The sequence below is a fragment of the Microcaecilia unicolor genome, chromosome 7, assembly GCF_901765095.1.
Source record: "Microcaecilia unicolor chromosome 7, aMicUni1.1, whole genome shotgun sequence".
NCBI lineage: Eukaryota > Metazoa > Chordata > Amphibia > Gymnophiona > Siphonopidae > Microcaecilia > Microcaecilia unicolor.
Genome location: NC_044037.1, coordinates 198,512,307 through 198,800,664, shown reverse-complemented (window position 1 = coordinate 198,800,664; position 288,358 = coordinate 198,512,307). Strand labels below are relative to the sequence as shown.

The window sequence follows — 288,358 nt, the reverse complement described above, 5'->3', positions numbered from 1 at the left end:
GAAGAAAACAAAATTACAGGAAATTCAAGAAAGCATGGGACATGCGGAGAAGATCCCTAACAGCAAGGAGATGAAGGGGAAGATAGGGTTCTGAGGTTCCTCTCCAAGGTGGGATGGACTGGTTGGGCCATAACTCTCCTTTTCCAATGGTCATAACCCTATGATTTTGGGCAGGCCACAATTATTACAAACATCCCTTATACTCCCTCTAAGGAAGTGCTTCCTAAGTCGGTCCTCGAGTACCCCTTGAAAGTCAGGTTTTCAAGATATCAACAATGCATGCACATGAGATTGATTTGCATACACTGCCTCCATTATATGCAAATCTTTCATGCATATTCACTGTGGATATCCTGAAAATCTGACTGGCAAGGGGGTACTCCAAGACCAACTTGGGAAACACTGCTCTGTGGCAGGGGAGATGGGCACAAAACCTGGAGGGGGGGGGGGGGTAATGGAAGCACCACCTAGTGATGTTGCAGACCAGGGAATAGCCACTTGATACCACAATCTAGAACTCCCCAGAAACCAACCAGGTACTTTCCAGCAAGGCCTAGGGAACCAACCAGTTGAATGTTTATATCACAGGTTTATTCATTTTCACAGCTGTTTAAATTATTTCCAAGTTAGAGGTCCAGGATGAGCAATTGGGATCTCGTAAGTTCATCTACCCAGGATGCTGGAGAATCAAGGAAGATAAAACAGAAACTGGCTTGGACAAAGGAATAGTATCCAAAGCAGCCAAGTCTCTGTGCAGGTGGCTGGGATACAGCCATGCACTGCAGTAGAACTGAAGAGATTGAATGGGGCACATGGTTGTTTTCTGACTTCATCTACTGTGTTACTATGTTAAGAATCGGGGCCTGCTTCACACACACAGATGACATCTGCTCTGCATTAGCAGCACATCCATAACTGGCAGGAAAAGCAGGGATCTGCAGGAACAAAGTTCAGCAAAACTGGTCGAGTGAAATAAGAAAAGCAGTTTACCTCATACGGTATGATGTCTATGAACTGTGAGTCAGATGCCAGCAGTCAAATAGTAGATGTGCACTGCCAAACTAAGAAAGGAGAAACATTTTAAAGCAGAGCAGAAGGGGTTAAAATGATAGGTGCCAGATTAACACTAGGCAACATTCTTGGGGGATTTGGAATGACTAAACACACAAGACAGTAATATTATAAAAACATTTACAAGGAAATGTAAAAATGTTATGAAAAAATTATCCTGCAGTTGTGGGAAAAAATATATGACAATTATTTTCACATTTTTTTTGTGGGCTTAGCTTTTCCTCATGCTCATTTTGGGGCTTCTACATTTTTAACCCTCTTCCCCCTACCTGCCTAGCTCAGTCATCACAGAGACCAGCCATGGCCAGAGGCTATAGGGAGCAACTCACTTTTGGTAACTCATGTACTCTGCATTTGGCCACTAGGTGTCACTGTTGAACATGGCCATGCATGCCATTCTCCTCACTGTTCCCAAGTGCCCATGAACAGTAAACCTTTCCCTTATGCACAGTGCAAGTGAACAAATGTACCCTTTACAGCTGTCAAAAAAAGTCTTCTATCAAGATTCTTCCTTAGAAGTGCTTCTTAGAGGTGGATGTATATATGAAGGTTAAACTGATTTTTTTTATATTTCTTTTATATGTACAAAAATGAATGATTTAATGCAGGATCTCCTTCCATACACCTCCAGGGTTGCTAAGATCCTCCCAACCTATGCAAAGGCAATCACACAATGGGATACCTGCCAATGTGCCTTCTCAGGAGTAGCCCCCAGACTGGAACACATTCCCAGAAAGGCTTCACTTAACACAAGATATCTTCTACTTCAGGAAGCAGGCGAAAGCTTAGTTCTTCTCCCAAACCATTAATGGAAGAAGCAACTAACTAGCTAGTCACACACACAAGAACTAACACCAGTTGCATACAGTATAGCAGGACTTGCTTATCCACTCCTACCTTGAGATCATTCTCATGCACCTGTCCGACTTCACTTGCAATTTTATCTGGTCACCCTTATTTCTATCTAACTCCTGTTACTCTATCTTATCTGTTAATGTGTTCCCTCCACCTACATCCTATGCGGTCTATGAATACCTACTCATACCCATTCAACAAATCAAGATGACTTTTATTCTCTGTAATAATTGTGGAGCTTTAGTTTCAAGGCCAATCATCTGGAAACTTAAGGCTTGTCCTATCTGTAATCAGCTCGCTAGTTTAAAACAAGAGCTCAGTAAATTAAAGCAGGAATTAGATGCACTTAAAGCAACTTCTAAGACTGCACAAAATCAAACGAAATTCACACACTGCCTCAAAGGATAAAACCACCTAAGAATAGATGGTTCACAGTAGGCTCAGGCAGACTTCGTCGTGTGACACAGAGGCATACACCCTCACAAGTGTTACCCCTACAGAATTCTTTTGCTCCATTAGAGCTCTGTGAGGTTCCTAAAATAGAACTGAGCCAGAAGAAACAGCAAAAACAAAAGAAATTAAGGTGGAACAAAAAGATATGGAGGGACCCAAAGACAAAAAAACACACCAAAATATCAAATGTTGAAACACGTACCAGGAAATGTAAATGTAAATGAAAAGTGATGACCACAAATGCTCGCAGTCTTGGCAACAAAGTTCATGACCTTCAAGCCCTGATGTTGTAGGCAGACTTAGACGTTGTTGCAATCACAGAGACATGGCTCAATGGTACCCATGAATGGGATGCAAACATACCAGGCTATAATCTATTTAGGAAGGATAGAGAGGGTCGTAAAGGTGGAGGAGTAGCTCTATATGTGAGAAATGATATCACAGCAACCGAAATGACAGGGACCTGGGGTAAGGAAGAAGCGATATGAATCACCTTAAAAAGAGAGGATAGAACCTCTGTCCACGTGGGTGTTGTCTACAGACCTCCAACACAATTGGAAGAATTCGATAGAGACCTGATCGCAGATATTCAAAAGTTGGGAAAGAAGAGAGAGGTGCTGTTGCTGGGAGATTTCAATCTGCCGGATGTAGATTGGAAGGTTCCATCTGCGGAATCGGAAAGAAGTAGAGAGATTGTGGATGCTTTCCAAAGTGCTCTGCTCAGACAAATGGTCATGGAACCCACGAGGGAGGAAGCGACGCTGGATCTGGTGCTCACAAATGCAGATAGCATGTCAAATGTCCGAGTGGGTGCCCACCTGGGCGGCAGTGACCATCAAACGGTTTGGTTTGATATGACGGCTGAAGAGGAGGGTGGCCACTCAAAACTCAAAGTCCTGGATTTCAAGCATGCTGACTTTAGTTAAATGGGGGAATACCTAAGGAAGGAGCTGATGGGCTGGGAGGACGTACAAGAAGTGGAAGAACAGTGGTTCAGGCTGAAAGAAGCTATAAATAGGGCCACAAACCTTTATGTAAGGAAAGTAAATAAAAGCAAGAGAAAAAGGAAACCGCTATGGTTCTCCAAGCAAGTGGCTGAGAAAATAAAGGCTAAAGAGTTCACGTTCCAGAAATACAAAAAAACTCAAGACGAGGAACACGGGGAGGAATACCGGATGAAACTGAAAGAAGCCAAGAGAGAGGTATGTCTGGCGAAAGCGCAAGCGGAAGAACAAATGGCTGGAAAGGGTAAGGAGGGGTGACAAAAATTTCTTCAGGTATATTAGTGAAAGGAGAATGACTTAAAAGCGAATTGTGAGACTAAAAGATACTGCAAACCACTATGTAGATAATGATGAAGAAAAGGCAAATTTGCTAAATAGATACTTTTGTTCTGTTTTTACTGAAGAAAATCCGGAAGAAGGACCGCGATGGACTGGCAAAAGTTCATTTGAGAATGGAGTGGATATAGCACCGTTCACGGAAGAGTGTGTGTATCAACAGCTAGAAAAACTAAAGGTGGACAAAGCCATGGAACCGGATGGGATCCACCCCAGGATATTGAGGGAGCTCAGAGAGGTTCTGGCGGGTCCTCTTAAAGATTTGTTTAATAAATCCTTAGAAATGGGAGAGGTTCCGAGGGATTGGAGAACGGCGGAGGTGGTCCTCTTCACAAAAATGGTGATAGGGAAGAAGCTGGAAACTACAGGCCAGTAAGCCTCACTTCGATTATTGGAAAAGTAATGGAAGCGATGCTGAAGGAAAGGATAGTGAATTTCCTGGAAGAAAATGAGTTGCAAGATCCGAGACAACATGGTTTTACCAAAGGGAAATCGTGCCAAACGAATCTCATTGAATTCTTTGATTGGATGACCGGAGAATTGAACCGGGGACGTGCTACAGACGTAATCTACTTAGATTTCAGCAAGGCTTTTAACACGGTTCCCCACAGGAGGCTCTTAAATAAACTGGATGGGCTGAAAATAGGACCCAAAGTGGTGAACTGGATTAGGAACTAACTGGTTGACGGACAGGCGCCAGAGGGTGGTGGTGAATGGAGTTCGCTCGGAGGAGGGAAAGGTGAGTAGTGGAGTGCCTCAGGGATCGGTGCTGGGGCCGATTCTGTTCAATATATTTGTGAGTGACATTGCCGAAGGGTTAGAAGGTAAAGTTTGCCTATTTGCGGATGATACTAAGATTTGTAACACAGTGGACACCCCAGAGGGAGTGGAAAACATGAAAAAGGATCTGAAAAAGCTAGAAGAATAAGGTTTGGCAATTAAAATTCAATGCAAAGTGATGCACTTAGGGAGTAGAAATCCAAGAGAGGCGTATGTGTTAGGCGGTGAGAGTCTGCTAGGTATAGATGGGTAGAGGGATCTTGGGGTCATAGATTGTGAGGATCTGAAGGCGATGAAACAGTGTGACAAGGCGGTGGCCGTAGCTAGAAGGTTACTAGGCTGTATAGAGAGAGGTGTGACCAGCAGAAGAAAAGAGGTGTGCAGAAGGAACGGATCCTAGAATGGGTGGCAGATCTGGTGGTTGGGAGGCGGGACTAGTGCTGGGCAGACTTATACGGTCTGTGCCGGGGCTGGTGGTTGGGCGGCGGGGATAGTGCTGGGCAGACTTATACGGTCTGTGCCAGAGCTGGTGGTGGGAGGCAGTGATAGTGCTGGGCAGACTTATACGGTCTGTGCACTGAAGAGGACAGTACAAATAAAAAAGTAGCACATATGAATTTATCTTCTTGGGCAGACTGGATGGACCGTGCAGGTCTTTTTCTGCCATCATCTACTATGTTTACTATATTTACTATGTATTGCATTGACATTGTAAGTAGCATACTGTGCTATTATTATATGTAATGTTTTTTTAGTATTTCTATTGCTGTAATTGTCTATAGCCTATGTATAGATTATTCTTGCTATACACCACCTTGGATGAATTTCTTCAAAAAGGTGGTACATAAATCCTAATAATTACAGTAATAATAATAGCAACATTACAGGACATAGGCAGTGCTGTACAGCGGCAATAATTACTCAAGTACAATATGCTCCTACTCCAAAAACCTTATAATCTAAGTTGGTAATGAGAACAACAGGAGATAATATTATTTATTATGTATTCATCCCTTTTCCACTAGCAGCTGGTGAGTTACATTTAGGTACACTCTAAAAACGCAAACTCTAGAACTGCAGTAAAAAGGGCCACTTACAGTAGTTGGAACATAAGGGCAGGGCTGTGCGGACTCCTACGGTCTATGTCCCAGAAACACCATGATCAAGTTGGAGAATCTCACGTTCATTGTTGATTTAATCTTGAATTGATAATGAATATGACTGTTGGGCAGACTGGATGGACCATTCAGGTCTTTATCTGCCGTCACTTACTGTTACATGCGCAGGTACCCTAAGCTCTATTCTCTAAGGGCATGCGGAAGTGTTTAGGAGTCCTTTTACTGAGGCGCGCTACATGATAAAATGCCCATAAGAATATAACGTGCATCTTATCATTTAGTACATGCTAATTTATTTAGTTTTTATTTATTTATGCATTCTTGTATCCCACTATTATCCAAAAAGTAATTTCGGTACAAAGTGGCTTACAATTTACATTTTGGTGGAGTTACAATATTGTCATGCAATGTGGAGAGGGCATCTATAGTTTGAGTGGTTATTCACAGAATTTTTGAAGAGAGAAATTTGAAGTGGAAAATGCAGTGGTAGTTTTTGTGTTCAATTGTAGAGATTTGGTGATTATTATTCATACAATTTTTGAAGAGGTAGATTTGAAATGAAGGTGACAATATCTTTGTGATTAGCTGTAGAATTTTTTGAAGAGGTAGGTTTTCATTTCTTTTCTGAATTGGATGAGATTTGTGATGCTTCTTATGGTATTTGGTATCAAGTTCCACCATTTGGAACCCGGGTAAATCCTGCTGTGTAGATAGTTTTGTAGATGGTGTTTCTGCAGTTGGGTAGATGCAGGAGTAGGTAGTTTCTGTTTTCTGGGCTGGCATTTCTTGAGGATAGTTCGATCATGTTAAGCTCATATTCAGGTGCCATTCACTTTGAAAAATATTCTTGTCTTGATTGGTAGCCAATGTAGTGTTTCAAGCAGTGGGGTTGCTCTTTCATATTTCGATTTCTTGAAAATCAGTCTTGCTGCTATGTTTGACTGTTTGCAGCAATTTTAGTGTGTTTTTCTTGCACCCTACATATGCTGCATTGCAGTAGTCTAGTTGTGATAGTATTGTTGATTGGACCAGTATCCAGGAAAAGAGTCTCTTGTTCTTCTCAGTTTCCATAGTGTTCTGAAGCATTAGCTCACCCTTAGTAAAAGGACTCCTTAGTGCACAACTGCAAAGGGAGTATACTCTTGGGCAAAGCATGGATGGGAGATGAGTGTGTCACAGTATCAGTTGTGTACATTGTTTGTCACAGTCAGGTGTGCCCACTTATACCTGCCATTGACCTGGTGGGCATACCTACATTTAGGCATGTGGGTAAATGCAAGTACAGTACTATCTCGATTATCCGACGTAAACGGGAGTGACCTATTGTCAGATAATACAGAAAACACTGCATAAACCCGTCAGAAAATACAGAAAACATTGCATAAACCCCTCAAACAATGCATAAACAAAAACAGAGTTCCAGATTTCCAAAAGGTTTTCTAAAACAATTTTTAGAATTTTAATAGAAATAAATGTGATGATGTCACCAGGGGGGTATGTCGGATATGCCAAATGGTTGGATAATCGAGGCTGTACTGTATTCTTTAATTGTACAGAATAAGCGTTCCCCATACTACATCAGAGTGCCCAAAGGCACCCAGTTCTAGAATTGTCCCCTAAGTTTGTACCTGAGGCTATGGAGGGTTAAATGACTTGCTCAAGGTCATAAGCGGCAGCAGTGAAATTTGAACTGGCTTCCCTGGGTGTCACCCGGTGCTGTAACCATTAGGCTACTCCTCCACTCCATGTGACCAAGGTCAAAGATTGCCAGTAGCAAAAGCAGAAATGATACTCTGGTTTCCCCTGTTTCTCAGCCTATTGCTCTAACCATCAGGCCATTCCCTCTGTTGGTTATTTTACTCCTGATCAGAACCAGGTAGGCATCACATGGAGATGAGAAACACTTACACACTGATGAAGAGGGATTATGCCTAAGCAAGAAGACACATCAGAAGCAAACTTGGATATAATGTATAGGCCATATCCTATCTTATAATCCAAACACACATACTCATCGCCAGAATTAACATTTCCCTTTCAAAATGTCCAGTTTACACTGGGTCCCTCTGTTATTTCTACTGATAAGTTCTTCTATAGTTCAGCCACTCTTGAGGTTCACAAATCAAATTCTGCCTCAATTATTTACAGGCTAGCTTACAAATCAGATTCAATCTCTGATGTATATCTGCTTTGGAAAACAGATGCATTAGTTTTAGGTCCGTGCATACCCCTTGACATCACATGAAAGATGGCGAGACTTATAAATGAAGTTATACCACTCCATACTCTGCCCAGTAAGGTCATGAATGGGAAATTCCCACACCGCTGTAATGGCGTACAGGGATAGAATTTCTGATCTTTCAAGCTCACTGTTTGTCACCAAGAAGGAGAAAAGTATCCTCCAGCAGCGCCCAGAGAGACAGGCATGAACTATCACCTCAACCACAATTAAAAGTCAGGGCTGAACAGTATTCATGGACTAAAAGTGCTGGTCACTTATTACTCATCCATTAGCAGCCAAGCTGTGGAACTAACTAGAAACGTGGGTCTTCCAAATGCAGCAAAAATTATAGCAACAGGTCTGCTGGAACTTATTTTGTTAACTTTTCACTTGTTAAAAAAAGAACAGGAATGAAAAAAATGCCAGTGTTCCGGCTCTGGTGTCAGTCAATATTAAAAGCAATAATCAAATGCTTTTAATTATTCATAAGTATGGGTTACACTATACTGTGCTGTGAAATATAATGGAGCCTATAATCGAAAAAGGGTGCCTCTCACTACAAGCCAGTGGCAAAAACCATTTCAAAAATGGGAATTAGGGCTTCAGTTTCTGACTGATGACTGAAAACACCCATTCACAGATCTTGGACAGTGTTACTATCATCAGCTAAGTTTTCCACCTCAGCCAAATCAGACCTGACCAGGCCTGGTTTCACCTCATGACATGATGGAAAATATAGTCATTTTTCAAAATTTGATATGGATTCCTTTTTTTTTTCTTAACTTCCTTCTTAAAGGAGAACTAAGTTTGTGGTCATGACGTGCTGTACCAGTAAGTGGGTCTAGATCATATCTGACTGAAGTATAATTTTTTTTTTAATTGACAAGTCAAAAAATTGCAGGAAGACCTTAGGAAATTGGAAGGCTGGGCATCCAAATGGCAGATTAAATTTAATGTGGACAAATGCAAAGTGAAGCATATTGGGAAGAATAATCCGAATCATAGTTACCTGATGCTAGGGTCCACCTTAGAAAAGATCTAGATGTCATTGTAGAGAATATGCTGAAATCTTCTGCCTAGTGTGCGATGGTGGCCAAAAATGCAAACAGGATGCTAGGAATTATGAGGAAAGGGATGCAAAATAAGACCAAGAATATTATAATGCCTCTGTATCACTCCATGGTGCGACCGCACCTTCAGTATTGTGTTCAATTCTGGTTGCCGTATCTCATAAAAGATACAGCAGAATTAGAAAAGGTTCAAAGAAGAGCGACCAAAATGATAAAGGGGATGTAACTCCTCCCACATGAATAAAGACTAAAAGGTTAGGGCTCTTCTGCTTGGAAAAGAGATGGCTGAGGGGTGATATGATTTAGGTCTATAAAATCCTGAGTGGTGTAGAACGGGTAAAAGTGAATCGATTTTCACTTTTTCAAAAAGTACAAAGACCAGGAGAAACTCAATGAAATTGCATGGAAATACTTTTAAAATAAAACAGGAAGAAATATTATTTCACTCAAAGAATAGTTAAGCTCTGGAACTCAATGCCGGAGGACGCAGTAACAGCAGTCAGCGTATCTAGGTTTTAAAAAGTTTTGACAAGTTCCTGGAGGAAAAATCCATAGTCTGATATCGAGATGAACATGGGAAGCCACTGCTTGCCCTGGGATTGATAGCATGGAATGTTGCTACTATTTGGGTTTCTGCCAGGTACTTGTGATCTGGATTGGCAACTGTTGGAAGCAGGTTACTGGGCTAGATGGACCATTGGTCTGATCCAGTATGGCTATTATGTTCTTAACTACAATGCCATGCAGGCAGAGTAAAACCAGGCCTTCGCCTCTTCGGTTGACCTGGATGAGGCAGTAGCATCCCTGGACTGTTCGCCACCCAGGGTGGGACAACATTGCACCCCCCACGCATCATTCCCCCCCAAGGCGTATCACCCAACCACCTTTCCTCCAACCTCCTTGCCTCCTACCAAGGGGGTGCACGGAGCAGGCATGCAGTTGTCGGCTCTTACAGTCCCCTGCTCCGGAACAGGAAGTAACATCAGAGGGGGCAGGGGACTGGCAGAGCCGACGGCCATGTGCCTGCTCCACACACCCCTTTGCTGCCTTCACCCGGGGCAAACTGCCCCTACCGCCCCACCCTTGGTATGCTACTGAGATAGGTGGCAAGCCTACTATCCAAATATTAAACCTAGAGCTTCGCAGTATACTCATTCCTCACAGCTTAAGGTCATTCAGTTGCTTCACCACTCTGAAAGAACTTCTCAGTATGAGCCTACCATAAACAACTCTGTTCTGCTTCAAATGGGGGGGGGGCCCTCTGTTTCTACAAATCAAGCACTTGGAATTTAAGTGAACTCAGTGCTACATTATCAACATAGCCTGGAATTACCTGGCATGGATCCAGTACAGAAACTGTGGAGAAATGTTTCAGCTGAGCATTACAGCAGAGCCTTCAATGATACATAGAGAATATATCAGCCACATTTAAAAAATAAAAATGGGGGGGCAAGAGGCACCTTCACCAGAGCATACCAGAGTTTACATGAATCCTCCAGCCTGAGGACTTAAATAGGATCCCACTTTAAAATGAGACAGGACTCTCTCACTCAATCTATAAATATTTAAGAGAGACATTCTGCAATGTACCCTGTCCAAAAGAAATTAAACAAATCATGTGCAGCAGTAGCTGGGCAGGAATTTGACCAACCATTTGTTTTTAAAGAAATTCAAATATTTCTTGGTTTAATGCAGGTTTTATTTATTACGGAGTAAATAGTCAGCCAGCGGCAGTAATCGTTTTTTAGCTGCCACCATTATCCCCAGTTATTCAATGCCAGGTCATGTGAAACCGGAAAGATGAATGAGTTTTACGCAGTCCAATTTGGCAGCTTAACTTAGGCAGTTGAGTACTGTATATCAGCACTTAACTGCATAAATACCGACTCCGCCCCCTAGACCACCCACAAAACAGACGGTTTTCAGTTTAACAATCAGTGCTGATATTCAGCGGCACTAACCAGTTAAGTGTTGCTGAATACCAGCAGATAGCCCTGCACAAGCGATTTAAACGACCAGAAATCTGACTGGTAAAAATCTGTAACCCAAACAATCTACAATTCAAAGCAACTTACTAAAAATAGACACAATATATAAAGTATACAAATAGTAAAATACTCTACTAATAAAAATACTTTATCCCTAGCACATACTGTACATACCTACGCAGAAAATCAAACACCAGAATATGCTAGAACGCTGTATAATGACAGAACAGGTGTCCATCAACTTGTTGACCATCCCTGCCTAGTCCATTCTGGCATCATCTTCTTACAAATGTTTTGTGTTGCTTGATCTTAACAGATGGAAGGACTAGCCGGGTATGAAATTGCTTGTATTTGTATTTGCAAGTATCAATAAAAAATTTGAATGTAATTAGTAGACAAGAGCCTGGATGGCGTATACTGTGGAGGAACAGAGTACAAGCAGGAATCCATTAGGATACAAAAGAAAATGTATGTGGAGAACCTGAAATGTCCCATCTGGAGAATCTGATGAATCAGGAAGAGGAATATCAGAAAACAAACCAATAACCTTGTCTGCTACAAGAAATTACACTGCTGTAACCACCAAGTTTCCTACACTGTGTTCAGCTCTGGCTAGCAGAAACTGAAATTGTACCCTTCTGCTGTAGCTATTTCCACAGTGAATGGACACATATGTCTAAGGTGTCATACCAATGCCTGTCCAGACTCCATATAAATATCCAAAGCATGGGCATCTAGAATGGCTTTAAGTCTGGTCTTGCAAAAAGAGAAATGCTTGGAGTTTTTGGTGCACTTATTGCAGAGCAGATTTATGTACATGGTCCTGAGGCTGTTCTTCTGCATCAACATGAAGAAAATCCAGATTTCAATCCAGACCCAGCTCCTGCTCCTCAGGCTAAGGGAGGCAGGAATGCTGCCAACATTTACAACCACTGGCAGGGAGTCTTAGGCTGCCCTACTCCACTAGAGTGACATCAGCTGCTGGACAGTAAAGCACAAATATTCCACACACCAAACAAAACCATAGCCTGCATTTCTTACATAAGGACCACAGTAGCCATATTCGGGATAGCTAGGAATGGTTTTAAAAAGAGGTTGCCGGATGCTGAAAACGCCCATAAAAGGCAGAAAAATGAAACTGCTGGGCTAAAGAAAAAAGAAATTTGCGGGTGGGGTCAAAGAATCAATTAAGTCCCACAATTTCTCCAAATATCAATATCAATTTATTGTTTATCACTGTATCCCCTGAAAGGGTTCACTATGGCTTAAATTAAATCGGTAAGCAATTTCCTTCGAGTTACAACAGCATATCAGTATACATTATTCATGGAATTATTAATATTTTATAAACGCCATCTATCATTAGCCATCAGGAAGGTTTTAACAGTTTTACATAGGACATGTCATCACATAAGAAACTTTTCAGTTTCTTTCTAAAAGTGAGATAGGAGGAGGATTTGAGGCGTATTGTAGTAGGTAAGGAATTCCAAAATGGAGTAGCTATAAAAGAAAATAAAGGATTAAAATTTTTGAAAAAGCGAACATCCTTTGCGCCTGGGGAGCAAAATATGAGAGAGTGGTGTAGCCTGCAGAGCACCCAAACAAGAAGTCTTTAAAGGTGTAATCATCATCTCCGGGGTTAGCTCGTATACAACTTGAAATAATAAACAGTAAGCTTTAAATAGAACTCTTTGGAATGGGAAGCCAGTGTTACAATTTCAAACAGGGTGATACTCTGTTATATTTCTTCAGACGAGCAGATGTGTTTTGGATGACTTGTAGCATGGACATTAATTTAGCTGAGACACCTAAATATAGCACATTGCAGTAGTCAGTGTGAAACAGAACAAGCATTTGGTTAAAAGCAAAAGATGACTGGTTAAAGTAGGATATAATCAGCCTTAGCTGTTTAAGTTTGTAGAATGTTTTCTGCCACAGTTGATTGACTTGTGGTTCAAAGGTCGGGGAGGAGTCTAGAGTTACTCCCAGTACTTTAAATTTTTTTTTCCACTCGTAGAGATAGGCTGGGGGATAAGGCTATCACATTAGAAGCAGAATCATTTGGAGTATAACATAAGGAGTTTGGTTTTGTTCGTATTCAGCTTTAGCATGTTCTCGGTGGCCCAATTTTGAATACGATCCATGCAGCTAGATAGCCTAGAGATGGTTTCTGTCAGGTCAGCAACAACTGGTATTAGCATGAAAATATTATCTGCATACAATGCTTTTTTGGAGGAAAAAAGGTACCGGTACTCATTATAGGTAACCTTAAGGGCAGGGTCGCTATCTATGGCTCCGCTGCTACTGTACCCACCCCTCTGATAGCCACACCCCCTTTTACCAGCCATGGTGCATATAAATAGGCATCATTGAAAATATTACACCAGTATAGGAGAAGAAAAATAACATTTTCTTTTCATTATAAATAATTTCTGTAAGCTGTTACAGCTCCAGTATACCCAAAATGACACAAACCAAATTAGCATACAGACCAGGAACTAGAACAGTCTTGCTAAATTTGAAACACAATATCAAAATCTCAGAACCTAACAAACAGATCCCTATTCAGACACTTGGCCTTGCAGTCACACTTGTAGAACAGAGATAGACCCTCTTCAAATTCTTCAAAAATTTGCCTGAAATCCTAAGAAGCTAGACTCTGCATGCAGCACAATACCAGAAAAACAGAAAGAAATGTTTCCTCCTATACAGTGAAAAATAAGACAGCAGATGTAAATTTTCAAACTGGACATATTCCAAACACTAAAATGAAAATAAAATGATTTTTTCTACCTTTGTTGTCTTGTGACTTTATTTTTCTGATCATGCTCTCTATCTGCTCCCTTAACACCACTTCCAGGGCTTCCTTTCCATTTATTTCTTTACTTTCCTCCTTCTTCATTTCTTGCCCTACATCCATAAGTAAAAGCTGGGTCCTCCATGGACTTGACTGGAGGAGGTATGGATTCAGCTTTTTGCCCATTTTCTCCAACCATGTGCAGTTTTCCTCCTCTCTAAACTTTCCTTCATCTCTATCCATGTGCAAATTCTTCTTTTTTTCTTCCCTCCAGTTAGACAATGGTCCCGACAACTTTCCTAATCAAATATCATGATCTAATGCGTCAAAGGCAGCAGAAATGTCAAATTGCAGTAATATAATTTGCTTGTCTAGTAATAATTGTGATCCCACATAGGAGGTCAAAACCAGTGGTAGGGTTTCTGTGCTATGGGCTTGTCTTGAAACCAAACTGAATAGGGAGTAAGCAAGAATGGTTGTCAAGATATTTTGAAATTTTTTTCCGACATGTGTCTTGAAGTGAACATCGGTATAATCGCCACGGGGCGGTAGCCGGCAGGTATTGCTAGATCTAGTCCCGCTGCCTTTGGGATACGGATCAAAGCTATTTGGCCCATCTCTGTGGGTAGCATACTTTTTTTTTTAATTTATTTATAATTTTCACAAAAATACAAACATATCCAGTTTGCAAAGTAAAACAGAGAAATATTTCAAAGAAAAGGTAAATGCTAAATCTAGCATATATTAAACAAAGCAATCTTTTCACTCTTCCTTAGACCACCTAAGGGTGGGGGAGGGGTCTAAACAAATTTAAGGAGAAATATAGTCCAAAAGAAAAGAAATTGCTTCAAATTGGCATAGTCCTGTTTGTTAATTCATCTTTAATTGCTGAATCAATTTTCTTATTCAGGTAGATGGAATTTTAGCGTCCAGAAAAGACTTTAGTTGAGGTGGCTCAAAAAAGACGTATTTAATGCCAGACATTCGAATTATACATTTACAAGGATATACCAAAGTAAAGGTTGCTCCGAGTGTTCTCACTTCATCTCTTAATGCAAGGAATTGTTTTCGCCTTTGCTGTGTTGTTTTTGTAACATCGGGATAAACCCAAATTTTTTGTCCATAGAACAGTGTTGCAGAATATTTAAAGTAAAGTTTCATAATTAAATTCAGGTCCTTTTCAAAAACCATAGATACTATAAGAGTCCGTCTAGATGTTATTTCTATCTTCGATTCCTCTAGTAATGCAGTTAAGTTTTGCATATCTACAACAGGAGATTCAAGTGTCTCTCCCAATTTTTGAACACTAGGCAAATAATACACCTTATTACAAGGAGGACTTTCTGCGGGAGTTAACTTCAAAATCTCTTGAAAATATTTCTTGAGAAAATCTCGAGGCGTCAAAGCAGGAGACATTGGAAAATTTAACATTCTAAGAGTGAGGCGTCGGTTGTAATTTTCTATCTGCTCTATTTTACGTGCATTAAAAAGTTTGTCTTTAACAAGAGCATCTACCGTTGTTTTAACTTTGGTGGTCTCTTCTTTAATAGCTGAAATTTGAATTGAAGATTCTCTTTTTATTTCGTCATAAGATTCTGACATTAAATTCAACTTACTTGTTAACAAAGAAACTTCTTTAGTGGATTTAGCCACCTCAATAGTCAGTCTCTGATAGTCACCTCCTGGGGCATTTCTTGCTCCAGAGTGTTCTCCACCGGTGCATCAGGGGAAAAACCGCCAGAAAGAGACAAGTCAGAAACTACATCGGTATCTGCTTGTACTCTTGACTCCACTCTGGCTCCAGCGGGACAAGGAGGCGGTTTCAGCAACGGAGGCGAAACCGTGGTCTCTAGATCCCTGACTGACGCAGCTCCTTCTGCGCCGATCTCAGCGGGTGTCGCCAGTCCGGATTCAAATGGTAAGCTTCTCACAAAATGATCAAGTGTTTGCTGTATAGGGGATGACGTTAGTGCCACTGGCGGTTTCACTTTTGTAATCCCCTTTCTTTTAGTATGAGGCATATCAAAATCCGGGGAAAATCTTCGTATTCAGCAGCAAACAGTTTGAGAGCGTCTGTGAGCTCAGCTAGGACGCCATCTTGCTCCTCCCCCCGCCGGTAGCATACTTTTGTCCAGCAAATCATTAACTATAACTGTTATCCAGCAGGTTATAGGAAAGGAGACTGAGGAAACAAGGTGAGAAGGGCATGCATTCAGTGTACAATGGGAACGGGCCAAATTCTTTTAATAAAGAAGTAACTTCTCCTCTAGAAATGGGTGAAAAAGTAATCCAATGTTGGTCTGTTATGACATTTTGTTGTGTCGAAGACCTTGTTGTTTTTAAAGATTTAGGGGGTCTTTTACAAAGATGTGCTAGTGTTTTTAGCAAGCACTAACCATATAGATGCCCATATGTTCCTATGACAGGAGTAATTCCTTAAATAATTTAGTTGAGCTGGCGCTAGAATGGCATAAGGAGGAAGTCCTTGACACAGCCTAGCAGGCTAACATGCATGTCGGACAGCCTTGAGCCCCCAGTCCAAAAATACTTAAGATAAGTGCACTAAATATATTAATATGTTAGTGTAGAAGCCGATGAAGAACTTGGTGCTGGTTGAATTGCCAAAAAATAATTATTGGACAATTAAGCCCTACTGAGGCAAGACTAAAAAAGCCTGTGAAAATTGCAATATGACATAATAAGGTATACAATGTGGTGGGAGAAAAATATGATCGGGGACTGTTAAATTTGATGTGAGTTCATATGTTCCTATGGGCATCTAAACAGTTAGCACATGCTAAAATGCTAAAAATGCTAGCACACCTTTGTAAAAGTGGCTCTTAGTTTTGAAAATTTTGGCATGTGCACCAAGCTCTGATTAAATTTCAATAATTATATTCACGAAAAAAGTCCGCTAGTGCTTGTTGGTGTAGGGTTTAACATTGGGTTTGCAGATTTAGGTTTGGGAGCCAATCCAGGTCACAAGTACCTGGCAGAAACCCAAATTGTGGCAACATTCCATGCTACCAATCCCAGGGCAAGCAGTGGCTTCCCCATGTCTGTCTCAATAGCAGACTATAGACTTTTCCTCCAGGAACATGTCCAAAACATAACTGCTATTACTAAATCCTCCAGCAAAGAGTTCCAGAGCTTAACTATTCATTGAGTGAAAAAAATGTTTCCTCCTATTTGTTTTCAAATATTTCCATGTAACTTCATTGAGTGTCCCCTAGTCTTTGTACTTTTTGAATTCTGTAGACCTCTCTTACATCTTCTTCAGTAAAGACCGAAACAAAGAATTCATTCAGTCTCTCCGCTATGGCCTTGTCCTCCCAATGCCCCTTTTGCTCTTTCATGTTTTAACGGTTCCACAGATTCCCTCGCAGGCTTTGTGTTTCTGATGTAACTGAAAGAGTTGCTACTGTGAGTTTTTGCAACCGCAGCAAGTTTGTCTTCATATTCTCCTTTAACCTTCATCAATGCTTTGCATCTAACTTGCCAGTGTTTATGTTGCTTCTTATTTTCTTCATTTGGGTCCTTTTTCCATTCTTTGAAGGACGTTCTTTTGGCTCTAATAGCCTCTTTCACTTCATTTTTTAACCATGCTCGTTGTCGTTCTCTTCTTTTCACCTTTATAAATAAGTGGAATGCATCAGTTCTGGGCTTCCAAGATGGTATTTTTAAACAATGTTCATTCCTGATTTGAGGTTCTAACTTTTGCAACTGATTTGTTTATAATTCCAGTATTATATACCTTACCGAAGATTCACAAAACGCTGATAGATTGATTGCTTTTTACAACCATTGGTATCTGAAGGCACTTCATATCTGAAAGACACGACTCATTTTTTACAGAAGTTAGAAATGAACTGCAACTTAGCCCAATCTTCGATCATGGCAACCCTGGATGTCACCTCATTATATACTATGATCCCACAGGAAGAAGCATTAGAAGTGTTGCAAGTTTTTTTAGAAACTAGAGCCCCAGGAAGAGTCCCCACTTCATTCATTTTGTCTCTGGCTACATTAGCCATGAAAAATTTTTTTTTTCAATTTGAGAAGACTTTAATCCAACAAATATCTGGAGTTGCAATGGGGGCCATGATGGCCCCCTCAGTTGCAAATCTTTACATGAGGGCTTTTGAACAGAAGCACATCTATACAGCCCCCGCATTCAGTAAGGTAGGGATGTGGGTTAGGTTTATATCTTCTGTGGAAAGGAGATGATTTGACATTAAAACAGTTTGTGCAAAATCTTAATCAATGTCATCCCCACATACAGTTTGTGCTACATGCTGACCCTAAGGTTATTTCCTTTTCTTGATGTTCTGGTTCATAATAATGGTGAGAATTTTGTAACCACGATTTTCCATAAAAGCACAAATCGCAACACGTTTTTATCTTATCAAAGTTGTCACCCCAGCACTTTAAAGAACAGTTTGCCCTTCTCACAGTTTTTAAGATATCACCAGGTTTGCTCCAATAACACTGAGTTTAGACATCAGTCTAAAGACTTAACCACAACTATTGACACGTGGTTACCCTAAACAAGTTGTACATGCAGCATACCAACGTGCCAGATGGAATCATAGAGAAACTTTACTGACATCAAAAACAATTCTACCAACTGATGAGGATAACATATTAACATATGTCATGCAATATAATTCCAGCACGCCTCAAATAGTTAAATCCATAAAACAGCATTGGTCATTAATTCAGACTATCCCGATTTTTAAAGACTCTCGTGTTTGGTTTGCTTACAGCCGGGATAAAAACTTTAAAGAGCACTTAAGCCCAGCAATGTTGAGAGATGATGCAATAAGACAGTCACAAAGAGCTGATGGTCATTTTAAATGTGGCAACTGTAGTTTCTGTCATATGATGGAAGAGGCGACAGAATTTATTAATCCAGTTGATAGAAGAATATATAAACTTAGGACTAGTACTACATGTAACTAGGACTTTGTTATATACTGTTTGAGATGCCCATGTGACAAAATATATGTTAGGCAGACCTCTAGAAAATTAACTATTCGACTCACAGAGCATAAAAGTGCAATCCACATAGAGAAGATTGGATCACCACTTGTAGCGCACTGCAAGTTAAAGAATCATAGTTTTGAAGATTTGAGGTGCACTGTTTTGCAAGCAATACGGTGTTCAACTAGAGAAGGAGATATGCGACAGATCCTGTTACAACAGGAACAGAAGTGGATTTTTCGACTGCATGCAGTTGAACCAAATGGCCTTAACTCTCGTATTGAGTGGTGCCACTTTTTCTGAGAATATTTTTGAGAACTTTCTGAGATCTGTTTCAGTAAGCTGTTCTTCCCCTTTAATCTATTGATGACAGCTATTTGCAGCGTCTGACATCACTTAATCTATAAAATGTCAGCCATTTTGTGCTGAATTCAACGCTAGGCACAATTCATGTAGTGTGAACACCCAGTTCCAGTAAGGCTGGTTTTGAGACGTCTTTGGAGCACATAGGACATTGAGGCTGTAAGTTTTTATATGTTCTTCTCTTCATACCCACAGAAGCAGTCCCGCCACCAAGACCCTGATGCAGCGAGACGAAACGCTGGCCATCATTGGCTTGGGGCGAGGGGAGAGAAGGAACGAGTTGGAATCGTTGAATTTACTAGTGCAAGCAGTTTCAAAAGATAAGTGTTCTTTTGAACCATACATATTCACTGTACCACCGTGTTGAGTAGCTCTTTTGAGTAACACAGTGAGATAGAAATCTTTAATAGTCCATACATTGAGACAAATTGTGTGAAGGAGATTAGATCACCACACATTTTTGAAGGTTTTTGGCCAATGATGAACAGAGGGCATTATAGATCCGTTTTAGCTCCGATAGATAATTATAATCTAGGAGCTCTGTGAGGCCTTTTTTCCTTCTCAATTGTAGAACGGTGCTATGGTTGAATACCTTTAATTCTTTAAGTACTGGAAATCAATATTAGTGACAGTATCTAAAGATTATACATTTCCACATCCTATATTTATATACATCTTAGTAGACCTGAGAGAGTGCCATTACAGGATTATTCATAGGGCTTACTGCTCACAAACATGAGCACATAAAGCAAAACTTGTTACATCACCGTTCTGTGTAAAATGTAAAAGAACAGAAGGAACTTTGGTACATGCATTTTGGGCTTGTCCTTTTATACAAATATTTTGAAATAAAATGTTAAACTATATAGGTCAGTTAGTAGGTATTGGTGTCCGGGCTTCTGTGGCTTTAATACTAAGTGACGATTTGACTAATACAGAGTTCTGAAAGAAAGAACATAACTTTTTACTTTGGAAAGCTATTTTAGTGGTGGGGCGGGGGTGTGCTCCAGAGATTGGTGCAGCCTGATGCTCATTTATATTGGCAGTGGAGAAACCATACACTCATGTTATGGGAAGCTAAAGAAGCACATCTTACTTTTAAATGCCAACGGCGTATTCTACTGATTTGGTCTCCTTATAGTCAAATGTTGCCCACCAGAATTCACAGTTTGATTTTAAATAAGTTACATTTATGAAGTTACTTGACTTGGAGAGATTTTTCTCTTGGTATTCACTTAACCTTGGTTAAGTTAAGTTATCATCTCCCTGAACTATAGGGATTAGTGGGTTATGGTTAAAAGGGGGAGGGTTAGGAAGGGAGGGAGGGGAACGGGTTTCATGAGCTAAGTGGTAGGCAGCATGGAACAGCTCTTTGTTGATTTCTCTCTTTAATGTATTGTTAAGATACTTTTAAATTGTTTTGCCATTATAAAAATTGTATTTCCTGATCTCAGATTGACTGTTCTTGTTGTTGCTTACTGATAATAAAGATTTTCCACAAAACACTGAAGTTTTATAACTTCATGATTTATACAGGTGCATTTTAATTCTTACTAAAATTTTGTATCCAATAATTAAAAAATATGGAAACAAAAATATAACTAAATCCTAAATATTCAATGCACAATTATTATAGGCTGGCAATAAACTCAGTATAATTCCTAAATTTGTATATCATCAATATAAACAATATATAATATGGGAATTACAGACCCAACTGACTGGCACAAACAGGTTAAAATTACTGCAGCATCCAGATCAAAAACAGCCATTTACATTTCCCCGATTCCACTTCACCATTGAGCTCTTTCAATCATGTCCAGTTAAAAACACTGTGGACAATCAAATTACAAAAATACACTCTTATCCACTCTTCTGCCATATATTTCTCAAAGACAAAAATTTGATTTAGCAGTATTCTTCATTTATTGAAGTACTTCATTCATACTGAAATACACTCAAGCATAGCAGTGTATGCTCTCCAGCAGTATCATAGCTTCCATAGCTCCCTAAATTTTGTAGGCCACACATTTTCGATTATTCACCCTTTCACATGGCAGTTTAGCATTGATTGCTCTTCCCAACCCCCAACGTTTTGCTCTCTCCTCGGCAATCTTAGGAAGAAAGGATATTTCTTTCACATTAATTCCAGATGTCTGACCTTCATACATGTCAAGTTTCTGTCTGAAGAAATAGCTTACAAATGCTGCTAGGAGTACTCATTTATTGGACAGTAGAATAGGGCCATTCTTTCATGGCACTAAACCCACAGCCAACATAATCACCCACTCTCCAGTTTCATACCCAGGGAGCTATGGAAATAAGAGTAAACAACCAACTTACAGGTGATAACTTTTTATTATACTAACTTAACATATCTTTGACAAGCTCTTCAGAGAGTTATTCTCTGTATTCTAGGTTTTAGGTTGTTTGCATATGTTAGTACAGCTCAGTGAAAGAGATTGGGGGGGGGGGGCACTGACAATTCATAAATCAAAGGCTCTATATCTGATAAATAGGTGAGAAAGCCAATACCGCTTCTGAATCATTTTGTGTCCGTCTCAAAGTGTTTGATCATTCTAATTTCAAACGTTTTACATTCCTATGTGCTACTCTTTAAGCACCTTTATTCTCGTGGCAGCCATTTTGATGGAGGAACCACGATAGGCAGTAGCGAGTGGAGATTGTTCCTGCCCCAACTACCCCTAGACCACCAGAGATTTGAAAAGTAGGCCCAAAGGAGCCCACAGCACTTCAGGTCATTACCTAGAAGTTATCCGAAGGCCAATATTCAGTACACGTGCCTGGATAGGTAACTGGGCAAAGATAGTTCCACATAAAAAACAATCCTATTTGCTCAGTTAGTTATTTGGGCACCAGAATGGAGTATCTGCATAACTCTCGACTCTCTCCAGAGCTCCCTTTTCATGCCCAGATTCAACATGACAAGTTGGTGTTAATATTCAGCAGTACTGCCCAGTGAAGTGCCACTGAATATCAGCGTTTGGCCCACTGAGTGCAATAGCACAGCTCAATGTAGAATTATTTTTTACTAAAATGCAAGTTGAGTAGCAATAAGCAGTGAGCTGTAAAGTATTCAAAGGTGAAATTTCTTCATACCTGTTTATTCCCTTTCCTTGAGTCATGCAGACCAGTCCAAATGAATGGGTTCAGTCCATCTACCAGAAGATGAAGCTACAGATATTGAACTATTCCAGTGACATCACCAATGCAAGGGCTGATGCAGCCTGGAATTCTCCCATATGCCATCACCAAAGCAAGAACAGGTCCAATATAAACTATTTCTTAGGAAAGCCAAATCAGACTACATAAGCAGGCAGATCCACTTATGTGGAACTTATTCAAGAAATGTATTCTTTACTGTCAATCAACTATGCTCGGAAAAAGATCCCTCAACTATTACTCGGCAGTTCTTACCAGACTCTAATTGGCTGACCTTCGAGGTACGCCCATAACACAGTCAAGTCAGTTTCCCCCTGTCATCTCTTTCCTCTCTACTTTGTCATAGTGGTGCTCAGCCGCTATTCCCAAATTAGAGTATTCTTGCTTCATTTCCTCCTTTGTCTTCTTTGGGTCTTCAGAAGCTTACAGCTTCTATTTGATCCTCTGGTTGTATGCATGTTGGCACTCCTGTATGGCTGCTAAAAGAACGTGGACCCCAACTTTTGCCAATTTTTTTGACCTTATAAATGCTAGTCTTTCTCAAGAGGTAGTTCCCCATCAATGGAAACATTCAGTGATCAAACTACTATTGAAAAAAAAAAAAAAACAGGATTACACTGTTTAAACTCTAGCAGTTTTAGACCTGTAGCAAATTTACCATTTATTGCTAAGATGGCTCAGAAGGCAGTTTTGTTAAGTGGATGTTAGATTTTGGACAGCAAATAATACTTTTCATCCAAAGCAGTCAGGCTTTTGCACAGCACATAATACAAAAACAATGCTCATTGCCTTACTTAGGGCCTCTTTTACTAAACCATGCTAGTGATTCCTGTGTAGAATTGCTACAGCAGTTTAGTAAAAGAGGCCCTTAATGAACTGATCTGTCACCTAGATTGTGGCAGAGATGTTACTTATTTTCTTGGACCTCAGTTCTTGGACCTCAGTTCTTTTTTCAATGTTACAGATCATTCTATTCTCTTTGACCACCTTTTTCATTCAGATCGGAGAGAAACAGTGATTAATTGCTTCAGATCTTATTTTTCACAATGAACATTTCTGGTTAAGATCAATGAGAAGTTATCTGATGACTTTCCATTACCCTGTTGAGCTCCTCAGAGTAGGATACTAGCTCCTGTTCTTCTAAACTATTTTCTAGCACCTCTTGTTACGTTAATCCAAGATCTACCCATTCATCTACACAGATGACATTCAATTATTGATATCATAGTTTTCAATCACTTCTCTCAACTAACTTGAACAACATAGCCTCTTGGATCACAAACAAACTTATCTTGAACTCTTCCAAATTAGAAGCCTAATGGCTGTCATTTTACAAGTCTTCCATTTTATTCCGCCTGTCTATTCAGTTTACACTAAATTCCGGTTTAAAAAAAACCTCTCTTTAGGAGTTCTCTTAGACTACTCATTATCATTTAGCTTTCAGGCTTCTTGTATTGATCAGAAATCATTCTATGCCCTTAGAAAAATGAGATCACTAAGACTCTTATCTCAATGACAAGGCTCTGAAACTGTTATTGCAAGCATTAATTTTGAATCACCTGGACTACTGCAACTCCCTACTTGATGATTTACCACTTTATTAACTTAAAAGCCTTCAACTTACACAGAATAAAACGGTTAGTTTATAGCACAAATCAATCAGATCATGTCAGGAAGCAGCACCGGTTGCCAATTAAATGTAGTGTTCAATTTAAACTTCTTATGCACGTATATGGGGGCTTATTACTCAAGTCTGCCATGTTACCTCTCTTCCCTTACTATGCCATACTCTCCCACCCATCGAGATCAGTGAACACCAACATTCTTGTAGTACCTTCTTTGATTTTACCAAGATCTGGCTGGATAATTCCTGTGCCACAGTTTTTTTCGTTTATTGCTCATACTTTGTGGAATTCTCTGTCAAATACCCTTTGCTCAGAACCTTCTGAACTTCAATTTAAGGCTACTCTAAAAATTTAGCTATTCTCCCAGGCTTTTCGTTAACTAATAGTGTTATTCAGTTGGTCACTCTTTCCCCTAAACCTTCCATCGTGTGTGACCGTCACATGTTTGCAAGTCCAAGGCAAATACTGTCGTGCTGTTCATATTCCCTCCTTTTTCGATTTATGACATTCATTTAGCTATTAGCTGTTGTCTTTTTAGATCTATGCCTACTCAGAATTGTGAACCACTTCAAAACATTTTGTAGCGGTACATCAAATTTTGAATAAATACCAGAAATAAATTTTGTCACCTACCACTTCGCATCCCATCTTAACCAATGCAATACATATTTCAAACATTCATTGAACTAAGCACAGTTAACGGGAGAAAGAGAGCAGTCTAACCCCAAAGAAAAGATCCCAACAGCTGCAGTAATCCAATGCAGGCCCTGGTCTGGTTTAGAAGGACTCAAGGAAAGGAAATTAACAGGCATGAATAAATTTCACCTTCCTTATCTCTGCTAGACTAGTCCAAATTAACGGGCCATACAAAAGCAATACCTTACTGGGAGGGGGAACACAAGATCCCCTAAATCACCGCCCTGCCAAAAGCCATGTCAACCTTTGGCTGGAAATTCAATCTTGTAATGCTTCATAAAGTAGAGCGCAATGAACACATTGCCGCCTTGCAGATATTCTCAAGCATGAATGCCCACATCTTGGTCCAGGACACTGCCTAGCCTGATTGGAGAGGGCCTTGAGGCTGGATAGGACCACTTTCCCATGAATGATATGTCACTTTTGATGGCAGCCTTAATCCAATGTGCAATTGAAAACTTAAGAGGCTACTTGGCCCCTATGAGGGCTCGGAAATAGAATGAAAAGTCTCTTGGCATTAGAGGAATACTGGAATTTCATTTGCTGGCAGGGGGACTCAACCCATTCTTTTAGTTTGATCTGGCATGGATGATAAGGAATACATACTACATACCACATATACTTGAATATAAACCCATCCCATATAAACCAATATTACATTTTTTTCTCTAAAATGGGGGGGGGGGGGGGGGGGGAATGGTACTCAAATATAAACTGATGGTTATATTAAAGTACCAGTAATCCTCTCTCTTCTACAATAAACCCACAGTGTACACTGAGCCCAGTACAATCAATTTTTAATTTATCTGTACTCTGCTTAGCCAAAAAAAGTTCAAAACAGATTACAAGTCAAAATAATAATAAAAAATACATAAAAGGGTTTTCATTTCCTTCCCTCCCCCCCCCCCCCCCCCCCCCCCCATGGAATCCGACATTCCTGCCATGGCTGGCTTTGACCCCAGACCCCTCAACTGGAAACGCTCAGTCGCTCCTTGCAACGAGAGCACCCCCCCTCCCTGGACCTCCCTTACAATTGTGGTGGTCCAGTGGTGAGCCGGGGAAGGAGCAATCCTCCTATACGCCTGCCTGTGCAGTCTCTAATTAAAATGGCTGCTGCGAGTTTATCACAAGCCTCTTGCTGTAGCTGAATTCTGAGTACCTTTGCTGCAGTATACTGATGGTATAACTTGGCAATCTTGTTTTGAATTGTTGAACATTTCACCATTGTTATTCACTGGACTAATCTGTCTTGACTCCTGAGGCAGGCGCATGTAAGCGCCAAAACGCAGGACTGCGTCTAGTCTGCTGTGTACATTTCAATAAACAATTGGCTTTGTGTTGGAACTAGATTGGTGTTCTCTCCCCATTCTTCTTGTTTTGTTTCTTTGTGAGTTTAGGGATACTACTTCTTTCCTGGCATATATGTGCACACAAACATGCTTATACACTATTACTCTAAATAGATAAGTGCATAATTTGCATGTAATTATTTAAACATACTTTATAGAATTGCCCTCTAACCCACGGATTCTATAAACGGAGACTTAAGATGCACGCGCAACTTAACTGCTTAACAAGACAATCAGCATCAATACCTGGCTGCTAATTATTGGCATTAATTAGCCATTAGGATTTACATGCAGATCGTATTCTATAACTATCCATGCATAAATCCTATCACGCATAAATTGGGGGGGGGGGGGTGGCTAGGGGGCATACTAAAATTTTACGCACATAAATACAGAATTCAATCGAACCGTGACTACCTTAGGTGCTGGTATTTACATCTGCTTTTAGCAGGTATAATTGCTGGCACCTGAAGTTAAGTGTGGTTTATGCCCTAAGCGCTATTCTATAAAGGACATGTTTTTTAGGTGCCACTTGTAGAACTTATCTCTAAAAGTGTCTAGATCCTAATACCATCCTAGAAGTCTATTGCAGTACTGTACCAATGTTAATATCTCTGGCTCATTTCTCACCACCACCAGTATGTACCCAAGGCTTCCTTTTTCCTCTAGTCGGGAAATAGTATCATTTTGTTCATCATCAAAAACAATCACCATCCTGCAGAGGATGAACAGATGAGTTGTAAAAAAAAAAAAAAAAAAACAGATTCCAACTGTGCTTTGATTTCTTGTTTTGCAGGGCTCAGCTCCCATAGGCATATAGGTAACTGGTAGTGAATTTCATTATATAGGGAACAGGCGTGTACTGCAACGTTTAAGAAAGGCAGACCATGATGGAAAAAAGCATTACCTGCAGCCAGACGACACCCAATTATCCCATAAAAGGATCACAAGCTGTCGACTCTGTTTTTGTTTTAAAACATTACTTCCTCTGAATGTTCATCCACCCATACATGTATACTAGGAACTGTGCTTTCAGATAAAATGCCAAGATAAAACTTCACTGCCTACTAACAATGTGTGGGAGGAAAGATTTTCTTCTCGGCCTATTTTGAATTAAAAAATATTATTAAAAAAGAGTAAAACAAGATGGCGCAGAAGATGGAGCTCCAAATATTGACATCTGGTTTTTCTTTGTTCTCTCTACTAATTATATATTTCTGTAGGTTCTACCGTCTGCCTCAGGGGTCAAAGTACTGATCCAGGTTATGGTAGCTACAGCTGCCCAGGGAAGAGAGAAGCAGGCCCGCAGCGTATATCTTCACTACCTATGTGTAGCTACCATAACCTGGATCAGTATTTTGACCCCTGAGGCAGACGGTAGAACCGTCGAAACACGGTCCTGTGACGGGTCACATACATGTATTTGGTGCAATAAAGTTTCTTCAATCAACCCTTGCCTGATGAGACTTCTTGGTCCACCCCTACTTATTGGCTTTGACTGTGGTTATATATGTGGGGGTTTCTGTACCCTGACCTGTTGGTTTCTGTTTTGGACATACTTTTGTAGGACAACGTGCTTTTATATGTCCTTTTTTATCTTGTTCACAATGAACTGAAAAAGTCCCTAGTGTACAATAGCAAACTTGATGATCAGAATGCTGGTAGACCCAACAGTTACTATTATCGGGACAGTGTAACATGGTGGCTAGAATAGACGAAGTCTCATCCTTTACAGCACTTTCAGTTTCACTAGAGCAGCGATTCCCAAACCTTTTACCTATTTTTTTTTTCATGCACCGATGAACCCTCAACTTATGTAATATATATGTTCATACAAACAGAATCTACAATCTAATTTCTTGAGGAATCCCTGAAGAGAGTTTGAGGAACCCAGTTTGAGAATCACTGCAATACAGTGATTTAAGAGAGACTACCTGCAAGATTGCCATATACAGAGGCAGGAAGGTGACACTGAAGGTGTGTCATTCATCCCCTGCTGGGAATAAGCAACTGGTGGTATTCCAGCAGAGGCTCCAATCTATGGCTGTGATTATAATAATATCTTTGGAAGGTATACTGTAGAACACTACTTATCAATCTATTTGTGGCACGCAATCACAGCCTGGACGTGCAGAATAATGATGCACCTACGAACAGCGCACCCCAGTCATGACCCCAAACAATGGTTTTGTGACCCTATTCAGGGTCCTGACACACAGTTTGGAAAGCTCTGCTGCAGAACACACTACCCTCCTTGGTGATGGAAGCTATCAGTATACCCCTCCTTTTCTTTTTTTAATTTTGTAGTTCTCCTATTTTGTGAATCTATATTGAAAGCCTAAACCCTTAGGTTTTTTTTATACGATTGTTTTAGTTCAGTTGGATTGTATTTATGGAGATTTATATGTGATGTTTAACATAATTATCAATATATAAAATTTTAGAAAAACTTTCTATATAAAATTTGTCATTTTTGTGTTGATCACTATCACGCTCCAAAACCTATACCCATGCTGACTTTAATACATTTAGGAACTGACTTTTTTTTTCCTTTGATTACTTTAATACAGCCCAAAATGTAATTAAAATGTGTTGCTTATGGGACATGTCGCTGAGGGTGAGGTTCATGTTTGCACATGTAAACTGAATTCAGAAAACTGCCAGCTGTCCGAGTGGGTAAAACCAAGAGTGCATCCAGAGCCAGAAACACACCCTATCTCCCAGATTCTATATAGTGCGCTTAGATTTAGGTGCCAAAATCAGCGTTGATTCTGTAACACCGTGCATAACTTAATTGGATTAACAAGCTAATGAGCACCGATATCAGCACTTCAGAAGCAATAATGAGCACTAATTGGCACTGATTATGCACTGTGCACTGAACTTCTAAAGCTTGCAGGCAAAATGTGCATGGTTATGGGAGGGGAAATGGGTGTTTCATGGGCGTTCCAAAATTTAGGCGCCTAGTTACAGAATATGCCCCAGTAAGCCTAAATCTACATGCCGGGATTTATGCCTTGTTTTAGATGGTGTAAATGGATGCGTGCAGACTTAGGCACTGAAATATCAACTAAGCATATTCTATAATCGGTGCCTAAATCTAAGTGCCAATTATAGAATACGCTTAGTTGTCACCCATTTCAGCACCATATATAGAATCTCCTCCTATTCGGCTTGCCCCCAAGCACTCCCACCCTGCCCATCGCATCATGATCAGGGAAACCAGTGGACAGCGTGCAATTTTGGAACTTCCACCTCCCTTGTGTCCTCTGCAGCCACAACTCACTACAGCCCTGCCCAAAGTCTGGCTAATTAGAGGAGACCTGGAAGCAACGCCAATGCACGCACTACTCTTCATTAGGCTTTAATCGCGTCCCGTATAGATTACTGTACAATTGCTTATTTGGATGTCTCTCAGTACCTTATAAAATGTTTACAAACAATTCAGAACCTGGTGGTTATAATTTTATGTTCTGCTCAGCGTAGGGACCCTATTATCCCATTTCTCAAATTTCATCACTGGCTTCTTCAGTTTCGTATCCAGTTTAAAACCTTAAGAGTCATTTTACTAAGGTGCGCTAATGGATTTAGCACACACTAATGATTAGCATGTGCTAAATGATGATGCCCATTATATTCCTATGGGCATCTTATCATTTAGCTCATTCTAATCATTAGCACACCTTAGTAAAAGGACCCCTTAACTTTAACACATAACGTTCTGTATTCTGACCAACCCTCTTATTTTTCGTCAGTAATAATCCTACTCACGCCTCACAGGGCTCTTCATTCTCTAAATGATTGTTTACATATTCCTCCTCCCTGTCAGGCACATCTTGAATTCACCCCTCAAGGTGCTTTTTATTTTGTATAGCTCCACTTCTTTGGAATACCCTTCCATTAATTTTATGTATGGAAAAATCCTACGTGAAATTTTGCTCGGTGTTAAAAACCTATGGCATCTAGGAGATTAATGGTCAACACGGGATGAGGTACCTGTTCTGCAACCTGCCTCCTCCCTGTACTATATTTTTAATGTAGTTCCTTTCTTTAATAATAAATTATAACATTGATTTTTGTTGTACACTGCTCTGCTAGTCCAGAAAGTGCAGTATATGAAGTTTAAATAAACCATAAACCAAACTGTTCACGTATGTTAACCTTGCCCCCCCCCCCCCCCCAAAATAAAATAAAATCAGTACTGGTTCAAACTATGGTAGCAGCATAAGAGCACACACATTTTGTATTTGCTGAAAAAGTGCGCACACTCTCCCCCCCCCCCCCCCCCCCACCACCACACACACACTGAAAAAAAGTGATCTCTGAGGCAGAATACATCAGAGGACTCACTGTATAGGGGTAAACACCTCTCTGCCAGTCACCAGACATGTTCACATGTCTCCTTTGTGGATGTACCTGATTTGCAAAATTACAGCCTAAAAATTAAAGAGACTGCTGACCTAGGTACAAGTAATACAGAGAATCAGTGCTAACACATACTTACCAAAGTCCACTGTGTGAGCTGAGTGTGGATGTAAATACTTCCAATCAGCATTAAATATCTTTCATAATTCATGTGTCATATCCCATAGGTGTTCTCCAAAAATAACAAGCAAGAAACAGACCTACCCTCCACAGATAGTACACAAGAGGTGACCTCACGTAAAGAATGCTGCTTGAATTACTGTGTGAGAGCTCCAAATAGTGAGGTTTTTTTTAATAACTATTCTGAAGTTGCTAGTTGACAACAGCTTATAACAGTATATGGATATATGACACAATGGGATATTATAGACCACTGTGAAGGTCTTCAGACTCCTGACAAAGGCCCATTTGTAGTCAAAACATGATTTTTGTCAAGTCTATTGAAGATCAATAAAGTGTTTGCAGCACCTTTGGTATGGACTTTTTTCTTTTGGTCACCTCTATTATTTTCTCTTATATCCCATAGGTGGCCATTAATTCAATTCAAATTCAATCAATTCTTGTATACCGCTAATATCCCCTTTCCAGGGTTCAGTGCGGTTTACATTCTAGGTGAGACAAAAGCAAACAGTGTTAGTGTGAGGTTTGGGAAACATTAGAGACCACTGGATTAATGCATGAAGAACTATATACATTTGGTCAATCCATTTAAAACATACATCTTGTCCATTTCAGTCTTCTTCGTATGGATAGTTGCTTTTGCCTCATGAACTGAGCACACAGAAATTTAGCTGCAGTAGCCAAATGGGGTCTATGGCACTATGGGCAGACTACACAGGCCTCACAACACTCATCATCTGTCATGTTTTAAATATTACACTTTATTCTAGACATAAAAAAATTCAGTTCTAAGAAAAATAAAAAATGTATTTGTTACATTTGCACATTTTCCCACCTCTTTGCAGGTTCAATGTGGCTTACATAGTGCCAGAGAGCAGTTGCAGGCTCCTGTGTATACAAATACAAAGGTGAAGTTGTCTATGAAATTGTCTATGAAATTGCCTTTAATGTCTTGTCTCATGGCAAGGGGCTTTGTAGACCCTAGTCAATCAGAAAATGTTTTAGTGGATCACTCTGGTTTGGGTCCACCCACAACTTACGAGATATTGGGAGTTTATATAGATTGCACTGTTTATTGGTGAGAAGTTGATTCTCTTGGGGGGGGGGAGTTGTTCTCTTATAAATTATCTCCTCTTTCCTTTTGATGTGGGCTTGAGGGAAATAATATGGTTACATTTGATTGTAATGCTTCTTATGTTAATTCCTAGAGTTCCATGTTATATTCTTTGTGTGTGTGTAACAATTTAAAAAAGTTTCAATAAAAAAAATGTCTATAAAAGTTAAGTGGAGAAGTAGCCCAGTGGTTAGAGCACTGGGCTGACCAGGGAACCCTGTTTCAAATCCCGCTACTGCTCCTTGTGATCTTAGGCAAGTCACTATGCTTCAGTTCCAAACTTATTACAAGCCCTCGGGGGACAGGGAAATACCTAGTGTACCTGAATATAACTCACCTTGAGTTACTAAAAAAAGTAAGCTAAATCCAAATAAGTATTTAAAAAAAGAAACATGGAAGCACCAGAGAACATCTGATTAGATGCAGAGACCAAAGCAATGCCTTGTGCTGTTTCAAATTATTGTTTGGTGATGGCGAGTTGATACAATCACCAAATGCACCAGACAGCAATGGAACCATGAGTTTCCATAGCATGCACCCCAAAATATTTACAAACAGCCTCAGTGACGTGGAGGCGTATTTTCAAAGCACTTAAGACTTACAAAGTTACATAGAGGCATATTTTCAAAGCACTTTGGGAGGCTAAGTGCTTTGAAAATGAGCCCGATTGTAACCTATGGAACTTTGTAAGTCCAAGTGCTTTGAAAATGAGCCCCGAAGTAAACCATACCTATAATCAAACGCATACACAAGCCCGAGTTGGGGTACAGTGTTACGAAACCAGTTACAACAATCATAAGAGCAAGCCTATTACACAATGACCAAAAAAGAATATGAACAAAGGAGTGGAAATTTATCTACAGATGTCTTATTGCTCCGATACCTATGCACCTAAAACTGCCCTGCCCCACCCCGAGCACATCTGTTTTAGAGAACCAGGGCTGGGACAAGGGTACTGGGCACCTTAAGCAAACCTTCAGTCTTATGTCCCCCTCTCTTTAAACTAACTTTCAAGACCCTAGCTGCCCACCCCCAAGACTTTGATAATTGTTGAGTTCAGTTATCATCCCAACACCACTCGCCCTATAAAAACGCATAACTGGACAGCACTCTCAAATATTAAGCTTGGCTTTGTATGTATTATGTATTATGTGCATAATGAGGGCATTTAAAAAAAAACAAAAACATTTACCCAGGTGCATGGGGTATTTGAAACTGCCCACCCTTCCTGCACACAGAAGTAAAAACCGACGATTCTTTGAGTTTGCCCCTACAACCTGCCATCCTAGGCAACCACCTGGTTCTTGCCTAATGGTTAAGTCAGCTCTGTAGAGAACCCTCTCTCCCAGCCATGTTTTCTCCCCAGTTCCATCTGCTGCATTCATGCTTCCATTTTCTATACCCTCCTATTCAAGCAAGTTCCTCTGTCAGAATCTGAGACCAGGTAGAGCTTGAATGTCTCAGTTCAAACTAATGAAACCCAGTGTCTGTGCCACCTCCCTGTTAACCATGCTGCCTTGGATTCTTCAGGCTGCTGCACTGGAAATACGTAATTCTCTTGTACTATTCTAAAAGCAGCTGCCACTTCAAACCAAAAATATGAAGCACAAATAGAAAAAGGAGCAAAGCCAAAAATCCTGAAAACTAAAATCCCCAAGCAAAACAAAAATCCTGGCACTGCTGCTTTCACATTTCCCCAAAAGAATTCTTGGCTATTTATGCCGACTCTGTCTTGGCTTTTCCATGTGAATGTAGTGTAAGAGATGGTGTAGTTGAAATTTCAAGAAGATATTTTCGGTTTCCTCATTCTGTGTAAACACTTTTTTTGTAAGCTTTGCAGTTTTCATGACTTCCTGTTGAAAGGCAACATTGCTTGGTGCCTTTTCTCCATCCTGTTTTGTTTTTCAGAGCTTGTATCGGGTGGGGGGGGGGTGAGGGAGAGAGATTTTTCAGCTTAATTTTTTTTTTTTTGTTGCTGATCTCAAAATTCAAATATTGTAGGAATGATTAAGCATTAAATTGCACCAAAATGAAGGGCAAGTTTTGATCTTTCGCGTAATCATCTTACAAGATGATTGATATACATTTTTGGTTTTAGGGAATCTTTTTCCAATTTCCTCATTCTAAACCACTGTAGAAATCTGGACATCAACATGAACATATACAGAGCCACCCCACAAGACTGACCACACCCACCAACACAGGAAAATTTGGGCCAGATTTAGGGTAGGGGTGTCACCCAGAACACCACTCTATAAGAAGCGCCAGCAGGATCCCCGTCTGGCAATGGGGCAGGAATGAAATTCCCCTTTGCCTTGCATCAGTTTCCAGCCACCCTTCAATGGTCCACACAAAATAGTCCACAATCTTTCCTGTCTTGCCAATGTCAACTTGTGAGCCTTCCAGACCACTACTACTCTTCTTCACACAAAGTAAAAGTGGTAGTCTGCGAGAGGGCCCTTAATTCCACAGATGGGGACCAATAAGAAGGGGAGGCAGTCTCTGCCATTCCCATGAGGACCAAGGTGCACTGTAAACATCAGATCTGGCCCCAAGAAAAATTACAGAAAAGGCATAGGAGGATAGCAGAATTATCACAAGAGGCTTAGCTTGGCACTGAAGAAACAAAACTGCAAATACCAGAATGCAATGAGAAATTCTACTCCCAGAAGCAGAGCCACTAGGTAGCTCTGGTACTAGAATGTAGTTTGCTGGTCTCTGAAAATAATTCACTCACTGTTAACACACTTCCTCTTTCTAAAATACATAATCCACTTGTGACCTTCAGCATTTACTTTCTGTGATTTTTGTACTGTGTTAATCTCTGTATATATCTTTACACTATTTTTATTTGTATTTCTTTTTAGTTTATTACACTTGATATATGGCCTCAGTAACCCATCAAAGCAGCTTACCTTTGGATCAAATGGACAGTAAAAACAATCATCACAAAGCAGAGCTCTACCAAATAGCATAGTTTACTATTTGGCTGAAAACGAATAATGAAAATTATTATTCAGCCTAATATGAATACCAAATATGAATAATAGGCATTGAGCATTAACAAATAATAAAAGGAGCAACCTGAAATCAGAGATTTAGCACAGTAGTGCCCCGGATTATACATATTCAAATTTAAATCACTATTCGGCCAAATATGAATAATGTATTCGGGCCCGAATCAAATCAAATACGAATATTCAGTATAGCTCTATCACAAAGTAACAAATTACAGCTTAAAACAATCAAACACATAACCAAGTCAGAAAAGGAATAGTTAATAATTCAAAAGAAGAACTATGGAACACAAAAGGGCCCACTAGAAGCTAATGTTTTTATTTTTAAATTATCAATATGTTTTGATTAGGAATATGAAGTGTATCCTGCCTAGAACGGTAGATAGCGTAGGCAATAGATCTTTTAAATAAACAAATAGATCTCAATCACATCCAAATATGCTAACTTCAGAATACAATCACTTACAAGTGTGGTTTTAATTGTGTGTGTTTGTTGTAAACCACCTAGATTTAAGAGGATATGTGGATTTAAAAAAACTAATACAATGAAAAGAAGTTCCCTCCTCCCCCGAAAAAAAAAAGAAGAAAAAGTCAGACCAACAACTGAGTGCAGGTAAGAAAAATAAATGTGCATAAAAATAGTGTCTGACAACAAACAAAAAAAGGCATAGAATCAGTAAAACTCCTTTTAATAGACTTTGATGAACCATTTCAGACTCAACTGATGTCACACTGGTCAGACGACCTGCTAAACCTAAATACTGCAAACAAAGACTGGTCAAAGTGCCAGAGCCTGCAGAAACATCAAAATGGATCGCAGACTAATCGGCCAGGCCAATCATATTTCCTGGAAAGACAGCCTCATGTGCATCAGCTGAAAGGAAATGCAGATCTTGGCTGGATGCTCATTTTAAGATCTGGTATTAAAAAAAAAAAAAAAAAAAACTTATGTGAAACTTATCACCACAGGAATCTCTCCACCTCTACATATACTGATTTGTAGGATGTCCTTTCAACCTCCACTACACAAGCCTGATCTCACCTTTTTTGCCCTCCACACAATGTTCAGTTATTTTTCTTCCAAATGACATTCCTGGAAGATATGTACACAGAAAAATTAAAAATCTGTGCAAAACATTAGATGTCCTGCAATTTTCTACAAACTATATATTGATCAAAATGGCCTATTATAAAATTAAGGTATTTGTGTAATTAGTTTAAAACAGTTATTTTTGTACAGAATGCCCCTAGGACAGTATAAGAGTGGCTCACAAGGTTGTCTCTTCTACTCTCAACCTCCACTTCCCACCACATTGACCCCTTTCACACTCTGCTTCTCTCAGACTAGAGACCTGCATGGGAACGGGGTTCGCGGGAATCCGTGGGATTTCTGCAGGGACGGAAGCAGTTCCTTCGGGGTTCCCGTGGGGACGGAAGCAGTTCCTGCGGGGTTCCCGTGGAAGTGTATGCTGCACTTGTGCCAGCTTCTCACCTATCAAGTACCAAGTTCTTTGAGTGCTGTCTCTTCCTCCTTGCTTTAAACAGCACAGATGCGGAAAGTCTCCATTAAGGAGGTGATAAGAGATACAAATGGTGATTAAATTCAAAAAGGCATGGGATGAACACAGAGAATCTCTAATTAGAAAGTGGAAGTTATAAAAACACCTACACTTAAATGGCTGCTTGTGTGTGGATGTGTCGTGACCCTTAGATGGCAACTCTGGCTGTGATGAATTAGGGCTGATACTGGGAGACCTGTACGGTCTGTGTCTCATATATGGCAATCTGGTTTAGGATGGGCTAGAAAAGGCTTAGACAGCAACTTTAGTGGCTGAAACATGAGGACAGTGCTAGACAGACTTTTACGGACTGTGTCCCACAAATGAGAAGATGAATAGGCTAGAGTGGGCTTCGAAGGCAACTCCAGCAGTTAGAACATAAGGATAGGGCCAGGTGGATTTCTATGGTCTATGTCCCAGAAACGCCAAAGAAAGACCACAATCAAGTAGTATATAACATCACATTCATTGTTGATTTAATCATGAATTGATAATGATTGTGACTAATGGGCAGACTGGATGGACCGATCCGGTTTTTATCTGCTGTCATTTATTATGTTACTATTAATCCTCTCTGCTCCCGGGCTGATGCACAAACCTCAGCTCTGACGTAGACATTAGCATCAGATGTCACCTGACCCTCTGGCACGTGCATGTGGTGATCTTTTAGCACACACTGCCAGTGAATTAGAGAAGTCTTATATGTGGTCTATGTCGTGAGTGGCTTGAACCTTAGGATAAAAAAAACACATGGACATAAGAACTGGTGACCACACAACAGAATTTTGATCATATGACAGCGTTGTGGGGATAATCCCACTGATAAAAACGTTTGAAGAATTGTTGATTATTTCGGATTGTTCACTGGTTATAGAAGGTAGATAGTGATTGGTTGATTAGCTAGAGACTTGAGGTGTGAGGATATGTGTATGAGTGTGAATGAGCATGTGTGCTTGATCTCAGGCGAGTAAAGTGGTGTAGACATTTTTGATATTTGAATTAACATGTAAAATAAATTACAACATTTATTATAACTGTTTTGTCCAGTATATTAAATTCTTGCGGGGACGGGATGGGACGGGTTAGATTCCCCACGGGGACGGGTTGGATTTCTGTCCCCATGCAACTCTCTCTCTCAGACCTAACCTTATCTCCCCTCCTACTCCATCCCCCCGGCTTGCCCCCTTCAAATGTCACCCCTCTACCAGAGCCTGGTCCTCTTCATTGACTCTCCCACAAGCCCAACCTCCTCTGGCCCCGAGAAAAATGTAGGCATGCTTAGAAGGATAGTGGAATTATCACCAGAGCAGATTCTGGAAGGAGATGTTAGGCCAGGCTTGACTTAGCATGTTGTGTAAAGCATAATGCTAACTGAGCAAAAAACACAGGAGAAGCTGATGAGACCCACAAGCAAATGCAAGACAAAAATGTGTACATTACATGGAAGTCCTTTTATAAACAAAATGCAGCAAGATCCGGACATGGCCACATTTCATCCAATCCTGGGCTACATCAGCAAGTAAACAATCAGAGGTCATGTACAAGTACCCTCTTCTAATGGTGATAAACATGCGTACAGCTATGCCAGTGGTACACCAGTGTGTTTATCATTAGAGGGGGGTACTCTACACTTGACCTTCGATTGTTACCCCGATGCAGCCCAGGACTGGACGAAACGTCCGACTCTTGTCATTTTTTTTTTTAATAAAAGGAACTCATAATTTTTATTTGTGCAATCTACATATTTTTGTCTAATGCTAATTAAGAACATAAGTCCATCAAGCCCAGCATCCTGTTTCCAACAGTGGCCAATCCAGGTCACAAATACCTGGCAAGATCCCAGAAAAGTACAAAACATTTTATACTGCTTATCCCAGAAATAGTGGATTTTCCACAAGTCCATTTAATGGTCTATCATTTATAGCTCTGGTCCCAGTACAGATCCCCGAGATACTCCACTATTCACTATTCAACTTCCTCCATTGAGAGAAATGGCAATTTAACCCTACCCTTTGAACTGAAGAACTACAAATAACAATCTTCCCAGTGGTCTCACCATATCTGGTCCAAATTCCTCCATGCGCCCTCTCACTGCACCCCCTTAACCTCTAACTCCCTCCTATTAGCACCCACCATCTCCTTCATACTCTCTCCCCCACAAGGCAAAATCCACATCTATTCTCTCTCCTTTCTCCACCCCAGGACCTGACCCCCCCCCCCCCCCCCCATCTCTATCCCTCATGCTATCCAGGCCTGATCCCTTCTGCTTGTACCACACCTTTTTGGCCCACTGGGCTTTCCATTCAGGGGTACCACACTATCTGGCTTTTCCACTATTTCTCTGTGTGCCCTCCTTGTCACTGTGGGAGCTGGATAAAGTGTGTTCCCACCTCTGGCTGATGACTGCTCTTGGCAAGCAGAATGAGCCATTGAGAGACAGGATGAAGAACTAGCAGCAGCAAGTGGAGAACTTCCTGGGTTCCTGCCTTGGCCTCCATCCTAGTGCCTATCCTGTTCTCTGCCTGTGTTTCAGGAAGGCTTAGCATCCCTACGCCTTTTACACAAGATGCTTATGTCCCCCGACACTCTCATTACCAAAATTATTACCACTTGCCTCCTTCTAGGTGCTAAGGCTAAACGTGATGTGTCCTTCTATGTGCATAGCCTAAAAGTGACGGAGCCTGACACTGCCTACTTCTTCCGAGCCATGCAGCCAAAAATGTTGTGGCCTGCCTATGGAACTCACAAAGGAAAGTGAAGGTATTTAGTAAGAAATATAGGAACTTTCATTATTAAGATTGGCACTTTACAATAGCCTGTCTCTGGAAGTTTCTTCTAGTTAAACTCCCTCTTTTATTTCTACACTAGTAAAACATGCCCGTTTCTGGAGCAAATGAAACGGGCGCTAGCAAGGTTTTCCTCCCGAACCCTCCCCCCTCTCCCTACCCACCCCTTCGGCGTTGTGAAGCCACTGACCGCCATTGCTCCGCACCTCGTCAACGCACGCCACCTTCATCTCCTGAGTCGTGAAGCCACTGACGCCATTGCTCCGCCCTCGATGTCATCACGTTTGACGTGAGGGCGGGGCCCAGAGACAGTGATTTTGGTGGCTTCACCACCATGAAGGAAGTGCCCGAAGGAAGTGACACTGACGTCAGTGTCCTCAGAGGGTGAGTTTTATTATATAGGATGTGTACTCCACAGCATTGCCTAAAGGTAGCCCTCTGTACAGCACTGCATCCAATTGCAAGTTAGCTTTATCAAGATAAGAAATTCCTTCTCTGATGTTGAAGTTCATTCACCACCATAAAATTTTATTGGCCCTATAAAACAGGCATCACCTTACAAAGACTAGAACTCTCCTATAAGGAGAGAGGGTAAAAGAAAATTAGGTAACCAATAGAATTATATTATGACGCATGGAAGGCTTCTTACAAAGATACAAGACAAATTTTTTTATTTTTTTTTTAATATGGTCCCATCAAAATTTGCCTCTCCCAAAAAAACAGATGCCAAATTAAGAAGAGTAATACACCAGGAGCATAGGACATCATTTGCCGGATTCTATATAGCGTGCCTAGAGATCCACGCCGAAATCCAGGCATACTCTATAACTATGCATGTAACTGAATTGGCTTAATGAACTAATCAGTGTTGATAATAGCACTTCAACAAGCAATAATGAGCACTAATTGGCAATCATTAGAATTTACGCACACAACTTGCTAAGCGTATTCTGTAATGAACAGCACCTAAATTCTAATGCATATAGTTCAAAAGGGGCGGGACTATGGGCAGAGAAATGGGCATTTTGTGGACGTTTCAAACTTTATGTGCCTAGTTATAACCTACAAATGCACTCGATCTACAGCCCCTCCTTACCTCTCTACCCTCATCTCCCCTTACGTCCCTGCCCGTAACCTCCGCTCTCAAGACAAATTCCTCCTTTCAGTACCCTTCTCCACCACCGCCAACTCTAGGCTCCGCCCTTTCTGCCTCGCCTCACCCCATGCTTGGAACAAACTCCCTAAGCCCATAGACCAGGCCCCCTCCCTACCCATCTTCAAATCATTGCTCAAAGCCCACCTCTTCAATGTCGCTTTCGGCACCTAATCACAACACCTCTACTCAGGAAATCTAGACTACCCCAACTTGACATTTCGTCCTTAAGATTGTAAGCTCTTCTGAGCAGGGACCGTCCTTAGTTATTAATTTGTACAGCGCTGCGTAACCCTAGTAGTGCTCTAGAAATGTTAAGTAGTAGTAGTAGTTATAGAATATGGCCAAGTGCGTGTAAATCTACATGCAGAGATTTATGCCACGTTTTTGTTGGTGTAAATGGAGGCACACAATTTCAGACGCTGGGATATCAACTAAGTGAATTCTATATATTATTATTATTATTATTTATTGCATTTGTACCCCACATTATCCCACCTTTTTGCAGGCTCAATGTGGCTTACAGAGTGTTGTTATGATGCAGCCTAAATCTTGGCGCCACTTATAGAATACGCTTAGGTGAAAATGTTTACCACACGGATTTTTTAGGCGCCTTCTATAGAATCTGGTCCATATTGACAGACATTTAAAATAAAATAATTTTAAAGATCCTTCTATGTTTCAAAGGCAATTCAGTCCATGTGGGAGCTAAATGTCTGCAAGTGAATGCCGCAAAACCAAAATCTGGATGGTCTCTACCTGTCCTAAGCAGTCAGTTGCTTTCCCTCCTCACACCTGAGCATGCGTTCTCCATAATACCCAGTGTACCTGAATGTAACTCTCCTTCAGCTACTACTGAAAAAGGTGTGAGCAAAGTCAAAATCAAATAAATAATGTGAAACTAAATGATTTTAAACATGGACAAAAGAATGGAAAAGAAATACGATATTGCACATTCTCCCTTCAAAATGTTAAAATTACAATTCAGGCCTGTAATCTGTTAACTGGAATATTACCCAATGATCCAGAGGTTACCATAGCACATTATACTGCATGCCAGCACAAGTGGGCACACAAAACCTACACTAATGAACAGCAGGTTCTATCACCCTCCCAGGACTGGTTCTCACGTTTCCATGCATGTGGTACATGCTGCAGAACCATACCTTATTTTCAACTAGGGATCTCAGAAGTTGAAGTTGAACCTGAAACCTTCTAGCCTCCATGATGACAAAATTCTATTCCAAGGATCCCAAACACACAGATGCTCATACAGGAGACCTAGAAATGTTGGCCACCTCATCTCTCACCAGGTGTTGCATCTATATAAGGTTGCCAACTGGCTCCAGATCTGCCCGACTGGGTTGATCCTGTCCAGGTTTTACCTCACTCATGCAGGGACTTGTAGTCTTGCTTTTCTTACGGAATCCAGTTTGGAAATCAGAACTACAAGTTCCTGCATGCAATGGGGTAAAACCTAGACTTGATCAACTCTGTTGAGTGAATCTGGAGCCAGTTACCAACACTATATGTGTAAGATGTGAAGGTGAGATGGAAGTTACATATATGCATATTAGTTTATGTATAAGAGGAATGAGTACTTGCACTACTGAACAGAACTACTGCTTAGAAACAATGTGAATGGGATCTGCTTGAAAGTGCAGAGTACTGGCATATTACATGCTATATGCTTTTCTAATATCCCTGCAGAGGGGATCGCATGCAAATGAACTGCACAGATCCCCCTTTGTGCATCCCTCGCTGTTTGGGGTCACGGGAGGAGGGTCGTGGTCCACTGGACCACCAGGGAAAGTTTAAAAAAAAGATTGGGGGGGTCAGGGTCCACTTGACCACCAGGGAAATAAAAACAAGAAGCAGGGGGCAGGGAATTTTTTTTAATTCGGGGGGGGGGGGGGGGGGGAGGGCAGGAATTAAGAGGTAAGAAGCACAAGCAGACAGCCTTTATAGCTTCCTGCTTGTGCTTCTCTCCTCTCCGACAGCTCCAGAGCAGCCTAAAATTTGCTCATTAAATTAGGGCTGCTCTGGAGCTGTGCATCCCCTGGAATACACAGACTACGAATGAGCTCATTACAAATACATTTGCATGGGGTTCTCGGTGGTTGCTAACGGCACACGTTAGAGCCACGGAAAACCCCTTTGTGCATTACTAGCTAGGTAAACGTTTGCTTTAGACTGGCTAGAACCATATCTTGTTACTTCCTCCATAAAAGTGTTGGGAATTATAATTTGATGCCATCATGTAATTATAGGAGCACTCCAGATGTATTTTGTGGATGTATTTTTGCTACTGCCAGATGGTTGTATAATGTTACTGTATTGTTTTGTCATCAATAAAAATCGTTGAAATATAGACTGGCTAGAACCAGTCTAAAGCAAACGTTAATAGTGTGCATCTGGCCCTTAGATAAGTACTGATATGGTAAAGGAAAGTGTAGAAAATGCAAGTGTGCGAAATATGACGGAATGATTGTAATAAGAGGCATAAAGCCAACAACGCATCTACAGAACGTGAGATGTACTATGCATATCATATAGGAGCAACCAAAATGTTTAAATGGCGAGTGCCATTAACCCCGACAGGAAAAACATACCCTGGCCTTTTAATCTTTCAAGAATGCTGTACAACAGAGTAAAAGGAAAGAATTAATATGAGCTAAACTTGCTATTCTTAAACGTATCAGAATTCAAATTTGTCAAGATTGCTCCCATGGAAAGCAATGGTAGTTATGTGGCTACAACAGTGCTCCAAGTTCAGATTTATGACATTTGGAGCAGGCAGAAATATACTCGTGTCTAATGGTAGATGAAGTAAATATAAGGCACTATGTTTTGGGGCAAATACAGAATAATGCAGTGTCGGTTCCTCCTACTCCTCCAAATATATATATTTTTTAATGAACATCTCACAAATTTATCTTTGTAAAACAGCTGCTATTCTATCATACACAAAATGTTTAGAGGCCTGGTTGCTCCTCTTTAGTACATTTATGCTGACATCTGACTGTAGTTTTGCCATGTTTGTCCATCCTGTCCAAAATGACTTCTCTACAGGTATACATCTGAACCTGTGAACAATGGCATTGGTATGGCCTGAATGGACCCCAGGCAAAAAATTTAAGATGGGCCACCTTATAACGTCATCTCACCCAAGTAGTGGAGACTGTTGGGGGAGGGGCAGAGAAGGAAGTGGAAGAATCCCTTAAGAGCTCTAGTAAACAAATCCCAGATCTATATACAGAAAACATGTCACAGTCAGCTTCTCCCTTCTGTCTTCCCTTCCTCCTGCACCCCAACCCTTGGTCCAGCCTCTCTCCAAGTCTCTCTATTCCCTTCACCAACCCCCCAAACCAGCATTTCTTTCTCTCTCTCCTCCTCCCCTTTGCTCAGGTCTCTCTCCCCCCCTCCCCTTTGCTAAGGTATCTCTCTCTCTCTCCCCCCCCCTCCCCTTTGCTCAGGTCTCTCTCTCTCCCCCTCCCCTTTGCTCAGGTCTCTCTCTCTCCCCCTCCCCTTTGCTCAGGTCTCTCTCTCTCTCCCCCTCCCCTTTGCTCAGGTCTCTCTCTCTCTCCCCCTCCCTCCTTATTCCCTTCCCTTTGCTCCCCCCATCCACATCCCCTCCCTCTTCTTTGCTACAGGTCTCTCTCTATCTTTCATTCCCCCTCACTTATAGCATCTCTCCCCTCCAAGGGTCTGGCATATCTCTAATCCCCCTACCTTTTCCTCCCCCTCTCCCTGCACAAGGCCGGCAATTGTCTACCCTCCCCTTATGGACATGGTATCTCTCTAACCTCCTCCCTCCAACCCACGGAGGCCCGATATCTCTCTGACACCCCCACCTCCCGCATGGTCCTCAAAAACATGAGCGAATCACTGGCAGAGACAGCAATTGAAGCAGGCTGCCTCTGCCTGACACACCTAGGCCTTTCCTGGACCATGTCCTGCCTCTATGATGTAACTTCCTGTGGGCGGAAAACAGCCCAGGAAAGGCCCAGCAGGGCCAAGCAGAAGCAGCCTGCCTCAATCGCTATACCTGCTGGCAATCCACTCGTGTTTTTCAATTTCCATCACAGCTCCATAGCTTGAGGTTCTGTGCAGTCCATCTCTTCAATTTTCAACACACTTGGTTCTTCAGGTCTCCTATTTCTATAGGAGTGGCTCCTTTAGCCTCACAGTACTAGGCAGGAACTCCACCTCTCTGGCCCTACTGGGAGCCATTACATACTCGGTTTCCACATGGCCCCTCCCACCATATTTCCTCCTATGGGTCAAGTCCCTAAGCAACTGATTCCTACGCTACCCTGCAGTCCTATTCTAGCACAGGATTTCATTTTCTCCTTGTGTTCCTTGTTCTATAGCAGTGGTTCTCAATCAGTGTGTCACCACGAGCTGAAAGGTGTGTCTCCAAAAATGTGGCAGACAGAAAGCCTTGCTTTCCTTAACAACCATAAATGCCTGTGGACTGGGAAGAGCAGAGAAGGGAATCACATAACTAGTCCTTTCTGCTTCACCATTACCCACAATGCTCACTGCTGCCACCAGCCTCATCTGGAAATGTTGCAAGACTGCTCTTCCCCACCCAACAGTCACCACCTTTCTTTGCATCACTTTCAGCAATAATGAATGACATGGATTTTTTTTTTTTTTGGGTGGGGGGGGTTTGTTCAGCCATTAACTGTAATGTTCAGTGTGTCACGGATGTGAGCATAGTCTGTCAGGTGTGACACAATGGACAAAAAAAAGGTTGCGACCCACTATTCTATAGGAAAGGTTACTTCCCCCCTCAAAGAACTCTGTAAACCAGATGCAAGATTATGGTTTGGGCATTCTCCTGGTTATGACACACTATCTCAGTGTCCCTAAAACCTCCTGGCCTGGGACTCCAATGCCATAACATTTCTGTATTGACAACCAGTCAATGCAATTCAGATCATGTTATCTACTACTACTTATCATTTCTACAGCGCTACTGGACGTATGCAGCGCTTTACACTTGAACATGGAGATACAGTCCCTGCTCAACAGAGCTTACAATCTAATATTAGGACAGACAGGACAGGTAAGGGATAAGAGAGAGTTGAAGTGAGGATGATAAGGTGAGGGTTCTGAACGGGCGAGTGGGGGTTAGGAGTTAAAAGCAGCACCAAAAAGGTGGGTTTTTAGCTTAGATTTGAAGATGGCCAGAGATGAGGCTATCTAAATGGAAAATGCAGATACACTTATTAAAAACTGAGCTGAAGCATACCACCTTGGATTAAAGTCTTCACACTAATGGAAGGAAACTAAACCACTGTGCTGCGGTCAATCTTCTAACAGTTCCTGTATTTCAGAGCTCACTCAAAAAAAAAAAAAAAACATCATCTGCTCAGCTTGAATGAACAGGAACTGTTTGGGTTTTCTTTTCAAACTTGCTCCCCCAACAAGATCTAGCCCCCAATTCCTTCCCCACCCGCAAAAGCACCCTAACATCAGCATCCCCAGTCAAGTCAAGTGTCCTAATGCCCATCCTGTTCTCTTTCTGTTACAGGAAGACTGAGCTTTCCCAAGCTTTTTACACCAGGTGCCTATGCCTGCTTTCCAAGGCCCGACATCCTAGCAGAGCTCCCACCTCATACCATCATCCATGAGCATCTCAACCTATCCTTCCCACCAGCATCCTATCTCACCCCACATTATCAGTGCCCCAGCCACCAACGTACCTGCCTTACCTCACCTACCAGTGTCCCCAATTCATTCTTCACTTCTTGGCAGCTAGGGCTCTTCTGTGCTTATCCTATACCTGAATTCCGCTAGTTTTTCTTTTTCTTTCATTATATTTTATGTTAAAGTTACAAGAAACAACAACCATTGCCATCTAAACTGGAATCCACCAACCTGTTCATGAAGAGCTAATGTTGCTTTTTAGTCTACTCTTATGGAGAACAGTACAAGGAGTGAAAGGCGCCCGGTACAAGAGGCTTGGAGAGGCTAAGCCTCCCCCTGCTGCAGCAGAATGGATCAGCTGTGGAGTCCAGCTGCTCTGAGGGGATTAAATTGTTGATTTACCTCCATCCTCACAGCAGGAGCTGCAGTGAAAGCCCTCTAGCAGTTGTAGAAATTGGTTTATGGTTTGTTTACCTTACTCCTGGGAAAGCAGAGGGGGGTTGGCTGGAGGTGTCCTGGGTTGCCAGGAAGATATTTAACGAGGATGACTTCCTGACCTGCACTGAGGACAGATAGCAGCAGAACAGACACTGGGCCAGCATGATCAGAAAAAGTCACCAGACAACAAAGGTAGAAAAAGATCATTTTATTTTCATTATAGTGTTTGGAATATGTCCACTTTGAGAATCAGGTGCTCAACATTAAAAGTTTATATTTATTTACTTATTTATGGCATTTTATCCCACATTAAACATGAATTAGGGTGTTTTGTGACTCTACATGCGAATTGTGATGATATGATCCCTTGTTTCATATTGTTGACAGTCTGCATTTTCCGTATGGGTGGTATATTGGTGTATTAGGTTCTGCCCAGTGTAATATTTATGGTACAGTAAGGGTCTGAGTGTGTTTTTGCACAAAGTTGTGCATAGTGTTTTGCAGTTGAGCAATTGTGGTTAGTACATGCTTTGAGCAACCACTTTATTCTTTGACATATGATACATATCTAATATCTAAATTTAATAAAAGGTATTAATTGTGACTTTTATTTTTATTTATTTTTTTCTGCGTGTTATCAGACAATTATGGATTTAAGCTCTACCCCTGGCCCCACCCCCTAACCCCGCCCCCTTTAGCCTCCCCAAACAGTTGGGCCACCGACTGCCTATGAAAGTGTAGGAACCATGAGGTCTAGTAAGGAAAGAGGGAGAGAGCAAGGAAAATCTGGGAATGAAGGCGGGCAGTAGAAGAAACACAGGTTCTAGAGAGCAGGGGAAACAGTGCTGTCAGGACTATGATGCCAGCCCCCTCCCAGGAATCTTGGTCTCTTCCCTCCCATTTTGCACTGATTCATAGGAAAGAGTGTCTACACCATGTCCTGCAGGTCTCACAAGTCCTGGCAAGGCCCAAGCCTCTTTAGGCTCTGGATCTCTTAGGAAAAGCACAAAAAGTAGCACTATTTAGAGGCAGGCCCAGGGAAGCAGCTAAGAACAGGGCCCACACAGTATCTGACACCTTAAAGCTCTGCCTCATCTTGCAATGGTGAGGCCCTGAGCAGCTGCCCTGCCTACAGAGCACCAGCAGAGTGTTCACAGTGCACAGTGGTGTACGAGTACCACCAGTTTAAAAAGAGCATCTCAACATTTTTGTTCTGCAGCTACATGGCAGCAAGAATTTATTTTAGTACACCATCAACTTAAACAGTAACCGTAGGTCCCACCTATCAACGTGTTAAATTTTCACAATGAAAAAATTAGCATCTTTTAGCTAACTAAAGAATGGATTTATTTTAGTCCCAAAATCTCATGTCCAGCACCATCTTTGTATAATTTTTATGCTGGTCCCCAAAAAGTATCACAACCTGCAAAGAATTCCAATAAATAGTTATGATACTGTATTATACTCTGCTGTATTACAATTTGCTAATTTAGACTCCAAAACAGTATGGATACTATATAGTATATAAACACTAAAAATAAAAATTATTACAAATTTCTTTATTACAAAAATAATATATTGTGATAAATTAAAATCACCTCATGTGTCACACTCCAGCTATATCATACACAATACCACCAAGACAAAAAGCTCCCTACCTACATACAAATGTAACAAATAAATAAAAATATACACTGATGAACACCACCAAAATAAATGTTCATCAATAGATAAACGTAGGAAGACTACATGCCAATCTTGATTAAAGCACCATCGGGAGAATAAATCCAGAGTCTCCTGTATTGTATGAGTCCAATGTCCAACCCTTGGAAAATACCGTACATATTTAAAGAATCCGTTAAATAAATTAATGCCAAGCAGTTGAAACCACATAATCTTGATGTGACCCGTCATCATCAAACTGAGGATCCAAATGCAACTTGAAAGTTGTTCTGTTGACAGCTCTACACAAGACTGTATTTTGCCAATATGCGTCCTCAGGAGCCTATTATTATTTTTGTAGTAAAGAAATTTGTAATAATCTATTCTTTTTAGCGTTTATAGTACATGTTTAAAGAATAGTTATAATGGAAGTTCCAAAAAAAGATTTTTGTTTACTATGTAATATAATCACATCCAATACCACATTCTACCAAACTTTAATCACTACAACAATATGGAACAAAGAACAAAGATTTGACCCAAGTTATGAGATTATAAAAACAGGGAAACAGGGTCAAATGTCTTCCTTACACATTTTCATATGGTGCAAATAACATCACTTAAAAGAAAATAAATTGCAATGCTAAATATTTAACTTTGTAAACTGCAAAAATTTGACAAGCACAGAAGGAAAGGTTTAAGGGCCTCATATACCAAAGCACGATATCACTTTGCAGTAACAAAACTTTTGCTTGAAAGTTTATTTACATTTGGCATGAATGAGCAGCTGTGATGCAAATTAATGCAAAGCAGCAGCTTATTAATAGTAAAAAAAAAAAAAAAAAAGTTAAAATGAACATGCTAAAAAGGCTCTCACAAAAAAAAAAAACAACAAAAATAACTACACCTCTGAAAGTGTTTTGTTTATTCTTCATTCACAAAAAGCTAGCCCCCCTATCAACTCACACCCCCTCTCCCAACAGCCCCAATACAGGGCTTAATTTTTTCTTTTTCCACCCCTCCACAAGGGCAGATCTCAAGCTCTGATAATCTAGGGCAGTGCTTGTCAACCTTCTCCAGAAGGCACACCTAACCAATTAGGTTTTCAGCATTACCACAATGAATCTGCATATACTGGAGAGCCAATGGTATGCAAATCTATCATGCATATTCATTGCAGAATTCCTGAAAACTCCACTAGCTAAGTGTTCCTCTAGGAGAAGGTTGACAAGCACTAGCCTAGTGGGCCCCAATCTCCCAAAGCCCCTGCCTGGTGCTTTAATGGTCATACCTACCCCTGAAAAGTCCAACCCTCTCACTGAGTAAATTTTGGACCTGTGCTGCACTCCCCCATCTGCCCCTACAATGAACTCACTCGTGGGGGCTGGGCAACCTTGTGGGGAAAGTGCCATCCCCATTTGCTCCTACTCTGCTGGCTACTGTTGTTCTAAGAGCAGCAGTATGAGAATATTGAGGTGAGACAATACCATTCACATTGGCAGCCACCAGGAGAGTTGCAATAGGGATCACTCCTGCCCCCACCCCCACCCAACATTCCTGGACCCCTCTGATGAGTCAGGATCCAAAGGGAGGAAGGTATGCTGCTGGCCCTCTGTGTACTTTTTGGTAGGGGAGAAAAAGCTTAGAGGGGGCTGGGTTTTGTGGGTAGTTGTGACCACTAACACTTCGAGTTGGGATGGGGAGGGGCCCACCAGGGGCTTAAGGTCTCTCACCCTGAGAGACATTTTTTAACCATTTGTGCACTGTGCTGGGGAAGGGTGGGGGGTGGAGCTGCTAAACCATCAGGGATCAAGGTACTCAATCCTCCAGTAAAAGTCCTGGGGCCTCCGAATCTGACCATGAGGGCCCTATAAATCCTGCCACCACCAACAAAAAGAAAATTAGACCTATTTTTTTCCACACATTGACACTGCCAGGAATGTGTCAAGTTCCCCGCAGTGGCAATAAGCAATTTCTTGCAGAAATTATCTAAGGATGCCGAAGAGCTCATTTGCGGCCCATGTTTAAATTTCGCAGAAAAAAAAAAACCATAATAATAACGGATCGTAACCCCTGCAAACATTTTCACGGGTTATCACAGGATGCCCGAAGAGAGAAAAATCACGTAAGGGTTGAACAACATCAGGGGACTGAAGGAATATAAGTAACCAAGTTAATTAAACGATCTGTCTGTAATCATTCACTCTCCCCTTTCCCCAAGCACTTGTATCTATACTACTACTGCAGGGGGAAGGAAACAAACAGAGACGGATTATCAACATGAGCCAAATCGGCACGTCGAAGCCTCAAATGCCGCCCCCCCCCAGCCAGCACTGGCCACCGTGATCGCCCTGCTTTTCAGCCTGCAGGGGAACACGGCCGTCTTCAATCGCCTGCCTCATATCCAAGGAGCAAAGCCAAGATATAACAACAACAAAAAAAAAGGGTTCTCCGAGGACCAGCAGGCGCTCGGACACAATCCCCAGCCTCCCTCCCGCTGTCTATTGCCCATCACAAAGCCACAGCGAACAGCGCATTGTTGTGCAGGCGAGGGACGGGGGGGGGGGTGTCTGTGCCAGGCAGGAGCCCCCCCCCTCCCCCCCCCCTGAGCCCGCCTCCAGTGCTGTCTGCTTGTCCTCTCTCCGCCTGCAAAGATCAGGAGCAGCAAAACAACATCAGCGGTAAGCGATCGGGGTTGCCGCTGCCGCTTTTCCCCGGCCCTGCTATGGGTTTCCCTTGCACGCATCGTCTTACCTGTTCCGTCAGCTTCAGCACTGCCATCGTTCAGTGGGGGGGAGGGGATGGCTGACAGCCAAGCTCAAAGGACATCAATAAAATCTGCCCAGAAGACAGACAAGTCCGGCAGCTTGGGAGGCGAGCTGAGCACAGCCGGAGCCTCCCCACCTCCCCCGGGCCGCAGCACCAGTTGCTGCTCTTCAGACAGGAAGTACTGAGGCAGCCTGCTTACCACTGACATCACTGCACGCGCACACACACACACAGGGAGGTAGGTTGCTTTCCTTTACATACCCGGCCAGCGGGTGGGGGAGGGGAGAGGAAAGACACTCCCCCCCCCCCCCAACACACACACACCGACACAGGGGGAGAAGGGAGCTCCCCCAAAACACACAACTGGGCAGACAGCACCCCTTAACAAACACAAAGGGTTTGAGAGAGGAAAGTAGCGCACCCTTATACACACACACAGGAAGGCTAGCAACTTGCTTCCCTTTACAGTCATCATTCACACATGGGGGAGGCAGGTGGGAGCATCTCTTTGAGCAAACAGCTTTCCTTTCCACACACTCTTGGAGAGGGAAGCAAGCAGGTTCCTTTTCCACAGACACACTCTCAGGGAGGGAAGCAAACAACTCCTCTTTCCACACACATATACACATGGGGAAGCAGGCAGGCAAATAGCTTCTCTTTCCACTAGGGCAGTAGTAGTACCGAATATTCATATTCAATTAGATTAGATTCGGCCCTGACTAGTGCCCCAAATTATTCAGCTGAATAGTGACTGGAATTTGAATATGAATAATCCAGGGCTCTACTGTGCTAAAACCTACTGAAATAAACACTTGATCTGATTTTACATTGCTTCTTTTATTATTTATGTTAAAACCCAATGCCTATTATTAATTATTTGGCCAAATACTAAAATATGTTATTCTGTACAGCTCTACTGTCCACACAGACTCTCTAGGAGGAAGGCAAACAGCTTCTCTTTCCACATATATGCACACACACACACTTGGAGGGAGGCAAACAACTTCTCTTTCTAGAGACACACTCAAGGAGGGAAGCAAGCAGCTCCCCTTTCCACATATTTGGGAAGGAAGGCAAACAGCTTCTCTTTCCACATACATACACACAGAAGAAGGGAGATAAACAGCTTCCCTGTCTACACACAGGCAGGGAGGCAGTTTCCCTTTGCACACATACACACTGGGAGCAGTGGGGTAGCCACAGGTGGGCCGGGGCCCACCCAACAGTAGCACACGTTTAGTGGTAGCTGGTGGGATCCCAAGCTCAGCCAGCTGAAGACTTCTTCCTGATGGAAATTAAAATGCTACTCTCCATGATACCGGCACCTGCGTATGTTCAGTTTTCAGCGCATGCCTGCTACAGACTGCCAAAGTGGAAAGAAGCACTTTCCCACCAACTGAGATTTGGGGGGGGGGGGGGGGGGAGAGAGCAATTGGTGTACACCCAGTTCTTCCCTAGGCCCACCCAAAATCTGTTGTCTGGCTACGCCTCTGACTGGGAGGGAAGCAAATAGCTTCTCCCCCCCCCCCCCCCCCCACACACACACACACACACACGGAGGTAGGCAAACAGCTTCCTCTTCCACAGACACATGAGGAGGGAGGCAAATAGTTTCCCATTACACACACAGGGAGGGAAGCAAATTGCTTCCCTTTACAAATATGGGGAGGCAAACAGGTTCCCTTTACATGCACACAAAGGGAAGGAGGCAATTAGCTTCCCTTTATACACATTCACCTGGGGGTGAGGAGGCAAACAGCTTCCCTTTTACACACACACACACTTGCACATACGGGGGGGGGGGGGGGCAAATGGCTTCCCTTTAAACACATGCACACACAACACACGCACACATGGGAAGGAAAACAGGCAGGCAAACAGCTTCCCTTCACACACACACAACACATGGAGAAACAGCCTTAATACCACCCTACCAGAGGCATAGCTAGGTGGGTCACCAGGAGAGCAGCCACTCCTCCAAACGGACTTCTGATGGCAACAGCGCCTATTTTTCACATGATCTGTCACGTTTAAAATATGCGCTGGCTCTGTCAGCAGTCTGCTCTCCGCTTCCCCATGCCCTCAACCTCACTATGCTTCTGCTCTCTACCCAACACACATGTATGCTCATGGATGGAGACAAACAGGCATCTCACTTGACACACAGAGATACAGAGGGAGGAAGGCATAGTGCTCTTCCTGTACACACACTCAAATTGTATGTGCAAAACTAACCTTTTGGAGACCTTGCCTCTGTGAAACAAACAAAATCAGGCAGCCAGCTATACAACATACACACATACACTGAAGGACCAACAGAGATAACTAGCTACCTCGCACATATACACTCATTCTGACCTATACACATATACAGGAAGAAAGGGAGAGAATCAGCAAGCACCCTATTAAAATATATATAGTGAGGCAGCAACAAAGACAACCAATCAGCTTCTAACACCCTCACCACACAGGGAAATACCAAACTCTCTTTTACACACACATTCAAATACATGCACACAGTAATGCAAGAGGTAACAAATTAGGTTGCCCGACTCTCTTACACAGTCACACGGACAGCAAATTCCGTGTTATATGCACTCACACACAGAGCAGTCTCCTCATTAAAAACATATATATACTCATCCAGAGAAACAAGCTATTCCCTACACGTGCACTCATGCAAATAAATAGAATGCTCTTGACTGCGGATTCACTGAGGGACAGACCGATTCCCACAAACTTAGCTACCTCTTTTGTAAAGAAAACCAAAAATTAACTCTTTGTTCAAAAAATGTATTTTTTATAGTACAGATACTCTAAATAATCTTGTTGCAATCTAAGGCTGGGGAAGAGCAACAGCAGGAACTCCTGAGGGAGAACTTCCAGCCTTTGCACTACTGTAGCTTGAGTCCCCCTAGTGAGTAATTTGTGTGACACAATTACTCCTAGCTGCATGCTCACTCAGACACCTAACTTGTGCCATTTCTGCCTCCTGCTGGAAGTCCTGGCAAGCTTAAAAAACATGAAGAAGGAAATGCAGCTTGCATTTGCTGTACCATGAAATACAATTTAACAAAATTAATTGGATTATTTGAAGTTAATACATTTGTTATATGTAACTCACTAACTATGAGTATTTATTTCTTTATTTATTGTATTTGTATCCCACATCTTCCCACCTCTTTGCAGGCTCAATGTGGTTTATAATACATCATGAATAGTGAAAGTACATTAGAAAGTGTACATTTAGTACTGACAGAGGATCTTGGGTACATGATAATGATAAAACATGATGGTATTTTAGCAAACAATCATAGTAAGAAATATTTAAGAATTATATAAGAATTATATAGGATTATGCATTTGGTGATAGCGAAAAAATATGATAGTGGTTTTGCAAGCCAATATTGTAGGGGCAGTTCTGGATATGTGTACAGGAGTTCATATTTGTTGATCTTTGTTATATGCTTTGTTGAAGAGATGGGTTTTCAGTAGACTTCGGAAGTTGGCTTGTATCAGTCACTATATGGCAGGGATTCTCAACCCTATCCAGTTTTCCGGATATCCCCAATTAATATGCATGGAATAGATTTGCATATACTGAAGGTAGTGCATACAAACCTAGCTCATGTATATTTATTGGGGAAAATTGGACTGGCTAGGTGTGTCCCGAGGACTGGGTTGAGAACCTCTATTATATGATGTTAAACTGAGTGCCTAAGACTTGTAGCTAAATATAAACTACAAAAATTCAACCACATCAAGAAAGATAAAATTATCAGTGAACCTCTGTCATATATACAGAACATTAAAAAAACCGAGAGCCATCCACCCAAACACGCTTTCTCAACATCTAACATATACAAATTAGTTATTGATGGAGCCGTTGTGGCTTCAATAGACATTCCAGATGTATGTAAATAAAACTGCCCTTTAAAAAAAGAATTATTTTGTAGTGCAAAAGTGGCTAAACCAATTAAAAAAAAATCAGTCACCCATATAGGAATATTTTTTTTGTGATAATAAAAATCAGTAGGCAAAGTTGGGACACTAGGATTAGTTGGGAACATGAGTGGAGGGGGATGGGTGACAGCAGCTGATAGTACTGGGACAGAACAGCTCTTCCAGTGCTTAGAAGTAATAAAGTTCCAATAGGGCCAGTGAACAGTATTAGGCACCCTAGGCAAACCCTTAGCCTTGTGCTTCTGCCTCCCATTAACTATTAGGCCTTTTACCCCTCTCCCCCAATCATGATCACCTCAATACCACTCTTCCCAGAATAATCTTGGTAAATAGGCTTTTGTTGTTGTTGTTGCTTTGACTGCAGCTGCTCTTTGCTACCTCCTGCACCCCAAAGCTGCTGCCCTGAGTTCTGAGCATGTGCCTAGCAGTCCTCTTAGTCGCCTACATTAGTATGAAGTTTAGAATCAACTCATGGGGAGGCAGGAGAGATTGTCCTACAAATTCTATATAGTGCGACTAGAGTTGCATGCACAACTCTAGGCGTATTCTGATTTGCATGTGCAACTCAATTGGTTAACAAACCAATCAGCACAGGTAATTGGATGTTAAGCAATTATCAGCACTAATTTGCATTAATTAGAATTTACATGCACTACTCGCTAAGCATATTCTATAAAGTAATCTGGTAAATTCTACCATGTGGATCTCAAAAGTGGGCATGGGAAGAGCTTGGGCAGGTCATAGACATTCCTACAATTTATGCGCAGTGTTATAGAATAACCCATTCCGTGCCTAAAGTTAGGCATGGGCATTTACACCAGCTTTTCATTGGTGTAAATGGCTGCACCTACATTTTAGTCACGTGGATGGTGCTATGTGTATTCTATAAACCACATCTAACATTAGGCACGGTGTATAGAAGTATTTTCCATCCATGCCAATTTTTTTTCAGCGACCAATATACAATTGGGGAGTGGCAGCAGTGGCAGCTCATTCCTCACCTCGAGGGGGACGGTGGCAAGGCGGCGGCGGCTCATTCCTTGCCTCAGGGGGGCAGCGGCCGTGGCTCAGTCCTCACTTCAGGTGCCAGATTGTCTTGGGCCGCCCCTACATAGGATACGTCTTTAAGACTTCTGAAGACGTACATAAGAGAGATCCTCAGTCCTCCATAAAACCAGCCCACTAACAAGTGAATATTTGGACTGTGTCATGGACAGGGTTCTTGTGACACAGCTAAAAACGCCAGATTCAAAGTAAACAGAAAGGCCTAGAACAGGAAGAAGCCCTCCAGACTGCTCCTCCACTGATTATGTGTAAGGAATGTTTGTTGCTGAGCTATAGACTGCCTGCAAGGTAGGACAGGCTCTCTGTTTCTGTTTTGCATTACTGTCCTGAATAAAAAGGAGTATATTTTATTGTTCCTAAGCTGCCTCATTTGTCTACAGATTTCCCAGTAGCCCAGGGCTCAAACACTCACCCATAATATCACAACTACCTTATTGTGATAAAATTGTTTATATGCAGTGGTGTAGCTAGGGTAGTTGACACCCGGGGCCGGTCATTTTTTAACACCCCCCCCCCCCCCCCCCCAAATCCAGTACTAGGCATACCAAGAATACAAAACACTCAGGACCTATAGAGCAATTCTACCATACCATAAGCAGTCATTTCTACGAGTCACACAAGGAAAAGGAAAGCATCTTAAACACTACAGTGAGCACTAGAACATCAATTCACCTATTGTAAAAACGAAACCAGACAGAATAGTACAGATCGTCGATCCTGCACAGTCAATGCCAATTGAAAGCCATGTCTTTTTCACAAACATAGATACACCCTAATCCACTATAGAATAAGTAATCATAAACTTTCTATTTAGACAAAAATTAAACTGAACCCCCGATGCCAGACTCTGCATATAATGCAACACCACAGAAACAGAAAATGTCCCCTAGTACTGTGCAAAATATAAAGACAGCAGATGTAAATTTGAAAAAAATATCAAATACCAATCACCACTTTACAAATTAACAAATAGAAATAAAACAAATACAGAAAATAAAATAATACCATTTTATTGGACTAATACATTTAGCTTCCAGAGGCCAAAATCTCCTTCTTCAGGTCAATACAGTATAGTGCTGTTACAGTATCCTATCTTGACCTGAGGAAGGGGGTTTTGTTCTCTGAAAGTTAAGTCAAAATGTATTAAAATTAGTCCAATAAAAAGATTACCTTATTTACATGTTCTATTTATAAACATTAACACAGCTACAATACTATATCCTAAAGCAAAATAATAAAAATATATATTTACAGTTTGTTGTCTCTGGTTTCTGCTTTCCTCATCTTCTTTTCACTGTCTTCCTTCCATCCAGCATCTGTCTTCGCTCTCTCTGCCATCCAGTGTCTGACCTCTCTAATGTCCCTTCCACCCACTGTCTGCCCTCTCTCTCTCTGCCCCTTCCATCCACTGTCTGCCTTCTCTCTCCCTTCCATCCACATCTGCCCTCTATTTCTGCCCCTTCCAGCCACCATCTGCCCCAGTCTGCCATCTCTCTCCCCATTCCATCAACATCTGCCTTCTCTCTCTCTCCCTCCCTTCCATCCACATCTGCCCTCTATCTCTGACCCTTCCATCCACCATTTGTCGCAGTCTGCTTTGGTGTTCACTTTCAGAAGTTTCTGGATTAGGACACCTTGGGAAAGATCTCAATTTCATAAGGAACTTGTTAAATGCTCCCCAGCCTTAGGTTTGGGTGAGGTGGCCGGACAGTAGGAGTAAAATCCGGGTAGACCTGTTAGGGTTGAGATTTTATTGGCAGCCATTCACGGGATTCCTCAGCTGGTCCATAGTGCAGAGTTGCAGGAAAGTCATTTTCAGACTGTGTGTACAGCCTATTTTTCTCAGGCTTTCTTTGTGGGCAGTGTGGCTACCCCAACTTTCTAAAATGTAATCAGGCAGATAATTCCTTTTTTTTTTTTTTTGTGGTCTGTGCCAATGTTGCCCAATTAAGGCCTTTTGGGCTGCTATTTTTTATTTTCTTCAATCTGTTTTGGGCAGCCCTGTCTGAGTCACCCTGGGGGGTGCTCTGTTTAGTTCAGTCAAGACTCTGGGTGGGAGATCACTTGGGGAAAAGCGTTTTGTGGGTAAGTCCTGTATCTTAGGGAAGAAGTGCATTCTCAGACACTGGTTGCAGTCCTTTCCACCATCTATCTGGTATTGCAGAAACAGGCTACATGAACTTATCATTATGGGAAACTCAAGGGGCCCATTTCCCCCCCCCCCCCCCCCCCCCCCAAGTGACAAAAGAGGTTTCTTGAAGTGTGGGGAACATATCTCCAACAACTATCTCCTAGAGCTCGTAGCCAAGTCTTAAATAAGTTTTCCATAATTTCATAGGTGGTTCCTGTGCTTTGTGGTCCTCGGATGGGGATGGGGGGGGGGCTCAGCTGGGGGCGGTTGGGTGAGTTTGGTGTCGGTTTGGAGTTCTAAGGACTAAGGCTTCAGTGAGGACTGAGTTCCAGCACTGTATTGTCCAAACTATGGTTTGTTTGTTTGTTTGTAAGACTGGGGAGGGGGATTGTTAGGAATCAGGATTAACTATTGTATGCTTACTGTTGTATTGTTATTAACCTCAATAAAAAGATTTAAACAATAAAAACAGACAATGAATGGTACTCACAAATATTATTATTATAGTTCGCTTCAAATAAACAAGTGGACTATTTATTTTATTTCATGGTGCACATTTTGTTATGGTCTCCTGGTATTTGGAATTGTTCTTTTCAGTAGTAGCTCAAGGTGAGTTATATTCAGGTACACCAGGTATTTTCCTGTCCCCAGAATACTTGCACTCTAAGAGCTAAAATTACTACCATGCTGTAGTGCTGTTAATGTGCATTATTTTGCTACAGGTCTCATTTAATGCTGTGGAATCAAGTTACTAATAACATACATTAATAGTATTAGCACATTCTAACACGGTCATCTATCTAGTGTAAATTTGTTCCTGAGGCAATGGAAGGGTTAAGTGACTTGTCCAAAGTAACAAGGATTACGAGTGAGATTTTAACCCTGGATTCTCTGGTTCTCAGCCTGCTGCTCTAATCATTAGGCTATTGTTCCACTCTCTGTAATATATACCAGTGGCATAGCTACATAGGGCCACAGGGGCCTGGGCCCCCATAGATTTGGCCCTGGACCCCCCCTGCCGACGACCCTCCCCTGCCACCGCCTACCTTTGCAGTCGGGGGACCCCAACCCCCGCCAGCTGAGGTCCTCTTCTTCGGGTGTAAGGCTTCATTCTGTTTCTGTGAGTCTGACGTCCTGAAGCCTTGCACCGGAAGAAGAAGACCTCGGCTGGCAGGAGTTGGGGTCCCCCGCCATCAAAGGTAGGCGACGGCGGCGGTGGCAGGGGAAGGTTAGCGGCAGGAGGGGGGTCGAGAGGGTCGTCGGCTAGGGGGGGTCAAAGTTGGTGGTGGTGGCGGCAGGGGGGGTCATCGGCGCCGGGGGGGGCTAAAATGTGCCCCCTCACCTTGGGCTCTGGACCCCCCTCCCATCGAAGTCTGGCTACACCCCTGATATATACACACCACAAGAGAACTGATAGACACAGGCAAGTACATACAGCAGGAGGAACATGAAGGCTGTGCAACCTCTCTCTTGATCTCAACACAAGCAAGAAATGAAAGTGCGAGTTCAAATAATGCAAATCAGTCATCATGTCTTGTGTAAGTTCGGGAAACAAGTTAGTTTGTGAAATTTGTAATTTCCTTTCAGCACATTGGTTTCAAAACTGTCAGTGGAATTTCAAGGGCAGCTTCTTAGCTGGCTTCTGTTTCTTTTCTCTGTCCTTTCTGAGCTGGCTCTGTCTCTCTGTGCTGGCAGCTTCCAGCAGCATGGCTCTAATTGTTTAACTACACTGCACCTGTGTGTGTGTTGCCTGAGTTGCTCTACCTCTCTTTGGGTGTACTGGCTTCAAGTGCTTCACAGTGTTGCATTGGTGTGGGTTGGGCCTCTCTGGGTCAGTGTGCTTTTGCCTAGGTCTAGGGAGTGTGACATCATCAGGGAGGGCCTGGATAAGGAAGTGGTGTTGTTTCCTTCAGGGCCTTTGCAACAGTGGTGTTTGCTTTAGGTAGGGTGGTGCAGTGTGCACTTCTGACTTTGTGTCTAGTTTCCCTGCTTGCTTTTGCTAAGGGCCAGGTTAGTGTTAGTGCAGTGTGCACTGGTAACTGTGTGTTTAGCTTTCCTGCTTTTCCCTTTTGGTTCCCCTGCTTTTCCCTCTTGGTTTTGGAAGCATTGCTATGTGTAGGGCTTTGGAAGCTCTGTTGCTGATAGAAGTACTTCAGGGTTTGGTGTTGTTAGGAACACTGCAGAGTTTGCTGTTAGAAGTACTTCTGGTGTTTGTGCTATTGGGAGCATTGCAGTCTTTGCTGTTGGTGTTTGGTGATTTAGAATCACTTTTGGCTTATGTGTTAGCTTCCCTTCTTTTTCTTTGTGGCTCCCCTGTCTTCCCTTTTAGTGCTAGGAGCTCTTCTGGTTGCTTGCCAGAGTAGTGCTTAGGAAGCACCTTGTTAGTTGTATCTAGCTTGCTAGAGCAGTGCTTAGGTAGCTTGTTAGTTTTGTGTTTAGCTTATTAGTGTAGAGCTCTGCTTGTAGCTTGGTGCTTAGTAGCACCTGTGTTAGCTTTGTGTTTAGTTCCCTGCTCTGTTAGTTTAGGGCTTAGGAGCTCCTGTTTAGTATAGGGCTTAGGAAGTCCTTTTGTCAGTTTACTGTTAGGAACACTCCTGCTAGTTTAGGGTTAGGAGCACTTCTGTTTCCAGTCCTGGTCCCTATGTCATCCGGTATCCAGTAAGTCCTGTCGGCTACTCGAACCCAGGAGCTCAACTCCTGGGGGGCTTAGTAGCTAAGCGCAGGTGAAGCTGTGCGGACCAGTCCAGTGTGTTCCAGTCTGGTGTGCTCCAGTCCAGTGTGTTCCGGTCCGGTGTGTGTTCCAGTCCTGTGTCCTCCAGTCCGGGGGATTCCAGTCCATGTGTTCCGGTTCGCTGGGCAGTGCCTGCAGTCCCTGCCGGTGTGCTTACCCAGTGTTGGTTGGTGGGTTTTGCCTGCTGCTGTCGCTCCTCGGCAGCAGCCCAAGGGCTCACGTTTGCTCCAGAGCCCGGCCCCGCGGGCTCTGAACCTGAGAACCTGACACATATTTTGTCTGGGGTTATTTTACCATGATTTTGAGACCATAATATGTTTGTCACATGCGCCCGGTGCACACCACCAATCACATTATGGTTTTTACATAGTAATTAGCTATTCTACATGCATTTGCATGTTTTGAATGTAATTACTACGTATCCCATTGAGCCCTAAATATCATCACAGTAACACATACCAAGCTGCATTAGGGCCCTTTAAGTCATGTTAAGGAGCAAATTACGTGACTCAAAGCCCTAACAGTTTGATAACTTCCCCCCTAAATACTTCTATAGAAATAGATAAAAAATGGGTACCATCTGGAAAGCTGTGTATATTAACTGTAGTATGTAACATAAGGTTCTGGATCTAGAGGCTGGGATGGAAGAGACTGATTTGGATTTACAGGCAGACTTAAGTACATAAGTATTGCCATACTGGGAAAGACCAAAGGTCCATCAAGCCCAGCATCCTGTTTCCAACAGTGGCCAATCCAGGTTACAAATACCTGGCAAGATCCCAACATTTTATACTGCTTATCCCACAAATAGTGGATTTTCCCCAAGACCATTTAATAACAGTCTATGGACTTTTCCTTTAGGAAGCCGTCCAAACCTTTTTAAAACTCCGCTAAGCTAACCACCTTTACCACATTCTCTGGCAACGAATTCCAGAGTTTAATTACACGTTGAGTGAAGAAACATTTTCTCAGATTCGTTTTAAATTTACTATATTGTAGCTTCATCGCATGCCCCCTAGTCCTAGCATTTTTGGAAAGCGTAAACAGACGCTTCACATCTACCCATTCAACTCCACTCATTATTTTATAGACCTCTATCATATCTCCCCTCAGCCGCCTTTTCTCCAAGCTGAAGAGCCCTAGCTGTTTTTAGCCTTTCCTCATAGGGAAGTCGTCCCATCCCCTTTATCATTTTCATTGCCCTTATCTGCACCTTTTCTAATTCCACTATATCTTTTTTGAGATGCGGCGACCAGAATTGAACACAATATTCGAGGTGCAGTCGCACCATGGAGCAATACAAAGGCATTATAACATCCTCATTTTTGTTTTCCATTCCTTTCCTAATAATACCTAACATTCTATTTGCTTTCTTAGCTGCAGCAGCACACTGAGCAGAAGGTACATAAGTACATAAGTACATAAGTACATAAGTAGTGCCATACTGGGAAAGACCAAAGGTCCATCTAGCCCAGCATCCTGTCACCGACAGTGGCCAATCCAGGTCAAGGGCACCTGGCACGCTCCCCAAACGTAAAAACATTCCAGACAAGTTATACCTAAAAATGCGGAATTTTTCCAAGTCCATTTAATAGCGGTCTATGGACTTGTCCTTTAGGAATCTATCTAACCCCTTTTTAAACTCCGTCAAGCTAACCGCCCGTACCACGTTCTCCGGCAATGAATTCCAGAGTCTAATTACACGTTGGGTGAAGAAAAATTTTCTCCGATTCGTTTTAAATTTACCACACTGTAGCTTCAACTCATGCCCTCTAGTCCTAGTATTTTTGGATAGCGTGAACAGTCGCTTCACATCCACCCGATCCATTCACTCATTATTTTATACACTTCTATCATATCTCCCCTCAGCCGTCTCTTCTCCAAGCTGAAAAGCCCTAGCCTTCTCAGCCTCTCTTCATAGGAAAGTCGTCCCATCCCCACTATCATTTTCGTCGCCCTTCGCTGTACCTTTTCCAATTCTACTATATCTTTTTTGAGATACGGAGACCAGTACTGAACACAATACTCCAGGTGCGGTCGCACCATGGAGCGATACAACGGCATTATAACATCCGCACACCTGGACTCCATACCCTTCCTAATAACACCCAACATTCTATTCGCTTTCCTAGCCGCAGCAGCACACTGAGCAGAAGGTTTCAGCGTATCATCGACGACGACACCCAGATCCCTTTCTTGATCCGTAACTCCTAACGCGGAACCTTGCAAGACGTAGCTATAATTCGGGTTCCTCTTACCCACATGCATCACTTTGCACTTGTCAACATTGAACTTCATCTGCCACTTGCACGCCCATTCTCCCAGTCTCGCAAGGTCCTCCTGTAATCGTTCACATTCCTCCTGCGACTTGACGACCCTGAATAATTTTGTGTCATCGGCGAATTTAATTACCTCACTAGTTATTCCCATCTCTAGGTCATTTATAAATACATTAAAAAGCAACGGACCCAGCACAGACCCCTGCGGGACCCCACTAACTACCCTCCTCCACTGAGAATACTGGCCACGCAATCCTACTCTCTGCTTCCTATCTTTCAACCAGTTCTTAATCCATAATAATACCCTACCTCCGATTCCATGACTCTGCAATTTCTTCAGGAGTCTTTCGTGCGGCACTTTGTCAAACGCCTTCTGAAAATCCAGATATACAATATCAACCGGCTCCCCATTGTCCACATGTTTGCTTACCCCCTCAAAAAAATGCATTAGATTGGTGAGGCAAGACTTCCCTTCACTAAATCCGTGCTGACTTTGTCTCATCAGTCCATGTTTTTGTATATGCTCTGCAATTTTATTCTTAATAATAGCCTCCACCATCTTGCCCGGCACCGACGTCAGACTCACCGGTCTATAATTTCCCGGATCTCCTCTGGAACCTTTCTTAAAAATCGGAGTAACATTGGCTACCCTCCAGTCTTCCGGTATTACACTCGATTTTAGGGACAGATTGCATATTTCTAACAGTAGCTCCGCAAGTTCATTTTTTAGTTCTATTAATACTCTGGGATGAATACCATCAGGTCCCGGTGATTTACTACTCTTCAGCTTGCTTCAACGTATCATCAACGACGACACCTAGATCCCTTTCTTGGACTGTGACTCCTAACGTGGAACCATGCATGACGTAGCTATACTTCGGGTTCCTCTTTCCCACATGCATCACTTTGCACTTGCTCACATTAAACGTCATCTGCCATTTAGACGCCCAGTCTTCCAGTCTCGTAAGATCCTCTTGTCATTTTTCACAATCCTCCTGCGATTTAATGACTTTGAATAACTTTGTGTCATCAGCAAATGTAATTACCACACTAGTTACTCCCATCTCTAGGTCATTTATAAATATGTTAAAAAGCAGCAGTCCCAGCACAGACCCCTGGGGAACCCCACTAACTACCCTTCTCCATTGAGAATACTTTATCTCTCCACACCAGACATCACGGTGGAAACCCAGGCCAAAGTTTCGGCCTGCCTATCCAACATCGCTGCCTGGATGTCCAACCGTCACCTGAAACTGAACATGGCAAAGACTGAGCTCATCATCTTTCCACCCAAACCCTCTTCTCCTCTCCCTCCACTCTCTATCTCAGTTGATAACACCCTCATCCTCCCCATCTCATCTTCCCGCAACCTCAGAGTCATCTTCGACTACTCCCTCTCTTTCTCTGCGCACATCCAGCAGACAGCCAAGACCTGTCGCTTCTTTCTCTATAACATCAGCAAAATTCGCCTATTTCTTTCCGAGCACACCACCCAAATTCTCATCCACTCTCTCATTACCTCTCGCCTTGACTACTGCAACCTACTTCTCACTGGCCTCCCACTTAACCATCTATCCCCCTTCAATCCATCCAGAACTCTGCCGCGCGTCTTATCTTCTGCATGGACCAATATACTCACATCACCCCTCTCCTCAAGTCACTTCACTGGCTCCCGATCAGATTCCGCATACAGTTCAAGCTTCTCCTACTAACCTACAAATGCACTCGATCGGCAGCCCCTCATTACCTCTCTACCCTCATCTCCCTGTACGTTCCTACCCGTAACCTCCGCTCACAGGACAAATCCCTCCTATGCTTGTGATGAATGTTATATATCTTTATCACGTTTTATTGAGCATGGGCATTGTAGCCCCTCTACCTGTTTGAGCATTGAAGATAATCCTTTGTTTTGAAAAAATGTCTCATTTTCAGGCCCTTCTGGTCATGTACTTCAATCGTCAAGGTGGGTTTACAACATTCTGCCTTCAGGGTCGTTCCATAGTCCGAGTGGCTGAAGTGCCTAATGTGAATGACATGAAGTGGTGGTGGCAGAATTTGGAACAGTAAAGGTCATTAAAAAAAACTGTTGATTAGCTGAGTTACATAAATGGGTCTTAGGAGCATTTTCTCCTTTGCTCGTCACATGCTGATTCCTGCTGTGCACTTCTGAGGTCCCTGCTGATTGTGAGCCTTCAGGTATATACTCTGAACAGGAGTCCTATGGAGCCCTCTGCTGAAAATTACGTTTTTAATTTTTTTATCAGTACCCTTCTCCACCACTGCCAACTTCAGGCTCCGCCCTTTCTACCTCACCTCACCCTATACTTGGAATAAACTTCCCGAGCCCATACGCCAAGCCCCCTCCCTCCCCATCTTCAAATCCCTACTCAAAGCCCACCTCTTCACTGTAGCTTTCGGCACATAACCATTTACCTCTACTCAGGAAACCTAGACTGCCCCATTTGATTGATTGACTGCATACTTGTCCATTAGATTGTAAGCTCCTTTGAGCAGGGAATGTCCTTCTTTGTTAAAATTGTACAGCGCTGCGTGACCCTAGTAGAGCTTTAGAAATTTTAAGTAATAGTAATACTGACCATTTAACCCTACTCTCTGTTTTCTATCTTTTAACCAGTTTTTAATCCACAATAGAACACTACCTCCTATCCCATGACTCTCTAATTTCCTCTGGAGTCTTTCATGAGGTACTTTGTCAAACGCCTTCTGAAAATCCAGATACACAATATCAACCGACTCACCTTTATCCACATGTTTGTTCACCCCTTCAAAGAAATGTAGATTGGTGAGGCAAGATTTCCCTTCACTAAATCCATGTTGACTTTCCAGCTCATTTTCGAAAGTGATTGCCGGCCATTTTCCGACATAAATCGGGAGATGGCTGGTGATCTCAGAAAAGCGGCCAAATCGGTATAATCGAAAGTCGTTTTTTTGCCAACATCGCCGCTTTCCCGTCGCGTCGCCGGCCAAAGTTCAAAGGGGCGTGTCGGCGGCGAAGGCGGGACATGGGCGTGGCTACCAGATGGCCGGCTTTCGGCGATAATGGAAAAAAAACGGCAATAAGCAGTATATCGCCGGGTTTAGTTGGTCCTTTTATGTTCACGACCAAGCCTCAAAAAGGTGCCCCAAATGACCACTGGAGGGAATGGGGGATGACCTCCCCATACTACCCAGTGGTCACCAACCCCCTCCCATACTAAAAAAAATAAACTAAAAACCTTTTTTGCCAGCCTGTATGCCAGCCTCAAATGCCGTACCCACCTCCATGACAGCAGAATATGTTGTATCCTCCGACAGCCCTTCCCTGGTTGCGATGTGGCTCTCGGGTGAGTGTGACACATTTTCTGTTACATGCCCTGCAGAGTCACATCAGCAATGCATTGTGGTGGGTGTAGGGTACTGGGCTCTACTTCCATGGTGCTTTTCCCCCCTGCTAACTGGGTTCAGAGTGTGCCCTGTTTTGTTTCCGGTAGTCCATGAGGTAGTGGCAATTTTTGTAAGCCAGTTTTAGATCCCTTTCATGTGTCACCCACGTTAGAAACGTTATTACCTTGAATGTGGCTGAAAGAGGGCATTGTACACCATTCTGCCAGCTCTGACCCACTGCTAATCTCAGTACCAGGGAGACTCTTTGCCAGTGGGGCACAAGTTCCTCTGATCTGCAGTTAACTGTGAGTAAACGTGCTTATTCAAATAAAGGACTTTTTCAAAGAGGTTAGTCTTCAGGTGTCAACTGGTGTGCCAAGGTTATACAGCAGCAACAAGTCCTAGAGGCCTGCGTGTATGCAGGTCCCTGGAGCACTTTTAGTGGGTACCGCAGTGCACTTAAGGCAGGCGGACCCAGGCCCTCCAAAACCCTTAAGAGCTTTGATAGTGTTGTACATTTGTGGGTAGTGGGGTTGGGGGGGCTCATGCACCCAAAGTAAGGGAGCTATGAGTGAATTGCACCTCCCCAGCCTGGAAGAGAGTTGCTGGCTGTTCAAACAGAGACAGATGCCGAAGTGGCTCAGCTGGTCCTGTCTGAGGGTGTGACTGCAGCAACGGAGATAGATTCTCAACTTCAGGAAACATTACTACAACAGGCTTCAAAGGTATTGCCTCAAGCTATTGTTTCCAAGTTAGCTCGGGCTGATAGTCTATCTCAATCTCCTCCTGTGGCTAGTGGAGTGATTAGACCAGCAATTGTGACGCTGGAGTCACTATGGGACATGGTTTACAATATCCAAACCTCTATGCAAATTACTTTAAAGCAGAATTCTTCTGATATTGAAGTTCTTTCTGAGGCTGCCCTGCTTCAAGCACAAGTGACTGCACAGCAAACCCAGAAATTGGAACGTGTGGATATCAAAATTCAAGAAATGGGATCTATAGAAACAGCTTTGGTTAAAGACAATAATTTCCTACATAAACGACTTGAATACCTTGAGAATCAGACTAAAAGACTTAACCTTAGGTTTCATAATTTTCCCAAATCGCTGTTAATTTCTCCTTTGGAGATGGTTAAAAAATATTTGGTGGACATCCTGGGAATGGACAAGGACTCCCTCCCTCCCATTACATGGGAAATTACATCGGGAGTACTGGAGTGGTGGTGGTGGTGGTGGTGGTAACCCCCCCCGTAATAGCGGAGGGAATGAATCTTACCTCATTCCTAGAAAGCTCATTAGAAATAGTTACTCAGAGGTTAACTCTGCTTGCCACTTTCGCGTTGGAGCCTGATAGGAATGCAGTACTACGGCTTTCGTTGAGACACTTAGAAAATCTGTTTTTGGGCTCAAGGTCCGTATCTTTCCAGATCTCTCACGGCCTACACAGATGAGACGAAGGGCCTTTTTGGAACTTCGCCTCAGGGTGGTGGCATTGGGAGCAAATTTTGTTTTGCAATTTCCTTGTTTTTGTAATGTGATGCTTGAGGGTAAACATTTTCAGTTTGTGGATCCAAAACAGTTGAAAGAGTTTATTGATGCAAGAGTTGATGTGAATATAGTAAACCTTCCCTAATTTAGCAGGCTGGGGTCTGAACCAGAGGAAGCATCTATTGATAATTAATTTTTGTATATATATTTTTTTTATTTCCTTAATCTTGGAATCAAATTTCTTTAACTTGTGGACAAATGGGCTGTAACGATATATACTTATCATTGTTGTTTCCTAATGTTAAATAATGCCGATTGCATATTCACTTTATGTGGTGATATATTGGAAAATTTAAATTAAAAAAAAAAAAAAGGTAAGGGAGCTATGCATGTGGGAGGGTTTTCTGAAATCCACTGCACTGACCCCTAGGGTGCCCAGCTGGTGTCCTAGCATGTCAGGAGGGACAAGTGCGCTACAAATGCTGGCTCCTCCCACGACCAAATGCCTTGAATTTCGCCGGGTTGGAGATGGCCGACATTTATTTCCATTATCGCTGAAAAACAAACCCGGCCATCTCCAACCCGGCGAACTCCAAGGCATTTGGCAGGGCTAAACCGTATTATCGAAAAAAAAATAGGCCAGCCATCTTTCTCGATAATACGGTTCCGGCCAGCTGTAGCGCCACTGCCAACATAGATCGCCGGCGATCTATTTGGCTGGCGACATTCGATTATGCCCCTATTTGTCTCATTAATCCATAATTTCCCGGATCTCCTCTGGAACCTTTTTTAAAATCAGTGTTACATTGGCCACCCTCCAATCTTCTGGTACCACGCTCAATTTTAAGGATAAATTACATATTTCTAACAATAGCTCTGCAAGCTCATTTTTCAGTTCTATCAGTACTCTGGGATGAATACCATCCGGTCCAGGATATTTGCTACTCTTCAGTTTGTAGAACTACCCCATTACATCCTTCAGGTTTAAAGATAATTCATTAAGTTTCTCAGACTCTTCAGCTTCGAATACCATTTCTGGCACTGGTATCTCAACCAAAATGTTGGTGAAGACTGAAGCAAAGAATTATTTTAATCTCTCAGCTACGGCTTTGTCTTCCCTGATCGTCCCTTTTACTCCTTGGTCATCTAGCGGTCCAACCGATTCTTTTGCCGGTTTCCTGCTTTTAATATACCTAAAACAAATGTTGACTATGTGTTTTTGCCTCCAATGCAATCTTTTTTTTTCAAAGTCCCTCTTAGCCTTCCTTATCAGCACTTTGCATTTGAGTTGACATTCCTTATGCTGTTTCTTATTATTTTCAGTTGGTTCCTTCCATTTTCTGAAGGATTTTCTTTTAGCTCTAATAGCTTCCTTCACCTCACTTTTTAACCACGCCACGGAGATATGTTTCACACGGAGAACCATGACTAGGAAGGACAGTTATATTGGGGCTATAATCTAGTCAGGAAGGACAGCATAGGAAGAAAATGAGTAGAAGAGGCACTATATGTTAAAGATAATACTAAAGCAACAGAATTACAGGATTTATAAGGTAAAGAGGCACTGAATTAATCCGGAAAGAGGGAACAGAACATCTTTTTTACATTGGTATGATATACCGCACTTTTCCTTTTTACATACGAGGTCCAGCAATTTTTTTTTTATTGCATTTTGTCCATTGCCATGTAACTCTTCTATGCATATCAAATCCTACACCAAACTGAGCAGAGTTAATGACCTCTGAGGCAGGCATTCCTACCAAAACCGGGCAGAATGGATGGACTGTACAGGTCTTTATCTATCATCATTTACTATGTTACTATGTAAAACACAGATATGTGTTGGATCCCTCCGACTTACTGCACTATCCTCTGGTGGACTTTCTTCGCAATTGAATTTACGTTGTTTGATTTTATTGTGGGACTTTTTGACCTAGTTTACTATCTCCTGGTGGACTTTGTCTAACAGCCAGATTGATCACTTTGCATTAGTGGATGAACATTGCTCACCATAAAGAACTCTTGATCTCACAACCACTGCATTTATTTGCAATTTAAGAGCAAGAGCACCTGTAGTGGACCTGATGGAATTGCTTGTTCTGTGTGATTTCAGGGACCTGGAACCTCTACTATGTCTAGGACGGTGTCTGGAGTTGCCTGAATATTGAGATTGATTTTCCCCTGCAGGGGCTGCATGTGCCTCTGTGCATTTCATTGCTTCTGCCACCTTGGCATGGCATGTGTGATCTGTAGCCTGCTGTCTCTCTCTTTGGGACAGACTATCTCATGTTTTTTGCCTGCTCAGAAATTCACAAAAGGACGAAAAATCCACAATGTATCATAGTCTCATAGATCGGGCTATGGTGGTGGGAGGCAGGGCTGGTGGTTGGGAGGTGGGAGGTGGGGATAGTGCTGGGCAGACTTATACGGTCTGTGCCCTGAAAAAGACAGGTAGAAATTAAGGTAAGGTATACACAAAATCAAGGTGAGTTTATCTTGTTGGGCAGACTGGGTGGGCCATACAGGTCTTTTTCTGCCGTCATCTACTATGTTACTATGTTTTTCACTCCATGGCACCAGCCGTTCCACAAACCTATCTTTAAAAGCATTCTTTTACTCATGCAGAGTTTTGCTATTGTGCTTCTTCAGAAGGAATCGCTGTTTATAAAACCCTCAACTTCTCTTCACCACATTGAACTCTCTCCTCAAGGTGCCCCGTCCCCCAACTTCCCCTTCATTATCTCCTCAGACCCTTGCTGAATTCTTTCACGACAAGGTTCAAAAGATAAACCTTGAATTCTCTACCTCGCCACCTCTCTCTCCACTAGTCCGTTCCCCTCTCTCCTTTTCCTCCTTTCCTGAAGTTACTATAGAAGAAACTACACTTCTCCTTTCTTCCTCAAAATGTACCACCTGTTCCTCTGATCCCATTCCCACCCACCTTCTTAATGCCATCTCACCTGCTCTTATTCCTTGTATCTGTCACATTCTCAACCTCTCATTTTCCACTGCAACTGTCCCTACTGCCTTTAAACATGCTGTGGTCACACCTCTCCTTAAGAAGCCTTCACTCGACCCTACTTGTCACTCTAATTACCAACCCATCTCCCTCCTCCCTTTTCTCTCCAAATTACTTGAGCGTGCTGTTCACCACCACTGTCTTGATTTTCTCTCCTCACGTGCTATTCTTGACCCACTACAATCTGGTTTTCGCCCTCTCCACTCAACTGAAACTGCGCTTACTAAAGTCTCCAATGACCTATTACTGGCTAAATTCAGAGGTCTCTATTCCATCCTCATTCTTCTTGATCTTTCCGCTGCTTTTGACACTGTCGATCACAGCATACTCCTTGATACCCTGTCCTCACTTGGATTCCAGGGCTCTGTCCTTTCCTGGTTCTCTTCCTACCTCTGCCTCTGCACCTTCAGTGTTCACTCTGGTGGATCCTCTTCTACTTCTATCCCTCTGCCTGTCGGCGTACCTCAGGGTTCTGTTCTTGGTCCCCTCCTCTTTTCTATCTACACTTCTTCCCTTGGTTCATTAATCTCATCCCATGGCTTTTCCTACCATCTCTATGCTGATGACTCCCAAATCTACCTTTCTACCCCTGATATCGCACCTTGCATCCAAACCAAAGTTTCAGCGTGCTTGTCTGACATTGCTGCCTGGATGTCTCAACGCCACCTGAAATTAAACATGACCAAAACCGAGCTTCTCATTTCCCCCCCCCCCCTCCCAAACCCACCTCCCCACTCCCCCCGTTTTCTATTTCTGTTGATGGCTCTCTCATTCTCCCTGTCTCCTCAGCTCGAAACCTTGGAGTCATCTTTGACTCTTCTCTCTCCTTCTCTGCTCATATCCAGCAGATCACCAAGACCTGTCGTTTCTTTCTTTACAACATCCGTAAAATCCGCCCCTTTCTTTCCGAGCACTCTACCAAAACCCTCATCCACACCCTTGTCACCTCTCGTTTAGACTACTGCAATCTGCTTCTTGCTGGCCTCCCACTTAGTCACCTCTCCCCTCTCCAATCAGTTCAAAACTCTGCTGCCCGTCTTGTCTTCCGCCAGGGTCACTTTACTCATACTACCCCTCTCCTCAAGTCGCTTCACTGGCTCCCTATCCGTTTTCGCATCCTGTTCAAACTTCTTCTACTAACCTATAAATGTACTCACTCTGCTGCTCCCCAGTATCTCTCCACACTCGTCCTTCCCTACACCCCTTCCCGTGCACTCCGCTCCATGGATAAATCCTTCTTATCTGTTTCCTTCTCCACTACTGCCAACTCCAGACTTCGTGCCTTCTGTCTCGCTGCACGCTACGCCTGGAATAAACTTCCTGAGCCCCTACGTCTTGCCCCATCCTTGGCTACCTTTAAATCTAGACTGAAAGCCCACCTCTTTAACATTGCTTTTGACTCGTAACCACTTGTAACCACTCGCCTCCACCTACCCTCCTCTCCTCCTTCCTGTACACATTAATTGATTTGATTTCTTTATTTTTTTGTCTATTAGATTGTAAGCTCTTTGAGCAGGGACTGTCTTTCTTCTATGTTTGTGCAGCGCTGCGTACGCCTTGTAGCACTATAGAAATGCTAAGTAGTAGTAGTAGCAGTAGCATTCAATCAAAACAAAAATTGCCTAACAACCAATTTTGATCATATTCAAACAGCATTTATAAACCAATATTTACCTCACTATGACAGCCATTATTCTCAGTTGGACACCAAGTCCAGGATATATCTGGTAAAAAATCTTGATGGAATTACAGCAGGGGCGTATCTGGAATCCGGCGGTAGGGGGGGCCACAGCCAGAGAGGGGGGGCACATTTTTGCCTCCCTCCCCCCCCCCCCCGCCGCCGCCGCCGCCTCTCTCCACCCCCTCCCCGCCGTCAACCCTCCCCCGCTGCTTACTTTTGCTGGCGCCGAGGTCCGACCTGCAATCTCCGTTTTTCGTCTTCCTCCGTGGCCATGCTTCCAGGAAGTAACGCTGCAGTGCTGATTCGTTGAATCCAGTTCGACGTCTGACGTCAGACAGGCAGAGGGATAGAAGTAGAAGAGGATCCACCAGAGTGAACACTAAAGGTGCGGAAGGAGAGGTAGGAAGAGAACCAGGAAAGGACAGAGCCCTGGAATCCAAGTGAGGACAGGGTATCGAGAAGTATGCTGTGATCGACAGTGTCAAAAGCAGCGGAAAGATCAAGAAGAATGAGGATGGAATATTGACCTCTGGATTTAGCCAGTAATAGGTCATTGGAGACTTTAGTAAGCGCAGTTTCGGTTTAGTGGAGAGGGCGAAAACCAGATTGTAGTGGGTCAAGAATAGCATGTGAGGAGAGAAACTCAAGGCAGCGGCCGTGAACAGCACGCTCAAGTAATTTGGAGAGAAAAGGAAGGAGGGAGATGGGTCGGTAATTAGAGTGACAAGTAGGGTCGAGTGAAGGCTTCTTAAGGAGAGGTGTGACCACAGCATGTTTAAAGGCAGCAGGGACAGTCGCAGTGGAAAGTGAGAGGTTGAGGATGTGACAGATAAAAGGAATAAGAGCAGGAGAGATGGCATTAAGAAGGTGGGTGGGAATGGGATCAGAGGAACAGGTGGTACATTTTGAGGAAGAAAGGAGAAGTGTAGTTTCCTCAATAGTAACTTCAGGAAAGGAGGAAAGGGAATGAGGGGAAGGAGAGAGAGGGGAACGGACTAGTGGAGGGAGAGGTGGTGAGGTAGAGAAAGCAAGGTTTATCTTTTGAATCTTGCTGTGAAATAATCCAGCAAGGGTCTGAGGAGATAATGAAGGGGGAGTTGGGGGAGGGGGCACCTTGAGGAGAGAGTTCAATGTGGTGAAGAGAAGTCGAGGATTAGAGCCAAGAGAGTTGGTCAGTTGGATATAATAATCCTGTTTGGCACGTAAAAGAGCAGATTGGAAGGAGGTCAGCATGAACTTAAAGTGTAAGAAATCAGCAAGGGCCCGAGATTTCCGCCAGAGGCGTTCGGCGGAGCGGGTACAGGAACGTAGGTAGCGGATATTAGAAGTCAGCCAAGGTTGGGGTTTTGTACGCCTTACAGGGCGGGTCATCAAAGGTGCAAGAGTGTCTAAGGCAGAGGATAGAGTATTGTTGTAAGAAGAAACAGCCTCGTTGACAGACGTGGATGGTGCCACAGTAGAGAGGAGGTTTGAAACATGGGAGGATAGAGATGAAGGGTCAATATCGTGAAGATTCCTAGATAAATTAGATAAGATAGGACGGGACTGGGAGGGAGGAGATTTAAGTGTGAAAGTTATAAGATGGTGATCAGAGGAGGGAAGATCAGAGGCAAGGAAACTAGAGGGTGAACAGTTGGAGGAGAAGATGAGACCTTGCGAAGGATGTAAAAAGAATTGAAGCGGTGCAAAGAAAAGCTACGAGAATGGTAAGATATTTGCGTTACAAGACGTATGAGGAGAGACTTGATGATCTGAACATGTATACTCTGGAAGAAAGGAGAAACAGGGGTGATACGATACAGACGTTCAAATATTTGAAAAGTATTAATCAGCAAACGAACCTTTTCCGGAGGTGCGAAGGCGGTAGAACGAGAGGACATGAAATGAGATTGAAGGGGGGCAGACTCAAGAAAAATGTCAGGAAGAATTTTTTCAGAGAGAGAGTAGTGGATGCTTGGAATGCCCTCCCGCGGGAGGTGGTGGAAATGAAAACGGTAACAGAATTCAAACACACCTGGGATAAACAAAAAGCAATCCTGTTCAAAAGGAATGGATCCTAAGGAGCTTAGCCGAGATTGCGTGGCAGAGCCGGTGGCGGGAGGCGGGGATAGTGCTGGGCAGACTTATACGGTCTGTGCCAGAGCCGGTGGTGGGAGGCGGGGCTGGTGGTTGGAAGGCGGGGATAGTGCTGGGCAGACTTATATGGTCTGTGCCCTGAAGAGGACAGGTACAAATCAAAGTAGGGTATACACAAAAAGTAGCACATATGAGTTTATCTTGTTGGGCAGACTGGATGGACCATGCAGGTCTTTTTCTGCCATCATTTACTATGTTACAAGGAGTCAATCACAGGAACTGCAAACTAAAGGGAAAACAGTCCTAATATATAGTGCTATTACACAAACAATTTTATTTATTTTATTTGTTTCATTTGTATCCCACATTTTCCTACCTATTTGCAGGCTCAATGTGGCTTACATAATACTGTAAAGGCATTCGCATAGTCCGGTAGAAAAATCAAATACAAGGTGATAGAGTGGATTATAGATACATGTGGGTGGGTACAATGGGGATAGAGGAGAGGAAGGCTGAACAGTGTCCATTATTATTGGGATCGAAGAGAGGAGATTGTGTAGTGTCCAATACGATCTTTGATTTTGCTGTGTTGTAGTGTTTAGATGGCTATGCTTGGTCGGTGGGGAATGCCTTTTTTAACAGGTTGGTTTTTAATGCTTTCCTGAAGTTTCCTGAGATCCGAAGACACTATTGGAGGTTTGGCAGTATCTCTCAACATCAAACTTCTCATAAAGCAAACAACTAGAGGATGTACAGAGATGGGCTTGTCCTCCACATGGGAAAATTAGGTTCTTACCTTGGTAATTTTCTTTCCTTTAGTCACAGCTGATGAATCCATTAACTGATGGGTTGTATCCGCCTACCAGCAGGTGGAGATAGAGAACACTGAAGAACCACAGTGACCCTTGGACGGCTAGACCCAACTGCCTTCAGTATTTGAATTTTCCAAAGCAGAGTAAATAAGAAAGGTAACATCACATAAACAATGCAATTAAATACAAATAATACTCATATAAAATATACATCACAATATACCCTGTCTCCATTAATACCGGGGCAGAACAGCTACCGCTTCAGGAGCTCTGGTGGCAAAGTCCACCACTATCAATATATATCTTTTCCCACTCCGTCTAGGGACAGATAAAGGCCCCACTATATCCACAGCTATCCTCTCAAATGGTTCACTGATAATTTGTAAAGGTTTTAGGGGGGCTTGGGGATGATCTTGGGTCTTACCCACTCTTTGGCATGCATCATAGGTTTGACAATAATCAACTACGGCTCGAGATACTCCCGGCCAATAGACGTTCTGTGTCAATCTAGTGCATGTGCATATCACCCACTGATTTCATGCTAAGGGAATGTCATGTGCAATCTGTAGGATTTGTTCCCTATATGCTTTGGGCACTATAAGTTGTTTGCCTACTGTCCAGGGCCTGTTAGGACCAATGGGATCAGTCTTTCTGTACAGTAAGCCCCCTTTCCATAGCATATGATCTTTACAAGTCTCACTGGTTGGCTGACCAGCCCTCTACCTCAGGGCTTCCAGGTCATGGTTAGAGTGTTGTGCTTCCTGAAAAGCATGTCTCTGTCCTGTATTAGTATCCATATCTAGAAGGGTCTCTGCTGGTGACTGACAAATCAGGGTCAACAGTCTGATCAATAGGTGTGTCAGTTAAGACTGTTCTATACTCAAGGCCCTGGTCACCTCTGCAACTGGTGCTGCTGGAAGCACTGGAGTGCCTCCTCCTGCCGCTTGGTCATCTGGTTCCAGCTGGACTGTCTCAGGATCTGGAACTGGAGAGGTGATCTCTGCTGCTTCTGCTTGTTGGGCCATCCGGGCCAGACTACAGGTCACCATAGTGGGAATGCTGACTCCGCGATCAAGGGTAATGTTAATTGGAGCCATGTTGGTCCCACACAGAAATGGTATTGGCATGTTTTTCATTATTCCTACTTCTCTGTACCCAGGCTTGGTACCCTTTTCCAGGAACATTCGAACAATGGGTACAGTCTCTCTGGATCCATTGGATAACACTATCTCTGCAATGTGCCCTGGAAGAATAACATCTTCTGGCACTAGCTCTGGTCATAATAAAGTCATACTAGATCCAATGTCCATAAGCCCAGTCACCTGGATCTAATTCGCAGTTACTTGGGTGCTGTAATGTTGTGGAAACCCATCTGCTTTCTTGCTTGATAAATGACCAGTAACTTTTTGTGTTGCAGCAACTGCATGGTCCTCTTTTGTGGAACTGGATCCACCCACAAAGCTGCCAGCTTTGGTGCAGGTATTGAAATGCTTTTTAGTGCAGGCTTGGGATTATGCCTACACTGGTAACAAGGACGTTCATGCTTAAAGTCTTTAGGTTTCTGGGAAACACTGAAGGGTTTGCTGACAGTCTCTGAAGTTACAGAGATATTTGGCTTAGGACCCTGGCTGCCCTTTGATCCCGGCTACTGTGGATAAGGACGGCTTCTATTTGCCAGCCAAGGACGGTTAGCCACAAAAATGTCAGCTAACTCAGCCGATTTCTCTGGAGTACAGGGCTGTTGATTTTCAACATGTTCTCTCACCTCTAGATGACAATGCTGAAGAAACTGCTCCAGGACCATTGGGTTTTGGCAGTCCTCCAGGGTTTTAACCTCAGCTCCACTGAGCCACTGCTGGTGCTGGTATCTTAGCTGAATCACAAACTTGCTGTATCATTTGCCCCTTTTTGCAAAGTCCAGAACTGTAGTCTGAAGGTCTCAGGGGTAATGGCATAACAGTTCCAAATAGCTTTGCGCACGTCCTCAAACTGGGAACACGTCTCCATAGACAGTCCTTGGAATGCCTCAAATGCTCTACCAGTGAGCTTTCCTTCCAGATAATGCACCCAATCTTTCTGAGGAATCTCATTGAGGCGGTAAATGTTTTTCAAAGGCAGTTAGATATCCATCAATGCCACCTCGGGTATCATCAAACTGCACAAACAAGTTGGACCCAATCCGGGCTGTGAATCCTACCTCTGTCCTTGGTGCAGGGGGTGGGCTGGAGCTTTGGATACGAGCCATTTCCACCCCCAACTTCAGTTTCTGCAGCTGGAACTCCCACTCTTCATGCAGCTGTTCCCATTCTTCTCACCGCAGCTGCTGTTGGTCTTGCCGCTGTCACTCTGCCATGTAGATGTGAACCCATGAGAACCTACACGGGACCTATAATCTGGAAGTCTAGGCACCTTAGTCTCTCCCAGATTCTTAATTTTATCCAAATCCTCATTAAACAGTAATTTACCCTGAAAAGGTAACCAAGACTCACCTTAAGAGGCCACATCAGCAGACCAGATTTTGAGCCACAGAAAGCACCTCTCAACCACCGCGAGGAATAAATTCTTTGCTGCAGCTCAAACCAAGTAGTATAAGATGTCAGCCAGAAAAGTTGTGCCCATTTCCAGGTTTAAGACATCATCTGAAGATTCTCACTGAGCATGTGGCAGCCCCCAGCCAGATAACCAACACAGATGGCTACCTGTAAAGCTAGGGCTGAGACCTCAAATGATCTCTTTAGGAGAGCCTCCATTCAGCAATCCTGAAGATCCTTAAATGCTGCATTGCCAAGGATGTTTACAGATACCCTTTAAACGGGGATCCCATTTCCTGGTCATAGGGGGCTGGTCTTCAGTCAAGCTGAGGACCTCCAGCACCTGAGAAGTTAAAAAAGGCAGATCCAGTCTACGAAAAATCCAGACCACTGAGGGATCCTCTTCTGAGGGGTACATCCAAGCATTCTTCTTGTAAAAATCCTCATCTAATGGAGCTAGGGAGGACAGCAAGTGCATATCATTCTGCTTCTGCCTAGTCATACACTGCTGTGTGGCCCCGAGGGCCCTGACTCATGTATCCCCGAGGGTTCTAGTGCAGCAGGCTGGTTAAACCTATCTTCATATAAAAGCTTAATGTAAGAGGAGGACAAACTCAGGGGAGAAAGGAGATGCTGTTCCCCCACAGCCATGCCTTTTGAGATTCAGGGGCTCCTCTTCAAGAGACTGTGCTGAAGGAAGCATTTCTAAAATGGCAGAGCTTCCTGAAAAACCTGCTCCTCAGAGGCTTTCTGACTTCAAGCTATCCCCGAGTGACTCTCCAATGCTGGCTGCACTGACCACAAGGCACCAGCAGTTGCTGCCTGAGATGCATTCACAGTATGATAGTGGAAAGCATTAATCACTGTCATTAGTAACATAGTAGATGACGGCAGAAAAAGACCTGCACGGTCCATCCAGTCTGTCCAACAAGATAATTTCACGTGTGCTACTTTTTACCTTACCTTGATTTGTATCTGCCATTGTCAGGGCACAGACCGTATCAGTCTGCCAAGCACTAGCCCTGCCTCCCACCACAGGCTCTGCCTCCCAATCTCGGCTAAGCTTCTGGGGATCCCTTCCTTCCGAGCAGGATTCCTTTATGTTTATCCCACGCATGTTTGAATTCCGTTACCATTTTCATCTCCACCACCTCCCGCAGGAGGGCATTCCAAGCATCCACTACTCACTTCGTGAAAAAATGCTTCCTGACATTTTTCTTGAGTCTGCCCCCCTTCAATTTCATTTCATGCCCTCTCGTTCTACCGCCTTCCCATCTCCGGAAAAGGTTTGTTTGCGGATTAATACCTTTCAAATATTTGAACATCTGTATCATATCACCCCTGTTTCTCCTTTCCTCCAGGGTATACATGTTCAGGTCAACAAGTCTCTCCTCATACGTCTTGTAACGCAAATCCCATACCATTCTCGTAGCTTTTCTTTGCACCGCTTCCATTTTTTTAACATCCTTCGCAAGATACGGCCTCCAAAACTGAACACAATACTCCAGGTGGGGCCTCACCAACGTCTTATACAGGGGTATTAAAACCTCTTTTCTTCTGCTGGTCACACCTCTCTCTATACAGCCTAGCAACCTTCTAGCTACGGCCAATTTTCTTAAGTCAATTGTAAGTTTTTATGGTTTTATTATGTATGTTAATTTTGTAACCCGCTTTGGTTAAAGCAGGATATAAATGTAAAAAATAAAATGTAGCGTGCGCTGCATTTGAGTCTGTGCAGATGTGGCACAGGCCACTGACTGGAGAAACAACATGCCATGCTGCACAAAACCCACAGCTCCACGGTTTTTCTGATAGGGCAGCCATCCCTGAAGCAAAAAACCATCACAGAGCCCAGCTTAAAAGCCTCCCTCTGCTGGGGCACCAGGCAATACTGAACCCAACAGAGCAGCAACAGGACTCTCAAAGGCTCATTTTTTTTCTGCTATGACAGCTCAGTTGTTTCATTCCCCATAGGGAAGGCACTCAAAGAACCCCTCCCTGTAGCAGGGGAGAAGGGGGTGAGGCACAAGCCTAATACCAGAGGGTTGGGGGAGGGGTGCACTCCTGGGGCTCACAACCAACACTGGCATTGCTCTTACTGCATGGAACTGCTTCTTACATTTGTGTTCTGTCCCCAATAAGAATGTCTCCTTTTTTCCATATTCTTTCATTTCCAGCCAAAAAAAGCACACCAAACAAGGACCAACAGGCTGCAGAGGCACTCTCCTACCATCTGCTGAGGAGACAAATACAGGGTGTCTCAGAGCTACACAGGACCTAATAAGGTGATGTCTGTCTGTAGCTCTCAGTCTCCCATCTGCTGGTAGGAGGGCATATACCCCACTCATCAGGAGAAATGATACAAGAAATACCTCCTTGACATAAATCACAGAAAGCAGGCCTCTTTCAAGAGAGCATGGAACCTTCAAGAAAGTCATTTGGTCTTTAGCTACCATCACTTTATATATTAAATACGTTGTGTGGGCACTTGGAACACTCCTCCCCTACGACAACCCAAACTTAACAGTAAAACACAATACAAGCAGCAAAACCACACAATGGCTGATCATAGAAGATGCTCAACAATATGCCTCCCTGTACAACAAAGGATGGTCTTTCCATCCCCCTCCCAGCATGGAAAGAGTATTTAAAGCCAAATTAACTCTTTGTTATCAGCAACTTTTTTTTTTTGGGGGGGGGGGGGGGGGGGGAGGCAAACAGAGGAAACACATAAAAAAAAAACCCCACACATGTAGAGGCCTAAAAGGGTACTGTAACAGACAAAGCCATTACAATAAATATATCAGAGCATAACCTGAGCACAGCAAGCAATCCCCATAGGCCTATTAGAGCACATTCCACTATGGGAGGCCCCAAACTGTCATCCCTTGCACCATCAACTAAGTCCAGTCATAAAGCAGATGAACAGCATCCTAGTGGTTAGTGCAGTGGACTTTTATCCTGGGGAACTGAGTTCAAGTCCCACTGCAGCTCCTTGTGACTCTGGGCAAGTCACTTAACCCTCCATTGCCCCTGGTACAAAATAAGTATCTGAACATATGTAAACCGCTTTGAATGTAGTTGCAAAAACCTCAGAAAGGCGGTATATCAAGTCCCATTTCCCTAAATACGCATGGGTTTGTTTCTGGATTGGTCAGCTAGAGCGATACCTGGACATGCATATTTTGCATGATTCACAATCAGGTTTTCGTTCCATATTTAGTACTGAAACAGTATTAGGTTCCCTATTAGATCATGCTATGGTGTTGTTGAGTAAAGGAGAGTGCATTACTGCTCCAATTTGACCTTTCCTCAGCATTTGATTTGGTTGACCATGCTATCCTTTTGCAAATCCTAGAGGAAATTGGTATCATGAGAAATATTTTAAAGTGGTTTTGATGTTTTTTTTTTTTTTTTTTACTAGCAGATGTATCGGACAAGGGTAAACGATGCTTTTTCTCCAGCATGGTCCAATCCCTGTGGAGTTCCCCAGGGCTCTCCCCTCTCCTGTTTAACATCTTTCTGCAGTCACTAGGATTTATGATGGAGAGTAATTTTTTTTTGTCATATAGCTTATGCAGATGATATCTTTGTTCTTATTCCGTCTACTTCTGAGATTGACCCTTCTAGGGTTCAAATAGGGTTCAATATTTTATGGGTCTGGTAGGAAAATGGATGTAAACTAACCTCACACTTTTTTACAATCGTTTTTTTTTAAATAATTTTAAGAGGCAAAACACTAGGAGGAAAAAGCCTCAGTGAACTCGGACATTATTGGAACTCTCATAGGTTTTAAATGGGTTTAGATCATTGGCATAAAAACCTGCTGTGCAATCTTTATTTTTAAATTTACTAAAAATCTTATTCAAGATATTTTTATCAAGCTTTTAAAGCCCTTATACCACCTCTGCTATGTCCGACAGTGGCCAGCGTTTCGCTCACTGCTTCAAGGACATGAGGTACAAAACATCCATGGGGCAATCTATAAAGAACAACATACAATTAGTTCAAAAGATAAAAATATCCACAGGCAGCACAGTTTTCTTCCTCTTACTTTTATGATTCTAAGAGCATTCTTGATCCTCCTGCTCTCATTGATCTTACAAATAACCCGGCTGGTGTTTAAACTTTCATACTCTGCGTAATGTCAACCAGATAACCAATCATGAACAAGGCGTAAGGCAGTCTCTTAGTTTATCTCTTGATTGGAGGGTGAATTGAAAAATGTAAACAACAATCTCGCCACTTACCTGTGATTATCGCAGAACAAATGAATTTAGACAAAATTATGCCATTCTATTTTATTGTTTAGACCATGTCGTTCTAACGTCTTTAAACGGAAGATCCATTTGTGTTCTGCTTACATTGACAAGCGCCATCTATCACTGCCTCTTTTCTTCAGTGGAACCCATTCCAAAAGATTTTAATGAACTAAGATCATGTTTAAAGTTTGCACAGTGAGCGGCTAAAGGAGCAGACTCGTTACATGTATTAATTGTACTTCTGTATTCCACTAAATGTGTCTTCAAAGACCTCATGGTTTGACCCACATAGAATTTTGTCACATAGACACCAAATACAATAAGGAGTGGCCTAGTGGTTAGGGTGGTGGACTCTGGTCCTGAGGAACCAAGTTCGATTCCCACTTCAGGCACAGGCAGCTCCTTGTGACTCTCGGCAAGTTACTTAACCCTCCATTGCCCCATGTAAGCCGCATTGAGCCTGCCATGAGTGGGAAAGCGCGGGGTACAAATGTAACAAAAAAGAAAAAAACATATGAGGTTAAACAGTCTGTTTGCTCTCAACTGAATTGTTCGTCAATCTAAAGGGTTTTGACCCATGAGGCAGGTGCTGTTGTGTGTCGAAACACGACTCACGTCAGCTCCAATTCATTAAAGATTGTACCATTGTGCCAGTACTGGATGCCCTGTTGTGCTTTTTTTTGTGTGTTGCCCGATTGAAGATATTTTCTTTATTTGGGAAGATTTTATTAGCAAACTTGACAAATTTGTGAAATGGTTACATGAATGTCAATCTGCTTTAATTTTGACAGTACATTGGCACACAACTTAAATTAATTTTTTTTTAGATATTAAGATCAAAGGAGATGTCTTCTTGACTACTGTTTTTCGCAAAGAGATCAAAATTCTCTATTGCAATACAATAGCTGTCATGCTCAGTCTCTAGGAGATAGTCTACCCATTTCACAGTTTTTTTTTTCGATATAGATGATTATGTTTTACAGACCAAGAATTTAAATGGCAAAGTAAAATTATTACAAAGAAATTGTTGGACAGAGGATATCCTCGCTCAGTGGTGAATAAAGCATACAAGAGAGCAAATATAACAACAGACAGGAAACTTTTCAAAATTATTGGGGGTGCTAAGCCCAGTGGAAATAACCCTTCCTTGGACACATACAAGGAATTTTCTCAATATTGGGGGTGCTCAAGCACCCCCAGAGTCAGCTCCTATAACAGAGATTGGTTATTGATTGCAAATACACAGACAGAAGATGATGATGACAAATTAACGTGTGTGCTGCGATACACTACAAAAGCAAATTTGATAAGGATTGTAAATCATTATTGGGATATAATTATTACCCTACCAGCCTTTTGAACTTCTAAGATGAGAATAGCATTTAGTAGGGGAAAAAATTTGAAAGAGATCTTATGTCCCAAGGATGCTGCTGCATGAAGATGCTGTAGTGGACCATCGACCTTGTATGAAATATTTGATGTGTGATGTAATGTCTACAATATCAAGCTTTACTAACCCTTTGGATGGCCAAACAATTGAGAGCCAACACAGACTGTTTAACCTCATATGTTGATTATTGTATTTGGTGTCCATGTGACAAACCATGAGGTCTTTGAAGACACATTTAGTGGAACACAAAAGTACAATGAATACATGTAACGAGTCTGCTCATTTAGCTGTTTGTGTAAACTTTAAACATGATTTAGTTCATTACAATCTTTTGTTTTGGAATGGGTTCCACCGAAGAAAAGAGGCAGTGTTGATGGCGCTTTTCATTACAAGCAGAACAAAAATGGATCTTTTGTTTAAAGATGTTAGAACCATATGATCTGAACAATAAAATAGAATGGCATAATTTCTTCTAAATTTGTTTGCTCTGCAAGAATTGATCAGATAAGTGGTGAGATTGTTTACGTTTTTGAATTTCCCGCCAATCAAGTGAAACTAAGAGACTGCCTTATGCCTTTGTTCATGATTGGTTCCTGGGTTGACATTTTGCAGAGTATGGAAGTTTAAACACCAACTGGGTTGTTTGTAAGATCAACTGAAGAACCACAACCCTCACGTTTGTATGGTAAAAATTGTTGTAGAAACAATATTGCCGCTGCACGCTAATAGCTTACAGAGATAATATGCTAGGGAATGTTTTAATGCTTAACAACTTTAAAGTTTACAATGCTTCTACAGGTCTTTTTAAGCACTGAAATGCCTAATGACTTTAAGCACTGACATGCCTAATAACTTTGAAGTTCACAATGCTTTTCTAGGTCCTTCTAAGCTCCTCATAACATTATAATGTATTTAGGACTATAAATTGCTAATATACTGAATTGTAACATACTAAATTGTAATATATTGAACTGAACTTCGGATTACTGACACATACACTGAACTGAACCACATGACTGACTGTATACTCCAATCCATTACCACTATGCCGAACGGCTGAACCCTAAAGTACACCCACTCTTATAGCATTACATATACTAATCACTAACATGAACACTAGCAAAATACTCCTAATCATCTACTGTCTTTCCCTAATCCACCACGCACTGACAACCCCTCTCACAGACAATAACTTACCCACAACACATACACCACGCACACAACCCAAAAACAATACACCCACCCAAAAGATAACAAAAATGGAACGGAAAATCTACCAACCACGAACACAATCAACAGAAAGGAAAGAAGGGACAAAACAAACAAATACCAAGAGGATAGACAATTAATAAAAATGATCACATCCTCCACTCCAACTGAACCCTACCAAGTAATACAAATCGGATACATAAATGCCAGATCGGTAGTTAATAAAACTACGACAATATCCGACTGGATCACTACAGACAACCTCGATTTCTTACTTATCAGTGAAACCTGGATCCATGACATCAAAGATCCCATAATCTTAGAACTATGCCCTCCAGGGTACAAAATTACCCACTGGACAAGGAATGGAAAAAGAGGAGGAGGCATAGCTATAATATATAGATCCCAATTCACCATCACAACAACAGCCAAATCCATACTCCCTCAACTTGAAATAGCTTCAGTCAGAATCAACCACCCAACACTACAGGACCACCTTAACCTTATCCTGTTTTACAGACCACCAGGCAATTGGCAAGATTGCCAAACACAGTTCATGGATTTTATTTCAAATACATGTGTTTCCACCCAAAACCTTCTTATAGCAGGAGACATCAATCTTCACCTTGAGGACACAAACCTAACAAATGTATCTGAATGCAAGGACTTCTTCCAACTTTGGGAACTTCATTGGCCAACTATGCAACCCACCCATACTAAAGGACACACACTAGACATAATTACACACAAATTCTCATCAGAACAAAATCTCGCACTAATATACACAAAATGGACAGCTACCCCATGGTCTGATCACTACAAAGCAAACATCTCCCTTCACTGGCGAGCAAAAGACTCACAACATAAACAAGAACAACTTACCTACACCACGAGAGGCAAAATATACCCGCCAACATTCTGGCAACAATTCTATAATAACGAATGGTCAACACCTATAGACTCACCCCAATTTCTTTGAGAATGGGACAACAGATGCAAAATCATATTAGACAACATAGCACCACTTCAAACCAGAACCTCACACAGAAAAAATTAAATACCTTGGTTTAACGAAGAACTGAAAGTACTAAAAACACAAGTCAGAAGACTAGAGTGAGCATGGAATAAGAAAAAAAGATGACTCCGCACTCAACAAATGGAAACAACTACAGAGAAAATATAAATACACCATCAGACAAACTAAAAGATCATACTACAAAACTAAAATCGGACCACATTACAAGGACACACATAAACTATTCCAACTTGTAAACAAACTATTAAATACCACACCGGTTACTTCCAACAACAGAGATACCCCATCAGCAAACAATCTTGCCAACTACTTCAAAGAAAAAATTATAAAGCTACGACTCATGCTACCCACCAACACAACTGACTATGCAAACCTCCTCGAATGTTTAGACCCAATACCGGGAGAATATCCAGCAGACCGATCATGGACCAACTTTGACATACTCTCATAGTAACATAGTAGATGACGGCAGAAAAAAACCTGCACAGTCCATCCAGTCTGCCCAAGAAGATAAATTCATATGTGCTACTTTTTTATTTGTACTGTCCTCTTCAGGGCACAGACCGTATAAGTCTGTCCAGCCCTATCCCCGCCTCCCACCACCAGCTCTGGCACAGACCATATAAGTCTGCCCAGCACTATCCCCGCCGCCCAACCACCAGCCCCAGCACAGACCGTATAAGTCTGCCCAGCACTAGTCCCGCCTCCCAACCACCAGCCCCTCTCAATCGACAATATCTTCCAATCGCTCGGAAGATACGTCAAATCACAATGCAAATTAGACATCTGCCCCACTAACCTTATAAGATCTGCCCCTCAACTACACAAAGCAGACCTCACAAACCACCTGAATTACATGCTACAAAATGGGCTCTTTCCAAAGGATAAAGTTAACATTTTACTTACCCCTCTACCGAAAGATGCAAAGAAAAGTACAAGTGACTTAACCAACTACTGCCCAGTGGCATCTATTCCGCTAATAACCAAACTTATGGAAGGTGTCGTGACGAAACAACTCACTAATTACCTAAACAAACACTCAATTCTTCACGAATCTCAATCAGGATTTCGGTCGAACCACAGCACTGAAACAGTACTAGTGACTTTAATGAATAAATTTAAACAAACAATTGCAACTGGCAACAACATACTTCTCTTGCAATTCGACATGTTCAGTGCCTTCGATATGGTCAACCATGAACTATTACTACATATCCTACAATACTTTGGAGTTGGGGGAAAGTTCTTAATTGGTTCAGAGGATTCCTGACCACAAGGACATACCAAGTAACAGCTAACTAGACAATATCAGCCCCATGGACACCTGAATGTGGAGTTCCCCAAGGATCCCCTCTCGCCTGCCCTCTTCAACCTAATGATACCCCTAGCCAAGTTACTAGCTAATCAAAACCTTAATCCATACATATATGCAGACGATGTCACGATCTACATCCCGTTTAAAAATGATCTAAAAGAAATCACAAAAGAGATCACCCAAAGCTTCCAAATCATGCACTCATGGGCGGATGCATTTCAGCTAAAAACTCAACGCAGAAAAAACACAATGTCTTATACTCACTTCACAACATAACACTAAAGTTCACTACCATAACCATACCAAATGTTTCCCTCCCCATCTCAAACACCTTGAAAATTCTGGGAGTCACCATTGATTGAAATCTTACACTCGATTGCCACGTGAAGAATACAACCAAGAAGATGTTCAACTCCATGTGGAAGCTCAAAAGAGTAAAACCTTTCTTCCCAAGACCCATCTTTCGCAACTTGGTACAATCAATGGTATTAAGTCACCTAGACTATTGTAACGCACTCTATGCTGGCTGCAAAGAACAGACTGTCAAGAAACTCCAAACAGCCCAGAATACCACAGCCAGACTCATTTTTGGAAAAACAAAATATGAAAGCGCAAAACCCCTAAGGAAAAAACTACACTGGCTCCCACTTAAAGAACGTACCATGTTCAAGATCTGCACGATTGTTCATAAAATTATCTACGGAGATGCCCCGTCCTACATGCTAGACCTTGTAGACCTCCCTCCCAGAAATGGTAAAAGATCTGCCCGCACACTCCTTAATCGTCACTTCTCCAGCTGCAAAGGAGTAAAATACAAACTAACACATGCGACCAGCTTTTCTTACACGAGCACGCAGCTGTGGAATGCACTACCAACTAGCTTGAGTACAATCAACAAAATAACTAACTTTCACAAAACTCTGAAAACATACCTCTTCAACAAAGCCTACCCCAAAAATCCATAACGTAATTATAACACCCCATTACTCCAACCTTCCCTGAAAGTCTTCTTTATATAATTGTTTGATTAACTCTTTGTGTTATCCTTGATCTTTTGTAATATCAATTGTATCTTTGTTATCCTTGATCTCTGTAACACCAAATGTATCTATTACCCTGGAATGGCAATGCCATAACAGGTTTATGTAAGCCACATTGAGCCTGCAAATAGGTGGGAAAATGTGGGATACAAATGCAATAAATAAATAAATACATAAATCAATGAGAGCAGGAGGATCACTCTCAAAATCAGAAAAGTAAGAGGAAGAATATGGTGCTGCCTGTGGATATTTTTATTGTTTGAACTAAATGTATGCTGTTCTTTAGACTGGCCCATGGATATTTTGTACCGCATGTCCCTGAAGTAGTGAGCGAAATGCTGGTTACCGTTAGACATAGCAGCGATGTTCTAAGGGTTTTAAAAGCAAAGTACTGAGTAAATTTAAAGATTGCACAAGAGTTTTGTTATGCCAATGATTGAATCTATACCCATTTAAGACCTATAAAAGTTCCAATAAGGTCTGGGTTAACTAAAGCTTTTTTTCTCCTTTTGTTTTTCCTCAAATTATTAAAAAAAAAAGATTGTAAAAAAAGTGTGGGATTAGTTTAAATGAATAGTGCATTGTACTCCACTACCTTCCAATTGTGTGATTAGGAAAATGGATGTATCATCATAAATTAAAACTAAGACTAAGTTTTTATGCATTGATAATAGATTCTATTCCTAATTCCATTCATACTGAACAGAATATAAACTGTCCACAGTGATAAAGATTTTGGGTATTCTAATAGATAGTTTAGTTTCTATGGAAAAGCAAATTGCCTATTTGGTGAAGAAATCTTTTTTCTTGATGAGAAAATTGTGACGTATTCATAGTTACTTTGAGACAGTTCAATTTAATTACTGATACTGGCACTTCTACTCTCACAGACTACTGTAAACTGCTTACTTGGGATGTACTAAAGTTCAATTAAAACAATAACAAACTGTGCAGAACACTGCAGTACATCTAATCTTCGGTTTAACAAAATATGATAGCATTTCCTCTTTTCAAACTGGCTTGTTTCCTGTCTAAGATATTGTATGGTTTAGCTCCCAATTATTTTTACTCTCATTTTCAATTTGCTGCTTGCTTCTTCAATGGCAAGACGATTCAATTGCAAGTATCTGTTTTATTTTCCTTTGCCTAAAGGAGAATAAGAATGTTTGAATTGACATTAGCTTTTTAAACTGATAAGCACCGGAAAGAACTTGCTGAGATACTTCTGTCCTCTCATTCTTATTTGATGCTCAGCAAGCAGGTTAAGACCTTGTTGTTCCAAAAAGTAGTTTTTACAACATAATTTTTAATTTAAATTGACGCTCTCTTCCCAATTGTTCTGGTTTGAACTGCAAGGTGTTAGCGTGATACAAGATGGGAAAATTAGGTTATTACCATGATAATTTTCTTTCCTTTAGTCATAGCAGATGAAACCATTACGTATGGGTTATGTCCATCAACCAGCAAGGGAGATAGAGAGCACTCAAACTCACTCAGTGCCCTCTTGGCCAGCCAGCTCCACTGCCTCTTCAGTATTTTAAGCTTCCAAAGCAGTATGGCAAACCGCAATGGGAATCACAAGAGCTTTCCTCACAGCGAACGATGGCCCATCACAAGGGCATGAACTCATAAAGGAGGGAATGCACATCCTCCTGGAGGGAATAAACTCATCCTCCTTATTGTAAAAGTGGAGGGGAACACACGCACCTCCTGGGGGGAATCACACATCCTCCCAACACACTGGAGGGAATGAACTCATCCTCCTATTTATAGCACTGGAGGGGAACACACGCGCCTCCTGGAGGGAATCAACACATCCTCCAAAAAAAACATACTGGAGGGAATGAACTCATCCTCCTAAAGTTAAACTGAACATGAATCCTGAAGATTGTTTTCCAACTTTCTCCCAAGGAAGGAACTTCAGGAAATTAGAACAGAACCTGAAAAACAGATTTACCGCATACTGACAATCAAACAGGGAGGGCTCATGGCTTCATCTGCTATGACTAAAGGAAAGAAAATTATCATGCTAAGAACCTAATTTTCCCTTCCTTGTCATCCAGCAGATGAAACCATTACGTATGGGATGTAACAAAGCAATCCCTAGATAGGGTGGGAACAAGCCACACCACACGCTAGCACTTGTGCTCCAAAACGCGCATCCCTCCTGGCAGCCACATCCAGCCTGTAATGTCTGGCAAAGGAGAGCTTTGCGCCTTAAAGGCTACAGGCGGAACCCGGCCGGCCAGCAGATAAGCTGAAAAGATAGTTTCTTTGAGCCAGCGGGCAATAGTGGCCTTAGACGCTGGAGACCCTCTGCGAGAACCTGATAGCAAAACAAACAGATGATCCGAAGTCCTGAAAGAGTTAGTAACTCGCAGATACTGCAGCAGAGTCCTGAGCACATCCAAAAGGTGCAGCTGCCCAAAAGATTCTGGAAACTCTTCCTCTGAAAAAGAGGGCAAGAAAAAAGGCTGGTTTAGGTGAAACCCTGAAACCACCTGGGGCATAAAGGAAGGCATGGTCCGAACCGTGACTCCGGACTCTGAAAATTGCAGAAATGGGTCTCTACAGGACAGCGCCTGGAGCTCTGACACCCGTCTCGCCGAGGTAATGGCCACCAGAAAAACGGCCTTCAGTGTCAAATCTTTCTCCGATACTCGCCGAAGCGGCTCGAAAGGAGATGCCTGCAGGGCTTTCAAAACTAGCCCCAGGTTCCAAGCTGGACAGGGTGCTCACACGGGAGGTCGGAGCCGAAGCACCCCTCTAAGAAACCGTGCCACATCTGGGTGAGCAGCCAAAGACACGCCTCCCACCTTACTACGAAGGGAGGCCAACGCTGCCACTTGCACCCGCAGGGAATTATAGGCCAAACCTTTTTGTACACCTTCCTGCAAAAAGTCCAGAATCGGCGAGACAGGAGCCCGCATTGGTGCAATGGCTCTGGAAGCACACCAAGACTCAAACAGGCACCAAATCCTAGCAGAAGCTACGGAAGTGGACCGCTTGCGGGCTTGCAGGAGAGTGGTAATTACTTTATTGGAATAACCTTTATCCCTCAATTGTGCCCTCTCAATAGCCATGCCGTAAGACCAAAGCGGCAGGCGTCCTCCATGGCTACCGGACCCTGAGTCAACAGGTTCGGTACCAGAGGTAACGGCAGAGGAGCCTGCAGGAGCATCTGTCAGAGGTCTGCATACCAAGGTCTCCTTGGCCAATCCGGGGTGATGAGGACCACTTCTCCTGGGTGCAGCCGAATCCGCAAGAGCAAGCGCCCTATCAAGGGCCACGGGGGAAACACAAAGTAGACCCGAGGCCAGGGTTGAGCCAAGGCATCCAACCCCGCCGAGCGAGGATCTCTCCGTCTGCTGAAGCACGGGACTTTGGCATTGGAACTTGTCGCCATGAGATCCATCACGGGCTTGCCCCATTTGGCACAGATCTGCAGGAATACTTCGTCTGCCAGATTCCATTCTGCTGGATCGATCTGATGCCTGCTCAGATAATCGGCCTGCACATTGCTCTGACCTGCAATATGAACTGCCGACAGACACTGAAGATGCAGCTCGGCCCAGTGGCAAATCAGTTCGGCCTGCGCGGCTAGTGCTCTGCACCTTGTTCCGCCTTGACGATTTATATAGGCCACTGTTGTCGTGTTGTCCGACATCACTCTGACAGCCAATCCTTCCAGGGTCACTTGAAAGGCCAGAAGCGCCTGAAACACCGCTTTCAACTCTAGGCGGTTGATGGACCACTCCGACTCCTCGGGTGTCCATAGACCCTGGGCATGCTTCCTCTTGCAATGTGCGCCCCAGCCCTTCAGGCTGGCATCCGTTACCACTAGGCACCAAATGGGGAGCGTCAGCGGCATTCCTCGCCGCAGCATGCTGTCCGAGAGCCACCACTCCATGCTGAGTCGGGCCGCAGGGAGCCAAGTAAGTCTGCATTGGTAATCCTGAGAAATTGGAGACCACCTCTGGAGTAGGGAATACTGTAGCGGTCTCAGGTGCGCTCTCGCCCAGGGTACCACTTCCATCGTGGCTGTCATTGATCCCAGCAGCTGGACAATGTCCCAAGCTCGCGGGTGGGGCATCCTCAGGAGCAGACGGACCTGATTCTGAAGCTTGCACCGCCTTAGCTCGGGTAGGAACACATAACCCGAGACTGTGTCGAACCTGGCCCCCCAAAATTCTAGAGATTGTGAATGGGTCAGGTGACTTTTGGCCATATTGACGACCCAGCCTAGAGATCGCAGTACTGAGACCACTCTGGCTGTAGCTTGTAAGCTCTCTGTTGCAGAGTCTGCTCTGATGAGCCAGTCGTCTAGGTACGGGTGAACCCTGATACCTTCTCGCCTGAGAAAAGCAGCTACTACCACCATTACCTTCGAAAAGGTTCGGGGAGCTGTGGCGAGGCCAAAAGGCAAGGCCCTGAACTGGAAATGTTTTCCCAACACCGCAAACCTCAGAAACTTCTGGTGCGGGGGCCAAAACGGTATGTGCAAGTAAGCTTCTTTCAGGTCTAGAGACGTGAGAAACTCTCCTGGCTGAACCACCGCAATGACGGAGCGCAGGGATTCCATGTGGAAATGCCGTACTCTCAGGGACTTGTTCACTTCTTTTAAGTCCAGAATAGGGTGAAAGGACCCACCTTTCCGCAGCACCACAAAGTAGATGGAGTATCGGCCGCAGCCTTGCTCGGCGGGAGGCACCGGGGTCACCGCCCCTAACTGAATCAGACCTTGTAAAGTCTCCTCCACCACCACCCGTTTGACGGCAGAACCGCATCGGGACTCCACAAACACGTCTCTTACTGGGGCGTGGAATTCTATTCTGTATCCATCTCTGATCAGGTCCAGAACCCACTGATCTGAGGAAATTTCGGCCCACTCCTCGGCAAAGAGGGAAAGTCGTCCTCCGATGACAGGCATCGAGGAGAGGGCCGGCGCACCATCATTGAGAGGGTCGCCCCTGAACTCCTGGCCTTGAGCCACCAGCTGCGGAACGCTTGTCCGAGCGAAAGGAGTTCCTCTGCTGACCACGGGCACGTGAAGAGAACCCAGCCGAACACCCCGGGCGGTACCTTCTAGCTTCACGGAAGCGAGGTCTGTACGAGGAGAGGACCGCCTGGCCCTTAGAGGAAGGCCTCTGCCTATCTTTGGGCAAGCGCTGGGGTTTTGGATCACCCAGGCCTATCACAATTTTCTCCAACTCCTCACCAAATAGGAGAAGTCCTTGAAAAGGCAACATCACCAACCTTTGCTTAGAGGCCATGTCCGCTGCCCAGTGTCGTAGCCACAGACGACGGCGAGCCACCACTGCTACTGCCATTTGTTTAGCCGAAGCTCTGACAAGGTCATAAAGGGCATCAGCCAGAAAGGACAAGGCCACCTCCATCCGCGGAGCAACATCCAAGAAGGGCTCCGCTCCATCTCCGGGCTGTGCCACTGCCTGTTGCAGCCAAGCTAGGCAGGCTCTAACAGCATAACAGCTGAATGCAGACGCCCGAACAGTGAGACCTGCAATTTCAAAGGACCGTTTCAATGCTGTCTCCAGCCTACGGTCTTGAACATCCTTCAGGGCAACACCTCCTTCAACAGGGAGGGTAGTTCTCTTTGTCACCGCAGTGACTAGGGCATCCACTGTAGGCATTTGAAAACGAGCCATATGTCCCTCACGCAGAGGGTATAACTGCCCCATAGCCCTGGAAACTCTCAAAGGTCCCTCAGGGTCAGCCCACTGAGCCGAAACAAGCTCTAGGATGGAGTCATGCAAAGGGAAGGCCCGAGCAGCTTTCTTGGTACTAGCCATCCTGGGATTACCCGAGGAGGCCATGCCACTGTCAGGATCTTCAATCGAGAGGGCCTGCAGGGTATCTAAAATAAGCGCTGGCAGCTCGTCACGGTGGAAAATCCTCACCGCGGAGGGATCATCCAGATCCTGTGGTAAATCCGCACCTGACTCCAGTTCCTCAGACCAAGAACGTCTGTCAGAGTTCTCCGAATCCTCACACCCCGACCACAGGGGGGGGGGGGGGGGGGGGGGGGGGGGGGGGAAAGGTGCACCACAATTCGAAGGGGAATTAACCCTTCTACGCTTATCTTTGGGCCAATCATCCGGGAAAACCTCACTGGGGAGTCCCAGGCCAGAATCCATCGGGGGGGCAATCAAAGGGGCCTCAGGCGACCCTTGAGGGAGGGCTCTTTTCATCATGTATGCTTTATGCAGCAAAAGCACAAAATCCGGGGAGAAAATCTCACCCTGGGCACCCAAATCCTGTCCGGTGCTAGCCACTCCTGAAATAACCTCATCTCGAGGTGCCCCACCCGGCTCAGGTCTCTCTGTGTCCACGGAGGCCGCGCCATGCGGTGTAAGCAAAATGGCACCCGCTGCCAGCTCAGAGCGGGAAGAAACATCGCTCGCCATGCTCAGGCCGGCTCCTACGCCTGTACAGCACGATTTACAGAGCCCTGCTGCTGATTTGCACTTGCCACAAGAGGAACAGCGCTTTACATTGTCCGCAGCCATCGCCGAAAAACGGCGGTAAAATCCAAAATGGCGGTTTTGCACCAAAATTGCCCTGATCGCGGGCCCACCCCGGAGGAGTTGGAAAACACTCTTACCTCAAAGGATCTAGCGTACAACTACGATCCTGCTGAAAATCAGGTCAAAAAACCTCTGTTCCTTTTTTTTTTTTTTTTAACGCTGTGAGGAAAGCAGAGGTATTGAAGACTCCGGAGGCTCAGAAGAGTGGGAAAGGCAGGGAAAGGGCGACCCTATATGCCTGCATCCACTGTTGGTGGGTAAGGACAGGGAAAGCAATGCAATATGTCCACATCCACGGAGGTATGGGTAAGGCAGGGAAAGGGCTAACCTATGTGCCTTTAAAGTGAAGCTGCTATAGCCTCCAACACCCCGGTTAACAACCGGCAAGCCAGGAACCACCTCCCGGCAGATTTTTCTGGAGCTCGCAGAAGCTGCAGCCACCCTGCTAGGGGAGATAGAGAATACTGAAGAGGCAGTGGAGCTGGCTGGCCAAGAGGGCACTGAGAGAGTTTGAGTGCTCTCTATCTCCCCTGCTGGTTGATTGACATAACCCATACGTAATGGCTTCATCTGCTGGATGACAAGGAACAAATGTTATGTTCAATTTATACATGCATTGGTCTGGCAATGTTTGGGAGCAGAGATATTCAATTCTGATTCTTGCTGAGAACATATAGGCTTGGGACAGGATCTCTCATACTCTTCCTTGTAAGCCAAACATTCCTCCAATTCTGACACAATGCTCAGTATTCCCATACCCAAAACTAAAGATAGGTTACCTACCAACATCAGATTCCTTTAGCTTCCAGCAGTTCAAACCTACAGCTCTTCTCCAAGGTATACTGGAAAATGTCTGGAAATTTGTACATCATGCTCTTGGAATCTGGTTATATGCTTGCCTTTTATATTGTGCACAAAGACTTGTTTAACAAAGAAATAATCGGAAACAGTAAATGTGTGGAGTTATTTTTGCCTGACCAGTTTCTCAGAACTTTGCAAACTCTATCCAAACAGTTTCTGGAATGCAAGAAGTATGTAGACTATAATTAATTTCAATCCATGGGCTCAGCCACTCTTAAGTATGCGTGTTACAATGTATATTCTCCAGCTTATCCTCTCTCTCATGTCTCTTTTCACTGAGTTTCAATCAATGTAATCTTCTTGTAGAAAAGCACTCTGGATTCTTTGTTCCCTGATAAGGCGCTCATTTTGAGTGACCCGAGTGCCCAATTCCTTTAATCTGGATTTGAGTTCTCCCACTACTTTTGAAAGTCTACTCTAAAGCAGTTTTAATTTCCTTAAGTAGCTCAAGGTCCATTTTGGTAACTGGCAAAATATTCCTGCAGACAAATCTGTAGATCTCATATTCATGAGGGGGTGGGGGGAGGAGAGAACAAGCTCATTTTTCAGTCTTTAGTGGATCTGCTGCATAGCTAGTTTTACTTTCCATACAAATTATTTCCCGGAGGAAGAGGCTGTTCACTTTAAGTCTATAATTGCATAAAAGAAGGTTGTGGGTGGCACTGTCTGCTGGGAGATACCACCTATCCAAAAAATGTCACCAATTCATGCAGTATTCCTCAGTAATGGGCAGGGTGGGTCAACCCTGATGCAAACATTAACTGCTTGCAGCTCTGTACACTGGCATGAAGACAGCATATTGTCATTGCTCGGGATAGGGCCTAATTTTGGGACCTTCTTGTTCATCTCAAACTGGTAGAGCACAGCAGATACAATTGGCAAACCATGGTATATATCCTGAGGCTCTCTCAAAGCCCCAGTGCCACAAAGTAAAATTCCAAGTTGAGGACAACTTTGGAGTTATGAGATCATTTTATGGACTCACTAGCTCTGCTCCCCCTTATTTCTGCTTTTTGAAGAGCTACTACAATGATATTTAATACATAACATTTTAAAGTACTGTGTGTATAATTTTTTTGTAATAAATAGAAATAAAACAAAAAAAATTTAACATACCTTTTTACTGGACTAACTTAAAACATTTTTTGACCAGTTTTCGAAGGCAAGGAAGAAGACCTGAAGAAGCTAGTCAAAAAATGTGTTAGACCAATAGAAAGGCATCATCTATTTTGTTTTATTTCTATTTACTACTTTTAAAGTGGACTAACAGAGCAAACATTATTTTTTTGTGTGTGGGTACACAATTCTCCCCACGACAAGTATTCCACAGAAAGGCTATCAAATGCATGACCCATGAACTACTTAAGGAGCAGACTCTGCCAAAGGTTGACAAAGCCACAAACTGCTATGCCAGAATTGCAAAACAAGGGACCAGCTTTCACTTCTGAGGCCTCCAGTCCAAAGCAAAGGCCCCCCTTCCAGCATACCCTAGCCTTTCTGCTGATCTGACCAATCTGATTAACAGCTATGCGCAGCAGCAAATTGTAGAGAAGGGAGGGCGGGACTTTGCGCTCCCAGTAGCGAAACAACAGTTTGGATGTCAAACCTTATGGCTACGATGTATTACAGTCAGTGTCTGACAGCAAGTATGAGGAGTAATAGAGCTTTAAGAACTTTCCAAGCCTCCAGAACCATTCCAGATTCTAAAGCAGTACTGAAAAGGTCGGAAAGCAGGGCCACTAGAACTTTACAAAGTTCCTTCAATACCCTTGGCTGTATTCTATTACTTTGTCCACCTCTAAACTTCTGAAATTGTTTGAGCTCTACTCAACTTCCATTCCTATCTGCATCTGTCATCCTACTCCTAGTCTTGCCTCAGTGAACACCAAATAAATACTTATGTAACTCCACTTTTTTCTCATCAGCCTCTTATTTCTCTTTTACCTTTGAAGTCTCAACACCTGAGAACTTATCTCCATCACCCCTTACCAATGTTGAAAAGCCTATCACGATGACTCATACTAACTTTTTTTGTACTGGAAAGGTAGAAACCTTACCTTGCTTCCTTATTCGCAAACCTTGGTTAAGTGTCCCAATTTTACTCAATGGTTATTTAAATAATAGATAACCCATTAAGGATTTAGCACTGGAGAATGGACATACAAGGACTAGTGAAGGTGTAACCAAACAGAACAAAAAAATATAATACATGCTATTTGATTCCCTGTACTGAAAATAACTATTCAGCCAAAGAATTGCTAAACTTTGCAGGCATTAAATGTCAGTACAAGTGTTCAGTACAAGTGTACAGCGCTGTGTACGTCTAGTAGCGCTTTAGAAATGATTAGTAGTAGTATGTCCACATAATTTGGCACTTATTTTTCAAGAAAATGTTTTACTTTTCTTAATTTCATTTTCTAGTTGTGACAGCTTCTTAGTTTTATTACCAGCCCTTGGTTTTATGCATGGACACTAGTCTAACGTATACTGCATTAAGAATCCTCATGTAACCAAAATGAAATATGATGTAGTTATGATCTTTACTTCCTGTAGTATATCATCTATTTCTGAAGTTGGTGAGAAATTAGTAAGGAATGTCAATGTTATGATAAAGCTAACTTTTTGCTCATAAAAATACCGCCCTATATATGGAGTTCCACTATATGAGGTGCCTCTGCATACAGGGAAAACTAAGCAATGAAACATGAAGAACCTCTCATAAGAGGGAAGCCAGATTGGATCAGCACTCTATTTCTGACCTTACAAATATTTGGTATAATATCCATATATTAGTTAAAACTAAAACATTTTTGAAAACCTTTCTTGTCTCTTTTTATGCTCAGAAATAACCTGCATTCCATCACACATACTCAAGTATTTTATACATAAATGTTTATTTCTCAAGTAGACAGTTCCCCTAACCACAGGGAATGAAACCTAAATCTTCATAGATTGAATTCAAATAAAGGGAGAATCTCTCAAATTTTTGAGTAATCACCGTTCTTTCAGTCACTACTGGCTTTTACTGTTGTACATTAAAAAATAAAATAAAATAAAAAGGACGACATGGTACTTAATCATGCTGCTGCAATTCTAGATCTTTCTATGGGATCAGCTCTACACTATTCTGCAAGATTTCAAATTTTTACAACAAATTTAAAAAGCAAGCTAAGTGTGGAACAGCTGCATACTGATCACAAGAGACTGAACAAAAAGATTATAAGATGTAGTCAAGTTCATATCGAATGTAGGTGTTTTTATCATCATTGTAGATCCTTGGATAGTGAGCAATCAGGGCATCCTGTGAGCCGATGTAAATAGAGTTGTAAATCTTCCAGTACACATCTCGCACTTTCCTGGCAGGGTGGAACAAACCCTGAAAAATAAAAAAAGTGACATGAAAGGTATATAACAGCTTATAATTTGAGGAACAGGCATACCAGAGTGATAATTACTTTGAACTTTAAGATCAAGTTAATAGCCAGCCATTTCTTAGCTTCATTTCATCCTCTTGATCTTATAGCTTTGTTTCCTTTATTTTAACTTATTTAGGGCCCGTTAGCATTCTTAACGCGCCTACAATTAGCGTGCGTGCTAACCTTATAGGCATATTGTAGGCACGTACACGGTTAACACACGTTAAAACTGCTAAAATGCCTATAAAGCGGCTTAGTAAACAGGACCCTTAATTCTTTGGAATGAAAAAGTGTATTACTATGACTGCACCCCATTTTCAATTCTCTCTTCCCCAGAGTCCATACTGCAAGCTGGTTATGCAGTATTTTAAATGTATTGATGTAATACTTGCATTGAGTTTTGATGAGGATCGACTGATGAAGGGCCCTGATGTATTCAGCTAAACAGTAGCAACTGTGACTACAGAACAGTTCTGTTTTTATAACTGTCATTTTAAGAAAAGAAATACAAAATATAAATGAAAAAATGTTGATGATTTTCCTCTATTTTTCATTTGAATACACACACAAAAAAAATATTGTTGCTCAAAACATCCTGATAATCTAACTAGGTCCAATTTCTATGAATCCAAACTAGGCCAAAGTCCACTACTTAACTTCTTGACAAGTCAATGGCTTTTGGGCGCATAAATTCTCTGGGACAATCAAATAAAGCTGAATAATTAGATGTTAGGTCATGCATAAAACTATTTTAAAGTCCAGCTGATTTTCTTTTTTAAATCAACTTGATCTTCCTTAAATCACTAAGAACAAAGTTAATTTGCGGAGGAGTAGTCTAGTGGTTCGTGCAGTGGACTTTGATCCTGGGGAACTTAGTTCGAGTCCCACTGCAGCTCCTTGTGACTCTGGGCAAGTCATTTAACCCTCCATTGCCCCTGGTACAAAATAAGTACCTGAATATATGTAAACCGCTTTGAATGTAGTTGCAAAAACCTCAGAAAGGCGGTATATCAAGTCCCATTTCCCTTAATTTATATCACAGATTTTTTTGTTTTTAAGTAAAATTTTTATATGTAAGCAGATCATCCAGAAATTAAGGCTATACCATTTTTCTCTGAGAAGCACTGTAGTCAGCAATATCCATAATTTGATTTTAGTTTCTGCAAACAAAACATGGTAACATAAGCTATAATAAAATCAAGGCTGAAGAATTCCCATGTGCCATGTTGTTCAGGTGCTCAAAATTCAGCATATGGGAGTGGTGCAGCTTGCACAGAAAGAGAATAAAGAATGAGACTATGCTTCATTCTACTTGATTTTATTTTATAATGCTACGTTATTCACATAAAATTATTTTGTATAGGAAGGCCACTCAGTATTTGGAGGGAAGGACTGAACAATTATGTGAAGAAAAAAGAAAGGAGCAAGCTGGATGTAGGTGAAAGAGGAGCTGACAGAAAAAGAAGTGTTTGGAGAAAGGATAACAGAGAAAAGCAAAAGGAAAAACAAACCCACCACATAAGAGATAATCAAGCAAAATGAGGTAAAAAAAAATGTAAATACTTGAGACATTTTTGGCTGCTGCCTAAGCTTAGAAGTGTTTCCCCATCCTCCACAGAACTTGAAGACCAACCATGTGACCATGTTTAGGTATACCATACCTGACAGCATTTTGAGTGAGGCCACTTCTAATGCCTGCAAGGCCTAGTTGCCAGTCCAATGCACCAACAGCAGAGTTCCACACAATATCAGAATCAAAGAGTGTGACCTATTATAGCTTACTCAGACTGTATTATTCTCAAAAATCAGACAAGATTTTCTTCTACTTGCTTCATAATGGAAGCAATGTTAACACTCAAGTTATGGTACGCATTTTTAGCATATTCTTTTCAAGTTTTAAAATATCATCTGCTCTTTAGCTTTTAAGGGGGTCTTTTACTAAAGATTAGCTCAAATTATCTGCAGCAGGGCCCATTTTATTCCTGTGGGCCCTGCTGCAGATAATTTGAGCTAATCTTTAGTAAAAGACCCCTAAATGAAAAGACAGTTTTTAATTAATTAAAATTTCAAATAATGTTTTCTAGACAAAAATGTATCAATCCTATTTATCAACTAGTCAACCTGGCACAGAAAAAGGATGCTCATGCTAATTTAATTAGACACAGCTACACAAAAAGCAGTCACTATACCCCCACTCCACAAACCATCTTCAGTAATGCTCCTATTTCATAGGTAATACTTTATGGGATGGAACAAACTAATTCACTTGCTTTCTTAAAATTCCAACTGAGAAACATATAAGTATACTGTATATATAAAAGAAATTAGATTTTACCTGATAATTTTCTTTCCTTGAGTCCCTCCAGACCAGTTCAGATGCTTGTTTTTTTTGCCTTATCCTGCCAGCAGATGGAGACTACTAGACTAGTTACATCACTCTAAATATCCTATACAATCACTCACTAGCCAGTTTTTCTAATAACAAAACAGAAACAATGAGATCAAAGGCACTAATTTTCCCAGGAACTAACAACCATAACTAGAAACTGAAACTACTACAAAGTCACAGCAACGCCAATTCTTTTGAGTACTCTTCTAGTACTGGCAGGTTCTGGACTGGTCTGGAAGGACTAGAGAAAAGAAAATGAAAAGGTAAGATCTAATTTCTTCTTCTTTATCGTTTCACCAGACCAGTTCAGATGCTTAGAAAGCATCAAAGCAGAATTTCCTACAGTGGGAACCAGAGATGACTGACCTCAAGATCAGAGCTCCAAAGGCTGCATTCTGCTCCACCTGAACATACAACCTGAAATGCTACACAAACTGATTGATGACCAAGTAGCTGCCGTGCAGATTTGCAGAAGCAGAACAAGAGAATGCTTAGCCCAGAGGAGACTTGCTATTTAGCTGAACGAGCCTTTAGTATCACCAGAATTGGATACTCTCACAAACATATGCTGAAGCTATAGCCTCAATCCAGTGAGCCACCAGTACCTTAGACACTGCCTCATTTCCTGGCTCTTAAAAAAAAAAAAAAAAAAAAACAACTAGCCTATTTGACCACTGAAATTCCTCTGTCCTTTTCAATAACCTTGCAAAGTTCTCCTAACATCTGACAAAAAGGTAGCAGTTCTCATTTCCTCTCTTGACCTCCCTAAAGACTGGAAGAGAAATGGACTGGTTCACATGAAAGGCGGTGGCTGAAACACTACCTTTTCCTTCGGAGTCACCAGAAAAAGGTTCTTGACATGACAAGGCTCGAAACTCTTCTAGCTGAAGGAATACTCATATCGAAAGATCTCAAATTAAAGACATCTTCTTGGCGGCTTTCTGGATAGGTTCAAAAAGTGCCTGAACCAAAACCAACAGATCTTCAGATCCAAGGGAGGCACAACTGGCCACCCTTGAAGGCTTAACCAAACTGACTTGGAAAATAAGAAGATATCCTAGCATAGCATAGTATAGTAGATGACGGCAGAAAAAGACCTGCACGGTCCATCCAGTCTGTCCAACAAGATAATTTCATGTGTGCTACTTTTTGTGTATACCTTACCTTGATTTGTATCTGCCATTGTCAGGGCCCAGACCGTATAAGTCTGCCCAGCACTAGCCCCGCCTCCCAACCACCACCGGCTCTGCCTCCCAATCTCGGCTAAGCTTCTGGGGATCCCTTTCTTCCGAGCAGGTTTCCTTTATGTTTATCCCACGCATGTTTGAATTCCGTTACCGTTTTCATCTCCACCATCTCCCGCGGGAGGGCATTCCAAGCATCCACCACTCTCTCCGTGAAGAAAATACTTCCTGACATTTTTCTTGAGTCTGCCCCCCTTCAATCTCATTTCATGCCCTCTTGTTCTACCGCCTTCCCATCTCCGGAAAAGGTTCGTTTGCGGATTAATACCTTTCAAATATTTGAACGTCTGTATCATATCACCCCTGTTTCTCCTTTCCTCCAGGGTATACATGTTCAGGTCAACAAGTCTCTCCTCATACGTCTTGTAACGCAAATCCCATACCATTCTCGTAGCTTTTCTTTGCACCGCTTCCATTTTTTTAACATCCTTCGCAAGATACGGCCTCCAAAACTGAACACAATACTCCAGGTGGGGCCTCACCAACGTCTTAGACAGGGGTATTAAAACCTCTTTTCTTCTGCTGGTCACATCTCTCTCTATACAGCCTAGCAACCTTCTAGCTACGGCCACCGCCTTGTCACTGTTTCATCGTCTTTAGGTCTTCAGGTACTATCACCCCAAGATCCCTTTCCCCGTCCGTACCTATCAGACTCTCCCCGCCTAACACGTCTCCCTTGGATTTCTACTCCCTAAGTGCATCACTTTGCATTTCTTCGCATTGAATTTTAATTGTCAAAAGTTAGACCATTCTTCTAGTTTCCGCAGATCTTTTTTCATGTTTTACATTCCCTCCGGGGTGTCCACTCTGTTGCAAATCTTGATGTCATCTGCAAAAAGGCAAACTTTACCTTGTAACCCTTCGGCAATGTCACTCACAAATATATTGAACAGAATTGGCCCCAGCACCGATCCCTGAGGCACACCACTACTCACCTTTCCCTCCTCAGAGCGAACTCCATTTACCATCACCCTCTGGTGTCTGCCCGTTAACCAATTCCTAATCCAGTTCACCATTTCAGGTCCTATCTTCAGCCTGTCTAGTTTATTCAAGAGCCTCCTGTGGGGAACCGTGTCAAAAGCTTTGCTGAAATCTAAGTAGATTACGTCCATACCACATCCTTGATTCAATTCTCCGGTCAGTCAAAGAATTCAATGAGATTCGTTTGGCACGATTTCCCTTTGGTGAAACCATGTTGTCTCAGATCTTGCAACTTATTTGCTTCTAGAAAATTCACTATCCTTTCCTTCAGCATCGCTTCCATTACTTTTCCAATAATCGAAGTGAGGCTTACCGGCCTGTAGTTTCCAGCTTCTTCCCTATCACCACTTTTGTGAAGAGGGACCACCTCCGCCGTTCTCCAATCCCACGGAACCTCTCCCGTCTCCAAGGAGTTATTTAACAAATCTTTAAGAGGGGACCTGCCAGAACCTCTCTGAGCTCCCTCAATATCCTGGGGTGGATCCCATCCGGTCCCACTGCTTTGTCCACCTTTAGATTTTTAAGTTGTACATACACACTCCTGATGAGAAGCCAAAAACACTCCTGAACCAAGCTCTTGCAGCAAGAAAAAGCTACTTCCTGTATCTTTAGAGAAACAAAGGCTAAGCCTTTTTCCACACCGTCTTGCAAAAAATCTACAATGTCAAACTGACGTTTTCAAAGGAACCACCTGATGATCATTGTTGAAAACAATTTCAGACTCATGTATACCAATAGAGACAGACCTTTTCCTGGACCGAAAAAAAAAATATCTATGACTGGAAGAATAATCTCACTTCTGTAAGCTTGCCCTCTCAAGAGCCAAGCCATAAGAGAATGGGGACAGGTCTTGCATCCACATTGCACCTGTGTCCTTTGTCCTTTAGATTGTAAGCTCCTTTGAGCAGGGACTGTCCTTCTATGTTAAATTGTACAGCGCTGTGTAACCCTAGTAGCGCTTTAGAAATGTCAAGTAGTAGTAGTGTCAAAGGCCCCTTCCTGTCCAGGAGAACTAGGGGATCATCCACTAGTAACTGTGTGACTTCCCGTATACCATGGTCTCCTCAATTAATCCACAGCCACTAGGAATGTTTCCACTGTGATTTTCAATCCTCTGAATGACTCAGCCCAGAAGCAACCATGGAGAAAACACATACAGAAACCCCCTCCATAGCCACGGTTGATCTAACAAGTCTATGCCCACTGAACAGCAATCTTTTTGGCAACCAAATATCTTGGGAACCTTTGCATTGTTACTGGATACCATTAGATTCAATAACAGTATTCCCCAGTGATCAACAATTTATGTTTCAACATTTTTTATTGATGGAGCAATAACATCAGATATAACCATTGCACGAAATATACAACATTGCAAACTGCAAACAACAAGAAACAAAAAGAGCTCTGAAACAATTCTTCCATCATCAGTCCCCCCCCATTTCCCCCTCCCCCCAAACAGTCATATATCTCCCCACCCTCCCCTCTCCATCTTCTAAACTCCTCCCCCTACCTCATATTCCATAGGACTCATATTTTGATAATCCCCGAATACCGCTCCCCCACCCGGGGGGTATCCCCTGGTGGAGCTATATTTATCTCGAGTGCTCACGGAGGCTCTCACTAAGATTACATCTTATTAAGAAGCATACTATGCCCTCTGATACTCAACACCCGCAAATAAGGGCCCCAAATCTGTGTGAAACGTGCCAAATGCTTCGGGGACCCCTCCCACGAGGCCAGCAAATGTACCTGATTCCTTCAGTGCCAATAAGCTGGTGGCTCCGGCACTTGGACGGCCAGTATTGTAAGATGCTTTTCCGAGCCACCAGGCTCATCTTACGACTCTCGAGCGCCCACAGGTTAAGCATAAAAGGACCCTTGCGTGTCCAGTACAAAGTGGTCCCAGGTTCCCGTCACAGGGGTCCCCAACAATTGAGTCATAAACCTACTAATCTCCCCCCAAAAAGCCGTTACTCCTGGGCAGTCCCAAAAAGCATGAAAAAGTGTGTTAGGGAAATGACCACACTTAACACAGGTAGCCCCCTGCAAGAAATCTACATGAGCTAGTTGCTGCCCCGACATATATGCCCGCATAATTACCCGATATCCACATTCCCGGAGCCTCTCGTCAGAACTAAGGGTTGTAATTCCCTGCAGCGTACGCCCAACATCCCAATCCTGTTAGGGGGGGCCCCCCGATTCTTGTTCCCACCTTCTTTTAATACCTACATAGCTTTTTGGGGGCCTCCGTCAAACTAATGCTTTGTGGAGTGCTGACACTGACATTCCTGTGGCCTCCATTTCCTGAAAAAAAATCTCACAGCCTACTTCCCAAATGTAGCCGCAGCATAGAGGGGTCCAATATTGAGATGTAATGTTTAATTTGGGCATACGCGAACTGATCCCCCCAAGACGTCCCTATCCGAGTTTGCAGCTCCTCATATCCTATTAAATTCCCGTCCGCCCATAGCAAATGTTCGATCCAATTTATTTATTGCATTTGTACCCCACATTTCCCCACCTATTTGCAGGCTCAATGTGGCTTACATATTACCGTCAAAGGCTTTTGCCCAGTCAGTTGATAACAACTACAGGTTGTACAGAGATCGAATGAGGCATATGTGGAGGATCGGAAGGGATGAAGATTGAGTGAATGTGCGTGAATGTTGGTGAACACTTAAGAAGTTAAGACTCCACTGTCCTGGATCTAATGCTTCTTTGCTTAAGTAATCTGCCTCAACATTCTCCATACTGGTCACATGTGCAACCAAATGTAGCTGTCTACGCTCCACCCAGTCAATTAACACGGTCATCTCCTCTGCCACTGCTCGGCTCTTGGTTCCTCCCTGCCAATTCACATACCACCATGGTCTAGTAGTGCTATACAAATGATCAGTAATAGTAATAGTATTGTCCAATAACAAATGTACCACTTTTCATTTCAACACTGCTTCTACCTCTGATCAGCATATATGAGCAAGATGAATTTGACAATGAGCCCCCTCTCCAGCTTCCTAGGCTGGCATCTGTCATCACCAACATCCAAACTGGAGTTGCCAAGTCCATGCCTTTCCACAATTTGACTCCTGAAACCATCAGAAGAGACTGTTTCTCACTTCACCCATCAACAGCCAACACCATCCCCCAATCTTGACTCAGAGAACCAACTGCAAAAAAAAGCATATGGGCCCTGACTCATGGCACCAAGTCTATTGCTACTGCCATTAATTCTAGGACCTGTAGATAACTGCAGGCTGTTGGCCTGATGCTTCTGATCTTGCAATTTCTTTTCCTATTTCTTGGTCAAAGACATCTTTCCTTGACAAGTGTCGTAGAGGGCTCCCACAAATATTGTTGTCTACGATGGCACCAATTTGTTTTTGGCAGCATTGACCACCCAGCCTAATTCCTTCAGAAGATAGATGACTGAACTGTGGCATCCTGGCTCACCTGAAAAGTTTGTCTGACCAACCAGCTGAAGTACAGATGGCCCAACAGATCCTTTTTTTTTTTTCACAAGGCTTCCACTGCAACCACCACGACTTTTGAAAAACTCCTGGGAGCATTGGATAACTCAAAGGGCACCAAGCAAAACTGGAAATGACTACCTAGAATGGAAAGCGAAGATATGTACCTGTAGCAGGTATTCTCTGAGGACAGCAGGCTGATTGTTCTCACATGTGGGTCAGCGTCCACTACAGCCCAGGAAACGGCAAATTTTTCTACAGCAAAATTTTAAAAGTTTTACCAGAGCCTTCTAGCGCGAGCACTGTGCGAACCACACATGCGCAGACGACTTCCCGCCCGTCGCATGAGCATTCCCACTCAGTTTAATCAAAAAGCAAATAATAAACAAACAACTCCAAAGGGGAGGTGGGCGGGTTTCTGAGAACAATCAGCTTGCTGTCCTCGGAGAATACATGTATCTTCGCTTTCTCCAAGGACAAGCAGGCTGTTTGTTCTCACATGTGGGGTATCCCTAGCAACCAGGCTCACTCAAAACAATGAACATTGGTCAACTGGGCCTCACAACGGTGAGGACATAACAGAGATTGACCTGAAACCATAAACAACTAACAGAGTGCAGCCTGGAACAGAACAAAAAATGGGTCTACAGGGGTGGAGTTGGATTCTAAGCCCCGAACAGATTCTGCAGCACCGACTACCCAAACCGACTGTTGCGTCGGGTATCCTGCTGAAGGCAGTAGTGAGATGTGAATGTGTGGACTGATGACCACGTTGCAGCCTTGCAAATCTCTTCCATGGAGGCTGACTTTAAGTCAGTCACTGACACAGCCATGGCTCTAACATTATGAGCCGTGACATGGCCCTCTAAAGACAGCCCAGCTTGGGCATAAGTGAAGGAAATGCAATCTGCTACCCAACTGGAGATTGTGTGTTTTCTGGTGGCGACTCCGTTCCTGTTGGGATCAAAAGAAAAACAACTGGGCGGACTGTCTGAAGGGCTTTGTCCGTTCCACATAAAAGGCCAATGCTCTCTTGCAGTCCAAGGTGTGCAAACTGCTTTCGTCAGGGCGGGTATGAGGACGGGGAAAGAAAGTTGGCAAGACAATTGACTGGTTCAGATGGAACTCTAACACCACCTTTGGCAGGAACTTAGGGTGCGTGCGGAGGACTACTCTGTTGTGATGAAACTGATACAAGTTGCATTCACTACCAAGGCCTGAAACTCACTGACTCTATGAGCTGAAGTAACAGCCACCAAGAAAACGACCTTCCAGGTCAAGTACTTTGGATGGCAAGAATTCAGTGGCTCAAAAGGAGCTTTCATCAGCTGGGAGAGAACGACGTTGAGATCCCATGACACTGGTGGAGGTTTGACAGGGGGCTTTGACAAAAGCAAACCTCTCATGAAGTGAACTAAAGGCTGTCCAGAGATAGGCTTACCCTCTACACGGCAATAAGCACTGATCGCACTAAGGTGAACTCTTACAGAATTGGTCTTGAGACCAGACTGACAAGTGTAGAAGGTATTCAAGCAGGGTCTGTGTAGGACACAAAAGAGGATCTATGGCTTTGCTGTCACACCAGACGGCAAACCTCCTCCATTTGAAAGAATAACACCTCTTCGTGGAGTCTTTCCTGGAAGCAAGCAAGACTCGGGAGACACCCTCTGAAAGACCCAAGGAGGCAAATTCTAAGCTCTCAATATCCACGCCGTGAGAGCCAGACTGGAGGTTGGGATGTAGAAGTGACCCCTCGTTCTGAGTGTTGGAAAACAGTCCAATCTCCACGGGTCTTCAGAGGACAACTCCAGAAGAGTAGGGAACTAAATCTGATACAGCCAGAAAGGTGCAATCAGGATCATGGTTCCGCAGTCTTGCTTGAGGTTCAGCAAAGTCTTCCCTACTAGATGTATGGGAGGATAAGCATACAGAAACAGAAGGCCTGTTCCCCAATGTATGAGAAAGGCATCTGACGCTAGTCTGTTGTGGGCCTGAAGCCTGGAACAGAACTGAGGGACCTTGTGATTGATCCGAGTGGCAAAAAGATCCACCAAGGGGGTGCCCCACACTCAGAAGATCTTGCGGACTACGCCCACGTTCAGTGACCACTTGTGAGTGGCCAGACTGTTTACGCCTGCCAGATAAGTGGCTTGGAGAAACATGCTGTCCAGATGTGGCTTTGGGCTCGCCGACACAGGGGGCGAGATCTGGTGCCCCCCTGCTTGCTGGTGTAAAACATGGCAATCTGATTGTCTGTCTGAATTAAGATTACTCGGTTGGACAGCCGATCTCTGAAAGCCTTTTGAGCGTTCCAGATCGCTCTTAATTCCAGGAGGTTGATCTGCAGACCTCTTTCCTGAAAGGACCAGGTTCCCTGAGTGTGGAGCCCATCTACATGAGCTCCCCACCTCAGGAGAGATGCATCTGTCACCAGCACTTTTTGTGGCTGAGGAACTTGGAATGGTCACCCCATGGTCAAATTGGATCGAATTGTCTACCAGTAAAGAGAATTCCGAAAGCCGGTGGATTACATCCTCTAGATCCCTCGCAGCTTAATACCACTGGGAAGCTAGGGTCCATTGAGCTGATCTCATATGTAGACGTGCCATGGGCGTGACATGAACTGTGGAGGCCATGGGCCCCAGAAGTCTCTACATCTGCCGAGCCGTGATCTGCTGAGACGCTCGAACCATGGACACCATGGACAGAAGGTTGTCCACCCTTGTCTTGAGAAGATAAGCTCGAACTGTCAGTGTTCAACAGGGCTCAAATGAATTCCAGTGTTTAGACTGTGGTGAGATGGGACTTGTGATAATTTATGATGAACCCCAGTAGCTCTAGCACCCGAACAGTCATTCGCATGGACTCCAGAGCACCCTCCTTCGAGGTGCTCTTCACCAGCCAATCGTTGAGATAAGGAAACACATGCACTCCCAGTCTGTGTAGCGACACTGCGACTACAGCTAGGCATTTGGTAAACACTCTGGGCGCAGACGCCAGGCCAAAAGGCAGTACACGGCACTGAAAGTGCTGTGTTCCCAGCCGAAATCAAAGATACCTCCTGTGAGCTGGACGTATCGAGATGTGTGTGTAAGCATCCTTTAAGTCCAGAGAGCATAGCCAATCGTTTTCCTGAATCATGGGAAGAAGGGTGCCTAGGGAAAGCATCCTGAACTTTTCTCGGACAAGAAATTTGTTCAGGGCCCTTAGGTCTAGGATGAGACGCACCCCCCCCCCCCCCCCCCCACCGTTTTCTTTTGCACAAGGAAGTATCTGGTATAGAATCCCAGCCCTTCTTCCCCTGGTGGAATGGGTTCGACCGCCTGGGCCTTCAGAAGGACGAAGAGTTCCTCTGCAAGTACCTGTTTGTGCTGGGAGCTGTAAGAATGAGCTCCCGGTGGACAATTTGGGTGTTTGGATTCCAGATTGAGGGTGTATCCTGACCGGACTATTTGAAGAACCCACCGGTTGGAGGTTATGAGAGGCCACCTTTGGTGAAAAAATATCAACCTCCCTCCAACCGGCCAGTCATCCGGCACAGACACTTTTACTGAGGCTATGCTGAACTGGAGCCAGTCAAAAGCCCGTCTCTTGCTTTTGCTTGGGAGCCGCAGAGGCCTTAGGTGCACGCTGTTAACGAGAACGAGCGCGCTGGAACTGAGCCTGGACAGGCTGCCGAGAACCTGGAGTGTACCTACGCCTAGCACACGAATAGGGAGCACTCTTCTTCCCTCCAAGATGAGGAGGTAGTAGCAGAAGATGCCTGGCAGGAGAATCCATAGCATCATTGTGCTTCTTGAGCTGGTCAACTAGATCCTCTCTCACCAAAAAGGTTATCCCCCCGGAAAGGAACATCCGCCATCCGCTGCAGGACCGAATGATCCAGGTCAGAGAGACGCAGCCATGAGAGTCTGCACATCACTATACCTTGGGCAGCGATCCTGGATGCTACATCAAAAGTGTCAACCGTACCCCTGGCCAGGAATTTTCGACACGCCTTCTGCTGCCTGACCACCTGGCGAGAAGGCTCGGCCCACTCCGGAGGGAATGCATCAACCAAGCTAGACAGTTGCCTCACCAAGTTCCGCAAGTGAATGCTCATGAAGAGCTGGTATGTTTGGATTTTGGCAGCGAGCATAGCAGCCTGATACGCCTTCCTCCCAAAGGAGTCCAAGGTTCTAGATTCTCTGCCTGGGGGCGCCGAGGCATAGTCCCTAGTACTCTTGGCTCTTTTGAGAGCGGAGTCCACCACCATGGAATTGTGAGGAAGCTGAGACTTCATCAATCCAGGCTCCCCGTGGATCCGATATTGAGATTCAGTCTTTTTAGGGATCACGGGATTAGACAGAGGGAACAACCAGTTTCGCATAAGGACTTCCTTCAGTACATTATGCAAAGGAGCCGTTGCAGCCTCTCTAGGCATAGAAGGATAATCCAGGACCTTGAGCATCTCAGCCCTCGGCTCATCCTCAACCTCCATAGTGAAGGGAATAGCCGCAGCCATTTCCCAAAGGAGGTACTCTCCGATGGAGAAAGCCTCCTTTCTAGTGGAGGGGAAGGTTCAGAAGGAATCCCATAGGACTCGTCAGAAGAAAAGTTCCTGGGATCCTCCACTTCCTTCCACGAATGCTCATCTTCAATATCGGACAAGACATCCCTCAGAGCAGTCAGAAACGGAGCCTGCCTTGATGCCGAGGAACGATGTCTTCGATGGCTGTGCCAAGAAGTCAACGCCCGCCTGGACTCCGATGAAGCTTCCTCCACCGACGTCGAAGGGGATTCGACCTGGGTGGCAGCTGATACTGATGCCGCCGCAGGCGGAACCGAGGTCAGGGACCTCACCACAGGCAAAGGGCCAGATGCCGCTGCAGCAGACGGTACGGAAGGCACAAGCGCACCCGACACCGAAGCAGACTGGCGCAGCAACCCTTCCAGAAGCTCTGGAAGCAGGGCTCTGATGCGATCGTCGAGAGCTCTTTCGGACAAGGCTGCGGGGTCGGTAAAGGAGCCGGTGACAGAATCTGTCGAGGTTCGGAAGCAGGTACTGGGCTGCTAGACCGACGCATCGGCACCTCCTGAATAGAGGGAGAGCAATCCTCTCGGCGCCAACGCTTCTCGGGTGCCGAATCCCTCAACGCCCTGGAGCTCCCGGCACCGTGTGTCGAAGGAGAACAATGACTGTATTTCTTCGACCTTGCTCGACGCCCGTCATCGAGACTCCTTGGTACCGATGAGGAAGATGTGGAATCCTCACGTCTCCTCGGGGCCAGGTCCGACGAAGGTCGGTCACGGGGGGCCTGCATAACAGGAGGCCTCGAGATAGGTGGAGACTCACTCGATGCCTCACAGCACGAGTTGGTCATTCCGCAGCATTTACCTTTGTTCCCAACGTCGATGCGTCCCTCTTGACGCCGCTGACCTCGGTACCGATGTCGAAGAACCGGACCGAGCCCCAAAAAGCTTCTCTCGTTGGGCTTCTCGAGATGCTTGGGTCCGTTTCATCATGCAAAGACACAGACTGCAAGCGGCTGGGCTATGATCAGGCCCAAGGCACTGGATATACCAAGCGTGGGTATCGGTACCTGAGATGGTCCGGTTGCACCGAGTACAACGTTTGAAGTCACTGGGTGTCTTTGATAACATGGAAGGAAAAATGGCTTCAGTGAAATTAAACGACGTGATCGTGCCAAAAAAGTAAAGGGCACAAAAGAGGAAAAACCCAACTGCGCAGCCAAAGGCCAGCTGCGTCGAAAAGAAAGAAAACTTAGAAAAAACCAAAAACTAAGAAAAAATACCGTTTTTTTAAACGAACGAATAACGATATAAAGAAAAGAAAATATAAAAAGAATTGTCAAGACTCTTTCCTGGGCCAGCGAAGCGAACAGGGAAAAACCTCTTCACCTCGCCGTGGACAAGAAAAAACTGAGCGGGAACGCTCACGCAACGGCAAAACTTTTGAGATATATAATTTTTATTAATTTTATATACTTACACAGAAATATAATACTGCAAAGTGTAATACAGCCATTGATTAGGAATACAAGAAAATGAAACATTCAAAACCTCATAATGGTAACAAAACTTGGCTTCCTTAGAATATGAGAATGGCGGGGGGGGGGGGGGGGGGGGGGGGGGGGGGGGGGTAGGAATTAGTGAAGTTAACACAATCTTTAAATAACAATTTTGAAGAATAAATATGGTTCCATTAGTCCCATATTTCTTATCTCTACCGTTATTTAGTATCTAGGAAGGACTGAAGCTGATCAGGCATGTTTTACTTGATTTAACCTGATGACACATTTACAAGGGTAAGCCAGGAGGAAACAACCTCCTAATTCCAGAACTTGTGACCTCATAGAGAGAAACTTTTTACGTTTTTCCTGTGTGGACTTGGTCATGTCCAGATAAAGCCAGATTTTCTGGCCGGCAAACATAAGGTTAGTTGATTTAAAGTAAAGACGCATTACTGCATTTAAATCCTGTTGAAATACAAATAAAATTATCAATGTCCCTCTTTCAGATGGTTCTTCGGTTGTTTGTTCCAAAATGACTGTGACATTTTGTAAATCTATTGAGTTCTCTATCCCAGCCTTTTTCATCATACTTGATATATAATAGATCTTATTCAACGGGGGAAATACTTCTTGAGGAAAATTCAAATTTTCTTTTAAATATCTATGGAACATATCATTTGGGGATACACCCAATAATCTAGGAAAATTCAACATAGGGAGATTTAATCTCCTATTAAAGTTCTCTACTTGTTCCAACTTCTTTCTGATTTCCACTTTAATCACAGCCACTTTAAAATCGTCAGTTTGCTTAGTCTCTCTCTGTAAGGCCTCAATCTTTGAAGAAAAATCTTGTTTTGCCATATCTAAAGAGTTCTTCACTTCCTGTACATTTAAATTCAGAGTCTTTACCTCTTCGGAAGATTGTCTCAGGGTTTTTTTTCTATTTCTAATACCTTCAGCCAGATCTTACCCAGGCTCACCTCCGTCTCTCCTGCAGCTGCAGATATCCTTGTAGAGTGGGACTCCCCTCTGTGCTCTTCGGAATCACCCTTTCCGAATTCCGAAAGAAACCCCGTCCCACTCACAGCAGTTGCAGGGCAAGGAGGCGTCGTAGAGGTAGGCGGGGAGAGAGATAGTTCTGCTTCCAGCGGGGGGATCGCTTCACCGGTCCCTCCCGTTAAGGGATCTTGCCGGGTGTTTGTGACCTGGATTGGTCATTGTTGGAGGATGCTGGGCTCGATGGACCTTTGGTCTTTCCCAGTATGGCACTACTTATGTACTTATGACTCAAGAAGTCGGTCATTCAAAGATCTCCCAGCGCTTACTCCCATGGCTGCAGCATTTCCATCCCCTCTCCTCCCATGACCGCTGCAAAAGGATCACCTCTAAAATGGGACCCTAATGTGCTGGGAACCAGTAACTTTGCCAGGCCCATACTGTCTAGCCTCTCTGAAATAGCCCTAGCCGGCTGGATCTGTCTCATTCGCATGCAATCCTCCAGGAGCTTAGGCACCTTAGATTCTGTAAAACCCTTAACTTATCCAAGCCCTCGCAAAACAATTTGCCTTTGAAAGAAAGCTTACTTAGATATGGAATTCAAGGACTGGCTATTGCCCATTTTTCTCAACCACAGAAAAAGGTGGGCTGCTACAAACCACAAGTCCAATTCGGCATTTATACCATGAGGATAAACAGAACTCAACTGAAAAATATACTTGAATTTAATTGTAGAATACTCTCCTAACTATAAAGAACAAAGATGGATTTTTCAATTTAATTCTGTTTATCCTCACGGTTTAAATGCCAAATTGGAATGGTGGTCGCTTACTAAGCATTACTGATTTGACCTATCAGATGTTCTGCTGGAGTTTTGAACCAATTGGATGTGACTTCTATCACATGGTTCACTATAAATGCAGTAGTAAATTCTGCTGCTTTTTTTAAAGACGGGTAAGATATTATGATGTTTAAATGAAGTAGGAACCAGTCTGGTGAACTAATTTGTGGATATATTTTAAGAATTGGTATTTAATAGAACTGATTTATTTTTAAAGTGGACAGTTTCCCTAAAGAGACTAGTGAAACTTGGTATGTTGGTAGTGAGTAGAGAATGACACGAGGATGGGAACACGCAGTATAAAATGTTTTTGCTGCATTTACCGCAGGTGCAGAAGCAAAATGTTTTACTGCCCTGCAAAAAAAAAAAAAAAAACCACACCCTGCAATTATCACGGGTCTGGCGTCGTCTCCTTCCCTTCCCTTCTCACCCCTCACGTCTTCCTTGAAGATTCCCCACAGGCTTGGTCCGTGGCCTTCCCTCAACTGCTGACTCCCGCAGACAGAGCTCGCTGGGAAGGAGAGAAACTCTGTTCCTGCGTCATTCTCTAGTAGTGAATCTGTCTGTATGAAAAGCTAAGTACTGCTATTTCTAATCATTTTTAAATGAAGTTTTTTTTTAATAAAATAAAGACTAAGATAAAGGACCAATGACAATTTGAGGCATTTGATTTGCAGGTACGATCTGCTTCTTGAAAAAATGCCATTTCTGAAGGGGCGTGTGTGTGTGTATATATATATATATATATATATATATATATACACTAGCCGTTGAGCCCGTAAAAACGGGCTGGTATTGGAGTTTTCCTTCCCCGCCACCCCCGCCAACCCCCCCCCCCCCCCCCGCGAGGTCGCCACCACTCCCCCCTCGGAGTCACCGCCGCCGCTGCCACCCCTCCACCCGGCCCTCTCTTCGCTTCTGAACTTACACATCCATTTGCCGAACACAGCAAGGCACATCAGCTGAGCTGCCGTGGGCCCTTCCTTCTCTGCCTGTGGCCCCGCCCTCCTGTGACATAACATCAGCAAGGGCGGGACACAAGCAGAGAAGGAAGGGGCAGCTCAGCTGATGTGCGTTGCTGCGTTCGGCAAATGGATGTGTAAGTTCAGAAGGGAAGAAAGGGCCCGGGCCGGGTGGAGGGGTGGGGGTGGCGGCGGCGACTCCGAGTGGGGGGGGAGGGGTAGCAACCTCGGCGGCGCAGTTTCCCTCTCTGTCCCGCCCCTCCCGTCATCACATATTGACGCGGGGGCGGGACAGACAGGGAAGTCTCTACTGCGCATTTGCGAGTGAGTACGGTCACTCGCCGTTTATATGTTTGATATATACATATATATATATATATACATATATATATATATATATATATATATATATATAAAAAAACTCACCCTCAACGTTCTATTTGCACTGACGTCACTGAAGCCAGGTTCGTAAGTTCGGAGCTCTGAAGCCACAGAAAATTACAGTCTGTGGGCCCCGCCCTCGCGTCAAACGTTATGACATTCAGGGCGGAGCACATTCTCAGCTCCAACGTTGTACTACACTGTAGCTCTGCTCTGCCCTCGCGTCAAAACGCGATGACATCGAAAGCGGAGCACACGGGGGGCGTGCCAAAAGGGCCAGGGTCACACATTCGCACGGAGGCTGGAGGGGGGCCGGCGACACACGGAGACACAAAGGGACGGAGGGGAGCCTGGCTAGCGCCCGTTTCATTGAAACGGGCCTGCCTTACTAGTATATACATATACACACACACACACATATATATACATACATACTAGTAAAAAAGGCCCGTTTCTGACACAAATGAAACGGGCGCTAGCAAGGTTTTCCTCGGAGTGTGTATGTTTATGTGAGAGTGACTGTGTGTGAGAGAGAGTGAATGTGCGAGTGTGTGTGAGAGAGAGTGAGTCTGGGTGCGAGTGTGTGTGAGAATGAGAGTGTGTGCAAGTGCGTATGTGAGAAAGAGTGTGTTTCACACAGATACAGTGTGTGCGAGAGAGAGCGTGTGTGTGAGACACAGACTCTCTGTGAAACTGAGTGTATGAGACCAAGAGTGTGTGAGTGACTGTGTGACACAGAGAGTGAATGTGATACAGTGTGAGACAGAGTGTGTGAGACAGTGTATGAGTGAGAGAGAGAGAGAGAGAGAGAGAGTGTGTGTGTGTGTGACAGAGATACCTCCCCCCCCCCCCCCCCTCTCTGGTGTCTAAGCGTTACTGTGCAGGACACTGAGCTCTGGCTGTGCTTCAAGGAACTAACCAATCCTATTTAATAGAATGCACCTCCAACATTCTGAAGCCGAGAAATCTCGTGTGGTTGGTCACTTCTGCTTGTGACGAACCCGGAAGTATGTGATGTCAATTCAGGAGATAGATACAGAGAGCAGGAATGCCTCAACCACGCAGTCAGCTTCAACATTCTGAAGCTGACTGCGTGGTTGAGGCATTCCTGCTCTCTATATTCCTGAATATATATATATATATTGTAACATGGAAGAGGCTGTCCTACCAGGGTTAGACCCCTAGAGGGCGCTGTTGCCCTAAAATGTCCAGGGAGAAGGGCTGGGTGAGTTGCTGAAGGGAGCCAGTAAAGGGCAGGTATAGCTGGAGGTCGCTAGGACCGGGGAGAGTCCTGGAGGTGGGAACAGGTGCAGCCGGTTAGGGGCTGGGCTCCTGTTTGATCATTAACTACTTAACACCCCTCCTGAGTTGTAGGGAGAAGGAGCAGAGCCAGCAGCTGCAGAGGAAGGCTGGTAGCAGAAGGATCTCCCTGTGAAGTATTGGCTGGGCCCTATGTCTTGGGGGTGAAAAGACTGGTGGTCTAAAACATTGAAGAGGTACTGTGTGTCCCAGAAGCAAAGACTGTGGGTCTAGAGCTGGGTGATTACCAGGTGGGACTGTGTGTTCAAAATTGGAAAGAGAAGCAGGCTGCAAGGCCTGGGGTTGAGAGTCCCCAAAGGATTGGAACGAGAAACAGGCTGCAAGGCCTGGGGTTGAGAATCCCCAAAGTATTGGTAAAAAGAAGAAATGAAATGCTTAAGCTGGAAGATGGAACTGTTTAGGAAGAAATGCTTAAGCTGAAAGATTGAACTGAGCAGGAAGACAGCTTTAAGCTGGAAGAACTGTTGAGCGTGTGGAAGTGTTTTAAGCTAACAGAGGTGTGCCCCAGGGGCTTGAATAAAGATTTGTATGGCAGAAATCCTGTTGATAAGACCTGACTCTGTTTGCTTTTTTTGAGAACCAGGTCACCCCGAGTAAGAAGGGGTAGGATCTGAATTTGCATAAAATCTGCATACTAAGAACCAGCTCACCCTGAGTGAAAGAGGGACCTGGGAGCCTGAGGTGAGAGCTCCATCCTCACAATTCTTCATAATTAACCTCATTCATGTTTACAAATGGTGGCAGTGGTGGGATGTACAGTGAACATCCACGTGGGAACATTCGGATTCCGGATCAGACCAGATGAGGGGTTGGCGTGAGATGGAGATGTTCTTGGAGGTTCCAGAGGTGGTGGTTCCAGAAGCCCAGCGAGGGGGCCAACACTAGCAAAAGCGCTTTGCTCACCTACCCCAGGTAAAGGGTATTTAGGGGGGAGGTGAGAATGGATACGTAAGTGAGAACTGGAGGCTTGGGAGTGGCTGTAGGGGATGGAGGAGGCCACATGCCCCTTCCCAGCAGGGGGAGGAGGACACACAGGGAGGTGCAGCACAAGTGAGGGGGCCGGGAGAGAAAACAGGCCACACTTGGATTTTGTTTTTGTGATTGCAGGCTGCACCCCATCGGAGGGCCAGGAAGGCTGGAGGCCGGAGAGGCCGGAGAAAAGTTCAGGCCGGAGAGGAGAAGGCCAGAGCACTCACCAGAGTCAACTACCGCTGGACAGGAGCTATTAAAGCTGGACATTATGAACCAGGTTTTGGGACTTGCAGGGGGAGGGTCGAAAGGGACCTACTGCAGGGGACCCAGCCTGGGGGAGCATGGTAAAAAGGCGGGCACCCTTTTTGGGAGAGGGAAGGGCCCGGGCCATGGGTGGTGCTAAGAGGAGAGTCGTCAGGTATAGACCCCTTTCTCGGAGGGATCGTGGTAAAGTCTGATGCCCCGGGAGGTAGGAGGTGGCCGCAGAGGAATGGTCAGACAGGACCGGCTGCGGGTAGGCACCTCAGGTCCTCCGGGAACGGGGGGAAGGGCCAGGCCATGTGAGGCTAAGGAGAAAGATAAGGAACCTAGGCGAGCTAGGTGACCCCTCCCTCGGAGGGCTCATGGCTGGGGGACCCCAAGAGGCGGGAGGGGGCTGCAGGAGAAGAGGGTCAGGTGGAGCCCGCTGCAGTGGGAACCCTCAAGGCCTGGTGAATGGGGAGGCCCGGGGCCATGGGATGTGCTAAGAGGGGGATGAGGAGCCTAGGTGAGGGGGTTGGTGAGACCCAGGGACAGGACAGGGATGAGCCTTGAGATGCCCTCTTGGAAGATTTGCTGCTCCTCAGTGGAGAATGCTTAAAAGTGGCTGAGGTTGAGCAGCAAATATCTTAAGGGTGGGGGTATGTAACATGGAAGAGGCTGTCCTACCAGGGTTAGACCCCTAGAGGGCGCTGTTGCCCTAAAATGTCCAGGGAGAAGGGCTGGGTGAGTTGCTGAAGGGAGCCAGTAAAGGGCAGGTATAGCTGGAGGTCGCTAGGACCGGGGAGAGTCCTGGAGGTGGGAACAGGTGCAGCCGGTTAGGGGCTGGGCTCCTGTTTGATCATTAACTACTTAACACCCCTCCTGAGTTGTAGGGAGAAGGAGCAGAGCCAGCAGCTGCAGAGGAAGGCTGGTAGCAGAAGGATCTCCCTGTGAAGTATTGGCTGGGCCCTATGTCTTGGGGGTGAAAAGACTGGTGGTCTAAAACATTGAAGAGGTACTGTGTGTCCCAGAAGCAAAGACTGTGGGTCTAGAGCTGGGTGATTACCAGGTGGGACTGTGTGTTCAAAATTGGAAAGAGAAGCAGGCTGCAAGGCCTGGGGTTGAGAGTCCCAAAGGATTGGAAAGAGAAACAGGCTGCAAGGCCTGGGGTTGAGAATCCCCAAAGTATTGGTAAAAAGAAGAAATGAAATGCTTAAGCTGGAAGATGGAACTGTTTAGGAAGAAATGCTTAAGCTGAAAGATTGAACTGAGCAGGAAGACAGCTTTAAGCTGGAAGAACTGTTGAGCGTGTGGAAGTGTTTTAAGCTAACAGAGGTGTGCCCCAGGGGCTTGAATAAAGATTTGTATGGCAGAAATCCTGTTGATAAGACCTGACTCTGTTTGCTTTTTTTGAGAACCAGGTCACCCCGAGTAAGAAGGGGTAGGATCTGAATTTGCATAAAATCTGCATACTAAGAACCAGCTCACCCTGAGTGAAAGAGGGACCTGGGAGCCTGAGGTGAGAGCTCCATCCTCACAATTCTTCATAATTAACCTCATTCATGTTTACAATATATATACACACATATATACATACATACTAGTAAAAAAGGCCCGTTTCTGACACAAATGAAACGGGCGCTAGCAAGGTTTTCCTCGGAGTGTGTATGTTTGAGAGAGTGTATATATATATATATATATATATATATATATATATATATACCCACCCACCCACATGATTTACAATTTGTTCATTTCACAGATTTTATAATGCTTGACCTGAATTTCCATTCACAGCATTCCTGATAATTCACCACAAGAAAAAAAATGGTATATTGTGAGTGATTTAATAAGCACGTTTTCCTACCTGTAAACAATACTGTAACATTCTGCATGGTCCAATAGCAACTCTTAAGCCCTCCAGTGCTCCCATCACAGCTTGAATAACATGAGGTGAAGTCTCAAATACATTGGGCCAGACATAATTTAACAAGTGATTAAGAGAATCTTCACAACCAAACCCATAAACTCCAAGGGACATGTGCTGTACAACTGCACTGGCTGTCTGTCTGTGGACAAGGTCCCTGCAACAAAAAGACAAAAGAATATGACACTTCCTAATTTGCAAAATAAGTAGACAAATTAAAAACTTTTAACACTAAGAAATAACAAAACATAAATCAACTTACCCTAGCAATATGAGGTTTAAGGTGATTGCCATGTACCTGAGTAGTATTTTAATTCTCTGTGCTGTAGAGGAATACACAGCTCAAACCAAAAAGTCTTCTCTTAACTTAATTATCGGTCTCTAAGGGGAATTTCAGTAGGCCATATTGTAAAACTTCTGTTGGAGTTTAGTCATGACACCAGGGAGTCTCATTTCATATTCTAGACTAATAGTTACACACAAAACAATGCGAAGTCCCTAACAAAATGATGTGGCCCTAGATTTGTACCAATCCTGACAAATGGGCACTGCAGCGAGTGGTGTCAGCTCTCTGTGGGTATGTACATGTTCCAATGGAGATCTCTCATCCACAAATGAGTTATGAGGCTGAAATTCTATATCACTTGCTACATTACTATAAGATTATAAGATTTGAAACTGTAGGTTTGAATTCTGGGCCTCCAAGCAGAAAGTTTTAGTTAATCAACCTCCTCTCCCTTTGCCACAGCACAAGAGAGATGGTATATCCTACATAGATCAAGCTTCACTTCTTAGAGTTCAGAGGTGGACTACAAGCTCACGTACTTTTATGTTTAAATCATCTTTATTAGCACATTAAGAACAAACAACTGCATATTAACCAACAATCTGTACTTTTCTTTTACTTTGCTGCAACTATCCCCTCCCCCCTCTTCTACCCCCCCCCCCACTTCTCCCCCCTTCCCTTAAACTCAGGAAAATTAGAGTATGTCTCTTGTTGTATATTTTCAAATGGCCAATGTTATTACATATTAAGTAGTCTACTACGGGCTGCCGGCGTCATTGTTCTCCAAAAGGGGGTCCACCTTCGCTCAAATAATTTTCCCCCTTTTACCGGGTCTGCATACATCTCTATTCGTTCCAAACGCAATAGTTGTATCATTTGAATTCTCCACTGCTGAAGCGTCGGTGCTTTTTGGGACAGCACCTGTATCAGGATCACTTTCTTCGCTATTATTATAGCTCTCCTTACAAAATCTCGATATTCCGCTGGTCTCGGGTTGCTCAAGGTAGGTTGATCAAATAGTAATTTGGCCTCATAATGTCAACCCGTCTTCCACATCTGTGACACCATAGTTAGCAGTGCATTCCAGAATCAGATAATCTGTGGGCATCGCCAAAACATATGTCCTATCGATGCGCCTTGCTCTCCACATCGCCCACATACTCCATCTGGCGAAATGTCCATATAAAAGGCTCTCCTCGGAGGTATATGCATCTGTAGTGCAAACTTGTATTGCAGTTCCCAATAATGATAAAATACCGTGGATTTCCTCATTGTTAGAATGAGAGTCTGAAGCAGGTCACTGGTCACCAATGTCCCCAGATCCTCCGTCCACATCTTAGCATATTTTCCAAAGTTTAACTCTGCTGCGGTTTCTCTAATGTGTTTGTGGTGGGAGGACAAAGAGACCTTCTGCTGTGCTTCCAATGAATACGCTGAGGACAACTCCTCTTGCACATCCTCAGTCAAGTCCTCTCTTGGAAGGCTAGCTATATAATGGTGGAGTTGGAAATAGTGAAAGCGGTCTGTCTCCTGAAGCCCAAATTCTTTTTTCAGGCATTCAAAAGGCTGTAGTTTTCCTTCCGCTGTCAAGACATGTAGCAAGTATGCTATTCCCTGCTTTTTCCATCTTCGAAAGGCACCATATAAGGTTCCCGGGGGGAATGCCGGGTTGTCGCACATCACCAGGAAAAGCGTAGTCATTGCTGAAAATTTATGAAGCTTGCTTACCCAGCGCCACACAGCTTTGGCTGTGGGGACTATTGAGGTCGCTTTCAACACTGGATGAGTGTCTTCCCCCCTCCACGGTCTAACAGACTACTAAAGTGTGTCCGACCTGTTAAATTCAGTTCCAAGTTGGTAGCTTGTAAAGTAGTCTCTGCCTCTGTACCAGTCTGAGATGTGGTGCATCCCACTTGCCACAGTTAATTGCCGGACACTTAAAAGTCCCAGACCTCCATACTCCACTGGTATCTGTAGCGTTTTGCAGCAGTAATCTTGGTCTTTTCCCTTGCCATAAAAAGTTTTGCAGACACCTGTTCAGTTTTAGTTCATCTTTGCTCTTTAAGTACAAGGGTAACGATTGGAATGTATACATCCATTTTGGTATAAGAATCATATTGCATAATGTTACACGACCCAATAACGACAGGGGAAATTCTCTCCCCACAGTTTTAGTTTATTACACCAGTCTTCTAGTAGCACTGTTACATTCCATGTATAGAGCTTGGCCAAGTCTCTGGGTATAATCACTCCCAGGTAGCGTACTTTCTCACCCACCCATATCAGTGGGAACTGCTGCTTCCATGTCTCATCTTCACCTTTCTGTATTTCCAGCGCCTGTGATTTTTGTAAATTTAAAGTAAACACAGAGTTCTCCAAATTCGCCCATCAATCTTAGTATACTCTTGTGACTCCTCAGGGTTCTGCGTAATTACCACTAAATCATCTGCAAATGCTAGTGCTCTAATATTCTCCCCTCCTACTGTCACTCCGGTGATGTCGCTCGCTAATTCAATAACGCAATTGAGGGGATAGAGGGCAGCCCTGTCGGGTACCCCTCCCTATCTCAAATGGGTCCGCCCGTACTCCATTAATCAAAATCGAGGCTGTTGGTCCACTATATAGACTTTGAATGGCTTCATAATACCAGTCCTGAAACCCCATAAAGCTTAAGGTCTGGAACAAAAAGTCCCAGCTTACCTTATCAAATGCTTTTTCAGCATCTAAATTGTATAGTACCGCCGGGATTTTACTTGTCTGAGATTGAGCTATCGCCACTAATAACTGGCGTCCCTGTATAAATCCTGCTTGTTCTACCCCTATCAGACTCGGTAATATAGGAGCCAGACGGTTTGCTAGGATTTATGCTAATATCTTGAGATTTACGTTTAATAACGATATTGGTCGGTATGAGTTTGCCTGATCCAATGGTTTCCCCAGTTTTGGTATCAAAGTAATTAAAGCTAAATTAGAGTATAGGGGGAACTGTCCCTCCCCTATCACCTGCTCATAAAATTTTATTAAGGGCTCCACTAGGGCCGACGCCAACATTTTGAAAAACTCCCTGGAAAATCCATCTGGTCCTGGCGCAGAATAGGGAGCTAGTTGACGTATAATTTATTGCAATTCTTTCCCTTCTATGGGCTTCATCAGCTCTTGTTGATCTTGACTGGATAATTTGGGCATCCCCACCCTAGTGAGATATGTCTGTAATTCCAAAGGGTCAATTGGCTTCTTAGGTCTATATAAGTTGGCAAAAAATGTTGTGAATACTTGTGCTACCTCTTCACTTCTATGGTAAGTCTTGCCCTTCTCATCTCTTATTGCTGTAATCACTCTTCGCGATCCCCAGGACTTGACCAGGTGCACTATCACTGATCCTGTACGATCTCCAAATCTTTTCAGCTTATATTTATTATAAAAGGAGGAGCGGGTCTGCCTTTCCTGAAGTAACGTATTTAACGTAACTTGTATCTCTAACATAGCTTCTCTATTTTTCTTTGTAGGGGCATGATTAAATCTAGTCTTTGCTTTTCTTAATTGTGCCTCTACCCGTAATATTGCTGCCGAATGTTTTTTATGTCTCTTATTCATGTATGCTATCATCTCCCCCCTCATCACCGCTTTCGCCGCTGACCAATAGAGCAGTGGTTGTGATGCGTGAACACTGTTGTGGTGTTTATATTCCACCCATTTTCCCTTAGATACTTATTGAAATCAGTGTTATGTATTAAATATGCAAGGAATCTCCACCCTCCTTCGGACCGGTAGAACTCCGGGACCTCAAGATCAAGCCACACCATTGAATGGTCCGGTATCTCCTCCGGGCCGATCTGCACCTCTAGCACCCACGGGAAGGCCCTAGTGTCTAAAAGGATATAGTCTAATCGAGACGAGGTTCCATGCACCCTTGACATGAGTGTATAATCTCGTTTACCAGGGCTTACCGCCCGCTACGTGTCTGTCAAGTGCAGGGATTTCATCAGTGCTGGTATCTCCCGAGCCCGGGCCCCTCTTCTATGTGTCATATCCGATCGTGTACAATCCATCTCTGGGTCTGAGACCAAATTTAGATCCCCCAGTAGTATGAGCTTAAGCGATCTATAAGGGATGCACTTTTGCTTTATTTCCCGATAGAATGATGGGTCATAATTATTTGGTCCACAGATGTTCACTAATAAGAATTCCCGATTTTGTATCCATAGGTGGATCGCGACATAGCATCCCTGAGTATCTCCAAATAGCTTTCTGCCTTTGCTGCTAACCCCTGCCTTATCAAAATGGCAAAGCCTCCCCTCCTCTCTGATGACGATGCTGAGATCACCTCTCCCACTCAAATCCTCTGTAGTTTTTTGTGTTCATCGTCTGATAGGCGCGTCTCTTGGAGACAAGCAACATCTGCTTTATGTCTTTTTAGCGCTGTTAAGATTTTGTTCCGCTTCACTGGAGTGACAATACCCCCCACATTCCACGTGATAATCCGCGTGTGTCTTATCCTATTATAATCATTTTTCTTAAATCTACTTTAATGATGCGTCCTATCCCTCTAAGACCAACCAGGCGCCCAGCTCGCCTAGCGGCCCCATCCTTCCACAATCTTAGTGACTTGGATCCCCTGCTCCACACTTCCTGCCTCCTGCCCTCCGTCCCACCTAAAATAGATATTTCTCTAATCTTTCCCTGAGTCCATATACCTCCCCTTCCCCCTCTTAAACCTCTCTCCCCCCTCCTCTTCTCTCGCTTGCCTGGAAAAAGAGACTCGACCCCCTAGGATGTAAGACCCCCCCCCCCCCCCCCCAGGACCTCTCCCGTTAACTTTGGTAGACTTATGCATGCCAGTACCCTCCAGAACCAATCGCTTCTAAGATTAGAGCGCGATCTAACAACCTTAGAGAACCTACGTATATGTCACAAACCAAACAGGAGTGTACTTATCTGGTCTACTCAAGTCAATATCGGCTTGTCTTTAATAAAATTTTGAGCTGCTGATACTGTCCCAAAGGAGTGCCAGCCGCCCTCATGCTGTATTTTTAATATGGCCGGGTATACCAAAGTGAAACGCTTCTGTGCTGCTGCCAGGCTTGCGCAGACTGGGTTAAATGCTTTCCTTCTCTCTTGAAGAGCTTTTGAAAAATCCTGGTATATCCGCACTGGCACTCCATTATATTTTAGTTGATCTCTTTTCAGCCTCGCTCCTCTAAGGATCTCCGTTTTATGGATGAAGTTATGAACTTTGAGTACGACCAGTCTTGCACGGTTTGAGTGTTCTCCTTTGCGGCCCACCATGATGTGGGCTCCTTCCAACACACAGTGGCTGACACCATCCGATAATGCGAATTCCTCTTTTAGCCACTTCTCCAACAAGGTCTGGAGCGTCGTGTCTGGTATCGTCTCTGGCAATCCTACAATTCTTAAGTTGTCTCTTCTGGAGCGGTTCTCTAGCTCATCAATTTGCTGTTCTTGAACTTTTAATTTTCCTTGCAGTTCCGTCAGCTGGCCCTCCATGCTGTTCTCTCCGTCTTCGATCGCCGACACCCGCGCCTCCAACTCCCCCATGCGTTTTGTGGTGTCCTCTAGCAAGCCTTCTAGTGTAGTCAGTTGTTCTGATAATTGTACAAGTTGTGGCTCCATTGCCAATTTGACTGCCATTGTAAGTTGTTCCAACTGCTTCGTGGAGAAGCTAGGCGGGGGCGTTGACAGCACAGGACTCGCCGCCATCTTGGGCTCACCGGCTCCGCGTGTTTTCTCCGGCTCCTTTCTTCCCGATTTCCCTGGCATAACCACTCCAGATCGCGTGACAAATGGTTCCATACACCTTTTAGAGTCCTCCAGTCAAATTTATTCTGGTTTTGGTAGTCTTGTAATTAGTTGTGTGGTCCGGCGGGGGGTTGGGGGCCCGGAAGGAACAGCACCGCACGTCTGCTCTCCTCAACCCAGTCAAATTTATTCTGGTTTTGGTAGTCTTGTAATTAGTTGTGTGGTCCGGCGGGGGGTTGGGGGCCCGGAAGGAACAGCACCGCACGTCTGCTCTCCTCAACACATCACCGGAAGTCGCACACATACTTTTAAGGGTGGAAGTAGTCCATCTGACTCCCTTCCAGGTGCAGAGGCTTGCAAATTAGAACAAAGACAGCATTCAGGGTAGCAGCCCATACAGATAGTGCACAAGTTCATGTGTCAATGATTACCGATACTCCTGCATCTACTTCCTTCCCAACAACTCTGCATCCTCCTCTCTTCCCCACCTCTACTATATCCTCTCTCAAAACTCTTGCCAGGTTTTCTTGCAACTATCCCTCCTATGATACCTTCTGTCCATCGTAGCAGATTCTAAGCCTGGTACCTACAGCAACAGGAGTGAAAAATCTGACAAGGCTTGCAACAGTCCCTTGTGCAAGTTTCCTAGGTAACAGGAAACCCATACAGAAGGAAAGGCTGGGGCCAAAGTAGGGCCTGTGAGAATACATTCATACTGGATTTTACTACTGGGGAGAAGTAGTAGGAAGTCAAAAGCTGGGGCAATTTCAGGGAAACAAAGAGAATTATCCCCATGCGTGCTCTCCAACTTCTGAGTAAAGGAGATGAGAAACCCTTCTTTAGTCAACATCTATGGGTACGGATATTTTAAATCTTGCCCTACACTAAACAGCAGACCTGATTACCTCATCCAGAGGTTGCTTGGGTGGAACTGCATTCCAAGTATAGCTAAAGTTGCAAACATCAGTTAACTGAAGACAACTCACTATTAACCTGTACATACCACAAGAACAAAGCCTTAAATAGACATGTCACAGGTAGATACCTCTGACACAAATGAAACAGGCACTAGCAAGGTTTTCCTCAGAGTGTGTATGTTTGAGAGAGTGTGTGAGAGTGACTTTGTGAGAGAGAGAGAGTGTGTGTGTAAGAGTGACTCTGTGAGAGAGTGAATGTGTGAGTGTGTGTATGACAGAGAGAGTGAGACTGGGTGCGAGTGTGTGTGAGAATGTGTGTGTGTACGTGCGAGGATGAGAGTGTGCCAGGGGCCCCCCTCCCTCCCAGTTCCGAGGTCTCCCCTCCCTCAGAGTTTCAGGGTCCCTCCCTCCCTCAGAGTGTTCTTCCCGCTGCGCTATGGGCGCCTGATGAGCCGGCAGCGGGTGCGGCTCCTGATCGCCGCGGCCTGGCTGCTGCCGCCCGCCCTCTTTCCCATCACCATCCCCGGTGGTGCCGTGATCCGCGTCTACTTCTCGCGGGCCTCGCTGCTCTGTAACCCGGACTATGCCAGCAATGTGCCCTACTCATTGCTGCTGACGGCGCTCATCTTCTTCCCCTGCTCGGCCATCGTCACCGTGATCAACAGGTGCCTTTTTTCACAGGTTCTGATGTTGACATCATAATGTGTATGGTGACGTCAGCTTGTGCTACGGAGCCTAGCAGACCAACTCCGAAGAAGTCACGAACACAGGCAGCAAGACCCATAGAACGTTGGAGGTGAGAATTATTATATAGGATGTGTCATTGTTGATCAGGTATGCTCTAATTACTTCATTTCTGAAACAAATTATCAAGGGACACCAGGCAACAAGTGTCCAGAACATAAAATAACTCACCTGTCCATTAAAGCATCTTCTAACAATGGTGTCACAGCATAGATATAATCCTTTCCCATCTCACCAATATATTCAAACAAGAAGGAGAGTGATTTCAATACACCGTTTTGGACATTCAGTTCAGGAACTCTGTATTCATTCATGAGGGCAGGCAGCACTGTGAAAGGTGAGCATGTTTCTGCTACAATGGCAATTGCTACTGTAGTACACACTCTGTTCTGTCTTTCCTGCACTTTCAAATTGTTCAGCAGTGTGGCCAAGACATCATGAGGTCTATAAAAAAAGATAGATGCATACATTTATACAGAAGCAGTACGAAGTGCATGGATTAATAACATTTCTAGCATACAAGTGTGTGGCAATGTACTACACTGCCAGAAAGAAATTAGTCCACACAAACACATTTTTACATTTTATAGAGGCCTACAATAAAAGATTCTTGTATTTAATGAAACAAAAAAAAACCCAGCAAAAAAACCCTGCCACCCCCCCCAAAAAAAACAAAACAACCCAACATCATATATAAGTAGAGCCACAAGTTAAGAAAACAGTTTTTTGAAGCAACAGGATAACTCCCAAAACATATAGCTATTAAGATTCACTTGTTAGAGATGGCCAATAAATACATTTTTTGTTAAAATCCCAGTGAAAAACGGCTTTTGTTTAAAAAAACAAACAAACCCAAAACCATACTACAATGACTTATCTGCCAACTAAAGGAAAAAAAAAAAAAAAAAAGAATTTGATGGATCACAGGACTGAGAGCCTAATTTAGATGAAGCACGAAAGCAAACAAATAGAATATGCTTACTTACCCAATAGCCTTTGCAATATAGCCAAAAGTGTTCACAGTTGCTCTTCTGATGGCCTTCTTGTGAGCTTTCAACAGTTCCAAGAGCTCAAAGCAAATTCTCATCCATTCTCTGGCAGATACATATTCTGCTCCCCTGATTCAAGCAAAGAAGTTCTACAGTTAATACACATCAACTAGCTTTTGCAAAGCAAAGAAGGAGAAATTAAGTCTTACCTGATAATTTTCTTTCCATTAGTTAATCCCACTATTCTAGAACCTGTAGGATAGTTGTGTTCATCAACCACCAGATGGAGATAGAAAACTAAAATTGAGCTCAGATCTCATTCTCTCTCTCTTGCCAGCCAGTCCAGCTCCTCAGTATTTACGTAGACATGCAGTAAAGAGAAACTCAGAATAAACACAAGCACCTTAAACAACTCGCTAACCTAACACTAACCAGATCAGCAAACATGTGTGGACCTCTCATCTCTGGACAACTTGTGGAGAAGAGCTATGCAGGAAGCACCAAGCAGTCATTATTTGACCCATTACTTTGCACTGACCAAACATCTCAGAATGCTCGGGCAGGCCTCTGGAACAGTGGAAATGATTAATGGAAAAAAACGTAATCTGGTAAGACCTAATTTTTTCCCATCATGTAGATTCCCGCTATTCCAGAATCTGTGGTATATTCAAAAGCAATCCCTAGAGCGCATGGCATCCTGGTGCTGTCAGACCAAAGCCCCAAAGTCCTAAAACTGGCTTCTGAGAACACTGCAACATCCACCTTCTGCTGCTTGGCAAACATATTAAGCATCAACCACACTGCCAGCTTGCAAATATCCGATGGAGACAGTAATGTACTGTCTGCACGCTTCATAGAATGAACCTGCAAGGCCTGAGAAGCCTGTTTCCCTGCAAGCAAATAATCTGACATCTAGCAATTGTGGGCTTGGAAGCCATGAGGCCAAGTCTCTGTTTACCAAAAAGCACAGTAAATCCGATTTGTGAAACTAATTCACAAATCGGTGGAGGAGTGGCCTAGTGGTTAGGGTGGTGGACTTTGGTCCTGGGGAACTGAGTTCAATTCCCACTTCAGGCACAGGCAGCTCCTTGTGACTCTGGGCAAGTCACTTAACCTTCCATTGCCCCAGGTACAAATAAGTACCTGTATACAATATGTAAGCCGCATTGAGCCTGCCATGAATGGGAAAGCGCGGGGTACAAATGTAGCAAAAAAACCCCCCCAAAAAACTTCCATTTATCTAATGAGGACTCTACGCACATCAAGAAGCTTCAACGAAGAAAACTGAGCTTCTTTGTCCTCTCTGTAAAAGGAGAGATGCTCCACTGATTGGTTGAGATGAAACGCTGATACCACTTTTGGAAGAAAAGAAAGAACCATGCGCAGAAAGACCTCTGCCTCTGAAAAGCGAAGAAAAGGATCCCAAGAGAGCCTGAAACTCTGAAACCTTACCTGCTGACACAACAGCCACCAAGAATGCTGTCTTTAGCATACAATCTTTCAAGGCGGCCTTCTAGAGTGGTTCAAAAGGACCTGTCTTGAAGAGCCCAAAGGACTAAATTAAGGTTCCACCCCAGACACGGCATATGAGAGGCCATAAGCAGTCCTCTTCTGTAAGAACTGAAATATATCCGAGTGAGCTGCAAGAGATGTCTTCTGTAGTCGGCCCCTGAAACAGGCCAAAGCTGGAACCTGAACTTCTAGAGAACCCAACGACAATCTTTTCTGAAAACCTGCCTGGAGTAACGCTAGGATATGCATGATCTCAACAGAAAAGGGAGAAAGTCTGCGCTCATCATACCAACCCTCGAACATCCCTTCATACCCTCACATACATCATGAATGTAGAGTGTTTCCCAGCCTGAAGCAAGATAACAACGATTGAATCGGAATAATCTTTTTGTCCCAACCAAGCCCTTTCAATAGCCAAGCCATAAAACCAAAGGGGCATGGATACTCCATGAGCGCAGGACCTTGCTTCAGTAGGCAATTTTTACCTGCGGAAGACGGAGACGACCCCCGTCCAGCAGTCACATCAGGTCTGCGTACCATGGCCAATGCAGACAATCTGGGGCTACAAAAATTATTTGACCCCAATACAATGTGACCCTTTTCAACATGCGCCTATAGTGGGCCATGGGAAGACGTATAGTAAATGTGTCTCCGGCCAGGGCTGCAGTAGGGCATCGATCCCCATCAAGCCCAGTTCAAGAACTTTGGCATTCCTTTCATCCACATCAAGTCCATTATTAGCTGAAAACCCTGGCTGGATAGTTCCCATTCTTTCAGGTGCAAGGAGTGCCTACTGAGAAAGTCTGCCTCCACATTCAAGGACCCAGAGATATGAACTGCTAACAAGCAGAGATTTTTCTCCACCCAACTCATGAGGGAGGCCACCTCCACTGCCATCAGACAGCTGCGGGTCCCGCCTTGCTTGTTCATGTAAGCCACTTGGAGAAATCATTGGAGAAAACTTGGACCAGGGCTCCAGCCAGAAAGGGAGCAAAGTCACATAAGGCATTCTGCACTTCCTTAACTCCAAGCGATTTATCAACCACTGCGACTCCTGTTTCATCCAGGCACCCTGTGCCAGATGGAACTTGTAATGAGCTCCCCAACCCAACCTTGCTAGTGTCCGTCGTCACCACCTTCCATTGTGTTATTGAAAAGGGAGCTCAGATGGTCAAATTCATGGGCAATAATCACTACTGCACACTCAGTCTGGCAATCAGCGTCCAAGGAAAATGAAAGCTGCACTTATGTGACATCGGAGACCAGCAGCGGAAAAGAGATTCCTTTAATGCCTTGACTGAGAAGACGATGAATCTGTTGAACCAGCTTCAACCTCTTACGCTCCATGAGGAAGATCCTCTCCCATGCTGCATCGAATAGAATGCTCAGATACTCCAGCATCTGCAATGAGAGTTATTCTGCTCTTCTCCAAACTAATCACTCAACCCGAATGCAAAGATGAACAACTTTGTCAGTTGCCACCATGCTGTCTGAATAGGATGCACAAATTAGCCAGTCATCGAGAAACGGGTGAACTCTGATTCCCTGGTGCTGAAGGAAGACCAACGCTACCACCATAACCTTGGTAAACATTCTTGGAGGTGTGGCAAGATCAAAGGGGCAAAGCCCTGAACTGGAAGTGATGGCCCAGCACCACATAATGTAGGAACCTCTGATGTAGCAGCCATATGGGTATATGCAAGTACACCTCCTTGAGATAAAGGGAGGGGAGAAATTCTCCCACTCGAACCGAGACTATAACTGCTCTTATTGTCTCTATGTGAAAGTGAGACACTCAAAGGCAGCAGTGTAGACCTTTGAGATCTAAGACAACACAAAAGATGCCTTCCTTCTTTAGGACAATGAGGTAGAGTATCTGGCCTTGTCCCTGTTCGGCCTGGGGAACTGGAATGGCCTGAAGTGCCAGCAAGGAATCTGTGGTGGCCTGAACCTCAACTGCCTTGGTTCCCTTTCCACAAGGAGACTGCAAGAAGACAGGAACGACCAGGCAGGAGAAATGCAACTTGTACTTTTTGTAACAATATCCAGAACCCACTGGTGTGATGTGATTTTGGCCCACTCTTCCTGAAACTCCTGAAGATGTCTTCTCAATGGAGCAAGTGGACCAGCCTCGCATTATTGCGAAGCTCTGGAGGCACTGGCGCTCTAGCTAACAGAGCACTTCCTGTCCACAAGAAAGGAAGATTGGCGTGCCTGAAGGTGGGACTTCTGACCATATTGCTGATGACCAGGCAAGTACAGTCTGCTGTCTCGAAATCAAGATCAAGAGCCCTATGAAGACAGACTACCAGAGGCTTTCGGCTTATCTTTTGGCAACTACTGTGGCTAAGTTTTCCCTCAACTCTTTCACCAAGTTACTGAGATCTTCTCCAAAGAGCCACTTGCCCCCAAAAGGCAGTTTAACTAGACATGGGTTTGACACTACATCCGCTGCCCAATGCTGCAACCAGAGTTGCCAACATGTCGTGACAGCGAAAGACATACTGTGGACTGTCCGCCAAGCAGGCCAACTCCACCCCCCCAGCTAGGCATTATAGTGCCCATCTTGTGTTACCGACTGCTGATGCCACTTCAGGCATGCTTTTGCCACAAACGAGCTGCACACTGTTGCTTGAAGGCCCAAAGAGGCCACTTCAAAGACTTAAGCGAGCCTTCTAGTTTCCTATCCTGTAGGCCTTTTAGGGCAAAGCCTACTTTCACCATTAAAGTGGTCTTTTTATTTACCGCTGTAACCAGACAGCCCACCCGAGGAAGCTGCAATTTCTTTTTTTTTTTTTTTTTTTACCATTTATTTTATTATTTTCAGATATAAACATATCAAAACAGAGAACAACTTTAATACAACCATATTGCTTAACACCTTTTCTGGGCTGTTCCCCATTTCTAATTCCACTCATTCAATTTCTCAGAACCCCTCTCACCCTTTCCCTTCCTCTCCTCCCCCTCCCCCCCCCCCCTCTCGACCTACTCATGCGTGCCTAACATTTACTGGCTCTTAGTGTCCCGGGAGGACAACCACTGTTCATAAAGCTTCCAAGTCTTTTGATGTTGTATTAAATGTCCATTCCGTAGCGCTGTGAGTTTGGACATAAGGCAAATGTAGTCTAATTTCTGCAGGACTCTATGAAGGCCCGGCAGTGATGGTTGTTTCCAAGCCGCTGCTAATACCAGCTTGCCTGCCACAAACAGTTGTCCAGCAAACTGGTGTATTGGATTTGGAACTCCTTCGGGTTTAAAATGTAGCAAACAATAATCCATCTTCATTGGGTAGGTTATCCCAGTGACCTCAGTCAGAAATTTCAGAAGCATTGTCCAGTATGTCTGAGCGTGTGTACAGGCCCACCAGATGTGGAACATGTCCCCTATTCCATCGCACTGTCGCCAGCATGTAGCTGAGCATCCTCTAAACATCTTTGCAATGCGATGCGGGGTATAGTACCAGCAGTATAATATCTTGTGTCCATTCTCAATCATAGAACTAGAAATCGAGACCTTAAGCAAAGATTTAAATGCTAATTTCCATTGTTGAAAAGTATATGTTTCCTTCAAGGCTTCATTCCATATAGCTAAATAATGTTCTACGGGGTTGGAGTATAAAAGCAATGCTTCATAGAGTCTTGATATGCTCCCCTTACCTCCCCCTCTCATCATACACATTTCTATCTTAGTTTCTGATAAGTTAAGCTCATCTCTTGCCCTTCGCTTTATAAAGTCCTGTACTTGGTAGTATTGGAAAGCCTGTAAGGAGGATAAACCATGTTCCCTGCAGAGCTCTTCAAACGCTATTGTCGTATTCTCTTCCCACATTTGGCCCAACGTGCACAGACCCATATCTTCCCAGCCACAGTAGGCCGTGTCATGTCTTCCTGGTGTAAAGTGTGGAGCAAATCTAAGGTACATGTGCCGAAAAAACTTACGTCCTGGAAAAAACTGTTCTCGCACCCCACTCCAGGTGTGCAAGGGCCACTGCATCAGCGGCGGGCATCCCTTGATAAGTTCATCCAACTCCTGTTTAGCTAGCCATGGAATAGCCCTAAGCGGGAAGGGGCCCACCCAGCCCTGTTCCATCCTGACACTCAATTTTTCTGTGTCTGTGAACCAAGCCGCTATTGTTCTAAGATGTGCCGCCTGGTAATATAGGGTGATAGAGGGGACCCCCATCCCTCCCTGCTGCCTTGGTTGGTACATAACTTCTCTTCTAACTCGTGGTGGTCTTTTTTTCCAGATGAAGGAGAAGATGTCCCTCTGGAGGCCTCGTAGGAAGCTATCTGGGATGGAGATTGGTAATGCCATAAAGAGATACAGTATCCTTGGGAGTACTACCATTTTTACTGCACTTATCCTCCCAACCCAGGACAACTGTAGACCCCCCCATCTTTGCAAGTCTTGCAGCAAACGCTTCGCTATCTCGGGGAAATTAACCTGGTATAGCTCCTTGATGTCTCTGGGAATATTAACCCCTAGGTATCGAATGTATCGCGATGCCCATCGAAACGGAGTTGCCTGCTGCAGACGGGATTTTTGTTCAATGGGAATATTTATGTCAAGCACTTCAGATTTGTCCAGATTAATCTTAAACCCCGAGACTTTCCCGTATGCATTTAGCATCTCTAATACTTTCGGAAAGGAGGTCTCAGGATCTTTTAGCATCAGCAAGACGTCATCTGCAAAGAGAAGCGTCCGCGTTTCAATTCTTCCCAATCGTGGCCCCTTTACTTCTGGATGTGCCCTAAGCCTAACCGCCAGCGGCTCCATTACAATGGCAAAAAGCAGGGGGGACATTGCACATCCCTGCCTTGTTCCTCTATATAAATTGAAGGGCTCTGTCAGTCTGCCATTTACTCTAATGGAGGCCTGAGGGGTTTTATATATTAGACGAAGCCAGCGGAGGAAACGCCCAGTGAATCCCATTTTATCTAGCACTCCAAACAAGAAGGACCAGCTCACTCTGTCAAACGCCTTTTCGGCATCTAGTGACAGAATGCATAATGGAGACCGCGTGTCCTGTGCATGGTATACCAAATGTAGTGCTCTACGTATATTATCGAATGTCTGTCTCCCATGCACGAAACCTGCCTGATCCTCATGAACTAGAAAGGGTAAATGTTTTTGCAGTCGTGTTGCCAAAATCTTTGTGAAGATCTTATAGTCTATCCCTAACAGTGAGATAGGCCTATAAGATCCACAGAGCTGTGGGTCCTTCCCTGGCTTGTGGATGACCGTAATATTAGCCAAATTCCAGGTTGGGGGGAGCCCCGGACTATCCTCTAGGGAATTAAACACTTGCAATAGCAGCGGGGCCAACAGCTTCCCAAATGTTTTATAGAATTTGCCAGTGAAGCCATCGGGTCCCGGAGCCTTACCTGCCGGGAGCTCCTTAATAGCGTGAATAACCTCTTCCATTTCAATAGGGTGCGCTAACATCTGAGTGGCACTAGATGTCAGTCTTGGAAGCTCCAACCCCTCTAAGTAATCTGTTATCTCTATGTGATCTGTCTCCTCACCTCTGGTGTATAACTTCTCATAAAAGTCTTTGAATGCTAGTTCTATATAATCAGAGTCTGTGTGGGTGTCCCCTCCCTCATCCCTTAGGCTCGCAATTATGTTGCGGTTCGCTTGCTGTTTTAGCCTATAGGCCAGCAGACGGCTAGCCTTATTACCAAATTCATAGTGAGTCTGTTGAGCCTTCTGAAGACTCTCGGAGATATCCGCCAGCTCCAAATCACAGATTTGATCCCGCAGCCGGCTAGCTCTATCTAAGCTCGCCTGCTTATGTTCCGATCCACCACTATGAAGCCTGGCTTCTTCCTGTTCTAGTTGTTTCCGGAGAGTCGCCTCTTTTAACATCCGCTGTTTCCTAGTGTGTGCTTTCAGCGCTATGAGGTGACCCCGCATAACTGCCTTAAATCCCTCCCAGACTATTATCGGTGAAACTGTCCCATTATCATTGAATTGGATATATTCTTTAATATTGGTTTCAATGCTAACTAGATTAGCCGGATCCTGCAGAAGAGCATCATCCAGACGCCAGCTTTTCTGTCTCCCTCGCGTATTGGGTAATGTCAGCTGCATCAGAACCGGAGAGTGGTCTGACCAGGTTCTAGGTAAAATCTGCTGTGTCCCTGCCAATCCTGCTATCGCTGCTTCTCCTAGCCAGTAGTCAATCCTGGAGGATGACTTATGTACTGCAGAATAGTAAGTATAGCTACGCTTTCTTGGGTGTACCCGCCGCCACAGGTCTATTAGGTGCCAGTGATTCACAAATTCGTACAATTTTGCTCTATCTCTTCGGCCATATTGTATGCTACTCGAGGAGTTGTCTAGATGAGCCTGCATGGTAAGGTTAAAATCCCCCCCCACCAATAGGGAGCCCTCTACATGTTTCTGGAGCAGTTGGTCCAACTCTGAAAAAAAACCCTCCTGCTGTGCATTCGGCCCATACACGTTTACTATAGTAAAGATCTGTCCTAACAGCGACAACACTACCAGGAGGTATCTTCCCCCCTTGTCTCTGGTCACTTTAAGTATGTTCCAAGGTTTATCACCTACAAATGCCATCATTACCCCTTTACTCTTTGTGTTGTCGCTATTGGACGCAAAATATATATGGGGATATTTCTTATGGTAGCACAAATATTCATGTCTGGACAGCAAGTGGGTCTCCTGCACCAGGACCACATCTGCTCGCAAACGGAGCATTTCCCTAAACAGGAGTTGTCGCTTTCTCGGGATATTCAACCCTCTGGCATTAATCAGTAGTAGGTTGATATCTGCCATAAGATGTCATAATAAATTGCTCTATTGCCTGCTAATCTCTGAGTCATTATGCTTCTTTGCCTATTTCCTAGTGGTTTCCTCTGATGAGCCCTCCCCTTAACATCCTGATAGGCCTCTTTCTTGTCCCTATCCCAGGGTTTCCCTCCCTCCCCCCTCCCCCCTCCCCTCTTTAGAAAGCTGCCCCTGTATATCACTAAGGGCATTCTAGAAGGAAGTGTAAGCTGTTCAGTCCGTGTTTCCGCGGAGGCTCCTACATCTTTGAGTAAAGCCTTATCTCTTTGCAATTTTTACCTTTCTATAAATTTAAGTGACAACAGAACAACATAACAGGTGTTTGCATAGTATTAACAAAACAAAATACATCACCCAATCACTTCCTAAGGTCCAATTTTTTCTTTTTTTGCAGCATTGCCACTGAGCGCACGTTCAATCAACTTCTGTCTTTTTGCCAATTCAACAATTGCTCCTTAACCGAGGCTTCCCAGTGAAGTGCTTCTCAATCAGGTCACTTTTGCTGCCGACTGTTGGCGTTTTAGGCGTCGCTGACCATTGCCTACTCGTTGCCATTTAGGCGGTATCACCCGGGTTGGGCCTCTCTTTGCTGCTGTCGTCGGGGTTGATGTCTCCATCTCGACTTCCTCTGGCAGCACTTCTTTCGCCTCTGCAAGTGTTCTTATGTGCTGCATTTTACCCTCTTTATAAAATACTAGCGCAAATGGATGTCTCCATCTATACCGGATCCCCAGTTCTTGAAGTCTTCTAGTGACTGGTTTGAGTTCCGCTCTGCGCTTCAATGTAGTGGCTGCCAGATCTTGATACACTTCAACTGTGTATGTATCCCACTTAAAATTTGGGGTCTGTCGTGCCGCTTTTGCCACCTGCTCCTTCATCTTAAAGTCTCTAAAGCACACTATTATGTCCTTAGGCAGATTGGCTCGTGGGGAGCTGAATGCCCGGTGAGCTCTCTCAATGAGGATCGCGGTTGGTTCTATTGCTGTACCTCCAGCTGTTAGCAGATCACTCGTCAGTCTTTGTATAGTATCCTCACAGTCAATGTAGGCAGGGGACTCCGGCAGGCCACGAAACCGCAAATTACATCTGCGACTACGGTTCTCCAGATCCTCTAACTTGTCGAGGACCTGCTGGTGGGCTAGCTGGCTTTCCGTGGTTCGCTGATCTAAGGTCTCGAGTGCATCTGACTGGGCATCAAGCCGATTTTCTGCCTCCTCCAATCGAGAACCTAGCTCTCTTATTTCACCTTTGAGATCTGCCCCCATAGTCACCAGCTCACCTCGCATTGCCTTCAGGTCTGCCCGAATCTCCTGAAGCCACTTCTGCCACTCCGGACCCATTTCTTCCTCGGGCTCCTCCTGATCTTTATTGGTGTGTGCTTCCCCTGCGGGTGTTAATTCTACCAGTTCCGCTACCGCGATCGCCCGTTCCGGGCGATTCGGTGTTGCGGCCGCCATTTTGTTTTCGCCACGCGCCAACGGTGTAAATGCAAAGCGGGAGAAATTCAGTCTCTCCGTCTCCGTCTGCATCGGAAATTTAATCCCACTGTGTTGCGCTCTCCTCCGCTCGTGTTTTGCAGTTATTTCGCCGCTTGAAACAGGCTATTTAGCTTATAAATCTCCGCGGATTATACGGAGCTCAGCTAGCATGCAGCCATGCCGTTTCGTGACGTCACTTCCTCCTCCGCTGCAATTTCTTTTTCTCCTCTGGAGCTAATGGGTAGAGGTGAGCCATGGCTTTTCCCACTCTCAGCCCCTTGTCCAGTGAGACTTATTCTGCTATGATCAGGTCCTGAATACCTGGATGCATCGTGAAGGCCTTAGAAAGACCTCTTGACACTGATGCAGAAGGCTCCTCAATGGAAAGCACCACCAGTGCCTCAGAAATAAGAGTTCTGAGCTCCTCTTTATGAAAGAACCTTAGTACTTTTGATCAAACCCCTCCTCAGAAGGGAGCTCTCCTTTCTCTAATGGCTCCTTCAACGAGGGCTCCTCTGAATAGACTGAGGCCACATCAGATAAGGTGGGAGAAGCAGAGAGCCTCATTTGCCCACTCCTGGGAAGTATAAATGAGATCTCTTAGGAGCTGGAGGGGCTGCAGGGTGAGAAAATGAAGCACCTTGCAGTAACTTGCTTCAGAAAATAAGCCTAGTGTAAGAGCAATATAAACTCTGGACAAAACAAAGATCCTGATGCAGCTGAATGCTGTCGGGTCGAGGCTTTAAAATGGCGGCTGTGCTCCATGTGTGATCAGCCAGAGGCTGCTTCTCACTGCCAGTTAGCCCAACAAAATGGCACCTGTTCCAGCGCTCTCCTGCATCAAACTGCACACTGGCTCTGCCGGAGAGCATGAAGACCACGGCACATTTGAATGCTAAGCCAAATCCAAAAATGTGCTGCTGCTGTTTCCTCAGTGTCCCATGGGATTCCCAGCTTGCAAGCACTGCTTTGCCTAGACACTGGCCGGTGAGTCCCACAACAGGAACACCATTTAACTGCCTCCATAAGAGTCACCATGTCACCAGCGCAGTACAATGAATCACAAGCAGTCAGTCAGGATCCCTCCCCTGCACCAAGTAGAAATTGCAGCCCTCCAAGCAGTTCTGAGTCAAACATTGGCTGCTCCCCCCAAGCACACAGTCTCCACAACTCTCACCACAGATGAGAAATGCTCAGGACATACTCTGCCCTATGCTCTCCAGCAAACCTCTTTTTATTTTTTAATAAGGTTGTTGTGCTGGAAAAGAAGAGCTCCACAGGAAACAAGGGACAGGTGAAGAGAGGAAAGTGGTAAATTCATGGGGCACAACAGACATGGATCTGAAAACCTCCAGATATGACTTTGCAGACTCAAGTCACCTGCAAAGCTCAACTAGGGACCAGCTGACCAACCAGACCAGAAGCAAAGCACTCAGAAAAAGAGGTTGAAAGGTGTGTCCATCCACTGAGCTGGACTGGATGCCAAGAGAGATATGTCTTAGCTCAGTTTTCTCATCTCCTTTTGCTGGTAGATGAACACAATTATCCCACAAGTTCTGGAATAGTGGAAGCTGCATAATGGAAACAAATTTTCACACATTAATCAACAGAACCAGACTTGTATTTGTAAACAATGATCTGAATTTATAATCTTATTCTACTTGACTAGCTCTAATTTGCAAATATTTTTATTGTGAGCTTGCTAAAAATCAGACTTATGGCAAACTCTAACAAACATGAAACATTACATGAAGTCTAATGTATTCTATGAATGCAAGTCCCTAACTAGGGCTATTTATTGTTTTGACAGTACAGTTATTTGCTTTGAATACAAAACAGCTCCTATCAGCTATTTTTAAGGCATCTTCACAGCCCATGCTAGAACATGAAATGTAAACATATAGACCTCTGTCCACAGAACTCCAGGTCATCAGAAATGAAAGTGGCATTTTTCTTTCTGCAGAAAAATACTATGGCGAACTCAGGGTACTGGCTCTGTCCTGAGTAGACTAGGCACTTGTGCACTTAAAAATGGAGGTGCTTCTCTTCTGCTAAATTCAGATTTCATGAGCTAAAATTAATACCCTGATAAATGGTCTACCTGTCTGCAATACGTCCAACAAGATCGATGCAGTTTTCTTGTACTTTTTCATGCCTGTTCTTCAAGATAGGTGTGAGTCTTGGCAACAGATCTTTGATTGGTGGGGTCATCTTGTGCATTCCTATTAAAACCATCAAATATTTTACTGACTCCTCTTTACATATTACAAAGTTTATTCAAGTCAAAAATCAGTCAATGTTGAGTAATTCTGAATTTTTATTTTTTGACATACCTATAACGTTCACAATCGCTTTAAGTGCTCCTAGAATGCTGCCCAATACCTCAGGGTATTCTTCACCCAGGTACTCATACAAGACAACTCCTAAATGCCCCATGAGTTTTTCCTAGAGATAAACAAGATTTTAAGAAATAAGTATTAAGCCTCATTTGATAAACACAGAACTACTGTAGTGGGCAAAGAATGTGAATACCTCTTGACATGTTTTCATGACCACAGCAGTACGAGAGATCAGGTCTGCAGCCTGTTGTCTCACTTTGGCAGATTTATTGTTCAAACGCCATAATACTGTACCACAGATCTGAGGCAAGTATGGCTTCACTCGTTTCCCCAGAGCATTCACTACTGTACCAAAGCCATTCAACATCACAGAATCCTAAACAAAAGAAGAGAATCAATAGAGGTTGTCAATTGAACTACACCGGTACTTTCAATAACAAAAGGTATAATTTAAAAAATATAAACATAAGAATAGCCATACTGGGTCAGACCAATGGTCCATCCAGCCCAGGATCCTGTTTCAACAGTGCCCAATCCAGGTCACAAGTACCTGGCAGAAACCCAAATAGTAGCGACATTCCATGCTACCAATCCCAGGGCAAGCAGTGGCTTTCCCATGTCTCTCTTAATAGCAGACTAAGTCAGGCTACATTCTAGCTACATTACAAAATAGGGTATGATACATACCTGTAGCAGTTGTTCTCCGAGGACAGCAGGCTGATTGTTCTCACGACTGGGTGACGTCCGCGGCAGCCCCCACCAACCGGAAATAAGCTTCGCGGGACGGTCGACACGCAGGGCACGCCCACCGCGCATGCGCGGCCGTCTTCCCGCCCGTGCGCGACCGCTCCCGCCAGTTGAATGACTAGCAAAAAATATGAAATACACAACTCCAAAGGGGAGGAGGGAGGGAAGGTGAGAACAATCAGCCTGCTGTCCTCGGAGAACAACTGCTACAGGTATGTATCATACCCTTTCTCCGAGGACAAGCAGGCTGCTTGTTCTCACGACTGGGGTATCCCTAGCTCTCAGGCTCACTCAAAACAAGAACCCAGGTCAATTGAACCTCGCAACGGCGAGGAAACAACAGAAATTGACCTACGAAGAACAACTAACTGAGAGTGCAGCCTGACCAGAATAAATTCGGGTCCTGGAGGGTGGAGTTGGATTTACACCCCAAACAGATTCTGCAGCACCGACTGCCCGAACCGACTGTCGCGTCGGGTATCCTGCTGGAGGCAGTAATGTGATGTGAATGTGTGGACAGATGACCACGTCGCAGCCTTGCAAATCTCTTCAATAGTGGCTGACTTCAAGTGGGCCACTGACGCTGCCATGGCTCTAACACTATGAGCCGTGACATGACCCTCAAGAGTCAGCCCAGCCTGGGCGTAAGTGAAGGAAATGCAATCTGCTAGCCAATTGGAGATGGTGCGTTTCCCGACAGCGACCCCTAGCCTGTTAGGGTCGAAAGAAACAAACAATTGGGCGGACTGTCTGTGGGGCTGTGTCCGCTCCAAGTAGAAGGCCAATGCTCTCTTGCAGTCCAATGTGTGCAACTGACGTTCAGCAGGGCGGGTATGCGGCCTGGGGAAGAATGTTGGCAAGACAATTGACTGGTTAAGATGGAACTCCGACACCACCTTCGGCAGGAACTTTGGGTGGGTGCGGAGCACTACTCTGTTGTGATGAAATTTGGTATATGGAGCATGAGCTACTAGGGCTTGAAGCTCACTGACCCTACGAGCTGAAGTAACTGCCACCAAGAAAATGACCTTCCAGGTCAAGTACTTCAGATGGCAGGTATTCAGTGGCTCAAAAGGAGGTTTCATCAGCTGGGTGAGGACGACGTTGAGATCCCATGACACAACAGGAGGCTTGATAGGGGGCTTTGACAAAAGCAAGCCTCTCATGAATCGAACGACTAAAGGCTCTCCAGAGATGGCTTTTCCTTCCACACGATAATGGTAAGCACTAATCGCACTAAGGTGATTCCTTACTGAGTTGGTCTTGAGGCCAGACTCTGATAAGTGCAGAAGGTATTCAAGCAGGTTCTGTGCAGGGCAAGAACGAGGTTCTAGGGCCTTGCTCTCACACCACACGACAAACCTCCTCCACTTGAAAAAGTAACTCTTTTTAGTGGAATCCTTCCTAGAGGCAAGCAAGACCCGGGAGACACCCTCAGACAGACCCAACGCAGTGAAGTCTACGCCCTCAACATCCAGGCCGTGAGAGCCAGAGACTGGAGGTTGGGGTGCAGCAACGCTCCGTCGTTCTGCGAAATGAGAGTCGGAAAACACTCCAATCTCCACGGTTCTTCGGAGGACAACTCCAGAAGAAGAGGGAACCAGATCTGGCGGGGCCAAAAGGGCGCGATCAGAATCATGGTGCCGCGGTCTTGCTTGAGCTTCAGTAAGGTCTTCCCCACCAAAGGTATGGGAGGATAAGCATACAGGAGGCCGGTCCCCCAATGGAGGAGAAAGGCATCCGACGCTAGCTTGCCGTGTGCCTGAAGTCTGGAACAGAACAGAGGCAGCTTGTGGTTGGTCTGAGAGGCGAAAAGGTCCACCGAGGGGGTGCCCCACGCTCGGAAGATCTTGCGTACCACTCTGGCATGGAGCGACCACTCGTGCGGTTGCATGACTCTGCTCAGTCTGTCGGCCAGACTGTTGTTTACGCCTGCCAGGTACGTGGCTTGGAGGAGCATGCCGAACCGACACGCCCAACGCCACATCCCGACGGCCTCCTGGCACAGGGGGCGAGATCCGGTGCCCCCCTGCTTGTTGACGTAATACATTGCAACCTGATTGTCTGTCCGAATTTGGATAATTTGACAGGACAGCCGATCTCTGAAAGCCTTCAGTGCGTTCCAGATCGCTCGGAGCTCCAGGAGGTTGATCTGCAGATCCTTTTCCTGGAGGGACCACAGACCCTGAGTGTGGAGCCCATCGACATGGGCTCCCCACCCCAGGCGAGATGCATCCGTCGTCAGCACTTTCGTGGGCTGCGGAATTTGGAATGGACGTCCCAGGGTCAAATTGGTCCGGATGGTCCACCAGAGCAGTGAAGTGCGGCAACTGGTGGAGAGGCGGATGACATCTTCTAGATTCCCGGTGGCTTGAAACCACTGGGAAGCTAGGGTCCATTGAGCAGATCTCATGTGAAGACGAGCCATGGGAGTCACATGAACTGTGGAGGCCATATGACCCAGAAGTCTCAACATCTGCCGAGCTGTGACCTGCTGAGACGCTCTGGTCTGCGAAGCCAGGGCCAAGAGATTGGTAGCCCTCGCTTCGGGAAGGTAGGCCTGAGCCGTCTGGGTATTCAGCAGCGCTCCTATGAATTCCAGAGACTGAGTAGGCTGGAGATGGGACTTTGGGTAATTTATCACAAACCCCAGCAGCTCCAGAAGTTGAATAGTGCACTGCATGGACCGGAGGGCTCCTGCCTCCGAGGTGTTCTTGACCAGCCAATCGTCGAGATATGGGAACACGTGCACTCCCAGCTTGCGTAGATACGCCGCCACCACCACGAGGCACTTCGTAAACACTCGTGGGGCAGAGGCGAGCCCAAAGGGCAGCACACAATACTGAAAGTGCCGTGCGCCCAGGCGGAATCTGAGATACTGTCTGTGAGCTGGCAGTATCGGGATGTGAGTGTATGCGTCCTTTAAATCCAGGGAACATAGCCAATCGTTTTTCTGAATCATTGGCAGAAGGGTGCCCAAGGAAAGCATCCTGAACTTTTCTTTGACCAGGAATTTGTTCAGGCCTCTCAGGTCTAGGATGGGACGCATCCCCCCTGTTTTCTTTTCCACAAGGAAGTACCTGGAATAGAATCCCTGCCCTTCCTGCCCGGGTGGTACGGGCTCGACCGCATTGGCGCTGAGAAGGGCGGAGAGTTCCTCTGCAAGTACCTGCTTGTGAAGGGAGCTGAAAGACTGAGCTCCCGAAGGACAATTTGGAGGCAGGGAGGCCAAATTCAGGGCGTATCCGCACCGCACTATTTGGAGAACCCACTGGTCGGAGGTTATGAGAGGCCACCTTTGGTGAAAAAATTTTAACCTCCCTCCGACCGGCAGATCGTCCGGTACGGACACTTGTAGGGCGGCTATGTTCCCGTGGATCCAGTCAAAAGCCCGTCCCCGGCTTTTGCTGTGGAGGCGCAGGGGGCTGCTTAGGCGCACGCTGTTGACGAGAACGAGCGCGCTGGGGCTGTCCCTGTGCCTGGCGAGGCCTTCGGGCCGGCTGGTTGTACCTACGCTTTGCAAAAGAATAGGGTGCAGCCTGCCGTGCCCGGGAAAAACGCCCACCCGTGGGGGCGGGTGCTGAAGGCGCCCGGTGGGAGAGCTTGTCGAGAGCGGTTTCCCGCTGATGCAGTTGGTCCACCATCTGCTCGACCTTCTCACCGAAAATGTTATCCCCCCGGCAAGGGACGTCAGCCAGTCTCTGCTGGGTGCGGTTGTCCAGGTCAGAGGCACGCAGCCATGAGAGCCTGCGCATCACTATACCTTGGGCCGCAGCACGAGATGCCACGTCACAGGTGTCAAAAATCCCCCTGGACAGGAACTTTCTGCACGCCTTCAGCTGCCTGACCACCTCCTGATAAGGCCTGGACTGCTCCGGCGGGAGCTTATCGACCAGGTCCGCCAGCTGTTGCACATTGGTCCGCATGTGGATGCTCATATAGAGCAGGTAAGATTGGATGCGGGTCACGAGCATGGAGGATTGGTAGGCCTTCCTCCCAAATGAGTCCAGAGTGCGAGACTCCCGCCCCGGGGGCGCCGAGGCGGTATCCCTCGAACTCCGTGCCCTCTTGAGAGCAGAATCCACGACCGCTGAGTCATGGGGCAACTGGGGCCGCATGAGCTCTGGGTCAGAGTGGATCCTGTACTGGGACTCTGCTTTCTTGGGAATGGTGGGATTAGTTAGTGGTCGCACCCAGTTCCGGAGCAGCGTCTCCTTCAGGACATTGTGCAGCGGTACCGTGGAGGACTCTCTAGGTGGTGATGGATAGTCGAGGACCTCGAGCATCTCGGCCCTCGGCTCTTCCACAGAGACCACGGGAAAGGGAATGCTTATAGACATATCCCGCACAAAGGAGGCAAAGGAGAGACTCTCAGGAGGTGAGAGCTTCCTCTCCGGTGACGGCGTGGGGTCCGAGGGAAGGCCCGTAGACTCCTCTGAGGAGAAATATCTCGGGTCCTCCTCTTCCCCCCACGAGTCCTCATCCTCGGTATCGGACATTAGCTCATGTAGCTGCGTCCGGTACCGGGCCCGGCTCGACGTCGAGGCACCGAGGTCTCGGTGTCGTCGAGCGGTGGACTCCCGCGCCGGCGGGGACGGAGCTCCCTCCATCGATGTCGACGGGGACTCCACCTGCGTGGCTGTCGAGACCGGCACCGCAAGCGGCGGCGGTGTCGACTGCCCCGGCGCCGGGCTAGAGCTCGCCGGCGCCACAGTCATCGGCGCCGAGGGCGCAAGCACCCCCGGCGCCGGCACAGCCTGGCGCATCAGCCCTTCCAGGATCCCCGGAAGGATGGCTCTGAGGCACTCGTCCAGGCCCGCTACCGGGAAAGGCGGTGGGGCCGGTAAGGGTGTCGGTGCCGGAAGCTGCTGGGGGCCAGGAGACGGCACCGAGGTGCCGGAACCCCGACGCGTCGGTACCTCCACCACCGACGGAGATCTCTCCTCTCTGCGATGACGCTTCGGCGTCGACTCCTCTTCAGGGTGCACCGAGGGCTCCCGGTGACGGCGCTTCTTGTCTTTTTTCCGGTGCACGTCACCGGTGCCGGAGGGCATGGAGGAGGAGGAGGTCGATCCCCCTCGGTCTCGGGGGTACCGGGTCCGACAGGGTTCGGTCCCGTGGCTCACGAGTTGAGGGAGTGACCGGGGCCGACTGCCCACGCGGTCTCTCTACCCCACTCTCGCCGGCGGACCGGCGGGCCGACGGGACCTGTTCTCCTGGGGTCGCTGCCATCGGTGCCGATGTCTCGGGCATCGATACCGGTACCGAAGAACCGGTCTTCGATACCGATGCCGTCGAGGTCGACGTCGAGGGGCCGGCGCAAGTTCCAAAAAGACGGTCCCGCAGAACTTGCCTCGCAACCTGAGTCCGTTTCCGGAGACCGAGACACAAAACGCACGACTTGAGATTGTGCTCCGGCCCGAGGCACTGGAGGCACCAAGCGTGGGTGTCGGTCTGCGAGATCGGCCGGCCGCAGCGACCACACTTTTTAAATCCACTCGGGATCTTCGAGGACATCGACGGAAAAATCGCGTCGGCGAAGTCAAAGTCGGCAATGGTGGCTAAAATCACACCACGAAAACTGAAACCGACCGAGCGGCCACTAGGCCGCAACGAGGCGTCCCCGCTAGAAAGCGAGGGAAAAGAAGGAGCGCGTGCTCCACACGCGCAAAATTCTTTTTTTTTTTTTTTTTTTTTTAATAAAAGAGAAAGAAGAAGAAGAAGAGGCCGAACAGGCCAAAAGCGACGATCCGCGTAAACGCGGTCGAAAAAATCCGGCGGCTGAAACGAGAGAGAGGGGAAAACACAACTCTCTCAGTCGCGGAAAAAAAGTAACTGGCGGGAGCGGTCGCGCACGGGCGGGAAGACGGCCGCGCATGCGCGGTGGGCGTGCCCTGCGTGTCGACCGTCCCGCGAAGCTTATTTCCGGTTGGTGGGGGCTGCCGCGGACGTCACCCAGTCGTGAGAACAAGCAGCCTGCTTGTCCTCGGAGAAATTTGAATTACCATCTCCTAAAAAGAGGAATGGATTAACAAAGTAATGCTTTTCCTGTGCTTCCATGGACAAAAAGATCTTACAAGTGTACAGGGAATGTTTTTTTGTGTGTTCAATTACTAATGGCAGCCACAACGTAGTTGCTTACTTGTAGCATATATTCTCAGAGGACAGCGAGATACATAGTCTTATATGTGGGAGACATCCTATGGAGACCTCATGTAGGAACTGCTCTCTAACTTTACACAAGGTTTTTGAGTATGTTGCACCATGCAAGCACACATCTTCCCAGCAGCCACTGTCATGTGGGACCTAGCCAGTCGAGTCTCTAGTTTACAGAAGACAACTCCAAAGGGAAGGAGGGAGGAGTATGTGAGAAAATGTCTCCTGCTGTCCTTGAAGAACACCTGCTACAGCTAACTTCGTATTTTCCAAGGGCAAGCACGACAGCATAGACTCGCATGTAGGATTCCCTAGGTACAAGATGCCTTCAACAAAAAAGGGAACAAAATGGAAAAACTTTGAAACAGGCAAGGCTTAACAAGAAGTCACCTCAATGGGGGGGGGGGGGTTGGAAGGCAGCCTTAAACAGAAAGAAATGGGACTGGTGGGGGGGTGGGGGGAGAGATGGATTTTAAAGTCAAAATAAATTCAGAAGGACTGTCTGGCCAAAACGACAGCTGCCTCAGGAGTACTATTCTAAACAGTAATGTGAAGGGAATGTGTGGACTGAAGACTACACTATAGTTCTGCAAATTTCCTCCATGGAGGCTAATCTTAAGTGGGCTACCAACATAACCATGACTCTTGGCATTATGAACCGTGACATGACCCTCAAGAATCTGCCCAGTCTGAGAATTAAGTAAAGAATTGCAGTTCATTAGCCGATTAGAGTGCATTTGCTGATGGCAGCTCCCATCCTGTTTGCGTAAAAAAGACCCCAGAAAGTTGAGTGGACTTTCAACGGCCTTCAGTCCGTTCCAGATAAAAGGCCAAGGCTCTCTTGCAGTTCAAAGTGTGTAATGCACTTTCACCCTTGTGTGCATGAGGTTTTGGAAAAAAAAAAGTTGGCAGAAAAACTGGCTACCTTAGGCAGACCCTTAGGATGTATGCAAAGGACTACTCTACTGTTGAAAAACTGTGTAAAGTGGATCAGCTACTAAGACCTGGAGTTCAAGGACCATGCAGGCTGAAGTGACTGTCACCAAAATAAGACCTTCCAGGTCAGGTACTTCAGGTGACAGGTTATCCACTGGCTCAAAAGGAGCTTTCATCAGCTGGATTAATACGTTGAGGTCCCATGACACTGCAGGTGGCCTGATGGAAGGCTTCAACAGAAACAAGCACTATGGACAACTAAAGGCTGAGCAGAGATGGGCTTACTTTCTACTTGGTGGTGATAAGTGCAAATTGCACTAAGATGAAAATGGAGTTGGTCTTGACTCAGAGATGTAGATGGTATTCAAGCAGCCTTGTGTATGAACGAAAAAATATCTAAGGTCTCGCCCGCATACTAGATGGCAAACCTCTTCCATTTAAAACCATAAGACCTACTAATGGAAAAATGTCTGGAAACCAATAGAAACAGACACGTTATTAGGCACTCTCTCATCACCTCTCATCCACTCTCTCATCACCTCTCGCCTTGACTACTGCAACCTACTCCTCACTGGCCTCCCACTTAACCATCTATCCCCCCTTCAATCCATCCAGAACTCTGCTGCTCGTCTCATCTTCCGCCTTGACCGATATGCTCATATCACCCCTCTCCTCAACTCACTTCACTGGCTCCTGATCAGGTACCGCATACAGTTCAAGCTTCTCCTACTAACCTACAAATGCACTCGATCTGCAGCCCCTCAATACCTCTCTACCCTCATCTCCCCTTACGCTCCTACCCGTAACCTCCGCTCACAGGACAAATCCCTCCTCTCAGTACCCTTCTCCAGCACCGCCAACTCCAGGCTCCGCCCTTTCTGCCTCGCCTCACCCTATGCTTGGAATAAACTCCCTGAGCCCATATGCCGCCCCCTCCCTGCCCATCTTCAAATCCTTACTCAAAGCCCACCTCTTCAATGTCGCCTTCGGCACCTAACCATTATACCCCCATTCAGGAAAGACTGCCCCAATTTGTTTGACTGCACTTTTTGTCCTTTAGATTGTAAGCTCCTTTGAGCAGGGACTGTCCTTCTTTGTTAAATTGTACAACGCTGCATAACCCTAGTAGCGCTTTAGAAATGTTAAGTAGTACTATCATTTCAACATCCAAGTCATGAGGGATATGATTTGAATGTCAGGATGCACAAGGGATCCCTAATCCCGACCACTCATGAGGTTGCAGAATCTGACCAGACAGTTGTCTTTCCCTGCCAGATACATGGCTCTGAAGGACATCCAGATGGCCTACTTCCACATTCCAACTGCTCCCTGACATAAACCTGTACCTCCCTTCTTGTTGGTATAAAACAATGCAACCTGGTTGTCTGTCTGAATTAGAATAACTTGATTCGATAACCAATTTATAAAAGCTTTTAAAGTGTTTCCGATTGTTCTTAGCTCCAGGAAGGGTTATCTGATGAAGCTTTTCCTGGGCAGACCACAAGCCCCATCTACACAAGCTTCCCATTTCAGGTTGAGCACATCCGTTGTTAATATATTTTGAATTTGAGGAATTTTGAAGAGAATACCTTTCGCTAGATTGGACTGAGTCACCAGGAGTGGAATAGTGAAAGATATGATACCCTGAAGGTTCCCTGTAGATTGTGACCGCTGGGTGTACAAGGTCCAGTGGACCTGGCTTAAACTGAGGCGTGTCATGGTACTTGCATAAAAATCTGACCCACTGACAACTGTCAATTCTCTTGCACTTCTACTACTGATATGAGATTTAAAATCTGCTCAGCAGAACAACCTCAAATGCTACAGTCATGTCTAGCAGGGATCTGATGAATTATATATATATATTTTTTTTTTTTGCAAAAAGCTTAGCTGTCACTTGAAATCATTTAATGACAAACCCTAGTAGAACTAGCACCTGAAAGGTCATAAGAATTGATTCTTTTACACCTTTCTCTGATGTGCTCTTGACCAATCATCCAAGTAGGGAAACGCATGCACCCCAGTCTGTGTAGAGGTGCTGCACTAATTGCTAAGCATTTTGTGAATAATCTTACAGCTAAATAAGACCAAATGGCAGTATGCGATACTGGAAGTGGTGTTTTCCTACTACAAATCTCATAATTCCTGTGACTTGGATGCATCTGTATGCAAGAGTAAGAATCTGTTAAGTCTAGACAGCATAACCAATCCCCTTTTTGCATAATGGGATTGAGGGTGCCTAAGGAAACCATCCTGAACTTTTGTATGGACAGATTCTTGTTCAGGGCCCTTAGATTTAGGATGCAACAAATCCCCTCAGCTTTTTTTGTGATCAGGAAAATACTTGAAACAAAATCCCTTCCCTCTTTCCCATGGTGGAACTGCACTGGGAAGAGTTCTTTTGTAAAGAATTCCTGATGCTGAACGCTTAACTTTGATGCTCTCCGTGGGCAATTTTAGAGAAATGATTTCCAACTGCAGATAGTAATTCCTAGACAATTCTGAGAACTCACTGGTCTGAGGTTACAAGGGCCACACCTTACTGCATAGAATGTCAGCCTCTCTCTTATAGGAAGATAGTCCAGAACTGCTACAGGGATAGAGGTTATGCTCCGATGGAGACAATTAAAACCTTGCCCTGGTTTGACTGTGGAGCTGGTTGTAGCTTCTGGGTCCTTGGCTATCTTGTGTGAAAGCAAGGTTCCTGTGTTGTTTGGGATGAATGAAAGGCAGGACAATCTCCTATGCCTGTCACAGTATTAGGACCTCCATTGCTCTCTGCTATAAAACTTCCTAAAATAAAAAAAAAAAACAGGTCAGAAATGGGCCTGGAAAGGACCTTAAAAGTGACCGAGTGCTGCCTAATGAGGGTGGCAGCCTCCTGCACCTTATCTCCCCAAGAGATTCTCTCCATGGCACAGCAGCAAGCTTCTCCTGAACTTCTGGTTTGAAGTCAAAAGCCCTCAGCCATACAATTCTGCAAGCACTAAACTCCACTGTGAAGGCTCTCTATGCTGTACCAAATATATCATAGCTTATACTGACCATGCAGTTTCCACACTCCCTCTCCCTTGGCTATTAGCTCAGTGTTCATCGGTCTTTTCTCAAGACAGTGTAGCAGCAAAGTCTGCTACACTGCACACAATGTTCCACACGTATGAGGCTTATGAAGAGGTGATTAAGATGCTTTGCAGGAGGTGAGCATTGAACCCTGAAAGAATTTCTTTAAGACGTCAAGATTCTTAACTCTCCACTTGGGAGCACTGAGAAGCAATCCTTCATATGTTTGACTCTTGAGAGTAGATCTGACCACTATGGAACAAGGAGGAAGCTGTAGCTTCCCAAATTCTAGAGTTTTTTTGAACTCCATACGTAGTTGGCCTTCTTATTAACAGGAGATACAGCGATTTGGCGGGGGGGGGGGGGGGGGGGGGGGGGGTGTCTTCCACATTTTCCACATCTTCTTCATTTGCATTTCCTTTAGGATTTTCTGAACATTCTATCCAAAGTTTCTGCCCTGGGCTCCTCCTCTAAAGAAAAAGGGAAAGCCTTAGACATCTCAATTATAAATTCAGAGAATGAGAACTCCTCTGGGAGAGATCGACACCTCATGTGGTAGGGAGGGCTCTGATGGGAGAACAGTGAACTCTTCTGAAAAGACCATGTATTTTATTTATGCTTGCTTTCTTTTTTTCTAACAGATTTGCATACCCCTAATGAGGGTGAAAGCCAAAACGTGGCAGTTTTGTGTCTGTTTGGAACTCCAATAAATTTGACTGTATGCCATACTGCAGTCTTTTGTGTTTGTACCAAATGAGGTTTAAGTCTCTGTTTCCTGCCTTGAGCGACTGACCTCTTGGTTAGGCTGGGGCTAAGGGCATTAAGGCAGAGATCTCTGATGTGCCGGGGAAGCTTCTTCTCCCAATGAACTAAAGATAGATATCACTGCAGCTGGTACCAACTCCAAATCCCTTTGAGGCTTCGGCATTGATCTATCTCCTTCAGGCAGTGAATAAGCTATGAGGATCGGGTGAACCACCTCAAGCTTTGATATCAATGCTGTAGAAGAAGCAGTTTTATCCTGAGAAAAGAAGCCCTCTCTATGTGTTCCTCACACTTCTTCATGAATTGCTCCTCTAAGGCTGCCATTGACAAAGGTGAGGGCACATTTATTGGGAGTAGGTCTGATACATGAACGTGGTCACACCTCATATTGGTGCTTTGAATACACCAGTGATCTCAGTACTACAATTCAAAGGGGCTCAAAGTCTGTGCGCCCCTCCACAGAGGTATGCAGCATATCTGTCTTTCAGTGCCAATAAGGATAAGGACAAATCTTCTCTTGCTTGGGGGAGGATCAGATGATGACCAGTCCTGATGGTCCCTATGTATGCTTGAAGTCAACAGTGATTGAGACACTCTCGGTGTCAATGCAATTCTGGAAGCCATGGAGACTGATGCTAATGGACTTAACTTAGTGCCAAAAACCTGTTTGTACTGCTCCCTGTGACCACAGATACCCTCCTTTCACATCTGTGAACACAGAAGACAATTATAGGGATTATGATTGGGTCCCAGGCATAGTACTTACCATGAATGGGTAACCATTATGGATATGATCCTAATGCATCTGGAACACTTAATTCTTAAATCCACTAAGAACTTTTTCTGGGACATGACCAGAAAAACAGCTACAGCAAAATCAATCAACTCAATGAAAAAATACCTGACTGGGCACCTTGGGTCTACCAAGGTCAATAAAAAGTGACAAAAGAGAAAGCAAGCTTAACAACATCTGAATAACTTAACTGAAGTAGCTATCTGGAGAAAAAAAAGATCCCACACAACAGCAACAGGACTTACACAAGTGAAAAATGAAAATAGTGGCAGGCAATGCCTGAAAACGTTCAGTGTGGCATGAGCTGACAAGGAGCACTAGATCAGTCTGACTGTTACGCTCCATAGAAAAATGGCTACTAGCTAGGCCCCATGTGACAGCAGCAGATGAGAAGATGTGCATATGCATAGTATAACACTCTCAAAAGCTTTGTGTAAACAAGCTGGAAATTGATCACAACCCCTGCCTCCATCATAGACCTCGGGAGCTCCTCCCCTTCTAGTGCTCCATTGCCCACCCTCATTAACATTGGACTAACCAAGCTCTCAAAATACTTATAGAACCGGGCCGTGTAGCCATCTATCCCCGGGCCTTACCATTTGGGAGATTTTTAATAACCCCCTGTATTTCCCCTAGTCCTATTGGCTCCCCCATCCTCTGACTCTCCTCCTCGCTCAATTTGTATAGGGGGATCTGTTCCAGGTACCGTTTTATATTCTCTCTCCATTCCCCTTCTGGTGCTGTATATAGTTCCGTATAATACTTTAGAAATTCTTTTTCTATTTCCTGGTCAGTATACAGCCACCCTCCCTTTTCATCTCTTATTTCCGTATCATTGACTTGCCCCTCCTAACCCTCAAACATCTGGCCAACATTGAGCTTGATTTGTTAGCATACTCAAAATACCTCTGGCGTAGGCGCGTTCTCATATATTCAATCTCCACCATCTGTGCCTGTTCCATCTCCCCCCTGACCTTTTTGAGTTCCGCCCATACCCTCGCCGATGGATTTCTCTGGTGGGTCTTTTCTAATTTGTTCATTCTCAACACCATCATCTCCTGGCCCTTCTCTCATTTCTTCCTTGCTCCCCATTTTATCAATACTCCCCTCACCATGACCTTTCACAGTGTCCCACAAGATCCCATCTCTCACTTCTCCTGTATCATTAATTTCCCAATATTCCTGCATAGTGGCCTGCACCTCTTCCCTCACCTGCTCCTCCCCCAGGAGAGATTCGTTCAGTTTCCAAGTCGTGTGTCTTTCCCCATACCCCCATCCCAGTAATCTAAGCCATACAGGAGCGTGATCTGATATGTGGATAGATTCAATTTCTGCCTCTGCTACCATCGGCACACAATTGCGATGCATCCACAACCCACCTATCCTTGTGTAGGAGTTAGCTGCATGGGAGTAGAAGGTGTATCCCTGCTGCATGCCATGTTTCACTCTCCGAATATCCACCAGCTCCATCCGTCTCAGAAATTTCTGAAGTGCCTTTCTCCCCGAGCTCGATTGATATCCCCCTCCTCTTGAATGGTCTAGCCGCGCATCTGAAGCTATATTAAGATCGCCGCCCACTATCATCTGTCCCCTTATGAATCCTTGTATCTCTTCCCACAAGGTCTGAAAAAACTCTTGTCCCGTATTGGGGGCGTAGATGTTGATCAGTGTTGCCTCCTTCCCCTGTATCCTACCTCGTATAGCCACACATCTCCCTGTTCTATCTTTGAATTCATTTTCTATCATCCCACTTCTCTGGCCAATCAATATGGCCACTCCCCCCACTTTCCTCCCCCCTTTAGCTTGGTGTGTCACTACCCCTTTATACCTTTTTCCTCTTAACAAGTGTCCATCTCTAGGTCTTAAGTGTGTCTCCTGCAGCATCACCACTTCCCATCTCAACCTGTTTAGTTCTTTCATTACCCTTGCTCGTTTCCCCAGGTTATTGAGCCCGTTGACATTCCAGGAACCTATCTTCACACCTTCCCCTTTCCCCTTCCTAGTATTCCCCCCTCCCCTCCATTTCCTTTCCTTGCTCCAGACACTGCGGAGTCCGTCATTTAGAAAGGACGCTCTGCTCTTGCCCCTCGGGCCCCCATGCCCCCCTTCCTCTATCCCCTGCTCCCCTCCCAGCCCCCCTTCTCTATATCTTAATAGATGACTGTCCCATCTCCCTGCCCCCCCCCCCCGCAGCTCCTCCCCCACCAGACATCAACTCCCCACTAAACCTTCAACCGGAAACAGAGTACATATCATACATATCTAGTCCATCAAAATGCTTTCTCCTTACGGGCATCAGGAGACGCTTTTATCGGGTCTCTTCCCTCTGGTGGTCACCGTCTGCCATGCAGAGTCTGTTCTGGGCTCCTCATTCTCCTGTAGCTGTTTCTCCCTTGCTGGAAGTCCTTTGCAGCCCAGCATTCTGCTCCCCAGTATCTCTCCACACTCGTCCTTCCCTACACCCCTTCCCGTGCACTCCGCTCCATGGATAAATCCTTCTTATCTGTTCCCTTCTCCACTACTGCCAACTCCAGACTTCGCGCCTTCTGTCTCGCTGCACCCTACGCCTGGAATAAACTTCCTGAGCCCCTACGTCTTGCCCCATCCTTGGCCACCTTTAAATCTAGACTGAAAGCCCACCTCTTTAACATTGCTTTTGACTTGTAACCACTCGCCTCCACCTACCCTCCTCTCTTCCTTCCCGTTCACATTAATTGATTTGATTTGCTTACTTTATTTATTTTTTGTCTATTAGATTGTAAGCTCTTTGAGCAGGGACTGTCTTTCTTCTATGTTTGTGCAGCGCTGTGTACGCCTTGTAGCGCTATAGAAATGCTAAATAGTAGTAGTAGTACCATTCGCAGCGCCTCCCACGCTTCTGTCGGTGTCTTCACTTTCCGTGACTTTCCCTCAACTGTGAGCCAAATTGCAAAGGGGAACAGCCATCGGTATCTAATCCCATTGGCTCTCATGTAACTAGTCACTTCCCCCATTGCTCTTCGTTTCTGCAATGTAATTCCTGCCAAGTCCTGGTATATTCCAATTTTATAATTTTTCCAGTGGATCACTTTCTGTTGCCTCGCCTTCGCCAATATTTTTTCTTTAAGAGGAAAGTCCAGAAAGCAGGCTATATCATCTCTCGGGGTGGATTCCCTTTGAGGGCCCGCACTGCGGTGTGCTCTTTGCAAACTGATATTTCTTTGCCCAGCTTCACTCTCCGGGTTTAAAATATATTGGCACAATTCCTGGATCACCGCCTCACAATTGCTGAAAATATCCAGCTCTAGAATTCCTTTGAACCGTAGGTTATTACGGCGGGATTTTCCAAGTCCTCCACTTGATCTTTTAACTGCTGGATTTCTGCAGCTGCCTTTTGTGACTCTGCTTTTTTACTCCAAACTTCAGCCTGTACTGTTTCCATCTTCTCCTCCATTTCGTCCACCCGAGACCCCATATCTCTGATCTCTGTCTGGTACCCTTCCAGATCAGACTTCAGCTACTTGAACCATCCCATCACGTCTGCGTTAGTGATTTCTTCATTGTTCTTACCCAGTTCTCTTTGGGTGTCCGAGTCCGAGGGAATCGTGACCATTTTTTCTAGTTCCTGCGTGGTTCCAACCACCTCCTATTCGCCTTTCCCACCTGGTTCTGCTGTGTACCGAAATTTTTCTAGACTTTTTTTCAGTGGCATCCTTTGTATCTCTTTATACCACTCTTAGTTTGTTTAAAAGTCCCTGGAATCCGGTTGTCTGTGCACTTTGCCCATTTTACCGCACCTTGCGGTATGTTGTTCTATATCCACCTCCAATATCTCCTGGAGCTCTGTCTCACCTGGCTATGGCTAATGATTCAATTGTAGGTCGAGTTTCTCTCACTCTCCCTATCCAGTCCACCTCTTCCCTCTTCTGGGACTTTTTACTGTAATCCACTTGCCTTTAGTCCGCAGGGGGAGGGGGGGCAGAGAAGCCCTTCTCCTGCAACGTTATTTTTATTTTCCTCCGCAGGGCTCCCTCTCCCACAGCACCCCAATAGCCAGCCTGCTGCTTTTGCCCCATTCTGTGCTCCTGTCCGGTGCAGCTTTCTATCCACTCCTTCTCCTCCCTTGCGCCAGCTCTCCACCACTTCTCCTCTGGTTACTGCAGGATTCCCCTGCTGTCTCTGCTCTGAGCTGACTCCTCCGTTACGAGGGGGAGGGGGGACCCACTGGTATTCTGACTCCCTCTCCACTCACTGGCCTCCGTTGCTCCCACCTCAGCTCTTCTCCGCGTCCGGGGCACCTCAGGAGCTCTCTGTTGTTCCCACCGCCTGCCCCTACTTCATATCTCCTTATGCGGGGTTTCTCTTCCCGGTAGCGGCCACCATCTTGGATTGCGCCACGATACAAGCGCTCTCTCTTCTCTCCCTGCCCCATCTGGGCGTTTTAGCTGGTGCCACTTGCCTCCCTTTGCTCCCACCAACCCCCTCCGTTGTTGTATTCCACCGGGAGGGGGTCTCGCTGTCGCGGGGCTCGATCGGGGCTTTGTGGATCTCAGCGTGCGGCGGTCATGTTGTTTTTCGGCTCCACCGGAAGTCGACAAGCTGGAAATTGGTTCTTGCACTAGTCACCCACATGTAAGACTATGCTATCCTGTTTGTTCTTGGAGAACTCCCTTTTCTTTTTTTTTTTTTAATTATTTTTATTGGTGTATGAAGTCAGTCATAATACATCTTATAAACATAGCATAACAATAGCTTTATAAAATTGTTCATGATACAACACAGCTTAACCTCTGATCTGACTGAACTCCATAACGGTTTGTAACCCCCCTCTCCCCACCACCCTCCCTTCCCCTCCCCAGTGAGTAGAGAGTTCCTCGGACTATACACATTCTTTACTACTCAGGTTTGGAGCGCTGTTGCGAAAACAGAGTCTGAGCTCTACACCAAAGATCTCGGTATTGACGGAGTCTCAGTGTAACAGCAAATTTATATGTCATGCTAACCCAGCTGCCCATTTCTATCATACAAGTTTTCCATGATTCCACATCCGGGGGTGCCTCAGTGACCCACTCCCGTAATATGCACTTCTTCAAAATCATCAATGCCAGCAGTACACAGCGGATCTGGGCCGCGCCCAGTCCCTGTCCTTTAAGTGACTCCATCAGAGTAACAGAGTATTGCCACTCCACCATGCGTTGCAGAGTTTCTTCCAACAGTTGCAACGCACTTGCCCAGAGAGTATGCAATGATGGGCATTCCATAAAGGAATGTAGGAATGAGCCCACACTCCCCTTACATTTACTGCATGTGTCGTCCTCCCACATCCCCAAAGCTTTCCCTCTTGCTTTTGTAATATGTACCCTGTAGAGAATCCTATACTGGATGTCTTGCAATGCCGCATTCGGGGTTATCTTACTGAAGTTTCTGAATGTTACCCCCAGGCGTTCCACCGTGACTTCTTCAACAACGTCCCTACTCCACATCTCTGCCAATTGTGTCATATATGGTGCTTTTTTGTGATCTCTGATCACTTGATGCCACCTGGACAATCTATTGCTTATTGGATTAGTCTGCATAAACAGGAGATCCAATTTGGTGAAGTGAGCTATAGCCCGGGTCCTGCGCTCTTCACTCAGGACATAGTCTCGGGCCTGTAAGAAGGCGAAGAATTGAGAGCCAGCTATCTGCAGTTCCTGCTTTACCATGTCAAAGGTTGGAAAGACGTCATCCCCGTTTCCTAAATTGACCTATGAACCGACATCCCTTTTCCCGCCAGCTCCCAAATACCGACACGCCCTGCCCGGAAGGCCATGTTCCCCACTAATGGCATAAATGGGCTGACCCCCTTGCCCGCTTCTCCATGCCCTCTCCACCACCTCCAAGCCCGCTGTAACGCAGCCACAAATGGGTTACCCACTATCTTTCTGGCTCCCTGTACTACCCAGGACTCTAACACCGTAAAAGGGTCATTCGGACTGCACCAGCTCTCACAAAATCCCGGGAGGGCATAATGTCCTTCCCCTGACATCAGCTCGTGTATCCACCGCATCAATGCCACCACGTTATATCTCCTCAGATCTGGAAGTCTGAGGCCTCCTTGTGCTTTCCCATGAATCAATTTAGTAAATGCAATCCTGGGGCGCTTGGAATGCCAGATAAAAGTGCCTATAATGCTTCTATACTTTTTCTCCTCCTCCCTTCTCACCCACAGCGGGAGCATTTGCAATGGGTATATGAGCTTAAGTAGCAGTACCATTTTCACTAATGCAATCCTGCCCATAAAGTTTAATGGTAGGTCTTTCCATTGTTTACAGAGTTTTTTTTACCTCCTTTATACGGTCAATTACATTTCTTTTATATACCCAGGCCTGATCTGCACTAAGGTGTACCCCAAGGTATTTAATGCCTCCCAGTGCCCAGCGTAGAGGGAAGGTCGACGATTCTCTACATCGACATGATGCATTGACGGACAGCGCCTCTGATTTCTCAAAGTTTATGCTGAGGCCCGAAAATTCCCCAAACTCTCGAATAGTGTGCATCACCAGGGGCAGAGTTTCAGTCACATCATCTATCAGCAGCAACATATCGTCTGCGAACAAATTAATTTTATGTTCTCCTCCCACTCTTAACCCTTTCAAATTTGGCTCCTGTCTTATTTTGGCTGCTAGTGGCTCCAATGTTAAAATAAACAATAAGGGTGACAGCGGGCACCCCTGCCTGGTCCCCCTTCCCAGGGTGAATGTATCCGTCAGGGAGTCGTTCACAAATATTTGAGCCGTCGGGGAACTATATAATGCCCGAATCCAATTCAAAAATTCCCCCTGGATGCCGAAACGCCTCAATATCCAAAACATATACTTCCAGATCACCTTATCGAAGGCTTTTTCGGCATCCAGGCTAGCCAGAATGGCATCCCCAGTTCTCCCCTTCCCCTCCAGTAGCACTCTGCATACTTTTAAAATGTTGGCCGAGTACCTGCCCTTAACAAATCCTACTGGTCCGCATGTACCAGACAAGGCACCACCCGTCCCAAACGATCCACCAGCACTGCTGCCAATATCTTTAAATCTTGGTTCAGCAGAGAGATTGGCCTGTATGAGCCCACCAACTCCCCGTCTTTCCCAGGCTTAGGGAGCACCACTATATGTGCGTGATTTAACACCGGTCCCATAGTACCCGCTTCTCTGGTGTCCTCACACATAGCGATAAAAGGAGCTATAATCACATCCTGTAAGATTTTATAATATTCCACTCCCAGCCCGTCGGGGCCCGGTGCTTTTGCTAAGGTTAAACGCTTGATGACACTCTGAACCTCCTTCCCTTGTATCGGCGCATTTAGCACCTGCCGCTGTTCTACCGAGATAGTGGCCAAACCCACCCCTTCAAGAAATTCCCTACATTTATCCTCTGGGAAAGAGCCCTCCTTATACAGGGACGAGAAAAAGCGTAGAAACTCCTCTTGAATGTCAGTTAACTGCGCACATACCCTCCCTTGCTCGTTTCTAATTTTGCTGATAAATTTCCTCGTTGACCTCTGATTCACGAGGGATGCTAACATTTTGCCCGTTTTATTGCCCCACTGGTGTAGTTTATATTTATACAATTTAACATTGTAAATTGCTTCCTCATCCAGCACGCTCTGTATTTCTTTCCTACACTCCATGTATGTCTTTCTATTGCCTTCAGAGGGGAGACCCACAAGTGCTCTATGCGCCTCCCGCAATTTCATAGTAAGATCTTTTATTTTTCCCCTGCGCTTTTTGTTTTTGGAAGCAACGTATGTAATAATTTTCCCTCTTAGCACTGCCTTTGCGGCCTCCCAAAAGATTCTTGAGCTCACCTCCCACGCATCATTCTCCGCTATGTAATCCAACCAGCACTTCCTTAGATAGGAACAGAAGTCCCTGGCTCCTATATAACGCCGGATTCATCCGCCATCGGGCCGGTCCTTCCCTCCTACCCCAGGACAACTCTGCCCACACAAGTGCATGGTCTGACACAGCTGGCTCTACAATTCCCGATGGATTCGTTATAACACTGAGTGAGTATGATATAAGCAGACAGTCAAGGCGAGAGTGGGCCCCATGAGGATGTGAGAAAAAAAGTGCAATCCGTGTCTGTTAAATGTTGTTGCCTCCATATGTCCACCAAATCTAAATCTCTCATTAGCAAGTTCACGCCCTTGTCCTCATGGTCTTTCCCTGCTCTCCGTGGTGGCTTGCAATCTATTGAGGGATCACTGGTGATGTTAAAGTCCCCCCCAACTATAAGTTGATAGTCATCTAATGCTACCAGCTTGGCTTTCAATAAAGTGAAGAATGTATGGCTATAAACATTGGGTGCGTAAACATTGCATAATCCCACCCTTTTCCCTTGCAAATCACCTGTCACTATCAAAAAACACCCATCTGGGTCCTGGTACATATTATGTAAGTCAAAGGCCACATTTTTCCGTAACAGTATGGCAACCCCCCACTGCCTTCCATTATATGATGCAAAGAATATATCTCCCACCCAATCCTTCTTTAACTTAAGGTGTTCTAGCTTACTTAGGTGGGTTTCCTGAATCATGGCCACATCAGCTTTCTGGCGCTTAAGAGCCTGCAGAATTTTAGTTCTCTTTACCGGGGAGTGCACTCTGTCCACATTCAGCGACACAATCTTAAGACTAGTCATTAATAACAAAATGTCTCCTGCCAACTTGTGCATTAGGTCCCCACACTATCTGAAGGCTTCCCACCTGAGCCCTCAGAGTTAAAATACACTGCCCCGATCTCTGTTGCTTCTCAAACTCTCCTCTCCTCTTGCCCTCTGGTCTCTCCCTTCGTCTGCACACACTCCAAGTATTTGTAGGGAAACTCTCACTCCCTCCCACCCCTCGTCCTCCCTATACTACCCCGCCCCCTCCTCCTCTCCCTTGTACTACCCCATTAATTCTGTCCCTCTGAGCACACATACCCCTTTTGCATACCAGTGCTCAACACTCACACTCCCCCTTTACACCACCAACTCTCCCGAACTCCGCCTTCTCTTCCCCTACCCTCCCCCCCTCCTGGTGTTACCCCAAAATTTCACTCTGCTCAACTCAACATATATCTAAACATTATAATCTGGCAAGTGAGCACATGTGCTCCTGAAAATAGAAATTTTTTCAACCAGGAGCTCAAATGAGACCAACATTTTAACCTGTTGTAAATGAAACGGGATAGTTCATGGCCCAGGGTCTTCTCTCAGTTCTCTGCAAGCATGCTGACATGATGTACCGGTAAACTGCATGTCTGCTGACTTCCCTGAGTATGATGATACTTGCAATCGTCATTCTTAATTTCATCTCTGTTCTTGCCATGTCTGCTACCAAGAAATTCCATAGAAATAACTCTGTTCCAGCTAGCTCCGCCATTTTTCAGGTTCATCTATCACCTGACTTTTCTGCTGCTGCATTCTCTCAAGGTAGTGTTGACACAAACTTTTCTAGGTCTGCTGCTTCACTGAAAAATAAAGTTTTAATCTCATGCAGTACTCGCACCTTCGCGGGGTATAGTAAAGCAAATCGTACTCCCTTGTCATATCGCCTTTTGCAATGACGGCCCATGGCTTTCCGTTGATCCGAAACTATGGCCGAATAGTCCTGAAAAAGCATTATTTTCTCTCCCTCATAAGCAAGGCCTGGATTACTTCTATAAGCCTGCAGCAGTGATTCCTTATCCATGTAATTTAACAGTTTTGCCAGTACTTGCCTTGGTCTGCTTTCATTCACTCGTACCGCTCCCACTCTGTGTACTCTCTCCACCTGCAAAGGATACTTGCTGCTGTCCAGGCCCAGTTCTTTAGGCAGCCATTGTTCCACAAATTTTGGAGCTCCGTCGCTTTCACTGCTTCTGGGATGCCCACTATCCGAAGGTTATTCCACCTGCTGCGGTTTTCAAGATCATCCGCCTTCTGTGTCAGCTGCTCACACTTCCTTTCCGCGCTGCAATGCGCTCGTTCGTACCTACAGCTGCATCTTCACAACTCGACACTCTTTCCTCCACGAGTTGCAAACGGGCGCTTTGGCGTTCCAGTCTCTCACAGATCTGGTCTACCGAGGTCTGCAATTTTGATAGTTTTTCTTCCAGCATCGCGGAGATCTGCTGCGCCAGGTCCCGAACCACTTCTGCTGGCATCGATCCCGCCATCGCCGTCTCAGGAGCCGCTGCCATCTTAGCCTGCGTCGCGCTGGTGTTCTGCTTTCCCCGCGGAGTCTTGGCGGGCATACCCTCTCCTTCGCGGGCGACGAACATCTCCGCTAGAGTGCTCTTTTTGTAGCCCTCGCCTTCCGCCGTCAGATGGTGCAGAGCAGGGGATCACCTTGGGGGGAGATCGCAGGTAATTTAGCAGATTTTAACGCGCTCGAGTCGGAGCCGGTGTCAGAGGCTTCCACTCAGCTCCACGTCATCTCGTGACCCCTGAAGAACTCTCTTTTCTATCAATGTCATCAAGATGTATGGAGCCAATGTTACCTCTAAGGATTGATAGCTTATATGTGCAAAAGGATTGATAGCCCATGTGCAAAAATGTCCACTGACCAAATCTGCGAGTAATTCTGTGCAATAGAAGCTCTTAATTTGAAGTTAAGAACTGCATAGTTGTAAAGCCACCAATCCCCCTTCCCCCCCAAAACATTCATACCAAGTGTTTTTAAAACAGGATTACGCAGCTTAGGGAGAACATTGTTAAATCTGAATAATGACAGTGTTGCCAGCAATCTATGCTTATTATTCTAGGACCATCCTATGGATGGGCCCAAACCAACTTAGCAGAGCACCAGTTTAAGCCAAGAAATTGCTCAGCTGAACATGCCTCAGTAGTCTCTCGTACTGCTTTCTAGCAAGTAATTAAAATGCCTCAGCATAATATTTTTTTTTTTTTTTTTTTTGGGGGGGGGGGGGGGGGGGGGGCTACCTAAGCATTTATAGGTTGAATACTAGGGATGGACAGTGGACTTCGGTTCTTGAATGTTAAGGGATGGTGAGAAGAGGGGGTTTGTGGAGGAGGAAGAGGAAATAGAAATGTTGGTTTTCTTGGAGGGGGGAAGGGGGCTATAAGACCACAAGCCCTCTCTAGTGTTTCCATGATAATTTTTTTCTTTCGAAAATGGCCTTGTTTGGATGGGTTGTGTGTGGGGGGGGGGGGGGGGGGGGGGAGGGGAGTGTTTTATGATTATACTAGTAAAAAAGGCCCGTTTCTGGAACGAATGAAACGGGCGCTAGCAAGGTTGTCCTGGGAGTGTGTATGTTTGAGAGAGAGAGAGCCAGAGTGAATGTGCGGGTGTGTGACAGAGTGAGACTGTCTGTGTGAGTGTGTGAGAATGAGAGTGTGTGACAGGGCCCCCTCCCCTGTTCCTAATGCCCCTCACCCCGTTCCCTCCCCTCCTTTTCCTCCTCCTTCCCACACTTTGGGTTCCATAAGGCTTTCAAAAGTCTATGTACCCCCGTGGTCCTAACGCCCAGTATCCGGATACCCCACCGCTTTCCTCCTCACCCCTCCCCCAAGATGTAATACTTTCACGTCCTTCATTTTTTAAAAGTGTCCTATCTACCCTGTGTACAAATGCCCGGCATTCAGATTGTGTTCCTCTCGTAAATTTTCATTTCTTTCATTCATTCAGAACTTGCCCCCCGCCCCCCCCCCCCCCCCCCCCCCGGAACACTTTTGGTTCCTTCAGTCTTTTAAAACTGTCCTATGTACCCTGTGTGCTAATGGCCAGCATTGAGATTGTTTTCCTGTCCCAAATTTGCATGTCTTTCAGTCATTCACAACTCCCCCCCCCCCCCCCTTCTCCAGTTTAACACTTTCGTTTCCTTCAGTCTTTTAAAACTCTCCTATCAACCCTGTGTCCTAATGGCCAGCACTCAGATTGTTTTGCTTTGCCAAATTGTCTGTCACTGAGGTCAGTGCGTGCCTGCCTAGCAGACCACTTCCGGCAGGCACGGTCCCAAGCACATCCTGTTGGAGGTGAGAATTATTATATAGGATGTGTCTTGGGATAAGGGTTTTCATGTACTGTGTAGGGTTTATGGGGCACTGTTGTTGGGAAGGGTTAAAACAAAGTGATTTGTATACTGACTATATATTTCTGTACAAAATATCTATATAGAGAGTAGGGGGATAAAATCTGAAAAATAACTGAAGAATTTTCCATTACTGTTTCTGTATAAATGTTTTGACACTTTTACTCATTATACAGCAACTGTGTTGGTGAGTTCTTATATTTTGACATCAATAAAAATGTTGGAAATAAAATGTTATTATTACATTTTTTCTTAAGTATTATGTTTTGCTGTGTGCACAGTGTTCATGACCTGTGTGCATGTACACAAGTGCATTACTTAGAGGGAACACTGCATGGAATATGATTTGTATTCTAACCTGTTCCCACATAGCACTTCTCGCAAAGACCTTTGCTAAATGTAAGCTCCTTTGAGCAGGGACTGTCCTTCTTTGTTAAACTGTACAGCGCTGCGTAACCCTAGTAGCGTTTTACAAATGTTAAGTAGTACTAGTAGTAAATGTCAATATGGATAAATTATGTCTTACCTGATCATCTTCTTTCTTTTAGTCCTACTAGACCAGTTCCAAACCTGGGTTATGCCCACTGACCAACAGATGGAGACTAAAGATTTATGAGCTCTGCCCTATAAGGGCATGCAGCTATAGTTCTGAATGACAAAGCAATGGAGATCAGGCATTTTTCTTTCATGTTTCTACACTACTACTGCTGTGTGATAGTGTGGAGGTCTGCTGTTGTTGCTGCTGGTCTTAGCGTCACAGATCTCTGCCTCACATTTGTCCCACTAAGATTTCCACAAACTGAGATATTAATGATATTGCAACAGGAGTATGAAACCCTGAAGTGTAATGCATACAAGAAGTACAATAAGAGCTTCTAAAGCCAATATGAAATATCTGAGCTTGAAGGGCCTCTGGACTGGTCTGGTAGGACTCAAAGAAAGAAATTCATCAGGTTAAACAGTTTCTCCTTCCTTAGCATCCTTACCAGACCAGTTCAGTCCAGAACATGTGGGATGTAGCAAAGCAATCCTTAAAAAAAAGAGTGGGAGCCTGAAATCCCTACAAAATATGATGGCCTCCAATATAGTCTCCACTGTAGAACCTACTTGTATCACACTAATGGTTCGGAACTATATGACACGATGAACATAAAAGCACTTTGTAAAGGGCAAGAGTAGCTTCTGAACTGTCCAGGAAGCTTTATTTCTATATGTGTTTTCAGGGCTTGAACAGCATTGCTGCTCCTAAGAACATAGGTTGAAAATCATGCCTATAAATGAATGAATATAGTCCTAAAAGGCTGTTACATCATGTGTCATGAGGACAATCAGTCTACCTGGACATCGAGAATTAAAGGAGACGTCCAGGTACCTGAGGGAAAGCGTCCATCTAGCAAGAAGCCACTTAGCAAAATATTGCCATCAAATGGAAGAAAGGAGACAATTGTTTTAATGAACCCCCACACACCCACACATTCAGACAGAATAAGTCCTGGAAAAATAAGTCCTGAAATCAAACTTCATGAATTGAAGAAACTATTAAGAAAACTTCCTGGGAGGACCAAATTCCCTGAGTGTGAAGTCCATCTACACGATCCCCCTTTGCCCCAGTTGGATGCATCTGTGCTCAGAATTTTGTGTGGAGGTGAAATTTGGAAAGGAAGTCAAACTAGACCGAATTAACCACCAGCGGAGAGACCGTTTGTCACGTCTGTGGCCGTGACCACCCTCAGACTTACCTTCTTTCTGGGGGTCAGCAGCTCTGCTGGCTTCTGTGTTTGTCTTGTCTCTAATCTCTGTGCTGATTGCTTCACTAGACCTCACCTGTGTGTGCTATGCCTCTCTGGGGAGCCAGCATCTAAGATGGCTGCCACCAGCTCTATGCCAGCTTCCAAGATGGCTCCTGCTTGTCTTTCCTGTGGGCTCACTTCCTATGTGTGTCAAGCCTCTCTTTGGGGTCAAGGTACTTCCGGCTTCTGTCCTGCTGCTGGTGACCTCATCAGTGAGAGCCTTCATAAGGAAGTGCTGTGCTGGCATTCTGGATCTTTGCATTGCCAATGCAGTGCCTTAGGTCCCGAGGTTAGTGTGCTGTTTGCACAGATAGCTTTCCTTGTCTTTTCTTGTGGGCTTCCAGCCCTTCTGCTTTGCGAGTTACTATCACCTGTGGGCCTTGCCTTCTGGCCCTTCTGTGTTTATTGCTCTGTGGGCCTTCTGGCCCTTCTGTGTTTATTGCTCTGTGGGCTTTCAGCCTTTCTGTGCTTATTATTCTCTGTGGGCTTCTAGCTTTTCTGTTATCCCTGTGCAGTGGTGCTGCCCCCTGTCTGAGGTTGGTCAGCGGTTGATGCTGCAGCCATTTCTCTCCTTTCTATCTGTTAGCTACTGTAGCTCCAGTCTAACCCTTCCTCTGGCAAGCGTAGCTGTCATTCCCATTCCCTTGAGCTTAGCTTGTAGGTAGCTCCTGAGTCCTCTTCCCTGCCTGTCTGCCTTGCTTTAGCCTAGGTACCTGGGAGAACCGCTGGATCCTGACTCCGGTTGTTCCTGTTGCTGGTTCCAGTTCTGGTTTTCCTGTAAGCCCTACTGGCTGCTCGAACCCGAGGGCTCAACCCTCGGGGAAAGGCAGCTAAGCGTAGGTGAAGCCTACTCCAGTGTGTTCCGGTCCGGTGCGTTCCAGTCCCGAGTGTTCCAGTGCAGGACTCCAGTCCGGGGTTCCAGTCCAGCCTTCTCTGCTCCGAAGGCGATCTTGCCTGCCACTGCCGCTCCTCGGCCGTGGTCCAAGGACTCACGTACCCAGGGTTCCCGGGGAAGAAACCTGACAGAATGCCAAGGCCCTCGAGAACACGACACCGTTTAAGCTGTGGTGTGACCTTGATGACATCCGCTAGGTTCCCCGTGGACTGATGACACTGAGAAGCTAGAGTCCACTGGGCTCTCCTGAAATGGAGATGTAACATGTACAGTGGAAGCCATCTGGCCTAGCACTCTTCATATCTAACGAGCTGTAACTTGCTGAAAGACCTGGAAATCCTGGCCCTCTTGAGATTGGATTCATCTACCAGCAAGTGGTGAAGCAACCGGGCCTTTTTGAATCCTTTTTGGGTACCACTTGTATGGACAGAGAGATCTCCCAGTTCTTCATCTGTGCATCCTGGAGAACTCTGTGCAGAGGGACAGTCACAGCATCTCTGGGTGGAGAATTAAATTCTAATACTTGGAATAACTCAGCTCTATTGTCATGTTCTGACTCCCACTTAAAGGGAATGACATCCGCCATTTCCTTGACAAAACAGGTGAAGCAGAGAGGATCAGGTGGTGAATTCCTCCTCTCTTCAGGGGGAGAGTGGGGGAGGTCTGAGGATATGCCATAAGACCCCTCTCCTCTGAAGGGTAGTCTAGCTCTTCCTCAGATTCCCATGACTGGTCCATTTCAGACACAGCAAAATAGTCTTCATGCGACTTCCAAGTCTGTGCTTGCCTCAGTCGGTAGGAATGATGCCCAGGCCTCGGGGTCGGATGACGAGGTACATGCTCACTTCTCAACCATTAGGGAGCTTCCTCCCCCAATGCTGACTGCTGCAATGCATGGGGCAGCACAAGGGAGTCAGGGACAGCTCCATAGGCGAAATGTGGGCCCTCAAGGTCAGAGTGGCAGAGCGCTGTGGCTGGCACAAGCACCCTTGATGCCAAAGTACTTTGAAGTTTGAAGCAAACCTACCAGCTCCTCACTCAGCATGGCCCAAAACCGGTCATCAGGACAGATATCAGTAAGGCTGGAGATGATGTCCATGTGGAGACAGCCAGCTACGTTGCCGGTGTCGAGTCGGAAGCAGGGTCCTAACTGTGTGGGGGCTAAGGCGATCACCGTGCATAAAAGGGAACCAATGTCAATGCTTCTTGGCCTTCACCCAATGCTAGGCTGCGTAGAGAAGAGCATAACCAGCAGAAGAAAGGAGGTGTTGATGCCCCTCTACAAGTAGTTGGTGAGGCCCCACTTGGAGTATTGTGTTCAACTTTGGAGGACATATCTTGCTAAAGATGTAAAAAGACTGGAAGCAGTGCACAGAAAAGCTATAAAATGGTATGAGGTTTGCGTTGCAAACCGTACGAGGAGAGACTTGCTGACCTGAACATGTATACCTTGGAGGAAAAGAGAAACAAGGGTGATATGATAGAGACATTCAAATATTTGAAAGTTAATCCGCAAATGAACCTTTTCCAGAGACGGGAAGGCGGTAGAACTAGAGGACATAAAATGAGGTTGAAGGGGAGCAGACTCGAGAAAAATGTCAGGAAGTATTTATTCAGAGAGAGTGGTGGATACTTGGAATGCCCTCCCGCGGGAGGTGGTGGAGATAAACGGTAACGGAATTCAAAAATGCATGGGATAAACATAAAGGAATCTTGTTCAGAAGGAATGGATCCTCAGAAGCTTAACCGAGATTGGGTGGCAGAGCCAGTGGAGAGAGGCAGGGCTGGTGGTTGGGAGGCGGGGCTAGTGCTGGGCAGACTTCTACAGTCTGTGCCCTGAAAATGGCAGATACAAATCAAGGTAAGGTATACACAAAAAGGAATCTTGTTCAGAAGGAATGGATCCTCAGAAGCTTAACCGAGATTGGGTGGCAGAGCCAGTGGGGGGAGGCAGGGCTGGTGGTTGGGAGGCGGGGCTAGTGCAGGGCAGATTTCTACAGTTTGTGCCCTGAAAATGGCAGATACAAATCAAGGTAAGGTATACACAAAAAGGAATCTTGTTCAGAAGGAATGGATCCTCAGAAGCTTAGCGGAGATTGGGTGGCAGCACCGGTGGTTGGGAGGCGGGGCAAATACTGGGAAGAATTCAACGGTCTATGCCCCGAAAATGGCAAGGATAAATCAAGGTCAGGTAAACTCATATGTACTACTTTATACGTATATCTTGTTGGGCAGATTGGATGGACCATACAGGTCTTTATCTGCCGTCATCTACTATGTTACTATGTAGACTTCAGGGACTCTCAGTGTCAAAGAGGACAGCATTGAATCCACATGTCCTTTGTGTTGGGTCTGATGCAGATTGGTCCCAGGGCCTGCTACCAGTGCCCGATGTCGAGGGAGGTGGAGACCTCCTCAATGCTGATGCACTTCCAGTGTCAGACGCAGCTGATAAACTGAACTTCGAGGAGCCAAAAAGTTCCTTCTGGTGGGCTTGAAGTGCTGTGTTCCCTTCTGCATTTTTAAACAAAGACCACAGTTGAGTCATGGTCCAGCCCAAGGCACCCTACACGCCAGTTGTGTATGTCAGTACTTGAAATCACCTGACTGTACTGAAAAAAAGAATACCGGCCAAATCAAAAGGCTCAATGATGAAGTCAAAAAGGGGCTTACCTATAACTGAGCCTAATGCTTTGGCCTAAGAGGGCTTTAAGAGCCGTGAAAAAAAACTTAAAAGTGCCAAAATAAAGACCTAAAAAGACTATAAGGAATAGGAAAATCAAAACTATAACGGAAAATGGAAGAAAAAATAAAAAAGATACCCCTATGGGAAGGCACAAAAGTAGTAGAAAAATAATGCCGAGATCAGACACGACCTCCATGCTCAATGGAAAAAACGAGACTGAGGGTCCTGCACTCACACGTGGTGGGGCCACTGCCAAAAGCCTCTTAAAGATACAGTGTGTTCAGCAGGGTCCGCACCAGGCTCTGGCTCTGTCGAGATAAAATCACCCTAAATGTAAGGATACTACTGTCCAGTTTGTCCTTGGGGAAAACATAGTACATAACCAAAATTGGAGGATAAATTGACAAAAACCAAAACCAAGATCTCATTATTTCAGTAAGAAATCAAACCAACCCCCCTGCTACGGAGGGAGGGCAACAACCAAGCTGGACAGTTGCCTCACCGAGTTCCACAAGGGGACACTCGTGAAGAGCTGGTATGATTGAATTCGGGCGGCGAGCATAGCGGCCTGATACGTCTTTCTCCTAAAAGAGTCCAAAGTCCTAGTTTCTCTGCCTGGAGGCGCCGAAGCATAGTCCCAAGTACTCTTGGCTCTTTTGAGGGCAGAGTCCACAACCATGGAATTGTGAGGTAACTGGGACCTCATCAACCCAGGTTCACCGTGGATCCGATACTGGAAATCAGCTTTCTTGGGAATCACAGGGCCAGACAGAGGGTACGACCAGTTCCGCATAAGGACCTCCTTCAGTACCTTATGTAGAGGAGCCGTCACAGCCTCCCTAGGTGGAGGAGGATAGTCCAGGACCTCGAGCATCTCAGTCCTGGGCTCATCCTCAATCTCCATAGGAAAAGGAATAGCTGTATACATTTCCCGGACGAAGGATGTAAAGGACAGACTCTCTGGGGAAGATAGTCTCCTTTCTGGTGGAGGGGAAGGTTCAGAGGGAATCCCATAGGACTCATCAGAAGAAAAGTACCAGGGATCTTCCTCTGACTCCCACGAACGCTCCTCTTCAGTATTGGATAAGACCTCTCTCAGGGCACTCAGAGACTGAGCCTGCCTTGACGCCGAGGAACGATGTCCTTCATGGCGATGTTGAGAGGCCAACACCCACCTGGTCTGCGGTGTAGCTTCCTCCACCGACGTCGAAAGGGAGTCAATCTGGGTGGCAGCCGACACCGATGCCGGCAGCGAGGCCGGGGACGTCACTGCAGAAGCTCTGGAAGCAGGGCCTGGATGCACTCGTTGAGAGCCGCCATCGGAGAAGGCTGCGGGGTCGGTGGAACAGCTGGTAGCAGAATCTGCCGAGGTTCAGGAGCAGGTTCTGGGCTGCTAGGAGACCGACACATCGGCACCTCCTGTATAGAGGGGGAGCAGTCCTCTTGGCGCCGACGCTTCTCGGGTGTCGAGTCCCTCGATGCCCTGGAGCTCCTGATACCGTGTGTCGAAGGAGAACGATGATGGTGCTTCTTTGCCTTCGCTCTACACCCATCATCGAGACTCCTCGGTACCGATGAGTACGTGGAATCCTCACGTCTCCTCAGGCCCGGGTCTCACGAAGGTCGGTCCCGGAGGGCCTGCATAAAAGGAGGCTTCGAGGCAGGTGGGGATCCACTCGACATCTCACTGCTCTCAGCACGAGTTGGTCTCTCAGCAGCCATTTCCTCTCTGCCCAACGTTGATGCTTCCCTCAATGCCGCCAACCTCGGTACCGAAGTCGAAGGACCAGACCAAGCCCCAAAAAGTTTTTCTCGCTGGGCTTCGAGACACTTGAGTCTGTTTCTTCATACGAAGACACAGACTACAAGCGGCTGGGCTATGGTCAGGCCCAAGGCACTGGATACAGCACAAGTGAGTATCGGTACCTGAGGTTGTCTGGTTGCGCCGAGTACAACGTTTGAAGCCGCTGGGTGTCTTCGATGATATGGAAGGAAAATCGGCTTTGGCAAAATCAAACTACGCGATTGTGCCAAAAAGAAGAGGGCACAAAAAGTCGAGAAACCCAACCGTGCGGCCTAAAGGCCGGCCGCGTTGAAAAAAAAAATAAAACTTAAAATTTGGAGAAAAGAAACTAAACCAAAAAATAAAGGAAGGAACTCTTTTTTCCCTTTTTAAATAAAATGAATAAAAAATGCAAAAAGTCGTGAAAACGAAGACTCTTTGATTCCCGGGCCTAAACAAGGAGCACAGGAGGAACCTGTCGCACCTCACCGCGGAAAAAAAGAAACTGAGATGCACTCGCGCGAGGGGCAGGAAATCAGTCTGCGCGTGTGCGCTGCATGCATGCCAGAAGACTCTGGTAAAACTTTTTTGTATTTTACTTGGAAAATGCCGGTTCCAGGGCAGACACGGATGTCGACCCACATGTGGGAACAAGCAGCCTGCTTGTCCTCGGAGAACACAAGTACCTGGCTAGATGTCAAAAGAGTAAAACAGATTTTAGGCTGCTTATCCTAGAAATAAGCAGTGGATTTTCCCAAGTCCTTCTTAAGAATGATATGATTTATGAACTTTTCTTTTAGGAAATTACCCAAACCTTTTTTAAAACCTGCTAACTGCTTTTACCATAAGATCAGTCAAACTGGGTCAGACCAATGGTTCATCTAGCCAGTACCCTGCTTCCAGCAGTGGCCAATTCAGGTAATATGTACTTGACAGAATCCCAAATAGCAGCAAGATTCATGCTACTGATCCCAGGGACAAGCAGTGGCTTTCCCCATGTCTATCTCAATAGCAGACTATGGACTTTTCCTCCAGGAACTTATCCAAACCTTTTTTTTTTTTAGTATCAGATACACTAACCACATACTTTGGCAATGAATTCCAATATCAGATACACTAACCACATACTTTGGCAACGAATTCCAAAGCTATATCTGTTGTTCTAAGATGGAACAAGTCCAAGAATGAGCACTTGATTTCTGGAGCTGGTAGAAGCCTCAGAAGACTCATGTGGGAAATGGCAGCTTGCTCAGTGTGTTCAGTAAAAACGCTTTAATGCAGATTGATGAATTCTACATCACAGTAGCAGAAAAAACTGTTTCCCATTTGAATGGCGTCCCCTTCAACTTGCAGCAAGATAAAGCTGCAGTGAGCAAAGGTTCACTTAGAAGCTTGCCAAGCCCCACACATCAGAAGCCACAGAAGAAATGCCTGAAAGATCTTAGTTTATCCATTCATTACCTCAGACATAACGGCCAGCTGGGAAATCTAGCCCAGTGCTGTAGCCTAATCATGATGGATATCTCCCGTGGGTTAAATAAAGAGCTAGCTGCTTGAGCTCCCTTAGAAGCAGCTGAGCATCAAGCAACTCCCCCCTCAAGCATTAAATGGAGGCTTCTGTTAGACCATATGAAACAAGACCCACAACATAATCTTGCCATGAGAAAGTTAAACATTTATCTTCAAATTCTGAATTTTCTCTACAAAGGTATTCGGGAATGGGGAATCTCCGACTCCTCTGGGATGTCCCCTTTGCTCAATAGGGTAAAATGTCCAAATACTACTTCTCTCCACCTCCCATCCCCATAATTAAAGTGAGGCTTAACCAAATTAGCACCCCAGCTCCACTGAGACTCGGTCCTCCAACCAGCTCACAAGCTAAATTTCACCTTATCCAGGAACTGCACTGCTGCCTGCCTTCATTTCCTGGCAACACAAATACTGAAGACCTGTGGCTGCAAAGGGCAGAGCTCTCTGTCTCTATCTGCTGGTTGGCGGGCATAACCCACAGGTTCTGGGCTGGTGCTAAGGAAAAATACAATAAGGCGGCAACCTAATCACAATCTACATGAAATGGAAGTATCTGTCTTCTGTGAAAATGCTATATGCTAAGGGGCTTAAATGAGTGAGGAAAGTAGAGAGAATAAAAGCAGAGACAATATAAGAACAGATTGTTTAGAACTGAATGAGGACAGCCTTCCACTCACTGGGATTTAGCTTTTACCTGATGGGTGGGGAGAAATTAACATAACCTAACAGAATGTTGGATATGCTAAAATTATAATTATATAGTTCCAATACCATTGCTATCAACAGCTTATGTATGTTATGATTCTTTACTATTTCAACATGTGACACAGTTCTTCACATTTTCATTACTAATTAGGGGCTTTGCCCTTAAGTAAAGCAGTAACCTGTTTCCTTAACACAAAGAACTTGGCTATTCAGTCCATACCTCTGTAGTCTGTTCCTGAAAAGCATACAGAATACCATCAATAAGCTGCTCTTCTAGTTTGTGGTCTATGTCAGCTGCTCCCAGGTTGCCCATTATCTTCTCAATTGTTTCCATCACCATTTTCCTGTACTGTTCGGCCTCATCTTTTAAATCATCCACAATCCTGGAAATAATTTCTGCTGCACCCACTTTGTTTGCAAGTTCAACAGTGGTATCAACCAACTGAAGACAAAAAAAAAAAAAAAGCAGAACACAACTATTTAATAGGGTTACATAAAAAAATATAATTAGTTTATTACAAAAATAAATGAAGCCTTCAGATTATAACAAATGATATGGTCTGAAAGCACACTTGGGGAATTTTTGCTGCCTAAATTAGAGAACTTGCAATCCTCAGCTAAGGTGAAATAGCCAGCAAAATGAATTAGCTCTGGGAAAACCACAACTGTACCAGCACCTACCTGTCTGTAGTTCCTTCTATCTAATGCCATCCTGTGCTGCCAAAAGTGTTTGAAGAAAGGTGGAAGAATTTCTGTCTTAATGTAGTTTGCTTCCACACCATCTGTGCCACAACACTGCTTAACCACCTAGATGACACAAACATACAACAACAATTAGCTTCAATAATGCTCAAGTTAATAATAGTCCACTTCTTCTCCAACCCAAGACATCAAACATAAAACCCAGACAAGATAGGCATGGAGATTAGTACTACAGTTGAGAGCTATAGAAAACAAAGAGAAAAAAAAAAACTTGCCTTTAGCACAATCTTTTTCATTTCTTCATCGGGAGACTGGAACTCTCTGATAAGAATCAACATCACTTCTCGAGTATAGTAGTTAGCATATTCAGCATCCATAAGTGGAATAAGATAGCCAATGGCTTTCAAAAAGGCAGCCAGACCCTGTTACAAAAAATAAATTCTAATCTATAATAAACTTACAATATACACTGGTACAGATGAAACCAAGTAGAAACAATTCTTAAACATACCTTGCCTCTGTGTTGACGGATACCCTTCCAAAGGGGCTTTAAAACGGAATCAAAAGATTCAATTCCATAAGGTGTAGCTGCTTCAGCCAACGCAGCAATAGCCAAAGCACTGATAGTGCGGACTTTCTGCTGTTCATCTACCAGACCTGCAAACATTAACAGAATCTGATATAATGAAAGTTTGCTGAAAATTAATCATCTTGAGTACACAGAACTTCTAGTACATTTACTGAGGCCCAGAAGTGAATAAAACCAACACAGCAATATTTTCAGATTCATTTATAAAGTAATAATCACTAGTAAAATCCAATAATTTGGACAGAAAAGTTATCACCACAATGAAGGATTTGAAAAGCTCTACATCTGAGGTTTAAACAGGCATTTTGGTTAACAGTAGGTGTGAGGAAAAGCGAAGTTATGTAGAGCAGGTGTTCTCCAAGGACAGCAGGTCAGGTATTCTCACATGTGCGTGACATCATCCAACGGAGCTTGGTGCAGACGCTGGCTAGCATATAGATGTTTCAAGAAAATTCTAGCAGCGTCCAACCGTATATGTGCAACTTCCTGCCCAACGCATGAACGTAGGTCCCTCAGTCAGGTAATACAGCTAAAGGAATACAACTCCTAGGGGAGGTGGGAATGTATCTGAGAATACCTGGCCTGCTGCCTTGGAGAACACCTGTTACAGGTGAGTAATTTTGCTTTCTCTGAGGACAAGTACGCCCAGTTGTATTCTCGCAAGTGGGAATCCCTAGCTACCAAGCTCATGAAAAATAACGCTAGGACAATAGGGCCTTGAAACATTGAGGCCTCAAAGTCAATTAACCTGAAACTATATACTTATAGCCTGGAACATAACAAAATTGAGCCCGGGAGGGTGGAGCTGGATTGTAGACACCAAACAATTTCAGCAGGACTGTCTGATTGAACTGGCTGTCATATCGGGTATCCTGCTCAAGGCAGTAGTGAGATGTAAAGACCACGTCACAGCCTCACAAAATCTCCTCTTTGGAAGCTGACCTCAACACATCACTACTTACTTACTAAATAATCTGTCTGTTTTCTGATTTATAGAATTATATCCATTATGTTACACTTGTTCTTTATGTAACCAACTGTTTTATCTACTCTTGATTGGCGATTGTCAGGATGTATTATTGTAAGCCACATTGGCGTCTGCAAATAGGTGGGAAAATGTAGGATACAAATGCAACAAATAAATAGTATACTTATATAGTTATGGCTCTGACATTGTGAGCCTTGCAATGACCCTCTAGTGTCAGCCAAACCTGGGCATAAGTAACATAGTAACATAATAGATGATGGCAGAAAAAGACCTGCACAGTCTATCCAGTCTGCCCGACAAGATAATTTCACGTGTGCTACTTTTTGTGTATACCTTACCTTGATTTGTATCTGCCATTGTCAGGGCACAGACCGTATAAGTCTGCCCAGCACTAGCCCTGCCTCCCAACCACCAGCCCCGCTCCCACCACCGGCTCTGCCTGACAATCTTGGCTAAGCTTCTGGGGATCCCTTTCTTCCAAGGGGGATTCCTTTATGTTTATCCCACGCATGTTTGAATTCCGTTACCGTTTTCATCTCCACCACTTCCCGCGGGAGGGCATTCCAAGCATCCACCACTCTCTCCGTGAAAAAATACTTCCTGACATTTTTCTTGAGGCCGCCCCCCCTTCAATCTCATCTCATGTCCTCTAGTTCTACCGCCTTCCCATCTCCGGAAAAGATTCGTTTGCGGATTAATACCTTTCAAATATTTGAACATCTGTATCATATCACCCCTGTTTCTCCTTTCCTCCAGGGTATACATGTTCAGGTCAACAAGTCTCTCCTCATACGTTTTGTAACGTAAATTCCATACCATTTTCGTAGCTTTTCTTTGCACCGCTTCCATTTTTTTTTTTAACATCCTTCGCAAGATACGGCCTCCAAAACTGAACACAATACTCCAGGTAGGGCCTCACCGTCTTAGACAGGGGTATTAAAACCTCTTTTCTTCTGCTGGTCACGCCTCTCTCTATACAGCCTAGCAACCTTCTAGCTACGGTCACCGCCTTGTCACACTGTTTCGTCACTTTTAGGTCTTCAGATACTATCACCCCAAGATCCCTCTCCCCGTCCGTACCTATCAGACTCTTCCCTCATAACACATACGTCTCCCTTGGAGTCCTACTCCCTAAGTGCATCACTTTGCATTTCTTCGCATTGAATTTTAATTGCCAAACGTTAGACCATTCTTCTAGCTTCCGCAGATCTTTTTTCATGTTTTCCACTCCCTCCGGGGTGTCCACTCTGTTGCAAATCTTGGTGTCATCTTCAAAAAGGCAAACTTTACCTTGTAACCCTTCGGCAATGTCACTCACAAATATATTGAATAGAATCGGCCCCAGCACCGATCCCTGATGCACTCCACTTCTCACCTTTCCCTCCTCTGAGCGAACTCCATTTGCCACCACCCTCTGGCGTCTGCCTATTAACCAGTTCACCACTTCAGGTCCTATCTTTAGCCTGTCTAGTTTATTCAAGAGCCTCCTGTGGGAAACCGTGTCAAAAGCTTTGCTGAAATCTAAGTAGATTACGTCCATAGCACGTCCTTGATTTAATTCTCCGGTCACCCAGTCAAAGAATTCAATGAGATTCGTTTGGCACGATTTCCCTTTGGTGAAACCATGTTGTCTCGGATCTTGCAACTTATTTGCTTCTAGGAAATTCACTATCCTTTCCTTCAGCATCGCTTCCATTATTTTTCCAATAATCGAAGTGAGGCTTACTGGCCTGTAGTTTCCGGCTTCTTCCCTATCACCACTTTTGTGAAGAGGGACCACCTCCGCCGTTCTCCAATCCCACGGAACCTCTCCCGTCTCCAAGGATTTATTAAGCAAATCTTTAAGAGGACCCGCCAGAACCTCTCTGAGCTCCCTCAATATCCTGGGGTGGATCCCGTCCGGTCCCACTGCTTTGTCCAACTTTAGATTTGTAAGTTGTTCATACACACTCTCTTCCGTGAACGGTGCTATATCCTACTACTATCCACTCCAATCTCACATGTACTAAGTGAAGTTGTGCAATTGCCAATGGCTATCTCAATCCTGTTTGGGTCAACAGAAACAAAAAGCCGGGTGAACTATGGGCTTTAGTCCACTTCATATAGAAGGCTAAGGTTCACTTGCAGTCTAACACATGCAGTACACTCTTGCCAGGATGGGAATGTGGTTTTGGGAAAAATACTGTCAGAACAACTGACTAGTTAAGACAGAACTCAGACACCACCTTAGGAAGGAACCGAGGGTCCATGCGAAGAACTACTCTATTATGATGAAACTAGTGTAAGGTGGATAGGCTACTAGGGCCTGAAGCTCACTGACTCTGCGAGCTGAAGTGACTGCCAGCAAACACACAATTTTCCAGGTCAGATAAAGGCAAGCGACTCAAAAGCTTTCATTAGCTGGGTGAGAACAATAAGATACCATGACACAGTGGGAGGTCTGGGGGGGGGGGGGGGGGGGGCGTGAAGCGCTCTGCAAACAGCAAACTCTCATAACTGAAGCAAACTAGAGGCTGTACAGAGATAGGCTTACCTCCTATATGGAGATGGTAAGCACTAATTGCACTGAGATGAACCTTTATACAGTTAGTTTTCAAACCAGACTCAAGACGTGCAAGAGGTATTCAAGCAGTTTTTGTGTAGCACAAGTAAGATGATCTAGGGCCTTGCCTTCACACCAGACAGCAAACCTCTTCCACTTGACTAACACCTCTTAGTGGCGTCTTTCCTAGAAGATAGATTCTGGAGACACCCTGGAACAGAACTCAGGGACTTTTGAGATGAGTGGCAAAAAGATACACTGAGGGAGTGCCCCACTCTCAGAAGATCTTGTAAGATACACCCATATTGAGAGACCACTTGTGAGGTTGCATTACCCTGCTCAGTCTGTCTGACAGGCTGTTCTTTTCCACTAGGTACGTGGCTCACAGGACCAACCCGTGAAAGAGGGGCCACTGCCAAATCCCTATCATTTCCTGACAAAAGGGATAAGAGCCCATACCCCCCCCCCCCCTGCATGTTCACATAGTACATTGCAACCTGCTTGTCCATTTGGATAACAATAATTTGGTTCTATAACCGATTTCTGAAAGCTTTAGAGTTCCAAATTGCCATCTGCTCAGAGGTTGATATGGAGATCTGTTCCCTGAGCAGACCATGTCCCTTATGGGTGAAGCTCATCGACATGAGGAAGAGGAATTTGCAATGGTAGTCCCACAGTCAAATTCGACTGAACTGTCCACCAGAGAAGGGAGGGACCCAACTCTGGAGGGACCTGAATGACATCCGCTAGATTCCCAGCTGCTTGAGACCACTGGAAAGCTAGGATCCACTAGGCCTCTCAAACTAAGATAAGCGACGGGAGTGACATGCACTGTGAAGGCCATGTGGTCTAACAATCTCAACATCTACCGAGCTGTGATCTGCTCGCTGCTTTGGACTTGTGAGGCATTTGCTACCAAGGTATCTGCTCTCACTTGGTGCAGAAAAGCCTGAGTGTGCACCATATCAAGCAGAGTTCCTATATACTCTAATTGCTTTACTGGGAGAAGGTGGAACTTGGGGTAGTTTATGACAAACCCTAGTAGCTCCAGCACCCAAATAGTCCTCTGCATTGACTCTTTACCCCCCTCCTGCGATGTGCTCTTGACCAGCCAATCGTCCAAGTAAGGAAACACAAACTCTAGTCTGCATAGGAACAATGCAACTACTGCTAGACATCTGGTGAATACCCTGGGAGCTGACACGAGGACAAAAGGCAGAACACGATACATCGGTATAGGCATCTTTCAAGTCCAGAAAGCATAGCCAATCTTTTTCCTGAATTATGGAAAAGAGGGTGCCCAGGGAAATCATCCTGAACTCTTCTTTGACCAGGAATTTGTTCAGGGGCCTTAGATCTAGGTTGGGACAGAATTCCCCCGTTTTCTTGGGGACGATGTACCTGGAATAGAATCCCTTCCCATCTTCCCCTGGTGGCACGGGTTTGATCGCATTGGCCTGTAGAGGGGCGGAGATTCCTCTACAAGTACCTGTATGTGTGGAGAGCCAAGGTAAGATGCTCTCAGTGGGCAATTTAGTGGATGTTGACGCCAATGAAGTGCATAACCAAGATGGATTATTTGAAGAACCCACAGATCGGAGGTTACAAGGGGCAACATCTGATGGAAGAAACTAAGTCTCCCTCCTACCATAAGGCCATCTGGGATGGTTACTTTGACTACAGCTATGCTCTTCAAGAACCAGTCAAAAGCTCGTCCCTTGCTTTACTGGGGAGCTGGTTGAGGCTTCAGGGGGTGGGACTGACGAGAGCATCAATACTGGGACTGCTCGGCAGAGCAAGGCAGTGATGGAAACATACGCCTTTGAGAGTAGTAGGTCCGATGCCTAGGCCCACTTGAAAACCTCCTAGTAGAGGAGAATCCAGCTAGAGGCTGCTGAGAGAGGGACTGGATGGTGTCACTGTGCTCCTTGATGAGGTCAGCAACCTCCTTCACTTTGTCCCCCAAAATATTATCTCCTTGGCAAGGCACATCTGCTAATATACCGTGAACTGCTGGATCTAGGTCAGAAACACACAACCATGACAGTCTGCACATCCTCACACTCATTGTGGAGAATCTGGACAGAACATCAAAAGTGTCATAAATGCCCCTAGCCCAAAGCTCAGCAATCTGATCCTGAGGGAGCGAATCCACGAGACTACCGCGTAGCAGACTTCAAGTAGATGCTCATGTAGAGCTGGTAGGACTGGATGCAGGCAATAAGCATCGAGGCCTGATAAAACGAGTCTAGTGTCAGAGACTCTCTACGTGGGGGAGCTGAGGAATGAATACTTGAACTCCTGGCTCATTTGAAGGTGGATTTGACTACCAGAGGGTGGTGAGGCATATGAACCCTCTTGAATCCAGGAGCCTTCTGGATACAGTGCTGCATATCCAATTGACTTACCACCCAGAAACGCCAAAAGATCATCACGAACCTTCCTCAACCTACACTTCCCTAACTGCAAGGGCCTGAAATACAAGGCGCTACACGCGTCAACCTTTTCCTACATGAGCACGCAGTACTGGAACACACTTCCGCGCAACCTGAAAACGATTTACGAACAAACCAACTTCCGCAAATTACTGAAAACACATCTTTTTGATAAAATCTACGGAAAGAACCAAAACATATAAAATCCACACTCACTGCTCCGTTATACATCAACACATTCACTTATGAATTCTCAATCCTGAAATCGCACCACACTCATACCTTTAATCACAGAAAATGTATACCATAGATTATTCGTTTTTATATGCTATATATTGTCCTCAGACCATCTAGTTTCTCGTTGTTTTCCTTCCAATGTTTCAATGTTCTTTTCCATTGATATATTCCTTAACGATACTTTGATTTGTCTCGTATAACTCTTCACAATGTAATCCATAACCGAATTGTAACAAAATGTAATTTCCATCATTCATAATGTATTGTAAGCCACTTTGAGCCCGCAAAAAGGTGGGAAAATGTGGGATACAAATGCAATAAATAAATAAATAAATAACTTCTTAGGTGTGACCTGCACTGCGAGGGGAGATTCCCAGCTCTTCGTCAATACATCTTTAAGGATAGGGTGTAACGGAACCAAGGCCCATTCCTTAGGAGGCGACTCATAATCCAAGACAGACAAAATCTCTACCCCGAATTCCTCCATCTCCAACTTAAATGGGACGACTAAAGCCATCTCCTTCACAAAACCTGTGAAAGACAGACCCTCAGGTGAAAGTTTACACCTCTCTTGGGGTAGGGAGGGATCAGAAGGGACCCCATAAGACTCCTCCAACAAGAAGTAATAAGGGGCCTCTTCAGAGTCCCATGAGCAGTGCCAATTAGATTCCTCACAGTACTCAGACTGAGTCTGTGCCTACTTCAGCTTAGTGGGAGCACGCTCATGCCCCAAAGGGCACCGGGATACAGCACTACCCTCATGCTCTAGGGAAGCTCCCTCTCCTGATGTTGAGAGCAGTATTGCATGGGTTGATGTCGACACCCATTGCGGCACCAGTGAAGACCACGCCACACATAAGGAAGGAGCCTTAGGAAGAAGCAGGTTCTGAGCTGCAGTCAGTGTATACGCCCTCGATGCCTGAGCAGTGTGCAGTTGTATCATCTGCGACAGCTCCTCTCTAAGCATGCCTCGGTACCGCTCATTGAAAGTAGTCGGAACCACTCATTGAAGGTAAGTATCAGCAAAGGCTGAGGAGCCAGGACAGAGAGCCTGCCAAGGAGCCAGTACCAAATCGGAAACCAGAACCTAGCTGCCCAGAGACTGGCGCACTGGCACTTCCACCAAAAAGGGGGAGTCCTCCTCTCTGTGCCAGTGCTTTTCAGGTACTGGTGATTCCGATGTACTGGCGCTCCTGGCACCTTGTGTTGAAGAGGACCAATGCTTGTGCTTTTTGGGTTCCCTCCACACTGAGCATAGTGGTCCTTTGGTGCCAGTGAGGATACCGTCAAACCCATACATGTCCTTGGTGTCAGGTCCAATGCTGACCATCAGTGCCCAATGTTGAGGGAGGTGGAGACCTCCTCCATGCTGATGTACTCCCAGTGGTAGCTGATGTTCTGGGCAGCCATCAAGATTGATGCTTCCGGTGCTGATGGATAGACCTTCTAGGAGCCAGAAAGTCTCTCCTGCTGGACATGATGCACCCTGTGTGTCCTCAACTGCATTTTTAAACAGAGAAAACAAGAGTTAGGCCACCTGATACACAAAGTGTGCGGGTTAATCGCCAAAATCACCAGACCGAGCTTGTTGTCTTTCCACCCAAACCCACTTCTCCTCTCCCTCCACTCTCTATCTCAGTTGATAACACCCTCATCCTCCCCATCTCATCTGCCCGTAACCTCGGAATCGTCTTCGACTCCTCCCTCTCCTTCTCTGCGCATATCCAGCAGATAGCCAAGACCTGTCGCTTCTTTCTCTATATCAGCAGCAAAATTCGCCCTTTCCTATCTGAACACACCACCCGAACTCATCCACTCTCTCATTACCTCTCGCCTTGACAACTGCAACCTACTCCTCACCGACCTCCCACTTAGCCATCTATCCCCCCCTTCAATCTGTTCAGAACTCTGCTGCACATCTTATCTTCCGTATGGACCGATATGCTCATATCACCCCTCTCCTTAAGTCACTTCACTGGCTCCCGATCAGGTACCGCATACAGTTCAAGCTTCTCCTACTAACCTACAAATGCACTCGATCTGCAGCTTCTCGTTACCTCTCTACCCTCATCTCCCCTTACGTTCCTACCCGAAACCTCCACTCACAGGACAAATCCCTCCTCTCAGTACCCTTCTCCTCCACCACCAAATACAGGCTCCGCCCTTTCTGCCTCGCCTCACCCTACGCTTGGAATAAACTCCCCGAGTCCATACGTCAAGCCCCCTCCTTGCCCATCTTCAAATCCTTGCTCAAAGCACACCTCTTCAATGTCGCATTTGGCACCTAACCATTATACCTCTATTCAGGAAATCTAGACTGCCCCAACTTGACATTTCGTCCTTTAGATTGTAAGCTCCTTTGAGCAGGGACTGTCCTTCTTTGTTAAACTGTACAGCGCTGCGTAACCCTGGTAGCGCTTTAGAAATGTTAAGTAGTAGTAGTAGACTATACCTCTTGAAGCCACTAGAGATTTTCTTGAACATTGAAAAAACTATTGCAGCTAAATTAAACTCAATTTTGAACTAAAAAAGGGGCAGAGGCCAAATTGAGGTCGGTGCTCAGGCCTAAGCAGGCCTATCGAGCTGAGAAAAAGCAAGAAAACTTGAGGGGCTGAAAACACTAAGAACTAAAAGGAGGGAAACAAACTTGCATGGGAAGGCACTGCAAAGGCAGAGAAAAAAGTGCAGAGGGCAGACTGCAAAGACACATCCTCCCTGCTCAGCGGAAAAACAAAGACTGAGGGACGCACACTTGTGCATCGGGCGGGAAGGTATCCACACATGCATGGTGGGACGCGGCTAGAACTTTCTTGCAACATTTATACGCTAGCCAGTATCCACATTGGTCTCCGTCGGTTGATGTCACCCACATGTGAGAGTACAACTGGGCCTGCTTGTCCTCCAAGAAATGTATATACTTAGTAGTGTTTTATTTAAAAGCCATTTTCATATCAGGGTTTGAATAAGAAACTCTCCAACTGAATTCTTTTATTTAGAGAACTGTAAAAACACTATGATTTTAGCTGTTAAACTGAATTTGTCATTTATAACCTAACACCCTTCATTTAAGGTGGCAATCAAATAAAAATCAAGAACAATTATACAACATAACAGGATACAGCTAATAATGCGAAAAAAAACAAAAACAAAACCAGATCAAGATAAATATACAACATAACACTATGAAGACGTACATAAAAAAAAAATCTTTATAAACAAAAATACTGAATCCCACATTTCCAAATCCTTACAGAGAAAAGAGAAAATTGACAGCAGATAAAAACCACATAAGCCTAGTCTGCTCCGGTTAAATATGGAAAGATTATGGCTTACCTGCTAATTTTCTTTTAGTCCCACCAGATCAGTCCAAAGCATGTAGGATATGCTTGTGAACCAGATGAAGACAGAGAAAACTGTTTGAGCTCAACCCTTCAAGGGTACCATGCAGACTGGGCTTTTCAGTGATTCGAGCGGCAAACAACAGTGCCAATAATCCAATCCCCCAGGAAAACAGGATTTCATTAAACATCATAAAAATATTAAACCCATGCAGAAAAGGGTACATTTTTAGCTCTTCAAGAGGTAACATGAAAAAATATTAAACCCATGCAGAAAAGGGTACATTTTTAGCTCTTCAAGAGGTAACATGAAAAAATATTAAACCCATGCAGAAAAGGGTACATTTTTAGCTCTTCAAGAGGTAACATGAAAAAATATTAAACCCATGCAGAAAAGGGTACATTTTTAGCTCTTCAAGAGGTAACATGAAAGAACAAAAAAACACAGAACAGAGCAGGGCGGGCACAAGTGGACTAGTCTGGTCGAACAAAAGAAAAGAAAATTAGTATAGAAGCCATAATTTTTTCTTCCTTACTTTTCTCATCAGATCAGTCCACAACTTGAGGGATATAGCAAAGAAGTCAAGATGGGAGGGATTTCAAAACCCCACCCTTACTACTGCAACGCCAAAAGCAGGATCTGCTCTTGTGCCTCACCTAACTTGTAGTGCTTTGCAAAGATGTGTAGTGAGGACCACACTGCCACCTTGCAGATATCTTCTGGCAAAAAAGATTGAAGTTCTGCCCAAGAGATTGCTATACTTCTGGTTGAGTGAGTTCTAAATCCTTGAGAAGGCTGCTTACCCTCGACATTACATGCCGAAGAAATCATTTCTTTTGGCTAGTGAGCGATAGAGAAAGAAGAATTAGCTTCTAAAGCTACGAACACCCTCAAATAGGACAAACAACCTGTCTGACTTCCTAAAATCACTAATGACTTCCAATTATTGGATGCGAACTTTGCGAACATCCAGCAAGTGCAAAACTTTAAACTCTTGTCCACAATCCTCGTTTCTAAAGGAAGGAAGAAAGAGGGAGTGATTGAGATGAAAGCGAGAAACTATTTTGGAAAGAAAGGTTGATACCATATGGAGAAAAACTAGCTAGCTTTGAGAATGAGCTCCTCTGCTGTAGAAATAAGCATCCGTTGTCACAATCAACTAATTGGATGACTCGAATTGCATCCCTCTGAACAAGCTGGGGGAATGCAGCCACTCCTTCATGCTGACCTTTGCCTGCCAGGTTCACAGAAGACAAACTTCATAGCTCTGCAGGCAAGCAGACCACCTGCTTATGGCAAATGTGAGCTCAGGTCTATGGAGCCACCTCTAATTGACTACAGAACTTGCATATGGTCCCAAGCCGGAGGGGCCAACTTATCTATAAGACAAAGAACCTGGGATTGGAGATTTACACCCTCTGAAGCAGAAGGAAAACCTTCCCCTCCTTTGTGGAGAAAGTGAATGATACATACCTGTAGCAGGTGTTCTCCGAGGACAGCAGGCTGATTGTTCTCACGACTGGGTGACGTCCGCGGCAGCCCCCACCAACCGGAAGAAGCTTTGCGGGCGGTCTGCACGCGGGGCACGCCCACCGCGCATGCGCGGCCGTCTTCCCGCTCGTGCGTGACCGTTCCCGCCAGTTGAATGACAAGCAAGAAACAACATGAAAACGCAACTCCAAAGGGGAGGAGGGAGGGTAGGTGAGAACAATCCCTGCTGTCCTCGGAGAACACCTGCTACAGGTATGTATCATTCACTTTCTCCGAGGACAAGCAGGCTGCTTGTTCTCACGACTGGGGTATCCCTAGCTCTCAGGCTCACTCAAAACAAGAACCCAGGTCAATTGAACCTCGCAACGGCGAGTGTATAACAGAAATTCACCTACGAAGAACAACTAACTGAGAGTGCAGCCTGACCAGAATAAATTCGGGTCCTGGAGGGTGGAGTTGGATTTACACCCCAAACAGATTCTGCAGCACCGACTGCCCGAACCGACTGTCGCGTCGGGTATCCTGCTGGAGGCAGTAATGTGATGTGAATGTGTGGACAGATGACCACGTCGCAGCTTTGCAAATCTCTTCAATAGTGGCTGACTTCAAGTGGGCCACTGACGCTGCCATGGCTCTAACACTATGAGCCGTGACATGACCCTCAAGAGCCAGCCCAGCCTGGGCGTAAGTGAAGGAAATGCAATCTGCTAGCCAATTGGAGATGGTGCGTTTCCCGACAGCGACCCCTAGCCTGTTAGGGTCGAAAGAAACAAACAATTGGGCGGACTGTCTGTGGGGCTGTGTCCGCTCCAAGTAGAAGGCCAATGCTCTCTTGCAGTCCAATGTGTGCAACTGACGTTCAGCAGGGCGGGTATGCGGCCTGGGAAAGAATGTTGGCAAGACAATTGACTGGTTAAGATGGAACTCCGACACCACCTTCGGCAGGAACTTTGGGTGGGTGCGGAGCACTACTCTGTTGTGATGAAATTTGGTATATGGAGCATGAGCTACTAGGGCTTGAAGCTCACTGACCCTACGAGCTGAAGTAACTGCCACCAAGAAAATGACCTTCCAGGTCAAGTACTTCAGATGGCAGGTATTCAGTGGCTCAAAAGGAGGTCTCATCAGCTGGGTGAGGACGACGATGAGATCCCATGACACTGCAGGAGGCTTGATAGGGGGCTTTGACAAAAGCAAGCCTCTCATGAATCGAACGACTAAAGGCTCTCCAGAGATGGCTTTACCTTCCACACGGTAATGGTAAGCACTAATCGCACTAAGGTGATTCCTTACTGAGTTGGTCTTGAGGCCAGACTCCGATAAGTGCAGAAGGTATTCAAGCAGGTTCTGTGCAGGGCAAGAACGAGGTTCTAGGGCCTTGCTCTCACACCAAACGACAAACCTCCTCCACTTGAAAAAGTAACTCTTTTTAGACACGGGAGACACCCTCAGACAGACCCAATGCAGTGAAGTCTACGCCCTCAACATCCAGGCCGTGAGAGCCAGGGACTGAAGGTTGGGGTGCAGCAACGCTCCGTCGTTCTGCGAGATGAGAGTCGGAAAACACTCCAATCTCCACGGTTCTTCTGAGGACAACTCCAGAAGAAGAGGGAACCAGATCTGACGGGGCCAAAAGGGCGCTATCAGAATCATGGTGCCGTAGTCTTGCTTGAGCTTCAGTAAGGTCTTCCCCACCAAAGGTATGGGAGGATAAGCATACAGGAGGCCGGTCCCCCAATGGAGGAGAAAGGCATCCGACGCCAGTCTGCCGTGGGCCTGTAGTCTGGAACAGAACAGAGGCAGCTTGTGGTTCGTCTGAGAGGCGAAAAGGTCCACCGAGGGGGTGCCCCACTCTCGGAAGATCTTGCGTACCACTCTGGAATGAAGCGACCACTCGTGCGGTTGCATGACTCTGCTCAGTCTGTCGGCCAGACTGTTGTTTACACCTGCCAGGTATGTGGCTTGGAGGAGCATGCCGGACTGGCAAGCCCACCGCCACATGCCGACGGCTTCCTGACACAAGGGGCGAGATCCGGTGCCCCCCTGCTTGTTGGTGTAATACATTGCAACCTGATTGTCTGTCCGAATTTGAATAATTTGGTAGGACAGCCGGTCTCTGAAAGCCTTCAGTGCGTTCCAGATCGCTCGGAGCTCCAGGAGGTTGATCTGCAGATCCTTTTCCTGGAGGGACCACAGACCCTGGGTGTGAAGCCCATCGACATGAGCCCCCCACCCCAGGCGAGATGCATCCATCGTCAGCACTTTCGTGGGCTGCGGAATTTGGAATGGACGTCCCAGGGTCAAATTGGACCGGATGGTCCACCAGAGCAGTGAAGTGCGGCAACTGGTGGAGAGGCGGATGACATCCTCTAGATTCCCGGTGGCTTGAACCCACTGGGAAGCTAGGGTCCATTGAGCAGATCTCATGTGAAGACGAGCCATGGGAGTCACATGGACTGTGGAGGCCATATGACCCAGAAGTCTCAACATCTGCCGAGCTGTGACCTGCTGAGACGCTCTGGTCTGGGAAGCCAGGGACAAGAGGTTGTTGGCCCTCGGTTCGGGAAGGAAGGCCTGAGCCGTCTGGGTATTCAGCAGAGCTCCTATGAATTCCAGAGACTGGGTTGGCTGGAGATGGGACTTTGGGTAATTTATCACAAACCCCAGCAGCTCCAGGAGTTGAGTAGTGCACTGCATGGACCGGAGGGCTCCTGCCTCCGAGGTGTTCTTGACCAGCCAATCCTCGAGATATGGGAACACGTGCACTCCCAGCTTGCATAGATACGCCGCCACCACCACGAGGCACTTTGTAAACACTCGTGGTGCAGAGGCGAGCCCAAAGGGCAGCACACAATACTGAAAGTGCCGTGCGCCCAGGCGGAATCTGAGATACTGTCTGTGAGCTGGCAGTATCGGGATGCGAGTGTATGCATCCTTTAAATCCAGGGAACATAGCCAATCGTTTTTCTGAATCATTGGCAGAAGGGTGCCAAAGGAAAGCATCCTGAACTTTTCTTTGACCAGGAATTTGTTCAGGCCTCTCAGGTCTAGGATGGGGCGCATCCCCCCTGTTTTCTTTTCCACAAGGAAGTACCTGGAATAGAATCCCTGCCCTTCCTGCCCGGGTGGTACGGGCTCGACCGCATTGGCGCTGAGAAGGGCGGAGAGTTCCTCTGCAAGTACCTGCTTGTGATGGGAGCTGAAGGATTGAGCTCCCGGAGGACAATTTGGTGGCAGGGAGGCCAAATTCAGGGCGTATCCGCACCGCACTATTTGGAGAACCCACTGGTCGGAGGTTATGAGAGGCCACCTTTGGTGAAAAAATTTTAACCTCCCTCCGACCGGCAGATCGTCCGTGGATCCAGTCAAAAGCCCGTCCCCGGCTTTTGCTGTGGAGGCGCAGGGGGCTGCTTAGGCGCACGCTGTTGACGAGAACGAGCGCGCTGGGGCTGTCCCTGTGCCTGGCAAGGCCTTCGGGCCGGCTGGGTGTACCTACGCCTTGCAAAGGAATAAGGCGCAGCCTGCCGAGCCCGGGAAAAACGTCCACCTGCTGAGGTGGATGCTGAAGGCGCCCGGTGGGAGAGCTTGTCGAGGACGGTTTCCCGCTGATGCAGTTGGTCCACCAGCTGCTCGACCTTCTCACCAAAAATGTTATCCCCCCGGCAAGGGACGTCGGCCAGTCTCTGCTGGGTGCGGTTGTCCAGGTCAGAGGCACGTAGCCATGAGAGCCTGCGCATCACTATACCTTGAGCCGCAGCACGAGATGCCATAGATACCCCTGGACAGGAACTTTCTGCACGCCTTCAGCTGCCTGACCACCTCCTGATAAGGCCTGGACTGCTCCGGCGGGAGCTTGTCGACCAGGTCCGCCAGTTGCTTCACATTGTTCCGCATGTGGATGCTCGTATAGAGCTGGTATGACTGGATGCGGGTCACGAGCATGGAGGATTGGTAGGCCTTCCTCCCAAACGAGTCCAGAGTGCGAGACTCCCGCCCCGGGGGCGCCGAGGCGGTATCCCTCGAACTCCATGCCCTCTTGAGAGCAGAATCCACGACCGCCGAGTCATGGGGCAATTGTGGCCGCATTAACTCTGGGTCCGAGTGGATCCTGTACTGGGACTCTGCTTTCTTGGGGATGGTGGGATTAGATAATGGTCGCATCCGGTTCCGAAGCAGTGTTTCCTTGAGGACATTGTGCAGCGGTACCGTGGTGGACTCTCTAGGTGGTGATGGATAGTCGAGGACCTCGAGCATCTCAGCCCTCGGCTCATCCACAGAGACCACGGGAAAGGGAATGCAAATAGACATATCCCGCACAAAGGAGGCAAAAGAGAGATTCTCAGGAGGTGAGAGCTTCCTCTCAGAGGAAGGCGTGGGGTCCGAGGGAAGACCCGCAGACTCCTCTGAGGAGAAATATCTGGGGTCCTCCTCTTCCCCCCACGAGGCCTCTTCCTCGGTATCGGACATAAGCTCATGTAGCTGAGTCCTGAACGGGGCCCGGTCGAGCGGTGGACTCCCGCGCCGGCGGGGACGAAGCTCCCTCCATCGACGTCGACTCCACCTGCGTGGCGGTCGAGACCGGCACCGCAAGCGGCGGCGGCGTCGACGGCCTCGGCACCGGGCTAGAGCTCGTCGGCGCCACAGTCATCGGCGCCGAGGGCGCAAGCACCCCCGGTGCCGGCACAGCCTGGCGCATCAGCCCTTCCAGGATCCCCGGAAGGATGGCTCGGAGGCACTCGTCCAGGCCCGCTGTCGGGAAAGACGTGGGGGCTGGTAGAGGCATCGGTGCCGGAAGCTGCTCGGGTCCAGGAGACTGCACCGAAGTGCTGGGACCCTGACGTGGCGGTACCTCCACCACCGAGGGGGACCTCTTCTCTCGACGCGGACGCTTGGGCGTCGACTCCTCTCCGGTACCGAGAGCCGGATGCGTCGAGGGCGACCGGTGACGGTGCTTCTTTGCCTTCTTACGGTGCCCGTCACCGGTGTCGGGTGGTATGGAGGAGGAGGAGGTCGATCCCCCTCGGTCCCGAGTCAGACAGGGTTTGGTCCCGAGGGCCACGGGCTGAAGGAGTGACCGGGGCCGACTGCCCACGCGGTCTCTCACCTCTGCCCTCACCGGAGGACCAGCGGGCCGACGGGACCTGTTCTCCTGGGGTCGATGCCATCGGTGCCGATTTTTCGGGCATCGATACCGTTACCGAAGGACCGGGCGTCGATACCGATGCCGTCGAAGTCGAGGGGCCGGCGCAAGTTCCAAAAAGGCGGTCCCGCAGAACTTGCCTCGCAACCTGAGTCCGTTTCCGGAGACCGAGACATAGAGAACACGACTTGATATTGTGCTCCGGCCCGAGGCACTGGAGGCACCAAGCGTGGGTGTCGGTCTGCGAGATCGGCCGGCCGCACCGACCACACTTCTTAAATCCACTCGGGACCTTCGAGGACATCGACGGAAAAATCGCGTCGGCGAAGTTAAAGTCGTCGATGGTGGCGGAAATCACACCTCAAAAAAATAAATCGATCTCGCGGCCACAAGGCCGCAACGCGACGCCCTCGCTAGAAACGAGGGAAAAAGGAGCGCGTGCTCTTTTTTTTTTTTTAAAGAAAGAAAACTGGGGCACGCGCAACCGAAAAACACAAAACTAAACAAACAAAATCGCGTAAACGCGACGGTCTTTCCGGGGCTGCGAAGGGAGAGCGGCGATGGCACGACTCTCCTCAGGCGCGGAAAAGAAAAGACTGGCGGGAACGGTCACGCACGAGCGGGAAGACGGCCGCGCATGCGCGGTGGGCGTGCCCCGCGTGCGGACCGCCCGCGAAGCTTCTTCCGGTTGGTGGGGGCTGCCGCGGACGTCACCCAGTCGTGAGAACAAGCAGCCTGCTTGTCCTCGGAGAATCTTGTTCCCAGGAACTCCAGGGACACAGACTGCAGTACAGAGAAAAAAAAGGTAAAAACACAGGAGACACCAGCCGTGAAGAGAAATGAGGAAGAAATACAGGAGGAAGGGAAATTGGCCTCTCTGAAAATTTACTATGGACGAGTACACTAACTTCACACTCAAAATTTCATTAAACTTCTAAAATTTAGGAGCATAAATGGGTGGAAATTGGCCTGGATTTAAGGGGGGGGGGGGGGGGTAGAGTTTAGTACTGACTTTCAAGCACTAGGCTCATAAATCTAGGCAAAAATGAATGACAGGCCTAAATAAGCTTGGCACGAAACGCCTAGCCATCCGCCTGGAATTACCCCGCAGACACTTAAGAGGGTTTACCCCCAGCACAGCTCAGGTTAGCCTGCACCTGCCAATTTTGCTCTACACTAGCACTCTCCTCCCAACGACTGGGTCACAACTGCCTCTGGGCGAGTCTCTCGCTCTCAAATTATTCCCAGTGATTTCTAGGTTACTGAGGCCACACTCCCAGTGGTCTCACAGTTCCCAGAAAGCACTCACAGACCCAACATACAAACCACCAGGATTCTTTACCAGTCCAGACAACAGAGGCAACAAACTAACCGTGTTTATTGTCATAAAAATCTGTATTCAGAATGCGAAGGACTGTTTTGCTCCAATTGTGTTGAGCATGAAGAATTGTTTAGTCTGCACAGTTTGGGGACAGATTTCCATTTTTGTGCATCACGTTTTTTTCCACTCATACAGGACTAACTGTACTGACCCCGATGAAGGTGCTGTGTGCCAAAACACAACCCAGGATGGGTCATTAAAGAAAGATTGATGTTCAAGTTGTATGATTAAAGGATCTGTTTCCAATTTTGAAGGCTCCTAGTGCTTTTTCTTTCCTACTTGGACTTTGTTCTGTACTTTGGATCCTCTGTGTTGGCTCATAAAAATATTGAATGAACATAAAAAGTACAATCAGCAAAAAATAACAGATAACTGAAATATTGATCAATTATAAAACTATCTAAACATGTGTTTATTTTCTAAAAATTACATGGGAAGATCAGGACATATAAGATCATACTCTCTTTTCTTCCTGGCTAAGACTGGGGGAAAAAAACAGTAAAATCCAAATGAAAATGAGCTCCTGGGCCAATCAAAGCCCAGAACTATCTTTGAAAGTATACTGCAGACTGCCTTTCCAAAAGGCTTACATAAAGAACAGCCTTGGTTCTGCAGCAGCTTTAAAACAAACATGCATCACCTGCATGGCCAAACTAGAGAAATACACTTCATGAAATAATTAAGGCAGTTTTACAGACTTACACACACTGTTCTATCACAAACTTAACTTTTAAGTTTCTAAATTGAGTAATTTTCAACCAAAAAATTATGCTCATAAATTTGGCTAAAACTAGTGCAAAAATTAGGAACTCGGCTCTTTTTTGAATATTGATCCCTAATCTAATTTTTTTTCTCTAAATAATTGGATTCTAACCACGAAAGAAAAGTCATTCCACAGGGAAGGGGTCACACTAGAAAATACTCTAGTTGTGAGTAAATGTGTTATCTCCTTAACTATCAAGTAAACTAAATGACAGTCCTGGCTTCATCTTTATTCATGGGAATAAAAATACTGCATATAGTGGAGTGGAGGAGTGGCCTAGTGGTTAGAGCACTGGTCTTGAAATCCAGAGGTGTCCGGTTCAAATCCCACTGCTGCTCCTTGTGATCTTGGGCAAGTCACTTAACCCTCCATTGCTTCAGGTACAAACTTAGACTGTGAGCCCTCCTGGGACAGAGAAATATCCAGTGTACCTGAATGTAACTCACCTTGAGCTACTACTGAAAAAGGTGTGAACAAAATCCAAATCCCAAAAAAATCTCTCTCTGGGCTATGTATGACAGAGCCAACCCATTCAAAATTCTGAAAACCCATAACAAGAATGTTAAAATGGAATCTCAGTGCCACTGGCAACCAGTGTAAGGTTGTATGCAAAGAAAGGGGTAGAATAATCCCATCACTCATGCCCACTAATGATCTTAAATCTTACTGGGCAATTAAAGCTTGAGAATCTATCACAATGTTCAACATTTAACTGGATTTCTAACCAATTCTAAGCCACAGACAAATATTCTGTATCCAAACACTGATAAAAACTTACCGTGTTCAATAATTTCCACTAAACTTCTGAGGTGGGGCAAGATAGCGCAGCCCATAAGAATAGCTATTTGCTGTACAATCTTGATGCCAGTATGTCTAGCCTGCCAAGACTTTTTGCTCTTACATACAGCTTTCAAGAAAGGTAAAAGGGAAGGAATGCCCAAAGCAGAAGCAACAACAGCAAAGGCTCGAGCAGTTGTGTTTCGGACATATTCATCCATGTTATCAATATCAGGTCGCATGGTGGAAATCATGGTGGCCAAACCAGCAGCCTAAAGCAAGACGGAAAGACACAAAATTAGATATTAACATAGGGGTAAACAGAGTAATCACAGAGAATTCTTTTATGTAAAGTTTAACAGCTGCTTGCCAAAGCTGATATGTTTCTATGTGTTATGACTGCAACTATATTATATAAACAAATTTATAGGAAGTTTATCAAATAAGGAGAAATTAGAGCTTAGCTGCAATTTGCTTTCCTTTAGTCCCTCTACAACATCATAGATGGGTTATGCAATCCTACCAGCAGATGGAGACTGAGAACACACTGAACTTTAAGAAATGCTGATTTATAGGCTTACTTGAACAGTGTGCCATGGCTGCTCCAAATGTGCTGCGGTCAAGAGCTGCACGGGGTTTATTGTGGAGTCCACAGGGATTCCACAGAAATTCCCTCCAGGCTTGCAGGGATCCCATGGGAGCGTACGAGTCTCTCAGTGACCACCTGCCTACCCAGGGTCCTCCAGATGTCCAAGTACTGCCTCCTCCTCCCTTCAACAATTCACTTGCTCTCTGCCTGGGCTGATGCAAGGCTCACATTGACACATGCGCGGGCCAGCAGAATCAGAGATCACCTGATCTACTGGTGCATATGTGTGGTGACCTCCACATATAGCCGGCCCATGCGTGTGTCAGTGTGAGCCTTGCTGCATCAGCCCAGGCAGAGAGCTGAATTATTGAAGAGAGGACTTGTTGCACAGTGCCAGTTAACTGTGGTTTGCCACCAAAGCATAAGTTCACTGTCATATAGTTCTTAGAAAAAATGTATTACTGTGAACTGCTTCAACTGTTGGGTTCAAGGTGGTCCATAAAATGTCATTAGTTCCTAACATCAACCCCTCCCATCTTCAACCCCTGTAAAACCATCCAAACCCCTCCCCCATCCAAAGAGCCCAAGACCAACAAAAGTCTCTCACTTAGGAAGCCTTACTATTTTTGGACACTATGTGGAATGATTACAACGCTTGGCGATAAGCTACAGGAGGGGAGTTGGAGCCTGGATCCTGTAAGAAACAAAGAGGAACAAGGCCCCTCAAACTACCAGCAGCAGAGGTGGAGACCAGAATTTAAATATGATTGAGACAGATATATAGTGTAACGGTATGAAAGACAAAGTAAAATGCTTAGGGTGAAGGGCCAATATCAAACAAGCACAGCTCCAAGAAACAGCAAATTTACTACTTGCTTTTTTTTTTTGTCTGCCTATGATTTTCTCCCCCACAACCCAATATGATTAGACAAGATAGCCACATGCCACCATAACCAACACACTACAGAACTGACAAGCCAACAGAGACACTGTCCAACTACAGAAAACTGTTGCTGCGCCACACTTGACCCCAAGGAAGTGCCATGCCACAAGGATGAGAAGACAGAATAACCACAGGGAGGGCTCTCTGTGCTGGTCTAGAGGGACTAAAGGAAAGCAAGCTAGCAGGTAAGCTCTAATTTCTCCTTACATTATGTCCCTCTAGACCAGCACAAATGGGAACTACCAAAGCAGTGACCATCAGGAGTAGGACCCCAGAAGCCCCGCATCCAACACTCTCACCTCAAATGAGCCTTTACATACAATCTATGCTGCTTAACAAAGGAGTGAAGACCAGACTTCCGCTTTACAGGTATCAAAGAGAAAACCAGGGAATGTTTTGCCCAGGCTGCTGCCTGGGCTCGCACAGAATGAACTCTCTAAAAGGCTGGAATAGTCCTGCCCTGGAACAAGTAAGCCGATGACAGTCTCTTTAATCCAACTTGCAATAGTCGCTTTGTATGTAGCCTCACTCTTTCTAGGGCCACCAACCAGCACAAAGATGATCCAACCGATGGAATTCCCACATAACCCGCACATACTGGCGCAGAACTCTCCAAACATCCAGACATTGAAGCCAATGCTGTTCCTCCGAACTAACTAGGTCCCCCAGGACCGGAAGAGAAACCAACTGATTAAGGTGAAAAGCCAACACCACCACCACCACCTTAGGGAGAAAGGTAGGAATTAACCTGAGCTCCACCTTGTCCTTAAAGAACAGCTTCCTACAAGAAAGGGCCTGCAGATCTGAAATCCTGTGTGTCAAGGTCAAGGCAACTACAAAAACAAAACAGGTCTTCAGAGTGAGATCCTTCAGCATACAATTCTCTAAGGGTTCGAAAGGTGCCAAAACCATCAACAACAGATTTAAGTCCCAAGGAGGAACAGCTGAATGAACAGGTGGCCGAATAAAACACACTCCATGAAGGGAGTGCACGCCATCCGCCTGGGCTGCAAGCAACTTACCTTTGACAAGACCCCGAAAAAAACGCCAGAGCCACCACCTGCACCTTCAAAACAGACAAGGTCAACCCTTTGTTGAGTCCAGCTTATAAAAACTCCAAAATGTGATGGAGTGACACTTTGAAGGGATCAATCTTGTGGTTCTCATGCCAATCTTCAAAGATTTGCCCTTACATAAGCCAAGTGGACTGTTTTTTATAACAAAAAAGTGTGGCAATGACAATAGTGAAATATCCCTTCTTCCTTAACTGTGCCCTTTCAAGAGCCAAGCCATAAGAAAGAACTGAGCGGGACTGTTAGTGAAGACCGAACCCAGAGACAGGTCTTCTGCTACTGGCAGATGAAGAGGCTCCTCCACTAGAAGCTAAACAAGATCTCTGTACCATGGCCAATCCAGTGCAACCAGCATCACAAGACCCCCATGCCGTTCTATTTTCTGAATTACTCTGCACACCAGAGGCCACAGAGAAAACAAGTAAAGAAGCCCCGCCGCTGGCCAGGCCTGCTCGAGGGCATCAAGACCTTCTGCGAGGCTGTCCTTCCTCTTTCTGAAAAAGCACTGTGCGCGGTTGCCATGAGATCGAAGATGGGAAGACCCCACTGGTCCACAATCAGAGTGAAGGCTGATGGACTCAAGCTCCACTCCCCCAGATCCAGGAGATTCCTGATGAGGTAATCTGCTTGCGCAGCAGATAGGGCCAACAGACGTGCCTCTGCCCAGTACAAAAGAGGGGTCACCTCCCAAGCCACCTGAAGACTCTTTGCTCCTCCCTGATGGTTCACATAGGCCACCGCCGTAGCAATGTCTGACAGGACCCCACAGTGCCTTGCCCCTGACAAGGTCCTGAAAAGAGACCAACGCCAACCTAATAGCTCTGATCTCTAAGACGTTGATCAACTAAAGGCTTCCTTGGCTGATCACTGTCCCTGTGTCAGATGACCACGGCAATGAGCTCCCCAGCCCAGAAGACTGGCATCTGTAGTTAGCACTGTCCACAGAGGGGGTGCCAAACTCATTTACACTGACAGATGGGTCTTTGCCAGCCACCAGCAGAGGCTGCATCTCATCAGCCCCAGAAGGTGCAGCCGGGCCTTCAAATCCTGAGCATCGAGACAGAAGAGATGTCTGAAGTGGATGCACGTGAGCCCTGGCCCACTGCACTACCTCCAACCAAGCCACCATTAAGTCCAGTACCTGCAAATAATCCCTGGCCCGAGGAATGCGAGAGCGGAGAAGAAAACGCACCAGAGTCTGAAGTTTCTAAATCCTTGCCGCCGGTAGGAAGACACTGCCCTGAAGGGTGTAGAACCATATTCCCAAATACTCGAGACTGAGAAGGCTGCAAATTACTCTGCCAGGCTGACCACCCAAATCCAGGTTCCATCAGATGACATCACCCACACTTAAGACTACAGTAGATTTCTCCAAGGATAAGCAGGATAGATACACTACAAACATCAAATCTGTTTTTTTTTACGCCTTCAAAAAACTTAGCAAATTGGTGAAGCATGTTTTCCCTTGGTTTAATTCATGTTGACCCTGTCCCATTAAAGGAAAAGGGAGAGAGGATATGATTTGGTATACTGACTTTTTGTTAAAAATTCAAAGCATTTGGCAAAGGAGGAAGTGACGTCACGAACCTGAATGGCTGCTTAGGTCCATAGCTCCGCCACAACCTTCCTTCATTGAGCTAAAAACAGCGATCTTCTGCCGCAACATCGTGCTCGTTCATATCCAGCTAGAGAGCCTGAACAGAGAGCAAACAGCTGACGGGGTTTTTTTTTACTGCCGGTTGGCGATGATGGCGGCGGCAAGAAAGGAAAGTCTCCCTGACAAGCAGACAGGCCGAGCGCTGCGGCGCCATGTGCTCTCTTCCGCACCTCCCTCGCAATCGGACTCGGATTCTGCATCTTCAGTGATCGGAACGGGCAAAGTGAGTTCAAAGAGAGGGCTTTCTACAGAACTAGCGAAGTTCCTCACGGAGATCCGTTCCGAGATTAAGGCCTCTAAGGAGGAAATTCTGGAAAAAATGGACGGGCTGAGCGTTGATCTTCGAGAGCTCGGCGGCCGCGTGGAAGACCTTGAGGTGAGAGTGGACGAGAATGCGGAAAAACTGATTGAAACCGAGACGCGCCTTTCCAAAGCGCTAGCCTTCAATGCGGAATTGCAACTAAAGGTAGATGACCTTGAAAACCGGGGGCGCCGAAACAATTTACGATTTAGGGGCGTCCCGGAGGTTGAGGACCGCGAGGATGTTGGCGCCATTGTTAAGTTGCTATGTGGTAAACTGGTGGACAACGTGGACATCTCGATTGAGCGTGCACACAGAGCGCTGGGCAAACGGCAAGACAACAGACCGCGAGATATAGTGGTTTGCTTCACCACGTTCACTACCAAGGAGCTGGTACTACAGAAGGCACGACAACTGCCATACATTGATTTCAACAATGCACAAATCCGGGTCTTTCAGGATCTATCTGCTCACACATTGTTTTTGAGGCGAGAGATGAAACCTGCCCTGGAGGTACTGATAAAGAAAAAAATCCCCTACCGCTGGGCATTTCCATTTGCCCTTTGTTTTACTGCTGGGGGTACCTTGCACCGGATCCGCTCCATTGAAGAAGTTTGGAAAATCCTGCGCCGTGAGGGTCTGGTGGCCACAGATGGTCCAGCACCGGAGTTGGCCCCCGTCACACGTGCTAAGCTTCAGAAGTGGCAGAGAGTCCAGGACAAGGCGAAGAAGGCACGGACTGAAACTTAACAGGACTGTGTTAATACGTCTGTAGGTTTTGCATGCTTTTATTGTCCGGATGGCTCACATTGTGGTAACATGGAACTATCCGGCTGTCGGTTAGAATGATTTCTAAAGTAAAGTTAAGGGGGGGGGGGGGTTTTGATATTTGCGTTAAGCTGGGTTGGAAGGGAGAGTGGAAGAAGGGGGTTAGGAGTGTATTTGATTCAGCTTCTTGTTAGGTGGGAGTAGTGATAGGTTAGCAGAAGTTTGGATAGCATGGGAGGGGGGTTGGGGGGGGTTGGTCTTGGGAGCCAGGACGGGAGAGTGAGTGCTTCCTCAGTCTTTCCTAGGTAAGGGTTCATGTTCCTTCCTAGTGGTTATCAGGGGGGGATGGAACGGTTGGGAAGGGGTAAAGGGCAAGCTTTGGGACGGCGTAATAGGGGGTACATGAGGGTGGAGTGGGTGGGTGGGGGGGTTCCCTATTTTGGGGGGGGGGTTGGGATAAAGGGGGGTTGTGAATCTGACTGTCATTCTCCCTTTGCAATACAGGCTGGCTACAAACAAGTGATATAATGTCTGATTTTAAGGTACTTACCTATAATGTGAAAGGGCTTAACTCTCCATATAAGCGTCACGCCCTCCAGCGAGAATTACACTTATTGAGCCCGAAGGTAGTCTTCTTGCAGGAAACGCACTTGTTAAGAAAACATGAGGGGCTGTTGGTTTCTAAATTATATCCAGGTGTATACTGTGCCTCGGATGCCAAGGGGAAAAAGAAGCGAGGGGTTGCTATATTGTTTAACAAAGATGTTCATGTTCAGGTACTCCATGTCAGGAGAGACACTGAAGGTCGTTTTCTGTTTATGCATGTGCAGTTGGAGCGGGAGGAGTATACCTTGGCTAATGTGTACGCCCCTAATGATCACCAGGAAATATTTTTTGGGTACCTACATAAGGAGTTGCAGCGGTTTGCACAAGGTAAGGTGATCATGGCTGGAGACTTTAATGCCACGATGCAACCGGGGCTGGACAGGTCTGCTCCTCCTGCTCCGGCTGATCAAACCGCCTCCCGGGCTCTGAGACACTTAGTAGAAGACATGGGACTGTGTGACTGGTGGAGACTGTGTCACCCTGGAGGCAGAGACTACACCTTTTATTCATCAGCACACCGTTCCTATTCCAGACTGGATTACATCTTTCTTGACAAGACCCTGTCAGAGGGAGGGGGGGATTCTGACATAGGCCAGATTACAATCTCAGACCACGCTCCGGCCTGGTCGGTCGTTCCCTCGTTAGAGGGGGAGCGGCGGGACAGGAGATGGACATTCAATAATTGCTTGTTACAGGACCCTCAGATTGTTGAGGAGTTCCTTCCAGTCCTAAGGGAATACTTTGAGATTAACATGGGATCGGGTCCAGACTTGAGTATAGTATGGGATGCTTTTAAAGCGGTGTCGAGAGGACACTTTATTAAGTGCGCTAGTCGAAGAAATAGAGATCATAAAGAACGATTGATAAAATGCATGGAGAAAATTGGTGTGCTGGAGATAAGGTATAGAGCTTCAGGTCGGGTGTCTGATTATCGTAAGCTGCAAGATGTGCGACTGGAGTTGGCTGCTCTGCATGAGGATAGTTTGCAGTTTGTCCATGCACGATTGAAACAGATTTGCTATGAAAGATCCAATAAGCCTGGGAGGATGTTGGCTATGAAATTGAGAAAGATCAGAGCGGCTAGACATATTGTGCGTGTGAAGGATGCAAGTGGGGCTATGCTATATAAATCTGCCAAGATCAGGGAGCGCTTTGCTCAGTTTTATGAGTCCCTTTACAGGGAGGATGCTGCCGTGCAGGAGGGGGAGATGGGCAGATACTTGGAGGCCCGAGGTTTGGCTGTATTGTCGGAATCGCAAAAAAGAGCCTTGGACGCACCGGTGACATTAGACGAGGTGTTGCATGTTATTAAGGCCTTGCCGACAGGTAAGGCGCCTGGCTTGGATGGCTTCACCAACGAGTTTTTCAAGACTTTTGCCCGAGAACTGGCGCCTTACCTCACATTGGTTATCAATTCGGTGAGAGACGGGAAGGCGCTCCCTAGAACAATGATGGAAGCCTGGGTAGCAGTCATACCGAAACCTGACAAGGATAGTACGGAGTGTGCCTCTTATCGCCCAATATCAATTTTAAATACTGACGTAAAAATCTTGGCTAAGGTGCTTGCGAACCGATTGGGTAAGATGTTGCCTTGCTTGGTCCACCCGGACCAAGTGGGGTTTGTGCCAGAGAGGCAGGCAATGGACAATATACGTCGAACCTTAGATTTGATACACGTGGCTAGGACGCGGGCCTGTCCGTTGGTGTTGCTGGGGTTGGACGCGGAGAAGGCCTTCGACCGAGTCCATTGGGGGTTTTTGGATAAGGTTCTGCAAAGAGCTGGAATAGGGCCCTTATTTAGAGCTTGGATCCAATCGCTGTATACTCACCCGCAGGCGTGTGTTAGGGTGAACGGAGGGAATTCGGGTGCGTTCCTGTTGGGGAGGGGCACTCGGCAGGGCTGCCCGTTGTCTCCATTACTGTTTGCACTGACGATGGAACCGCTGGCGGCTGCTATTCGAGAAAATGTAGACATCTCCGGGGTTCAGGTGAGGGGGCAGGAATACAAGGTGGCGTTATTCGCGGACGACGTGTTACTGTCATTGACCAATCCTTTAATTTCACTCCCTAATTTGATGCAGGAGATAGAGGGATACTCACGTGTTTCGGGCTACAAGCTTAACGCTAACAAGTCAGTGGGTATGGCAGTGGGGGTGTCGCAGAGGACGTGTGAGGCGTTGAAAAACTCGTATGTATTTAAATGGAAAACTAAGTCCATACAATATTTGGGGGTACAGATATCAGCGGAACCGTCTGAGCTCTTTGCGGTTAATTACCCGGCACTTCAGAAAGCGATATATAATGACCTCGACAGATGGACTCACACGGGGTTGTCTTGGTTTGGCCGGATCGCGGCTATTAAAATGAATATCCTGCCTAGGCTACTGTATTTCTTTCAGGTTCTTCCCCTAAGATTGTCAAGGTCCTACCTGTCCGGCCTGCAAGACCGTTTGTTACGCTTTGTATGGAACGATAGGAGACCCCGCTTGCCACGGGCTGTTCTATATAGGAATAAGCAGCTCGGAGGTCTGTCAGTGCCAAACCTTTACTGGTACTACTGTGCCGCCCAGGCCAGATCGGCGATTGAGTGGTTTAGGGGGGAAGATCATAAATTATGGGTACACCTCGAGCAAGCTATGGTGGGGACTCGTAGGTTGGGACACTTGATGTGGCTACCCAACAAATACAGAGGACAGGTTGTTCGGTTCCCCCCGACAGTACAGGCTACCTTTCACTATTGGGACCATATGTTTGCGGAGCATCAGCCTCCTGTTTCGGGACTGGCACCTGTGGTCAACAACCCTCTCTTTGGACCGGGTGTGGAGAGCCCTACCTTTGTACGCTGGGCAGAGTCTGGCTTTGAAATGATGGGACAGTTGCATGTGGGGGAGGATTTGATCCCCTTCGATAACTTGAAGGAAGACTTTAAGTTACGGCAAAGTGACTACTACTCTTATTTGCAGCTTGTGCATTTTTTAAAAGGTCCTAAATACGTTGCTTGTCTTGGGAGGGAGGCACACCCGATGGAAGAAGTCTGTGTGCGGTTTCAGAGTACGCGGGGTATGATCACCTTTTTATATTCATCCCTGGTGTCGCTCCAAAAGCCTTCATTATTACATAGGAGACGGTGGGAGCAGGAGCTAGACTTCTCCTTACCTGACGAAAAATGGCTGCAGCTGGAGAAGGGGATTATGCGCTCCACGAGGTCAGTGGCTATGAAAGAGAACGCAGTTAAAGTGTTTTTCCGGTGGTACCTTACTCCAGCACGTCTGCACCATATGTTTGCGCAGGTGACTGAAGGTTGTTGGAGGAAATGTGGGGCTGTTGGTACTATGGGACACCTATGGTGGAAATGTCCAAAGGCCCAAGCCTATTGGAGGGCTGTACAGGCGCGGCTTCAGAAGTGGCTGGGTAAACCTGTACGGTGGCATCCCTTAGTCTTTCTGTTGGGGCAGCGGCCAGCAGGCCTGGAAGGGTACGAGTGGCTGTTGGTGAAGGGGGCCTTGCAGACAGCGAGAGTGAACCTGGCGCAGAATTGGAAGTCACCTCTGGTGCCTTCGCTGGTACGCTGGTACACTAAATTACGCTATATGTGTGAAATGGAGAGACTGACAGCAGTAAAATGTAAGACAATGCCTAGGTGGGAGAAGACCTGGAAGCCTTTCTTGAATGTGGAGTAGGGGAGAATGTTACTAGTCTGAATGACAGGAGGGAGTTATAGAGTTGGGTACAGGGGGGGGGAGGGAGGCCTCGGGAGGGATGTAGTAAGGACGGAGGGGGAATTAAATTTTTTTTTTTTTTTTTTCTTCTTTCTCTCTCATTGGGGAGGGGGGATTTTACTAATGTAATCAACACAGGGGGGGGAAAAAACAAAAAATCGAAGTTACTTGGGGATTTCTGGTAGATTGATGCAACTTATTGTTATTGTTAATTCTTGTAATCAGACTTCTGTTGTCTCGCTGAGGTGTTATAAGATGTCTACAAGTTGTCTTGTATCAATATAAGTATAATAAAGACTTCTACAAATTAAAAAAAAAAAATTCAAAGCATTTTACACATTATATAAAGGTACTAATTTTGTACCTGGGGCAATGAAGGGTTAAGTGACTTGCCCAAAGTCACAAGGAGCTCTCCAATGGCTCTGGCACTGGGCTGCGAGATGGCGTCGCCAAAACCAAATGCAGGTGGAAGAGACAGCCACAAACCCGGACGTGCTTGCAACCACATGCTGGAGAGCACTCCGAGTGTGGCAGAAGATTATAGCTGCTTAGCTGCTCTAGCTGATCAAGAGACGAGAGGGGCTGCAACAAGTGGGGAGGGAAGGAGGACACGAGAGATGAGAGACAAGAGACTGCATTATTGTGGGAGTGGGAAGCACCAAGAGGCTGCATCACTGGGAGTGAAGAGGACGGAAGAGAGACTTCACTACTGAGAGGATGGGGTGAATGAGAAAAAAACTATTTAAAAAAAAATCTGTTTGTACACGGAGGAGCCAATGCATAAAACTACTGTGAGCTCAGCTGAAAGGTTACCATGAAACCCGACCTGATCCCCCTTCCCGCCCTGATAGTTTTCTGAACTGGCATCCTCCTCCTGCCCTACAGAACCTAACACAAGTACCCTTCCCTCCTTCTCCCTCAGTAAAAAAAAAAAAACAAAAAACCTTTCCCTGGTGTCTAGCACCACCCCGACCCTGACAACCAGATCCCCCTGCCCCCCAGCTTAATAAAACAAATTCCCCAATATCTAGGGCACCCCCACTCCTCTAAGGGGTAATTTTTTATAAATGTCACCCTTTCTGTCAGTGCGCGAGCCAATCACCACTCACACAACACACACTGACAGAAAGGGTGACTGCTATGTGTACATGCTAAATTTATTTCACTTCGTTACATTTGATCTATGCGATCATGAAATTAAAAATTTGAATCAAAATTGCATGATTTAAAATTTCAATGTGCAGCCTTATTAATAATTGTTTCTATATATATATTTTTTTATAAAATTGGCTTTGCATGGCCACCTTCCAATCTTCAGGTAACATAGATGATTATGACGACAGATCAGAAATGAAAAACATCAGATAAGCAATTTCACTTTTGGGTTCTTTCAGTACTCTGGGATACACATACTATACGGTCCAGGTAATTTATTGCTCTTTAACTTGTCTATTTGAGCTTATTGCATCTTCCAGGTTCACCGAGATTAGTTTCAATTCCTCTGCATTGTCATTCTTAAATACCATTTCTGGCATAGTAAAAACCGAAGGATATAGTTAATTTAGAGACATTTTTACTAAAGTTTAGTGCATGTTAAATGATAAGAAGCCCAAATGTATAAAATAGGCTTCTCAGCATTTAGCATGCACTAACAGAATTAGCGTACAATAACCTTTAGTAAAAGGGCCCCTTAGTCTCTCCGCTGTGACCTGTCTCTTCTACTACTTGATGATCCAGCAGTCACAATGACTCCCTCACAGGCTTGCTGCTTCTAATGTACCTGAAAAAGTTTTTACCAATATTTTTGCCTCTATGGAAAGCTTTTTTTCAATTTAAAATAAATTAATCATCACTCTGAAGAACTTACTCTTTTCTAATTCAAAGGAAAAGAAAAAAATGATACTTACTTTAGCCAAGTTGGAAATAATTTCTCTGCCTTCCACTCTGGCATAATAGTCTTCATCAATAAGCAATGGTTCAATAACCACAAGAATCTGGCAGAGAAAAATTAACATACATATTAATTAATCCACATACAAGCATAGCTTACAAAACATTGTGTCCAAAGAAAAGCTAGTTTTACACAGCCCTCCTTCATTCTTCAAAGGATTTCCCTTTCTGTTGAAGCTGAATATAAACTTCCACATTGTTGAACTGAAGCCCAATTCTAGATCTACCACAAAAGCAACTTTGAAAAAAGGGTCTTGGTTTTGTACACAATATGAGTAACGTTTAGTTTTATTTATTTTTTTTTTTGAAGAGAAGGTTTCATACAGTTAAAAAGAAACTCAATATACAACAATGAAAACTGATACATAAGCCCCAACCCTTTTTAAATTACTGTGCATTACTACTAAAACGAGTCCACCAAGTAAATATTGTACAACACAACTGATTCCACCTTATAAATCATAAAAGCATTTCATTTAAATGCTTTTGCAAAGTACCTTATGCACATATGGTCGGACCAAGTCATCCAATTTGTACAAGATTCTGTCAATGACTTTGACAAGCAAATGTCGCTCCTGATCTTCAAGGGTTGGTGACATCAGAAGAGGCAAAATTTGATTGAATAGCGGGCCAGCTCCAAACTCACGTGCTTTATCAGTTATCTGACGAAGAGCAGCCTATATAAGAAATCAAGTATAAGAAAAAGGGGTCAAAAAAATCATGAGATAATTTATTATTCAAGAAGAAATCACGTTATATTATCCTACCTTTCTCATTGGAGGGGTCCCGTTCTTTATTTTCAAGAGTAATTTCATGATTTTTCTCTCTTTCTGCTCTTCAGGGCTAAGTGTTGATTCGTCAACATCAACCTATTTTTAAAAAGTTTAAAACAATTCAATTTATATAATGTCATGTTTTACCCACCATACCTTATGTTAAACTGTACAGAGTTTCATAAGGCTGTAATTCCACATACCAGTAGTTTATCAAAGTACTGAATATCATCTGGTTTGAGGAAAGGCAGATTTCCTGAGGGCTGGTCATTCATACTCTTCATTGTCCTATCCTCAGTTTGCATATGGAATCCAGTCAAACCGCCCAATGGTGTTGGAGTTGCTGTCAGCTTACGAGCTGGAGTACGAATGGGGACATAACCAGCTGGAGGGGGGAGAACCTAAAAGGAGATTAACAAGAGACATGTGAGATTAAGACAGAAGAAAAAAATTTGTAAACGATCAACACTAAGACATACTGCTAACCTACAGAGAGGTAAGCAAAAGCAATTACATTTTTTTTTTATTCTAGGAATACTTTTTCTCTGCTGCATTCTTAACCATTGATAATCTGATTCTCGATTTTTCTTTCCTCGAGTCCAACCACATCAATCAAGAACAGATAGGCAGAGCCCGTCACCCAGCTGACGGAGTCAGAGACTGATAACTTGCAAGTTCTACCATAAAAAGGGCACCCATGCAGCCCAAACTCACTAGTATTTCTAACAAAGCAATGTGCAACAATATCCCTTTACCCCTCCCCAAAAGGAGGAATCTTGGTTATGGCAAAAGATGTAAAGAGAGGTGACAAGACTTTTTTCAGATATAATGGAGAAAGGAGAAGAGATAGGAATGGAATTGCGAGACTGAAAGATAATGAGAATGGCTATGTGGAGAGTGATGAAGATAAAGACTTTAGAAACTGCTGGAGAATCTGAAGGTGAACAAAGCTATGGGGGCCAGATGGGATACATCCCAGGATACTGAAGGAGCTCAGACAGGTCCTGGCGGAACCTCTTAAAGATTTATTTAATAGATCTTTAGAGATGGGAGAGGTTCCGCAAGATTGGAAATGAGTGGATGTGGTCCCTCTTCACAAAAGTGGAGACAGGGAAGAAGTGGGAAACTACAGACCGGTAAGTCTCACATCAGTGGTAGGAAAAATAATGGAGTCACTGCTGAAAGAAAGGATAGTCAACTTTCTAGAAACCGACGGGTTACAGGACCTGAGGCAACATGGCTTTACCAAATGAAAATTTTGCCAAACGAATCTTATTGACTTTTTTGACTGGGTGACCAAAAAACTGAATGAGGGACGTGCGCTACATTTAATCAACTTGGACTTCAGCAAAGCCTTTGATGCGGTCCCCCACAGAAGACTCGTGAATAGGACCGAAAGTAGTGAACTAGGTAAGAAACTGGTTGACCGACAGGTGGCAGAGGGTGGTGGTAAATGGAATCTGCTCAGAAGAAAGGAAGGTGAGCAGTGGAGTTCCTCAGGGGTTGGTGCTGGGGCCTATTCTGTTTAATATATTTGTGGGAGACATTGCTGAAGGGTTGGAGGGAAAGGTGTGCCTTTTTGCGGATGACACAAAAATAGCCAAGAGTGGATACCCTGGAGAGAGTAGAAATGATGAGAAGGGATCTCTGAACGTTAGAAGAATGGTCGAGGGTCTGGCAGTTAAAATTTAATCAATCAATTAGGGATCAAATATCAATAACCTGGTGTTGGTTATTATGTTAATTACACCAGAGATTCACTGTTAAATAATTTTATGATTTTTATCATTTTTAACTTGCAGTGCTCAGTAATGCTGTAGTGCCTTTACCACCGTATGTTTATGGAACAGGTACTTAGTTGCCAAACATCACAGCACTATCCCTTCCTCTCTTCCCTATCTTATCTTTCATATAGTACAAGCACTTGTTTTTCACTATCTTTGCTGAATTGATGTGCGGTTTGAGTCATTGTCCATATCACCCGTACTTAGTGCATCCTGATTAAAAACCAAAGTTCCTTCTTTATACCCATAAAATAATAAAGAATAAGAATAAAGAAGGAACTTTGGTTTTTAATCAGGATGCACTAAGTACGGGTGATATGGACAATGACTCAAACCGCACATCAATTCAGCAAAGATAGTGAAAAACAAGTGCTTGTACTATATGAAAGATAAGATAGGGAAGAGAGGAAGGGATAGTGTTGTGATGTTTGGCAACTAAGTACCTGTTCCATAAACATACGGTGGTAAAGGCACTACAGCATTACTGAGCACTGCAAGTTAAAAATGATAAAAATCATAAAATTATTTAACAGTGAATCTCTGGTGTAATTGTTTAATTAAAATTTAATGCCAAGAAGTGTAGAGTGATGCACTTGGATAGGAGGGGAGAGATTAGTAAGCTCGACTCAGACCTTGGGGTGTTGGTGTCGGAGGATTTGAAGGTGAAGAAACAATGCGACGGCTGTGGCCAGAAGGATGCTAGGCTGCGTAGAGAGGGGCATAACCAGCAGAAGAAAGGAGGTGTTGATGCCCCTCTACAAGTCGTTGGTGAGGCCCCACTTGGAGTATTGTATTCAGTTTTGGAGGCCGTATCTTGCTAAAGATGTAAAAAGACTGGAAGCGGTGCAAAAGAGAAGATACTTACCTGTAGCAGGTATTCTCCGAGAACAGCAGGCTGATTGTTCTCACATGCGGGTCGGCATCCACGGCGGCCCCAGGAACAGAGATTTTCCAGCAAAATCTTCCAAAACCTTTGCGACAGCCAGTAGAGCGCGGAACGGACACACCGCGCATCCGCGGCCATCATCCCGACCCACGCGCGTCCGTTCCCACCTCAGTTAAATGAAAAGCAAATAAAGCAGAACACAACAACTCCAAAGGGGAAAAGAGCAGGTTGGTGAGAACAATCAGCCTGCTTGTCCTCGGAGAATACCTACTACAGGTAAGTATCTTCGCTTTCTCCGGGGACAAGCAGGCTGCTTGTTCTCACATGTGGGGTATCCCTAGCCCCCAGGCTCACTCAAAACAACAAAGAAACGTCAACTGAGCCTTGCAACGGTGAGGACAGAACACAGATTGACCTACAAAGAACAACTAACAGAGTGAAGCCTGGAACAGAACAAAAAATGGGCCTAGGGGGGGTGGAGTTGGATTCTAGACCCCAAACAGATTCTGCAGCACCGACTGCCCGAACCGACTGTCGCGTCGGGTATCCTGCTGAAAGCAGTAATGAGATGTGAATGTGTGGACTGATGACCACGTCGCAGCCTTGCAAATCTCTTCAATAGTGGCTGACCAAGTGAGCCACTGATGCTGCCAAGGCTCTAACACTATGAGCCGTGACATGACAGCCCAGCTTGGGCATAAGTGAAGGATATGCAATCTGCTAGCCAATTTGAAATGGTGTGTTTCCCAACAGCGACTCCCTTCCTGTTGGAATCAAAAAAGACAAACATTTGGGCGGACTGTCTAAAGGGGCTTGTCCGCTCCACATAGAAGGCCAATGCTCTCTTGCAGTCCAATGTATGCAACTGACGTTCAAGCAGGGCGGGTATCAGGATGGGGGAAAATGTTGGCAAGACAATTGACTGGTTCAGATGGAACTCCCGACACCACCTTCGGCAAGAACTTAGGGCCCGTGTGGAGGACTACTCTGTTATGATGAAATTTAGTATAAGGAACATGGGCTACCAAGGCTCGAAGCTCACTGACTCTACGAGCTGAAGTAATCACCACCAAGAAAATGACCTTCCAGGTCAAGTACTTCAGATGGCAAGAATCCAGTGGCTCAAAAGGAGGTTTCATCAGCTGGGTGAGGACGACGTTGAGATCGCATGACACTGGTGGAGGTTTGACAGGGGGCTCTGACAAAATCAAACCTCTCATGAAGCAAACAACTAAAGGCTGTCCAGAGATAGGCTTACCCTCTACACGATAATGGAAAGCACTAACTGCACTAAGATGAACTCTTACGGAGCTGGTCTTGAGAGGGTGGTCCCGCCCTCACTGCGGAAACATGAAATGAGGGCGGGACCAGAGCTAACAGAGACAAGGGCAGAGCCTGCACACCTGGGGGCGGCGACCTAGGGGGGCGTGGTGTTGCGGCGAGGGCGGCAGCTGCTGGGCCTCGTGCTGCTGTTGTTCGACCTGGGGGGCGTGGCATTGCGGCAGCGGTGGGGCCTTGTGCTGCTGTCGTACCCGGAACTACGTGACGTCAGTAATCCAGGTTACAAATACCTGGCAAGATCCCAAAAAAAGTACAAAACATTTTATACTGCTTATCCCAGACATAGTGAATTTTCCCCAAGTCCATTTATATTTAAACGGTTTTTATTGATGATCAAACATTTGTAACAGCTTTGTGAAAGACAAACAGTCTGTAATCATAATGACACAACATATGCATTTATATACAGCTTAAGTGCATCATCCATTTTTACATCATTTTCTCCCCTTCTCCCAATCCCCCCCTTATGATTTACCTTCTTTTATTGATGTCCCACCCTCATCATTTAAGCATCAATTAAAATCCCCAAAATGTGAACTCTAAAGCCATTAGCACTTCCTTGTTAAAGTAACATCAAAGTTTACTTAGCTTTCCATCCCTCCCCTACCCCCCCACCCCCCGAACCCCTCATCCTCCCTCCCGGTAACCCTCCCTATTATCTGTCTAGTGGCAACAATGGAATCTCATAATTTGTTAAGGATGAGGCTTCGTCCGCTTTGTGTGAGTTCATCTATAAAAGGACTCCACGTCTTTAAAAAACGTGATTTTCGCTTAAATGAACCCCTGGCCTCTTGCGCCTCCCAAGTCATCAGTTGGTGTATCTGATTGCGCCAGTGCCAAAATTCAGGTCTATCCGAAACAGTCCAGTTTTGCAAGATACATTTACGTGCTAGTAAACAAAGCTTTCTACATAGCAGGACTTCCTCCGCCCTTAGCCCTCCAAATGAGCCAGGACAATCCAGCAACAACTGTTGAGGCGTGCCCTGCACCCTTCTCAACAACATCAAGGTAAGAAAGGCCACCACCCGTTTCCAAAAACATTTTACAATCTCGCATTCCCATAAACCATGGTATAGTGTATTATCAGTTAGATTACATTTCATACAGGTTGGCGAGCTAATTCCTCCCGCTCTAAATAATTGTACTTGTGAGAAATATGCCCTGTGGATGATTCGATATGCACATTCTCTGTATCCCGCCCCACTGATTATCTGCGGAATACCTTTTAGGTGTGCTATAATATCCCAGGAGGCGAGGTCACATCCCACATCTAATTCCCATCTTCGTCTAAGCTGTGTTAAATCCCTGGTTGGTGCCAAGGACCATATTTTCTTCTGGAGGCCCGAGATTGAGGGAGCTTCCTCCGCAGCCTCCTCAAACAGTGTCTGAATCTTCTCCCCCAATTTGTAATTCAGGGACACCTTGTCTAGAGATTGTACATAGTGCTTCAACTGACAATAGGCAAAAGTGTCTCCCCAGCTTAATGACTCATTAAGGATCAATTGCTCCAGTGGTTTAATCACTCCAGTCTGATCTACCACGGCCCCCAAGTTATAAAGACCCCGACTCTCCCAGTGTTGGAATACTGAATTCTCATTGCCAGGCGTAAATTGCGGATTCCCCTGTATAGTTAGCAGTTCTGTCGTATGCGGGTCTCCACCTAATAGTTTCCCCATAAATCTCCAGGCTCCCTGTAAAGGGCCCAAAAGTATCGAACTTCTCATTTTTTGTGACAATGATGATCTATCTCCCTGCAGCAAGGAAATCAATTGGTAAGGACTAAAGAGTGATTTCTCCAACTCTATAGGCGTATGATAATTGGATGTGAATACCCAGTCCCTCACATGTCGCGACAGACAAGCGAGATTATAATATTTAATATTAGGTAGGCCCAATCCCCCTTGGCTCCACCCTCCCATTAGCAACTGCTGGCGAATCTTTGCTTTTTATATGCCCAACAAAACTTCGTTACCATGCTATAGAACACTCTAATATCTTTCTTCAATAATTGCAGTGGCAGCGTTTGCATCACATATAGCCACCTTGGCAAAATAACCATGCGAATTAAGCACAGTCGCCCAGATAATGATAATGTCAGAGTTCTCCAGGCCTCCAATTGCTGTTTGGTCTTATCCAACAGTCGCTTAATATTTATACTATAAATCCCCCTTGTCCGGGCTGGTAGAAGGATACCTAAATAACGGAATGATTCTTCTACCCATCTGAGTTGGAAATGACCCGGCCATGCACTACGAGTTTCAGCTGTAAGAGCCAGTGCTTCAGATTTGTCATAATTTAATCTAAGACCAGAATAGGACCCGAATTCTTTAAATATCTCTAAAAGATATGTTAGCGTCTCCCATGGCTTCGTGAGTATGATTAACAGGTCGTCGGCAAACGCCGCCACTTTAAATTCCTGGTGCTCAAATTTAACTCCTTTAATTGCCGGGCATGTGCATATATCTCGGATCAGGGGATCCAAGTATAGAGCATAAAGTAAAGGTGACAGTGGGCATCCCTGTCGGGTCCCTCGAAAAATCTCAAACTCCTCTGAGTACAGCCCATTCACCCACATCCTAGCTCGGGGCGACATGTACAGTGCTGAGATCGCCCTCTGGAACCAGCCCTGAAACCCATATTTGGCTAAAGTTGCAAATAAGTAAGGCCACTCTACACGATCAAATGCCTTTTCGGCATCGAAACTAATCATGATTGCCGGCTCCTGAGTGGTTTCCAATCTCTCCAGTGAAGCCAATATGCGTCTCAGATTGCGCGCCACCGAGCGCCCCTGAACAAACCCTACCTGTGCTTCTTGAATGATTCTCGGTAACAGTCTACTCAGCCTGTTAGCTAAAATTTTGGCAAATAGTTTTACCTCTTGATTTAGAAGAGAGATCGGCCTATATGAAGTCACCAAAGTTGGGTCTCTCTGTTGTTTAGGTAGCACTATAATCTGAGCTAAATTGAGATGTTCTGGTAGCCGGCCCACTTCCACCCACCTATTAAATGCTTTCGCTATTGACGGAGCTATCGATTCCCCCAGCATCTTATAGAATTCTAATTTGAGACCATCTGGGCCTGGGGCTTTACCCAACTTACTATGTCCAATTGCCCAGCTCACCTCATCATCAGTTATAGGGGCATTTAGCATTTTACAATCTGCTTGCGTAATGCCAGGAAGGTCGATGTTGTCTAAGTATAGCTCCCCTCTAACTTGTAGAGTTGTTTGAAAAATTTTTGGAAAACATCACGTATCTCTCTATCAGTGTGAAGCAGTTGCCCCTTATCGTTTCTAATAGTTAAAATTTGTTTAGAAGTGTGTCTAGGAGCAATTAAACGAGCCAACATCTTGCCTCCCTTGCTACCAAATTTATAAAGGTGAAATTTATAATACGTTTGGGATTTGACTGCGCGTTCATGTATTAATGAGTTCAAAGCGCATTGGGCCACCATTATTTCTTGTCGGACCCTTGATATCGGGTGCACACTAAATTGTTTCTTCAAACCCAGCAATTGTTTTTCCAAACGAAGAATTTCCCTATCTCTAGCTCTCTTGTAGTGGCTAACATAGTTTATTATGTCCCCCCTTAGAACGGCCTTTGCCGCTTCCCAGAAAAGTGTGGCATCAACATTTGGTGTTGCATTAAATTGTGAGTACTCACCCCATTTAGTTAACATATATTCCCGAAAATGCACATCTTTATAAAGGTAGCTAGGGAAAGACCACCCCCCTTTTGCTTCCCCCTGGCCCCCCACCTTCCATGTCATCCAAACTGCGGCATGATCAGAGATTACACAGGGACCAATCTCAACTTCTCCTATATCTGAAAGGGCCTCTCTAGAGGTCAACAGATAATCAATCCTAGAAAAGGTATTATGTGCTCTGGACTGATGTGTATATTCCCTATCAAGAGGATGCAAAGTCCTCCATACATCAATAAGGTCTAACAGTGAACAAAAATCAGGCAATCCCTTCGCATGTTTTCTAGACCCTGGCCCAATCAGAGGATTAGATTTATCTACTGAGGGATCCCAAGCCGTGTTAAAATCCCCCCCTAACACCAAGGGGATGGGTGCCACATTCAGTAGAATCATCCTCAATTTCTTATAAAATTGAAGATCAAGCTGATTTGGGGCATAAATGCTACCCAGCCTCACTTGTTGCCTTGCCACTGTAGCTGTTCCAAAGACAAAGCGTCCCTCGGGGTCCTGTACTATGTTATCAAGATGTGTAGCCACCCCTTTTCGAATAAGTATTGCCACACCACCTTTTCGACCCTTGGCTGCTGAAGCCACACATTCTCCCACCCACCACCTCGCAAGCTTAGCATGTTCTTGACCAGACAGGTGTGTTTCTTGAAGGAATACTATGTCCGCTCTAATCCGTTGTAAGTACTGTAGGATTTTTGACCTTTTTATTGGGGAGTGGATACCCCCCACATTCCAGGTAACAATCTTAAGCATCCCTCTCACAGTATTCAAAAGTTCCTTGCCAAATGAATCTTTTATCTAACATGAGGAGCCAGCCCAGCCTCTGGCCCCCCTTCCACATCCCATTAGTATGTCCCTCATGTCTCTTGTCACTCCTTAGCTTCCAGTGATAGACCAAAATTGTCCATACCTCATCTTTACAGTCGAAACCCCAGACTACTCCTACTTCTTTCCATTCTTGCCTCGAAATTAACTTCCTTTTTATACTTGCTTGTACACTCCCACCCTCCCATCCCCCTCCCCCCACCCAGATCCCCCCCCCCGAATCTCCCCTTTTCCCCCTCCGATCCCTATGGGATACAGGCCACTTCAAACGCCCCTCCTCTACAACCTGATAATCCACTAATCAATTATTGTCTCTCCCGTGCAACCACCTCCCATCAACCGCTCATCAGTTACTGACCTCCCTGCCATTCTTACCCAGAAAACCGAGGTTGCCTCTACCAACCTCTAATTTCACTCCCTTATTTCCCATTTCACCCCATTCTGTGAACCAAAAACATTGTGAACAACCTTATTCATTCTAAACAGTAAGATTAACAAACAGTAACCCATCTTATTTCAAACGAACTTGAATTCACTTGTTGCTGCATTAGAGCTTGTAAGCAACCAGTCACCCGATAGCAAATGGCCCTAGTTCGGCGAGCCGCTTCACCTGAGGGCCATAAAGCTGCAGGAAAAAAGGCTCTCTCTTTCCTAGAGCTCTGGTTGTTTCCCCAATCACTGATCTTTGTCTGCAGCAGCAAATCCTCTCGCACTGTTGCTGTAGCTGAATTTACCAATCCACTAAGTTGTAACCTATACAAATCTGCATTGTTTCGCTGCCACTTCGCCAAAAGATTCGCCTCCAATTAATCATGAAATCTCTTTTCAGCTTGCTCTAGGCGATTCCAAATCTTTTATAAAGGCACGGGCTTCATCTGCTGTAGTATAAAACCTTGTCTCCGACTTGTGCACTATACGCAGTTTCGCTGGATATAATAGAGCAAACGGAATTTTACGCTGCACCAGTTCAGTGCACACAGGTGAGAACTGCTTCCTCCTGGCCGCGACTCCGGCGGAGTAATCTTGAAAACAAAGTATTTTCTGGTTTCCAACGCGCAGCTCTCTCCCGCTTCTCAACGCCTGCAGAATAGCCGTTTTATGTGCAAAGTTGAGAACACGACAAATAATTATCCTGGGCCTTGTTGCATTAGTTTGCTTTGGTCCCAGCCGATGCGCCCTCTCAATTCTTAAAGGGCCTAGCTCCTGCGGGAGGTCCAATTCCCTGGTGAGCCAACTTTCCAGATAACTCCTCAAATCCCGGTCTCCACAATCCTCTGCTACTCCCACCAAACGAAGATTGTTGCGTCTCGACCTATTCTCGAGATCTTCGATTTTGTCAGCGTATTGGGTTAGTTGTTTTTCCATTTCGCTATGACTAGTTTCAATGTTAGCGACACGATCTTCTATATCGCTTGTCCGCTGTTGGTAGGACGCCATGTCTTCTTTAATTTGCGTGACATTATTATTTAGCGATTCCAACTTCGACTCCAGCGAACCCAGCTTGTTCTCTAATATTGTTTCCAGCGCAATAGTAACCTCCCCAACGATTTCTGCTGTCCACATCGAGCTGACCTGGGAGGAAGATGGACTAGCCGGGGCCGCCATCTTGTCGTCTGTCGGGCGGTTTTTCTCTTTGTCTTTTCTAAGTGATTTCGCCGCCATTGAGTCTCGCCGCCGGGTCTGGATGGTCTTAAAACTTCCCTCCAGGGTATACTGGTGGAATGGGTCAGAGGTTTCACGATTTTCCGCTGTTTATCCGCAGGGTGCTCGAGGAGTTGGCAGGAGCGAAGTACCTAACGTCCGCTCCTGTGCATAGCGTCACGTGACCTCCCCCAAGTCCATTTAATAATGGTCTAAGGACTTTTCCTTCAGGAAGCTGTCTAAACCTTTTTTAAACTCTGCTAAGTTAACCGCCTTAAACACATTCTCTGGCAATGAATTCCAGAGTTTAATTACACGTTGAGTGATGAAAACTTTTCTCTGATTCATTTTAAATTTACTACATTGTAGCTTCATCGCATGCCCCCCAGTCATAGTGTAGTGCTCTAGAAATATTAAGTAGTAGTAGTAGTATTTTTGGAAAGCTTAAACAGACGCTTCACATCTACCCATTCAACTCCACTCATTATTTTATAGACCTCTATCATATCTCCCCCTCAGCTGCCTTTTCTCCAAGCTGAAGAGCCCTAGCCGCTTAAGCCTTTCCTCCTAGGGAAGTCGTCCCATCCCCTTTATCATTTTCGTCGCCCTTCTCTGTACCTTTTCTAATTCCACTATATCTTTTTTGAGATGCGGTGACCAGAATTGAAAACAATATTCGAGGTGCGGTCGCACCATGGAGCGATACAAAGGCATTATTTTTTTTTTTGTTTTTTTTTTTTTTGTTACATTTGTACCCCGCGCTTTCCCACTCATGGCGGGCTCAATGCGGCAGGCAATGGAGGGTTAAGTGACTTGCCCAGAGTCACAAGGAGCTGCCTGTGCCAGGAATCGAACTCAGTTCCTCAGGACCAAAGTCCACCACCCTAACCACTAGGCCACTCCTCATTTTTGTTTTCCATTCCTTTCCTAATAATACCTAACATTCTATTTGCTTTCTTAGCCACAGCAGCACACTGAGCAGAAGGTTTCAATGTATCATCAACAACGACACCGAGATCTTTTTCTTGGTCTGTGACTCCTAATGTGGAACCTTGCATGACGTAGCTATAATTCAGGATCCTCTTTCCCACATGCATCACTTTGCACTTGCACACATTAAACGTCATCTGCTATTTAGATGCCCAGTCTCCCAGTCTTGTAAGATACGCTTGTAATTTTTCACAATCCTCCTGCAATTTAACGACTTTGAATAACGTGGAGGGGCATAATCGAACGCGAACGTCTATCTCCATGGGCGTCTATGTCCAAAAAAACGTGAAGAGGCGGGACAGACCATATTTTCAAAAAAATGGACGTTTTTCAGCGATAATGGAAACTTAAAACGCCCAGCTCAAAAACGTCCTAATCCAAGCCATTTGGTCATGGGAGGGGCCAGGATTCATAGTACACTGGCCCCCCTGATATGCCAGGACACCAACTGGGCACCCTAGAGATCAGTGCGGTGGACTTCAGAAACAGCTCCCACATGCATAGCTCCCTTACCACGGGTACTGAGCACCCAACCCCCCTCCCCCAAAACCCACTACCCACAAATGTACAACACTACCATAGCTCTAAGGGGTGAAGGGGGCACCTACATGTGGGTACAGTGGGTTTTGGAGGGCTCCCATTTACCAGCACAAGTGTTACAGTTAGGGGGGGATGGGCCTGGGTCCACCTGGCTGAAGTGCACTGCGGTACCCACTAAAAGTGCTCCAGGGACCTCCATACATGCAGGCCTCTAGGACTTGTTGCTGCTATATAACATTGGCACACCAGTTGACACCTGAAGACTAATCTCTCCGAAAAACGTCCTTTATTGGAATAAGCACGCTTACTCACAGTTAACTGCAGATCAGAGGTTGTGCCCCACTGTCAACGAGTCTCGCTGGTACTGAGATTAACAGTAGGTCAGAGCTGGCAGAATGCTGTACAATGCCCTCTTTCAGCCACATTCAAGGTAAGATCTAAGTTCTGTAACGTGGCTAACGCGTGAAAGGGATCTAAAACTGGCTTACAAAAATGGCCACTACCTCATGGACTACCGGAAACAAAACAGGGCACACTCTGACCCAGTAAGCAAGGGGAAAAGCACCATGGCAGTAGAGCCTACCAACATCGTGAGCATTTAACTAGTGGAATCATGGAGCCCAATACCCTACACCCACATAACAGAAAAGGTGTCACACTCACCCGAGAGCCACATCAGAACCAGGGAAAGGCTGTCACAGGATAGAACACATTCTGCTGTCATAGAGGTGGGTACGGCCTTTGAGGCTGGCATAGAGGCTGGAAAAAAAGTATTTAAAGTGGGGGGGTTTTTAGTGGGAGAGGGTTAGTGACCACTGGGTGAGTCCGGGGAGGTCATCCCCGATTCCCTCCAGGGGTCATCTGGGCAGTTGGGGCACTTTTTTGGGACTTGTTCGTGAAAAAAAGGGTCCAACAAAAGTGACCCAAAATCGTGGTAAAAACGCCTTTTTTTTTTTTTTTTTCGATTAATAGCTAAAGACGCCCATCTCTCCTCGGCCGATAACCACGCCCCAGTTCCGCCTTCACCACGCCTCCGACACCCCCCCCCATCAACTTTACCCGTTTCCACGACGGATTGCAGTTGGAAACGCCCAAAATCGGCTTTCAATTATACCGATTTGGGTGCCCACGGGAGAAAGACGCCCATCTTCCGATTTGGGTCGCAATATAGGCGTTTTTCTCTTTCGATTATAAGCAGGTTTGTGTCATCAGCAAATTTAATTACCTCACTAGTTACTCCCATCTCTAGGTCATTTATATGTTAAAAAGCAGCGGTCCTAACACAGACCCCTGGGGAACCCCACTAACTACTACCCTTCTCCATTGAGAATACTGACCATTTAACCCTACTCTGTTTTCTATCATTTAACCAGTTTTTAATCCACAATAGAACACTACCTCCCACCCATGACTCTTCAATTTTCTCTGGAGTCTTTCTTGAGGTACTTTGTCAAACGCCTTCTGAAAATCCAGATACACAATATCAACTGGCTCACCTTTATCCACATGTTTGTTCACCCCTTCAAAGAAATGTAGTAGATTGGTGAGGCAAGATTTCCCTTCACTAAATCCATGTTGACTGTCTCATTAATCCATGCTTTTGAATATGCTCTGTAATTTTCTTCTTAATAATAGTCTCTACCATTTTGCCCGGCACCGACATCAGAATCGCCGGTCTACAATTTCCCGGATCTCCTCTGGAACCTTTTTTAAAAATCGGCGTTACACTGGCCACCCTCCAATTTTCCGGTACCACACTCAATTGTAAGGATAAATTACATATTTCTAACAATAGCTCCGCAAGCTCACTTTTCAGTTCTATCAGTACTCTAGGATGAATACCATCCGGTCCAGGTTTGCTACTCTTCAGTTTGTAGAACTGCCCCACTACATCCTCCAGGTTTACAGAGAATTCATTAAGTTTCTCCAACTCCATTTCCGGCATCGGTATCCTACCCAAATCTTCCTCGGTGAAGACCGAAGCAAAGAATTCATTTAATCTCTCCGCTACGGCTTTGTCTTTCCTGATGTTAATATGTGTCCCAGCTTGAGACCCGCCCACTGGAATAGTGGTGGGCCGATTTATATAGCTTGAACTGCTGAAAGGCCTGAAAATCTGATGATGGCCTTTGTAGCTGAGCGCCTGCGAAAGCAGGACCACTTGATGAGCCTTATTAAAATTTTGTGTGATATTCAAATACAGTGTAAGAGCCAAGATGAAGGAATTGATGGCAACAATTGTAAGAAGTTTGGTTCAGAAAATGGAGTCTGTCTTTGAAAAGATGGCATCCAGGATCACAAGATCTGAATGCTGTTCTCTCTATATTAGGAAAGATGTTTACAAGTCAGGAAATGGCCGTTATTAAGAAATATTATAAAGGCGGGGGAAGGAGGGAGAAGGTGGGCACCTGACCTGCGGTTAAGTATGATTCACAGATGAAAAAAAAAGTGTCTCTCCATTGAACTGAATGGACAGAAAAGACTATATAAGAATTGCAAATCTGGGTAGAATTTGGAGTTTTCCCCAACGCTACCCAGAGGACAGAGCTACGGTCGGTTGAACCGAGAATCTGACTGATGTATGTACCAGCTTGAAGTTCCAATTATTGAGAATAAAGACTATCACTACCTTTTCTAGTCTGTGCCTCAATTTCTTAAATTATCTGTTTCCTGTAATGTTCTTACACATCACGTAGGAAAGTATGTGGCCCAAAATACACATAGACACTAAAACTCAGACAGCCGAGGTCCTGGCTCCCTCTCTCCACCTCCGTGTCAAAGTGCGGTCCTCTGAGACCCACACTTCATCCCCATGGGAATGGGCTGTCCGGAGGTATACAAAGGGGTAGCAAGAAAACACTGATCACCCCTTTTACTCCCGGTCATCTAGCGGTGCAACCGATTCTTTTGCCGGCTTCCTGCTTTTAATATACCTAAAAAAATTTTGACTATGTGTTTTTGCCTCCAACACAATCTTTTTTTCGAAGTCCCTCTTAGCCTTCCTTATCAGCGCTTTGCATTTGACTTGACATTCCTTATGCTGTTTCTTATTATTTTCAGTCGGTTCCTTCTTCCATTTTAGCTCTAATAGCTTCCTTCACCTAACTTTTTAACCACGCCGGCTGTCATTTGGTCTTCCGTCCTCCTTTTTTAATACGCGGAATATATTTGGCCTGGGCTTCCAGGATGGTGTTTTTGAACATCATCCACGCCTGATATAAATTTTTTACCCTCGCAGCTGCTCCTAAGTTTTTTTTCACCGTTCTTCTCATTTTATCATAGTCTCCTTTTTTAAAGTTAAACACTAACATATTTGATTTCCTATATACACTTACTTTAAAACTAATATCAAATCCTATATAATAATTTGCACCTCCAACATTCTACATCTGGATGCCTGGGTTCGTAATATCCATTCCCACTCATTGCCCCGCCCTCACATCAAAACATGACGACATCAGAGGGCGGAACAATGAGGGGGAAGGGAACACAGGAGGCGAGATGATGTCAGGAGGAAAGAATCGCGGAGAATTGCCAGGCAGCTCTCGGATGGTCCTGCCCTCAGCTTCCCGATCGACAGCCAACCAGAGAACGTTCAGGTACAAATCGAGGGGAGGAGAGAATCGCGGGACATCAAGGAGGAGGGAGGGGGAAGAAGAGAGGAGAATTGATGGACATGGATGGGATGGGAGGACAGTAGAGGAGAGAATCGTGGGTCACGGACGGGAGGGCAGGGAAGAGGAGAATCACTGGACAAGGAAGGGAGGGCAGGTGAGAAAAAGAAAAAAAAAAAGCTTACATGACAGCCTTCCTAGGGCCCATTTCATTGTTGAAGAAACGGGCATAGTTCCACTAGTCCTATCATATTATGATCACTGTTATCAAGCGGCCCCAGCACCATTACCTCCCGCACCAGATCATGCGCTCCACTAAGGACTAGGTCTAGAATTTTTCCTTCTGTCGTCTGCTCCTGTACCAGGTTCGCGAACACGCGACGGTTTTCCGGGGCTAAGAGAGAGCGGAGAACACGACTCTCTCCAGGCGCGGAAAAGAAAAGACTGGCGGGAACGGTCACGTACGGGCGGGAAGACGGCCGCGCATGCGCGGTGGGCGTACCCTGCGTGCGGACCGCCCGCGAAGCTTCTTCCGGTTGGTGGGGGCTGCCGCGGACGTCACCCAGTCGTGAGAACAAGCAGCCTGCTTGTCCTCGGAGAACAGCTGGTACATAAAGCTGTCCTTGATTTCATCAAGGCATTTTACCTCCCTAGCGTGCCCCGATGTTACATTTACCCAGTCAATATCGGGATAATTGAAATCACCAATTATTGTGTTGCCCAGTTTGTTTGCGTCCCTAATTTCCGTTAACATTTCTGCATCCGTCTGTTCGGCGGACGGTACTACACTCCTATCACTATCCTTTTCCCCTTTACACACGGAATTTCAATCCACATTGATTCCAAGAAGTGTTTTGTTTCCTGCAATGTTCAATCTATTTGATTCAAGGCTCTCCTTAATATACAATGCTACCCCCTCCACCAATTCGATCCACCCTATCACTACGATACAATTTGTACCCCGGTATGACAGTGTCCCACTGGTTATCCTCCTTCCACCAGGTCTCAGAAATGCCTATTATATCTAATTTTTCATTTAGTGCAATATATTCTAACTCTCCCATCTTATTTCTTAGGCTCCTGGCATTCGCATATAGACATTTCAAAGTATGTTTGTTGTTCCTATTTCCATGATGCTTAGTACTTGACAGTATTAATTTGCAATCTTTTGTCTGATTTTTATTTAAGGACACCTGATCTACTAGTCTCTTTTGCAACCTATCAGAATACCATATCTTCCCTGTTTTGGTGGTATCTTTGAAAGATACCTTATCCCGAATCATGCGCTTTTGATCGACTGTCAGACTTCCCCCTTTTCTAATTTAAAAGCTGCTCTATCTCCTTTTTAAATGCCGATGCCAGCAGCCTGGTCCCACCCTGGTTAAGGTGGAGCCCATCCTTTCGGAATAGGCACCCCCTTCCCCAGAATGTTGCCCAGTTCCTAACAAATCTAAAACCCTCCTCCCTGCACCATAGTCTCATCCACGCATTGAAGTGTATTTCTCCCATTTGGCCAGCAGATGGTGCATGTTTATGCTTAAAGCTTTTACAGAGAACCAACTCTTCTTTCTTTATTTGGTACACAGATAATAGTGTCTGTAGTGATGTAACCAGTTTTTATTTGAAACTTGACTTCTGGGCTCCGATTGGCCTGGAGTTTGAAATTACTCAGCAGTTGTTGCTGACTGTTGCTGACTGTTGCTTCAGTCTTAGCTGGGAGGAAAGAGAGATAGATCTCTTTGCTGAGCTTGGTGAATTATATGTCCTGATCTTCTCAGACATTGTTTAGACAGTATATAGATGTTTAGTTAGTTTTCTAATTGATCCATTTTTCAGTTACTTGTTACTGTTTGCTATTTGCACATTTTTTTGTTCATTGTTCCAGTGTGAGAATAAACACAATTGTTTGTTCGTTCTACCTGTCTGGACTGATAAAGAAGCCTGGTGGTCTGTGTGTTGGGTCTGTGAATGCTTTCTGGGAACTGTGAGACCATTGAGAGTGTGGCCCCGGGAAACTCACCCAGAGGCGGTTTGTGACCCAGTTGGTGGGAGGAGGGTGCTAGTGTAGAGCTGGGGATAAGTGTCCAAAGGGTAACCCCAGGCAGGTGGCTAGGTGTTTCATGACATATGTGGAATGATAATGTGTTGAAGTTAAGCAGTTCACACTTGACTTTTGAAGAGAACATATAGTAACACCATTTATGCAGGCTATCAAAAAGGACTTCTGAGGAAGATTCAGATTACCTAAAATAGGACTATGCGCTTAATTTTTTCTGCTCATAAATACAACAGTGTTTCTCCTCTGTTGCAGGACCTCCACTTTTTACTAGTGGAGGCTTCAATTCAAATTAAGGACTGCACAATAGTTCAATGTCGCTATGCTCATATTAGCCCTCTCCTCAAGTCACTTCATTGGTTCCATATCCGTTTCTGCATACAGTTCAAACTCCTCTGACTTACAAGTGCAATCACTCTGCAGCTCCTCAGTACCTCTCCACTCTTACCTCTCCCTACACTCCTCCCCAGGACCTCCGTTCATTGGGTAAATATTTCTCTTACCTGTACCCTTCTCCTCCACTGCCAACTCCAGACTCTTTCTTTTATCTTGCTGCACCATATGTCTGGAATAGACTTCCTGAGCCAGTATTACGTCAAACTCCATCTCTGGCTGTCTTCAAATTGAAGCTAAAAGCCCACCTGTTTGATGCTGCTTTTAACTCCTAACCCCTATTTGCTTGTATAGTACCCATGTCTGTTTTATCATTCCCACCTTAGTAATTCCTTTGTCTGCCTGTTCTGATTAGATTGTAAGCTCTTTCGAGCAGGGACTGTCTCTTCATATTCAAGTGTACAGCACTGAGCACGTCTAGTAGCGCTATAGAAATTAGTAGTAGTAACTCTGGAATATTTGCTTGGTTGGGTTCAAATGGCCAATAAAGGCAGGGGCCTTCAAGACAGCTAACTACTTCACTATCCCAGTCCTAGTAAATAAGATCATTTACTCTGCTACCTTATTATCTGGCCCCTTTGTTATGGAATTCCCTTTCTACACAATTAAGAAAAATTAATTTAATGTTAATTTTCTTTATATTAACACGAATTAACTGAATGGTTAACTCAAAGGGCCTGCCTGCTTCTTGTTGTAATCCGCACTGAACTCTATGGGTAGATGCGGAATACAAGAAGTAAAGTAACTAATATTCCTAACTGCCTGATAGCATGAAGGAAAATCAACTTAGAGCAGATCTCAAAAATGCAGTTCAAGAATTCTTTATTAATAAAAATAAAAATACCCAATGTGGTCCAAGTTTCGCCCACTACTGGGCTGCCTCAGGAGTACAGCTACAAATATAGAATATAGAGCACTGGTTCTCAAACCTGTCCTGGGTGCTCCCCAGTCAGTCAGGTTTTTAGGATATCCACAATGAATATTCATGAGAGAGATTCATGAGAGAAAGATCCTTTCAGAGTTCAGGCCCAAGCCAATGTTCCCGGTCCAGTTCAAGATCTACAGAACACAGAAATATGGGCAGGATCGGGAATGGTCTTGGAGAGACTTAAGGAAAGAAAATTACCAGGTAAGACCTAAATTCTCCTTCCTTATCGTCTGCTCCAGACCATTCCCCCGCATGAGTAGGAAGTGCCAAAGCAGTACTCACTGAAGGCAGGAAACAAACAATCCCCATGCCAATACTGTTACTCCAAAACTGTCCTTCTGCCAAGCCTGGTCATCCACTTTGTAATGTGTCACAAACAAATGGCGCAACAACCAGGTGGCTGCTCTGCAAATGTCCTGAACAGGACTCAATGACTGCTCAGCCCAAAGACACTGACTAAACCCTAGTGAAACGAGCTTTCAACACATTCGGCCCCTGCTTGCCACTGAGCAACTATGTGGACGCCACTGTCTCCTTAATCCAAGAAGCAAGCATTGCTTTAAAGCCTCTTCACCTCTGTGACTCCCAAACACCAAGTCTACTGGACTTTCAAAATTCAGCTACTTCAAACAACAAGGAAGAGCCTAACCGACATCCAAGAGATACAGCGAAGAATCCAAACCGTCCTTAAGAAACACTGGTAAGGAAATGGACTGACTGAGCTGAAAGGAAGATACTGGCCACAAGACTGTTCCTTCGAAAAGGTCAGAGAAGGTTCTTTTAAATAATGAACAGACTGTGCACCAATCTTGTTCTATTTATATGCAACCCTGTTTTTATGTACTATTTCTTATGTATGGGGGGGGGGGGGGTCTTTTTTTTTTTTTTTTTTTTTTTTTAAGTATCACCTTTTGATATATGGATTTTTTAAAATTTTGAGGTGCTCATTTATGTATGGATTTTTGTTGCCTGGTTATGATTTTGGGCTCCTTTCAAAAAGCAGCGCTACTGATTAGTGTGTGCTCAATGTGAAGAAGCCCATTCAATTCTCATAGGCTTTTTCGCAGTCAGCGCAGGCTAATCGGTAGCGCTGCTTTGTAAAAGGAGCCCTTTATTATTTGGAATAAACCCTGTTCTGTTTTATTCTTAATTCACCTTTGAAACATGACAGTGACCATTTATTTATGCAACGTTTATCTTTTTTTTTATCATTTATAATTTTTATTAGTTTTATAAACTTAATACAGACAAACTGTTCAAGTAAAATACAGCCAGGCATAACAATAAAGTTATTACAGAAGAATTATCTTTTCATAACATAATTTAAACATTGGCTTCATTAGACCTCAATTATTAAGGAGAACGAAGGGGGGTAGGAATTAAGTGAAGATTATTAATGCAAACAATGATAAAGAAACTATGGCGTCGTTTTCTCATGTTTATGTCTCTAATGTTGTCTAGCTTCTAGGAAGGTCTTAAGCTGATCCGGTGTATAGTAAACATATTTTATCTGATTTAACCTTATGACACATTTACACGGATATGCAAGAAGGAAAAAACCTCCTAAATCCAAAATTTTAGACCTCATAGAAAGAAACTTTTTCCTCTTTTCTTGAGTAGTCTTGGTCACATCAGGGTATAGCCAAATTTTTTGGCCCCCAAACATATGGTTAGCTGATCTAAAATAAAGTCTCATTATTGAATTCAAGTCTTGTTGGAAAACAAAAGAAACTATCAGCGTCCCCCTTTCTGATACATCTTCAAGTGATTGTTCCAATATGGCTGTAACATTTTGCAAATCAATGGATTTTTCTCCCTCTGTTTTTTTCATAGTAGTAGGAATATAATAAATTTTGTTCAGTGGGGGAATAACTTCTTGAGGAAATTAAGATTTTCTTTCAAAAATCTGGTAAACATGTCCTGTGGAGAAACTCCTAATAGTCTGGGAAAATTAAGCACCCGAAGGTTCAATCTCCTATTAAAATTTTCCATTTGTTCAATTTTCCTTCTTATTTCTGAGTTTTCTTTTATTACAGCCACCTTAAATTCATTTGTTTGTTTAGTCTCTCTCTGCAAGGCCTCTAATTCCAAAGAAACATCTTGTTTAACCATAGCAATAGAGCTCTTTACTTCCTGCATGTTCAAGTTCAAAGTTTTTACCTCTTCAGATGACTGCCATAAGGTTTTCTCCATTTCAAGCAATTTCAGCCAGATCTTACCCAGATTCACCTCCGTTTCATCCGCAACTGATGTTATCGCTGCAAATTCAGGTTCCCTACGGGGCTCAGCAGATTCACCCCTTCCGGGTTCCACTGGAAACCCCGCCCGACTCGCTGCAGTTGCTGGGTTGGGAGGGATCTTAGAGCTCGGCGGAGGAGAAAAAGATGTTTCAACTTCCAGCGTGGAAACCGCTTCACCGGGATCACACGCTAAGGAATCCAACCCGCTTGTGCGAGAAATTGCGGGGAAGAAGTGTTCTAAGCCTCGTTTCGCCGGAGTGGACGTCTCGGTAGGTAGGGGAACCCCCCGAATCGTCGCTTTGCGCTTTGTATGAGGCATATTTTAGAATTTACGTTTGTATTCGGCGAAAAGAAGCTGGAGCTCACTTGCTACACCACCGCTCACGGCGCCATCTTGACACGCCCCCTGCAACGTTTATCTTTTATAATACCCTTCTTTTCAATAAGATTATAGCATTAGACAACAATTTTGAGGTGTTTCTATTGCGCACATTGCATATGACATCTACACAAAGGTTCATGCATAATACAATTTGTCCACAATTATTCTCTCTCAATGATTAGTTGTATTGTTACCAAAACAATTGTCCAAATCATGCAGTGTACCCAGTGTATAACTGATAACTAGCACTAGATATTCACTACTACCAAATTAATAAATACCAGTGCAATGGTCAGACACACTACTGCTGGCAGACCTCCTCCAAACAAATATCACAATATAACTTGTACTGTAAGGGGTGGGGGGGGGGGGGGGGTCACATGATGCCGCGCTAGAGAGCAGGCGTCTATGACAACAGCTCCCAAGCCCAGATGGTAACATCAACTTCCTCTATCCGCATTTTTCCACCTTGGGTGAGTTTATTGTTTTGCGAAGATGCCTAGTTCTCTGTGGTGTGCACTTTGACCCTTACCAGCACAGATGGCTTCAAAAATTCCGCGAAAGAAAAAAAAGATTGTGCGTGGACTGGTGAAGCTCTTGCTCTCTCCTATTAAATTACAATGGGAGATTTCTATAAAACTGGGCTCTGTAGATGTGCAGATGGAGAAGCTGCACAATGATTTTGCCCAGTGTCAACAACATTTATCAGACGTTGAAGACAAGCTTCAGCAACAAGAGCTCAACAAATCAACCTGCAATCTAAGCTGGACAAGCTGGAAGAAAAGGTGGATGACAGAGAACCACTCCCAGTGGTGTAATCTTCGGTTGATCGGAATTCTTGAATCAATTAAAGATTTGAAACTACAGTTCCTTGAGAAATCATCACAGGAATTAAAAGGGCCCTTTAAGAATTGAGCGGGCGCACAGGCTGGGCACAGATTAAACCACTGGACAGACGTCCCCGCACGGTCATCTTGAAAATATTGAATTATACTCACAAGTAGGAGATTCTCCATGCCATGAGATCTTCAGGCCCGCTTACTTATGACAATAACAAGGTGTTATGTTTCCAAGACTTCTCAGCTTCAGTAGCGGCCTGCAGGAAGAAATTTGTTCCAGCTCGTTCCCTCTTGTACCAGAAAAGAATGATTTCTACATTAAATGTACCTAGCCAAACTCCGGGTTCAACATGCAAGTAAGACACTTTTTTTTTTTTTTCTCTGACTGCTGAGGATCTTCAGTTTGCTGAAAGACTACTGGAGACAACATGCATCACTGAAACTGGTTCCTAGCTACGTACTTAGATTCATCTATAGGCTTGTGGAAGCCTTTGACCAGCCAAAATTGAGGTTCTTCAGATCTTCAAATCATCTGTTAAGGACCTAGCTTTTTTTCTCTTGTGCTGCTCCCTTTTATGACGCCACCTTGAGGAATGCTTAACAGCTTTGGCTCAGACCTGCATGTTCCTTTGATCTTAACTTATTTGGATATGACATAACATTGTTATTCCATCTTTTGATTCATTTTTGGTATAACCATCATCTATTCTGCCGGTACAAACTGTTTGCTTGGATACTTAGCGTTTACTTGTGTGAAATTTGTACCTTGACTATTTTTTTTTTTTTTTTCTTTTTTTAACTGTTTGCAGTCCTGGTGTGTCTGCATGTAACTTGATCGGGGGCTGTTCTAGGCTGTCTGCCTGATTTTTATGTTTTTATTCTGTATTCTACTGGGCTTCCTTTTTGTTGATATAAGGACTGCTTATATTATTGGGGAGTCTTGTTATCTCACTTGTATGCTTTTGATTTTGCTGTCTTTTCTCCTCCAGTTGGGGGGGGGGGGGGGGTTGGCTGCTTCAAATATATATGTATTGTTCTGTAATGTGTTGCCAACTTGTGCTTCCTTTCTTCAGGTGGGACTTACAGTTTGGATGGTTTAATCTTTGGGGTTTTTTTTTTTTTTTTTTTTTTTTTTTTAAGGAGGATAGGGGATGGGAGGATTTGTTTTTCACACAGACCTTTGTCCTTAATGGTAGGACTGTTAGTTTATGCTTTCATGGAAGGGAAAAAAGGACGGGGAGGGGGGCTGGTTTTTTTTGTTTGTTTTTTTCTTTTTGGTCAGTCTTTTTTGATATCTTTAGATCTCAGGACGTTTGGTGGGACTTTTAAAAAAAAAAATTTTTTCTTGGTTCTTCTTTGTTTTACATAACATCTGTATAGGCTCCGGGGAGCTGGAATATACTGGGTATTCCTTTTTCAGCTCTGTTATGTGGGGTGGAGGAGCCGCTGGCTGGAAGGGCCCTTAAACTTTAAAAAGATTCCGAATTTTTTCTTGTGTTTTTACATGCCCCAGATGACTGGCTCACGAGTTCTATTAAATTATCCTCCTGGAACGTGGGGGCAGGTAACTTCTATTAAAAGTCAAAAGATTTTGAAATGTTTACATAGGTGTCAAGTGGTCATTGCAATGTTGCAAGAGGCCCATCTTTCTCATCAGAACATGAGAAGTTCAAGAAATGGTGGGTGGGCTCTCTTGTGGAGTCCTCTGTCATTTGGCGGAAAGCTAGAACCCTTATACTGTTTCAAAAATCTTTGGATGTCCAGATACATTCAGTGGTTCAGGGCCCTGAGGGCTGCTTTGTGTTGGCCAAAGTGACTATTAAACACCCTACGATTTTATGAAATGTATATGCACCTAATACTTATGATAAAGATTTTTTCACTAGATTGCTTAATGTTTTGCTACCTTATGCTAATATTGTTATAGGTGGTGATTTTAACATGGTATATGACCCAGTCTTGGATAGGTCCCACCCAAAGGGTGATTTGCGGGTTCATTTATCTAGAGTTCTACACCTGCAATACTCTGGATCTAGTTGATTCCACATGGGGGAATGGGACTATATCATATCTCCTTAAAACGTATTCTATATCTCTAGGGTTGTCATTTATTTCTTAAACCAGACGTATATGTATATAACAATATGTGTATAAAGTAGAGAGAAAAAAAAAAAAAGACTTCAGTGAATATCAGAGTCACTCCTATTTGTAAGGCTAACACCTTTAGAATAGTAGTAGGCTCTTTTCAATCATCAGTCAGAAAAAAAAAAAACCTCCACTTTAACTTTGTCAATGGCTGTAAATGACAAAAACCTTCCACAGATATAGAATGAGCTCAACAAGACAAAATAAATGTTGCCCACACTATTGTACTTATTTTGGATCTTGCTGGCACTTTATTATTTCCATATGCTGTGTCCATCTCTTTGTAAACTGCAAATCTTTAAAGAACGTTTATGCACAAAAGAGGAGCAATGCAAGGGCAGGACTTAGGTGAGATCATATGTGATAATCTTAAGGTGGCCAAACAAGTAAAAAAAAGGCAAAGGTGCAAGACAGAAGTATGCTGTGTGCACAGGGAGAGGAATGCAACAACAGGAAAAAGCAGGTGATGATGCCCCTTAAGACTCTGGTGTGACCTCACTTAGAATACTGTATACAATTCTGGAGGCCGCACCTTCAAAAAGATATAAACAGGATGGAGTTGGTCCAGAGGGCAGCTACTAAAATGGTCAGTGGTCTTGGTCATAAAACACATGGGGACAGACTTAAAGATCTCAGTATGCATACTTTAGAAGAAAGGCAGGAGAGGGGAGATATGATAGAGACATTTAAATATCTATGCAGCACTAATGCATAGGAGGCGAGTCTCAATTGAAAGGAAGCTCTGGAACGCGGGGACATAGGATGAAGGTGAAAAGAGATAAGACTCAGATGTAACCTGAAGAAATACTTAGTCTCAGAAAGGGTGGTGAATCCGTGGAACAGACTCCCGGTGAAATTGGTGGAGATGCAAACAGTAGCTGAATTCAAGAGAGCTTGGGACAAAACATAGTATCTTTGAGTGATAAGGAGAGTGGATGAGCAGACTGGATAGGCCATATGGTCTTTTATTTGACTACATTTTTCTCTGTTTCTATGTAACAAAGGGGAAAAGGGTCTACATTAAACAAGTATTACAGAACATGTGGTTAGCAATTTAACCCCTCCCCTGAGCAAGCCACATTTTTAGTCATTGTTTTACAATATAGTGTAATCAATCATATAATGCTAGCTGAAACTCATTCATACCATTATGTTTTGGGTTAATGGTAGCTAATGGCTTAAAAGTTACTTTTATCTTGAAAAGTGATGAACCTGCAGGCAGCCTGGTTCAGTTCTGAATACCCTTATCATACCTTATATCCTTCTGGAAACATGGCATCCAACTCTTCATCAGAGAGGGGACGGTTCCGCTCATCAATTTCTCTTTCCCATCGCCAAGCCTGAAGTTGTTCAGGGGTCATGCTCATTATGTGACCTATATTAAGGAGATAAAATTGTAAAAAGTCAAACTCAACAGTACATAAGCAACACTTAACACATGGCCCGATTGTCGCACACGTTCTGCTTCCACATGAAATAAAAGTTCAGGAACAATTATGCTTCCTAGTCTACTAAACCAAGTCTGTACTATTGTCAGTACCTTCAGAAAATAGGCTAGGTACAAGTCCAGACAAGAGGCAGATATATAGCTTAACCTACAAGCTGTTGCTGGGCTGGACTAATGGCTATCTACAATTTATAAAGCCAACTCATATTAAACTCGAAAAACCACAATGGTCAGAATGTTAAAATGTTTCACTCCCTCCAGTTTTGCCCAAAACTTGATCTACTATGTAAAAGATCTGTGCTTACCTGGAGTAGGGGTAGCCATGTTCATGGCTGGGGTACCAATTGGAGTTTTGCCAGGTGTCAAAACTGGAGTGCTGCCTCCCATCTGGCTAGCTGGTGTTTCATCCCAACGTGATTTGCGTTTACTTGCTCCAGGAGTTGGTGTCTCACCAATGGAATCAACACCACGATCTGTGCGAGGTGTCTCAGCCCATCCGCTGCCGTGTCCCGGAGTATCTGAAACCAGAACAAAATGCTCAAAGCAGGAAAAATAATCACAATTTGAAACGGGTGTTAGGTAGTTTATCTTCTGTTTATATACATAGGGCTAGCATTACTAAATTGCACATCTATGTTAACATGTATCATAGGTCCCATTTTATGCAGTGGAACTTCTTTACTAAGATGTGTTAACTTGATAATAAAGCTAGTTCATAATGTAAATATGCAGTGGAACTTCTTTACTAAGATGTGTTAACTTGATAATAAAGCTAGTTCATAATGTAAATATGCAGTAAAGATGACACTAAAAAAATATATAACAGACCTTTTTAAATGTGAACAATGCCTTAAACTTTATTGTAAATATGCCTTATGAATTGAATAAATACACTAAACTTTCTGTTAGGTAAGCTAGCATGGTTAGTGAAGATTTTACAGCACTAAAAACTTATATTTAAGTTTTGTACATTTAAGCGAACGTAGAAAACGTGAATTGGCAGAAGAGCATGCATGCTATTCAATTCAAACAGCATTCTGTTCAGCATACCTCTTTCTGTCTTGGGGGTCTCATCCCACCTATTTTTACGTGCACTTGAGGTTGCACCTCCATGACCTGGTGTTGCGTGACCAGGTGTATCACCACGACCAGGAGTAGCAGCTCCTGCTGGGGTATGACTAGGGGTTGGATCCCAAATCTTTGAGCCTGGTGTTGCACCAGGAGTTTCACTTCCTTTTGCCCGTCCAGGAGTTTCATCCCACCTGAGAGAAGGTGTGTGCCCAGGAGTCTGAAAAAAGCAAAAGGAAAAAAATTAATCCTTATCCTTGATAAGTACAAGACTCTAATGGTATCACAGTGGGAAGTCTAATACTATTTACATGATGCTGAAGATGCTGTGCAATCCACCATGTACAAGTTTCACAGAAAATTATGACTTACTACAACTAAATTCTACAGTGCTACCAACATACAAAGCACTGTATGTACCATATACAAAGAAGGTTCTATCAAGTGGATCTACTTCTTAAAAAATGCTCACAGAAGCTGGCCAACATAATTCAATGGCCATGGTACAATAAAAAGCGAAGACTTAGAGTGTGTGAACTGCAACAACAAGACATGCAAACCCAATTCAAATAAGAGAAACTGCTGAAACACCAACAAATAGCTCTCACAAATGAGCTGCTATGGCTTTTTTTTTGTTTTGGTTTTTTGTTTCTAGTTCAGTCTTCTCCACAGAAAAGTCAAAAAGCTGCACCAAAAGCAGTTAAAGCAGTTTACCACTTCATGGAGGTAGAGAAATACTGATTAGTAGCAGGTGCACAGCATTCTATATGGCAGAGATCAATTTTGTACTCTATTTCCATCTGCTGGTAGATGGACATAACACACAAGTTCTGGACTGATTTATTGTACATGCTAAGGAATGTGCTTATAAATCACCAACATATTACATTTTAATTTTTTGAGACACGCTCCCACAGGTCGAGGTTACATTGAGCCTGGATGAAAAGAACCCCGCTGTTGCAGTCAAGGACAGTGAGTTCTCCTGCTCAAATGTCCTGATGCCTGATGAATGGGCTTCTGGGCAACAGGAGAGTATTCTGGGCCAAAGTGTTGACCTAGTAAGGATCATCACATGTCAGACAGTGTTTATAAGGCACTCCCTTCTTGCCTCTAAAGGGAGCTGAACAGAAGAGACTAGAAAAAGCAAGCCTTTCTAACAAAGGGAAAACAGTTGGAAGAGTTCAGTTCTCTTTTATAATAATGTTAAATTTTATTAGAGTAAATAAATGGTTACAATAAAAATTATTTTATCCCAGTATTACAGAAAATTGAATTCTTATCTATATCAGTCCAAATTTTAGTATAAGGAAAATAAAATCACTCTCTCTCTCTCTGTTTTCCCTTCGGAAGCTGTCAGACTACTGAAGCTTAATTTGTCCAATCACTTAATGCCTTATATTTTCTCTCTTACTTATCTGGTATTCTTCAACTCTGACCTCTAAGGTCACCTTCACATATTCTGTTTCTTTGGTATTTTTCTCAAATATTCATCATTTGCCCTTTGAAACCTCTTTACCTATCACCCATTGTGGTCCTTCACTGAAAATGTCCCTGTGTTATGTTAAACGCCTGTTTGACACAGACACTTTTAAAGTTTATAGCCCATTACCAGGGTTAAGCAAGCCTGCCTACAGTCTGTGAGAAAACCAAGACACAAGCAAACTAATTGCCCTACTAAATAACAAAAGGAATGTTATACAAAGCTGACTGATCTGAAAAATCAAACAGCTCTATACAACAGGCACAGAGACTTTGTAACGTCTCGTTACTGGTGGTGCCCCAAACCCACTCTCTTTGGGAACCAAAAATGGAGTTGAGGTAGGAGGCCTGATAAGGACTATACTTCCCTAGACCTTCCAGAGAGATTATTGCAGAAACCAATAAATATACTTTAGATACCACATGGCTATTTCTGATTTGGAAAAGACTATATTATCAGTTACACTGGACTCTTAAATAAAAGCTTTGGAAAATAGGGTAAATCAACAGGATACTGAAATATTAAACCTTAGAGTTCTGGCTAACAACTTTAAAACTATTCAATTGATAATTATTCAAATACAATTGGTTCAAACTGAGTTTATTAAGAATATATCTAGACTTGTATCTAAGATGGAATCTTTAGAAAATTCTATTTGAAGTACCAAATTTGAGACACTTGAATTTTCCATGGGTCCCACATATTTTACCTAAAAAGCTGGTTAAATATTTTTTGGAAGTTTTACAATTAAACCAGCTATAAAATATACAGATAAATATATTATAGCTCTGTAAGATACTATTAAAATGGGTAACAAATGTATTCAATACACAAATACAATTACATTTCCTTTATAATTTAACTAAATTGTTCTCACCTATTTTTATTTAAAAAAAAAAAAGTTTATTGTGGTCATTTCAGCATCTAGAACATGATATGGATAACAGAAAGAAGTAAAACTGACCTCATATTACATCTGCTAAAGAATCAATAAATTAGAAATATATCCATTTTAATTTTATGGATTATATACTTACATTTTAAATGTCCATATGTTAGGCTCTATAATTATATTTAATGTCTTGTTTTTTTATGTTAGTTACATTTGTTCTACAATTACCCCAATGCAACCTTATGGCAAAACATGTCGGATTCTATGTTACCAATAAATTATTTAACAGAGCTCCTTTAATCTGTTTTGTTTTTATCTTTATTCTTGTTTTCCTTTCGAGTGTGCATGCCTCCTTTTTGTCAGTTCAAATGTCGTTCACCCACCCACAAATAAAAATGCATTGGGAACTACTTAAAAATCTACCCCCAAAAGGTTTAGCTTGTTTCTCTCTGTTCTGCTCTTTTCCCTCTCTTTTACTTTAATGAAAACTGGTTGAAGAATGGGAAACAAAATTCAGGAAGGGGCATATTTCCAAAGTTTTATTCTTTCAGGTTTCTCTCTAGCTCCACAGCAAAAAAGACATAGGAATAATTACAACGACCTCGGCTTGATCCCAGCTGGATATTTTCTTTGGGGTGGAGCCAGGTGTCTGGTCAGCTGTCTGATCCCAACGGCGCTTGCGTTTTGATGGTGGCTGGGATGCTGTTCCATTGACAACTTTAAGCTCTCCGGCTTTATCTTTTTCTGCCAGCTGCTGCCTAACTTCCCTCTAAACAAAAGGGGAGAAAAGTCAATAAAAATTTGACAATATTAAACTGGTTTAGTACTGTATTCATCCCAGTCTAGTTTACAGTTCTAAAGATTAAAACTCTGCCAAGCTAGTATGTATCTGTTACTACAACTATTCAAAAATCACATCTAGAAGCATGGAAGCACAAGTGAAACATGCAGTATTATATAGTGAAGAATTAGGACAACTAAAGAATAACATTCCCTCTTCCTGTCCTTTAGCAACTCATTTTCCACAATTGCTCCTCTTAAAGAGCAAATATGAAATTAAAAACAAGCTACAACTTCTATGTGGGATGGCAGTAGAATCAACCAGTGGCAGATGAAAACAAAGCAAGCTCTTTTTTTCTTTGCAAGTGATGATGTTCTCAGAAGGTAAATTGCGTCATACCTGTTAATTTCCTTTGCTTCAGTCAGGCCATACCACCCTGAACAAGCAGTGTTATCCCCCTCCTACTAGCAAAACTCAGCTTTTCCAGTGACCTCATCAGTATAATCTGCTGGTGCTTGGTGGAAAACTTCAGTATGCATCTGGCAAAGCAGAAGGTCCCTTTTGTAAAATACACCCTGGGCTTTAGTTTTCTGAGGGAGGGTCCCCAGGACAGTACAGACAGTAAGAAAAGGAAAACTATACAGAGCCTTCACCAATATGGGTGGATTTCAGATTAATATGGATAAATCTGAGATTATGGGTCTTTAACAACTGAGGCTATGGCGCCCTTCGACAACAATATTCCTTTCGATGGAGAAGATAATGTTTATAAAATATGGGAACGGAAGGGCCTTATCCAATTAGGTCAGATTTGAGAGAAGGGGGATAGTGGTGCCGTTCAATAATCTCCAAGAGGAATTTGGTTTACCAGCACATCATTTGTTTCATTATAATCAGATACGGGATTATATTAGTCATAGAGCCAAAGAGAAGTTGGCTCTAGACGACACGGCTCTGCAATGTGCTCTCAGAGGGGGAGAAACTATAGGGGATGTTTCCCGTATATACGCTGCCCTACTCTCTTATCACACCCCTGTACTGCAATATATTCAGTGATGGGAGGGAGGTCTGGGGGCTAGCTATGAATTCAAATGCTGGGAGAGGGCTTTGGGATACATGTTGAGGGTCTCTGTTTCCAGTTCCTTAACTGAAAATGGTTACAAAATACTATAGCGATGGTATTTCACTCCCCAATAGATTAGCAAAAATGGATCTGGCCGATGCTGGATGGGCTGTGCAGAAGTGGAAGACAAGTTTCATATTTGGTGGATATGTCCTAAGATACAGATCCATTGGGCAGTTACTGAATATACTTAGCCAAATTATTGACGTGCGCTACCCCGCCACAGCAGAGACCTGCCTCCTGCACTTTCGCCCCATTGGAGTTCCCCCCGACTACACATCGCCTAGCCTCAGTGTTGTTTGTAGCGGGGAAAATTACTCTGGCATCTGCCTGGAAGAACCCCCTTCCGCCTCCGGTGTTGAAGGCTATCCACAAGATGGATCATTTATATCAGATGTCAAAAATGACTGCTATAAGAGCTGGTCACATTATACAATTTTACAGGCAATGGGACAAGTATATCACATGGAGATCCCACGCAGGGATCTATCTTGATGTCCCTAGGCTGATGGTACCACCGATTTAATTCACTAGTGAGATTGTACGCTTCGGAAAAGTTGGAGATTGGCCAGCATCTGGATTATAAGTTTAGTGAGCGGGGTTGGGGGAAGGGGAGGGTAGGGTGGGGGTTGGGTTCCAAAGGCACTTCAGTTATTGTCATAATTGCTACTTGTTCGATTGTTGCTTATATTTGAAACCTTTAATAAAAATATTATTAAAATAAATAAATAAAGGAAAACTAACAGGAATGACAGTTTTACCTTCCTCGCTGTCTGGGCTATACTGTCCTTAACTTGCAAAATGTACCCAAACAGGCTAAGTGGACAGAGAAAAACAAGGTGCCCTGAATGACGGCTATTCCAAAGTCTGAACGGGCTCGGGCCAGCACATCCAACCTGTAATGCTTCACAAAAGAATGGAGCGATGACCACATCATCACATGACATATCGTTTAGAGAAACTGTCCAGGAGGATGTCTGAGATCAGTGAGCTCTCGACCCAGATGACTCTTTCATATCCCTATAAATGTAAGCAGCCTGAATGGCTGCCTTGATCCATCTTGCAATTGAGGCTTTGAATGCCACCTAATCCTTTTGAGGGCCACAGAAGAGAACAAAGATGATCTAGGAAACAAAATGCATTCATCACTTGCAAGTATCTGAGCAGAACCCTGCAGGCATCCAGTTTGTGAAGCCTCCTCCAACCCAAAGTGTCTTAACCCCCCTTCACAAAGGAGGGCAAACACACCTCCTGATTCACATGAAAGGATCACCTAGGGAAGAAAGGAGAGGAGAGAATAGTGTGAATGGAAACAGAATCCTCTGAAAAGGAGAGGTAAGGGTCCCAGAACACTCTTAGCCAAGGCAAATCGCTACAAGGAAGACCACCTTCAGAGTGAGGTCCTTAATTGAAGCTCCCCTTAGGGGTTCAAAAGGGATTGTAGAGAGCACAGTGAGCACCAAATTCAGATTCCATGAGGAAAGAAATGGCGCAGATGAGCACCCCCTCCAAAATGTTTGCAACATCCCCATGCGCAGCTAGGGAAAAGTCCAATATCTTACCCCAAAAACTGGAGGCCACTAGTTGAACTTTCGAAGAGCTCAGCACTAGCCCCTAATCAAAGCCATGCTGCAAAAACCCAAGGATGTCAGGGAACTTACACCTTCCAGGGAGATAGCGTGCATTTACGCATACCAGCGCTCAAAAACCTTCCATAGCTCAGGAATGTGGAGGACTTGCAGGCCTTAAGTGAAAATACTTACCTGTAGCAGTTATTCTCCGAGGACAGTAGGCTTAATATTCTCATACATGGGCAAATGCCGATCTATGTAGTCCGGTCCGGCAATTTTGCCAAAGTAAAAAACAAAAGCTTTGTTAAGCGCGAGCCAAGCATCTTGGCCCTGGGCTCATCCTACACCTCCAAAGGAAATGGAATGTCCTTAGCCATTTCCTTGACAAAAGATGAGAAAGAAAGGCTCTTCAGTGGAGACGGTCTCCTTTCAGGTGGTGGGGAGGGCTCAGAGGGTGTATATTCCTTCCTATACTAGGCCTGTAATATGGCTCTGATGGCCCTCAGTATTCCTTGCTTTGCTGTCGTCAGCTTATTTTTAGTTTCTTCCTGCAGCTGCATTTAAGCTACAGTGCTTTCTCAGTAAATGGAAAGCACGTTACATGTCAATGTGATGCTTAGGAGAAACTGAGGCTATGCGGCCCATATATGGCAGATACACATGGATACAACCTTGGTGTTGAGAGATTGCGGACTCTGCAGACTCCAAGATATTCTAACGGCAATACGTGTTCAGAGAAGGAGGACACCAGGTGTTTCATACTACTTATTTGTTAGCTGGTTTTCCACGCTGTGATCATGCGTTACTGATAAGGAATTAGCCAATTGCCACAAAGAGTGCATGTGAACACAAGTAGGAGAGGATGGCAGAATACAGCAAATTGCCATTTTTGTATATATTACTATATTGTGTAATGGAAGGAAACAGGAAGATCCATATATGATCACAAGTTAGTTTAGGAGGAGTGGAGGAGTAGCCTAGTGGTTAGTGCAGTGGACTTTGATCCTGGGGAACTGAGTTCGATTCCCACTGCAGCTCCTTGCGACTCTGGGCAAGTCACTTAACCCTCCATTGCCCCTGGTACAAAGTAAGTACCTGAATATATGTAAACCGCTTTGAATGTAGTTGCAAAAACCTCAGAAAGGCGGTATATCAAGTCCCATTTCCCTTTAGGAGAAATCACATGATTTAGGAGAAACGAAACTTACAATAGTACATATGTGATGGCTAGGAAGGTTTTGCTGAGCAGTTTTGTTGTTATTGTTATTATTATTATTTGTTGCATTTGTATCCCACATTTTCCCACCTTTATGCAGGCTCAATGTGGCTTACATTATGCCGTAATGGCGATCGCCATTACCGGAATGAAAAATACAGAGTGGTATTGCATTAAAGTTCATAAGTGACAGAGTAACTTAAGCAGTCAGGTATAGAGAGTTCATTTCCAGAATGAGAAATAAAGTGGTTTTGCGTTAAAGTTCAATGGTGACAAGAGTAAATTAAGCAATCAAGTATAGAGGGTTCAGTTTTGTCCAGTTCTGGTATAAATTTTGTTATCTGGTATTTAGGACAGATCATTGTGGTATGCCTTCTTGAACAGGTTGGTTTTTAGTGATTTTCATAAGTTTGTTAGGTCGTGCATTGTTTTTATGACGTTTGGTAGTGCATTCCATAGTTGCATGCTTATGTAGGAGAAGCTGGATGCATATGTTAATTTATATTTTAGTCCTTTGCAACTACGACAGTGGAAATTCAGGAATGTGCATGCTGACCTTTTTGTGTTCCTGGTTGGTAAGTCTATGAGGTCTGTCATGTAGACCGGGGCCTCGCCGTGAATAATTTTATGAACCAGTGTGCAAATTTTGAATGCAATACGTTCTTTAAGTGGAAGCCAGTGTAGTTTTTCTCTTAGGGATTTGGCGTTTTCATATTACCAAATATGAGTCTGGCTGGTATGGGATTTGCGTTGCAAACGATACGAGGAGAGACTTGCCGACTTGAACATGTATACCTTGGAGGAAAGGAGAAACAGTATTTGAAAGGTATTAATCCGCATACGAACCTTTTCCGATGACGGGAAGGTGGTAACATACTAACATAGTAAATGACGGCAGACAAACACCTGAACGGTCCACCCAGTCCGCCCAACAAGACAAACCCACCCCACATGGCATGCAATACTCCACATGTATACCCAAGCTTGACTCGTCCCTGTCTCTCTCAGGGCATAGACCGTAAAAGTCTGCCCACCACTGTTCCTGTACTAGAAGTTCTGAAGCTAATGTATAAGTCCCTTAAAATTTACACTCCAGCCCCTGCATATCTATGCAGTCACGATCAGGGCACAGACCGTAGAAGTCTGCCCTGCACCGGTAGAACTAGAGGACATGAACTGAGGTTGCAGTACTCAGTCTGTGCGTCTGGCTACTGGGTGACAACCTGTTCCAGAGAGAACAATTATTTTGTATTGGCTTAGTGAGATACCAATAAAGATTTTTACTGGTTGCACCTATACAAGTCCTCAGTCTCCACCTGCTGGTAGGCGAGCACAACCCAAGAGTCCAATCCTGGTCCGGTCCGGAGGGACGCTAAGGAATAAAGATTTTTACTGGTTGCACCTATATAAGTCTGATTGTCTCTCATATTCCAGCCTCTAGGGCTGAAGTGTTCTCCCCTCCCCAGGGGCAAGGGACAGGATTACAGAAGGGGATCCCATTAAGACTCATTTGAGGAAACATATCTGTGATCTTCCTCTGATTTCTATGAGCACTCCTCCTCAGTGTAGGACAGGATCTCCCTATGGGATGTCAGAGACCGAACCTGCCTCGATGCCAAGGAGCCATGTCCTCAAGAGCGGCATCAAGAAACCGGCTCCTGCCTCGACTCCGGCGAAGCTTTCTCCACCGACATCGAGGGGGCACCAGCTTGGGTGGTAGGTGATGGGCCAGGCAGGGGCACAGCAGAAGTTAGGCAGGCGTCAAGGACCCTCAAATACCAATGCACATCGCTGCATAAAGCCATCCAGCAGCTCAGAGAGCAAGGCCCAGATGCAATCATCGAGGGCCGACAACAGGGAAAGCCGGAGTGCCAGTTGGAGCACAGGTTACATAACTGCTAGGGTCGATACGAGAGCAGGATCTCAGCTGCTTGGAGATAGTCGCATCAGCACCTCCTATACGGAGGGGTGCAGTCCTCCTTTTGCTGACGCTTCTCGGGTGCCAAATCCTTCGATGCCCCAGAGTACCAGGCACCATATATCAAGTATGACCGATGACGATGCTTCTTGGCCTTTGCCCAATGCACGTCACCCAGGCTCCTCGGTGCCGAAGAGGACGTCAAATCCTCACATCGCCTCGGGGTCAGGTCAGACGATGGACATTCCTGGGGGGGCCTGCGTAGCAGGAGGCCTCGAGACAGGTGGAGACCCACTTGATGCCTCACTGCTCCCAGTGTCTTGAGGTCGCAAAGCAGCCATGCTTACTGATGCTCCCGATGCCAGTACGACATTCGACATGACACCTCAGACCTCGATGCTGAAGAACCGGACGTGGATCCAAAAATCTTTTTGCGTAGAGCCTCCTGGAAAACCTGGGTCCTCCTCTTCATAGGAAGACAGAGAACACAGTTAGCAGAGCTATGGTCGGCCCAAGACACTGCAGACAACAAGAATGGGTGTCCTTTCCTGAGATGGACGGGTTGCACCGGGTACAATACTTGAAGTCACTGGGAGTGTTCGTGGACATGACAAAAAGACCCGTCGGCCAAATCAAATGGCTCAATGGTGCCTGAAAAAAGGGGCGAAGGCATGAAAAAAGGGAGTCCCTGACCGGAGTCAGGGCCTAAAAGCAGCCCATGACGAAAATTTTAAAAAAACTTAAACGAGGGCAAAACTAGAATATTAAAATAAAGGTTTTGGGGAACTGGGTTCGATTCCCACTGAAGGCACAGGCAGCTCCTTGTGACTTTGGGCAAGTCACTTAACCCTCCATTGCCCCAGGCACAAATAAGTACCTGTATAAAATACGTAAGCTGCATTGAACCTATGAGTGGGAAAGCGCGGGGTACAAATGTAAGAAAAGCAAGAAAGCAAGAAAAAAAAGAAAGAAAGCTGAAAGAAAAAAGAAAGGCCAAAGGCATTAAAAAAAGCTCTTTACTGGATGTGTGAAGAGAAACCAAAAAGCACAGCATCTCTTCACGCAGAAAAAACGGAAATGAGACTGCGTTCTCATGGCAGGCAGGAAAGCACTTACGCATGCACAGCAGAGCGCGGCTCACGTTTCACAAAGCTCTAGGTTTTTTTTGCTTTGGCATAATTGCTGGACCAGACAACGCGGATCGGCGTCTACCCATGTGTGAGAATATGCAAGCCTGCTTGTCCTCGGAGAAAGCAAGGTAGATACTGCAGTGGGCAAGAACCCCTTCCTCGCTAAGTGCTGCCTCTCAAGGGCCATACCATAAACCATGAGGGATCCGGATCTTCCATTTCCATCAGACCTGCCAGAGCACTCCACAGCCCCTGCAAAGAGGTAGCAGATGCCATCAATAGCCAGACCAGGTTTTGCATGCCAAGGCTGGCAAGCCCAATCTGGATACACCAGGAGCATTTGATGGTGCACAATTTTGTGCAGAAGCCACAACAGAGGCCATGGCTGAACAAGAGCATCTATCCCCTGCAAGACCACAAGAAAACTCTGCTTTGGCACTGCTGTTTGCAGGCATCAGATCGAACACCGGCTGCCCCCACTGGTCCGGAATGAGCTGAAAGACCACCTACACAGCTCTTACTCCCCTGGATCAAACAGGGAGTGGTTTGAAGTCGCTTGGACACTGTCCTTGCCAGAAGTATGGACCACTGAGAGAGACTACAGGTTCATTTCTACCTAATGGCAGAGGACTGCTGCCTCCAAAAGCCACTGCCCAGCTCCTGGTACTGATCTGCGCTTGTTGATGTAAGCCACCACCATAGCACCACCAGACTTCTAGGCAGTTGATCAACCATGAGGCCTCCAGTGGGAACCAAGTCCTCTGTACCACTCAGCACAGGTAGTGGCTCCCCCGCCAAGGAGACTCGCATCAGTGATAACTACCACCCACTCCAGGGAGTCTAATGAGATCCCCGAAGAGGAGGGACACAGGCTGTTCCAAAAGTCCAAATTGTGCCTTGCACTAGGGAGCAGCAGCTGGCAATTGAAGTCCTGAGAAACTGGAGCTCAGCGAAACAAGAGAACTGACTGAAGAGGGCACATGCTCTCATGTCCAAGGCACCACTTCCAGAGTCATCACCATGAAGCTCAAAAGCTGCAGGCTGAAGCTTGACAAACTGTGCTTTTGGGCCTGGAACTTGGCCATATGCTCCTCCAAGAGGGACACTGCCGACCAGCTGGCTCAGGTGAAACGCTGAAACCACCTTAGGCAGGAAGGAAGGCACTGTACGTACCGTTACCCCGGACTCAGAGAACTACAGAAAAGGATCCCGACAGGAAAGCGCCTGGAGCTCAGATACGCGTCTACCCGATATCATGGCCACCAAAAAGACTGTCTTGAGAGTCACATCCTTCTCAGAAGCTCGCCTAAGCGGCTCGAAAGGTGAACGCTGAAGAGCCTGCAACACCAGCCCCAGGTTCCAGGCCGGACATGGCGACCGCACAGGAGGATAGAGCCGAAGCGCCCCTCTGAGAAATCGGACAATGTCCGGATGAACAGCAAGGGACAAGCCAGAGACTTTCCCTCGGAAACACGCCAATGCTGCCACTTGAACCCGAAGGGAATTGTAAGCCAGGCCTTTTTGTAAGCCGTCCTGCAAAAAATCCAGGAGCATGAGCTGCGGAGGTAGACCACTTGCGGGACTGCAAGAGAGTGGAGATGACCTTGTTAGAGTAGCCCTTGTCTCTCAATTGTGCCCTCTCAAGAGCCAGGCCGTAAGACCAAATTGGCAGGGATCCTCCATAGTCACTGGCCCCTGAACCAACAGGTTCGACACCAGAGGCAACAGAAGTGGAGCCTCCACCAACATCCGACGAAGGTCCGCATACCACGGACGCCTTGGCCAATCCGGAGCGACGAGGATCACCCATCCTCGGTGCCGTCGAATCCTCAGAAGGTCTCGCCTTATCAAGGGCCAAGGAGGGAACACATATAGGAGGCCGGAGGGCCAGGTGGAGCCAGAGCATCCAAACCCACCGAGCAAGGATCTCTCCTTCTGCTGAAAAAGCGAGGGACTTTGGCGTTTGCACTTGACGCCATCAGATCCAAACCAGGAGTCCCCCATTTGGCACAAATCTGAAAAAAAACTTCTGCCAGTTCTCATTCCACTGGGTCGATTTGATGTCTGCTGAGCAAATTGACTTGCACGTTGCTCTGACCTGCTATGTGAGCTGCAGACAGCAGAACCAAGTGAAGCTTGGCCCAGTGAAAAATCTGAGCAGCCTCCGCGGCCAGGGCCCTGCACTGAGTACCACCCTGACGATTGATGTATGCCACTGCTGTCGTGTTGTTCGACAGCACCCGGACAGGAAGCCCCTTCAGAGTCTTGTGGAAGGCCAGCAGAACCTGAAATATCGCTCTCAGTTCCAAGCGATTAAACATAGTAAACATAGTAGATGACGGCAGAAAAAGACCTGCATGGTCCATCCAGTCTGCCCAAGAAGATAAATTCATATGTGCTACTTTTTTATTTGTACTGTCCTCTTCAGTGCACAGACCGTATAAGTCTGCCCAGCACTAGTCCCGCCTCCCAACCACCAGCCCTAGCACAGACCGTATAAGTCTGCCCAGCACTAGCCCCGCCTCCCAACCACCAGCTCTGCCACCCATTCTAGGCTAAGCTCCTGAGGATCCCTTCCTTCTGCACAGGATTCCTTTATGTTTATCCCACGCATGTTTGAATTCTGTTACCGTTTTCATCTCCACCACCTCCCGCGGGAGGGCATTCCAAGCATCCACCAACCTCTCCGTGAAAAAATACTTCCTGACATTCTTCTTGAGTCTGCTCCCCTTCAATCTCATTTCATGTCCTCTAGTTCTACCGCCTTCCCATCTCCGGAAAAGGTTTGTTTGCGGATTAATACCTTTCAAATATTTGAACGTCTGTATCATATCACCCCTGTTTCTTCTTTTCTCCAGGGTATACATGTTCAGGTCCGCAAGTCTCTCCTCATACGTCTTGTAATGCAAATCCCATACCATCCTCGTAGCTTTTCTTTGCACCGCTTCAGTTCTTTTTACATCCTTAGCAAGATACGGCCTCCAAAACTGAACACAATACTCCAGATGGGGCCTCACCAATGATTTGTACAGGGGCATCAACACCTTTTTTCTTCTGCTGGTCACACCTCTCTCTATACAGCCTAGTAACCTTCTAGCTACGGCCACCGCCTTGTCACATTGTTTCATCGCCTTCAGATCCTCAGATACTATGACCCCAAGATCCCTCTCCCCATCCGTACCTAGCAGACTCTCACCGCCTAACACATACGCCTCTCTTGGAGTCCTACTCCCTAAGTGCATCACTTTGCATTTCTTCGCATTGAATTTTAATTGCCAAACGTTAGACCATTCTTCTAGCTTCCGCAGATCTTTTTTCATGTTTTCCACTCCCTCCGGGGTGTCCACTCTGTTGCAAATCTTGGTGTCATCTTCAAAAAGGCAAACTTTACCTTGTAACCCTTCGGCAATGTCACTCACAAATATATTGAATAGAATCGACCCCAGCACCGATCCCTGAGGCACTCCACTACTCACCTTTCCCTCCTCTGAGCGAACTCCATTTACCACCACCCTCTGGCGTCTGCCTATTAACCAGTTCCTAATCCAGTTCACCACTTCGGGTCCTATGTTTAGCCTGTCTAGTTTATTCAAGAGCCTCCTGTGGGAAACCGTGTCAAAAGCTTTGCTGAAATCTAAGTAGATTACGTCCATAGCACGTCCTTGATTTAATTCTCCAGTCACCCAGTCAAAGAATTCAATGAGATTCGTTTGGCACGATTTCCCTTTGGTAAAACCATGTTGTCTTGGATCTTGCAACTCATTTTCTTCCAGGAAATTCACTATCCTTTCCTTCAGCATCGCTGCCATTACTTTTCCAATAATCGAAGTGAAGCTTACCAGCCTGTAGTTTCCAGCTTCTTCCCTATCACCACTTTTGTAAAGAGGGAGCACCTCCGCCATTCTCCAATCCCTCGGAACCTCTCCCATTTCTAAGGATTTATTAAACAAATCTTTAAGAGGACCCGCCAGAACCTCTCTGAGCTCCCTCAATATCCTGGGGTGGATCCCATCCGGTCCCATGGCTTTGTCCACCTTTCATTTTTCTAGCTGTTTATACACACTCTCTTCCGTGAACGGTGCTATAAACACTCCATTCTCAAATGAACTTTTGCCAGTCCATCGCGGTCCTTCTCCCGGATTTTCTTCAGTAAAAACAGAACAAAAGTATCTATTTAGCAAATTTGCCTTTTCTTCATCATTATCTACATAGCGGTTTGCAGTATCATTTAGTCTCACAATTCCCTTTTTAGTCATTCTCCTTTCACTAATATACCTGAAGAAATTTTTGTCACCCCTCCTTACCTTTCTAGCCATTTGTTCTTCCGCTTGCGCCAGACGTACCTCTCTCTTGGCTTCTTTCAGTTTCCTCCGGTATTCCTCCCCGCTTCCACGGGTGTCCACTGACCCTGAGCATAGCTTCCCTGGCAATGAGCTCCCCAGCCCGAAAGGCTGGCATCCGTTGTCACCAGGCACCAAGAAGGAAGTGCGAGCAGCATTCCCTGTCGCAGCATCCTGTCGGAGAGCCACCAATCCATACTGTGCCGGGCCGCAGGGAGCCATGTATTCCTGGGATATTGGAGACCATTGCTGAAGCAGAGCATTCTGCAGCGGCCTCATGTGAGCTCTCGCCCAAGGAACCACCTCCATGGTGGCCATCATCGACCCCAGGAGCTGAACAAAGTCCCAAGCTCGTGGGCGAGGCATCCTCAGGAACAGACGGACTTGATTCTGAAGCTTGCACCGCCTGTGGTCGAGGAGAAAGACGAACCCCAAGGCTGTGCCGAACTGGACCCCCAAATACTCGAGAGACTGAGAGGGGGTCAGGTGACTTTTGGGCCAATTGATCCCCCAGCCCAGAGTCTGAAGAACAGTTATAACTCTGGTCATTGCGAGTCGGCTCTCATCTGCCGAATCCACCCTGATGAGCCAGTCGTCTAAATACAGGTAAACTCTGATACCCTCTTGCCTGAGAAAGGCAGCTACCACCACCATCACCTTGGAAAAGGTATGGAGAGCTGTGGCTAGGCCGAAAGGCAAGGCCCGAAATTGGAAATGTTGCCCAAAACCACAAACCGGAGAAACCGCTGATGCGGAGGCCAAATAGGAATGTACAAATACGCTTCCTTGAGGTCCAGAGACGTGAGACACTCTCCTGGCTGTACCGCCACAATGACGGAGCGCAGGGTTTCCATGCGAAAGTGTCGCACTCTTGGGGCCTCGTTGACTCTTCGTAAGTCGAGGATTGGCCTGAAAGACCCGCCTTTCCGGCATCACCGCTCTGAGGTGCAGCAAGACTTGCAAGGTCTCCTCTACAGCCGCTCGTTTGACGGCAGTGCCGCATCAGGACTCCATAAAAGCGTCTCTCACCAGGGCATCGAATTCCAATCGGTAGCCTTCTCTGATCAGGACTAGGACCCACTGATCTGAAGTAATCTTGGTCCACGCCTCAATGAAAAGGGAAAGATGACCCCCTACTGCAGGAATCGACGAGTGGACCGGCGTCCCATCATTGTGGAGGACGCCCCTGAACTCCTGGCCGTTGGCCAGCCGCTACGGAACGTTTGTCCGAGCGAAAGGAATTCCTCTGCTGAAAATGGGCACGTTGAGAAAACCCAGCAGAGGGCAACACCTGCGAGCTTCGCGGAAATGTGGCCTGGAAGAGGAGGGAAAAACAGGACTTTTGGAAGAAGGCCGTGGCCTATCCTCAGGTAACCGTTGGGATTTAGAGTCCCCTAGGTCCTTAATCTTCTCCAATTCCTCTCCAAATAACAGAAGGCCTTGAAAGGGTAACCTTACCAGCCTCTGCTTAGAGGCCATGTCAGCCGCCCAATGCCGCAGCCAAAGAAGGCGGCGGGCAGCAACCGCCACAGGTATCTGCTTAGCCGAAGCTCAGACCAGATCATAAAGGGCATCAGCCAAAAACGACAGAGCAGACTCCATATGCGGGCCAACCTCAGAGAGGGAACCCGTACAATTCTCGGGCTGATCAACCGCCTGCTGTAACCAGGAAAGACAGACACGGGCTGCATAGGAACTGCAAATCGCCGCCCTTAAGGAAAGGCCCGAGATTTCAAAGGACCACTTCAGTGCGGATTCTAGCCGCCGGTCCTGCATATCTTTCAAAGCGACCCCTCCCTCCACCGGGAGAGTGGTCTTTTTAGTCATGGCCGTGACCAAACTCATCCACTTTAGGCATCCCAAAAGGGGCCAAGTGATCCTCACTTGGAAGGTAAAGCTGACTCATAGCCCTGGCTACCTTCAAAGGCCCATCAGGGTCAGACCATTGAGCAGAAATAAGCTCTTGGAGTCATGCACAGGAAAAGCCCGAGAAGGCTTCTTGGTACTAGCCATCCTAGGATTAACAGAGGAGGCATCGCCCTTGGCCGGATCTTCAATAGAAAGGGTCTGCAAGGCATCAGAAATAAGCGCTGGCAGCTCGTCGCAGTGGAAAATCTGCACCGCTTTAGGATCATCCAAATCCTGTGGCAAACAGGGACCCTCATCTGGATCATCCGTCCATGAGGGCCTACCAGACTCCTCAGACTCCCAACAGCCTTACCAGAGGGGGGAAAAGGGAGAGGCGCCACTCTCAGACGGGGAATTTACCCATCTACGTTTAGCATCAGTCCAATGCTCGGGGGAAGAAGGAAACTCAGGAGCAAACACTGGACTATCAAAACCTGGAGGGAATCCAGCCCGCAACGCGGTGTCAGACGCCTCCGTTAGAGTCCTTTTTAATATAAAGGCCTTATGCATCAGCAGCACAAATTCAGGGGAGAAAAACTCACCCTGGCCCTCCGCCCCCGAATTAGGAGAAGCGGAGGAAGGAGCTCCTTTAGCAGCCTCAGAACGAGGCGTCCCCCTGCGCTCAGGCTCCTCCGCAACCGCGAGGGCCAAGTCATGCGGCACTTCCAAAATGGCGCCTGCTGCCAGCTCCATCGAGTGGGAAGAATCACCGCTCGCCATGCCCGTACTAGTACGAGCATCTAAGGAGCACCTACTGCAAAGCCCCGCTGCCGACCTGCGTTTACCACAGCGGGAACCGCACTTAACGCCTTCAGCAGCCATCACCCAACCGGATGGAAATATAGAAATAAAATGGCAGCTTCGCACCAAAACTTACCCCGCACAGAACGCTATCCGCGGGAACCTCCACGGAGGAGCTGGACACCACTCTCACCTCAGAAGACCAAGTCAACGAGTTCCGGTCAAGCTGCACTGAACCAGAATCTCTGGAGAAAGCTTCATAACAGCCACGCAGTAAAAGCGCACCCATTTTTTTTTTCACACTGTGAGGAAAGTTGGAGGCAGGCAGCAACAGGGGGACTCCGGGAGGAGGGGGGTGGGGTAAGGCAGGGACAGGGAACAAAACCAAGTATGCCTTCAAAGTGGGCACCACCATCCAAAACACCCCCGCTCTACTGGCAAAGCACAGGAGCCACCCCAGGCAGAATTCCAGGAGCTGATCAAGCGATGTCCACACCTGCAGGGAGATAGAGATATACTGAAGGCAGAAGGGGCTAGCCGTCCAAGGTCTCTGTGGTTTTTCAGTGCTCTCTATCTCCACCTGCTGGAAGGCGGATACAACCCATCTGGGTCATTCCATGCCAAGTGGTCTAAACCTTCCCACCATCATGTCTCAAATTTTATCTGTTGTGCGAGTCAGGTGTTAAACGAAGTTTTTCAAAATTTGAGGTCTCTAACTGCAATAGTTGCAGATCTAGACCCCCTTTTCTGAAAGGTTGTCAGTCCAGGAGCGCGCGACATTTACCAAAATGCCATTTTTGGGGTCTAATAAAATCCAAACACATTTATAAGAATGGCTAAAAAATTCAAATCCTGTACAGTTTTTTATGCTAATTCCGATAAAATACATTTTAACATTATGGATGTAAAATCCAGTCAAACAAATTGACTCAAAGTGTGCATCAAAATTGGTCGCAACTCATCAGAACATATTTGGACCAATATTCAGACCGCAACAACTTCCATGCAAACAAAGATACGGACTTGAAATTTTGAACGAGCATTATGCTTGTGCTGGACATAATACTGCCAGATTTGCAACTAACCAGCATCTATAACTGCCCTACAGGATCTCTTCAAAGTTGGCACTGTCAGCGCAAATGGTAAAATATACCAAAGTTCAAAGCCAATTATTAAAAAAAGAATCTGTCTGAATCAGCTTGTGAACTATCATCTGAAAGAGGAGAAGCAACCAAACAGAATTGTGACAACAAGATTGAGGAGGGGGATACACATCCCCTCTGGCAGGGCCTAGCAAAACACCTCACCCAGTGGACATAGTAACATAGTAGATAACAGCAGAGAAAGACCTGTACGGTCCATCCAATCTGCCCAACAAGATAAACACATATGTGCTACTTTATATGTATACCTGACCTTGATTTGTATCTGCCATTTTCAGGGCACAGACCATAGAAGTCTGTCCAGCCCTAGCCCCGCCTTCCAACCATCGCTGGACGCTATCAAGCATGACTAGGAGCAGCGGAGTAGCACTCCACACTCTACCAATTCCAGTCTTCAGATCTGGGAACCTGGGAGCCAGCCGTTAAGCTGCACAGCTTGGTCGAATCTAAGTCTGCAGAACAGGTAGGTAGGTCAGAGACCAGGACCATCAGCCTCAACAACCTACCATCTGCTGGAGGTAGAGAAAATACTGGAATTTTCTATCAAACACCAGCAGGTTATACCAGTGAGGTCACTGGAAAAAGATCAGTTTCTCCACCTTCATCTGCTGGTAGAAAGGGATAACACTCACTTGTTCAGGACATTATGGCCCAGACAAAGAACCCAAAATTACAGATCCACAGTATCTTATCTTAGAAGAACTCTAAAACTCTCATGCTTCACCTGACTTGCTGATACAGTACATTCAGTTTGGGGCCAGTTTTCTGGCTCAAGCAGCAGTACACTGCACCAAGAGACCAGGTTTAGATCTCCTATCCAACAGAGCTTTAGCACAGCTGCCTCAACAGTAATAGCCTCTAGCCCAGTGCTTCTCAACCCAGTCCTCATGGCATACCCAACCAGTCTGGTTTTCAGGATATCCACAATGAACAGGCATGAGAAAAAATTGAATATCAAGAAGGCAGTGCATGTAACTCTCTCATGTATATTCATTCTGATATCCTGAAAACTTGACCGGCTGTGTACGCCCCAAGGACTGGGTTGAGAAACACTGCTCTAGCCAACTAGAGGCAAACTAGGGGTTGGTATTCCTCAGAGGATATGCCCCTCTAGCTTTGGGCTAATAAGAGTTCAGTGTCACTAGGGCAACCCCCAAAGGGAGAAAAGGGAATAGCACAGACTGCCAAGAGATCAAGGAGGAAACAGCTTACAGTTGAAAAGCTCTTAAATTATTCTATATATTATTCCATTAAGCCTTATTCCCAACAGTTACAATGATTAAAACAGCTTCCTGTATCCTCTCCATTAAGACAATTCTCAACAAGTTTGCTTACTAACAGGAAATGAAAACTTCTAAATATCCCAAATTTTTAAACAACATATGTTCAAACCTATATAATCAGACAATCCTGACGTATGGGATTTTAGTAGGTGTTTCAAATATTGTAACTGTTGTCAGTAAATAGTTTGCTATCTGCTGAATGCAATACTGCGCTTTTCTGTATCACAGATACAAGAAAGGGATGGTTGACTTATTTCCTTTATTGATGAAAACCCATTATCAATCTAAATTAGAGCTGTACCAAATAGAATATTTTACTATTCGGCTGAATACAAATAATGAAAAATACTATTCTGCCAAATTCAAACAAAGGGCATTGAGTTTTAACATAAATAATGAAAGAAGCAATGTGAAATCAGAGACCAAGTGTTTATTTCAGTAGGACTTAGCACAGTAGAGCCCTAGATTATTCGTATTCTAATTTAAATCACTATTCAGTCGAATACAAATAGTGCATTTGGGGCCAAATCGAATAAGAATATTTGGTGCAGCCCTAAAAATTTGTCATACATACTGGCTTCAACCACATTTAATACAATCTGAATTATTTTCAAATTCAGCTAACCTCTTCTTTTGTTATGTGCTGTTCACGCATGACATCCACATATGACCTGGCATTTGTTTTAGGATCTGGCGTCTTGCCTCCTACAGAAAAGAACAGCAACAGAACAGTATGCAATGAGTATAAGGCAAAATGTCAACTAAAGTGATAGTTATTCTGATCTAATTTTAAACTAATCTGTAATCGCTTAAATTAAGTTTTTTTTGTAAAAGTTATAAACAATTAGATGTATCTTACGTAAAATCAGGTTACTAATCAATTTAACCTGTTTGAATACAGATATAAACTACAGCAGTTTAAAGCAGATATTTTAATGCAGATAAAGATACAATCAAAGTGACAAAAAACAGGTAAGTCTTCAGAAGTGATGGGTTCCTGGGTTGCTAATCCGGAATACGTACACGTTCGTGCCTTTGTCTCCATCAGCAGTTCTGACTTCAAGCGCAGAATAGAAGCCTAGAAAATTATCTCTTTACCATTAGTAACACTTTGGAAAGATTGATACTCAAAACATTACCTTGTGTAAGTTGCACATTCCTAGCCATTACTAGTTTTTATGCCTACAAACTGTTCCATAAACAGCCTTAGCAGAAAAGCAGAAATGTTTAACCAATCTGGTTCAAACAAAAAAAAAGTCTTCATTCAGGAGTCCTAGATGTCAAGGTGTCAAAGGGCATCAGCGCTCAAAAACTATATGTACTATATCAGTATTTTATATTTGTCTCCTCTGCTTTTGAAGGTGTATTTAACTGCAAGCAGGGTAAGAGCCATCTACCACTGTGATGATGCTCAGAAAAGGCTAAAGCCTTTTCGATGAACTAAAAATATTGTAATATATTGCAGAAGCCTTATCTCATAAAAAGTAACAGGATTGTATGGAGGAAAGCCATTGCTTCAAAAAAATTGTGTTACTATACAAAAAGTATAGTATGCAAATTAAGAAAAAATATGTATATATATATATATATATAATATATATGAACACGCTAACACATTTCTATGTCGAAGACCATGCCCAATTGGCAATGTCGTTCCGACAATAGCTTTGAAAGGACTTCCTTTGGATTACTTTTTCACCATAATCTACACAGGATGTGTTGAGCTGCACCCTTAAGAATGCAGACAGGACTGGCATATAGCAGTACTGCTGTAGGAAAGAAATTAAGGACAGTTAGTATGGGCCTGTGAATTCTGGCATACATGTTTATATCAATTACAATTAAGCAAGTAGAACACTAACCCTATTAATTCATGCAGGCTGAAATTCTAATTTGTAAAACCTGCAAGCTTAAAAAAAAGACTAAAAAACCACAAACAAAAACAGGCACCCTATTTTCATATGGCAAACTCACTCACCTGAGGAAAGTTTTCATCAGGCCCACTATGCCCCTTGTGCTCTGTTGCATACTAAAATTGGTAAAACAGACTCGAACTATTAAAGGTATCAAATTCTAAATACACTCTTTAGTTATGCTCAAGGCCAGATTAAGGATAGTCAAATTAAGAATATATGGAAAAGTTCAGTATGTATCTGGGACCCCTACTATTCTAAGGTAGCATTTTATTTCACTTTAGATGAGAGTTGATTAAATCACTCCCTTTAATCAGTTTCCAGAGCCTGTGTTAGGAAGCCCTGGGGAAAGAACGGAGAGCATTTCCAGAGTAAACAGATCTAGGTAAAGTATTTGTACCATCTCTCCGTGCACAATGTGGGTAACAAGGCTTTTGCTTGACCTGCTCTTTTCTCCCTGACTACCTAAGTTGTTAGTCTTACTCTGGTTTGTTACTTTAAAAATACTACTACTAACATTCTACAAGCCTAGACAGCTTTTTATTTTTATAACAATTAACTGGTCTATGGCAAGTGGGGACTAGAACAGTGCTTTACTTTTCAAATGATAAATCCGCCCCTGGCTATAATTCCTACATTAATATATCATGCCAGGAATTAGGTGAGCTATGATAAACTGTATGTCAAAGTCTATAACTGTTTCATAGGAAAACCTTCCAAGACTGAAAGAACCTTAATACAGCCGCCAAATCTGTTTGCTCTACTCACAACCCCCTCCCAAAATTTCAACCACTAGTATTTGTGTGGCAAAGTTTTACTTCCTTGTTGGTCCACCATGAAAGAACTTTGCATCAGAAAGATGACAACTTGGGCATCTATTATTACTGCAAAGTCTTGTAACTGATGATCGGCGAGTTGAAAACTAAAATTTGTAAACATGCTCATAGAAACCAAAGACCAAATACAGAAGACCAACAAACAAACTGATGGAAAAGTGTTTGTGAAAAATTACCATAAGCAAAAGGATCATGTCGCTCTGGGGAAATTATCATGGTTCGCCTCTTATTTTTATTATATTCATCTTCCCGATCTGCAATCTTCTGTGGACGATGTTCAGCAAATGGATCATACTAGAAACAGAAAAAATGGATCCAATTTAGACAACAATGCAATTCTGTAGACCTGTAAAGTAGATGCAGATTCATCAGATTTGATCACAAGTGCTCTTCTCCTGATCTTACAGGCTGTTGAAATCTTACTGTTTACACTTTAGCCCACTCCATTTTGTCTTTAAAAAAAAAAAAAAAAATTCCTACCTTGGCACTTCCTTTCTGCCTCTCCATTTTTCCTTCTCTTATCACCAAGTCCCAGACTAAAAAAACCCAGCTGACACAAGAACACTTGTGAGCATGATGAAGTACCTCCTCTAATGGTTTTCACTACTCACTGGCTAGCAAGAGTCACTATACTTGCAGCAAATGTCATCTCTTCCACCCTGGAGCCCTACTAGCACATCAGATAAGAGACTAGAACTCAAATCCATTTGAATTAGGACAGAATATGGGGCCACAGAATCATCCCTAAATGATTTTAATATTAATAAAAATATCACTACTATCTAATTTTAAAAGTACTCAAACAGACCACCTAAAAAATGTTACTATGTTCCTCATTTTTGGACACAAAATGGCAAACTCGGTTAACAGCTTAATAGAAGCTTAGGCCTGATAAGAGTGTTAAGCCTTTATTTTACTGAATTCCTAGCAACCACAATATACATAGGATCTGTTGTTATATTGTTTCTAAGTCCCATCTAATCTGCCCAATTTAATTCCTGATACAATGCCAGGGACCCAAATTGGTTCCCATCATTTATACCAGGGGTTCTCAACCCAGTCCTCAGGACACATCCAGCCAGTAAGGTTTTCAGAATATCCACAATGAATATGCATGAGATAGATTTGCATATAGTGGAGACAATGCATACACATCTCTCATGCATATTCATTATAGATATCCTGAAAACTTGATTGGCTGGGTGTGTCCCAAGGACTGGGTTGAGAACCACTGATTTATATACAAGTAAAGGGTTCTCTGTCCCCATCTCAGGTGCTTTCATATTCAATTGTATGTGCCTCCAGCACCTCGCCTGAGGGTTGTTTCATGCACGCATCTCTTCGGTGAACAAATATTTTCCAACGTTGCTCTTGTTCTTACAAACTTGAATTTTTTTGTTTTGCATATATCACCGGAGTATTTAAATGTCTCCATCATATCCCCCGTCTCTCTTCGAATCCTGACGTTTAATATCAGAGGTATATAAGTGTGGACCTTGCAATATTATGCAAGCCTTTTTCTGCATCATCTCTACTCACTTGTTCTGTTGTTTGTGGGATGTCATTAAGCAGTGCCACTGGAGCATGGTACCCTGGCTTCTTCTGCCCAAGCAAGGTTGTAGATGAATCATCATCATCATCCTATTAACATAGAGAACAACCAATGAAAAGTTACATCAAGTACATCTTTCTCGGAAAACAATATAGGTAAAGTCAAAACCTCTGCAGCTTAACTAAAAATAAATCAAAATGTATCAGAATGTAATAATTCTATTACATACAAAATTGTTAGTTGCAGTAGAAAGCTAGTAAAAGAACACACAAAATTGAAGCTGGGTAAGAAAATCTTATAAAGCCATAACAATTCCTTAGAAAGTTATCCCAATATTTACCAACACAAGGAGGTAATTCTGTAACAGTACACGTATATATATAGGTGTCCAGAGGGCACCTAATAAAGTGCATATTCTATAAACGAATGTAAGTACATATGTTCCTTTACAGAATACTAAGTGTAACCAAGTGTATACACACATATGCACCTAGACACAAGCCCTTACACCAGCCATAGAGCTGTTATGTACGCACTCCTAAGTTTTGGTTATACCCACTTTAAAATAATGTTCTATAAGCTGCACTCTGCCCATGCTCTGGCCACCCATAAAACATGTGCTACCTCAAATACACACATATTTAGAAAATAGTATGCCGGTGCATTATCTGGCCATGTGCATGTATATGTGTGAACACAAGCATGTAAGTATTAAGAATACTACAAGTGTAAATATTAGGGCCTGCTTTACAGAATTAACCAGTTAGTGCCCAATAATGGCATTATGCTTTTGGTTCCTAGCTACTACTCAATTGCCTCCCCTTGTTCCTTCTCACCCAATACTTCCCCTCACCCTTAATTGTCTTGTCTGTCTGTATTATTTTTAGATTGTAAGCTCTATTGAGCAGGGACTGTCTATGTCAGGTGTTCAGCGCTGCGTGCGTCTGGTAGCGCTATACAAATGTTAATAATAATATTGTATGGTGTCTGTTGCAAAGCCCATATTATGCAGCTAACGTACAAGAATGTCATTATCACATGATAAACATTAGTAAAAAGGGGCCTTAAGGTGAAATTAGGCCTTACCTGCTAATTTTCTTTCCTCTAGACCCTCCAGACCGGTCAAGACGCTTGGGTTATGCATGCCTACCAGCAGAGGGAGACTGAGAACACTAACTTCAAACTGAGTACATATAACCTGTGCTAGCCCTCTATCTCCAGTATACACTTAGCAAAGCAGAGAAACAAATCCCTGGAACAGTAACTCTGAAACTAATGAAACCCCTGTACCTGGAAAACTAACAGTTAAACACCAACAGTGTGCTTAAACAGATGAAACGCCCATGCGTCCCACTCTGCAGAATATTAGAGTCAAAGAAAATTCTCCGACCATACTGAATATAAATGAACAGACATAGCAGAACACGGCTCAAAATACTTCTGATAATTGACACGGCTGAAAAATACTTCTGATAAGAGACAGGGCGGGCTCTTGACCGGTCTGGAGGGTCTAGAGGAAAGAAAATTAGCAGGTAAGGCCTAATTTCACCTTCCTCAGCAACCCTCCAGACCGGTCAAGACGCTTGGGAAGTACCAAAGCAGTAGACACATTAAGGGTGGGACCCACGAAAAGCAGAAGACAACACAGCCGCTCCAAACCGAGCATCCTCTTTTGCCTGCACATCAATCCTATAATGCTTTACAAAAGAATGAATGGACGACCACGCCGCCGCCTTACAAATGTCCTGCGGAGGAATAAAACTACTTTCCGCCCAAGAAGCGGCTACCCCCCGAGTAGAGTGTGCCTTCAGTACCGAGGGAACTGCCCGACGCTTCAACAAATACGCCGAGGCAATAGTCTCCTTCAACCATCTAGCCAGAGTAGCCTTGGAAGCCGCTTCCCCCTTTCTGGGACCTCCAAACAAAATGAACAAACGATCCGACGCTCGGAAGGCCTGCGTTCTGCTCAAATACGACCGCAAGATGCGTCGAACGTCCAACTTAGCCAGACGACGTTGAGAGAGATCACCAGACCTATCCCCCAACACTGGTAACGAGATCACCTGATTTACATGAAAGGAGGATACCACCTTAGGAACAAACGAAGGAACTGTCCGCAAAGTCACTTTCTCCTTAGCCAAGGAGAGAAAAGGCTCTCTACAAGACAAAGCCTGTAGCTCCGAAATTCTACGCGCCGACGTAATGGCCACCAGAAACACTGTCTTTAAAGTAAGATCTTTACACGAGATGGAAGCCAACGGTTCAAACGGAGGGCCTACCAGAGCCTCCAAGACCAAATTCAAATCCCAAGGCGGAACCGTCGGCCGACGAGGCGGACGAAGCAACTTGACAGCTTTCAGAACCGGCCCACGTCCGGCGAAGCCGCCAAGGAAAACCCCTGAATCTTTCCCCGGAAACAAGACAACGCTGAAACCTGTACTTTCAGGGAGGAGAGCGAGAGCCCCCTGTCAAGACCGTCCTGCAGGAACTCCAAAACTTCCGCGACCGAAACACGTAGAGGAACATAATCCCGCTCTTGACACCAGTTCTCAAAAATGCGCCACACCCGCACATAAGCCAAAGAAGTAGACCTCTTACGAGAGCGCAACATGGTATCAATTACCCTGGCCGAAAAACCTTTCTTCCTTAATCTGAGCCTCTCAAGAGCCAGGCCGTAAGCGAGAATGGAGCAGGGTCGGCCATCTCGATCGGCCCCTGAACCAATCTCACCCTGGGCCCCAACGGAATCGGAGCCTGCACTAATAACCGAACCAGGTCTCCGTACCACGGACGTCGAGGCCAATTGGGCGCAATCAGAACCACTAGACCTGCATGGCGCCCGATCCGCTGCACCACGCGGCCCACCAGCGGCCACGGCGGGAATACATAGAGCAACTGTTGAGTCGGCCACGGGAGCACTAACGCGTCGATGCCCTCGGCCCGAGGATCTCTTCGACGACTGAAGAAGCGAGCGACCTGAGCATTGTCGGCCGATGCCATGAGATCCAGCACCGGCCGACCCCATGCCAACACCAGACGATTGAACACTGAGGGATGGAGGGACCACTCCCCGGGGTCTAACGTGTGCCTGCTTAGAAAATCCGCGCTCACGTTGTCCACCCCTGCCACGTGTCCCGCCGAGAGACCCTGAAGATGAGCTTCTGCCCACAACATTAACTCCGCTGCCTCCACAGCTAACGCTTGGCTCTTCGTTCCCCCCTGCCGATTTACATATGCGACGGCCGTGGCATTGTCGGAAAGAACCCTGACTGCCTTGCCTTCTAACAGGCTGTGAAAGGACCGAAGAGCCAACCGAATTGCTCGAGTCTCCAGGCGATTGATGGACCAAGATGCTTCCTCCAACGTCCATCGGCCCTGGGCTACCTGACCCAGGCAATGCGCTCCCCAGCCCGAGAGACTCGCATCCGTGGTCAGCACTGTCCAATTGGGAGCGTCCAGCGACATGCCCTTCGCTAGATTCGGCGAGTGGAGCCACCAGCGGAGGCTGCGACGGGCAACCCCCGACAGAGGGAAACTCTCCTCCAGGTCCTGAGACTGCGGGGACCAACGAGACAACAAGGCTCTCTGTAAGTCTCTCATATGGGCCCTGGCCCAAGGAACCACCTCTATTGTTGCTGCCATCAGCCCCAACACCTGAAGATACGCCCGAGCCGAAGGCGCCCTCTGCGCTCGGAGCAGACGGATCTGTCCCTGCAGCTTGGAAATGCGAGGAGCTGTCAAAAACACCCGGCCCTTCTTCGTGTCGAAGCGAACTCCCAGATACTCTAGGGACTGGGAAGGCACCAGGTGACACTTTGCCAGATTGACCACCCAACCGAGCGACTGTAAGAAGGTCACCACACGGCCGGTGGCCTCCTCGCTCTCTGACCTTGATTTGGCCCGAATCAACCAGTCGTCCAGATACGGATGAACCAAAATGCCCTGCAAGCGTAGCGCCGCCGCCACCACCACCATCACCTTGGAGAAGGTGCGAGGCGCAGTCGCCAGACCGAATGGAAGCGCACAAAACTGAAAATGTCTCCCTAAGACCACAAAGCGAAGAAAACGCTGGTGCGCCTCTAGAATGGGAATGTGTAAGTAAGCCTCTGTCAGGTCTAGAGACGTCAGAAACTCTCCTTCTTGCACCGCTACAATAACTGAGCGCAATGTCTCCATCCGAAAGGAGGGAACCTTTAGAGCAGCATTGACCTTCTTGAGGTCTAAAATGGGCCGGAAGGCACCCTCTTCCTTCTTGGGCACCACGAAGTAAATGGAGTAACAGCCCGTACCCCTTTCTAACCTTGGGACAGGTACCACCGCCCCTAAATCGATTAGACGCGACAGAGTGGTCCGTACTGCTCTTGCCTTGTATCTTGAATGACAGGGAGACACGAGAAAGAAATCGGAGAGGGGACTGTCGAATTCTAGGGCGTACCCGTCTCGCACTATCTGTAGGACCCACTGGTCTGACGTAATCTGGACCCACCTCTGGTAAAACAAGCGCAAGCGAGCCCCCACGCGAACCAGAGGCTGGGTCCCCAAACCATCATTGAGACCCACGGGACGTACCGGACGCTCCCGAAGAGAAGCCTCGCCCCCCGCGACGGCCACCTCGAAAGGGCTGGGTTCTCTGGAAAAACCGACCCCTAGTCCCCCCAGAAGACCTACCGGGCCGATAACGTCTAGCCTCCTGAAAACGCCCCCGCCCTGCTGCCCCCTTAGACACCTTGGGACGAAGCTCAGGAAGCCGGGGGGCCTTAGCATCACCCAGACCCCTCACCAACTTATCCAATTCCTCCCCGAAGAGCAGAGAGCCCCTAAAAGGGAGGGAACAAAGTTTAGTCTTGGAGGCGGCATCGGCCACCCAGCCCCGCAACCACAGGGCCCGCCTAGCTGCCACCGCAAAGGTCATGTTCTTAGCAGATGCCCTCAACAAATCGTACAGCGCATCCGCCAAGAACGACGACCCCATCTCCAACTTGGCCAGATCTTGAACAAGAGAAGCCCTATCAGCCTGCGGGCTATCCAGGAGCCTCTCCGCCCAGCGAAAACAGGCCCGAGCCACCAGACCTCCACAAACAGACGCTTGAAGCGCCAAGGCAGACAGATCAAAACTCCGCTTTAGAAAGGTCTCCAATTTCCTATCCTGAGGGTCCCGCAACGCGGCCCCCCCATCCACTGGAATAGCAGTAGCCTTAGTCACTGCCGTCACCACGGCATCCACCGTCGGGGGCCTGAGAGACTCTCTGTCCTCCTGAGGAATAGGATAGAGCTTGGTCATAGCCCGAGCCACCTTACACTGAGCCTCCGGCGAATGCCACTCCTGCGTGATCATGTCTCTCAAGTCCGCATTCATAGGGAAAGAACGAGAGACCCGCCTGATCCCCTTAACCAAAGGATCCACCTGCTTCCCATCCCCAATGGGAGCCGCCGCAGGATCAAACCTTAAAGTGGCGGACACCTGCTCAATGAGGTCAGATAATTCATCCCTGTGAAAAATCCTAACCACAGAGGGGTCTTCCCCAGGCAAAGACAGGTCCCCATCCTGCCCTGCCACCGACCCCTCCTCCTCTTCCAGGGGGCTAAAATCACCCTCAGAATCCGGAGGGGAAAAGACCTCTACCTCTTCCGAGCACTCCACTCGAGGTCTTTTAGCGGTAGCCCCCCCCAATCTAGGACTAAGGGACTCCGCACCCGATGGTCCCGCCTTCCAAGCCTGAAATAAACTCCAAACAAACTCTGGAGGGAACCCCGTGCTGCCCGAGGCCTCCCCCCCAGCGGGACTCGAAATCGGGAGAGACTGAGGCCCCACGACCGTCTCAGCGCTCAAAAGGCCTGAATCCAAGATGGCGGCGGTTCCCGCCAAAATCGGAACCGCCGCTGAAGCGCCAAACTGAGCCGCCGCAACCTCCTGCGATCCCGCCGAAGGAACCTCCGCTGCTAACACCGGTGGCGCGGGGGATAGGGCCTTGGGCTCTCCACAGAACCGGCAGGAACCGCCAGCCGCGTCTACACCCCGACGCGCACACAGCCGGCAACGAAGCAACTTTCCTGACATACTCGCGCCTCAGAAAACAGCTGATTACAACAACCGGCGAACAGCAAATAAAAGAAAAAGCACTCACCGGCGCTTAATTAGTGGCTCAGCTCTCCCAGACCAGCTGAACACCTCCAGAAACACCGGAGTGCAGCTCCTGCAGCTCTCCACACGAGGTGTGCTCTCTTTTTTTTTTTTTTTTTTTTTTTTTTTTAAACTTTATTTGAGCCCTGCTGCTATTATCTGTATGGCACTCAAGGCTGCAGGATTAACACTGCAGCCGAGGCACAACGCTGCCCAAAACGGGAGAGCCAGTCGGGGGGAGGGACCCGGCCACCCGGGTGTGACACCCCAGAGGGGACAATGGCAGGCCCCACCGGACCTACCAACCCCTTGCACACCACAGCTATTCCAGGCACAGGGATTAACACTGTTCTTCCATCAATCTATCCCCAGAAACCAACTGAAGATTAACTAATCCCACAACAAGGACCTAAATCCTACCAGACCGGACAAGCTGCACAGGCTGCATGTCTACCCTCTGCTGAGACTGAGAAAATACTGGAGATAGAGGGCTAGCACAGGTTATATGTACTCAGTTTGAAGTTAGTGTTCTCAGTCTCCCTCTGCTGGTAGGCATGCATAACCCAAGCGTCTTGACCGGTCTGGAGGGTTGCTGAGGAATGGGGGTTTTTTTCCTGCTAATATTATAAACATTAGGTACTAAACATTAACTGTGTACAGTTCTTTTCCAGCAGCTATTGACAATTACAAATATGTTAATTCTGAACAATGGTAACATTACAGCTTTTTTACTACAGTTGACACAATTATACAATATTTGGAAACATTGAAAAGCAGGAGGATTAAGTAATCACTGCTCTTTTTTTAAACAAATTCTTCTACAAGCTCTACATTCATTTAGGCTATTTGAACTGCAGGATAAAGAACTGTCTTTTCAAAAGAAAGCAAACACTATTCAAAAATGAAAGGAACTTCAACACTATCCCAGTTCAATACTCACATCTTCCTGTTCATTTGCAGCGATAGATGTCACATAACCAGCAAACCTGCTGTCACTGCCGCCATAAATCTCTTGGTCATAGTAACCTGTAGAATCGAGGCCCACTCCCTGAGTTTCATCCAGAAGAACAGCCTTCTTTCCTTGAATTTCCCGAATTTGTGCTTCAATATCTGTGAGACAAAACAATGACTTCAATATTTTTTTACAATCAAAACAGCAATAATTTACCAATACACCACACCAATCAGCTCAAAATCCCTCTCTCTCATCTCTGAAAAACATAATATTTCAGAAGAGATTTTTTAAAGTCAAATTTCAACATTACGTTTCAAAACTAGAACACGAGAAATCAAAATGGAAGAGATTTTTTAACAAGGAAAAATTTGGACTTAACTGATAAATTTTTGTTCCCTAGTTCAAAACTTGTGGGTCTATGCTTGTTTTATTTGCTGATGCAGATAGACAGACTGTAGAGCTGTGAGCTCTGTCCTATATTAGCCACCTTAAAGGATCAGCTCCTCAGTATTTCTGCATCAGAGCCAGACTTCACCACTCTTTTCCAAACACATGGAGAGGAACCCCAATGACCGCCCCCTGCCCCTTACTGAGTACCTCCATTCCCGAGGCCCTGATAACTTGGTCTCTCCTTTTAACTCATTCTGAGTTGACTGAAGAGGAAAGAGGAGGAGTCATGCTGCAAACTTTGGAAGGCAGGGTGGGCATCTGGATTGGTCTAGTGGACTTGGGAAAAGAAAATCCGGTTAATACCAAAAATGTTCTTTCCGTTTCGCCCCATCAGACTAATCCAGAATGTAAGGGAGGAAGCATAGCACTTCACAAAATGGGCAGGGAAGATGATACTCCAGCTGAAAGGACCCATGCAAAGCCTACATCCTCCCTGACCCTAACATCTATCTAGCCTATAATGCATAGCAAAAGAATGCAAGGTCAACCAGGTGGCAACCCTGAAATTCTAGGCTGACTAAATTGCCTGGGCTTTGGTCCAGGTTACCGCCATGCTTCTGGCTAAATTAGCTCGAATATTTCAGCGGTTTGCGCCCCTTGAACATATAGTCCTTTGTGGCAACCTCATCTCGCCCAGTACCACCAAATAAAGATGAAATCAGATCTGCATAACTCATTAGTCATCAGCAAATATTGCAGAAGCATTCCACAGATATCCGAATGCTTCAAACATCAGAAGTCCACCGCCCGGTCCTCCCATCAAAAGGACAGCAAGGAGACTATTTGATTCAGATGAAATGCCATAGGCACCTTGGGCAGAAAGACTGCAACAGTCTGGATAGAGACTCTTGCAATTTATGAAAGCAGGGAAAGGCGTCTACACAATAGGGCCTCTGGTTGCAGGCCTTTCCCTCTACTCGAATGATTGCAATTAGCAGACTGGAAGGGTTCTGCTTCAGATTCTTTTTGACATATATAGATGTGCATTTGTTTTTAATTCATATATTTTCTTTTTATTGTAAGCTGCTTAGTGTTAAGAGAGGTATTGTGACAGAACAGTGTGTTTTAAACCTGTAAAATTACCTTTATTAAACCTTGAAGTGCATTTCTCTAGTTTGGCCAGCAGGTGGTGCATGTTTTATGAAAGCTATCATCGAAAAGTGCATACCCCTTTTTTTGCAAAAAACTTTTATTGAAATTTGAAAACCGGACTACAATCAAAAACAACAAAAGAAAAATATCACAATGCAATTCAGCTTGTTAGTCAGTATAAAGTGCATACCCTCTTTTAGTTTCACTTAGTGAAAAAGTGAATCTACAGTACTGTGAGCAGTATACTTTTACAACTTGTTGACTAAGCTCTGATTGGCATGGAGCTTGAAATTACTGAGCAGTTGTTGCTGCCTGTTGCTTCAGTCAGCCTGGGAGAAGAGAGACTGATCTCTTTGCTAAGGCTCTGTGAACAGCTATTTATCCTGATCTTCCCAAGTACTGTTTAGACAGTATACAAATGTTTAGTTGTTATAATTAATCCGTATTTCAGTTACCTGTTATTGTTCTGCTGATTACACATCTGTTCATTGTTCAATTTTTAAGACAATAAATAATTTAGTTTATTGCCTCTCTGTCTGCACTGATAAAGAATCCTGGTGGTTTGTGTGTTGGGTCTGAGTGCTTTCTGGGAACTGTGAGACCACTGGGAGTGTGGCCCCAGTAACCTAGAAATCACTGGGGATAACTTGAGAGCGGGAAAACTCGACCAGAGGCAGTTGTGACCCAGTCGGTAGGAGGAGGGTGCTAGTGTAGAACACAAGCAGCAGGTGCAGGCGGACCTGAGCTGTGGTGGAGATAGACCCTTTAAATGGCAGCAGGGTAACCCTAGGCGGGTGGCTAGGCGTTTGGTGACAGAGATTTTTTTTTTAATGAAAAAATTCCAAAATCCTTCTGGCTGCACAGACAGCCACCAGAAAAACAACTTTCAAAGTTACATCCTTTATTGAAATTGAACCATGTGCTCAAAAGGGTAGTGCAGCAAGCACCCCCAGTAGGATGGTAAAAGACAAGCAAAACAAACATGGCTGACAGAGAATCCTGGATTCATCTGCTGCTACTAAAGGAAAGAAAATTATCAGCAGGTAAGGCATAATTTTACCTTCCTTAGCTTATGCAGATGAATCCAGGAACTGGTGAGAAGTACGAAAGCAATCCCTAATTAGGGTGGGAAGTTACCGCTCCCCGGGACAGAACAGCCGCTGTAAAGGCAGCATCCGAATAGTGAAAGCACATCCGTTCCGCCCAAGAGGTAAATAGCAACCTCATGGAATGAGCCTGCAACACCATCGGTGGGACGCGACCTTCCAAAAAACCCATGGAAACAAAGTTTCTGCAATCCAACAAGAAATAGCTGAATCAGAGGCTGCCGTCCCACTGCAAGAACCAGAGAGAAGGACAAAGAGAAGATCAGAACACTGAAAAACATGTGACTTCTGTGAATGCCAGAGAACCCTCCGAATATCCAGAAGACAAAGTGCTACGTACTTCGCATGAAAATCCCCCTCCCGAAAGGAGGGAAGAAAGAGAGGCTGATAAAGAAAAGCCAAACCAGTCAATAAGGAGGAATCGTATGCAAGGTCACTACAGAGTCTGCAAAACTGCAGAAAAGCAGCTCAGCACGGCAGCGCACCGAAGAATTGGCAACCAAGAACACCACTTGTGAGCCCCCAACTGAAGCCTTCTACAATGGATCAAAAGGAGTCCGAAGCCATGCTTGGTAGACAAGGAGCCATGTTAGGCTCGGAGAACAAGAAGGGAAAATTAGGTTCTTACCTTGGTAATTTTCTTTCCTTTAGTCACATCAGATGAATCCATTAACTGATGGGTTGTATCCGCCTACCAGCAGGTGGAGATAGGGAACACTGAAAGCACATGGTGTTCCTGGACGCCCGGCCCCCCTCTGCCTTCAGTATATGAAATTTCCAAAGCAGAGTGAATAAGAAAGGCAAAATAACAAACTTTCCTCACAGAGAACAAACGCCCCTGAACCGGAGCAATAACCAAACAAAGGAGGGACATTATCAACCTCCTGCAATAAAAACAACATGCAGTAACTCTGATAGCTGGTCTTCAAGTACTCCTGATGAGACACAATGTCTGTATGCAACACCTGTACAGACTGGGAGGGATCATGGATTCATCTGCTGTGACTAAAGGAAAGAAAATCATCAAGGTAAGAACCTAATTTTCCCTTCCTTGTCATCAACAATAGAAGAATCCATTAACTGATGGGATGTACCAAAGCACTCCCTAAGTAGGGTGGGAACAGGCAACTCCGCGAGCAAGCACTTGCGCTCCAAAATGCGCATCCTGCCGCGCTGCCACATCCAGCCTGTAATGCCGCACAAAAGAGAGCTGAGAAGCCCAGGTAGCCGCACACAGATCTCTTGAAGAGAAAAGACACCTGTTTCAGCCCACGAAGAGGACATTGCCCTCATAGAGTGCGCTTTAAACGCTTCAGGCAGCGACCGCCCTGAAAGCAGATCAGCAGAAAAAATGAGTTCCTTAAGCCAGTGGGCTATAGTGGCCTTCAATGTCAGAAACCCCCGTCGGGGACCTGCCAACAGAACAAATAAATGATCAGAATTCCTAAACTCATTTGACATCTGCAGATACTGCCACAGAGCCCTGCGGACATCCAAAAGGCGCAATTGCCCAAAGGAGTCCGGAAACTCCTCCTTACAAAAAGAAGGAAGAAAAATGGGCTGGTTCAGGTGAAAAGCTGAAACCACCTTAGGCAGAAAGGAAGGCACCGTAGGAACAGTTACCCTGGATTCCGAGAACTGCAGAAAAGGATCCTGACAGGAAAGAGCCTGAAGCTCAGACACTTCTTGCCGACGTCATTGCCACTAAAAAAAAAAACTGTCTTCAGTCACATCCTTCTCAGAAGCCCATTTAAGAGGCTCAAACAAAGATCACTGGAGCGCCTTCAACACGAGCCCCAGGTTCCAAGCCAGACAGGGCGACCGCAAAGGAGGACGGAGATGAAGCGCCCCTCTGAGAAATCGGACAATATCCGGATGCGCAGCAAGGGACAAGCCGGAGACTTTCCCCCGGAAGCAGGCCAACGCTGCCACTTGAACTTGAAGGGAATTGTAGGCCAGGCCCTTTTGTAGCCCGTCCTGCAAGAAGTCCAGCAAAAGCGAGACTGTCGCCAGAGTCGGTGAGATGGACTTTCGAGTACACCATGCCTCACAAATGCGCCAGATCCGAGCATAAGTCGCAGAAGTAGACCGCGTGCGAGCCTGCAAGAGCGTGGCAATAACCTTATTAGAATAGCCCTTGTCCTTTTGCACCGTCTCAAGAGGCCGTAAGACCAAAGCGGCAAGGATCTTCCATAGTCACCGGACCCTGAACTAACAAGTTCGGAACCCGAGGCAAAGGAAGAGGCGCGTCCACCAGCATCCGCCGGAGATCCGCATACCACGGACGCCTTGGCCAATCCAGGGCGATGAGAATCACCAATCCTCGGTGCAGACGAATCCGAAGTAGTACTCGCCCTATCAAGGGCCAAGGAGGGAACACAAACAGGAGGCCCGAGGGCCAAAGTTGAGCCAGGGCAACCAACCCCACCGAGCGAGGATCTCTCCTTCTGCTGAAAAAGCGAGGGACTTTGGCATCTACGCTTGACGCCATGAAGTCCAAGCCTAGAGTCCCCCATTTGGCACAAATCTGAAGAAAAACTTCTTCTGCCAGTTCCCATTCCACCGGGTCAATTTGATGCCTGCTGAGGAAATCGGCTTGTACGTTGCTCTGACCGGCTATGTGAGCCGCGGACAGCAGCTCTAGGTGGCGCTCCACCCAGTCGCAGATCTGAGATGCCTCCACAGCCAGGGCCCTGCACTGACTGCCGCCCTGAAGATTAATGTAGACCACTGCTGTCGTGTTGTCCGACAGAACTCGGACAGGAAGACTCTTCAGCGACCTGTGGAAGGCCAGAAGAGCCTGGAATATCGCTCTCAGTTTCAAGCGATTGATAGACCATCCCGCTTCCGCGGTGGACCACAGACCCTGAGCATAGCGTCCCCGGCAATGAGCTCCCAACCCGAAAGGCTGGCATCCGTTATCACCAGACACCAAAAAGGAAGAGCCAGTGGCATCCCCTGCCGCAGCATGCTGTCGGAAAGCCACCAATCCATACTGCGCTGGGCCGCAGGAAGTTACCTTAGTCTGCGTTGGTATTCCTGGGAAATCGGAGACCATTGCTGAAGCAGAGCAAGCTGCAGCAGCCTCATGTGAGCTCTCGCTCAGGGAACCACCTCTATGGTGGCAGTCATCAATCCCAGGAGCTGAACAAAGTTCCAAGCTCGAGGGTGAGGTATCCGCAGGAGCAGGCGGACCTGATTCTGAAGCTTGAGACGCCTGTTGTCGGGAAGAAAAACGAACCCCGAAGCCGTGTCGAACCGGACCCCCAAATACGAGAGAGAGGGGGCCAGGTGACATTTGGCCATATTGACTACCACAGCCCAGAGTCAGAAGAACTGTAACAACTCTGGCTGTGGCAAGTCGGCTTTCGTCTGCCGAATCCACTCTGATGAGCCAGTCGTCAAGATAAGGGTGAACTCTGATACCCTCTCGCCTGAGAAAGGCAGCCACCACTACCATCACCTTGGAAAAAATCCGAGGGGCAGTTGCCAGGCCGAAAGGCAAGGTGTGAAACTGGAAACGTTGGCTCAATACCGCAAACCGGAGAAAAAGCTGATGCGGCGGTCAGATGGGAATATGCAAATACGCTTCCTTGAGGTCCAGAGACGAGAGAAACTCTCCTGGCTGTACCGCCGCAATGACGAACCGCAGGGTTTCCATGTGGAAGTGTCGCACTCCTAAGGCCTTGTTGACTCTGCGTAAGTCGAGGATAGGTCTGAATGATCCGCCTTTTCGAGGCACCACAAAATAGATGGAGTAGCGACCGCAGCCGCGTTCAGTGGGAGGAACCGGAACCACCGCTCCGAGCTTCAGCAACACCTGCAAGGTCTCGTTTACCGCTGCCCGCTTGACGGCAGTGCTGCATCGGGACTCCAAAAACGCGTCTCCCACCAGGGCAGCAAATTCTAGTCAGTAACCTTCTCTGATCAGGTCCAGGACCCACCAATCCGAAGTACAGTGAAACCTCGGATTTCGTCATTTTCGGTTTTCGTCAAATTTGTTAGCGAAAAATTTGTCTCGGATTTCGTTGGCGTGCCCACGCTCTAATTTTGCGTTCTCCTGCGGCATTCTTCTGGGGCGTTGTTTCTCATTCTGTGATCACTGCTGCTCTCAGACAAAAGATTGCAAATAAGAATTTCGTCATTTGGCCCACACTGCTGCTTTTGGTTCAGTGCCTCTTCATAAATGACTGTGGCTTTTTGTCATTCTGCCCACACTGCTGCTTTTGGTTCAGTGCCTCTTCATAAATGACTGACTTGATAGAAATTTCGTCATTTTGCCCACACTGCTGCTTTTGGTTCAGTGCCTCTTCATAAATGACTGACTTGATAGAAATTTCGTCATTTTGCCCACACTGCTGTTTTTGGTTCAGTGCCTCTTCATAAATGACTGTGACTTGATGATAAGAATTTCATTATCATGGGACCAAAAAAAGTTTCTACAGCCAGCAGCCCTTCAAAGAAGAAGGACAGGAACACGATCGAGTTGAAGAAGGAAATCATTGAAAAATACAAGAGCGGCATTAAGATTGCTGAAATCGGCCGCATGTACGGGAAGTCACCATCCACGATAAGTTCAATTGTGGCGAAAAAGGAAGCAATAAAGGAGGCAAAAATAGCAAAAGGCGTGAATGTGCTAATGAAACAGAGATTGCAAACAAAGATGTGGAACAGTTATTATTAATTTGGATCAATCAAAAACAGTTAGATGGCGATTCTGTTTCTGAGGCCATCACATGTGAAAAGGCCAGACTGTTGTATGCCGATCTCATTAAGAACATGCCTGGGACAAGTGCTAGTTTACTAAGTGATTTTAAGGCCAGCAGAGGCTGATTTGAAAAATTCAAGAGGCGCACTGGCATACACAGTGATACTGGGCACGGTGAAGGTGCGAGTTCGGACAAGTCTGTGTGCCGACAAATTTGTGTCCAAATTCAAAGATTACGAAGAGGCTGGAGGATTCATCCCCCAAAAAGTCTTCAACTGTGATGAAACTGGCCTGTTTTGGAAGAAAAAGCCAAAGAGAACGTTCATTACACAGGAGGAAAAGGCACTGCCAGGACATAAGCCTATGAAAGATAGGCTAACTTTTGTTGTGTGGTAATGCTAGTGGTGATTGTAAAGTGAAGCCCTCACTGGTGTACCATTCAGAAACTCCAAGAGTATTTAGCAGAAACAATGTGCTCAAAAGCAAATTGTGAGTGATGTGGAGGGCAAACAAGAAAGCATGGGTCACGAGGCCAATTTTCATTAAGTGGATGAATGAAGTGTGAAAAAATACCTCCAGGATAATCATTTGCTCCTTAAGTGCTTCCTGCTAATGGACAATGCTCCTGCACATCCTCCAGGTTTGGAAGATGCATTGTTGGAGAAGTTCAGTTTTATCACTGTGAAGTTCTTGCCCCCTAATACCACACCACTCATCCAGCCCATGGACCAGAATATCATTTCAATTTCAAGAAACTGTACACAAAAGCATTGTTTCAAAGGTGCTTTGAGGTGACATCAGATACAGAATTGTCCTTAAGAGAGTTCTGGAAAAACCATTTCAACATTCTTAACTGTATTAGCCTCTTAGATCAGGCTTGGCAGGGAGTGACATCAAGGATGATGAACTGTGGCTGGAAGAAATTATTTTAGACGCCACTGTTGGTTCCTGTACTGAGAAGTTTCTTCCAGACATGCAGCCTTCGAAAATTGATTAAAATGGTGTGGTGGTTCCTCCTGAAGAAGTGAGCGAAATGCGGTCCTGCATTGGGGGAACCGACGCTTATCTAAGGAACAAGCTAACATCACATGTGGGTGATAATCCCCGTTCATCAAGTACCTGGAAACTTTGAAGGGTGTTTTACCTTCATGGACGTTTATCTTAGAGACTGCTTTTAAACAGTTTCGTGCAAATACTGTAAAGTTATGAAGAACAAAAATACTCATGTGTTTGGTTAAGATATATCTTAACAAATATTGATAGTTTGAAACTGTATTAGAGTAAAAAACATTTAACAGTTCAGTCAAGAAACCATTTGAGTATTGGTTTATATAAACTTTATTAGCAAAATTAATAATGACAAACGGGAGGACAGGTACATTGAAAGAATGGGAATGAGTGAATGAGAGATTAGTAGTGTGAAGTTAATATGTTGTGTTGTTGTTTTTAATTACGATATGTGCATAATGTTGAAGCACATGTCATAATAAAGTTATTGATATATAGACTGGAGTAATTTTTGTAAGTGGAAGAAATTATGGCCAGGATGTGTGCATGAGAGAGATTTAAAAAGGGTTAGAGCCTTCACCTGATGACCCTACACATGTTGTGCAGTCCATTGTTTATTTGGGGAAGTTCATGGGTTTGGAGGTGAGTGGTGAGGATGTGGAAGAGTTGGTGGATGACCACAGTGAAGAACTCACCACTGAAGAGCTGCAAGACCTTCAACTAGAAGTGCAACAGACGGCAGATGAAGAAATTGCTTCGGATAAGGAGGAAGAGACATGGGAGAATGTGCCTTCTTCAGAGATTAAGGACATCTTCTCCATGTGAAGTAAAGTACAGGTGTTTGTGGAGAAACATCACCCAGACAAAGCTGTTGAAGGATGTGTCTGCAACTTGTTTAATGATAATGTCTTGCCCCATTTTAGGCAAATCTTAAAAGAGGCAGATGAAACAAACCTCTTTGGACAGCTTTCTTGTGCGACATGGGTCCACTGACTCTGAAGCTGGTCCTAGTGCCAAAAGACCAAGAAGGGAAGTGACCCCCCCAGATAGTGCCTTGATACCTACTGTACTTATGGAGGGGGATCCCCCTTCCAAACAATAATATCTGCACCCTCTTCCAAACGCCAATAAGAGTCTTCAGAAAGGTAAATGCCATGTTAAATGTTCATTTATTCTATATATTAGTCTTTTTTATTCATGTAAAAGAAAAATTTCTTATTGCCTCGGTTTTCGTCGGTTTCAGTTTTCGCTGATTATTTTCGGACAGATTATCGACGAAAACTGAGGTTTCACTGTAATCTTGGTCCACTCCTCGAGAAAGAGGGAGAGACGACCCCGTACTGCGGGAACAGACGAGTGGGTCCAAATGAAAGGAGTTCCTCTGCTGGAAATGGGTACGTTGACCAAACCCCGCAAAGCACCCCGGGTTATACCTGCGAACTTCGCAAAAATGTGGCCTGGAAGAGGAGGGAAAAGAAAGACTTTTGGAAGAAGGCCTCAGCCTATCCTCAGGCAACCGTTGGGACTTAGAGTCCCCTAGGTCCTTAACAATCTTCTCCAAATCCTCCCCAAATAAAAGAAGCCCGAAAGGGTAACCTCACCAGCTTTTGTTTAGAGGCCATGTCAGCCGCCCAATGCCGGAGCCAAAGAAAGCAGCGGACAACAACCACCACAGACATCTGCTTAGCCGAAGCTCTGACCAGATCATAAAGGGCATCAGCCAAAAAAGACAGGGCAGACTCCATACGCGGGCTTCTCAACCGCCTGCTGCAACCAGGAAAGGCAGGCCCGGGCTGCACAGGAACTGCAAATAGCCACCCGTAAGGAAAGGCCCAAGATTTCAAAGGACCGCTTCAGCGCAGATTCCAGCCGCCGGTCCTGCATATCTTTCAAAGCGAGCCCTCCCTCCAACGGGAGAGTAGTCTTTTTAGTCACAGCTGTGACTAACGCATTCACTTTAGGCATCCCAAAGAGGGCCAACTGACTTTCACTCAAAGGGTAAAGGTGACACATAGCCCTGGCCACCTTCAAGGGACCATCAGGGTCAGACCATTGAGCTGAAAATAAAAATAAGCTCTTGGATGGAAGCATGCATGGGAAAAGCCCGAGAAGGCTTCTTAGTACTAGCCATCCTAGGATTAATAGAAGCGGCAGCACCCTCATCAGGCTCTTTAATACAAAGGGCCTGTAAGGCATCAGAAATGAGAGCTGGCAGCTCGTCGCGATTGGAAAATCCGAACCGCTTTAGGGTCATCCAACTCCTGTGGCAAGCAGCCACCTTTGTCTGGATCATCAGTCCATGAGGGCCTGTCAGACCCCTCAGACTCCCCGAAACTAGCCCACGGGGGAGAACAGCGTGATGAGTCCCCCTCAGATGGGGTATTCACTCGTCTACGCTTAGCGTCAGCCAAAAGCTCGGGGGGAGAAATAAAGTCTCCAGCAGACGCTGGGCTATCAAGAACTGGAAGCAACCCAGTCCGAAAGGAATTGTCAGGAACCTAAGGCAGTGCTCTTTTTAACATAAAAGCCTTATGCATCAGCAGTACAAATTCAGGGGAGAAAAACTCACTCTGTACATCCGCCCCCACATTGGGGGAAGCGGAGGCAATAGCTCCTCTAGAAACCTCGAAACAAGGCGTCCCCCTGCACTCAGACCCCTCCGCAACTGCGAGGGTTGAGTCACGCTGCACCTCCAAGATGGCCCCCGCTGCCAACTCCGTTGGGCAGGAAGAATCGCCGCCCACTATGCTCGTGCCAGCTTTAGCATCTAGGCAGCATGTGCTGCAAAGCCCCGCTGCTGATCTGCGTTTCCCACAGTGGGAGCAGCACTTAACCCCTTCAGCAGCCATCAAATACAGAAAACAAAATGGCGCCTTCGCACCAAAACTTACCCCGTACAGAGCGCTGTCAGCAGGAACCTCCCTGGAGGAGCTGGGCACCATTCTCACCTCAGGAGACTGAGTCAAACAAGCTTCGGTCAAGCTGCACCGAACCAGAAGCTCTGGAGAAAGCCTCAGAATTTTTTTTTTCTTTGAGGAAAGTAGAGGCAGGCAGCCACAGAGGAACTCCAGGAGGAGGGGGAATGGGGTAAGGCAGGGACAGGGAAAACCAAGAATGCCTTTAAAGTGGGCACCACCAGCCACAACACCCCCCGCTCTACTGGCAAAGCACAGGAGTCACCCCAGTCAGAAATCCAGGAGCTGAGAAAGCGACGTCCACACCTGCTGGGAGATATATACTACTACTACTACTTAGCATTTCTATAGCGCTGCCAGGGTTACACAGCGCTGTACAAGTTTAAACATGGGGAAGGACAGTCCCTGCTCAAGAGAGCTTACAATCTAAAGGTAAAAACTATGTAGTCAGTGTAGGTATCAGGAATGGGAAGGTGGTTAGGTACCAAAAGCAAGGGAGAAGAGATGGGCCTTGAGTAAGGACTTGAAAATGGGCAGGGAGGGCGCATGGTGTATGGGCTAAGGAGAAGGCAGAGGGGGGCTGGGCGTCCAGGAACACCATGTGCTTGCAGCGTTCTCTATCTCCACCTGCTGGTAGGCGAATACAACCCATCAGTTAATGCGTTCATCTGCTGTTGACAAGTAACGAGGTTTCAGGGCGAAAAAGGTTGCAGCAGTGGAGGAGCAAAGAACTCTGCAAGAAATGCACCACGTCCGGGTGCGAAGCCAGAGAAGAGCCTGACACACTCTCCCAGAAGCTGGCTACCGCTACCTGCCCCCGAAGTCAATTAGAGGCCAGGCCCTTTTGCAACCCGTCCTGCAGAAAGAAAGCAAATTGCTGAGGAACAAACGTCCGCAATGGAGACCTAGCGTGAGCCACAACCATGCCTCAAAAAATCCTCTACACCCGAGAACATGCGAAGTAGACTGAATACAAGCTCACAATAGAGCAGTAATCACTGGGTCCGAAGAACTATGTTCCTCAGAGTCGACCTCTCAAAAAAAAACAGGCTGTAAGACCAAAGCAAGAGGGATCCTTCACTCTATAACAAAGAGACCGGAGTCCAGCGGAATTTGAAACTGAGGGGCCACCAGGAGCCGCACCAGATCCACATAGCAAGGGCACCATGGCCAATCCAGAGCTACCGGAATGACTCGACCCCGGTGGCGAGCGATCCGAAAAGAACTCGGCCACAGAGGAAACACTACTGAAGAACATCCTCTGGCTAAAGCAGCAGCTTAACAACAACCCTGCCGAATCGCCCTCTCTCCGATGACAAAAAGAAATAAGGCACCGAGACCAGAAGACAGCAGAAAAAAAGCACACTGTAGGAAAAGCCTGCGAAGTGGTCCACAGAAAAACTAACACAAGGTCCTCTGCCCACTCCATGGGGGCGACACACCCTGGTGGCCAGGGTCCGACTGAATCCCACCCTGTCAAAGAGGAAGCCACCGCTATTGTGTTCTCTGACAGCACAAGCACCGCCTGACCCGCAACGAGTCCTAAAAGGTTAGAAGACAAATGGCACCAAAAACAGGTCCAGGCAGATCAGCCACACCGTCGCCCGTGCCATCCATTGCCCCGGAGGCAGAAGGAGGTGGCAAAGGGCTCTCCAGTCCAAGAGACTTGCATCTGTGACCGCCACCATCCACTGTGGAGGCGCCAAGGAAAACGCCTGAGCAGAGAGCTCCCACTCCCCCGGATCCAACATATGACTCAGAAAATCTGCTTCGGTATTCAGTGTCCCTGCAATGTGCGCTGCTGACAGCTGAACCAAGTGCTCCTCCGCCCAATGGCATGGACACTCCACCTCCTTGGCCACAGGAACACTCCTGGTGCCCCCCTGACGATTGACATAGGCTACCGCAGTCTCGTTGTCCGAGAGAACACGAACCGGCCTCCCCGCCAGATCCACGTGAAATGCCTGCAACGCTAGCCGCACCGCTCTCGGCTCCAACCGATTGATGGACCAAGAAGCCTCCATCTGAGACCAAGCACCCTGTGCTGTGAACCCCCGACAATGGGCTCCCCATCCTGAAAGACTGGCATCCGTAGTCACTACTACCCAGTCTGGCACCCCGCCAGAAGCATCCCCAGGCTCAACTTGTCATCCTGGAGCCACCAACGGATTTCCATCCTGACCAAAAGTTCCCATAATTGAACTGAGTAATCCTCCGACACCGGAGACCATCGGCTCAACAGAGATCGCTGAAGAGGCCTTATGTGACTCCTGGCCCACGGAACCACCTCCAACATGGCTGCCATGGATCCCAAAACCTTTACATAGTTCCAAGCCGTGGGCACTGGAATGCTCAGCAGGCTCCGAAACTGCACCTGCAACTTCAACCTCCTGTTGGGCGGCAAGACAACTCTGCCCACACGGGTGTCGAAAAGCACCCCCAGGTATTCCAAGGATTGAGATGGAAACAAATGACTCTTTCTCCAAGTTGACAATCCACCCCAACGACCTCAGCAGACTGACTACCCTGTCGCCTGAAAAGACGGAGCCTTATCAACGAGTCATCGAGATAAGGATGCACTTGCACCCCTTCCTATCGCAGAAACGTAGCGACCACAACCATAATCTTGGAAAATGGCAAAGGAACCGTAGCTAGGCCTAAGGGAAGCGCCTGGAACTGAAAGGGTTGACCCAGGACCACAAACCGAAGAAACAGGTTGATGAGGCGGCCAAATGGGAATATGCAAGTAAGCCTCCGAGATCGAGGGAAGTAAGAAACTCCCCAGGCTGAACTGCAAATATGACGTCCCAAAGAGTTTCCATGCAAAAATGACGCACTCGCAGAGCTGTGTTTACTCCCTTGAGATCGAGAACCAGATGAAAGGAGCCTCCTTTCTTTGGAACCACGAAATAATAACGGCCTGAACCGCGCTGAGTCACCAGAATGGGAACCACAGCCACCAAGTGAATTAAATTTTCTAAAGTGTCTCTGACCGCTGCTCTCGTCCTTGGAGATTTGCAAGGAGATTCCACGAAAGAATCTGCCAGAGTTCGAACAAACTCTAGTTTGTAGCCATCCCGTATGACCAACACCCACTCGTCTGAAGTTACCCTGGCCCGCTCTCCCAGGAAAAGGGACAGCCATCCCCCTATCATCCCTGGAAGATGGACCAAGGCCCCATCATTGGGCACGAGATCCCGCTGGGGGTTTGGAAGCCGCGCTGCCTGGGAAGCTGCTATTTCTGAGGAAAACGGGTTTTAGAGAAGGCTACCGCCCTGCGTGGGCGATAACGTCTTGCATCCCGAAACAGAGCCCGAGAAGGGCCCGCGCGAGAAGTCAATCTAAGCCTATCCTCCTGCAACCTACGCCCTCTTCCGAAAAGATCACCTTCTGCACCCAAGACAAACAGGCCCTGGCTGCATAGGACCCCCAGATCGACGCCTGCATACACAACACCGCCACTTCGAAGGAAGCTTTTAAAGAAGATTCTAACTTCCTATCCTGTGGATCCCTTAAGCGCCATCCCACCTTCCACCGGCAACGTAGTCCTCTTAGTAACTGCCGTAATCAACGAATCTACTGTGGGTAACTGCAAACCGTCTCGCTCCCCCTCTGGACGCGGATATAAACGCGTCATGGCCCTCGCCACACGCAATCCTGCTTCCGGTATGTCCCATTGCGCCGCAATGAGTACCTTCATCGCCTCATGAATGTGAAAGGTACAGGACGGACACTTAGTCCCTGACATAATCGAGGGGGCAGCCAAGAATGAGAGACCGCTGTCTGGAGCTGAGATATTTAAAATCTCCACAGCTCTGACAATCAGGTTCGCCAATTCGTCCTGGCGAAACAACCATGCCACCGTGGTATCATCAGACCCCTCAGCAATTCAGAACGGGTCAGTTGGGAAACTTCCGACAACCGACCGTCATCTACGTCTGTGGCCACCGACATAGAATCCAACTCTCTTGAATCCAGGCACTGTCTCTTAGGTAAAGAGGATGGGACCACCAAGAAATCCTCCTGAGAAGTCCCTAAGGCCCCTTCACCGCTAAGGACCCCCCCCCCCCGGATCTCTTAAGCAAAAAAGCCCTGTGTAACAACAGGACAAACTCAGGGGAAAAGGGTACGCCCAATTGTTCTACACCAATGTCTCCCAGCTGACACCCCCCCCCCGCGGGCAGGGAAACCTGCCACCGAACCAAAGGGAGGCCCTGCTGGCCCCCCCCCCCCCCCCCGAATCCAAAATGGCGCCTGACGCAAATCCGTGCGGGAAAACAAGGAAGCCTGCCCAGTCGCTACCTCCGCTCCTCTGGAGCCAGTATCTTGCACCCCAGCTACAGCTGATCTCAAATCAGCTGTTTTACGACCACGCTCCCCAGTCGCGGAGCCCGACTCCGGCTTTCCTTTCAAAGGCCACGTGAGAGGCCTGACACCCGGAGGTGTCTGAGGCCGCTGAACCAGCGACCCGATCCAGTCGCTCCCGCCCCGCCGCCGGAGCTTCCTGCACTTAAGTGGTGCGAGGGAAGGCATCACATGCTCCCAACGCTGCTCTCCAGTTCCCATTCCGGGAGCAGCGTTTCACAGACTCCAACAGGGCTGCCATGTGCCCTGATGAACAATTCCAGCACAAAATACCCCCCAACCCGCTTTGAACAACGGCTCTTTCCCAGCCTGCTCTGAAGCAGCTCCCTGCTTACTGTGAGTGCTAACACACCAGAGTGTGTTAAAGATCCTCTATTTCTTTTTTTTTACAGGAGATTAAGACTCATGTGCCCCAGGCAAGGAACCAGCGGGAGGGTGGCGAAAGGGAGGGACCTGACACCACCAGGTGTCCCTGCCCAGTAGTAGCGAACCCTCAACTCGTGGGTACCTCAACTCATCCCGAGGGAACGGGCAAGGAGTCCCAAATCCAGAGCTGCAGAGTTATGACCACCCACCTGCTAGATAGAGAGAATACTGAGGTTTGGCTGGCTACACATGACCACATATAGAGCCTCAGAAGTTCTCTCTCCATCTGCTGGCAGAGGGACATAATCCACCAGTCTCTGGATTGATCTGTGGGACGCTATGGAATAGTACACTATAAAAAGGGCTACTGGTTTTTAGTAATTTTATTGTAGCAAGCTACAAAGGCACTCCAAGATATAGGCAGTGCTTACTTCTTGCAGCTGCTATATCTAGTGTTAACACAGACATTCCCGTGGTTGCCAATACAAATGGTAGTTATTGTAAGAAGCCTGTGCCATCTGCAGCTCCTCTCAGGTTGCACCGATTGTCAATGAAAATCTCCAAGACTCAGAATTAGTGGGGGGGGGGGGGGGGGGGCGCGCTACATTACAGTTTATTTGCACTAAACTGCAAGACTGGGTGCAAGGGGTAAATGTGGTGAAGCCATGATAATACAATCAAATTTGAGATTAATCACTGTGAGGGAAAATAAAACTACTGCGGGGAAAAAATGATAAATATAGAAATTAAAGGGAAATTAATTAAAAGCAGGTATAAGAGTTAAAAATATGCATGAGGCATGATGACTTTAAAAATGGTCAGACCAACAAAATTAAAACAGTGGTTGTGGAATATATGAATATCCACAAATGAAAACAATATATTTCACTCAATTTATCAAGCAATGAAGGTACGAAAAATATGCTGAATACAAATGCTTGATAAACCCCTTTATAAAAAGAAAAAAGGAAGAAGATCACAGCAATTATTCTGAAACAATTACTGTAAAAATGTTGACAATAAAATTTACAGCATTTGACAATAAGCTATCAGAATAACTTGAGGCCTTTTCCTACCCTATTTGTAAAAACTGCTTTATAACCAGAAAGAGGGTGGAGGGTGTGTGAGTCCCCAAGGAGGCAAGCCTGCCTGTTATGATCGTTAGAGACAAGAGCAGACTACAGCAAGAAGACATCAAGGAGTTTTACCCCGACTGGTTTACTTACTTCTTGCGCTACATTTTGCAAGTTAATCGATAGGAGTTTATTGACCCCTGATGCAGGCGGCTGTACGCCGAAACACGGCCCGTGTCGGGTATTTGTGATATTAAAGGACTCCACTTTTTCTCAATCCTGAGGGCCCAGTTTTTGCTTCTTTTTCTGTTTGCCTTGTTGTACTTGTATGCTGTTTTCCCTCTTATGTGACTTCATAATCATTTCAAACACAGCTGGGGGGTCACATGATCCGTAACAGCCCCCCAATCAACAGTTGTACTACTGTATTCTGCACAGACAATTGCTTCTTGGGTGTCTCACAACATAAGCTATTATAATAGTCCAAACGAGAAATAATTTAACTCAAACTACCAGTCATTTTGCTGCATCAAACTGCAAAGCCTCCTTAAATAATAACAGCTGGCAATAAATTATTTGGTTTTCTACTCTTAGTTCAGGGTTGAGGAACACTCTCAAGCGCTTATCTGTCACCCTAAAAGTAACTTTTTATAAAATTAAACTAGTAAAAAAGGCCCGTTTCTGACACATATGAAACGGGCGCCTGCAAGGTTTTCGTCGGAGTGTTCTCATCCGCGCGATGCACCCGCCGCCGCCGCGCAATGCCCCCCCCCCCCCCATCCCACCCTACCGTCTCGTAGTTTTGCTGGCGGGGTACCCGAAATCCCGCCAGCAGAAGTCCTTTGTTGTGTGCTGTGCTGAATCCGACGTGATCTTCAGCATTGCTAGCCTGTGCAGGGCGGGGTTCTGTGCGTGTGCAGGACGTCAGACGCACAGAAGCCCTGCCTGCAGAGGCTATTAATGCTGAAGATCACGCCGGAGTCAGAAGACAGGACTTGTTCTTGCGGGGTTTCGGGTTCCCCGGTGGCAAAGCTAGGCGTCGGTGGGTGGGTAGGGGTGGGTGTTGCTTCATCTGCATGTTGTTGCTTTGCTTATTTTGTTGCCTGGTTTTTCGTGGGTGGGTTGGTGGAGGGGGCAGCGCGGGGGTGGGTCTTGCACCTCCAGCATGTTGGAGCGGGGTTTTTTTCTTGTTGTTGTTTTTCGTGGGTGGCTTTGGGGCGGGGTGGGTGGGTGTTGGACATCCAGGGGGAGGAGTAGGGAAATACGCGGAGCGTGTTTCCCTACTCCTCCCCCTGCTTGTTTGCGATTCGTTCCTTGTCACCCTTAACGTTCTGTGGGCAATGGTTCTGAAGTCACAGCACAACGTTAAAGGGTTCGTTCGTCACAAAGTCATAGTGGGATGGCTTCACCACCATGAACTTACAAACCCTTTATCGTTGTGCTGTGAGTTCAGAACCTTTGTCCTCAGAACGTTGAGGGTGCGTTTTATTATAGTAGATGTAGTTAGAATACTTTGCTCATTGCTTGATATTCCAAGGCTGCCATTTTGCTACTCTCTTTATAAAACTGAATGTGGGGAAGGGAAGATAAAGGAAACAGTTTAAAAAGACATGCAAAACATAAGTTTAGGTTTATTTAATATTTGATCAACTAATATAGGTCAAGGACATCACAACAGTTTACAATAAAAAGTGGTCAATTCAAAAACAAAATGAGTCATTTTTTGGCTGAAACAAAAATTCTTATGTTTTCAGCAGAAGCCAAAAGTTTGTGCTTTATCCCATTTGTCTGCCTCCCACCTGAACAGGAGTTGCCCCTCCTCTTGGACCAGTTGTGGGTGGGCCCCTTGGACTTACCTTACAATACCTGGTAGTCTATGAATGTAGTTGGGGCATTCTGGATCTACACTCATAATGGCTGCCATGACTAAGAATTGCTCCTGCCCTGACTACAACCACCAGGAACTGTACAGTAGCTCTGGAGGAGGCTACTCTTTGTATTCTTTTTGTACTCCAGCACACAATAGTTTATATAACAGAGTGCTCCAAATAAATGTTTTTGATACAAAATTTTAGCAGTAATTTAAGCCTGTAAATTTGGAAATCAGACTCTCATTTATTTAAGACTAGTAGAAAAAGGCCGTTTCTCATTGAAATGAAACGGGCCCCAGGAAGGTAATCACCTTCTGCCATTAATGTTTTTAAGGGAAGTTCCAGCATCCCTCCCTCCCTCCCAGTTACAGGCCCCCTGCCTCCGAATTTTAAAAGTCATCCTGACTTACCTCGTCGGGGTTACAGCAGCCGGCAGTAGCAGCAATAAAAAGCGTGCAGGCTCGGCACTTACTTCAGTTTTCCCTTCTCTGTCTCTCAGCTCTGGTCCCGCCCTCGTTTCCTGTTTCCGCAAAGGTGAGACCAGAGCTGAGAGACAGTGAAGGGAAAACTGAAGTGCCGACCGAGCCTGCACGCTTTTTACCACGCAAGGTAAGTCAGGATGACAAAAATTGTAATACTGCATTTATAAGTGCTTGTTTTTGTTCCCAAAAGTTACACAATCCTTTCAAGAAAGCCTAGTGGAACAGAACCACAGAGGCATGTTATGGTCGCGTTTTCAATATGGTAAGGCCCATCTCTTCTCCCTTGCTTTTGGTGCCTAACCACCTTCCCATTCCTGATACCTACACTGACTACATAGTTTTTACCTTTAGATTGTAAGCTCTCTTGAGCAGGGACTGTCCTTCCCCATGTTTAAACTTGTACAGCGCTGCGTAACCCTGGCAGCGCTATAGAAATGCTTAGTAGTAGTACCTTTAAAATTCGGAGGGAGGGGGCCTGAGACTGGAAGGAAGGGACAACGACCCTGGAACTGGGAGGGAGGGAACAAACTTCCGGTGGGTGAATATTATATGCAGCCTTCCCTCCGAGGGCGGGGCAGTGAGAGCGAGTGCAATTGCCTGTGGTTGGTTCCTTCGCCTTCTGATGTCGCGTTTGTTTCCCTGGCAACTATACAGAGTTCCCTCGAGGGCGGGGTGATTACGAACCCTACACGGCTTCACTGTCACGGAGTCAGCTTCAGAACGTTGGCGGTGCAAATTATTATATTAGAAGATTTTGCTCACACCTTTTTCAGTAGTAGCTCAAGGTGAGTTACATTCAGGTACACTGGATATTTCTCTGTCCCAGGAGGGCTCACAATCTAAGTTTGTACCTGAGGCAATGGAGGGTTAAGTGACTTGCCCAAGATCACAAGGAGCAGCAGTGGGATTTGAACCGGCCACCTCTGGGGACTGCATGACCAGTGCTCTAACCACTTGGCCACACCTTCACTCCTTAGGAGTTATTACATCAACTGAGTGTGGTGCAGTCAGCCACTGTAAAAGCATTTTAGTTTTTACTTAGTTTTCATTAGCTGCAGTTTGTGTGTGTGAACGCTAATTTGCTCAGAGGTAAAATATGGTCTTTCAATATTTAAATTTAGACCCTGGCTTGGATACTGTGAGTTTAGCAGATGGATACAGACTGCAAGCTCGAACAATCCCCAATAGCCCTCACTGGTTCACATTCTCACAACCAAACTTCAGTTTTCAGTTTCAGCTTAAACCTGGTGATGAGTTCAGCCAAAACTGAAAAAAGCAGTTTGTTGGCCTATAATGAAAACCCTTGAACACAGGATCACATTAGGATCTAAATGATGCTTTGTTTTTTTGCGTGTGCAAAATTACGGTAGATATCACTGAAATGTGACGTTACAATGTTAAACATTTGTTTTTGCCAATTTGAACTGGAATTCAAAGAAAAATAAAAGCGTAACATTTGTGTACATCTATTATGCAACATTTTAAGGATAAGTTAACTGAACAGTTCCATAAATTTAAGAACTGGAAAAAAGATGTAATATAGAAGAATAGTAGACACATTTATTATTTTGCTTCAAGTAACGGGGTAAGCGGAGAAGCAGCCTAGTGGTTAGAGCACCGGTCTTGGGCAAGTCACTTAACCCTCCACTGCCTGCCTCAAGTACAAACTTTGATTGCGAGCCCTCCTGGGACACAGAAATATCCAGAGTACCTGAATGCAACTCACCTTGAGCTACTACTGAAAAAGGTGTGAGCATAATTTAAATAAACAGATGCCAATAGCATGTTGGGGTTAACTGCTTATCTAAACTTTCCCCTGTAGAAGATGGTAACGAATTCTTAATTCTAAAGTATAAAATTAATCTTAGTTGAAGGAAAACGTTTCTGAAAGTAATATACAAAGAAGCCACCGTGACTATTCGCGCCGTGCAACGCCAACCTCTGCTAACAGGAACATCTCCAGTTTGAAATCCAAACGTAAACAAAGACCCTGTAGCATCACAGGTTAGCGTAAAATTATTTTCTGCTGACGAAAATCAACCGACGATGAGCTTTACTACTGCCGCCACCGTTCAACCGAGAAAATCAAAATGTAATTTTTGTAGCTTCCGTGCTGAAAAGCCCTGGAGACGACCTCGCGAAAAGACAAGACCACTGTGGCGTTGTTTATTCACCTCCCTTCGCGTTTCTCGTGAAGCGGCATTCCCTCCTCCCATCAGGATCTGTGAACGAAGCCAGTCCTCCAGCTAGCTCGTAACAACTGTTCGCAGATCCGAGTCTACAACGAGATGCGCACAGCCGCCATTACACAAAACGGCAGACCAGCTCTGCCTCTGCCCAATAATCACATTCCCCACTGCCTCCTCCTCCCCCAACATATGGTACGGAGTATCCCTTGGATCTCCACCCTATTCAGCTCCAAACTATTGCGAGCACACTTATCAGAAACTCACTCCAAACCCTACAAGACAGCCTTCTCCTCCACCCGCCTCTTACCTTCGTGAGTCTTGGCTATCTTCGCCATTTTGTCGAACGTAACTTCAACAGAGATAATGATTTCCGCTGGGTAGGCTAAAGGCAGCGACTAACGCGAAACAAAGTGGCGCAGGCGCACTACTAGGAATGGGCTGTAGTGCGCTTGCGTGTCGGCGTTTCTTTCCCCAAACCCTACACTCAGAACAGCCTTCCCCTCCACCCGCCTCTTACCTTCGTGGGTCTTGGCTATCTTCGCCATTTTGTCGAACGTAACTTCAACACAGACGGCGATTTCCGCAGGGCAGGCTGAAGCAAATAGTTAAAAAAAAAAAAAAAAAAAAAAAAAAAAAAAAAGTGGCGCAGGCGCACTGGAGAATGGGCTGGAGTACGCTTGCGCGACGGCGCTTCTTTCTGCAAGCTGCTAGCTGTTCTCTTCTCGCCAAGGTTCGACTGTTGTTAGGGCTGTTATTGAACAACGGCTTTCTCCTTTTCTGCTGGCATGTGTTTTCCGTCTGAAAGTTCCGAAGCCGAATCCCACGCACAAAAGAATCAAGCTGCTTTTCAAAAGAAGAGCAGTTGTGGAATACCTTACCACTTAAGTTAAAAACAATTTACGAACTAACCAAACTTTCGCAAATCTCTGAAAACATATCTCTTC

The 288,358-nt window shown here is 45.2% G+C and overlaps 2 protein-coding genes across 10 annotated transcripts in view; both read right to left on the bottom strand.

Annotated features, from left to right (window-relative positions):
* ANKRD44 (ankyrin repeat domain 44) overlaps window positions 1–50,791 on the bottom strand; it is a 477,800-nt gene extending 427,009 nt beyond the window's left edge. For 4 of the 6 annotated variants that reach the window (XM_030208682.1, XM_030208683.1, XM_030208686.1 and 1 more), the window contains exon 1: window positions 50,579–50,791. In XM_030208682.1, the coding sequence (XP_030064542.1) occupies window positions 50,579–50,605 (27 nt within the window). In that variant the 5' untranslated portion in view covers window positions 50,606–50,791. The remainder of the gene's footprint in view (window positions 1–50,578) is intronic. The other 2 variants (XM_030208687.1, XM_030208684.1) reach the window with 1 other exon arrangement.
* Window positions 50,792–98,288: 47,497 nt separating this feature from the next.
* Window positions 98,289–287,995, bottom strand: SF3B1 (splicing factor 3b subunit 1). Of its 4 annotated transcripts, none has more exons than XM_030209807.1 (25): window positions 287,932–287,995; window positions 265,775–265,944; window positions 258,701–258,802; window positions 257,338–257,455; window positions 255,038–255,117; window positions 237,837–238,007; window positions 234,849–235,086; window positions 234,104–234,316; window positions 233,605–233,726; window positions 208,240–208,437; window positions 208,031–208,132; window positions 207,761–207,940; window positions 207,221–207,307; window positions 195,659–195,929; window positions 176,487–176,632; window positions 176,251–176,397; window positions 175,955–176,080; window positions 175,494–175,715; window positions 141,592–141,774; window positions 141,393–141,504; window positions 141,161–141,281; window positions 129,257–129,388; window positions 128,442–128,714; window positions 120,507–120,723; window positions 98,289–98,789 (listed from the first exon to the last, which is right to left on the bottom strand). In XM_030209807.1, exons 1-25 carry the CDS (start codon window positions 287,957–287,959, stop codon window positions 98,631–98,633), a joined length of 3,918 nt encoding a protein of 1,305 aa, XP_030065667.1. In that variant the 5' UTR covers window positions 287,960–287,995; the 3' UTR covers window positions 98,289–98,630. The 4 variants fall into 4 exon arrangements, 3 of the variants coding, with proteins under 3 accessions (XP_030065667.1, XP_030065666.1, XP_030065668.1); XM_030209806.1 differs by lacking the exon at window positions 287,932–287,995 and adding an exon at window positions 287,722–287,827; XM_030209808.1 differs by lacking the exons at window positions 257,338–257,455; window positions 258,701–258,802; window positions 265,775–265,944; window positions 287,932–287,995 and adding an exon at window positions 255,436–255,490.
* Window positions 287,996–288,358: the final 363 nt, after the last annotated feature.

Bases quoted from the DNA above. Each gene is read 5' to 3' on its own strand.
- SF3B1 (XM_030209807.1), bottom strand. From the start codon at position 287,959: ATGGCGAAGATAGCCAAGACCCACGAAG. The intron at 255,118-257,337 runs GTAATTTTTCAC...TCTTTTCTGTAG, and splicing joins ACATGATCCTTTTGCTTATG to GAGGCAAGACGCCAGATCCT. The intron at 141,505-141,591 runs GTATTCACATTC...GTTTATCTCTAG, and splicing joins TCATGAAAACATGTCAAGAG to GAAAAACTCATGGGGCATTT.